Raw genomic sequence first — 288358 nt, forward strand, 5'->3', positions numbered from 1 at the left:
GAAAATTTTATATATATACGTGATGGTTTTGATCTATATATAAAATTTTTATTTAATTGTTATGATTCATATTGCTTTGTTCATTTTTGTGCGAACACTAATCATGAAAAATAAATTTTATCGATTATATTCTAAAAATATTATTAAAATCTATAACATTCAATATAAACATTAATGATTTTATATAATATATTTGTTGAGTAAAATAAAAACAAAGAAACACAATTTAGTCAAATCCAGTAATTCTTTTATTTTTTTTTGATTTTTATGTTTGTCCGTATTTAATTAAAGATAAAATATACGATAATATCTAGGTAGATCATATAAGTGTTTAAAAAATTCATGTGATAGTATTTAAAATAGATTTTCCCTCAATATTTTTTTATTTTAAGATTTGTATTTACAATTGGATTTGAAACAAAAAATTTATACTATAAGTGTGGAAAATTTTATAATTTGACAAGTTATATTTTTATGGATTAAAGTCCGCTTTTATTATTTTACCGAGGGGTTTTGGTTTTTTTATATCATCAATAGTGGTATTGGCAGTAGTTAAATAAATAAATAAAAGTTTAGATAAAGTGTTTTTAAATGGTTAGGATTGTTTATTTTCTAAATTTAGATAATTTATATTTTTTATTCTGTAAATAAAATTTTGTGGGAAATTCAAAAACTAATATAATTCTTTTACCCTACAATTAAAATCATTTGTGACTCATATTGGGTAAGAAAGCATTTTTTTGGATATAATAATAGATAAAAATATAAAAGTACTAAATTAAATTTTTCTATATTTTATTGGTAAAAACAATTATTATATTCGTTTAAAGATTATATCATAGAAAAACATACAGTAGCCCAAAGTTTCAAAAAAATTTTCCTTTTAAAACATGAAACATATGACTTATTTAGTTTCTCGGATAAAATCGATGGTATATTAAGTTTATAACAATCGCGTTGAATAAAAATAGTTATAATTTATTTAGTAACTAAAGGTTTTAACAAATTCGTGCAAAACATTTACAGAAGAAATATTAGACCGGAGTTGATTTAAGTAATCTTTTTAAAATATAATGTGAAAACATTTATTATAAGGCCAGAATAATTATTTACACAATAAAATAGATATTTAATAAATTATTTGTTATTATAATAAGCAAGAAAAATAATTACAAAATAATTTTTTTTTTGAATTTTAAAACAAATAAAATCTAATTCATAGTGACAGAATATCTCTTATTATAATATTAATTTAAGCTTCTTACATTTTTCGTTTACGAAGAATATGAATCATCTTTATTTCTCTAATAAATAAAGAAAATCAAATGATGCAATTATTGAGATTTCTCAGAATAAAAATAAACCTTTTAATTCATGAAAAACACAATTGTAATAAAAAAATTCAGGAATTCAATTTTTATAAAAAACGGAGGAATTTAATATCAAAAAAATACAGGAATGCAATTGTAATAAAAAAAACAGAGGAATTTAATATTTATATGCAGGTATTTGATTTTTACAAAAGGACAGTAAATCAACTCCAATAAAAATGTATATAAAATAATAATTTTTATTATATTCTGCATGTGATTACCAACTGTTTTTTTCAAGTAAGACAAAACGCGAGCTATAATATTAATTTAATATTCACATAGATAAATTTTACATAAGCTGATTTCGATTATAAAATATACAATTTTCAACGATTTAAATATATTATTACTGCCATGGTCTGTATCTATCTAAACAACAAATACATTTTTATATGATTATTGCGGGTATAATATATTTTTATAATAATAAATAGTCAAGTGCCCATTAGTTTTAATATATATTTCAGTTTATTTCATTTTTAGGCGCTTAAAAAAACACTTAAAAAATAGATTTTGCGAACTACTTTAAAAGACAATAATTCTATCGAACTTTGTTTTTTTAAATCTAAAATTTTAAAATGTATAATACTTATATTTTGCCCTTCAATATAATTATATCCTGTTTCTTTTTTAAAACCATATAAAACTTTAGATGATACTGTAGAGCAGAACAAACACAGATGTTTGTGTTTTAAATATCAATTTTTATTTATTTTTGGGCAATATACAATTTTTACTTTTAGTCTTTATTGATCAAATGAAATTTTAGTATGATCTTTAAAGTATCCATATTTATGTTCGCTTTCATCACATTAAATTCACAACATTCACTATTCATCGTCTACTTTCAAAAGTCAACCTCAAACCTATTTTTTTGTGCGTATATTTATGGATTCGCTAGGATTTGAGAGATATTTGTGAATGGTTTTCAAAATATTATGCTAGTTATTTCATTTTTAGGTGTTATATTAAATTAAAATGTTTACATTTATCAGTAAAAATATAGAATAGGCTATGTTAATAATTATTTCTGTCTTGTCTCTTTACAATATTACCCAACGCATCTTATTACTTCCGGACTTATTATTTCTAGTGTGTTCCGCTGTCATAATATTGTGTGTATGTTTCTGTTTCATTTGGCATTTCTAACACCTACATATACGATTTATGGTATTTTGTGAACACAACATCCTTTTTTATATCCTATGGTACTATTCCTATCCTGTATTTGCACTTAAAGTAATTTTATTAGCTAGTAGATCACATTTTTTAAAGTGGTCAGATTATCACTACTCCTTATTCCCATTTATATCAATGTGATCATGTTTCCCTTTTAATATAAACAAAAACATTTAGACGATCATTTCATAATAAATGTTATTGGATTTATTTATAGAGCTAAATCTAATTGTTATAATTTTAATTTTTGTTCTCGAACACAACTTTCTTTTTTTCCTGTGCGCATAGTGTATTTATACTTTCAACTATTTTCTCCTCACCAAAGTCTTATTCAATGGTTAATCCCAACCCAAGGTTTGTATATATCCCTCGATCTATTTCTTGACTTCGAGATCTTTAGGTACTAAGTATGATACTGTGTCATCACCTGTTCCCAAGTTATAAAATATGGGGTAATTTTAGTCTTGTCATAATATAATAAAGATTAATTAATCTAAAATGGTATTCTCTTGATAAAATTACTTTTATATTTGATATAAACTCAAATTATTCTATGAATTATATTTGGTCATGATTTATAAAATAATAAATTTCCACCATTCTTCCCCTTTTCCAAGACCGAAAATTTTTTATTGAAGATTAATAAATTATAGCAAGTATTCTCTTGATAAAATTATTATTAAATTTGATATTAATTCAAACAAGAATTATTCTTTGCCATTAAATTATGGCATAGATTATGAACTGATAAATTTCTTTGATTCTTCCTCCTTTTCTCATACCGAAAATTTTTTATTGAAGATTAATAAATTTAAGCAAGTATTCTCTTGATAAAATTATTATTAAATTTGAGTTTAATTCAAACAAGAATTATTCTTTGCCATTATATTATGGCATAGATTATGAACTAATAAATTTCTTTGATTCTTCCTCCTTTTCCCATACCCAAAATTTTTTAAAGCCCCCCAATTTGACCAAAGAATTAAACGCTAAAATGTACAATAAATTTCCAAACATAGAAGCACCCCATTTCGAAGAGCTTTACGGCGCATCACAAAAGGACAGCCATCCGTATCCAATAAGCAAGACTCACAACTTAAAGAATTCACAAACAAGCAATATATATGAAGAGACATCAAAACATTTTATAGAACATTATCCTCGATCAACAAAAGATGATACGAAATTTACAATACCAGGATACAGTGATTGGTTTGATTTAAACACAATAAATATGATAGAAGTCAACAGTTTGCCCCATTTTTTCGATTCACCAGAAGCGAATACTGTAGCTTATAAAGAATGGCGGAATATAATGTTTTTGATGTATCATGAGAATCCTAGAAAGCATTTATCAATAGTTGATGTTCGCAAGAAAGTGAATTGTGATATTGTTAATTTAATTAGAATTTACGTTTTTCTCGAGAAATGGGGATTGATCAATTTCAATTGTGATGTTGGAAGTAAATGTGTTTTGGGGAAAAAGAATGATGAGTTTTTTAAGTCTATGACAGAAAAGGTTAATGGAAAAAAGAAATTTAAAAGGTTTGTTGATCCTTCAAGTATCTATTGTGCTAATTGTTCAATTTGTAATTTGTCTTTGAATAAAACAAGCAGCGGTAATAATAAAAATAATATGGATGGTAATGATAAAAATAATGAGGTTTGCTTTTATATGAATATTAAAGAAAGTGGATTCATTTGTGAGAAATGCTTTCTAGAAGGTGGCTATTCAAATTCATACACGGCAAACGACTTTATTCCTTTTGGCGATAACCATTTGAAACACGTATGGTCAAAGAAAGACGAACTGCTGCTTCTTAATATGATTGAAGAGGACTGTGAATGGGAGAAAATCGCAAATGAATTGGGAAGAACACAAACTCAATGCATTATGAAATACTTGAAAATACAAGAAACTAATTTTCTTGAAGGAAATAACAGTTCGTTGTTGCTCAATAAACTTTCTAACCCTGTTATGAGTGTTATATCTTTTTTGTGTGGAAGTGTTAGTCCAAAAATTGCAGCCGAAGCCTCGCGATTCTGTATTCAAAGAATTTGCTCTTTAGACAAAGACGAGAAAAATTCTAACCATTTCTTACCAATGGCCACATTGAGTTTCGCAGGCGAAAAGGCGCTTGAACAGAAAAAATTGGAAGAGGAAAAAGTCAATGATCTTTTAAAGGTTTTAGTGGAGTTACAAATAAGAAAAATGGAATTGAAGTTACAAGATTTTGAAGATCTATGTAATAGCCTTGAAAAAGAAAGAAAAGAATATAAAATTGCAAGAGAAAATTACAGAAAAGAATATGAAGAAATCAAAAGAAAAAATAACAACGAAATGTAACGTAAATAAATACAACCCATTTTGATATTTCTAGTATATTATCCCAATTCAATAAATTCAATATTTTTATATCCCAATTCAATAAATTCAATATTTTAATTTATTACCCCTAATTATTTTGTGTTTAAAGCATATCTCTAAATATCAGTGTTTTTATTTTGGATAGAAAGACTCTCTTAACTATCAGTGTTTTTAATTTAGGATAGAAAGACTCTCTAATTAATAGTGTTTCTAATTTAAGATAGAAAGACCCTAGTAGATATCGATGTTTTTAGTTCTAAATTTACAGTTCCACTTAACTATTAAATAAAGCAATTTTTTCTTTAAAATGTTTTCAATATTTCTTCGTATTAAAAATGAATTGTATTTCTGATTAAGCTAATTATGAGCTATTTAATTGATGTGTTTATTTCAGCCTATAAGCATTTTATGCCCCAAATGAATTAAAAGCGCGATACCATAACAGATGATTATTTATCATAATTTGGAATTATATGCTAAAATGATCATATCTCTATATTTCCTTAGCGTTGAATTAAAAATTCCAGTTCGTATTGTTTGTTATACAGCGTAAACTGATTTTTTAATGGTAAATCACCATATAATTCCATTTCAGATATTAATTATCCATGATTTAAGCATAAATAAGAAAATATGTGAATGTCTTGGATTAAACCATTTCAAACCCAGACAATAGATTTACTGACACAACCTAAATGTAACTTTAAATTACACAAATTTTAATATATAAATATAATTTTTAGAAAATAATTTCGCTGAAATGAAATATTGCTCCAAATTTAAAATACTTCTATTGATGGATTAATCAATAATATTAAAGATCTGTTTTTATCCTCGTATTTTTATAATATCGCTTTTTTATGAAAAATATTAAAAACAAATTTGTGCTTTACTAGTTTTTTTTTATCAAAAACAATTTTATTTTAGCAAAAAATAAAAATATAAATCATTTTTTTATGCAAATATTTTATTCAATGCAATTTTTCGTGGTCCAATAGTATTTATAACTTGTAACTTGCATCTTTATATCCTTGTAAAATATTTTACCTACTTAAAATACACATAAATAATTTTTGTGCCCATGAAATTTTTTTTTTTGGAAATTTCGGTATTATTGCGGCTACTTCTTAAAAAAAATTTTGTATCCATAAAATAAAGGGATAAAAAACATGAAAAGATTTACAATTCTCTATCTTTACTATTTTAAGAAAATCAAGCCCGTTTATTCTTTTAATAATTGTTTGTATTTTTTTTATTTAATTCGAGGTCTGTTCATAAAAAACACAAATTTTACACTTTTTTTATGTCAATAATTTAAAAAAATACATGATAATTCCACAATTACCTTTTTGGGTATAAACAAGCAAAATATTATTCAAAGATTACAGAATGGATAATAAAAAGTACCACAATCTTATTTCTATAGTTAATATAAAAATAATATATTATAAATACATTAATAACCAACGGATTTTAAACACCTCTACACATTTTAAAAACACTAAGCAGTATATTTAAGGCGATGAAAAAACATTTGTAATTCATTATTGTTAAAAGTGGAAGCCTTGGGAAATCAATTATTTTATATATTAATCGATGCAGCAGATTGTATATATTAAAGTTAAGAAAACATCAAATGTATAAATAATCGCCGAATAGAATCGAAGTATTCTATATATTGATCGATGGTATATATTGCATATATGGTAAAGTCAAAAAACATCAAATATAGGATAAATCGCAGCAACAAATCAGGGTATTTTATATATTGATCGATGGTACATATTGCATATATGGAAAAGTCAAAAAACATCAAATATAGGATAAATCGCTGCAACAAATCAGGGTATTTTATATATTGATCGCTGCAACAGATTGTACATATAGTAGAGTTAAGAAAAAATTAAAGATAATTTAAATCGCAGAAAAAATCTAATTATTTTATATATTAATAGATGCCATATATTGTACATATAGTAAGGTTAAGAAAACAGCAAATATAAAATAATAGCTGGAAAAAAACAAAGATTCAAAGATTTAAAACTACAGGCTTTATTTTTCTCGTATTCAATACCAATGTAAACTAGATTGGAAAAATCTTGAGCAATCGATATAGATTTCACTTTAAAATACATGTTGTCAAACCCGAAAATAAAACACAAAAAAATTAATTTATAAATAATAAGTCTCTGAAATCTGAAAATATGTAGGTGAATCTTTTTTATACCATCTTTAATTGAAGCCTTTGGCTACCTTTAAAAAATATAATATAAATAATCCAATAAATCATTACTACTTTATACTAGAAAATTTCATTTACAGCATTTATGGCAAGCATATATTTTTTTCGAAGCCTGAAATTATTTAAGCTCGGTTTTTGGATCTAGAAATAAATATTAGATGTTGTGCTATTAATGAATAACTTTATTTGTTTTTATAACTCAATAGAAATTTATATTCAAATGTATTTTACAGTATTAACCTTATAGTTATAAAACAGGAGGGTGAATATAAAAGACCATTAAGTTTATTTTAAATACCCGAGAGTGTCAGCAGAAAGCTAAATCATACGCACAAAAAAATAAGGTTAAGAACGACACTTGGATTAATAAGTATTTAAAGAAGAAGATACAATATGTAGAGAGCTTTGGTTAAAGTATGTGATTGAAAGAAGTATAAACATAGGCACTTTTACTAATATCTATATTTCAGCTCGGTTTGAAAGAAAAAAACCACTAAGATACAACTAACAATATTTGTAAAATTTGCTAATTTATTTGATTCGAGATCCCATAAATGTAATCAAAAAATCTATATGATAATATTTGACAAATTTATACACAAAAAATGAAAATCATTTACTTCTTAAATATATTTATTAAATATACGCCCCATAAAAAATATGTTAAAGGTGTAAAAATTTCGGACGAAGTAGAAGCATACATGCAAGCTCTGTGAAACCGCAAGACACTTGAACTCATCATATTTGAGAGAAGAAGAGCAGTTGATGAAGAAAGATCTGGGTAAGGCGTCAAAATATGTATCAAGGAGTTGTGCAATATTCCCAATATGCTGACCACGTCTAAATAGATAAAATTGATAAAAATAAATTAACCCATAATTAAATGTTTATGTCCATCCATTTCGCAAAATGAATATATTTTTTTGATTAATTCAAATATGTCTTTTTAATTAAATCATATTGAAGTTATCGAAAGAATTCTTTATTAAAAGAACACACATCATTTTGATCTGATCAAATTATCTATATATCATAAATCTGTAGACCCAACATCAAATGGTGTTTTATTTATTATCATTTGCATTTTCAATGCTACTATTAAAATACATTATGCTATTTGTCAAAACTGAAAAACATCACCATGAAATTTTGGCCAATAAAGTAGATTCATCACACTTTTTAGATGACCTTAATGCATCAGTGGAATCGAATGACATCATAAAAGAAAATAAAGTTGAATTCATATCTCATAAAGGAATATCTAATGGAAGTAATCAACACATATTCGACAATATACACGAAGAAAATAAAACGGCGAGCTCGAAGAATACAAACAACTCCGATATCCAAAAAATTAAAAATGAACAGGAAAATTTATCAATAGATGTCGATATGGGTGCTAGAATCGAGAATTTCTATCGTAGAATTGATAAAGTGGATCTGCTAACACAATTAAAAAAAGATTTTCATCAACCTGAAGGTGCGGATTTTAGATTTATAAAAAATAGACTTGGAAAGCTTAATTAATTTTATTAAAAACGATTTTAGAATCATAAAGAATTAACAGAATATTGCTAAAATAGTGTTTGTTCAAAATTAAAGATGCTATCTCTAGTTTAATTATTTATGAATTTACTCGTTTTTTGACAACTTTAATTTATTCATAATAGACTCTAGTTTGTTTTATTGTAAATATTTGGCCAATACCTAATTTAATCTTCTCATATTTATAACCTTAACCTATGAATCTTATTCTTCTACGAAATATTTATATCAATATTTCGCTAAACACTATTTTTTGTCAGTATTCTTCGCTTATAATTATTTTAGAATTTATTTTAATGTACGATGTTTAATATTTCACGATCACGAATAATATTTTATGGCATATGGCAATATTCGAGATCTATATTTGTAAATTAGGATGATACGTTGGATAGATATCTAATTTTAATGGTAGAAATATTTACTAAAACGGTCATATATATTCGCATGTAGTTCCTATTTCAGTTATTATATCAAGGTTTTCTTTTATCATAAACACACACATTAAATGTCGTACATACAACAATTTTATATATGTTTTGATCTTATTTTCTACTTTTATAACTATTAGATTGCTGGATATTGTTTATTTAAACGCGTTTTTAATAATTTTCACCGACCTCTCGTTGTATTATATTCTTGTAAGCATCAAATGGATACATCTCACTGCGCCAATATCTTTAAAAAACAATTTAAAAATTTTCTGTTAAAAATTCACTTGATTAATAATCTAATTTTTATTATGCATCGTCACGCAATTATTATTTTTCGAATTTTCACAGAAAAATATATTTCTATCCTGCATTAATCTAATCTTGATTTATATTTTGTTTTATGCTTCTCACAGTATGAAAATTTGAAGATACGGCTATGAAATCTTGAAGTTACTGTGTAGGTGAAAGATTATTCTATTTAGTTGTTTTATTTTTTTTGCTCGCTATATTTTCCTTTTTTTCTGTTTAATTGATTTTATTACGTATTTTCTTGACTATAATTTGTCATATTGTACTCGTTAATAGAGGAAACAATTGTTTTTTTATGACTTATATTTATATATTGGAGCTCTTTTATGTTAAAGTTTTTTCAGGTTTCTGTATCTTATTTATAGAAAAGATTTTATTAAGAATATAAAAAAAATGATAGATATAGGAGAATAATTATGCTCTTTTTAAATATATTCACTTTTTTTTGCTGTCTGTGATTATACTGATTCGTATATTTTAACTTAGGAAAAGGAATACACATAGCAGAAAAATCTTTAGTCCTTGTAAGATACGTCTAAAAAAAATTTTAAAGTGAATATAATATAGAATAAATACTTTGAACCTATATTTTTATTATTTTATTCTTGGGTAGATTATAAAATCTTAAATCATTTCATCAAACTTGTTTATTATATTCGAGCATACTATCTTCTAAATTCATCTTGCTTTCTATCGCTAAGAGTATTATATCCACTAGCCCTGGCATCATTTGCTGTATTTATCAATTTTTTTATTTCAAGATCTTTGTAATTAAAGAAAATTAATTGTTTTTCTATCGTCATTGCAGGTTCTATGAACCTTTATATTGAAGAATTAGGTTATTGTACACAGAAATTGTGTCTTTAATAAGAAAATAGCATAGTGGAATATTCACAGAAGAAAATTTTCCTTTAAGAAATAAGCTTATTATGAAACAGTAAAAACGATCGGCAATGCATAAATCACCAAAATATATTATTCCTTTGTACATACGTAAATTTAAAAATATTTATTGAGATATCCTGCCGAAATCTATTATTTTCTTATTATCACACCTATAAAATTATATGCCTCATCCGAAGATATAGTTTTCCAAAAAAACAAAAAAATCCCTGTATAGACAGATATAAACTTTTAACATTGAATGTTGGATAAAAAGGTTTATTGACGCATTATGAATTTATTTCCACGTTTATTGGTACTTTAGATTTATCACTTGTAATCACTTTGGAGTGTGAATACAGTTTTATGATAATATATTGCGTTTTTCAACAATTATTGTAATTTTTTCTCTGATTTTATAGTCATTTTACCAATATTATGGATAGAGATAATATGTCTAAACACAATTAAATAAATATTCATTTTTTTGAAATTAAGCAAGTATTTTCACTAAACGAACAGCGATATATACTCTTATACCTACTTATATATTTATTTTAAGTCTATTTTTTCTTTTTCTTTTAAATTTTTGAACGCGAAAAACTATAGTTTTCTCTAAATTACAGAGCTGTGCATAATTTTTAGGCTTATCATCTTTAAAGTCTTTCTCAAGACATCTTCTGCACTCAAGACTTATAAATTCTAGTGTTTGTCTCAAATCCATTGTTTGTTGATATGGTTACGCTTCCTTTCGCATCACCAATTCCTATATATACGACTTATGGTATTTTTTGACAACACCACCCAATGTTATGACATATGGACTATTATTATTTATTTTAAATGAGTACAAATTCATTCGACAATAGTTCATATTTTTCGCGTATCGGATTTTATATATTGGTTAGGTTATCGATACTGGTTATTCCTATTTCTATCAAATTGATTGGTTTTTTGTTTTTATCTTGCACGAATAAATCTGGATGGTTGTGTAATAATTATATATATTTTTTTATCCTAGTTTTCTTTTTATCTCCGCTAGTTCATTTTATATAATTTCTTAAACCGAGTGTTTCTTATTATTCTTGGTTTTTTTAAAGTAGAATTTTTCAGCGGGTAAAAGTCTATGCATCGTACTGTTTCGTTTTGCATCTATGCATGGTCATAGTCTTTAGGTTTATGTTATTTTTTAGAATGAAATCGAGATTGTATTCTATTTTCAAATAAAAAGTGGAAAATCTGGCACAGACATCTGCTTGATTATTATTTATGTAATTGATTTTTGCTGGAGATAAAAGAATTCGACATTTTTATTTAGGATTTTTTCGTCCGGTATAAATAACATATTTACTTTTCTAACCAGATGCTTAGATTTTATCACACATTTATACTAAAGTCCGATAATTAATTATTATCATCATTCATTTTAAACTTATAATATTTGTTAAAGTCCTCCAAAAACTTTTTCTATTAAATTCAAATTGATTTTAATGAATTTGAATGATATCAGCTAAATATTGCTCGACTAGCTTTCTTTTTTATATTATTGCTATTTAAGAAGCATGTAAAATATATATGTTTTTAGAAAATTATTATGAAGTCTAATCGATTAGTAAATTCTCTATATTTTAAAGTATTTTTTCAGTGATAACGAATATCTAAGTCTGTGTTCTTATCTAGCAGTTTTTTGTTTTTTTCATTGTGTAATTTTTTTGTATAAAATATATTTCTCTGTGAAATCCGTCACATTTATACAAATTTTGGTCTTTAGAGATCTACTAAGATTTTTCAAATTGGTACTGTCTTACATATTTTTTTATATTATTAAAATTTTGCTTGTTTAATTTGCATCATGCTACTTTTTTTGTTTACTTAAATCGCTTATCTCTCGATTACAACATATTGGTAAATTAAACTGTAATTTGAATATTTCACCATGTTTGTTTGTAGCTAGTAATTTTTCTCCTCGAAGCTTTCGTAATCCAATTTTCATACGGGATTTATAATTCAAATTATATGCTATAATTTTTTTTATTTCTTAAATGGCAAGTACTTTATTCTCTTCTTGTTCGCATATCTTCAATTTTATTCAATTTAGGCTCTGCAAGATTTGAGGATAGGAAAAATAATTCATGATAGTCTTAAATGAATAAATTTTTAGAAAAGTTAATTCATTATATATTGTGTTAGAGGCGTAGTATACATTTTTCGTATAAATTTTATCTATCTTATTATGTTATTACTTGATCGAGTTGAATCTTATCCTGTTTTTGTTTCTTTCCAGGTTTTTTTATCATGCATATCATTTCGTTATATATAGAACTCTGTCATACAATGTTTTTATTAAAACCATATTTTTTACATAAGATTATCTTAAACCAGTTGCGTGAAGGTGTAAAGGGTTAAATATGCATCGATTCTTATATTTGACATTTATTTATGATATATAATTTGTGCTTTTTTTTTCTAGAAAGTGTTTAAGAGCTATAAAAAAATATCATAAGTTGTATATTGAGGCCTATGGAACACATATGAATCAGAGAATACACATTAAAAATAGAATGACCAATAATTTTAGTTAAAGATTTGAAAAGTGAATTTTTACAGATGAAAAGTTTAAAATAATAAAATTGAATAGGCATAAAATAAGCCCTATATAGAATCATCTAAAGTTATTCTATATTTAAAAAGAGTATAAATCAACAGGATAAAACCAACCCGTGGATAAATGTAAATTATTGTGTGGTTTAAAACAAACTTAAGATACATAAAAAGAAATTCTTTAAAGATATTTTAACACGTAATCTAAAATAATATAATTTTATAATTTTTTATAAAGGTTTTTTCATATCTTATAGATTATTTTAAATATATTACAATTTTAGCCATTATAAATTTGCAATCTGTACGTTTCCACTCCATGAAGATACTATTTTTTTAATTATCGTAATTAAATCATAAAACATCGAAAAAATAAATTGATATTGTGAATGATTGAGGCTCGAAAATTAGATATCGGATTTCTTTTTTTCATAGAATTTTTATTTTATTTCTTTGCTACAAGAAGTTTTAGCTATATGTTATGTCTAAATGAATAATTCACCACTAAATATTCCCGAATTTGATTTATAATAATATTTTCTGTTATTATTTTTTATATGAAATAAATACTTGTTGGTAAATTTTTATTTACGGCATGCAATAAACACAAGAAACACGGGTAAGTTGCATTTTTATGACTTTTTAGATCCCTGCAACACAAAGAAACATTTTGAAAAAAAGAATCAAATCAATCTGTCTTTTAAAAAAAAACAAATTATTTTCTAAATTAAAATTTTGAATATATATTTAGAAAATTGTATATAAAATGATAGAATAAATACATAGATAGTTCGTAAAAGTCACATAATTTGTAAATATTATTTAAATACAGATTAAATAATGATTCATATAGAACTGAATCATCTATTCTTTCGCTGCTCTACTAAGATATAAAATATATGACGGAGCATAAATTATAATTAAGTTTTATAAATAGTTATATAGATCAAAAGCTATTATTTAAACATTTTACTAATTTTTTATATAACCAGAATAAATATTTACAAGCACATAGAATTCCAACTATCGCATTTTTATGTGATTTTTATTGACATTTGATGCGTATGAGTATTATAATTAATACCGCAATAAAGAACAAAGATATACAGGAATAGTATATTGGCTTTTTACATTTCATAGCAGTCTCTGATTTTAAATTATTCGGCTGCGGCGATCTTGAAAATTCACTATTTTCAACATTATTTTCGAGATTTTGACTTAATTTATTTGAATCTTGAGCGATTCGCACGGTTTCTTGTAGTTGAATCGGGTTGCTGCCATATATTGAATTTTTATTTCCATCATATTGAGGATCATCAATTCGGTTGTATTCTAATCCCGAATCTAACTTTGTAGATTCTTCGAGATTTGATTCGGGTAAAATAAGCAATTGATTCTTATTGCAAGACTCGACAGAAGTCAATTTATGCGTAGAAATTGGATTAACATTGTAAATTGGAATTTCTTGTGAGTTTTGATATATTTTTGATTTTTCTAAATACTTTTCAGCATCATAACAGATTGATTCGTTTAATGAATTTATACTTTTTCGCTCGTTTATAGGCTCTTCAGAAATCTTAATTAGAGAAGAATCTATGGGAAGAGCAGTGTTTAAAGTTTCATCTGAAACTGTTTTCATAGAAACATATTTATCTTTAGTGATATTTTCATTTTCTTCTGGGGCTAACTCTTGAGAAAGATCATCATCTAGTTCAGATGTTGCTTTATTTTCGGAACATGCTAGTGAATCAACAATTTTAAGTGATGTTTGAGTGGAATCAGATACAAATTTTCCTTCTTTATGTATTTTATTATTATTTTCTTTCTTGTATTTTTTTTTAGAAAAAATATTTTTGGCTGGAATGTAGCCTTGAATGGGAAATGTATATCTATTCCTTTTGTTAATTAAGCTTTCTCTATCAGATATCAAAATACGCTCATCTTTAGTACAAACATCAGGAATAGAAACCCACTCTTGAAATTTAGGCATCACGACGGATCTGTGAATTTCTTTCATTCCTATAGAATCATCATTTTCTAGTCGGTAAAAACAAACATACCCATTGGCTCGGGAATCACTATTTAGGACACGATAAAAGATTAAACTAAATTTAATTTTTAATAGGGTAACCGTAGCAAAAAAGTAAGATCCCATCATACTATTATTCTTAAAATTCAAAGATCTGTGCATATTTCTCTTTTTTGATCCAACGAAAAATCAAAAACATTATTATTAAACGCGAAATTATTTTTTAGTAAAAATTTATCATCTATATATAGCATTCCGGATTTAAAACAGCATGTTTTGTATTGCATAATCAAATATCTAAAAAGAATAGAGCAATCAGGTGTGCCTGTGAGTAATAAATTATTTCCTATAGTCAAAATATTGGAATTCATGTTAGTTTTTTTCTTTTCTCTTGTTTTGTTTTTCGTTTCATTGCTTTTTTTATCCAAATCATCAGAAATACAAGAACCATTTTCTAAAATTTTCTCTCGATTACTGGGTAATTTGCTCCATATACATGAAAAGTATATGGATCTATGAAATTCACTTAATCTTTTATTTTCTTGTTTCGTAGTTTCTTGTGATGCATCGGTGCTTTGAAGATTATTTCGATAAATTCTAGTTCCCAATGCAGTTCTGAATGAGTACCCTGAGAATATGGCTCTAAAGTCCTCCGCAAGTGAATCGCGATCATCAAATACACCCTTAGAAATAGTTTCATGTTTTTCTAAGACATTTAGGTCTGGATCCAAACAATCTGCCGTATTTTGCTCTTGTTTAATCACATCAATGCTGTTTTGCATATTTTTTTGGAATTTAATCAATTTTTGATCATCTTCAATGTTTTCAATTTGTTTATTTTGTTCTTCTGCACCATAAACACCTTTATAAAACATTTCATAGCTAAACGCGAAAAAAAATATTTTCTTGAGAATTAGATTCATTTCAATATGGTATTAATTATTACAACTATTTTAATCATATTTTTTTCTGGAAAAAGATATAAATATAATCATAATTCCGGAGTTTTGCAATATTTCCAAGAAGCCAACAAATCTTAGAAAAAATTTTTTTAGATTAAATAAAGTTAACACATAATAGGCATAAAATTATAATCCAATTTCATTTCATAAGCTGATTAAAAGGAGTTAAGAATTTTTGCTATAGCAAAGCGTACGCACAAACTATTAATTGAGGAAAACACTTGAACTAATAAGTCTTGAAAGAAGAGAATGCATTAGAGATGATTACAGATATGATCAGCATAAAGTGACATTATTCTATAGAACAATCACAATCTTTGCCTGAACAAATTAAATAGTTATAAATCAAATTAACATATATATAAATATAAAACATCATTTAATCCAATTATTAATTTATAAGAAGACCGGCTGTTAATGATAATAATTCAAACAAGATATCAAGAGATACAGTAAGGAGTCTTGAGATATGACAGATTTCCAAATAGATCTTAGACAAAGAATAGATGTGTGCTCAAAACTTAAACTATCAATAAAGATATCATTTGATATTTTATTTGAATAAACTTTGATTTAAATCAAATCATATAAATTTGACATTTTATTTGAAGAAATTTTCATTTTTTATCTAATCTTTTATTGAGATAAATGACACTTGATAAAATTAAATCATTTTAATCCAAGTTTTTTTTTATCTGCGATAAATGAAGATGTAACAAAAAACATATTACGTTATATAATTTATTCAGCTGTATATTTTTCAAAAACATGGTTGAAATCTCATGAACTTGTAGTTACTATAGTTATGAATTAAACTATTATTCAGAATAAATCATTTAATGCAAGACTTGTATTTAATTCAAACAAATGCCTTCAGCATGTATTTTTAATAAGCTGTTAACCCTTTTGTTTTTTTATGCAAAAACTCTGATATTTATAGTTTATACTGGCTTATCAGTGAGCGATCATTATGGATATATTATTTCATTTATTTATGTGGTTTTTTCCTTTAAGTTAATTATTGGTTGGACAAAATTTTTTATCTTTGGAGAGAAAGTTTAAGAACCTAGGGTAAATTCTATAAACAAAGAATCTATCAAATGAATATAAAAAAGTGAAAAATTATATAATTGGTATTCCAAAAATTATTCATTGATCAAATTTGTATAAAAGTTTAAAGAAAGCTCTTGAAACAATTGGTAAATTTAGCTCTATAGCAAAAATCATTTATATAAGAATCCAGATAATCATTATTTCTGTGGCACTTTGTTCTCAAATTCTTTTTTGGTCTTCACCATAATAAGTCGACACTCTGAGTATGTCCACCATTCTCTGCATTTATTTATGAAATCTTTTGAAGGATTAACGAGGCAATGTATGTCTCTTCACTCAAGGAAAATACAGAAATTATGGTGGGCACATATCGGATTTGTTTAAGAGTATTTTAAAATGTAGTTGCTTAAATTACCTTTAATTCTTAATGCATGTTCTACTATTGATACCATCAATAATATACTTATTAGTGACCCTTTATAGCATCCAAAAAACAATCTTGCATGCGCATTTCTCGATCAATCTATTATATTATCTTTTAATGGCAATGTTTTATAAATTTCTAGATCTAATAGCTTGGCCATGGAATTTGATGACAAATTTATTCCCACTTTTTTATGTTTCTTACACCAGTCGGTTATACCTGGAAAGTTATTCCTGTATTTAGATAGCATCACAAAATTTATTTTCTCAAAAAGACATTATTTTTTACGTAACCTGATAAACAGATATTTATAAGCCTTATATTTATGTGCCATTTCCGATTTATGTTTTTTTGAATCATGTTGAATAATATTTATACAAAAAAATTTGTTAGTGCTTTTTTTTTTAAGTTTTATAAAAGGTTATATCTGTCGCAAAATTTTACCGTCATGAAAACCTCGATGGTTATAAAAACTCTATGTTAACATAATCATCCCAAGTTTATAAAAATTTTAATCTTCATAAATATTTTCATTTTTTTTATTTATATTTTATGTGATAAAAAATTTACTTGATCTTGTTAAATCATAGATCATTTAATTTTCCCTAAGCATATAACTAACTGTGGTCGCATTTATGCATAGCGTATTTATATTTCATTCTATACCAGGCAGATCATATTTTAAACCAAATAATGAAATTGCCGACCCTTAACAAATATATTTATCTTTACCAAGGTTTAAGAAACCCAAACCACCAATAAATTTATTTTTACCATATTCAAAAAAAATATCTAAATTATTATCTTATTTTTTATGCTGCTTTCCCGCAATCTTTTCATACATTCCTGAACACGTTACCACTGAAATTTTTTTTGTATATTGAGATTACAACATGAATAAAAATCTATAATTGCTATATTGTGATATTTTTGGCTGCTTTCGAGTGTCTGGCTGAATATAATTTTTTGAAACTAGTTAAACTATGTTATATAGGACAAATATAATACTATTAAGGATTTATGCTCTTATTTGTTATAACTAATTCATACATAAATTTAACGTGAATTTTTACAAGTCTAAATTATTTTTCATATATTAATTGAGTCCATGTGCTAGTTTTAAAAATTTTTAGGGTAATAAATTATTTTGCCTCTACATTCAATTTAAAAAGATAAAAATCTTTATTTTCTAGTGTAAAAAATGCGTATTTTTGTATTCTGGATGCATAATTTATCAATTAAACGGCTAATATTCAAAAGATCGTGCTGCTTTTAATTGATAAATTTCAGTGTTCTATGTTAAATCTTCCTTGATTTCTTAAAAAATAAAAATTGGCATTGTAATTTAATTTTAAAGGATATAAAGGTTTTTTCAGCTAATATTTTTATACTGACAATTGCCTCAAGTTTTTGTTTGTTTGAAATAAAATATATTGTTAAAGGAAGATAAACTGTATGAAATCCCATAATAAAAAATGGAGAATAAATAAACAACATGTATAAATCTTGTAAAGTATACTAAACTATGAAAATGAAGGGATGAAAAAACAGTGTAATTATATTTATGTATATTTATATAAGGACAAGAAAATACGGTGAAAACAAATAACATGATAGTTTTTATAAAAATATACAAAATAACATATTTTAAACACATTATAATTTTAAATTCTAATTTTTTTTATTTATATCACATATTTATAGTTTAAAAAATAATATGTCATCACTATTGCATGCAGTAAAACTTCATCAGACTACTCATCTTTTTTATTTCTCTTGAAATTATTTATTTGTTTTAGTTACATATATAAATCAATTTATATGTTTCCATACTAATACTAGTAAATAGATAAATTTGTAGGCCGAATTTTGTTTATGATTCAATAAAGAAACCGATAAACCAGATCAAATCATTCCACTGTATTTAATTTTTTTTTAAACGAATATTATCATGTTTATAAATTTTAAAAAGAGATTGATGCAACAGCTAATATATCAAGAAAATCAAAGTATTATACAATTTTTTAATACTTCGCGGAAAAAAAATTTTGCAAAAAGAAATTTCATTTGAGTATTTAGAAATAAATATTGTTGCGGTTTACGTATCTAATATATTTTTTATACAAGAAAATAAATTTGATGCTATTTCGATAAAATATTTACAAAGTGGTTTAAAACTGTGAATTCATTTAAAACAAGCTGTAAAGCGCCATGCTTATGTTGGCGCAGAAAACAACAAAAAACCCACAATAATCAGCCAATAAAGATTTAATGTAAAAAAATCAATAAAAAATATTTTCATTTGATTTATTTATATATTATTTACTATATTTATTGCTTTCTGAATTGCTGTTTTTTTAGGAAAATATTTTTTCAATAATAATTTATAACAAAGAAACATAACCAATGTTTATAATATAAGAAAAATTATGGAATATTTCAATTTATAACCACACTTAATTTATCTAAACCGACTAAGTATTCGCGTTGTTATATAAAAAACACATAATAATTCATTTAAAAAACACAAAAAAAATCACGAATTCATTGAAAATAATATAAGCAAGTGATATTACCCGAATTTGTTATTTTGTGTTTCTAAGGGCAAATTATTTAAATCTTGATTGCCTATAAACAAGAAAATTCTTCTGGTTCCTCTTTATAAAAAAAATACAAAATTATAGCTAAATGATTAACCTTACCGGGTAATGAAATTGAATCTTTAGATAAACACATTTAATTTTATGATTGAGTTTCAGTATATGAAATCTTAACTTTATTAATAACTAAAAGATTTATAAATAGAAAAATAAGAAATAGTAGGTAAATATAATTTTGAATATAAATTAATAGCATTTAAGTTTGAAATAATGCCATTATTATAAATTGTATAATTAGACTATAATAATTAAAATCATTGGGAAACAGATTATGTCCAGAAATAATGAAAAGTAAATACAAAAAATAAATAGATAACTATATAAATGATAATGAAAATACATACGATATTGAGTTTTTTAATTGCATTGGAAGATTAAAAACATTGTATTTCTATATAATCTATGATTGACTCACATATATCCATTCATAATTTAGGTTTATTTTGAAAATATTGTTTCAAGCCTATATATGCAAAAATTTTTCAAAATTAAGAACTTGGTGTATTTCATTTTATATTGCTGAAAGATTTTGGAATTGAATATTACATATAAAGATAATCTTTAAATGTAATTGTTATGTAATTATTTTATTAAAATTCAAATGTGGATTAAAATCATATACCAACGTTCTTTATTATAGATTATCTATCAAATTTCTTTTTAATTTTTTAATGAAAAAAGGTCAGTGATAGGTGTTTTCAGAAAGACTTTCTAAAGATTCGTTTGTATTTTTTAAAAAAATAAAAATAGCATGCAGTTCTGCCTTTAATCTAAAATTTACACAGAGTAATGTTTTATTTCACATATTTATTTTAAAAGGCCTATTCCGTTCTCTTATGGAGTTTTGAAGAAAATAGTGGAATTTATATGCATATACTAAAATATCCAATTTTTTATGTTTATTGAGATAAGATTGAAGCATAGAGTCTATTGAATTTATGCCAAATTGCTTAAAAAAACTATTTTAATGTCACTAAAACATTAATTATTAATCGCACAAAATAACTAACAAATCTTCTATAATCTTTTTTTGCGCTGCTTAAATTGCAAAAAAAAGTAAAAGTATATTACGCCGGCCGTAATATTTGGATATTAATTATTATTTTTACATTTTAAAGTCATATTAAATCAATTGTAAGAACATAAACCGCGATGAAAACTTTAAGTATAAAACAAAATTCTTATTAATGAAATAAAATAAAAAAAATTTATGAATCATTCTTTTTTTATACTCTATACATACCTTGTAGTTGCTCAAAATTATATTTTTTTAATTCCGTTGGGCTTTACATAAGTTTTTTTGCTATGATACATAAAAAAAATGGCTATTTGATGGAGATCTTTAGGTTTTTATCATATAAATTTTACCATAATAGTGATTTTGTTGCAAAATAATCCAGATCTATGATAATTTCAAAATTCTTGACAATTTAAACATTATAATGTATTATGTGATTTTGAGAATATATTATTGTTAATTTTATGTTTAAGCAACTATAAGAATCCTAGAAAAAAAATTTATTATTTTTTAGTGATTCATGTGGTGAAATTTATAATATCAAGAATAAATCCTTTAATATTAATTAAATTGTTAAAAAGAGTTTTTAGAAATATAGCAACCATGAAATTAATACATTAATTTCCGAAGGCAAAATAATATGATGATTCTAAAATCCAAAATACAAAATTTTTTAGTTTGGACACGAAAAAGCTTATTGCGACCTTTTTTTAAAGCATACTATTTTGAAATTATGGATAAATTAGGCTAAATAAAATCCAGAAATCGAGAGTTTACAAGCAATACAATGAATTATGAAATTTTCAGGCGGGAAGAATTTTTAATTACCATACAAAACTGTAACCAAAAATTTAGGCTAAACTGTGTCAATTAAATCTTATCTATACTCATATTTATTTTATAACAAAAGAAGCAATTTTTTTCAGTAAAAGAAGAATCGAGTTTTTGCAAAAATTACATATATAATACAGAAAGCATATATTTTTAAATAAACTCAAAGAAATCGAATAAAATCTTAATAAGCAAGAAAACCATGTCAATTAGATTAATAAATTAAGCATGGCGAAAAAATAGGGGAACTTCAACGAGAAAATAGTTTTTTTAAAACAACAAGCTCACCCGATATCTTTTAAAAAAACAGTAAAAGCCCACATCAATAATTGAATTGCATTTTAAAGTGATAATTTTGAGAATATAAAAAATGTGCTTTTTGATGCCTTTATATGTTATGTATAACGCACGTAACGAAAAAGAGAACTTACATTTATTTCAAACACATGAGACACCCACATAAAAATCCAAGGAAAGTGGTAGGTTAATGATGGAAACAATAAAAAACCACAAAATACATAGAAATAGATACAAAAATATATTTTTTCTTTTCCGTGTGAAGTTATAAGAAACCAGTTCCATGCAAAGTATAGGTCATAAAAATTTTTTTAGATATTTTTCGATTATTCTATAGAATGTAGATATACCAATTTTTATTATGTTTCTGTTAGATAAAAACGCAATAGATCGTAAAAAAAACTTAATAAATTAAGATATTCATGAATTTGAAAAAGCTAATAAGAGAACTCTAATGTATTATTGAGAAGAAACGGTAAAATCTGCATTATCTTTATCAAATAATCTTTCTACCCAATAATTATCCCATTTTTTCATTTCTTTTTTTTGAGGGCAAAGATTCTTGATACTAATGGACAAACTGCAGCATGAAAATTTGTCTACTCCTTCAAATTTCTTGCTTTTTAAATATTTGGGGAGCTATAATTTTATGATTTTGTAAATTAGATTCATAAAATATAATTATTTCACATATTTGAAAATCTAAATATGAAATAAAGATTACAAAGAGAACTTACATGCAATCGCGTCTTTAGTAAGACAATTTTATAGGAAATCATCATATTTGAGTTTTTGTTATCTTTGTAATAAATAAGTAAACAATATTACCAAAAAGACTTCATAAATTATTTTTTAATTAATATACTATCGGCATAAAATAGTTAATATTAATAATGTGTTTAGTGAGTATTTGCCTAGTGGCTCATCAGAATACTACAAATGTATATCGTATAAAAAAGGGTTAACTATGACCCCAGGAAGGACTTAAATAAACATTTAATAGCCAAATCCAACATATACGTTTGAGTGACCTTTTAGATAGCCAAGAGGATTATGCAAAATTCAATTATGGGGAGCTTCGCATTATAGCGCATACCACTTAAATTATAATTTCTCCACAATTAAAACTTTATGACTAATTTGAAGGCTTAAGGAAAACTTTAGACGCATATTTTTTTGACAACTATCAATTTAAAATATACTATAAATACTATTATATAATATTAAGAAATAAATTTAATTTTTTTTAAAGAGCTTTTTTTTTAAGCGCTCACTTAAATTCTCAATGACTACCAAGCTAAATTTAAATTAAAGCCCATACCCAATAGATATTAGAAACAAAACTAAAAAAGGTCCTATTGCCTCCCAAAATTTTATTAAATTTCAAAAAAAATCATAAATGCTTAAACGATTTTCGTGTAGTTATTGAACACGTTTACTTAGATAGCTAATATATCTACTTTTTTGGTGAATTATATGTTTATTTTTTTATACGAAAAATGTCCAAAAGTAGCTAATATAAACAATTTAATATATGTAGCGCTATTTTAGAATATAATATTTTAACTTTTTATTTGATTGCAATTTTTTAACCTAAAATTAAGCTTACGAGCACGGCTTTTTGTTTATTGATGAAGATTATTCTATCTGATAGATACTAACATACAATTTTTTTATCAAGAAATGGTTTCACGGTATTTTGTTTTTTAAAAAAAATTTGCAATGAAACACCAATAACAGCTATTTTTTAATGAGAATATAAAGTCAATTTAAGACAATAATACAAAGAAAAAACTATAATCCCTAACAAATCTAATTTTTTTTCGAAAAGATTGAAATGTGATAACAATTTCGAAAAAAAGATGATCTGCAATAGAAAAGGTAAATAAAATATTAGATCTAAAATTTCTAAACTTATACATCAAATTAATAATCATTGAAGGCAAAGGGTTATATATTGTTTTTTTGGTGAAACTAGCATTTACAGAAAGTAGGGGTTGAACTAGTAATTTTTTAAGTTTTTGTAAAGATAACAGATTAGATTAAGCTAAAATCCCTAAATAAAAATAAGAATGATAATTTTATGCGTTTTAATTTTAAATTATAATATTTCTTGGTTTACTTCAGATATGATAAAGCGGCTAAATAATAAATTGAGAAAATAATTTTTGGCGGAAATTATTTTTTAATGATATAAATCCAATACAAAAAGTAACGAGAATAAATATTCTACATAATTATGCTATTTTTAGAAACATTTACTTATGTTAAAAAAACTGTTTTTACATGCCTTAGACATTATACCAGTTACATTTATAAAAAAAAGATTTAAATTTCTATACCATTATATAATATATGATAAATCTAAAGTTTTATATTTAGAGTCTCAATACTAAAATTAATCGATTAATATCACATAGAAATGATCTTTCAAGATTTTAAAATGACTATTTTAATGAAATAGTTTTTTAACATTAAAATTAATATAATACGTTGTATTTTATAGTTGTATACAAGTTAGACCAGATATTTTCTGTATCAATTTCAAGATTGATATAATTTTAGGAATTACTTTATAAAAAAGTAAGATTTTTGAATTCAACATGAAAAAGAATTTTGAGTAAGTTGTACAACGAGTTTTTCAATAAAAAAACAATTTTTTTGCTTAAATAGATGATAAAAGTTTGAATTTTTTTGTAAATTAAATCCCTTTTTTCTTGAAAAAATAGCTATCTATAGAATGTGTTTGTTTATTCATGCAAAAAACACATATTTTATTTCCTGAATACATAAAACCGTGAAATTATCTAGCTGAATCTTTTCAAATAATAGTCTGATACTTGAAAGAGAAATATGTGCAACTAGAAAAATTTAGAACCCATTTTATGTATTTTTTATTACTAATCTCGAGATTTTCTCTCATATGAACCTTAAATAGCATGTAATTTATCAGCCTATAAATTAAATGAATATTTATCAAAAAATTTATAAGATTGCATGATTTTCGTGTTACGTATTCTTTTTTATTCATAGATTCATTCAATTGCGTTTTTGATTTTTTCTTATATATTTAATCTGATAATAGTAATCTAAGTTTAAAATCTATTCATGTTCAAAATATTTTTTTTTACAGTTTGTAGCTGATTATTTTCAATCCCGTACCCTTATAAATGCCATCGTAATTCATTTATTGTTAACAGAGATATTTCTATGCATACAAGATTCTTAAACACATATATAATGAAATCGATTTTCATTATATTCTCGATATGAACCTGAAAAAAATACGTTTCACAACAAAATTCAAATGTTAAGATACTTTAAAGAATTCTTTGAATCTATATAGCAGGGTTATTTAAGTGTTAATCTATTGTTAGATCTTCTAAATACGTATCAAAATATTCTTATTTTTAATATGTTTGCATCATACTTTTTTTTGTAAAATAAATTTATATAAAATTAGAACTCATATTCTCTAGTCGTGCAGTTTTATAAGGAAAATTTCTTCTATAAAATATAATTGTTTCAGAATATTTCATTTGTTTCAGACTAATTCGAATTCGAGCTTATTATTTTATTACAAGGTATTCGCCAATCAAAGCAGGAAAAATTGTTGTAAAAAGACATTTGTATATTATGTAGCCGATTAAAATTATAAGGTCTAGAATCGTATTTATACCTAAAATAAGATTATTTAAGTCAAATTCGAAATTTTAGACTATTATAAAATTCACATTATAACATTCAAAAAATGTAGCAATATGTCTTTTCTTAATCACAAAAAATATTGATATAGAAAAATATAATTAAACAAAAGTATAAATAAAGTTTTTCCGTATTATTTTATTCCACTTCTATTTTTTTGGATTGTTTATCAAATTTTCTGCTTCGAACTTTTAAAAATACAAACAGAAAAAATCTTCAATGCCACAAATTTAAACATAAAACTTGGCATAGAAAGCTTATCTGCTATTGGCTAAAAATAACAAGGTTTAAAAATTTCGAGTGTTTCAGTGGTTTCTTAATAGAGCACAGAATTCATAAATTTTATTCTTTTTTGGTATAATTTATATCCACACCCTTTTTTATGAATATAAAATATTTAAATAAATATGATAAAGTACAGAATCATGTTAACCTACTCAATGCATTTATTCAAGAATAAATCGTTAATCTAAAATTACAAAACAAAGATTATACCATAATTCGCAGCATGAGATGGAGTGGTAACACAATATTATAAAAGGTACCAGAAAGAACTTGAAGTCACAAACCAAATCGAGGCGCATATACAAATTATAGGATTGAGGAAAACATTCTAATTAATAGATTTTAAAAAATGGGGAGATATAGATAAGATGTAAGAGATGAGGATATAAATAAGATGTGCGCATACAAATAAATCACCCTATGCTTGAAAGAAAATCCAGACTAAAATATAAAATATAAAAAATTAACTCTAAAATAAAAAGATTATAAATATTGAATAGAGAGATTTAAATCGATTGACGGGATTCGTAGATACACTTAATATTTCTCTTAGTACGAAAAGAGGATATAGTTAGAAACAACCACAAATAGGTTTTTATGTAGCATTCAAGAACACAGACTTACAACTTAAATCGAGGCGTATTATAAAAATATAGGATTGAGGAAAGACGCCTTGTAGAATAGGTTTTAAAAAGAGATAGGTATTGAAGAATAATATGTAAAAGAAGTGAATATATTATACGCGGGAAATCAATCAAGTTATGCCAGAATTAAAAATCAAACACTACCATACAAATAATAACCTATAAATAAAAAGATATAAATTATTAAGAATTAGATTTAGTGACTTGTAGAGTTTTATATGTTTTGATTAGTTAAAAAGGGAATAAAATAAAAAATATATTTGCTACAGTTATAATTTTTATTATTTAGCACCAAGTAAGATCACCGAGGGCACTATCAAAGGCATATTCGGATTGACCTATGTTAAAAAAGCCTTGTTTCAATTTAACTCTCCATCTATGCTTATTTTTGTCGACCTTAGTATACAAACACATCATATAATTGGGATTAATAGCTTCCATTCTAAGATCACTATCCCCACTATCAGTATCCGAAAGAATATCCTCATTTGAGTCATACTCTTTATCCTCAACGGGACTATCCACTATACTTGACTTTAAAGAAGAATCACTATTAGAACCATGCCGTTCGTTACTTGGATAATTCAGTTCACCATAAAAACTAGATCTTCCATTAATCTCATCATAAGAAAATTTATCGCTACTGTGTCTTGACGAACCATTTGAATAATAATCATCATGATTATTATTATTCTTCCCCCCTACAAAATCCAATCCTCGACCATCAAAAATCTGGCTTCGATTATCAAAAGAAGAGAGTCGACTGTCCGATCTGTTCATGTATCTATACATATTCATATTTGATGAATTTCGTAAATCATCTTGTATTGTACGGAATTGGTAATTTGACGAATTATCCACTCGTGTTGTCATCTCTTTGAGTTTTCGTCCCCAGCACATTTTAATGTCGTGAACATGTTCTCGCCCTAGTCCTACTGTTTCGGTATCTTCGCCTATTGCTCGAGATACTTCTTCGATTATATCGCGGTATACTCGTGAAATTTCAAAATGCATCTTGTGATGGAATTAAATTGGAAGGGTTGAAAAAATTATTATTTAATCCAGTAATATTTTGAATAAAAATTTATTACGTATAAAACTTGAAATTCTCAAATAGTTAAGCATAAAATATTAAAATAACGCATAAATATTGAATTGGCTAAAGATAATACACTTTAAAATTCTTCTCTTAATGCGTAAATGTAAGTTTTTGAAATAATCCTACATATTATGTTATTTATTAAAAAAAAATTAAAATATTTAATCATGCATGAAAAATTTAGTATTGTCAGATTAATCAATAGAATAATAAATTATTATTGCATAATACTTAAAAATAAAATTATTACTCATGAAAAAAGAAGAGCAGTTGATGAAGATAGATCAGAGGAAGGTGTCAAAAGATACATCAAGGTGTTGTACAATATTACCAACACGCTGAACACGTTTAAATAGATAAAATCGATAAAAAGAAAATTAACCCATAAATAAATAAAATATAAATTACTAATGAAAATAATATTATAAATGATCTAATTAAGCAAGAAAAAAACATTTTATATTCTAAAATTAATGCAGAGTATATTGGATTCTTGAATTAACATGTTTAAAAAAACAATTAAGAATAAACTGAAATTCTTCAAAATAATTAAGCATAAACTTAAAATAATGGAAAGAAACACATCGAATATTAAATTCTATAAATAATTAAGCTATTTTAAATACTCTACATAGAAAGATCCAATAGAATAATAAAAAATTACATTAGATTAATTACGTTTTTTTTTGTAACCAATCAGACGATTAATATTCCAACATACAAATATTTTCATGATTCAATTTCTATTAAGTTCTTTCAATAATTTTTTTGAAAATTATTCCTACAACAAGAGAAATTAAAGTGGGTTTTAAAATATATAATATTTTTTTATTGGTACAAGATTTATAACTTGGGATTGGGTGGTTACAAAATACCATAAGTCGATATTAAGGAGTTAGGAATTCTAACTGAAGCGGAAAAATACGCACAAACAATGAAATTGAGAAATACGCTTGAACTAATAAGTCTTGAGAGAAGAATATGCATTGAGGAAATAATTACCAGCAAATCTAAAGTTTTTTTATACAACTATAAAAAGCCCAAAATCAAATTAACCCATTAATTAAAAATAATTGGTGCAAGATGACAAAGCGAGATAGTAAGATATTTTCATTTCATGTTGACAAATAAATACAGTATGAAAATCTGCAGACGAACAGCTCAAAAAATAATTGAAAACGAATTTGAAAATAAAAGAAGATACAGCAATGAAAATAGACAATAAATTTGAGAATCACAACCAAATTTTTTATTATAAGATAAAAGAAAACCGTATCCCTCTGATAGAAATTGGCTTGACTAGTATCGACAATATAAACAATTTTGAGAATGAAAAATTGAGAACTTATAATCGGCCATCATCACAGTTGTAATGGAAAGACATGTACAAGACAAAAATTATTTCATATTTAGCAATTTAGGATGGGGTGGTTAAAAAATATCGTAAAAGTTGGCCAAAAGAACATAAATTCACGAACCAAACGGGCTCATATACAAACCCTGGGATTGAGACAGACCCTTGAATTAATAGGTCTCGAAAGGCGGAGAGATAGATAATAAGAATAAGGTAATGATGGGAGAAGAAAGGCGAATGTAAGAATACGCTATGACCACGATAAATCAAACAGTGTGTGCTGTGCTAGGGAAAAAAACTAATACTATAACCATAAATAGAGAATGATAGGTTATATAAAATTAAATAATTTTCAAATTAAGAAGCAAGCCATAATACACATTATAAAATAGATTCAAATAAAACCTATGTAAATAAACCAAATATTGGCTTTGAATGAAGTTTACAAACTAAACAGACAACTTAGTATTAAATACTATCATTAATATGTGATGAAGGGTGCAGTTGTTTTGAAAACGCTATAAGAAGTGGCTGAGTTCCAAGCTCAACGCCCCTCCGGATTCATTGAAATTTATTCAAAAAGAGAAATTCGCAAGGGGGCGGTTTTTCGAAACTTGAAAGTAAAATCATTGTAAGACCGACAAGTTGAGAATAAATAAAAAATTTCTTTGCATAACGCCGAAAACGTGCTCGAAAATTTAATGAAGACTGCTCCTTTCAGCAAGAACATGGGTAAGTGTAGAGTGGTGATGTTAGCATAATTCACTAGAAACGCTAAGCAGAAAGAATCTCGGACCTCTATATCGATCACGCCTGGTAAAACAGATCTAATCCATGGAGATAAAACTAAAACAAAAAATATCAAAGACATCGCGCGCGGGTACATCAGATAATCAAAAGTTTCAACAGTCACATGTGTGATTTCTAAAAAGAAGATATATACACAAGCCCTTAAATAAATATAAAATAATAAAGTAAATGTGTCTCGTATACAAAAAATAATATTATTACGAGTTCGGAAAATACGGAATACATTTTTATGTAGATTTAAAGGACTTTTTTTACATCTTTAATTTTATTCTGCTTTTAGTATAAATAATTCGGGAAGTTGTTTTTTAACGTAAAATTCAATTTATAATATTTGGATACGATATGAAAACCTGTTCTAAGGCCTAAATAGATTGACTATCGGCAGCATTGAGTAAAATTTTTACTTACAAAAGAATCTGAATTATTTCTTTCAAATAAAATGTAATTGGGGTTTCCTATTTAAGCAATCGCATATGCTTTCAATGACTGTAAGTGTAGGTATTAATTTGGTGTACAATTGACACAGCACAGCTTTCTAAAAATGCTTATTCATTATTATTTATCCCAAAGAAAATTATTAATATAGGCAACAAATACATTAAAAATTGAACTAATATAGCCAAACACAGCATTAGAAAAGGAAAAAAAAATATTGTGGTTTTATTAACATTTAAATATCAATCTTGCTTGATATTTTATTATTATTTGTAATTATGTAGTAAAAACCTTACAATTTTAATTACATTTAAAATATGATAATTATTAAGAAAAACAGCTTGTATCCCATTTTAATTTATTTTCGGAATTTAAAATTCTGTTGTTAAGCTCAGGAAGGGAATAAATTGCTGTAAAAATATTTCTTACGTCACTTCATACACCGCCTTCATAAACTGCTATAAATAATTTTTATTTCCTTTTAATTCTGCGGTTTTTAAATGATTCAATTAAAAAAATATAGCCTATCTAAGCACTGTTTTAATCTTTTTATCAGAAAAAAATCTTCTTTGATACAATAAAAAAATATAGAGAACTTCAATTATTGTATCCTTTGAGTTGTAATATATAACCATAAATCAAAAAAATAAAGAGATTTCTTCCCAGGTCTTATACTAAATCATCACAGGTGTATTATTTAGACATTCGTGCTACAATTTATTAAAAAATATATATTTTGAACACATTGTAAATTAAAACTGTCGACCACTTAGCAAGCAGATGTAAAAAAATGCTTGGTCATGACTATACAAGAAGACACAACGAGATTGTAAGATGTCTTCACTTTATGTTGGCAAGAAAATACAATGTCAAAAAAACCAAAAAAATCCGCAGACACTCTGTATAAGAAATAATGGAAAACGAATTCGCAGAGATCAAAGTAGATACAAGAATTAAAACAGACATCAAGTTATCGAATGACAGACCTGATATTTTTGTATATGACAAAAAGAAGAACTGCATCACTCTGATAGAAATTGGCGTGACAAGTATTGATAATATAAACATAGTTGAAAACGAAAAATTGAGAAAATATGACCTGCTAGCATCTGAACTATCATTAATATAAAAATGCAAGACAAAAATATTTCCATATGTTATAACATGGGACTGTGTGGTGACACGATATCATAGAAGGTACCTGAAGGAACTAGATGTCACGAACCATTTTGAGGCATATATTCAAACCTTGGGATTGAGAAAAACCCTTAAATTAATAGGTCTCGAAAGAAGGAGGGGTATTGAAGAAGACTATGGAGAGGAGAAGATAGCCGAAAGTATAAATACGCTGTGTGTACAGAGAACCAAGCAAGCTGTGCCTGAGAACAAAAACTAAAATTACGACTATAAATATAGCCTTTAAATAAAAAATACTTGAACACATTGTATACTAGATTAAACATAAAAAAAGAACGTTAAAAATAATATTGAACTAAATAAAAATTCAAAAATCTTTGGCTGAAAGCTTTAGTATAAAATGATTTATTATCATCATTCATGGAAAGATGTCAAACAAAGCGAAAATTTTTTTATTTTATCCCCTAAAAATGCAACCCTATAAAATATACGAAGCAAATATGAGAAAATTATTGAACATATATAAAATATAGGTCAATAATGCAACAAATAAAATATTATGTAAATAAGAAAGATATACTACAAATATTAACAAAAATTTGTTTGATTTGATCAGGTGAATTGTTCTGAAAACTAATATATGCGTATAGATCGAAAGCACATGATCTTATATCAAAATTTATGTACCGTTATTAGGAATAAAAAAATAATATATAATTGCGAAGAAACATGTGTTTTATTGTTTAAAAATTTCATCTTTTCGATTTATATTAGGTTTATTCACGAAAAAATTTATTAGCTAGCTGGGCTATATGTAATTTTTCCATGCTCAAGATATCCCATATTGACACATTGATTGTATATTGGTAATTTAATATTGTTAAAGCTATGATAAACTCGTTAAAACCGATTTTAAAAGAAAATAAAAATCCTAATTAATCCAAAATTATTTAAATATATTTATTCGCATTCAATATTTTATCAGATAAATCGGCGCTTTATAATTCATTTTTCAGTTAAAAGAATAAGCGAATAGCATAAATCACTGCGAAATATGGGAAACATGACGCCTCTATTACAATTTTTTTTTGTTTTAATGATATTATTTTTGGCAAAGATGAAAAATTCTAAGTATAAAGAAAGGTTTTTTGATATGAGCATGTTATTCCATACATATTACAATCAAATAGTTTGCATATTTATGCTATTTCATTTTGTGTAATATGATTTTATATATAAAGCTAAAATTTTATGGTCATAAACTTGCGACTACAACTTTATATTTTTTTTTGTATTCTGTGCATTTTTTATTTTGAATAAAATTGCTATAAAAAGAACTCCTAGCAAATAAGAATTTTCATATTTTGTATAAATAAAATAAAAAATTAGATACCTTTTACAATATTTCAGAATGGGTAAAACTCTACTAAAAACTAGGCAAAAAGTTACTTCAAAAGAAATAATTGTAAAAATAAAAAATTAAAATCTATTCATTTTTTAAACTTTAATAAAGTCTAATAAAATTAAAAATTTGCTCATATATTATACAATTTGCTAACATACTATAATCCCCGTAAGAATATTGGGATTCATAAATAATATTTTCACACTAAAGCTAATTTTATTCCATTAACTGTTATATTGGTTATAGTAGCCTTAATTATTACTTATTCACAAAATTAAACCATAATAAATTCAATATGTTAAAATTAAGAAGAAAAAGCTTCTTTATAATAACCCCAAACGCCAAATTAATAAATGAAAACAACTATAAATATTTATTATCTGTGAGAGAAACTATTTTTATAAATATATTTTAAATACTTTAAACGCGGTTTAATTTTTTAGATGAAACAAAACCAGAAAAAATTACAATAAACAGTTTAGTTTATGATTTATTACCGTTTATTGCCTTCAAGGCAAATAATATCATTTAGAGCGGTTTTTTTTTAATTTTCATGTTTGCTTGAGTAAGATTCCAGATTCTCTGTGTACTATATTCAATTGCGCCATCTATAAATCCTCTTTACACAGACCTTATATTTCAAGTATTTAAAACCCTTTAAATATTTTTATTTAAGTAGAACTTAAAAAGACATTTGTAAATTCATACTCAAGTAGCAATTTAATACGTGGATTCATATATAATGTACCTTGCGATACAAATAACCATCATATATAATTTATGTATTGTTTTATCGAATCTGGTTAACGCACAACATATTTTTATAATTAACATAAGGATATGAAATTCTAATTTTCTACGTCTTTAATGCGGCAATATATTTAGTATTTCAAGGCGATAGCAAAAAAATTTTTTTTTTAGTAAAATAATAGTAGATCATCAAGAAATTAAATTTTATAGATCATCACCACAAAAAACATAATTCAATACGAAAAAAGCGCTTTTTTGTGGATATAAAAATAAAATAAAAAATTTTGTATAAAATTTATAGAAACCTATTTAATTAATGAATGTAAACTGTATTTATGCAGGGGAAAAAATGATAAGCATAAACAATATCTTTAATTTTAATGCTTGATATATAAATAAGATAAACACTTAAAATATCCTCAACACTTCAGAACATAGCTTCATTATTATATTTTCCTAAAAATCATTTTTACAAAATAAATGTATTTTACTAGTTTTAAGGTTACACATATACTTAAATAACCATTGTGATATTATGACAATATTAAATCATATAAAGAAACGATTTACCTGTAAACAAAATTTATTTAATAAAATTACAGGCAAAGTTATTTAATTTTAGGTAAAAATTTTTAAGTATCACACAACAATTGTATTATTCCATCATAAGTCTTATATCTTTTAGTTAAGAAATGTCAAATTTTGTTATAAACAGTAAAATAATAAGTTCAACATACCGCCTTCTTATAAAATTGATCGTTTCTTAATATTTTTCACTGTTTTTTTCTTTGAAAGGATGATTATTCTTTACGTTTATATTGCATTTTGTAACTTTCTAAGAATAAATTTAATTCGATAAATTACGTATCAAGAACACACTAAATAAAAAAAATGTTGATATATTATCACTGTTATATCAGAAAATATGTAGCATTAAAATGCAAAAAAACCTTTTTTATTGCTGAAAAAATAAAAAAAAATTATGTCTAAGCTCGTATTCAAGAGAATTACTGTATATTATTGACGATGGGGGTTTTATGCTTACCATTGACTTTAAGCAGAATTCATATAAGTAAGGGCCTTTTTACTTCAAAAAAAATTATTTGTACGATATAAACTGACTTGGACATAAAAAATATGAAATTTTTTCTTTGATGCAGTTCGGTCTGAAAATTTAGCTTTAAATTACTTTGAATATTATATTGTTCCATTGAGCAGCTATTACTCAGAAACAAATAAAAAAACCATGAGCTATTTCTATTTATGCCCAAGTTGGGATATTATTAGGGCATATACATCGAATCATGAAGTGTATTATACAATATTAATACATATTGTATGTTAAATCTGTTACTTCTTTTATTTTCATTATAATTATCATTATAAACCATAAAATGAAAACACCAACAAAAATACATAATTTATGTTACTTTTGTGTTTATTTAGGTTTAAACTCCCAGGAATATTCCTAGATATTTTTCTAAAGAAAGAATCAAGATTACATACTAAATTTAAAATTTTGTGTAAAGGTCCACAATTCACAGGAAAATATTTTATATATAATGTAAAAAAAATCAAACCCTTGATTCGCATCACGAGTGTATTTTGCGCACATCCAATCTTCATTTTATAAGTCTTTCATAATATTAATAAAATTTCTACATGAATTTTAAAGATATTGTATGTAAAATAAAGATGATGATCTTTCAAGATCTTTTTTACAAAAAAATTATTTTTTAATATGCCTCGGTATAAGCTTCCAGCACAAATCATTCGACTATTTTTTATTATATTGCCTGTTTAGCTAAAAAGTTCAGAATTTTTATTTTAATCGAATTTGCAGTGTTTATGTGCTGAATAGTATGGATTTGAAAGAATTTGATATTGTCTTATCAATGGAAAATATTGATTTGAGACAAAAATTGTACGAAAATTTATTTTGTTAAAAGACCATCTCAGAAATATTTCTTAGCATTAAACCTACAATTATATGATATTATTAATATCCATTTAATCAAATTATTATTTTCGCCTTTCTATAAAAAAATATTTTACATAAAGACGTAATATAGACAAATAAAAGCACAAAATAATCAACAGAATCATACATAATCGTTCTAAATTCTAAATTAAGAGCAATATAAAAAAAATTGAATATTTATTGACCACTTAACGGTATAGTTGAATCATATGTCACTTAATATCACCAACAGTCTGTATTATTTTTGAAAGGTTGCTCTAAATTTTTGAAATGGTTTTTGAATACGGAAACAGGAATATAGTTTAAACAACAGCGTTGTATTCTTTTTAAAAATGCTTTAATGAATTATAATGCAACAGTTTTTTATCAGGTAAAAGTACATAAGATAGAGATGTGTTTCAATTTTGGATTTTCTCTGCTGTGTTTTCCTATATATTGTATATTTAATTATTTTACGAAAAAATATACTTTTTATATAATAATTACAAACAATTAATTTACTAGATATTTATTTATGGGTTAATTTTCTTTTTATCGATTTTATCTATTTAGACGTGGTCAGCGTGTTGGGGATATTGCACAACTCCTTAATGCATCCTTTGACACCTTCCCCTGATCTATCTTCATAAACTGCACATGTTCTCTCAAATGAAATGGATTCAAGTTTCTAACGGTGCGTGAGAGCTTGCATGTATGCTTCTACATCGTCCGGGATTTATAACTCCTTAACATATTTTTTATGTAATTTTGTAACCACTCCATCCTAAATCATCACATATGGTATTATTTTTGTTTTAAATTTGTAAATTAAACCAAGTTCATTCGCCAAGATCTCATACTTCCTATATTCTTCATTCTCAACTTCAGTTTAGTCGTCAAAGTAAGTTAAAACTATTTTAATCAACTTAATACATTTTCATGTATAGAAAAATATCTAGTCTATTTTGTTTGAGCAAAATAAATGTTTTTATTCGGGTATGACCTTTTTTTTCTGCATTTTCGTTTTGCAGATCTCTTGTACTGAGTGAGTTCTGATCTTTTTGGTTTTCTTAAAGTTGTATCATTTTGATAGGAGTAAATGAAGACATGTACGATTTCATTGTGTCTTCCCGTGTAATAATGCCCTAACATTTTCATGCATCTTGTTGCAAGCCGATTAATTATTTTTATGGATTCGTTACAATGTGAACATTTTATCCTCTCACCGAAGAACACATTTCTGTCTTTATAAAAAAGAATTTTCCTTCTTAACTTGGTTATATTGCTGTATTTTATCCATCTTGATGATCCAACAATATCAACCGCATCATTATTCTTGGCTTCAAAAAGGGTTTTTTATAATATCATAAATTATATATAAGATTAACTGATAAAAACAACCTAATTATTGAGCACAACATAATCATCGAATCATAAGTTTTATGCTCCAAAGGGTATTTATATGGGTTTCAAATTAATAATTTTTATCTATATAGAGTCTTTCTTGCATTTTCAAGTATACGTACCAAGTTAAACATTAAATTTTATAATTTTCATACCCAATCCAGTAATTTTTTTGGAATTATAGTTAAAAGTATAAAATCGTACTTAAAACCTATTCACTTATGATCATCAAAGCATTTAATATTATTTTTCAGATTTTTTTTTATCAAAAGCGCATTATTGGAGCTGCACGTGTTTAAAATAAGGGGTCCGCATTTATAGTCACATAAACGATATTGTTTATGTACGATTCTTACGAAATCCAAAAGAAAAAAATATTTTACTATTTTTAATCAAAAAAACCATATTTATATTCATTTCTTATAAATAATGAATTATATTTAAACATAAAATTTTGCCAATCTAGACCCTTTTAAGAGGTTCATGTACGAATTCAACAGTAATACTTGTTAGACTGAAAAATACTGTGAAATTGGATTTGGATCATATATAACATCTTATCACAATTATTATAATTTATATGGATAAGTTACAAACACAAAATTACGCTTAAAATTATCGTAAATTGAATTCAGAGAGATGATATCCGTGTCCGTAAATATAATTTTTTTTATGTATTGTAAAAAAATACATAGTATCACAGATATATTTAAATATGATATATTTATGCTATCATTTCTGTGTAAATACATTATACGTTTTATGACGTAAAATCATCAATCAAAGTACATTTATAAACAAACAATTATGCAAGTTCTATGCGTAAAATCATAGTTAAGTTTCGCTATATTTTTTTAAACAAAAATTTTTCCATTGAAATAATAGATGTTTATTGTTGGATTATACCTTGTGATTAAAAAACATTAACACTTGTAAGCTTTTTTTTTATAATTAACGTTTCAATAAATAATTACCCCACATAAAACCGCTTTAATATAACAGATATCGATTATATAGGTTGATTATATCTGTTCTATTATCGTTTCTTGATCTTAAATTGTTGTCTGTATTGTCATAAAAACCAAAATTTAATTATAATCTGTTTTTGCGGCTCTACATCACTTGAAAGCCTAACGCGAAAAGTCATAATGGATTTTGTACGCAGTTATAAAGCCAACATTTACATGACTTTAAACTATATATAATCTATTGATTATTATGTATATATGCATGTTATTTTAAATTTATATTGAATTTTTGCGATTATTATATCAGAAAAAGCTTCACGCATTTTAAGAACGTTTTAATTCGAGTATCAAAATGGGTCATAATTTAAAGCTAATATTATTTCTTTGTTTTTTTTACGTTACCCTCTATACACACTCTAAAAATTTTTTTTTTCTATTCCATAATACTTACAAACACAAATTTATATGTTAATGGTAATCGAGTTCCTAATATATTATTGATATTCTTATAATATTCTTTTACTGCACGAAATAAGATTATTTCACGTTCTATATACTCGGAATAGCACCATTTATTATCTTTTATCGATTTAGCTTGTATTACCAGCATAACTAATTATCTCTATAGCTAGAAATCTAAGTTTAGCATATTTTTTAGTTTTATGATATTCTAAAAAAATTTTCGTTGTTTTTTGTGTAATATCGATCGTCAGTTAATTCGATTATCTAATCGATTTAATTTTATCCTATTCTGGAATCATGAGCATATTATTATCATAAAAAGAACAATAACTGATCATGAGTTATGTCATTTTTTTTAAACATATATGTATATACATAGAGCCTTACCATTAATAAACTTCTATTTCCAATAAATAAACTTCCGAAAAGTTAGTAAATGATAAAATACTACGACAGAAGAATTTTTATCGAAGCGATAAAAAAACATACAAATATCTTATTTTAATATCATTTCAGGTTAAATGTGACATAAAAAACATGAATTAAAATTTATAGAAGATAGCCAAATCATTCTGTGGTCACTCATCATAAATATTTACGATCTTACAAGGTTGATATGAGAAAGACATATTTATTCCTCAAATTAGAATCATAATAATCAACATTATGTATATTTGCATATTTATGATTTTATCTGATCCAAGCTTGCATAAAAATATTTTTTGTACTCTTAAATATTTTTTTATGCTTTTAATTGCGTTAAATAATATATATTACAAAGATAACAACCATACAGAAGCATATAAACAAACAATTTTCATTTTAAATTATGCAACTCTAATTTAGATAATTTATTCTCTTTGTAATGATTCTAATTTTAACTGGTGTATTTTTTTGTATATTTCATCAAAGCTACTTTTTTAATAAGAAATAGAGTATACGAAAACGCGTCTAGACGTAGGTGATATGTTATATTTTTTGTAAAGGATTTTTTAAATATAGAAAACATCAGTATAAATATGTAATCAGTTCAACTTCAGTTATATTCCGTGGATTTTGAAAAATATTGATATCTGCGGTGTATTTAGGCTTATATTTTATTATAATCGAAACTTAAATTACAAATAAATATTTACTCATAATATTAAAATATAATTTCTATAAGCATCTTCGACACATATTAAATATAAATTTAGTCAGCTAACAGCTAGTCACCTTTTCTTAATATAGTACTTAAATTTGTAGCTATACGTTTATATTATATCTACAAGAAATTTATAATAATAAGTTAGTAATTTTTTAAACTTACATTAGACATAGTCGGCATCTGAGGCTGGATACACAATAACATTTTATTTTCCCTTTAATTATAGGCACCTTTTTTCCTCAAAACATAACACTTTCAAAAAAAATATTTTTCGTATTGTGTTTTATCTATATCCAAAATTTTTTTAAGATTATTTATTTTTTTACATTCAGGTTCAAAAAATGAAGAAATTAGTTAATAATTGCGATTTAACCAATGGTTTTTTAATATGTATATTAAAACAAAGTATTGTAATTTAAAAGTTGCACATTCGAAGATTTTCAGTAGCTATTTATAAATAAACCAGCTCTATTTGTTTCGAAAGAATGTAAATATTTGCATGAAATTACGACTTAGAAAAGCCAATAAGGATTTTTATGTTTGATATAAGACACAGAATACTTCATGTTCATCAAATAAACATATATATTTCGCCCTTTAAGTATTTTTAAGTATATTTGAACATTTAAAAAGTTGTGAATATGTGTTATTTTATTATTAATTTTTTTTTTAAAGACAAATTTTATTTTCTTATTTCTTACGTAAATGCAGGTCTAGAGAAATAAATCCTTCTATTGATATTTAAAAATCTAATTTTAGAAATCGGCTTGCATAAGTGAATTCTAATTTAAACAAAAAAAAATTAGAATCGAATAGAAAATATAGCGGTAAAAAATTTTACTTAAAGTCAAAAAAAGTGAAAAAATATCTATATAAAGTACAAAAACTAAAATTTTCGATTTTAAACAAGATTTACAGAAAAGACATGAAATTAAGAAAAAATTTGAACGAATTCTTAAATTATATAATAGGGATAGAAAATAGAAAGCATTCTCGCTTAGTAAATATAACATAAAAATACCCTAAAAAAAGTCATTACACTATATGTAATAAACAGAAATATTAGAAAGTCTAAAATAAAATTAAATGGGATTTCAGATGTATTTTAAAAGGTAACTAGCTTGATCAAAGACATTTATTAAAAAAAGGAAAACATCAATCAAGAAAAATAAATAAACAACTAAGTCAGTTATTGGCCATTGATATCAAAATGTTTAAATGAAAATGGTTTATTATAAAAATAAACGCTTCTTAAAAATGCTAAAGCATAAAAAATATATTACTATTATTTTTTATCGACAGCATGCATAAATATCAAAGTTCAGAAAGTCGAGCATCTACGGTACAAAAGGATATATAGAGAATTCAACCAAGAAAATCCATTTTAAAACCTAATATTATAAATAACACCACTCGATAACAATTACACCGATGAAATCTAGTACTGAATATATGCACTGCAAAGCCTTGGTAAAAATATAAATTTCTTATATATATCGCCAAGATAAATAGTGTATGATTTTGAATGTGATTTATATATTTCTTTAATTTTGAGTTTTGAGAAAGCCTTCATTGTGGTTATTATTTCAATTGTAATGAATAATCGATATTAAAGGTCGCTTATTATGTTTTGTGGGCCATTTATCACGTCATAAATTTATTTGAAATTGATTGAATAAATTTGATCCAAATTTTTACGCTATAAATCCCGAAATGACTTTTTATCCATCTATAAATCAAATCCAAACAAATAAATTATATTTTCATACGCTTTAAACTCACAAAAGCTTCATCCCCGAACAGTAACCCGACAATATGTTAGGAAGAAACTTCATGCCAATTGTCCGTGTTTTAGAAATACTTTAAAATGTTTGCGAGTTAAGCATTTTATGCTTATAAAAACAACAAATTTATCAAGACATAATTGATTTTTCTTGATAATATTGATAAAAGATTACAATTCAATGATTTTATAAATTTTATTGTTAGATGACAATTTGATAAAAAGCATGTATTCTATAGCAAAGATTCTGGTTCCGTAAGATACACAAATATTGAAAGAAATATAGATATAAAGCTTTCATTCGTGGGTCTCATTTATAATTTAATTATTTGGACAACCATAAAATCCAAAGTTAAACAGGCTTCTAGATTTTTGACCTAGAAACCTATAAATTTCGAGCATAATTTCCAGAAATATTGTTGTAAAATATAATTGATATAAATATTTTTGGTTTTACGCCTTTGTATTAATTATGGAGATGATCAAAAAAATTTGAATAAACGATATTTTTTGTAATTTACAACATTAAAAAGTATCATTAACTATAATTTGTAGCGGTTTAGAATATATTAAAATCTCCAATCTGTTTAAAAAATCTAACCAAGACATATCTATATAAAAAGTTATTACACACGTTTTAATCACATATTCTTCGATAATTTACCATATTTCTTATTTTGATGTTTTATTTAAAAGATTTTCTTAGCTTTGATTTGAGTTGCATGCTACCATCTCATTTTTAATCCTAAACTTTTTGCAATCTAAATATTTCATATGTTAAAACATTATTTTTTTGAATCTATTTCGTCTCTAGACTAGCTAAACATTTTTATTTTATATAGGTAAAAGCCTTTCGTTTAATATCCCCATTATTTCAATAAATGTATGATACTTATAGATCTTTAAATAAAATTGTTTGTATTTCCCTATCTTACTCCGTTAAATAAACGCATCTATACCTTTTGTTACATTAAGTGGATGTGATATACTACAATAACATAAATAAAAGAACATATTTTATAACCCAGTATCGCATTTTAACATATAAATTCTTGTTCTAACTATATTAGCGAATTGTATTCTTTTTTTTGCCGTTAATTTTTTTAAATATTATAGGTGAATCAATTTTTATAATACCGATTGGCAGATAGATTTTGTATAATTTTGACAATCACGGCGCTGGAAAATTCACTTTTATTTACATTCATTTTTATCATGAATAATTTTTAAAAATGCAATTCAAGTACTTAATACGTTGATTGATTTGACTGAAGGTAAGCGATTAGAGTCTTGAAAACTTTATATAAATATATAACCCTATAGAATTACATGAAATTTTTGAATTTAAGGGGGTTGTTTTTATTTACATTTATATTCTTCAATTATATCGCAATTTTTAGAATTACAACAAGTTAAAATCAATCAAATGGCTTCTTTTAATATTTTCGGTGGATCGCGTTCGGCTTTAAATGAAAAATTGAAATATTACAGGGCACAGAAGAATCACAAATTCGCAGAGAAATTATAGGATCAGATTTAAATAGTATGTTTTCGACTTTTAATCCTATAATAAACCACAGCTTCCATCCTTAAATTTCATTATTATGGATATCTATGGGGCGGTGTTGCATATCAATCGGCTTTGTAAAAATAATATCCAAGCTTTTTTGAAAGCATTGATGAAATCCGAAATTATAAGGCTTCATTTAGCAAAAAGAATGCTCAAGATTAATTCATTGAAGTTATCACTACAATATAGAACAAATTTATTTCCTATAAGTACATTGAAATATATAAATATATATTCTTTAAATGTGATTTTATATAAAGATAGCACATTAAAAACAGCATTTGTTGGCATTTATAATCCACTAGCGACGAATCAAGTTCAAAACACAGAAGTAATTTCAGAAAATAAATTATGTATCGAGTTTCGACCTCATTTACAATAAAAAACAGAAAAGATATTGATTAAAGATGCTTTTAAGGCTATAGATATCGCAGGATGCTTAAATATACCCGTGAATTTGGCATCAAGATTTCATTTTTCTGACATTGAAAGGGATGAGCAACACGAAAATATAGTTGTTAATGAATATGAAGAAATCAATTATATATTTTTAGCTTATAACACACATGAAATCAAATATACTCTTAATTAATTATATGAAAAGAATGTTACCGTTGAAGAATATGTTTTTTTTTTCAAATTATTTTTGAGGCATTCAAAACATTAGTTAATGATTCTTTAAGAAAAATAAGATCGCATATTTCCAAAAAGAATACTTATGAAATGTTTGTTGATAACCTTGAAACGTTAAAAATCGTTAAGATATATATAAAAAGTCTCGATTGTTTTCCACTTACTGAAAGCACAGATAATTTGATGAATAAATCGAAAATTAAAAAGATGGTGTTGGAAATAAATACCAAAGAAGTTAAAATGGGAAATACTTTATTGAGGACAAGAATATCAAATAACACCCATAAGTTAAATTATGTGATTAATATAACACTTAATAACACGGAAAATATTTACGAGCTTAAAAAACCGGATCTTATAATGCTCTTTGTTCTTAAGAAAGGTAATTTTTTAGAACCAATTAACTTGAATTTACATGTTGAATTAAGTTTTGATGAAACCAAAGGATCCAAAAAACAGCAATTTTTTCAAAATTTAGTGATGCCGGAATGCAATCAAATCTGCCGACCGGAGTCACAAAAAAATCAAATAACTTATCAGATTCCAACATACAGCGAACAAGTGCACTCAAGTCTTACAACATCAGATATTACACACAGACCATTGAGTATACTAGAATGTTCTTCCGATAACGATAAGAGCGTCTATAAGCGAAGCACCGTAAATATAATCAATGGCACATCCGCAAGACAAAACATGCCCATCGATTCAATAGTGAGTTATCCAGAAAACCAACCTATTTTAACAAGCCCCACTGTTCGAATCTATATAAAAACCAACAGACAGCCGGAATTTCTTGAACATACTATTCAGGATCAAAATATTACAACAATAAAGTTCGTAATCGACAACAAGCTCTTTAGATGAGCCTTTTTAAATTTCCCATGATCAGCAGATAAATTTAGAAAAATTACAAAGAGAAGAATCAAATTCCTTAACAGTAAATAAAATCAATAGTTTATCTATAGATCGTGTTAACAACTCGTTTTACATTCCTAAACAGAATTCCGGGGCATTAAAACACCCTTACAAGATGATGGGGGCATGTTAATATATAATACCAATAAAACAAACAGAAGAACAACAAATATTGAAACAAATAAATGCTTCTGGTGCTCACACTTCCCCTCGAACTTGCATTCGAAATTTGCACAGAGCACCATCAACAAATAAAACTCCAAATTATGCAAACAATTATGTCGAAAATAATAGGCCAACTAGTCTAATGAAAGAAGATTTCTTTTTCTGTACACCTTTAATTGTAGGTATTTTTTTTACTTTGATTTTACTTAGTGTTAGTGGTTGCATATATCTGTATTGGTTACGACATAAAAGCCTTAGAAAAATAGAAATATAGTAAAAAATAGACATACTTGTATATTTTTATTAACATAGAATCTATGAATTATTCGTAATTTTGAAGATGTCTTTCAAATATTTTTAAAACGACTTAATAGTTAAAAATACTTGTTTTATTAAATACACAATTTGAATTCATACTTTAAAATATATAAATTCGAGGACCTAAATAAAAAATCATATTAATAATGCAATTCAATGATTGTTTTGCCATGAATATATCGATAAAAACATCCTATAAAATAATACCCGAAATTAGGAATTAAGACTTGTTTTTGTGTTTTTTGAATAATCGTTCTATAAAATAATCATATAACCAATTATTTACTAGATTTATTGAAGATGCATCATCATAAAATTTCTAAAGAATGGTAAAATAAGAACTCAAAACAAAGTAAGATATAGTACGATTAACTCGCTACAAAGTGAGGATAAATTTAACCGATCTAAACGTCGCAAATAAAGCCTTTTAAAATCCAATGAAAACATAAACACACGTACAAACAATATACTCGAAGAAGACACTTGAATAGATAAATCTATTAAATTAAAATACAATGATAAGGTTTTGAAGAGAATTTTATTGAAAGAGTGTATCAGAATCTGCGTACGAGTTATCTTAAGATTTTTTTTGTTTTTAAGACTATTAAAATAATACAAAGCATATAATACAAAATTAATTTTGTTATCAAGGAATATAATTCTAAAATGTACATCTGATCTATAGAATAAAAACGCCATATAATAAAAACAGTGTTAAAATAAATTTTATAATGAATAAACTACGCTAACTAGAATGAGTCATAAAAATAATATGCAGAGTAGAATTTTCATTTATTGACGAGCATATAAAAGGCAGAAAAATGATAGAATTCGACGCGGAAATATATTGTATATCTTTGAAGAAAATTTTACCCCCATCGTATGCAGGATAATAATAGTGCCAATTTAATCGAACAACTGAGTTATTGAGATATATATTTACAGTTTTATAAGTATAAGGAATAATATGAGAAATAAAGGGCGTTTTTGTTTGTTATTAATTTTGATTTATGATAATTCATAAGATTTTTTTGATAAAGAAAGTGCGTAAAACAAGTATAAGATCGTCAAATTTCATAGGGTTCATAAATTGAAACATTTTGGATACAAATTTGTTTAATCATTTTTTTATCTTCTTCTTATGTAATAGTTGCCATAAGAAATACGACTTTAAAATTAAATATAATGTTAATCAAATATATATTTTATTTTTTCATTCTCTTTTAATATGCACATAATTAAAATTATTGTATTAAAAAGAACATGTGAGTTTTTGCGGTATGTAGAAATTCCTAGATAATATCTCGAATTCTGATATATATCCAATGAATTATTTATAAGTTTTTATTAATCATTAAAAAATTTATCATAATTATTTAAAAAAACTGAGTTTGGTTAAACAAATTTGATCGTATATTTCGACATAACCAAATTTATACGCATATTTCGTTTTCTAATGTCTGAAAAAGTATAAAAATCTTTGAAAATGTGGTAATATTAATAAAAAATAAAATCTTGTGCTGAAAATTTATTGTTTCTCGATTCAAAGAACATAGTGATAGGAGGAAAAATAAAAGAAAAAGCATATGCAATATGCTATAAAAATGCTAACGTAGGATCAGATTAATGAAAATTTTATGAATAGTACGAAATAATAAGTGGTAATTACATCGCTCTAAAAGAATTAAAAAGTTTTTAATATATCTATGGAAAAAAATTCTTGCATAAATTTTTATGTTCAAATTTTTTATGGTAAAAATTATCCAATATCTTAAAAAGAAATTTTTTATAATATATAATATCCGGGTGTATAGGGTGAGTTTTTGATTGTTATATTGGTTTTTATGCAGAAAATGCCCATAGAATTTCTTTTCGATAAAATTCTGACCAAGGAATTTCAAATATACCCATAAAATCTAGATATTTAGCAAGTTTTGCACATTTAAAATTTATACAATAAATTTTTATACGAAACACTAATCTTATACAATTGAAATTCCTATACTTCTGTTTTGTGCAAAAATATAAAATAAATATCGCTGAAACACAGTTAATGAATGAAATATATACAACACACAAAAATCTGTTGCATAAAAAATATTTAACAAAAGTTATTTTACTTTTTTTTCATTTACATAATTTTTGCATTGATCTTTAAAAATAGCAGAAACCCGAAGATAATATATTTTTCATTCAAGATCATATTTGAATTATGTATATTTAGCTCCCGAATAGTCTTAATTAGAAGAATTTATGCTTTTGTGCATGATTTTTTTTTAGAAAAAATGTACTGCTAACTTAATTTATAAAATTAATATTTCATATCTATATTTTAAAACATGACTATAAATTTATAGATTGGTTATCTATACAGTCATGCATTTATGTAAAAATGAAATGAACGGTCACACTGAACTCTTTAAGCATAAAAAAAGTAAACACATCTTGAATACTATCATTTCGTTTCTGAATAATATGGTAATGTCTATGAACTCCAACCAAAATTAATCAATTAATAGTTGTATACCAATATTCACCAATGATATTACGTATAAAATGTTATATAAATACTAATGATCCCTATGTGTTTTTTTTAGATATAATTTATCTGGATACTGAGTGCGTGAACCACGCGCCGAAATTTATATAAAACAATTATATTAGACAAATATAGAATTATAATATTGGCATTTTAAATCCAATGATACTGCAATAGTCATAGGAATATGAATAAAAATTAAAAGAAAAGTATTGTATTTGTTTACCAAAATAAATTCAAAATTGGCACATAAAAGCCTCTACAAAGTAATACATAATTGTAAATATAAAAATCTTTATTTATAATACTTTTCGAATACAATGTAAGCAAAAAAAATAGGCTTTATATGGCAATATTGAGGTAAAAAACAATAAAATTTCTATAATTATAGATCGACATTATGCGCTAAGCCCAATATATTTCAATTTAAATGATACAACTACAAAATGTAAATACACTATAAGATATCTAAACAATGAGGGTTTTTTAATTTTTTGGCAATATTCTAAATCATAGAAACTGAGTGCAAGCCGAAACATACAAAGTCTTATGGATAAATTTTAAAAATCATAAATGCACATTTTTATTTTGAAATACTCGCTCGTAAATTTTTAAAATTTTGATGAAGGTTGTGCCGATTATTTTTAGAAGCCTATATATACTTAAAAAGATTGAAATCATCCATCGAAGTTTCATTAGTTTTAATTTTTTTAGACTATTTTTTTGATATTATATATATGGCAAGAATTCTATCTATTTTTAGCAAAAAAAACATGCATATAAGCCAGATAATTCATTTGAATTTTTTAATCCTTTTGTAGGCTCTAAATCATGTAAAAGGTTTTTGTAAGCATATAACATTATTTTTATGCCTTTCTAAGAAATATATGCGGATGCATTTTGTTATCTGTTCCAAAAAAAGTATTTTTATATAATTCGATATTTCTATTTCTTGTTTTAACTTTTATATAATTGTTTATTCACCAGCCAATGTGTTAATTGCAGTATAAGATGGTCTTTTTCCTGATACTTTACGTTAAAAAATCTTTTTGTATCTTTTAATATACAAGCTTTTAATTAAATACTCCATTTTTTTATTTTAGATATATAGTTTTATAAAATGGATCAATAAACGATGTTTGGTATAGTTTACTATTTTTCTCAAGTAGAAAAGCCACTAAATTCCATAAAAAGCTGTAATGAGGGATATTTTGTTATATATTTACAAATATATTTTCAAACCTTACCTGGTAAGGCTTTACAAAAAAGATTATTTTTTTGATTTTTCTTTTTTTTTTAAAAAGAGCCCTAAAAACAATCGTAAAAAAATAACAGGAATCAATACTATCTTTCTTAATTCAAACTAGGTAATGAAGATATTCATTGATATTCTTTTCTTTTTTTATGGTTATTCCTAATTAATAACTTATTTTTAATGTTCACCGTGTCTTTATTGCCCCATAATTTAGATTTCTATGGTTTTTTTTATTGATTACAAGCTTATTTTTGAATTAAAGCTCACATAAAACCATTTTTATAGACTGTCATTTATTCATATAAATGATGGATCCTTTTTTAATCTTTTTACATCATAAAAAATGTGATAATACTGCTACCACTTGTAACATTTACATCACAATAAATTTTTTTTCGGACATTCTTCTCATACCAGCGATAAACCCCACCCATTCTACTCTGCGTAGCCTATTGTATTTATTATTTCCAAGTTTCGTATCATCAATTAATAAAATTACAAGCTTTCCAACTTTTATATACATTCATGCAGCCATTTTCTTCTTAGATATATCTCTAAGAACTCCGCACCATCGTCTGTTGATTTTTTTCAAACACCAGCCCTTGTAACTGTAATTATTATGGTTGAATAGATTAGGAGAGATAAAAAAATTATGCATTTTTCATTTATTTATATTTCAGTAGTGTAAAAAATCCATCATATGTTAAGGCTATTCTAAAAATTATTTTTTATTTAAGGGCTATATTTATAGTCGTAATTTTAATTTTTGTTCTCTGGCACAGCTTGCTTGATTCTCTGTACACACAGCGTATTTATACTTTCGGCTATCTTCTCCTCTCCATAGTCTTCTTCAATACCCCTCCTTCTTTCGAGACCTATTAATTTGGGGGTTTTTCTCAATCCCAAGGTTTGAATATATGCCTCAACCTGGTTCGTGACATCTAGTTCCTTCAGGTATCTTCTATGATACCGTGTCACCACACCGTCCCATGTTATAACATATGGAATAATTAATGTCTTGCATTTGTATATTAATGATAGTTCAGATGCTAGCAGGTCATATTTTCTCAATTTTTCGTTTTCAACTATGTTTATGTTGTCAATACTTGTCACGCCAATTTCGATCAGAGTGATGCAGTTCTTCTTTTTGTCATATACAAAAAATTTAGGTCTGTCATTCGATAACTTGATGTCAGTTTTATTTCTTGTATCTACTTTGATCTCTGCGAATTCGTTTTCCATTATTTCTTGTACAGAGTGTCTGCAGATTTTTTTAGTTTTTTTGGAATTGTATTTTCTTGCCAACATAAAATGGAGACATCTTACAATCTCGTTGTGTCTTCTTGTATAGTCATTACCAAGCATTTTTTTACATCTGCTTGCTAAGTAGTCGACGGTTTTAATTGAGTCGTTATAATGCGGGCACCTTGATCTATCTCCAAAGAATACGTTTCTATCCTGAATAAAGCAGAATCTAGCCTCTTCTAATGGTCTGATATTTTCATATTGTAGCCACTTTGAGGATCCTAATATTTCAAGCGTTAATTTTTTATGAACATCGAAGAGTTTTTGATGTAGTGTTTTTTGTTTTATTTTACACAAAAAAAACTCTCTTTTTGTTTTAATTCAAGCGCAGGAAGGTCTATGTCAACGAGGCCATATTTTGTTCTGAGGAATTCATTTATTACGGATAGGTGTGTTACATTTTCATTTTCAAATTTAAATTAGTAATTACTATATAATTAATCTTTATAATTTATTTATATTAAAGAAATTGAGAAATGTCATGGAATTTGTCAATTATTCTTGTGATTCGAAAAATAGAAACAAAATATTATTGAGATAATTTTTAGTTTCACAGAAAGGTATGCAGGGCTTTATTTTCTTTTGATTTAAATGTTTTATTGTCTAAAAGCATCTTTTATTTTTTTGGTAATATATTTTTCTTTTTAGATCACGTAACCAACAGTATTATGAATTTTCCTTCCCATTTTTATTTATCGAATCCCCTCGCCATTTTATTAAAAGAATTATGATTTTTAAAAAACCAACAAGGGAACATGTTTATTTTAGATTCCGAGTATTGGAAGTGAATTACTTCTATTATGCGGAGAAAATCATTTATCAGATATTAAGTACATTCGAATTATTTTAAATGCATAAAATACAAAAAATAAGTAATCTAATTTGCTTTTTATCAACTTTGGCTGGGGTTTTTTTCCAATCCGTATATGTCACACAAATAAAATCACTTCAAAGCCATTTATATATGTTTTAAACACTTAGACAGAGAAATATTTTTTTCCATACATTTGATGATAGAAGTTGGCTTGGTAGCTATATAAGCTCTCATGCACGAAAAAGTTATAGAAAAATTATTAGTTTACATATTTTTTGAACTCTATAACTCTTATCCATCAGTCACAATTACATATCTTAAAAAGTTTGGGGCTACTGGTTGATAAATTAAAGAGTTAAACGTTATTTTTGATGGTTCCAATTACGTAGTGCAGCTATATAGATATGATGATAAGTAGTTGAAAATATAGCGGATAATGATATTACTAGATTTAAGATAATAAACAATGCCTAATAGATCCCAATAAAATTGTATATTGTTAAAACAAGAAATTTACAACTTTGAATAGAGACATTCATATGATACAACGTTTTTACTTATTTTACTCATGAGCCTGGGCGAGTATCTTATTTTGATACTATTTTTTACGATTCTAGAAATCAAAAATTGACAAGTGATTAATTATTTAATCATAATGTTGTTGTTTGAAAGACTAGAAAACGTGTTTATTGGTAATAAATGCAAAATTGTTTTTGATTTTTTTATAATATTATTTTTATCATAGGAGAATTAAAAAAAACTATAAGATGGTGTTTCTTGTAATTATTCGAGAAATTTAAAGGTATTGTAATTAGAAAACAAACATAGATGTGTTTTAAACAAACTTTTGTATTTATTTTGTATAGTAAAAAAGCAATCAAAAAATTTAAAATAAAAATTTGTGAAATCTTATTAAAATGTATTAAAATATAATCTTATTCGTCATTTGAGTATACATTGATATTTATAAAGGGATTATTAGCTTTTCATTTTTATTTTGTCTCACGAATTATGCTATCATAGAAAAATACGTGCTTTATTTGGAAAAGACTTAGTTAACAATTTAACCAATAAAAAGTAAATTAAAATTCGATAAATTAAAATGATCGAAACTTCATTGTTATGTGTTTTTCGTGCTTTATTTTGTTTTCTTTTATATATAAAAAATTAATTGCAGAATTTTGAGCTATAATTTTTTATTGTGATCATATTTCGCAAAAATTCGGATTATTTTTTAGAAAGAATATTTTTTATAAAGATTTATATAAAATGCTATATTGATCCCAAAAATCACAAGAAAAGGCATAATTATAAAAATGGCTTCTTATTGCATCCTTAGTAAAAAAATAATCTTTGTTCACCCAAGAGAATCTTATAAATTGCTTATTATGCACAAATCATGGTTATTTAAAATATAACATCATTGGTTATTTTATTTCGTCCTAGTTATCCAATAAAAATTCTCGAATGTTTGACGAATTATATCAAAAAGTCATACTGTTTTATTGGTAACTGCATTCTTTCATAAAATTATATATTTTACCGCGAATTATAATTCACCTTTCCATATATGGTAATTGTGGTAATTGGTTGATTTTGGAGATCTCCAAAATATAATATAAATAGACTCTCTCCATAAAATTTAATTATGAGAATATTTCTAATTTTTTCGATTCAAATTAGGTTGGGATTTATATTTATGATTTTTAAATCTTTAAGTGCTACAACACAAGGGATACATGAAGTCGATTCATATGAATTTTCTGTACAAAATGTGGTAGATTCTGAGGTACAAGGGCAAATTTATGAACCACACTTTGAAAGAAGAGATAAAAGAATGTTTGAAACTCATACTAATTACGATTTAAAAAAAGTTTCGAATATTTCTTTCGACAAAAAATCACTAGATAATATGAAAAAAGAAGCGGATAAATTATATGATTTAGCAATTTCAGTGATGCAAAATATCTATGAAGAGTCATCAAAAACTAAAATTTCATGTCAAAGTCTATTGGTTTTGCTAAAAATAAGACAAACAAGTTTTTTTCTAAAAGAAAACTTAGAGATAAAAAAAAGTGAGAAAATCGATGATATGATAGATTCTATGGTGTTAAAAAGCTCAAATTATAATGCTAAAGAATTTTGTTCTCAGGAATCAGCCACATGTATAGAAATAAATGTTATAGAATTAAAGGAAGCAATACATTGTGTAAAAAATGTATTTGAATGGGAAGATTCGTCAGTAACTAAATTATTTAATGAAATGGAAAAATCCATTTTAGATATACATATTCTTTTTCAAAAGAATTATATATCTTCTGAAGAGGAGGGTGGATTTTTATATAAGTATTTCACGGATTTGGCAATAGAGTTAAAACGTTTTATAATTCTTTTTGGATTTGAAGCCACAGATTTGGATGAATATTCTGAACTTGTTCGCTTTTTTTTTTATTTATACGATGTGTCGCTTTTCAAATTATTGCTAGCTGAGTTCGGGCAAAATATAATACATATTCGCAAAGATCAACAAATTTATTTGCCAATAGCGCCTAATATGTACCGTATAATTAATGTTTTTTCAACAATGTCGATATCTTGGCCGCATAGAAAAATTTTTGATGAATTTTGTGCGGACTTGAACCACAAAAACATTGGAATTCTGATCATGAATACAGATAAAAGGCCGAAAAATGACTCTAGTATGAGTATTCAAGAGGGTTACGATTATGAAAAAAATATGCAAAATATTAGAAGTCTACATGTTTGGGATAATATACAGGTATTTGTCTTATGTAATTATGATATCTTTCCCGTATATTTAGATGCAAAAATGGGGATTTTCGAACTAGAAAATGTTATAAAGCTGCCATTATTTATAAAAATCGAAGAATTGAATAAGGTAGTTGAGTATGAACGCTTATTTCCACAGAAAATTTATTGGAATTCGTATTGTAGTACGCCGGTATATACAATTTTTAGTGCAGATAACTTAGACACCAGAAAAAATGATATAATAAGTCTTGATACATTTCATGATATCCCCAATAGTGAAGACCCCCTGTTAGGCACCAATACATTCTCATCCGGAATACCAGACAATTCCAATATTATAAACCTCGAACCTGGTATTTACACATCCAAATCTGGCGATTCAGAACACATCAAGGGTGATGTGCCTAATACACAGAAAGAAGTAATACTGGTAAATGATACAGAAATGATGAATACGAAAGATGAAAAAGAAAAAAATTCCCTTTTAGAGAATGAAAACGCTCAAAACCATGCTAATTTAGATCTAGTTGCTAGTTCTTGTTCTAGTAATTCGCCAAGTTTTTATGAAATTTCAAATGATCGTGGGAATAAAAAAGGTTTATACCAAAGAATAAAATCCAGGGTTATTACATATGTTAATAATTTATTTAAGAAAATATTTCCAGGACCTCTTCAAAGCAAAAAGACTTTCCCGAAAATACCAAGAAAAGATAAAGGCGATTCTATACGTTTCAATGGTGGAATTCAAAAAGAAACAAATACTATAGCAAGAAAGGAAGGTATTAAAGAAGAATCAAAAATAAATTCAGAAAGAGATTCAATATTAGGCTTGCAAAATCCTAGCAATATTTCCCCCCCTACTTCTCTTGAGCCATAAAAAGGTTGTAGTAAAGCCCCGTTGTTAGTGAGTAAACTAAAGAATATGGATGATACCATAAACAATGAATACGAATTTGCAAAAATAAATAAATAAATACCGCAGCTAGCAGTTATTTATGATGTTTTCTCCGAGTTGCTAGTGGATACAGTTGTTTGGGTGTTTGTTTACGTAATGAATTTGTAAAAGCATGATTAGGTGTTCTTAAATCCAATGGCTTCAATAAACTTTTGCATAATTTTAAAACCAATGCAAACATAAATTTCCTAATATGCTAATTTTTTTGTTATTTAGGCATTTATATTTATATTCTTTTTTTGAATAATATAAGGCTTGACACCTCAAGAGCGTTTTTAACTGATAATTATTAAATTTTAAAATAAAATTATTTTTCTGATCAAACTGAATTCCCTTCCTAATTTACTAAATACAATATTTTTTATATCTCTTTTTACATGTAGATATGATGTTATTTTAGAGACAGAAACTAATAATATTTATATTATTTGCTTATGAATTTCAATCTAACCATTTTTCAAGTTAAAATCAGTGACAATCAAATATAACATATATTAATACTATAATATTATTTTTAATGTGGCAATAATATTAATATTAGAAATATATTTGCTTTTTATAAAATCTATCAAAATTTTTGATTTTACACAGATAAATAGAGATGTTAATCTTAAAGGCAGATTTAAGAATTATTTGATTCTATATTTCATTCAATTCATTGCAAAATGTAGTTCATGTAAATGATCTATGCATCTTTTATGGTAAATATATACGTTCGGTTGCTGTTCTATCTTTTAAATAATTATTTTTTATCAGAACAAAAGAGTTCAAAAATAGATCTTAATATTTCTATGTATTTGGTATGACATTATTGGATGTTTTTTCTAATTTCTGTAAAAATTAATATGAAAAAAATTCATCTCTAAATCCATCATGCTGAAATTATAAAAATTATATTTTGCATTAAGAAAAATGTATCATTAGAATTATATTTCAATTTGTACTATAATAGCCTGTGGCACTATTTTATAAATGATCATTTATAATCCATATGTTTAAATAATGATATTATTTGGGTTTTTCTTAAAATTTTTGCAGACCTCACTACTTATACGATCTTATTTTATCGCTAATTGTTTAAGTATTGCCAAAAAAATGACATTTGAAATTTTTGATTTATCTAAAATATAGTATAACTTCAATTAAAACGGGATAAAAAACTTTACAAGTATAAAAAATATGCTGTTAAAATTCGTATTTGAGATTTTGCCGAAATATTAATGCTAATTATATGATTTATAGTTACTCTTCATGTCTGATAATTTAACCCTCGCCATTTAAGATAAGAATCTTATAAATACACGTCAGCTGCTTAAGCATTCATCAATAAACGGTTGGAATATCTTTCAAATAGTTTTAATTAGTTGAATATGATATTAAATTAATATTCTTGGATAGAAATATTTTTTTATGTTATTTTTGATACAAATAGCATCTTTATTTATGATACTTTTACTTTTTACACGATAAAAACGCTTTTGTGATAAATATAATAAAAAAATTCGGATTTTTGTGTTAAATAAATATTTGGTTGATGTCTTTTTTGCATTTAATATCATTATTTGATTCCAAAAAAAATAGTTTTATGTTTAATTTAATTATATAGATTACTTGCTATAAGCTAATATCCATAATTCATCTTGCTTTTATGCTGCTATTTTCATAGTTCTTTGTCTAATGTTCAAGAATTATCATTGTCTTCATGAGTTAATATAAGCATATTATGTCATTTTAAATAAATACTTACACTAATTCACATCATTCAGTACCACGAAAATAAGAATAAAACAAAAATATTTGTTGTTGCTCTATAATAAGAATACATGTAGATTTAAAGGCATTTATATCTCCGTCATGTGTTCATTTATGCAAAATTGATTCTAAGGGATAAAAGTTATATATAAAAGGTTTATTTGCATTGGTTATCATTAAAAGAAAACCTATGGTAAAATCAGAGTATTATTGTTTTTTTTTGTTTTAAAAGAGTGTTTTAATTAGATCAAAATTTTAGATGCGTAAATATAATGTGTATAATATGATAGGATTCTTATTTAATGTGTTTTTAAAACTAATTTTGAAAAAAATACATAAATTAAATATTATTTACATCAATCTACAAAAAATATTTTTGTTTCTTACTTTTATGTCTCAAATCTTTGTATAGAAGTTTAATATCCAAAAAATAATCTAGCGCAATTGTATTTAATCCTATTCTTAAAAAAAGGAACTACTAAAGGCTTAAAATACGAAATAAGTTCATATTTAGAGATTTCTGTCTTTTTTTAAAAATTGCTTACATCGCTAATAATAGATCTGATGCAAAATCTTGGATCGAGAAACTATATCGTAAATTATTTTCATTATAATTTTTTTGTTTTTAAATATACGCAAGCTTTACAGAATTCTCCTTTTCAATATCTATGCATATATATTTGTCTGTCTTTATGTATAACAAATAAGTTGAACTTTCTATTATCCTAAGCATATCTTATTAAAGATCTTATAATCGCATTAAAACTTTACTATGCCTATTAAATACTTTTACATATATAAAGGTTCAATAGTATTGACGCACTAAAATGTGTTATTTTTAATTTTTCAAAAAGCATTTGCATTTTACTATCGACATTATTTAGATTGATAAACTATTTGCGGAGTTGACATGCTAATTTAAATAATACTCTTTTAAAAAGAATTATTATCTGTGGCGATAGTTAAGTAAGAAAAATATTCAGTCTATTATTTCAATGATTGAAAATTCGAATCATTACAACGATTTAACCCTTTTAAATGTTCAAATAATTGATCAATACATCCTAGCCACAAAACATAAAGATAAAACTGGTCAGCACATAAGCAGTAAAAAAGACTTTAAGCTATAATCATAGACTTTATTAGTGGCGCAAAACAATTCAACTCGATTTCCGAACGCAAGTGCTAGTAATAAATGTCATTTTTGATATATTGACATGTTTTCATGCAGCTTTGGCCCGATTAACGAAGTCAAATTTAACATTTTGTCTTGCTCTTTCATTTATTCTTTCTTAATGTTTGCTTCCATAATTTTTTTATAAATATTTATTATTCGGGTAAAAATATCCAAAAGTAGCTTTTGTCGTTAAAGGCGCAAAACTTATATTTGAAGCATATTAACGATCTTTATTTGTAAAAATGCTAATGTCATAAGTATTGTATTAATTATCTTTGTATCAAATATCGTCATTTGAAACTATTAGAATCTAGGCTGCCATCTTTAATATTTACTCATAATTCTATGTAAATGGACTCTGTGAAGAGTAATTTAAATTTAAAAACTGTATTTTTTTGCGTAATATGAGGTAAGAAAATATTAATAACAATTGAATAATTTAATATTATGCATAAATAAATGAAATAAAAAGATAAAAAATATAATATATTTGAAATCCATGATGATTTTATATTCATTGTTAAATTATGTTATAAAATACACTTATTGTACCGAATGTATCTAGTACAGATATAACATCATTTCGGCAAAACAAAATAATATTTAGGCCACTAATTGCATTATTCTATCCATATAAAAACACTTTTTCATGGCTAAGCTGCATGTTTTTAATATTTAAAAATTGAAAATCTTTTTATTCTCACATATACGTAAAAAATTAATCTCTTTACGCAATTATTATCTGTTTTTATATTAAGATTGGTAAGGGGTTTATATATGCGCTACATCTATTTTTTTATACATTCTTTTATAAGATTACATCATATTTTTGTGCATTAATCACAAGATCGCTTATTTTATGCAACTCGGGCTATGGATAAAATTGTATGAAAGAAGAGTAGAAACTTATATTTTGTAAAAAACCCGCTCTATAGTAATTTTGTATATTTTAATACATCTTTTTTATATATAAACTTTATTTATTACTTACTGATAATAATTTCTGTACTTATGGGATAATTCAGATTTTGTGTCTGCGTCTATTTCTTTTAAAATTAGATGTGTTTTAGTGATGAAAAAAAAATTTACGCTGTAATTTTTAGAACTTTTAATATTTGGTTAAATCGAGTACTCTTTATTCGTTTTGTCTTCATTATTCTTATCATATACAATTATGGCCGAAACGGTGTTTCCTCACAGTCTCTTATTTTATAATAAAGGTGCGAATTTGTTAAATCATAGTTGAATCCCTTATTATTATATAACAGAAAAAATTTTCTGTATTGAACCAGTCTATCCTTACTTTCAAGAATATAAATAATTATTTATAGAATAAATTATGTTTATTAAGTGCTTGTAAAAAAAATATGGATATTTAAAAATGAATAAATCTAATATGTAAGCTTTTTATAAAATTTGTTAGGCAATTAATGGAATTTTTAATTTTTTTTAATATAATTATCTAGAAAAAAATAATATTTCTATGATATCCAACAAACAAAAACGAAATAATCTTCAAGTTAAATATCATTATATAATATTTTTACTTTAAGATCATGCATATATTTGAAAGCTTTTAATAAATTTCGAAATTTGAAAGTACACTTGAATTATGTGGTCTAAATTACCTGCATATTTTTGAATTATTTAGTTTTTTTTACAAAATGTAACCCGAAAAATAGATGCCAATTAATATTTTTGCATATTAAAATCTTTTAATATTACTGGTTGACATTTAATTGTTAACCAAAATACAATATTTTTAAAAATAGAAAGATACATCTGATATTAATGATCTCCTTGGTTATGACTATAGTACCCCTTTAAAATATTATGCGCTAAAATAACAGATGAAACACTAGGCATTTATATTTTGTGATACTATACATTTTATGAATAAGTAATATGGTTGGTATAGCATAATTTTCATTACTTTTACGACCTTGATATTATTTCATCGTGGCACAACTTTTAATATACGCTGCATATAAACGTTAAAAAACCCCTCTTTACATTTCTTGCTCTAAAATATTTTGGGTTTTATAGTAAATAGATATAGTATTTAGGGTCTAGTGCTTTTTTAAAGAATTACTCTAGTCGTCTGGGACAGTTATTTGTATCTTAAAGGGTGCAAATATTCTTTTCTTTCACTTAAATTTTTCTGTAAAGCTTTTATTTCACAAATCACTTTATATTTTTAGTTCAAATGCATTTATTTGTTATTTATGGCAAATTAATCCCTTGAAAACTTTAAATTTAGACAAAGTTGTTAGAAACCAACTAGTTTAAGCATGAAAATCAATCTATGAATTGATAAATGCCATACGATTAAATGATGATATAAAGCTGTTGTAACAACGCAATAATATAAAGATTTATATTAAGTATGAATAAACAAGGAGTTACTAACCCAGAATAAAAATAAGGGCAAAAAAGTAATATTTCTATATAAATGCAAAAATAACAACGAAAACACACGATGGGCAGATTAATGCGGTACGAGAAAGGATTAGTTGAACACAGAAATAAAAATACCAGCAAACTAATAAAATAAAACGATTTATATTTGCGAGACTCCTTTAAGTGAACCTTTTTTGCTATAAAAAAATAAAAATGTATCATTTTTTTTAATTTGTAGAAAAATACAAAAAATAATGGTTCTCTCAAACTATGGGCGATATGTCCACAGCAAGTAAATTCCTAAATTATTTCCTAAAATCAAAATAAAAGATCAAATAATCGTACAATAAAAATAAAATAAATGATTAGAAACTATTTTAGCCAAAGTCAAAAAATATGAAATTGCTAAAATATTTTTTGCATATAAATTAAATCGGCTGATTCATAATTTAAAATGTTTTTAAAAATGAAATCCATAGAAGAAATGTACAAAGTCTAAACTGAACGAAAGTGAATAGGATGAAATAAAAATTATAATAAACTTGACCCGATAAAAACGATCTCCTTATGTGTCATGAGCATTAAAATATTTTTTGGCGTATTTTTGACAGATAATATAACAAAAAACCAGCCTATTTACAAAATTTCTCACACGTAGCTCATTTTCGTTGTAATCATACAAACCAGAATAATATAGAGTATTTACTAATAATGAAATTCTTATATAGTAACTTCTAAGACATATAAAAATATTTTCATTCCTTGGGGATGAACTATTTTGTTTTTTTTTGCTATAAAGTTAACACAATTTTTGAATCATTTTTTATATGCAATGCGAATTACAAAAAAAAACATACATATTGCTTGAAGATATAATCTTCTAGGCAAATTTTTTTTAATTATATAAAATATGCATACTATAGCTTCTTCAAATATTTTACATACAAAGATATAATCACATTAGATTATAAAAAACTTGTGGAATTAACAAGGATGCCGTTCGTGCTGCTAAAAATATACTAAAAATTTTACATAAATATAATTATTATTTTTCAAAGGAAGATGAATTATATTTCTTCTTTGGGGCAATATTAAAGTATGCAAGTAAAAAAACAGAAAATCATTGGGTCAAGTAAAATAATTTTGAAAATCAAAAGCATAATAGATACCATAAATAGCTTTCATATATAGATTTTCTAGGCGTGATGAAATACAAAAAAATAATACGTTAAACTTAATTGATGTAAAGAGCGCAATAAAATTTTTTAATTTGATGTTCATATAAGGAATACGTTACTTCTCCAATTTTCATTTATTATTTACCTTTTTTATGTGAATTAAAAAGTCTGTTCTATTCTATCAGGGGGATACTATAATTTACTCAAAACCTGCTAAATTTAAGTAGCCTCTAAAAGCAGAGAACCCGGAAGAAAATATTAAAAAATATACTAAAGATACTATTAAACAGAATTAATTAAGTTAGGCAATTTAAAAATTTTCAGATCTTTTATGTTTGCTTTATTATGATTTTATGGCAACATATGAATAGAAAAAAAAATCAATGCAGTAAAAAATACAAAAACCAACAAAAATATATAATTAGATATATTAAGATGATAAATGTAATTTTTTTTATATTATAAGGGATATTTTGACATATTAAGACAGATTGTAACGCTTTACAATAAAACAATAAGGATTTGAACACGATTTGATATGTATTTGAACAACTAGGAGTATAAGTAAATACATATATATATAATTGTGCTGCATATGTAAAATTGCAGATTTCTGTGCTTATAAAGCAAGGTAGAATAAATTAGTCACACTAGACCAGCCGGAATGATTTAAAAAACTTTAAGCGCTACATAAGCCTATTCTATTTACATGCAATATGTTCCTATGGTTTTAATTGCTTTTTAAATAAAATATACGCTGCTAAGTTGGATGCATAAAGAGAAGATAATCGACGACTTTGTTCAAAAATATTTGATTTATATCATTTACAGTGAATGGATATGAAGTGCCGAAAAAGTGTGATCAAGTCTAATACTATATTAGATGTGTAATTTCAGCAAATAAACAAAGTACAATGTGTTAAAATTATTGTCATTTGCATACACTCTACCTTTTATGGTAACTTTTAAAGACATCAAAGAGAAAGGTAAATATGTATAGAAAAATATTTCAGTCGTGATTTTACAGAGGCAAGGAATAATAACTAGAATATCATTAGATAACAGATTTGAATTTTATAACATTCAGAATCACGAAATGATTGCACATTAATCATAAAAAAAATGCGAATTTTTATTATAATTGCATCATGAGACGTTGGGGGCTATAAAAAGAAAAAAAACATCTGTGCAAATACGAATACTAAGATGTATGACAAACTTGGTCATAAACATTGGTAAATGCTTATTAAGTGTAAGAAATTTAAACAACCGCATATAAACTTATCTTCATCGATGTACAAACATATGCAGGAATTACAATCAGAAAATTAAGTAAATTTAAAGAAAGATACACATCACTCGTGTATATAAACAAGAAATGTGATGACAGATATTATAAAAAATAAAATTTATAAATAAAAACAATAATATTAATCCGTTTGAAGTTTATTTTATCAGGTTGTGATATATAATTATTCTTTATATTATAACTTTGACGCGAATCAGTAAAAAGGTTGATAAACCATATTTATCAGTTTTAGATTACAATTTTATCTAAAGAGTAATTTTTTATAGATTTCCATCGATATTTCGAGAGGTATTAATATTTCTAAAAAAGTTTCGAATATTTGATGTTTTGTATATATTGTATGACTTAAATTATGTGAATGATATACAGCGATAATACAAAATAACTAATAAATAAATTTAATTACCACGTGTAAAAATTCATCTTCAATTATGAATTACAAATATCTTTATGGGATTTTTACTATTCAATATATAAATTCTTTTATATTGATTATTGTGATTTTATAAGAGCATCTATAATATAAGAATTAATAAAAATTTTGCTTTATTAAAAACCTTTTTTGGTCATGAAGATCTAAAATTCCAAAAAATTGGTGTATTCTTAGCGTCTGTATGAACAGAAATTTTCTATAGCCATGATTTTTAGTCTTATCATTAAATTACGGGAAAAAAAATTTAAATATGTATATGTGATGCTTAGTATTTATTTTATAATGTGCGTACGTATTTCTATCCCGAATTTTTTTATTTTTTGAAGGCTTTTTTATATTTATGATCACAAAATTCAATATATTGTATATTTATATGCATTTTATATGTTGTCTGATACAAAACTTATGTTTTTCATGATGAATAGGTTTTATGCTATTTATTAAACTATCTATTGCTTGAAAAGTTTAGAATAAGTACCTGCTCCTTTTTCGATAAAAAAAATATGCCATGATCTTTGATTTTCTTTTTTATGCAGTCCATGGACGCCTTTGTCTCTACTTATTTTTTATATCCCGAATTATTATCTCAAAATTATGGCCTATCGGGAATATTTTCAATAAATAAATAAAATTTATATTGACTTATTCTAAGCTGCCTTTTCTTCTTCAAAATTTACATAGAATTTTCACCTAAGCATATATAATCTCTGTGAAATGTAATTTTTATAAAATAATAGCTTTTCAAATGATTTTTGTGTACTCACATCCGTTTCTATATACATCGAAATATATATTTCGTATATATGTGGCAAAATAATTTGCCATATATCTCGGTGTCTCTTTTTTATTGGTTCATTGACATCTTATATCTTTTTCTGTATTTTCATGATTGTTAAAATTAATTCGTTGAAGCTTTTTTGTAAATATGCTATCCTTTTTGATGTTAATTGAGACAGCGTTTATTCAACATTATTTTTTCTCTAAATATCAGACCATTTGGAAATAGGGGCCAGATATAATTTGAATGTTATTAACTGAACAGGATATTTTCGTTTTACTCCTTGAATACTTATTCTTCTATCCAACTGTTAAAAATTTAAAGCGCAAAATATTTTCTAATATTGACCTATGCGTTGCCTTTCTCATTATTATACCTCTTGATATAGAAAAAGATATATTAATATGTAAAAGTGTATATTTTAATACATTTATACGCATTTTTACAAATTTTTAAATCGCGATAGGCTCGGAAAAAACATATTTTACTGTATCTTGTACATATGTAAACTTATAAATAGTAGATTCTTTGCCAAAATATATAAATGATTGTATTATACTTGATAACTTTAAATTTATATATTTGTTTTAATTCCGTTTTCATAACATGTTTCAACTTCTAAATATAGATTAATTGCCATAAAATAAAATCAGATAGCACAAAAAAATTGTCTACTATCACGCTGATTCCTCATCATTTAAAAAAGAAGCGTATATAATTCAAAATTTTCTAGAATATATAATAATTTATTAAAATATTATGGAATTGATACTAATGCCCGAACTTTTGAACGATCTTAATATTATCATATTTAGTCAATTGCATGGATTTAGTTTCATTTTTATATATAAAATCTGTGATTTCTACGGCGAAAATATATTTACAGGCTAAAATTTTCTTTTTTTTTGTGTAGTATAATAATTTGCTTTCACTTTTTTTAGTTTTTGATCGTAAAACCAAGGTAACACAGACAGCTCTTTTCAGCCCGCTTTTTGGTATTTTTATGATTCACTCCATCTTCACATCCAAATAAATCGCTTGAGATTGTATTTAAAGGAAAAGCTTAAAAAAATGCTTTTTAGGGGTATAAATATTTTCAAAATACATTGATGGTTTCTTATTGAATAAAATTTATTTTATTTTGTAATCATCCTTACAATTATACTAATATATGTGACGAAAATTCATTCTATCTACTTATATTTATTATCATTAGATTTTCTAACTAAATTAGCATTATTTTCTTTGTTTTTTATATAAGACAATAAATAAGTAAAGATTACTAAATTAAAGGAACATTATTTATCCAAAACTCTGTATCAAAATACCAGTAAAAAAATATCAACATTATTTAGCAGTTAATCAAAGAAAGAATAACAAATTTGGATTATTAGGAACTATGAGATAAAAATTTGGAGCCCAACAACTGGTTAACTTCGAATAACCATTACAAAAAAAAATAATAATTTAGGAAGTTTTCGAAATATATTGAGATATAAAATATACTAAAAAATGGTTTATCATTCAGTTTATTAAAATTTAAAAATACCATATGATGTATATAGTTGCAATTTCTTTTTGAATATAAAGAAAAAGAAATGTTTATAGCGTTCTTTATGTATTTTTAATTTGAAAAAAAATACATTTTATTATCGGTATTACAAATCTTGCGTATTTGTGCTTTAAGCATAAAAAAAATATAAGCTTTGTAATTTTTAAATGAATAATTGTTTGTAAAAACTACACCCTATATTCGGGCTCTAATTATGCGATTAAAAATTTTTTTTATTTGTAACGCATTATTCAAAGATCCCCTTTCCATTCATATATACTGCAAGAACCACTCTAATAACTTAATCTCTGTATTTGCGGTGTTTTTTTCTTTTATGTGATCAATATATTATGACACAAATTCTTTTCGGTTGTGATAAATATAAATTAATTTGCGATAATATAGATGAATGGCGTCTAAATACGTCAAAGCTCATGTTTTTAAAAATTAAACTATGATCATTTTCTTTTTGATCGAATTCTTGATAAAATCCACTCTATGCCTTGTGTATTTTTATAGCCTACAAATATTAAGAGATTGTATCTTAATCTCTTTAATTCAAACGTTATTATCTGTAAAGATGGGCTTAAAATATTCAAATTTATATACACCTTCCTTCGGATACATAAGTATGTTAATTTTTTATTATGGATTATAAAAAGGCTTACTTTTACTGCTTTGAAATATTTAATTTCTCATTTAAAATTTTCTGCAGACTACAAGAGATGACTATCAATTATGACAAAACTTACATGGCTATATAACGAGATTGTGGTTTCTAATAATGAATACTAGGATCAAAAAATACAACTTTGGCAGTTTAATATATCATGGGGATGGTGTTTTATCACAAGAAAGGTAAAAATGTATACGGAAAGATCACTAAACGCATTCGATATAACAATTTTTATTGAAATAAATTATGAATAGATATATAAATAATAACTAATTTCAATCAAATATTTCTTTGCCTAATAAACTTTCATATATTGTATTTAATATTATCAAGATGCGAGACTTCTCATTCCATAAAAATTGCATTTTTTGAATGGATTAATAATATAGTTTAACAGAAAACTAGTAACCTACAGATACAGAAATATATCAGATTGTATTTATTCTAACTCTCTTGGTTCTGTCATACAAAATAAAAGGCTTATTTAAAGAAAGAAACACAGCAATCATGTATAACAAATTTAATATTATAAATAAGATTTTGGGTCAATATTTCTAAAACGTCTTCGTAAAGAAGATTTTGTTGTTCCATAATATTTAATTTTCGACAAGACAGTCGTTTTTTCTAAAATTTTCCCGATTTATTTTATAATTCGTGGTAAATAGATTTTCATTGAACACATATAATTCACATATTTTCTAAATATTGATTTTTTACAAAACAATTTGTTTGCAACAGATTTTTTGGCGCAATTCTTAATAAAAATATGACTATGAAGAGTTTTTTTTTATGAATTCATACTTTGATTCATTATTTATATGGTCAAATTTTTGAATCTAATTCATGGCCTGTGCCATTATATAAAAAAGTGTCACAGTCTTCTGCATATGCCTTTTTTGATTTCGCCTTTATACGCTAATAAAAGGAATAGTGAAGGAAACCAGATAGAAAAAACTTAGCATTTATAGAATTTTTCTTTACAACGATATACATAAGTCAATTCAATTAATTAAATGATATTACTTTTATAAAAACAAATTATAGTAGAAATTACATGCTAATAATCGAGTAAAAACGGTTCGAAACCCCCTTGAAAATTTAGAAGAAGATTTCTTTTCAATAAGTGAAATAGATGAAAAAATAAACTTTACACTTAGAACTTATTTTCAATCTTCTTATTATATATACGCTGTTTCTTTGTTATTTTCAACCAAAAAATATAACTATTTGCATGAATTGATTATTCTTTTTTTATAAAATAGAAAATAAATGTTTTCTACTCATAAGTTTTATTTTTCTAAAAAAATCAGAAATGTGCGACGAAAAATACTCTATTTTCATGATTTTTTAACGAAAAAACTAGCATATGTGTTATAAAAAGTGGTTTTATTTTGCGGATGGTTGTAAACATTGTTTTAGTATTTTTTTTTATTTTTTGATATAAAAATCAATATCTAGCTTTATAAATTTTTAAACTCAAAAGATAAGTTTTTTTATTCCTTATGCTAGTATTTTACGCGAAGAAACGATCTTGAAATATCTACATAATTCCTATAAAAAATTTTACGATAAAAAAATAATATTGACAATATATGAAGCGACAATATAAAAAAATTGATAATGAAACTTTAGATATATGAAAATAAACAAACACGATGCTTTGAAATTATTTTAGATATTTTTAATATATACTATTAAAATTTTCAAATTTAAAGTAAAAAAACGAATAAAATATAAGATCGCACTAAATTGTATTTTAGATATATAAATAATGCATCAATTGTGTATTTTCTTCTTTATCTTTGTACTGGAACCTCAGGAAAACTACGAATGCCCAATTAGTTTGATCCCACATGTAAAATCAAGATAACAAACTGGTTATAATTGTATTTAATATATAAGGAGGTGCATTAAATCGTACGTATAGGGTTTAATACGGGTAATCACCAAGAAACTGCAGATAGACTCTTTTTTTTATAAACATAACTGCTTTTTAATGTATAAATTACTCTGCTAACTTTTCAAATAAAAGACTTTATAATTGCGCACAAAAAATAGGGTCATAACGCTTAAACCTAAATATATTTAATAAATCCACATGATAAGACCATGAAATCTTCTGTTGTCATATCATGCAGTAATTGAAAAGGGATATATTTGTTTGATTGATTGATTCATAAATAAATATTATTATAAGGCTTAAGGGTTGGTATGGTTGAATTTTTTTCAAGTCGGCTCTTTCATGTGTAATCGCGGGTTCCACTCCCACCTACTCACCCAATTCGTTATACGGCTTTACTTAGAATAAAAATGCCTAGGATTGCGGTCATTTGAGCTGCAAAATAAACCATAAAGCATTAAAAATCCATATGAGATAGATGGTTGCTATGTAAGCCGTTGATCTGTGCCCTATATTATTGGGAAATACCCTACACTATTTACCAAAGATAAGGGTAAATGTGGTTTTAGCTTGTACACTTTAGTGATGAAAAGTAGATATAATCGCATTCCTATTACATATTAACTGCCGCCTATAAATAAAGGGCTCAATCTACGGTGATTACGGGTTAAAAAAAATGCAGAAGTAGTCCCACAGATAGATGTAGAAGTTAAGCAATGGTTCATAAAATAAAAAGAGAACTTCCTAAAACTAAAGGCAATAAACATAAATATATAAAAAGTAAATTTGACTATAATTTTTTTTACAAGGCTCAATATTGGTGATTTTAATAACGATATAAATTATATTTAATAATATAAATGGGGTAACATGTAATAAAGGAGAGACGAACTACAAAGACAAACATTCAAAAACCGATCCTGTAACGATAATCTCGGTCAACAAATTGCTTGAACCTCATGCAGCCACGTGCATTAATACCACTTTCTTCAAATTCATATAGCTTATCTCAAGAATACACCAGCCGAGAAAGAAAATTGGATTTAAGAGGCTTACACCTCGATCCTAAAACGATTCGGAAGAATGCCGAGATCTGGCTGTTAAGAGTCCCGAGAAGTCACAATAATATTGTTATTTGTATTATGAGCATAACCCAAATTTAAATCAAATCATCAAACTGTCTTAAAAAAATGATGGGAAAAAATACAATTCCGGAAGTTAAAGAAATAGAAACTTAATGAAGAAAGAAAAGCACGCTCGAGGATGACTTTAAACCACTTAATTTTACACATTACTTTATGAATTAAGCAAGCATTAGTTAGAGTACTGACAGACTTAGAAAACATAGACGGCGTAAACCTCTTGACAATAAGGAAAATAACCTATACTTAAATTATTAGCGAAATCATTGTGGCTCTGAATAAAGCGGTTAATGCGAATATTACAATCAACTACCCAAAAAGCATGTACTATATATCAAAGATCTTGTAAGGTGTCTAAAATATTTACGAAGAATTAAAATCAAATTCTGCCCAGGAAATATTAAACTAAGCAGTAATAAAAGATAAAAAAATAAATAGTTGCGATCAAATAAATACAATGCTTAAATTCAACATAAGAAACTTAGTGATACTAAAAAAACTATAAGACGAGGTTTATAATAAAATTCATGAGACCACAAAAAAAAAATGTCCTTGAAGTGATTACCAGGAAACAACGATAAGATAAGATATAAATAAACAGATATGGCAATATGAAAAGAGAAAAGGATTCACAAAAACAAAACGCCAGTTTGAAGTCAACAGAAGACAATTTTATAAGGTATTTATAGATACAGTAAAACCGGAATTCAAGGCATAAAATAGAAATATTGTATATTTCTGGTCAAATATGTTGACTAAAAGCACAGAAATTATGAACTTCAATACTTACCTTGCGGTAAAACGCGCTAGAAAACACATCACAAATGATTTATATTTCTGAAACAGAATGTTCTTAGAATATCAACTACCTGCCTAACTGGAAAGCTGCTGGATGCGATGGTATATACAATTAATCATCAAAAAAAATCCAAAAATTGCACCAATATTATATGAAACAGTAAAATCAGTGTGCCTTGAATAAAAATAGGTGAAATTTGGTTCTACTCTGGGATCACATACCTCATGCCCAAACAAGAAGTTTTATATGGATCGGAATTCAGGCTCATAACATGCATGACAAACTTATATAAATTGAAAACTAAAGCTGTCACAATGATATTACAGAAAGAAGTCGAATCCTGAAATCTACTATCGGAAAACCAACTTGGGACAGTCAGAAGAGTACAGGGAGCTAAAGAGAAGGTAATTATAAATGTTGCAAAAAACAGTGAACACAATAATGAATTACACGTAACATGGTTCGACATAAAAGAAGCATTTGACTAAATCGACCACGAGTATCTTCTGTCCTGCTTAAAAAATCTTGACATACAAGAATGGATGTTTGCCTTTATATCTAAACCAACAAAAAACTACAAAGTTATCTCTAAGATTAAACAATAGAAATTTTGAAGAAAAAAATTGAAAAGGGGATTATACAAGTGGATAGTCTATCTCCACTACGGTTTTTGCATTGTATGGATCCGCTAAGCCGCCGATTAAATGAAAAGTTTCCATCAATATCCATTAACCTTGATAAGAAGGTATTTACAACTAATAATTTTCTTTTCATTGACGATTTAAAGATTTTGTCGAAAGAATAAAGTAACTTAAAACTAATGTCCAATTAGCAACCAAATTCTTCTGATGTATCGGAATGGAAATAAAAGTGACCAAATCTGCTACTAACAATATAAATTGCAAAGATATTGCCACTGTAATAGAAGGAAAAGATGGATATAAATACCTCGGGATACTGGAAGATTCCAAATCGAGAACTAACCAGAACGATGGGTAAAATTAGAAAATAAATGCTAGAAAGAGACAAAAGCATATGCAAAACAAAAATAAATGGTAAAAATATAATTAAAGCAATAAATGAATATAAAATATTACAGATAAACTACCACGTGGGTTTATTAAAAACTAGAACGAGAAGACTTTAGAAAGTAGGACGATGAAATTAGGCGGATACTAATAGAAAAATAAATACACTTGCAATCATCTATAAAGACAAATTATATCTCAAAAGAAATGAACTAGGACGTGGATTAGAAAATATTGTGTTAAAATTCGGTAAAAATACACTATCAACTATATAAAACTCTATGCCAATAAAAAGAACAATCACCCAGAAAAGCTGCAATATTAAAATTTAAAAATGAAAATTTGACCCTTCTATCCGTAATAAATGAATTCCGTAGAAAAAAAAGACCTCCTTGACATGGATCTTTCTGCGCTTGAATTAAAACGAAAAGAGGGTTTATTGTGTAAAATACAAAAAAAAACACTTCATCAAAAACTCTTCAATGTTCATAAAAATTCAATGCTTGAAATATTAGGATCCTCAAAATGGCTACAATATGAAACTATCAGACCATTAGAAGAAGCAAGATTCTGTTTTATTCAGGATAGAAACATATTCTTTGAAGAAGGATCAAGATGTCCGCATTGCAACGACTCTATTAAAACTGTCACTCATTTAGCAAGCAAATGTAAAAAAATTCTTGGTTATGACATCACAAGAAGACACAATGAGATTGTAAGATCTCTTCACTTTATGTTGACGAGAAAATACAAATTAAAAAAAAACCAAGAAAATCATGAGATACTCTTCACAAGAAATAATGGAAACGAATTCGCGGAATATCAAAGTGATACAAGAATAAAAACAGACATCAAGTTATCGAATTTCAGACCTGATATTTTTGTTCATGACAAAGAGAAATACTGTATCACTCTGATCGAAATAGGCGTGAAAAGTATTTACAATATAAACATAGTTGAAAAAAGGAAAATTGTGAAAATATGACCTGCTGGCATAGAAATTGTCATTATTATACAAGTGAAAGATAAAAATTATCCTATATGTTATAACATTGAACGATTTCGTGACACGAAATCATAAAAATACAATAAGGAACTAGATGTCACGAACCAGATTGAGTCATATATACAAACCTTGGGTGCATAAAAAACCCTTGAATTAATAGGTCTCGAAAGAAGGAGGGGTATTAAAGAAGACTTTGGAGAGGAGAAGATAGCCTAAAGTATAAATACGCTGTGCGTACAGAGAATCAAGCAAGCTGTGCCTGAGAACAAAAACTAAAATTACAACTATAAATTTATATAAGTTAAATTTAATTTTATCATATTCCCGCTTAAACAATAAGATTGAGGAAGGAACTTGAACTAAATAGTCTTGACTGAAAGAAGATGTATCGAGGAAGATTATAAAAATGATTTGAGGGGGGGAGCATCGGCCAAATCTGTTCTACAGAGCAATCTAAGGTTTTTCTTGAACAACTATAAAATTTAAAAATGAAATTAACCAATAAATAAAAATCAATATCGTATGGAAATTAAAAATTGTATTAAATAAGAATAAGATGCGGCAATTAAATTAAATCTTCCAATTTTTCTGTGGATCTTACATCTTTAATAAAAATAAATTCTATGGGAAAACACATGAAATATCGGTTATTATATATATTTCTTGTTGTAATTTACAATAATTTCTGCATTTACAAGAATTAGGGATTTTTTTTATTTTAGTTATACAAATTTAAATGATTTCTGAAGTCGTGTAAACTTGATTGGAAACACATGATGTAAAAAATAAGATTGTATTATAAGAAAGTATTTTTGATAGATTAAATTACATTCTTCACTATAGAGGAGAAATATACATTTTATAAAATCTCTGCTCCTTATTTTTGCTTATAGCAAATGTGAAGTTTACATCATGCTGTATTCCCATCTATTTATTATTTAAAAAACTCGAATTATCTTATAATTGGTTATGTTTATTTGTCTCATTTATGATTTAAAACATATTCGCTGTCAGATTTATTACTATTTTGTAGAGAAATTTTTTTTAAATTCTTAATGTTATAATATAATGTGATTAAGCGGGATACCTCAAGCCGTATATTAAGCAGGTGAAGATGCCAAGGGAGCTTGATAATATACATAGATAATGGAATTTATCTATTCAAATAAATTAATTATTCTTAGCTTGCATACATTGAACAAGATTTAAACATAATGAAATCATAAGAAGTATTGATTAAATTTATTTTTGGAGCAATATAAAGTTATATGCAAGCAATCATAAAAATCAAAAAAAAAATTCTATAAAATAATTTTTATTATTATTTTCTTAATGGTAAATGAATAAATTGCTGGATTTTTGATTTCGAAAAATATAAATCGATTCCTATGTATTGAATTTACTGATGATAAAAATGAATATGTTGTAAGTCTTCTTTTTATTAAAGGTATATTGGTAACCTCTGTATAAAAAAAGACCTGCTCTCGCACAACCATACGGATAGAAATATATAGTCTCCACTTTTTATATGAATGAAAGTGCTTTCCACCCATAATACGCTAGATCATATTTTGAAACACCTCACGTGTTCACTGATGTACCCAGAATAGTCATAAAAAACGAACATACTGTTCTTTTTCAAGAAAAAATGCAGAAAAAAAATAAGTACATGAACAGCATTGATGATTATAAATAACGCATAGAATAAATATTTAAAGCGATTGAACATGTCTTAGAAGATCAAAGGGTCATAAAAAATGGTATAAAAGAGGAAGGGGAAACGCATAAAAATTTAAATAATTCTGTTGCGAAAGAAGCTTGGCTATTAAAAAAAATTAGAAACACAAAAAGTAAATATGAAAATTTGCAAAAAAAATAAAGTTGTTTTAAGTAGATCTGTGTGATTACGAAATATTGACCATGGCATTACGAATATTTAAAGGTGGTTTTGGATAAATTAAATGTTTTTATTCTTTTATATTTATCGTAAATTAAAATCTATAGTATTATCTAAAAAACTTATAGATAGATTTTTTGCCGTTTTAATGCCAAATATAATAATAACTCGGCTAAAATTTAGAATCGTGATTTATTGGGCTCAATTGAAAATCAGTTATTAGAGGTACCTATATGTTGTAAAAAAAATGAGTTCTGTTGCAGATATATTGAGATTCTAGCAGAAATAATCGCTAAAATATCGGAAATATCTCCTTGGTCTTTTGATTCAATTTTAAATAACATTTAAATGCAATGAAACATTAAAGATAGATCTCTATTTATCTTGCTATATAATCACTAGGTTAAAGATTTTTTTTGTGTTAGACTAACAAAAGTGAAGCCCTTTGAATCTTTAAAATCTATAAAAAATCTTTTTTTTATTTTATTTGTATAATTTGAGAAAAATAAATTATTAGTTTGTTTATAAAACTTTTAACTATTTTATTCCCCTAAACGATGTTATTGATGTTCATAAAGATTTGAAAGTCCAAGATATCCGATTATATTTAGAAAATCATTCCATAATTTGCATTCATAAAACAATAATCATGTGTCAGAATGTAAATATAAAATTTTATCATCATTATTAGGAAAAAATAATCAACTTTATATCGTTAATAAGAAGTCCATGATGATCTATAGATATAATTACAGCGTTTATTTATTGAATATAAAGAATATTAATGTGTAAAATAAATTTAAGAATATAATATCTGATGGTGTGTTCACTAAAGGCTTCAATTATTCATATTAGCGGTGTTTTTAGGGATCTGGTGGGTATGTCATCGGTGATTGAATCTAAAAGTCTTCCGAGCCTTTAGATGAACTGATAGATTGTTATTTTCGGGATATAGCTCTTATCACAAAGGAATGTATTCTGCTTTGATCAATTCAAATCCATTGGCGAAATTCATAGATCATAGTATTTATCTGAACAGTAAATGTTGTGAAAGCACCAATACACGGCCCTAGAATTAGACCATATCACTGGGTGTGATAAGGTGTCGATTCATCGTCAAATACGCTTTCCAATGACCTAATATCCAATAATTATTGTATATTGTTGCCAACAAAAACTCTTATCTATAGTATACAAATTGTAAACTTGATATTATTGATAATAGTTTTATAGAGTTTCAAATCTAAAGATTATGTTTATCTTGTTCATTATTAGAGCCACATGTTATTGGGGCAATGTGCTAAATTTATATAATTCCGATGCCATGAATATAGATAATTTAGTAATCTGAAAAATTATATTTTCTAACATTACAGATAAAAAATATAAGTTGCAAAGAGTGATAAAAAAGTGCGCGAATGCACCCCTTCGCTTGACTAAAATGTGCTTAGAGCACTAAATATTCTGTTACATTACACAATCTTGTTATTAGTGAATGTTATCACATTTAAATTAAACATGTATTTCATGTATAATGCCTCGGATAATAAACTAAGTTGTTTCAAAGTGACTAACTGTTTCTATGTGAACCATAATTGTCGTTCATGACTCAAAATTGTGCATTGGGGTCGAGCTTATTATCTTAATTTATTTAGTTATAGCACGAATATGTATTTATTGTATTTACTGGTTTTGAATAAACTCGGAATCGTTGAAATTAAATTTAAAAAAATGCATGCAAAATTAGATTTCAAATTCAAAAAAAATATCTTTAATCCTTTAACCATTTTTTCTGTCATCATTTGCATAGACAATATAATAGGGTATTTATAACTCCATAAATAAATTTATATAATGATCTGATTGATTAAAATTTACTTCTTTTGAAGATACAGTGTAAACTTTTTTTTAATCCCACGAAGTTTTAATTTCTTTTTTAGATGCTATTTGTCGCGATAATATATGTATCGTGCTGAATTATTGGATACTTTACTAGTATAGATATTTTTTTCTTATATCATTCCCCATATCCAATCTTTTCTAAATTTTCTCATATTTAATGCCATTTATGCTGCAATAATTATGTTATCAACATAAATTATGCATAGTGAGAAATTTTTTAAATATTTTTAGAATATATGATGTTTTGATTATAATCATGATTATATTACAGTTACATCATGCTATGATTTTTTTTTCTATTCAAAATACTAAGTTTATTTAATGCGTATAAATTATGGATATCAATACGCGGGATTGATTAATATATTTCAAGAATTCATCATGCAATATCCTTTTGAATAAGCTATAATATACACACAATAAATGTTAATAAACACTAATTTTATAAACAGACTGTTTGGAAAAAGTTCACTTATAATTCCATATTTAAAATAACAGAATTAAAATATATAGGATTTACTATATTGTTGGCCTTAAAATGAACTAGGTATTTTAATAGCATATTTAGATCATTAGAGATTAAATTCATAAATAACAAACATGAAAAAAAAATTATTTTGTAAAATAACGACTTTTGACAAAAATTTATAAAGAAACGGTTTTTTTTATAGCCTAAAGTGAATTTCACTAAAATAATTAAAAAAAAAGTGAATATATAAATTATATTTTTTTGTGGGTTGTTTTACAAAATACATATAAAATCTTTTTAAGATGTCTTAAAACATTTTTGATGGTAATTAGATATCAATTACACCTGCATTTATTTATTTACTAATCCAAAAAATTATTTTTTTGTTTTATTTTTAATTTCTTATTTATGCTGTATTATTGGCCTGCAGGCATAAATATGCTAAATTACTTTTATTTATTTTTTGTCGTATTTTTTTTATTATATTTCAATTAGAAAAATTATTTAACCTTGACTTTTATTATTTTGTGTATAGAGTGAAATTAATATTTTGTTACCATCCAACTATATAAACAGCTATAATATAAAATTATAAATTTAAAATTTGACATTTATTGGGAATTATAGATATAAGCTAATATTTTATTTGCCGAAACTACACTTTATAAGTGATTACTGGGGTTTTTTTTGTATTTTTTTATTTCTCTTGTTTCCTGCTCGCTGATTAAATTCTTTATATGCTTTTTTATTTCTTCTTTCCCGATTCCTTGTATGTTTTAATATAAGCATGAACGTTTTATCACAATTATTTATTTATGAATTAGTTCCTTCAATCAATAATTTATTTTTAATTAACAACTTTGGTGAATTTCAAATATGTTAAAATTTACTGATACATCTTTTAGCATCTTAAAAAATTCATTAAACTCAAAAAATATGCTTCTCTTAAATGATATGAAATAAATGCCTTGCGGAGTGTGTGAGCTTTAGCATATACCCTTAATTCTATTGGTGCGTATACCACTTTAACATATCATGTATAAAATTAATAAAAAACATATCAACTTATCTAAATATGGTGTAATCTGTGTTTTTAATGTGTAGATTGAACTATTTTCATCAATAAATATGTCATGTTTTTTATCCACAACATATTTAAGTTGTTAGTACTAGATTCAAAAATATAATTTGATTCAATAATATTTTTATTTTCTATTATTAGGGGGAAATTGTATTTTTTTTTATTTAGTTAATAATTTTTTTATTTTTAATATTTACAAGTGGATTCATATTTATTTTTACTGTTTTCTTGTATTATGTATGCTCCGGTTTTTATGTTTAAATTAAAAACTGTAATCTGTTGATATAAAAGATATATATCACATTATTTCATTGTATCCCCGCCTGTAAATATGACCTAGTAAATCCATACACCTGAATATCAATTAATTGTTTATATTCTTAACTCATAATTTAAATACCTATTTCTTCGCTAAATAACTTTATATAGATTATTTATGTTATAAATTTAGCTTTAGAACCGGTTGAACAAACGGTAAAAGAAATAATACCTTTGCTTCTGTAAATATAATAAATTTTTGCCGGGGATATAATTTAACATTCTAAAGACAAAGAAGATATAAATAAGCAGGTCTTAAAATCTAGAAAATTTCATTTTGTAATTGGAAGAAAAACATTCTGAAAGTTATTTTCAACTATATTTTATGTTTCATAAAAGCAAATTTAGATTTTAAAAGGTAAAATGATGAGATTAAAGAATTGAAATATTCTTTACATTGCCTATATTTAACCCTTATATTTAAAGGCATCTTAATTGATAAATATGTTTAGAAGTTGATTTAAATTGAATAAAACTTATTTAAAACAATGACTAATCAAGCAAAAATGTATATGTAATTGTCATGCTAACTCTAGGCTTAAAGAAAAAAAAATGTCGGTGAGTAAAATTGAATAATATATGTTTTAACTGATAAAATAATTTATAATAAAAACTATTAGTAATAAATATTTTTCGGATGAAAAGTTATTATATATGGATTAAAATAATAAAATATGTTCATGAAGGTTTCAATTGACTCAAAACTATCTTTCTTAATTATATTTTGATGATTCTATTGAATATATGACGAATATTTAATAAAAATTAGAATTGCATATAGTTTAAAGCAAAAAAATCAATAAGTCAATATTTATATGATTAAGAGATATATAAAATTCTCGTGAATAATTTACTAAATATATTATATCTCGGCAATAAAGTAAGTCTATAACAGATTAAAACTAGGTGATACTATAAATAAATATATAATTGTTGATCTATAAAAAAATTTTTAAAAATTTCAATTGATGCATAAAAAAATTAAAATAAAATTATTACATAATGGATCTAGAAGTGGCTTTTTTTTACCAATAGATAAAAATTTAAAAAAATTACAATATTATAGAGTAACCATAAACTAAATATAACATTTAAAAATTAAAAATAGAACGCGGAAAAATAAAAAACCCACCAGGAAAGTATTTTATTTGTTTTTGGCGTTATCTCGTTTGAATAATTTATAGTTATCTGATCCAAGATTTATTCAATGATTTTTTTGCTGGTTTTATTAAAAATATATTGCATATTCTTTTTAGTTTTATCTTTTTATTATCTTATAATTATTTAAATTATACCATATATCAAAATTTTTGTTATCATGCTATACCTTTATTCCAAAGTATATAATTTTGTGTTATTTCTTGTGTAAATTTCAAAAATTTGAATTATAGAACAAAATTTTATGTAATAATAACATTAATTCAGATATTTTAATATTTCTAATTAAATTAATCGGATTTATTTCTAATTGTAATGGATATATTGAGTTATTTTGAATTAAGCTTCTTTAAGTATTATATATGTCTGTAATAGCGTACTTTTATATATTAAAATATGCTTTGGATAAATCTACACTTAACGAACTATAAATGCTTGTTTCCGAATTTTTTTTATCTTTTTTTAAAATATTTGATACTATCTATTGGTTTTCGTTCTTTGTATATTTTACAATTTTTTTCATTTTTTATTATTCGTTCTTTATGATTTTTAGTTATTGTATTCTGGTATTATTCATGTTTGAATTTTAAAAACCTGCATAGAATGATACTACATCCTATAGAATATTATTATATTTTTGCATATGAGTGATTCCTCTGGCTTTCTAGATCAAATAAATTAGTAATAGATATCACAAAAAAGATAGATAATTGCATTAAGATTTTAAACAGGCTTTGTTCGATTATATTAAAGTATCTTGGGATTTTTAATCAAATGGATCAAAATTTGTGGCGATATGAAAACCTTTGCTTGTTTCGCATATCTAACGAATTTATAATTTTATAATATCCAGAAACCTTTTCTATTGTATTCTTTTCTCAGAATTTAATGCATTGATTTACCATAAATTATTTTTATAGGCTCATAATTTTCCAAAGTTTTATTCCTATTATGTATTGAAAAATAATCAATGCGCCTTTCTTTGATTTTTATTAATCAGAATTTATGAATCGTAAATAAAAAACGGTAATTTTTTGTATAGAAAAAAATTTTTAATAAATCAAGCACGAAATAGTCTTTGCGAACGTTCTACTTAATTTTTTTAGAATAACTTAACCCACCACAGATACTTTCATTTTTAATTGATGCTATCTTTTGTTCGATATGATAAATCAGTTTTGGTATTTACAGTAAAAAGCAGTGGTTATTTCTAAATTGAAAAACGGGGAAAATATAGAAATTTTTGTAAATATTTTTTGTGTTCCATTTTAAATTATCTTTGCTCTAGATGCAAAAATTTCTTACGATCAAATTTTAGAATCTAATAATATTGAGCTGAACTTACAATTCTAAAATAACCGGGTAAAACAAATACGGTTTGTGCGAATTTAAAAGAAATAATAATTGTTATAGTCATTTTTCCAAAAAAATAAAATGCTGAAAACTTTGATATTTTTTATTATAAACTTTCCAGCAGTTTTTTTTCCCTAACAGAATTATTAGCCTGGGATGCGTTTTATGTCCTTAAAAATATAAAAAACATTTCATTTTGAAATCTATTCATAAATTAGATACTTTATAACAATAGTTCTATTTTAATAAGCATATTTGGTGATTTTTTGTCATAAAAACATTTTCTGAAATTTCTTCCAATATTAAAAAAACGAAATCCACTTTTATGTACGTAGTTACCATTTGTATTTATTTAAAACACTTCTTTTTTTATGCAAATTCATCAATATGCCATAATATATGTGCTTAATGTGTTTTTTCCTATAATTTTAAAAAAATTAATTTCTTATTCATTATAAATTAGTTTATTAAAAATTCTTGAACTAATAAACATTGAGAAAATAGAAATGATGAAGTGGAAAGTACAATTAAATTTTTTTTTACTGAAAGCAGTATAAACTGATGTTTGAACAACTATAAATTGCTAAAAATCCACTTAATCATTTATAAATTAATACTCAAAATATATATATGATAACAAGAAATTATTGATGGTTTGGAATACTTATATTGGAAAAAACCTTTTAGATGAGTTTAGATAATCAGAATTACCAGATTTTACAAAACCCTTTGCATTTCAGATTGTAACTAACCGTTTTTTGCATCAGGTACAATAATAAGCTCAAATATTCAAATTTTTTTTTCTTCTGTGATAATTTTCGTGAAAAACTTTTAAGAAGGCTAATCTTTGCGAATTAGGTATATAATATAACCATAAATTGTGCATATTTTTTCTAAAAAGAATTATATATGAAAATAATTTAGCTTTTTTTGCAATTTTTTTTGTTATAAAACATGATTTCTAAAACTTCGATATTTGTGAAATTTTATAAAGTACAAAAAATACAAGTATATTATGTATATTAACACTTCTGCGATAATTAGGATTTTCAAAATTTCCAAACCTTTTTAAAAATTTATTTGCGTAAAATGATAGATCTTGCACTACAAAAATACTTATACAAATTTATTTACAGTCTCATTTTTTTTGCCATAGTATTTTCTATAGGCGCAATTTTCATGGCGAGCCGACCGAAATTTCACAGTGAAATTTCTGTTGCAAATAATAAAGCTAAAAATATCGGCGTATGATGTTTATTTTGGTTTTAACCATATTTTCAGCCTTTATTTCATAAAATTATATTAAAGCATCATTTTTATGTATAATTTACATGTTTTTTTTCTCGAATAAAGAAAGATTTTGATTTGCAAAAAAAATATGATTTATAAAGAATAATCCACGCCGTATTCGAAATAAAATTTTTAAGAAGCTCAGATATATAATTTTAAAGGATTTTACATTCATTTCTAATTTTATAGCGTACAAATGTTCATTTAATAATTTTATTTTCGAATAAAATGATAAAAAATAGTTTTTTATTTCAATATTTTCATTTTCAAGGCTTTTTGTGCCGAAAATAATCAGCGGTTAACTAAAATTAAGAAAATTGTGTAAAATGAAAAATAAATAACTATTCCATATATTTCAAAATGGAATTTAGGCTTTTCATACAGCATTTATAAATATAATCACACTTTCTATGATGAAAGTGTCTGAATTGCCTTGATTTCAGATATTTAAACAAAAATTGTGATAAAAAACTTAGTACATTGTTTCAAGATTAAGAAAAAAAATTAAGTGCATGGTATTCTTGATTCTATAAAAATTAAATGCTTATAGATACTTACTTCTGTAACATTATTTTGATATTAACTGCTGCTTGAGCCAATTACATTTCGCGTTGTTATTCGAGCCCTCATCCTTCTGACAACTTATATATCATGAAAAAATTTTCTAAAAAAAAATAATTTATTTAATAAACTATGAAAGCACTGAAAGATAAAAAAATCCATGATAAATTATTTTGATAATATAAATTTTTTGAATTATTTTAATGCACACTATTTTGAAAATTTTTTGCCGCAATGTGCTTTTTATGCATCAATTTTATTTGAACTTATTTTAATAAATCTTTGTAATTTCTTTACTTAATTAGTCACAATATTTTTGATCTTCATACATGGTTTTAATTATTGTTATATTTCATATCTGAAGATAAATTGCACATTTTTTTGTTGTATAAATTATATATATCGATTCCCAAGTAATAAATATTTTCGCACTGAAAAACACATAGCTATATAGCATTTGATTAGTCCCGTAAATTTTATATTAGCGTATTTTTTAAATTAGATGCTAAAGTAAAAAAATAACCTAATATTATTTCAAAAAAATCTGGTGATGCTTAGATTGAAAAAAAAATTGAACATATCATTGGTAAAATGTCGTAAATTAAAAATATTCACCACTTATATATCAAGAAATAAATTTTCCAAAAAAACTCTGTTATTATGTAAATCACTTGCTAAAAAATTTATAGAAATTGATTGAGATAATATATTTTTTTATAAAAAGATGAGCAAGTGTTTTTCTTTTTGATATTATTTCAGCCGATTGCCTTCTTTTATGTCTTTATAAATGTCGTAGAAAATTTTATCGCCCGATATCACGCATCTTAAATATCTTAAATATCTGCAAATTTACGTATTCTCATATTTATTTGGTTTCTAATAATAGTTTTCGCTTTTTTCATCACAATAAGCCATCACTTTATCCCTCTATTTGGATGAACATAAAATATTTCAAGGTGACAATCTACAGCATAATTAATTTTTACATTATCTTGGTGCGGTTCTATAAAATTCTGAAAAATAATACTGTGCCTATGTTGTTTTATGTGTAAAATATTTTTATGCTGCATTTAAATTTACTCAATTTTTGTCATATTTTAATTATATTTGCTTTGTATTATACTAAAATTTGATTGTTCACTATTTTTTAATTTTAAAAAGATTACTACATTCTTATCTATAAAAAGCAAAGCATCATGTTTTTATCCAGTTAAAAAAATAATATAAAACATATTCTAAGTGCTGTGATAGATAAGAAATCCAAAAAATTTATATTATAGCAGGTAAATGGATTTTAGTATTTTTAAAACACTTAAATTTAGGAGATTGCGAATCGCCGAAATGGATCTGAACAAATAAAATTATTGATTAAAATGGATTGAAAATATTAAAAAAATAATTTTAATTAGTTTTACTATTTTATTTTGTATTTATATAAAAATTTTCGATATAGTCATACATTGTATTCGTTTTTAATCTATTTTATGGAATAGAAATAAAGCGTGCTTTTTTCTAACGATTCAAATATTTATTCTATAGGTTTTCGCTTATGTAAATGTTAATTTTACTCTTATATATCTACAAAAAAATCTAAAATATTGATTTTTTCACTATATTAATGGCATGTAAACTTATACGTCCTGTATATCGAATCGCTCCTAAAATCGAATATCATGCACAAAATTTACATGATCGCGTATTTTTTGTTTTTTGTATCGAAAATATTTTAATTACCATGCTTCGGTGATGTATGCTGTTGAAACTGAATTTTTTGTTGCTTGATATTGTAGTGATAATGAAGAATAGATCCGAAAAATAACCTTTCCTTGGATATAAAATGCACTGTTAAATAATAATTGCCCTATAAACACCATTATTTTTTGTGTTCTTTATACACGGTGCCAATTTAATCCCACTAATTATTTTTATAATATTAGTAGCCGATATGTTGGTAAAGAGATTTTCGGGTGCTAAAATATCAGATCTTTTAAACTTTAGATATCTTGCCTTTTTTTTATAAATTTTGCTAAAAAACATAGTTTTGTTTTTATATTGATTGAGAAAAACCCTTGAATTAATAGGTCTCGAAAGAAGGAGGGGTATTGAAGAAGACTTTGGAGAGGAGAAGATAGCCGAAAGTATAAATACGCTGTGTGTACAGAGAATCAAGCAAGCTGTGCCTGAGAACAAAAACTAAAATTACGACTATAAATATAGCCCTTAAATAAAAATCAATCATTGTTTTTATATTTATATTAGTGGGGGAAAGAAATATAATCGTATTAGCTATAATTGTGATATATAACTTTTAAATTTATTTTGTGATTATCAATACGTTTAATAACTTAAAAGGTGTTTTATGAATATAAAAATTAATCATATCAAATATTCTTTTCTTTATTTTCTGTTTCGTATTTTTGTAAAAAAAACATAATTATATGTAATTCGCATATATTATTTATATTTCGTTAAATTTAATCGAATTTTTTTTCAGCAATACGAAGGAATCTATGTATTTAAAATCCGATAAATATAATATATATTTGCTCGAAAGTGGCACTTTAGCACATTTTTTGAGTTATGCGATATTTATTAACCTTCAACTTAATCATGCATACTTTTATTTTGCAAATTTAATTGCATGATATAAGAAGTCTAAAGATGTATTTGAATAAAAAAAATACAGACTAAAAACATGATTAAAGATATAAATTTAATTATCGATCTAAAAACAGTCTCTCTATATCTGATGTTGTAAATAAAGTTTATAAGTTTGGTATATTATTTTTCTACAAATAATTTTTTTTTGGTAAGCTATATAATGAAATTTTGTAAGAAAAGTTATCTAATGTCTAATAACTTGTATCTCAATTGGGCAAATATATTAGGCGTGGAAGATCATAAAAAATTTGTGTCAAAACTAAGAATATGTGTCAATAGGATACTGAATTTTTTTTTTGTTACTTGTCGATTTTTAAGACTACTCTTTTTTAAAATAAAATGAAAAAAACATAAATAATTTTCTCAATACAATATAAATATGTAAATAGGCATCCGTAAAAAGTAACAAAGTACTTTATTGCATTTTTACACCGATCTCAAATAAAACGCCTTATTAAAAAGTACGATGTATGGACGAAAATACGGAAAAAATAATTGTATTATAATTTACTGCAGAAATGAAATACAAATAAATATTAAAACAAAAAGCAAATTATTAATTATGATATAACCTACTTTAAGAAAATATAGAATATCATTCCGCCCAGTATTTCAAGGAAAGCAGTTGAATAATCAGAGATAAATAAGACAATTATACAATTAAGGCGCTTTCTTTTAAAACATAACATTTGTTAAAATAATTATCTTTGAAGGGAGTATAAGTTCATTTGGATGTCTAAAATATAATCTAGACTCATATTGACGATGTGAAAATTTAGGAGTGATCTAAAGGAATAAAATCCACATTTTTTTTATTAAAATTTTGTATAAAGAAACGAAAAAGATATACAAAAAAATCTGAAATCTAAAAATATCATACTCATATAAATGGAGAGCGTAGAGCAATCTGTTTTCATCTGGTCTATAAAGTAAAAAAAAATTCAACAAAATCTTATCGTTTTGAAGCTCGTAGAAGGTGTATAAATACATCTAAAAATGTAATTTACGCCTATTTTTTCTATTGATACTATAAATATATAAAAGAGAAAGGTTTTTTTATCCTTTTCTCGTGTTATTGGCACTGTTTTATTTTGGAAATAAAAGATACGGCTATAAAAGACATTTTGAACAGGATATATTAGTGTGTTAGGTAATATTGTTTCTGCGAAATAATTATACTCGAATATGCTGTTTTTATACGGTTTTAGATGTCTATATATTTGAAACCTAAAGTAGACTAATAGAAATAATATGTAAGGGGATTTATATATTTGCAGAAAGGAAAGATCAATAAAAAGGTGAACTTTTGTGAATCGATAATAAATGCATGGAATATTTACAGATATATATACAAAATTTTTCGTTAAAATACAATACTAAAGTATGAAAATTGGAAATATTGTACAAAGTTGATAATACTTATGTATCTAATTTCAAATACAACATAGCTTTTATATCGGCTTAGGTTTATATTCAACTAATGATATAAGTTGTCTACTGTGCTATAGAGAATCTTTTAATGATGTAAATAACAGAATCTCAAATTGATTTTTTGTTTGCAGCTATATATTTCAAAGCAACTTCATTAAATCGTCCCATCCTTCTGAACAACAATTTTATGATTATTAAATCCGTGTTGACACCAGTAATAAACTATACTATATATAAAAACTCGAATAATTCTTTAATCTAAGTTCATGGTTGAAAAATTAAGAAAAGTTTGAAAAGTTTATTACATTTATTTATATATTTAGTTGATTTTTAGGATCTCTCTGTATTATTCAATTGCTGGAGAAAGAAATTATATGATTCTAGTTGTTCAAAATAAATTTATTTTAAGATCATGTGAATTCAAGCGAGAATAAATTGTCTTTATCGAAATTTAAAATTTTGATAAATCATCATTGAATTTTACGATAAGTAGAATTTTTATCGATATTTGCTATCTCTGTAAACAAAAAAAACTGGCAAGAATCATCAAAAAGAAAAATTTCTATAAAAATACAGTATATATATTTGAGTTTGTTTCTAAATAAATAATAGTAATTGATATTTTAATAAATATTCGCACAATTTAGAATTATATCTTGTTTTTGATTAGACGTAATCAATATATCCATACTTGCATGAAGCTATCATTATATTCAGCAAAATAAAGAATTTATTGGATGTTATGAGTTTCAATAAATTATATTTATTTCCAAACAAGATTTTAGCTTTTTCAATTTATTCGAACATAAGTTTGGATTGCTCTATAAACAGGATTGTATGGGGTTTCTTTCGGCTACATCATCCATATAATTTTTCTCAACACATCTTCTTCTTTAAAACTTATTATTTCAAATATTCTTCTCAATTCTATCGTTTGCGTAATTAAAATTTATGAAATCATGGTTTTAAATATAAACAACATATTCATGGCAAATTCGCTTTTAGCGTATATGTTTTGTTTATAAGCATAGAGCCCAACTTTCTAAAGTCTGAAACTAAATTAATGCTCGCTTGTTAAACTTAACCTCTCTCTATTACAATTAAGCTTTTAAAGGAATTTGAACAACGAAAAAATCACTTGGATTTTAAGATTTATTTGTAAATTTGATTGGCTGATCGAAATTTTTGCTTAAATAATAATTAAAAAAACCCCATTCAAATGTTAAATTTCAAATTTCTGTTTTGTACAAGTTTTGCATGCTTTCACGCTAGAAGATATGGGGCAGATACTCTAGGGGCGTGGAACAATGATGATATATTCGATGAGCAATGGTCTGTGCCACAATCATCTGCAACGTATTCTGCTTCTTTTGGCGATGAAATGTCTTTTTGTGCGGATTTAGATTCTGCCCGCTTGCTAGGAGATGGGGAAAAGTTTATCCATGATTTCATAGAAGAAAAGGTAAACAATACGCAATACACTGATGAACAATATATATCTGGATTCACTCTTCGAAAGCAACTAATCGAATTGGATTATGCGATTCGACGCTCTGTAAACCCTTTTTTGACAAACATGCGTAGTAATTTTATATCTTTTAAAAACGAGGCGCAATCTAAAATAGATCGATTGGTGAGGAAGGAAGACTCCATTGCATTTTACCATGAAAATGAAAATCTTGATCCAACTAATGAGTTTAAGCGTGTTGTAGAAAAAATATTTATAGAATTTCGTCGAAATTACAATCAAAAAATATTTTATTTGATAAATATAGTATCTGATGTAACATTCCAGAAACTGGAAAAAAATTTTAGAGTTCCGTTAAATATTATGCTGGATTCGATGCGTTCATTGGTACAAGTTATGAGAAATGAAAGTAAATGTTTCTTGGATGATATGCAAAAATTGGTTAATGATTTCAGTATTATTCCGGCTGACAAATTAGCTGCAAAAGCTGGTCTGTTTCAAAGATTTACTGACGCTGAATATAAAAAATTATATGATACCCTTGTTGAGAACTATTGTGGATGTGTTTACAAAATTATAGCTCAAATATATGAATTTGAAGCATTCATTATTGATACCATAAATGCTCGGCCCGAAAATGAAAAAAAGCTTAGAAGTCGTAAGTTGATTATTCTTGCTGGTCAAAAATATAATGTTGCACTTAATAATTTGTTTAAAAATTCCCAGGTTGAGTCTGGGGATCAGGAATTTGACGAACAGGCTCTCCCCAACAAGGATAGTGTTGTAGAGGTATCGAAGGAAGGATTCCGGGTTTTTATTAGAAAAGGGAGTTCATTATACACCGTGGTGATAATAGTAGGAATAATTATTTTTATGATATTTATGTTTTTTTGTATAAGGAGGCTGTAGTACAATCATTTTTGTTTATTTTCTTAAAGATATATAAGTGCCATCAAATAATAAATGTTTTGCGTTCAATATCATCTTAATTTAAAAATCAAATTTATTAAAGTATTTTTTTTGGTTATAGCTAGGCATGATAAAATTTTCGTGTCAAAAACCCCAATGATGAAATTTTATTAGCGTGTGAATACATTTTTTCAAACCATTGTATGTAAAACTAGATTATAGCATCGTTATATATAGCTCATTTCTGGTTTAAATTTCATTTCTAATATAATTTTTCTCCTGATGCTTGCTTCTAGAGCTTTTGACGATCCTCGAGACTATTCAAGTAAAGTATATTGAATATTTTTATATTTATAAATTTAAAATGCTTATAAACCCATTATAATTTTATCATTTAAATGGTTTACCTATCATCTGTTAACTTCTAATCGAGGTTTTGAATTTATATTTTGGGTGTTTATCATTCCAAAATGTCATCATAATCTGTCAGATTGTAAAAATCATTCGCTTTGAACAATATTATATTATATCATTGTTTGCTTTCTGGCATGCGCATTTTGGTAAAAAATCATATGTTTGTAATTTAATTGGTCGAAATAATATAATTTAAAATAAAATTTGTGGACATTCTGCCATAAAAACTTCTCTTTCGACAGATTTATTTCACTATTTTATTGCATAGGACACTTGCAAAGAGAACAATTAGCCCTAAGAAATCTTGTGTAATTAAAATGGTTTAGTGTAAATATATGTTGTTTCACACCCCTTTTGCATTTTATTTTAACTTTAATATAAAGCGATTTCACACTTTTTATGATATCATAATATTCAGTTAAATTATTATCTGATACTTTATTTGTAAGCATATAAGACAAGGTTTATCGGTAATATTTCTGAATATTAATATTATATATCCCGTTCAATTTTTTTTTATCCCGCTATATTTTATTTTATGTATCTATTGTGTTTAAATTGCTGGTATTTTAGAGCTGAAATCTATTCTTAATAGCTGATTGTCCTTAAAAAAATTCTCGGGATCACCCCCTTCTCAAAATGTATAAATTTTCTGTTTTCTGAGCATAAAAAGCATAATTTTAATGGTTTACAATACATGATTCCATGTTGGTATTTTCAAACTAATACTTATTCGTGAAAGAAAATTATTGGCTAAAAAAATTCAACATTGATTTTCCTTCCTTGTACTAAACATAATCAATCTATTATGAGTTGTAGATAATTTAAGGATTCGAATTTGAAGCAAGCGTGTACTATAACTTTTTTAATCGACGTAAAAAAGCAATCTTCCATATAATCTTGTATTCTTGATTTTTTGAGATAAAAATTCTCAGTGTTCGTGTCTTTTTTCATTTTCATATAATAAATTGTGATTCCGATAATATTAGAAGTTCGTCATACAATTAAATTACCAGTAGAACTTATTTTAAAAAAAAAATAAAGCATGGTATGCCTTCTTTCTTCCAAATTTCTGTAATAAATATCTGAAAACTATATTTCTTATAATTTGTATATTGATAAGATGTTAGATTTGTAAAGCTCTATTCTCGAATAACCTATAAATTAATCCTTTAGTTATATTTAAGATATAAATATTACGAACTAATAGATAAATTTGATTCTTCTAAACTAATTTACTTGTTTTAATGTTCATTAAGTCATAACATAGAATTTAGTCTCAAAATTACCTAAATCCTGCATTAAGAAGCTGAGAATACCAACGAAGCATTAGTATAAATATGGATTAAGGTAAATACTTGGATTAATAAATTTTAAATTGAAAATTTCTCTTTCGAAGATTTTAGAGATGATGGGATTGGAAGATGTAATTTTAGAATCTGTTTTATATAACAATTTAAATTTTTACAAAGATTTTTGTAAAGCGTAAATAAAAATTGTTTCTTTTTGAGGGATTATTGCATTTTATATCATTTATTTTGGATCATGATATATGATTTCATCTTTTTTATCTACAAATACTAAATATCTGTTTTAATTTATCATGTATTATGTTGATAATACCTTGATATCAAATAAGAATCGAAGCACTTTTATGTTATATTTCTGTTTGATATTTTCATGTGTACTTGAGAGTTTTATTGGAATACCATCGACTAAAATGTAAAATATGTTAGTGTAATTTTTTGTCGATCAAAATTGTGTTGTTTGCGGCATTATTGTATGTATAGGCTATTTATGGTCCAATTATTGTTTTAATATGTGTATTCTGAGTAAAAATATTATCAGATGCATACTATAGTATATTTAAATAATATTTCTTTCTAGACCAATCGAACATACAATTTTGAGGATATTTAAATATTAAGGCATATATTAACTTTTTAATGAGCAATTTTCTTTTTTTCACTAATTTACATATATAAAGTGTGTGAGTTTGTGCATAAATAATTGATTTGCTAGAGTTTGGAACACAGTTTTATCACAGAAAATAAATAAAGGTATTCGTTTCTATGATTTTAAGTTTCTATTTGGCACTTCTACTAATAAGAATTGTTTAGTTTGTTAATTTGAAATTCAAATACCACTATCTTTTATTTAAATTAAGTAAATTGATAAAAAAATTAATGTGTATTCAAGACCCTTCTTTTATTCCATCTTGCCGTTATTTTTGCAATCAGATATATTTGGCGTTTTTTATGCAGATTTGTGTAACTAGTCTTATCTGCCTATTATGGAATCTTTTTAGATCTGGATATGGTGAATATACATAAATGTTTATATGGATTTGTAGCCTTTTTGATGGTGAATAGGAACATAAATTTTAATGTTAGATATACTAAGATGTTATAAAATGATCAGTTCATAAACCCAACACCCGTTTGGAACATAATCCATAAAATATTTCATTTTATAATTTCTGAATAAAAAACCATTATTATGTATATTTTTACTCGATATTTTTAAGATTAAAATTTAATCTGTTATGTTAAATAGCCGTAACAAGTCGCATCTCTTGAGTATTTCACTCGATTTATTTGTATTCGAAACAGGATATACTCTTTTAATAAAATTTATGAACAATATTTTTTAAAATACGGTGTTCGTTTGTAATATACGATACTTAATTCACAATAAAATGTATTTCGAGTCTAAAATATGCAATCGATTTTTAATATGTTTTCTTTGTATATTCACACGGCAAGACATAAGTAATAATTAACTACAAGCATGACGAATACCCATGTAGATAAACCACACAAGCAAAATCTTTTAAATCTAAAGATTATACGAAAAAAGTCATAAAGTTTGCATAGCTGATTTTATATATATACTAGACGTTATTCTTGTATTTAATCATATGATATATTCATTGTCATATATGTTCATAATTAAGAGCTTATAAATAGAGATAGAAGACTAACATTATTTCATATTTTTATTATTTTTCTTGTATGAAGGATTTATTTTAAGATTTTTGTTTCATGAGGATATAAAATAAATAATAAAAAATACTCACTCACAAGGATACGACACTCGAAAATGAATATTCAAATTATACATAAAATTTTAGAAAAATATTCAAGAAAGAAAAATGAATCAAAAGGTACATCTGACTAAAAATAACTTTACTTATTTATTACAAATTAGTCTATTTTAATTTTGAAATCACATAATAGTTATAAAACTCTGCAAGTAGCCTTCATGAAAGACCAATGTACGGAATTTTGACTAGAAATATAGAATCCATATAAAATTGTATTTTAATTACGTAAAGACAAGACTCATCCATTTAGAGATTTTGATTGCTGCATAAATATAGGGTAGAAAGTATATGTATTATCCGGATATAAATATTAAGTACAACGAGAATTATATATATTTAAAATTTTTAAAATTTGTTATATTTGTATTTTGAATATAATGCCTCATTATTCTTTTGTAATCTTTAATTATTTTATAGTCAATGCAAGAGCACAAAATTTTCTTAGAGATTCAATTTAAAATCAAAATAGCTCATCATTACGTGAACATTGCATTAAAATCTCCATAATTTTTATGCTGGAAATATATTTTCCTAAGAAAAAAGATACTGTACTATAACTTAAACACGGAACTGTATTCTACAAGCATTAGATTAACATTTGCTGTGTAGGTTAGCATTTTTTTATTCAATTTAAACATTCATACTTTAATTTGAGGTGTATAATGCAAATAAAAATAAGATTTTGAAGACGCTATGAATACTAGATAAACGCATGAAAATTAATTATTGGGTCTTTTCTGGTCTAATATTATATTTTGAGTATTGAAAGACAATCAATTGTATTTAGTGGTTCTTAAAAGCTTGCATATGAAAAAATATATTTTATATGATACTAATTTTTATTTTACATTATGATTATATTTTAAATGCCACGTATTTATTTTTGAAAATTACTTAGTTTCATATCATCTATTCTATGTACCTATCTATATTGTTTCACTTCCACACATTTGCTTTTTATCCATAACTTTCAAATCATTATTTAAAGTTATGTACGTTATATCATATGTAGAGACACAGCCATTTTGGTTAAATTAACCATATTCTATTTATTTAAAAATCAAGCTCATTTTTTATTGCCTGAATTTGCTCTAAGGAAACTTTAATTTACTTTTTTTGTGCAAATTTGACAGGCATTTCTTTAACCCAAATTATTAAAACGGCATTCTCTATAAATTCTCTTCTAAAGACCCTTACAACTCTCTCTTCGCGCAATTTTTTTAAGTTTAATATTCTATTCATCTGAAATTAATGGCTCATTATAAACGACTTTTGGTATTTTGTAAACATCCATCTCATGTATAGCCTATGATGCAATTTAATATATATATTTGAGAATTAAAGGGGCAAATTTGAACAATAAATCATACTTCTTGCTAAATTATTATTAAAGCAGCTAGATTTTTGTTATTATCTACTTCAATTTGTGTTTATCTTGCCAGTTTGTTTTTTCTATCATGCACAAAACTTCCGTTTGATCATGCCAAATATGAATTTCAGTTTTATATACAATATACTGAGAGTTTTCTATAGTATTCAAGAAAAAATCATTGAAAATTAGCTACTTTTAACAGTATTACGAATACCAGGTTAGAAAGAAACTTTGGCACAATCATGATACATCTTTTCTCAAAACAAATTTGTTGACATATTTCTGGTTTAATATACATACCGTAAATATTATAAATGATAATTATATATTTGTAATCAATATGCAACTTATTAGGTTTTTGAACCACTATCAGGGTAAGATCTATAATTTTATAGCCTGGCCGATGTTTTTGGAATTATATTAGTCATATATATTTAGACATATATATACTATTGTATTATGACTCTCATCGTCTACCAGCAAACAATAATTAACAACATAATTGACAATATTAAATGTATACATATTCTAGAGTTTTAAAAATATATTAAGATACAAAATAAATTCTTTAATCATTTTAAGTTTTTATTGATTTATAGACACTTTCTCGGTCTTGATTTAAATAACACAATTCCTGTGTTAAATTGATTTAATTCCTTTAACATCTTATACAACCGTAAAAGAGAAGAAATGCTTGTGATTGAATTAATTATTTTTAATCCATAGCTACAGTTCTGCTTTGCATGTTATAGTTGTTATTTGTATTATTTCTGAATTTAAAAGGCAAAACAACAAAATAAATGATTTGTTATTTTATTTGTAATCTGTCGATGGTTTATTATTTGTTATTTTCTTCGTAATCGGTCGATAATTTATGATTTGTTATTTTATTAGTAATCTGTCGATAATTTTAATTTGTACTTTGATGTTTTCTTTGTAATCTGTTGATGTTTTATAATTTGTTATTTTCTTTGTAATCTGTTGATAATTTATAATTTTTTATTTTTTTTGATATCTTACGATCATCTATAATTCGAATTTTTCAATATTTTATCTATCTATCATGTTAAATCATTGATTATTAAGAATTTGTTTAGTACTTTCGAGAGAGATAACGCATAAATTCGAATTTTTTTGACTTAAAATTATATGTTCATTAAGAAAAACATAGTGACCACAATTAGTTTAACTGATTATGTTTGCTCATCGAGTGTGAAATTTTCATGATGCGTTTGGTTTATATTGATTTTTTTTTGCTTTTTAAAGAGAAATATTGATTTTAAAAAATTGTATGGAGCATATTTTCCATTGAATTCCTTTCATTTACATGAAAAATGTATTTATAATGCTGCGCAATTTCAATAATACCATGCAGATAGGTATATTTAAAACATTAAAACTCGTACTTATCTACCCAGGTGATAATATTTACGCTTTCTCACACAATTTAACAAAAAATTATAACTTAAGACGATTAAATGTAATTTTTTGGTTGTTTCATTTTATAATCAATTTACCATAAAAATTCTATCGGTTTTGATCATTTAAAAATTGATAAAAACATATATATCAATATAAATATTTTTAAAAATTACCCTACAAGATATCATGAAGCTTAAAATAGAGCATTTAATAATAGTTGGCTGTACTTTACTGGGAATCGCCATCATATTATTAATAAGCAGTGCAATATGGCCTAATTCATCAAGCAACAAAAAAGAAAGTTCTGATTCAGACATTCATGCGAAAAATCAAATAGAACCATTGAATTCGACAACACCAGATCAAGAGGAAAATGCCCGAGCTTTAGACATTAATGCAAAAAATCAAATAGAACCATTGAATTCGACAACACCAGATCAAGAGGAAAATGCCCGAGCTTTAGACATTAATGCAAAAAATAAAACTTCCCCATTGAATTCGACTACACCAGATCAAGAGGAAAATGCCCGAGCTTCAGACATTAATGCAAAAAATAAAACTTCCCCATTGAATTCGACTACACCAGATCAAGAGGAAAATGCCCGAGCTTCAGACATTAATGCAAAAAATAAAACTTCCCCATTGAATTCGACTACACCAGATCAAGAGGAAAATGCCCAAAAGAAAGATGCGCTAAATGGTTTTACCCCAAAATATGTAGAAATTAGTTTAGAAGAGCTTGGAATCGATAAAAAAGGATTAAATCTAGATAAGTTATTTGAAAAATTTTCTACTGAAGAGGTACATTTTTCAAATAATACGGAATTAACCGAAGACAAAACAAATGTATTGAAGGCTTTTTTTTCAAGGAAACCAGAAAAATGTTTTCCTAGAGATCAATATAACAAGCCCATTTTCGATGCTTCTGTTTCAAAAGAGATCAAGGATGAATATTATGCAGCAATGGATATCATTGAAAAAATGACAATTGATTCTAAAATAGTTGAAATTATGGAAAAAGAAGTATATAATTGTTTAATACCTAAACCAGATTTAGGTTTATGCTCAAATAGAGGAACGTTGAAAAAAATGATCGACAAATGTGATGATATTATAACCAAAAAATTATTGGCCCAAATTATTGAAACAAAAATTGTTGTGGATATAAATGACACTGCGTCTAATGACTTAATGAATTTATTGATTAAAAAGTATGAAGACATATTTACAGGTGAAAATCTTACAGATATTGTTTTCTTGGATGTTAGTAACATTTTTATACCTGAAGATGATTGCATTAAAATGTTTTGTGAGGATATTCAAAATGAAAACTTTTTTTTGGGTAAATTCTTCAATTTTGATAACCGAAATGATTTTATGGTTGAATTATATGAATCCCTAAGAAAATTAGGCTTTATAATACCCGAATATTTGATTGATCCTGTGATTAATGTTTTTATTGAAGATCCAATTGCAAGAAATGATGTAAGTCGCGGTAAATTTATAGGGCAGAAAGAACGGTATGAAAAGGTGACTGAAGACATGAAAGAGGAGCTTGCAATTTTCAATAGTCTAAGAGAGGAATTTATTGTGAATTGTGGAACTCTAATCGGATCATTTTACAAAGCACTAAGCAGAGAGCAGATACGCTTACCGTGGCATTAACCTGACTCGTAGAAATATTAAAGGTTTTTAAAAGTATTCGTCCATACAATTTCTATTATTAATCTTTATACTGTAAATCTTTCATATGAAGCACCCAACTTTTTAATATCCTTGCTTAATAAAGATAATATTATCTGAAATTAGAAACCAATTCTATAATTTTATCATGGCTTTTTGATTACGTGGAATAAAAAGTTCGTAAATAGTGTTTTATATTTTAAAAATTACTTTTATGACGTTTGAGAAATAAATCTAACTATGTGTAAGAAACAATTTGTTGATTTTTATAATAAAATTTTAATTTCTAATGTATTTGAGTAGTTGTGTGGTTTAAAAGTCGAACCACTGTGAAGGGCGTGGGTTCCAATTCCACCCACCACACTAATTTCAAACGAATTCACTCTAAAAAAATACTCAAGGGGCAGCTAGTGATTAATAAAAGATAAGCCTTAAAGCATTTACAAGCCATGAGAAATAGGAGGTTGCTGTGGTAGCCGTTGAACTGTGCCCCAGTATGGAAAAGGACCCCACCCAGTTAAGCAAGTGTATAGGTAAGTGTAGAGTCTGGTTGATGCTTGTATACCTTAGCCATTAACAGTAGACAGAATCTTTTCCCCTCCACATAATGACTGCCATCTATGAGAAAGGGCCCAATTCTTGGTACATTAAGAGTGACAAGAAGTGCCGGAGGAGTCCCATAGAGATACGCTGAAGTTAAGCAATAGTTTCTATTGATATAAAGCTAACTTACTAAAAGTAATAGACGTAAAACACAAATAAATAAAGTAAATTCTATTAGAATTTCTACTAGTTAAGTTCTTCAAAAATGAAATATATTGATTTATAATTTTTTAATTTTTCGAAAACCCATGCAGTCGTTAAAATAACCTAACCGTTATTATTGATAAAATATGAATTTATCAGATTATACTCGTTTTGTGTTGCTGTTAGACCGAATTTTTATGTCAAGCACTAATTCAAAGACGAAAAAATATGCTATGCTATGCTGTAATTCTATAGTTTGCTAAAATTTAAACATCAAAAATAATCGATATATTTTATTTACTATACATTAGAAGATGTTCTTAAATATCCTGAACTCGTCTTGATCTACGAAAAATGCATAGAATATTTGAATTTCAAATCAGAATATTTATATACATAAATTTTTAAACAACTGGCTTTTTGAAATAAATATCAATGGGTTATATACATGATTTATAAACAGTGGGCTTTTTGAAATAAATATCAATGGACATATTGTGGTGATCTGAAACATAATTGCTTTGTTTTTGAATATTTATTATATAACCTATTTATCTACACTCAACCTAATGCATATTATATTTTATACATTTAATAAGTACTGTGATGTAAAAAGAAGTTCTTCATTTTGTTCTAAAATATTTTTTCTATGTCCTATTTATCTACACTACAACCCAATACATATTATATTTTATACATCAAATAAGTACTGTGATGTAAAAAAAAAGTTATTCCACAATTTAGCGAAAAATCAAATGAATTAGGAAAATAATAAACTAATGTTTTTAGATTAACCAAAATCGAAAATTATAAACAATACTCTGCAGTGATATTCATCTAGAATTTTGATCTGTAAAAACAAAATTATTAGAATGGGTAAAATATCATATACTCATAGCGTGGTATTTACACAATAATTACTAATTAATAAGCGGAAAATATTGCTAAATTTATAAAAAGTCATATAGTTCAAGGTGCAATATTATGCAAAATAGCGTTCCTGATTTATTAAATCGAACGCAAAAATGCGATATTAAATGAAGCTTAAATATAAACCAACATATAGTTCAAAGTGCAATATTATGCAAACAGCGCTACTAATTTTATAAATTGAACGAAAAAATGCAATATTAATTAAAGATCATATATAAACCAAAATAAGAAAATCTACTGCATAGTTTTAATATGAAAATAAATTAAACATTTTTTAGTTATAAATTTAATCTTTTAATTTCTACAAAACCACTTTCACACATAATAGCATCTTCGGTTTATTAATATGCATAATTTTACACCCTATATCGTTTTTAATACTACTAACTTAAAAAAATACAATTTGTATCTCGCTATTGCATTATATTTTTAAGACAAGCCTGTATTATTTCGGATCTTAGGAAAAACAAAAAAAATATTCCAAAATTATACACACGAAGCACAAAAAGTTTAATACTGCCTCATCGTCAAAATAAAAAGTTAAACCCAGTTATATTTTATTAATGGGATTTTCTGTTGTTTTTGTGTAAATTAGGCAACCCGTTTTTTCTAAAAGAGCTTGATACTAAATTTAAATGTAAGATGTTTTTGAATTATGTAAAATTGATAAAAAAGAATGTGCTTTTGTTTTATCGATTTGAATAAATTGCTTATTTTGGCAATACCACGTCATTTGAACTGATTAGAAATTCAAAAAAGACTGTGAATATTTAAAAATGTTAATTTTATTCGAATAGTGATATTTAATCTATAAGCTAAATTTAAATGATCTTATTTTTGATATTAAAAATATCCAAATATATTTACTGTTTTAAATTATCCGATCTCTTAAAAAAATTACTATATTTTGTTAAATGATAATTTCAGTCTAACTAATTGTTTTTTTGTGTGTCTAACATTTTTTTTGATAACAATTCTGGAACAATCTTATTTATCGAATTTCTTCGATTTTTCTAAATACTTGTATTTTCTTTTATAATCATACCCCTTTTTGATCAATCAGATAAATATAGATGATTGTGTGATTTTATTCATTATTTTTTATATTTATGTATCAAGAGTGATGCTATAGCATGTATATTTTTTTATCATACAATTTCGAATTTCTTGTTGTAGTATAGCTTTTCTCTGAACTAATTAAATATGCCTTCCTGATTAATCATAAAATTCACTTTGTAAATTCTACAATTTAAATTAAACATTTTCTAATTAGTTTAATTTACAAAAAAATAACGCATGAATTGAAATAAACTAAAATAATTGATTTGGTGAATTTCAAATTTGAAATATTTGAATTTTGATAACCCATAATAAATGATTTTTGAAACGATATGGTGGTTTTTATTGTTATTGATGTTTTGTTACATTTTCTTTGAAAGTTATTCTAATAAAAGCACGCATGAAACTATAGAGCCATTGCAAGACTATTCTCAAAATCAAATCAATCGATCACCAGAATCCATAGCAAATTCAAATATTGTGAATAGATCAGTAGAAACAACACAATTACGAAATAAAACATCTCGGGAAAAATTCGAGAATAACTTAGAAAGGATTCAATCGTTTTTATACTGCGCGTTATTTAATCTAAAGCTATATCTTCGCGATTTTTGGGCGATGTGTAGAGCTAATCGTTCCGTTCGGATCAATACTAAAAATTTCATGGAAATGTGCGATGGCTATAGATATATTGGTATATACAGTGAAGATGGTATTTTTGAACAAAATGAACTTGATAGGGTTATTGATCCACCGTTTCGTTATTTGAGTTCATCTGAAATTTTAAAAACATTTGGTATTAATTGTTCAATTATAGCGAACCAGAATGAAATACATGAAAAATTAAAAGAAGAGTTGAAAATTGAATCGAGACATAAAGGGGGACCGATCACAGATATTAGTATAGAGGATAAGTTCAATAAATTTTGTGAGCTTTTGAATATTGATAAAGAAAGAGTGGGATTTTCAAACGAGTCTTCTGCTCGTATTATTCGTGCTAAGAACTATTTAGGTTCCGACCATAAAATATTTAAAGATGGAATTACCTTTGATCGATATTCCACTCTTTTCTTCGATTCTTTGGGATTGTGGCTAGTTGAAAATACAAATTATAGGGTTGACAACAACGAAGTAAAAATGAAAAGGGTGTATTATAATATAAAGAATGGTTTGTTTTGCAAATTTGAATCAAACGATACAAATAAAAATGTTTATTTGAATATAACTCCTGAATTGGCAAAGAAATTCATTAAGCTATCGTATCTAAGGACACTTGAACCAAAAACATTTGAAAACAAATACTTCTTTTTGTTTGGTGTACTGGGTGATGATCCCTTTTATGTAAAATTTGAAGGCAATTCCCGGCCATGGATAGTAAAAACAAATAACACTTTGGGCAATATACCATCAAATCAAAATACTATAATCGATCCAAACTCATCCGAAACAAATCCAAATATTCCAAATGGTAATGGTGAAATTCCCGAAGCCGGTCAACAAATCCCAATCCAAGGACAGGATCAAAATACTGTAATCATCATTCCAAACTCATCCGAAACAAATCCAAATACTACAAATGGTAATGGTGAAATTCCCGAAGCCGGTCAACAAATCCCAATCCAAGGACAGGATCAAAATACTATAATCATCATTCCAGACTCATCCGAAACAAATCCAAATACTACAAATGGTAATGGTGAAATTCCCGAAGCCGGTCAACAAATCCCAATCCAAGGACAGGATCAAAATACTATAATCATCATTCCAAACTCATCCGAAACAAATCCAAATACTACAAATGGTAATGGTGAAATTCCCGTCGGTGATTCAGAAAGCTCAAACGGAAATAATGGAATTTCCAGCGGTGATTCAGAAAGCTCAAACGGAAATAATGGAATTTCCAGCGGAGGTTTGGGAAGCTCAAACGGAAATAATGGAATTTCCAGCAGAGGTTTGGGAAGCTCAAACGGAAATAATGAAATTTCCAGCGGAGGTTTGGGAAGCTCAAACGGAAACAATGAAATTTCCAGCGGAGTTTTAGGAAGCTCAAACGGAAATAATGAAATTTCCAGCGGTGATTCAGAAATCAACAGGGGTATTGAAGATCAAGAATTGTGTGATACGAATAATTTAGATGGAGATACAAGGAGAGGGTTAAATCATACTGGAAATAAATCTTTGGAAGCAACATCAGAAAATAAACAAGATCCTGGTAAATCACCTGAATCAAATTCGGTGACTTCAAGTCAAAAAGCCTCTACTGGCGAAAGTTTTTTTAAAAAGTGGAAAAAGCCAATAATTATAGCAGGTGTGGGCGCATATGCTCTCAGTTCTATTTTTATTTTATATAGTTACAGGGAAAAAATAAAAATTTGGTTTTATTCTTAATTACTGATCGATTCATTGATATATTTATAGTTTTATAATACAATTTATCTTTATATTCACTATGTATTCGCTAGATTTTACAAAAAAATACTTTCTGGTGTAAATACATGTCATTTATTTTAGGCTGATATTACTCTAAAAAAATCATTTATTTTACGGCTAAAATTATCGTTCCAAGCTTTTTTTTGTTCTCAAACACAACTTCTTGATCTCCGTGTGCAAAGCGTATTAGTACTTTTGGCTATTCACTACCCTCTACAGTCTTCTTCATTTCCTCTCCTCCATTTCAAGATTTATTAATTCCAGTGTTTTTCTAAATCTTAAGGTTTATATATATGCCGTAATCTGGTTAGTTGCTTCGAGTTCTTTCAGATACCTTTTATGATATTGTGTTACCATACCGTCTCAAGTAATAATATATGGAATGATTTTTGTCTTATACTTGTATATTAATATCAGCTTAGATGCTTGCTGATCATAATTTCTTAATTTTTCGTTTTAAACTATGTTTATGTTTTCAATACTGATCACACCAATTTCTATGAGAGTGATACAGTGCTTCTTTTTATCATATATAAAAATATCAGGTCTGTCGTTTGATAATTTTATGTCGGCTTTAATTATTGTATCTACTTTGATGTTCGTGAATTCATTTCCTAAGGTTGAAATTACAGTAAACTATTCAAAAATCTCGGATTTAGTAGACACTGAGGTGATCCGATGATAATATGGACAAATCCTTTTTTTTCTAAATTTAAAGTCTAAAAACGAAAGCTGTATGAATATAATCTGCTTCAAAAAAAAGCAACACTCAATTAAACAAGCAAAAAAAAGAAGGAAATATTTATCAGACCCGTCAAAAATCACTAATAAAACTATTCCATAGTCATCTAAAACAATTTCAATAAATGCCAATACACACAAAAGAAATATTAAACGAAAGTTGACCCATATTCTGTAGCAAAACTATAAAAAACATACTGAAAACTACTAAAATCTATAAAAAAAAGTATTTTATATGCTTCTACCTTTTTAAAGATGAATCAACCGATATATTATATTTAATGTGTCTCGATATGCGATTTCTTGGTGAATAAGACTTTTCCAAAAAATACCGGAGAATCGACGATGCTAAGATTAAACTGAAATGTAATATAGTGTATACCTCGCTTGAATATATCAAAACACTTGAAAATGTTCATTTTATATAAGGATAGGGCAAGTTTGTGAATCTGATAGGTGGATGCGCATGTACATGTATTGCAGATATTTTTTATGGGATATGGTCAGATAAATCTTACCTTCTGTCAAATCAAAATGATAGAAAACATTTTTTTCTGAAGAAAATATTTGACACTTTGATGAAAATCTAGGATTTCATAGCATAGTTATTTAAGATTAGACGTCTCTTGAACCGATTCCACATTTAAAAAAGTACTATATATGAATTTTGTAAAATTTCTTTTATCTTTTTGTGATTCACCGACTTCTTTTAAAAGAGAAATTGGTCATAATTTTCACAAAAAATTCGTGTTTTGTTTCTGTTTCTTTTAAAAGTACAAAAAAATATCAATTACACCCAAAAGTATCTTCTATAAATTTTAAATAGCAAACTTCACCTTATATAATAGACACTCTGCTTTAGTCAATCGCAAAACTAAAATACTAATTAATATAATTTATAAGGACATCTTAAGATCTAATCTTTCGAATGTCAAAGCAATCAAAAATTGGAGAGTAAATTATGACGATCAAGCAACTTTGATCTTATATAAGGATAAGTGGCCTTAGTGATCATCTTTAATAAGGTTTGCAGTATACACATATAATTTTTTTTAATTTTATGAAGGTCGATTCTAAAACGAATGCCAGAAGATATTGTATAATGTTGAATTTTATTATTATTTTAAACATCTAAGTACGCATTTTCGTGGATTAAGCTTGAATATATTCTATCTGCTCATGCATCAAACTATAGAATCTATGGGGTGATTTCCTGACAAACCAATATGGTATCATAAAAAGGATGTATACCCATTATAAGGCATAAATGAATTGATCGTAATAGAAAATGTACACTTAGAAATAGTTGGATGTTTTTTTATTTCATAAAATACTTTACTTTAAAGTCTTTTACTCTACACAGTGATCACAAAGCTTTAGAGTATGTATGAAAGACAAAAAATCCAAGCAAAACCCCACATTTACTTCTCTCGAATACAATATTATAAGATTAAGCCAGTCTTTATACAGGGTAGAGGCTTATCAATGACAATATAAGTCGACAACTAGAAATTAATACCATATTAAAGAAAATACTAGATTTACTATGAATATAAAGAGATACGGTATAATATTTTATAACCGGGTATGTATAAATAAAATCATATAATTTTAGCTGTTTAAGATATGCAGATACCCATAATTTAAAAAGGAAATATGTAGGAATTGCAATAAATCCTACAAAATAGTGTCAAAAATACAATATCACAAAACAAATTTATAAAATTCGCCTGACCAAACGAAAAATGATTATTTGATATAATTTTAAGACAGAATAGGCACTACAACACAAAGAAATTTATATTTTTCAATAGAAGATTATTCCAAATAGGTTGAAACAAAAGACCGACTAAAACACTTATCTATAAAATGAAGAAGAAAAAATGGTCTAAAATAGTATATAACAGTGATTGGCTTTGGTCTATTATTTTATCTGTTAGTTATTAACTTTGTAAATATAATTTTACTTATGTTAAAGCTTTTAGGATATCTATAAACAATGGGGTGGTTGAAAATTTAAATCAATCCATATCATAAATTGATTTAAAAACTCTTATTGAAGATAAAGAGATATGAATGTGTGTTAAAAAAATGCAAAACTTGCTGTGAATATTTGATTCCATCTAGAACCTGTAAACCCCTTGTATACTTTTAAATCGTGGTATATTTCTAGTATAATATTTACCAAAAACATAATTACAGAAAAATCAAATTAAAACATCTGACAATTTGCTACAAAAAGAAGACAACTATGATCAGTGATCTTTAATAAAAGCACGTAAAAGGCAAAATTTCAACATTAAAAACCACTAGGAGACTATTAAGGGGTTATTTATATAGATCATATGTGGAGCGGTTCTGATAACGTCGAATTGAAGGTTATAATATTATTAGATAGCTTTGTTGAAGTGTATATAGTTACTGATGTAAAAAGTATTTTCAATCAAAAACTAAGACAGAATAAAAAAAGATCGAAAATTAAAGAAAGTGAATTTCATGTCATAATTATGCATCGATATGCATATTTTGCGTATCTATTGGCTTTGAACTGACGATATCATGAACTAAACATGGCAATTATTTATTAAATTCTAATATACAGGTTAATAATATGACAAATCCAAGAATTATTCAAGATCTAATTTAATGGGCATAAGATGCATCAGTAATTTATAAAAAATTATTATTTTAATCGCCAAGGAAAGTTTTGTTTAACGAGAAATTTTATTTAATTTTAATTTGTAAAAAACCATATCAATATATATGTCAAATTCTGAATATTCCTTTACATATGTATAATTTTAGCAATATCTTAGACTTCAGCGCCTATAAAAAAAAAGCGTAAATATAAATCGTTGATTACACTTCAATTTAAATGTAATTATTTATAATATGTCCTAAAACGACTTGCGATAATCATTTAAACTTATATTTATGTTGCTTTAATTAGAATATATATATAAAAACCTGCGACAAGAAGCTTGGATTTATTTATGTGTTGGTTATATATCCTTACCTTTTACTACTATAAAAAGTTTAGAGGGATATATGGACCAAACCAATCAACACATACTTATTGTTTAAAAAATTATTTATAGAATAGTCTTGTCTTATTACTTTTTTCATTTCACCCAATAATAAATTTAATATCTCTGGATATAAGACTAAATCACAAATACCTGTAATTATATTTTATTTATTAGCTAATTTTGAAAACAAAATTTTAGATTTTTTTACTTTAAGCTTTACTTAATTTATTTTCCGTGGTTACATCATATATATACCCCTAACTATATCCACTTCTCTTACATCTTCTTCGATATCTCTTCTCTTTTCAGCATCTACTAGTTCAAGACTTTTCCTTAATCCTATGTTTGAATATATCCCTCGATTTGGTCTGTAACTTCGAGTTCTTTCTGGCACTTTTTAAGATTGGTTGTATCACCACACCATCCCATGTTAAGGAATATGGTATAATCTTTGTCTTAAACTTGTATAGCTTTTATTAAATATTTATTTTAATCTATTATGGTTAGTTAAACCTAATTACTTTACTGGTTTCAACCATTAAACTTAAATCGTTATGAGAAGCACATATGAATACTTCTTTTAAACATAAATTACGTCTCCATGGTACTCAATTTTTGTTTCCTCAGAACCCCGAGATGACAAACAAAGATAAAACTGCTGATGTTCAGAAAACTGAAATAAAGCCGGATGAATGGACTAAACATGGATACTGTAAAATTAAACCTGACGTTGATTCACTTGTTCTTAACTTTTTACAATATGATGGTCATTATAGCATAGCAAAACAGTTTGCACAGGAAAGAGATTTTAAATTTGAAGAAAGTTATCTATTAAAGCAAAGACATGAGATTCGAGATTGCATTAAAAATGCAGATATTGATAAAGCTATTTCCCTCATAAATGATATAAATTCAGAAATACTTGATTCTAACAAGGAATTCTATTATGCACTGGTTGAATATAAGGCTATTTATATGATAGACGAGATGTATTCTAAAGGAAAGCTAGAGGATAGTTTGGAAAGTGTTAAAATGATACACCTTTATATCAAAAAGGAAATAGCACATCTTGTCGAATCATCGTCAGGGCTTCAAAAGTTGCTTCAAGAACTAATGGTGTATTTTATTTTTCATGAAGGTGATGCTATTGGTCTAAGAAGAAAAGCGCTTTCTAGTCGTATAAATCAAGCAATATTAAGTACCCAAAATTTTCCTTTGAATGAACTTATAGAAAAAGTTAATAGAATGTATATTCAAGAAGAAAAATTATCGGAGACTTTTTTGTTTCCGAAATTCGAGAATGTACTCAATCGTAAATAATAAATATTTACCGAAGAAAGTGGAAATATTCAATAATCTATAAATATAAACTTATATTTTACTATTTCTTACCATTCGCCTGTATGTTCATTTTTCTTAAAATATGTGTTTAGAAACTTTTGATGAAATCCCATTTTTTTAATCATTCTTTTCTCGCTATTTATATTAACTAGATAAATTCCGCTCGAACGATATTATTGTGGGTACCATTCTTTTTGGATTTCTATAAATATACTTTTATTCTATGATACAATTTGATTTCGAAATGGTATCCTTGTAGATTATATTTTCCTTTGATTTCTAAAAATCTAATTTAGTTCACAAATATTATTTGATTTCGAAAGGGTATCCTTTAGGTTATCATTCTTTTTGATATCTTAAGTCTAATTTAGTTCACCAATATTATTTGATTTCAAAATGTTGTCTTTTGGGTTATCATGATAATTTAAGTCTAATTTGTTCACTAATATTATTTCAACTCAAAATGGTATCTTTTAGGTTATCATTCTTTTAGATATTATAGATCTACTTTCTTACCATGATATTGTTCCCGCTCGAAACGGTATATTTGTAGGTATCATTTCTAATAGATATCAAGAATCTAACCATATATAAAATGTATTCAATAGGTCGCCACCGAATTTATTATCAACCCCTTTTCTGCTTTATTTTTTAACGGCATATTATTTTATTGTTCATCTCCGAAAAATTGCAAAATGTATATGATTTATGGGCAGAAAACAAGCAAGAAGTCGCTGGATACAGCAATTGGCAGTTTAAAATTTTTATAAGAATTTTTTTGTTTTGAATTATGTACAGGATAATAAAACGAAGTAAATGTTTCGGAATCTTTAAATATAAAAAAAATGATTATAAACTTATATATAATAACATGGGGTGGTGCTGTCACAAAATACCATAAGTCGTATATTAGGGATACGTGAGAGGCCAACAAAGGCGTAAGCATATGCACGAATAATAGTATTGAGAATTAGACTTTTAATATATAAGTCTTGTGCGAAGAAGGTATATTGAGGAAGATTGTAAGGATGATATGCTTGATAATAGCATTCAGAAATATGTAATATAGGGCAATATAGCATTTTGTGCGTGAAAACATGAAAATTAAAAAGAAAATTTAGCGCTTAAGTTAATACTCATAGAAAATTTAATAAAAATTTAGCGCTTAAATAAATACATATGGAAATTTAATAAAAATTTAGCGCTTAAATAAATACTTATGGAAATTTAATAAAAATTTAGCGCTTAAATCAATACTCATAGGAAATTCAATAAAAATTTTGTTCTCTTAGTTCTAAGAAATTACGTGACAAAAAAAAATTGTATTTATTTAATGTATCTCGATCGTGTCTCGAATATAATTAAACCCATTATTCAATAGTGCACTAATAACAAGACCAAAAATAATTTTTTATATGCTTAAATTTTTTCGTATGATTTAGATCAGATTTATGCGATAGTAAAATTCAGTAAAAAAAATCTTGTAATTGATTATATACAAAGCATATCATAAAAAATATTTCAGCAGAAACTAAAAAGTTTGTTTTTATATGTTATAGAAATAAAGGAAACAATAGTTCAAATTTAAATAATCCTCATAATAAATATGGGTATAAACTGCAATCACATATTTTTATCAGCTCATTGTGGAATTGAATGACGATGTATTAAGAAAACTCATAATTTGATTGAAATGTAAAAACATCCCAAGTCTTTACAATTTTTTATGTTTCAATTAAATACATATATTAAATAAGATTCAAAATTTTAGTCGGAATTATAAATATCACTTTAAAAAAATTCTTATAAAAATTTGTTTGAATAATGTTACCGTTATTTCAAAGCAAAAAATTGTTATTTATTATATTTGTTAATGTTCAAAATATAAAAAGCGAGTACCATAAACTTAAATAAAAGTCAAAAAAATGGTTTTTTCTTCTATCACGTGCTAATATATAAAAACACAAATGTTTTTGTTTATATGTATATGTCTTTTAACCAAGTATTAATTTTTAATAACAATAAAGAGATGACAATGAATGATCCAATTTTGACAAAAGATTACTCATAACTTGAACTATATGTTGAAAAAAATATATATATAATCTATAAGTTTGTAGATTTGATAGCAAAACAGCCCATTTATTTATTATTCTGCGATAAATAAAATATGAATTATAAATTATAAATCGGCATTAATAGCAGAAAGAATTAATTCTAAAAATAATCATTACCCAGTTATTAAATCCGTTAAAACTCATTAAATATCTTTATTTGTAAGTAATTCTAGTCTAATATTTTCAATTTCATCATTATTAGATCATAAATGAAATAAAATTGCATCAACACCTCAAAATAAAAATTTCAAATTCTAATAATAAATTACATTTTTTTAGTAAAAATAGATTCATATAGGTTAATTTATTAGCTGATAATTTCCCTGGATGGATTTTTAAAATCCAAAATTGCATTAGAAGTTAAATATTATGGTGATATATTATGCATTGTTTTTTTTTATTTTCGAGTGATTTTTATTTATGTTAATTATAAAGTAAGAAAACATGAAAAAATAAAAATTCTATAATAATAATATATAAGGCGACATTTTTTAGATTAACTACTATTAAGAACTGTTTAAAATTTTATTCATAAAATTAAGTAAATAAACATATTGGAAAACATTTTTTTGCAAATAAAACTATTAAAAAAATTGTAAGTTTTTCTGGAAATAAAATCAAATTGAACGATTTTCTACTGTTTTATACTTTTGTAAAACATAGCAAAAATGGTAAAAGGATGCTGATTTACCTATTCTGACCGTTTATAGGTTTAAAAAGACATTATAAAACAGCTTTCATATATTAGTATACATAAGTGAGTAATAATATCACATCTTTAAAAAACCGTGAAGTATATGCTAATTTATTATCTTATGGTTTTTATAGCCTAAAAATTGATAAACTTACACGTAAACTAATGTGAAATACTACTATTAGCAACATAAAGGGGATTTCGCAAATGAAATTTGGTTTATAAATGTAAATGCATGGCTTATGTATTCAATTTGAAGAGAAAAAGCTGCTAGAAAATTCATATAAAAAACCGTTCTCGATATTTATCATCGAATATACCAATTAATTAAAATTACTTTTTTTAATATGTAGTGTTAGGCAATTCAATTATATTTATTATGTTTTAATTTCTAAATTTACTTAACATAAATATGTTTTATACTAAAGTAGAAATAAATTTCTTGGTAATTATTATTCAAAATTTTGTCGTATTTTAGATATTTAAATACTATATGTAGTATTTACTGATGTAATTATATAAAAAACACCATTTAAATAATATAAATAGTGTTTAAGATGTCTAGATATGAGCTTTCTATAAATAAAGCCCTAAACTATAAGATATTTTTGTGATATTTTTTCTTAAATAACATGTTTTTTATTTAAACTTTTTTGGATTTTTGACTTTAGTAAATTTACTAGAAATGAATATAAATGATTAAAAGTATTGTTATATTATTTTTCTATGCGATTGCGAAAAGTCGGTACAAAAAAAATAAAAGATATTTTTTCTTTCAGAAAGAAGTTATAGATATTTATTGAATCGTTTATTAAGTATATACAGATAATTTGCACAAATTTATGCTATAAAACTCACAAATAAACATATAAAATATATAGATTGGCATATAAACAATGCCTTAAAAATTTTTATCTTTAGATAAAATTCATAGCATATGTATGGTAGTGAAAATACAACAAATATTGAAAATAATTTGGATGTAGATTACGGGTACAGTTTTAATATAATTTAGAGCATTTTCTTTTTTAGCCAAATAGCACAAATGAATTTATATAATCTTATCACATAGAAGTACCATCACAAAAATATAGAAAAATTTGCTTTAAATAATCTAAATTGTTTTGAATTAATTTTAAATTATTTAGAGACAGGCATCATAACATTAGCATATAAAGTGGATTTTATACTTTCAACGACAAAAAATGTAAAATAAAACGATTTAAATGTTCTTATATATTATAAAAAAGGCAAAAGATGCATTTTTTAATAAAGTGATGCTTAAAAAAATTATTAACTTTTCTAACTTTATATTTTTATATTGAAATAAACATGTCTAGATTGATTTAAATTGCTCAGACTATATTTATTTATGCCAAATTAAGTTATGAGAGTCTTTTAATTTCGATAATTTTTATAGTTCATTTTCTATTTTTTAAAGCGTATTTTATTTTTTTATAAACCTTTTCAATTCATTAAAAAATAAACTATGAAATTCGAGGCTAAATAAATTAGTAATATTGATTATAAAATAAATATTGAATTAAAATCTTACGTGCATAAATATATAAGTCTTTTGGCTTTTGGTTTTTCTTCCGTTAATTGGTTAAAGCGTGTTTAAATTATATTCGGTGCTTTTCTATAATTAATACTTATTCTAATATTTTTCGATACTCATTTATAAGAAATAAAGCTCGTTTTTTATCATAATAACTACCACATTAAACCCACTTTTTGTAATCTTATATTTGTCTTCAGTAAAACCTAAAAATTATAAAATTTTATTGTGTTGATATTCAAAATACCTTTACAGATGTTTTAAAGTTCTGTGATTCCCAATTATTTTTATTTTAGCAGTGGGAAATTGTACTTTCTTAAAAAACTGTTTTTTTTTAATTTTAATATAAAAGAATACACGGAAATTTTTAATTCATCAATTTAGATATTTTTCATCTTTAAAAACGTTGTTAGATGCAATATAATGTGGTTAAGGGGTTTAAATTGTCGTTTTTTTTTAATTTACACATATGCTGACTGCAATAATAATCGTAACATACAGTTTTATAAAATATAAATCAGTCAAAACTTTATAAAATATTTAAAAAAATACGTTTTTTGGTGTTTTGTTTACATATATGGTAGATAAATGAACAAAATTTATTTGATACAAAATAAATATTATTTCATTATTTCAGAAATTTGTCATATATTTGTAAATAATTAGGAATACCATAAAATGTGTGCGCTAAAATAAATTTCTGCAATATTATTTAAGGATAAAAGCTTTTTAAATCAATTCAATAAAAATTTATGCTAAAATTGTATATTATATGTAATAAATAGAAATCTATTTTTCTATTATACTTATTGTAGTCTAAATAACGATTCTTTAAATGGAAATTTGTTCGTCTTGTGGAATTTTAAATTTCGTCAGTTAAATTTTAATAGAAATTTCGAATATATATAATATAATGAATTACAAAACAACCATAAATTTTTTTCAATAAATTATTAGCCGATGTACACAGGAGAAATACCACACGAGTTCTTTGAAGAAACCATAGATTTGTCTATGTTGTGCAATAAGAATCCAGAATTTTGCAATTACCTTGTAAAAAACCCTTTAGATTATGAGAGACTTATTTTCACGAAGACATTTACAAATATTCCGTCATGTCTTTTGATACCGGCGTTGCTTACGAAGAAAGATTATAATAAGCTTGTACGGATAGAAGGGACGATAATAAAAGTAGGACCAGTATTATATAAAAATATTGCAGAAACTTTATTTTGTTTGAATTGCAAAATTGAGATAATCAAGTTAAAAAATAAGAAAGCTGTGTGTTTAGGATGTAAGGAATCGAATTTTGAAAAGAGAAGAAATCTTGATAAAATTAAGACTTATCAGAGTATTAGGATCCAAGATGTCAGGAGTGAAGGTCCATTACAAACAATAGAGGTTATTTTTGAAGATAAATCTAGATCGAAAGAAACTAAGATAATACCTGGGGATAGAGTTATTGTTACAGGCATTGTATTATTAAATCTTGTAACAGAAAATCCTCGAGTTAATGAACAACTAAAATATAATTATTGTCTTAAGGGACTAGGCATAGAAGTAGTATCAGAAGACGAGATTGAAGATACTGATAATTTTTATGATAGTTATTGTAAAAAAAGCTTGCTTGAGAAAAGAAAATACCTTTTAAAATTGTTTTGTCCGAGTATATATAAGTTAAACCATATCAAATTAGGTCTTTTACTGGCTCTTCTAGGTAAATCGGACGATCATTCAAGACGAAATTCTCATATCTTAATGATTGGCGATCCAGGATTGGGTAAAACGCAGCTTCTAAGATTTTGTTCTACTATAATTAGGCCTTCCCGTGTTATAAATGGTCTTTCAACGAGTGAAGTCGGACTTACTGCCTGTGCTGTTAAAGCTGATAGAGACTGGTCACTGGAGGCCGGTGCTCTTGTTGTAACCGATGGTGGTATCTGTTGTATTGACAATTTTAATGATCTAAACGTAAATGAAAAGGGTGGGTTACTTGAGGCCATGGAGCAACAAACTGTTAGTATAGCCAAAGCCGGAATGAATGTTAAGTTTAAAGCCAGGTGTTCTATAATAGCAGCCAGTGGGTACAAAACATCGCGAAAGTTTTTTTCAGGATTTGAATTAAAAAATAATGTTAATTTGTCTACTCCGCTGTTAAGCAGATTTGACTTGATTTTTGGATTATTCGAGAAGAAAAGTTTATCTTGTGATGAAAACATTGCAAATTTGATATTGTCGAATAAAATAGATAGTAATAAAAGTCACGAAATCAAAATCTTGATAAATATGCTTAGAAGAAGAGAAATTGTAGAAGGCGTGCCTGATGATGTAAAAGAATTAATTTTCAGATATTATCAGTTCAAAAAAAGTAATGATAAAGGGCATGAAGAGTTTAATACTATAAGAATGATTGAGGGGATTATACGGTTAGCCCATGCACATTCGAAAATGGTTTTAAATAGCGAAGTTACTATTGATGATGCTTTTACAGCTATATTTTTAAATGAACTTTCTGTTAGAGGTAAAAAATTAGTCAGGTTTGATGAAGAGCTTATTTTTATATCTGATGAATATTTTTTTGACATCAAGGAGCTGTATTTAAGAAAATTTGACGAATAAAATAATAACATTAAATGCTTTTAAAGTGACTATCGTATATGTTTTTATAGCACAAATTATAGTTGCTGCCCTTCTTAAATGTGGCATTTTTGCTACATGTTGTTTTTTTTAACTTCATTTTTATTGTCGAAAGCACGCAAACAGGTAACCTATATCATAGAAAATTCCCCGTTAGATTTAACGTAAGCCTGGCTTTACACCTTTGACGTGTTTGTTTATGTAAACTTGGGCTTGAACATCTCCTAAATAGGTTAAGTGTATTTCGCGAAGGTATAGAATGACAGACAATTTATAGCGCAGTTTGAAACTAAATAAATCACAACCATCAAACAAAGAAACATCACTATCCATTAATTTTATATTTATGAAGTTTTCATATCGCCAAATAAATAGTATATAAAAGTATCATGAAGAACCATATATCTTCTGCGACAATATCTTAAAATAAATTCAATAATAAATAATACGGCTCGACTGAAAATATTGGTGGTGCATAAATCATAGTTAAATTGACAACTAAATTTGGGAAACGCGAAAACCGCAAACGACATGGTTTTATGGGGGTATTAGGCATTCTGTATGGTTAAAAGTACCGAAGATAGTCGCTTATAGTACTTTAGGTCAAATATTATACTTATAAAACACTTCGAAGTTTTATTAAACGTTTCATTCTGCCTGAAAGTATAATATTTTCAGATAGGTGGTGTATTATATTGGAGTAGTGAACATAGTCATACGTATTTTGCAGTAAACGATAGTTGGCACTTTTTTGATCCATTAACTGGGATACATACGAATTCGACCGAGGGAATCGGTCCGGGCTGAAAACTGATATTCTAAAGGTATATCGTTAAAAAGAAAAGGGTTGGTCTTTTTTCTGGCTATAAACATGGTTATAAGAAATAATGTCGATTCTTTGGATATTTAATCAAAAATTTACGTTGAACAAAATATTGACCTGTTTTTTTTTATGTGAATTTTATAGCTAATACAGATTCTTTTTATTAAAAATTGCTATTTGCTGAATTTTTTCTTTTATGTTCTAAACAAAATAACGGGGTTCGGCAAATAAAACTAATAGCGATTATGCTGTACTTTAAAAAGAACTAGCTCCCAAATTATTATTATTTTTAAATTTAAAACCTCATCTTATATGTCAAAGCAATATATTATTTTTTTTCTATAAATAATTTTAATCATGTTAAATTAGGTTAATATCTTTATTTACTATGACAAACTATTGTGAATTTTTCTGGATTAAAAATTTAATTTTTTTTTATTTCTAAGCAAAATTATTTACTTGTAAATTGTTATATGGCTTTTCGTTTCTGATGAACTATTATTCGATATTTTTTACTTTTGAATTTCTAGTTAATCGTTTTATACAGAACTTGATATCCGTGTATCATTATTGCATGTGAAACGAACACTATATCGTGATTTACCACATGTTTTATACAGAACTTGAGTTTCGTGCATCATTATTAAATATGAAACGAACACTATATCGCGATTTACTAATATACTATAAATTAGCCGTTTTCACAGAACTTGTGATTAAAGATCCCATTTGCATGTGAAACGAACACTATATCGCGATTTACCAATATACTATAAATTAGCCGTTTTCACAGAACTTGAGATTAAAGATTCTATTTGCATGTGAAAGGAACACTATATCGCGATTTACTAATATACTACTAGTTTATCGTTATGTATAGAACTTGAGTTTCGTTCATCATTATTAAATGTGAAACGAACACTATATCGCGATTTACCAATATACTATAGATTGTTCGTTCTATACAGAACTCGCGATTGGAGATCTTTATTTTATATGAGCTAACTGTTGATATTTTTTGCTGATAAAGTATGTTATATATTCCTATTGTATGTTAAACAAAATTTAAGTGTTATTTTAGATTAAACTAGCATTTAGTTGTTTTTTCCTTGATAAATTATAGTTATCTGAATCTGCTCATCCAGCAACTTAAGAAAAAAATTTAGATCTAAAAATTAAGTTCACGAATTTTAAAAACGGTACAATCTTTTAATATATATTTAAGTTGTTTGTATCGCTTATTTTTTTTCAATAATAGATTTTTAAAGTATAGACGATTAAAAATTACAAATTTAACCTTGATTTAAGTGCAAGAATTATAAATTAGATAAAATCAAAAGTTTTTATCAAATCATTATATATGAATGACCAGAAAAATATGTATTTTGGTGTTTGAATTATCAATTCTATAAAACCTTTCTTCCCTAAGTAAGTATGCTGGTTAGGTATTCAAAATAAGATTAATTAATTCAATTCTTTTTTATAAGAAATTAAGTTCATTTTTCCTCTCCATCGAATAAAAAACGTTTTTCTTTGTATTTATGATTTCATTTTTTCTAGAAAATATTTAGATTACTCTGTATAAACAGATTTGGTTGTAATTTTCACATTGAAGCTGTGTGCCAACAAGTATCTTTCACATAAAAATATTGAAACAAATACTTATGCGATATTATTTTATATTTGTGTATATTTTTATTTTTTTGTTCTGTTCCAAGGCTGTGAATTAGAAAAAAAAAGAAGCTTATAAATTTAATTTTCCAGTGTTTTTTTTTGTATTTAAGTGTAAATGAATTTATTCGATGAAAAAAGTATCTTACGCCAAAATAAAACAATTTTATTTTTGCAAAATTAAAGATATAAATGAGCAGAGCTTGCTATATTAATATATTATAAAATAAGATATTAGTTGAAAAACGGCCTAGAATATGTAAGACAAAACAATAAAATCATAAATAAATATTACTTTTATTTTTCTCTTTTGAATTTCGATGTTTGACGTTTTCAGAACAATGATAGGATCCAAAATAAAAAACAGAAAAAGTTGCTTATTTTTTTATATAATCTGTAGAATTTGGTTTTATAATTTACAAATTAGAAAAATTACATTGTGATAGATAAGATACTTTACCCTATGGAAAAAAATTGTACAGCACAAAACATGCATCTTTCGTAGTGTCATAAAATGTGAAGTTGTGGTCGAGAAGTACTAATAGTCGTATATTAAGGTGTTAGGAATTATAATATATGCAAAGTAGTACCCAAAACAATAGGATTGAGGAATGCTCTGTAATTTATATATCTTAAAGAAGAAGGTGTAGTGAAGAAAATTGTAAAGGTGATGGGGCTGAAGCATTATCAATAAAGTCGCGTCTATATAAAAATATTGTGTTTAGCTTGAAAAGAATTTAAGTAGAACAAAATCAAATTAATACATAAATAAATAATATATTACTTATTAATGTAGCTCATAGTGTGAGACTTAAAAGTGTATTTCAATATTATATATGCAAATTAAATGTCATAAAAAATATATGATTTTCTAAAAATAAGGTGTTTTAAGTTTTTATAACCACTACACTTCTATTCAACAGTATGCAATTATTATGCATAATAAAATTGGGAAGCTTTTATTTTTACATATTAAAACTTTATCATGACATATTTTTAGAAATTATTGTAGAAAGAAATTGTATTATATTTTGCCTACCTTTAAATAATTAAAAATAATAGTTTCATGTCTTTTCTCTGAAAAAAATATAATATTGAAACATAATTTTTTTCCTGTTATTTAATTTTATTATGATATTAAACTATAAATTAAACATAATGTAAATTTAATCATTCTTGTTATTGAATATTCAATAAATTCCGATGTTTATTCCTGTATTTTAATGTATTATCATTTATTCCATTAAACAAGCCTGTATTGAATTAATTTTTTATCTATTTTGACATAAATGTGCAAATATTTTCAACAAGGTAATTGATGTCTAAATAAATTTTATTTTAAAAATTTCCATTCAAATTAAGCAAATTAACAGCCCTTGATGATTCACAGAGAAATCAAACTTGAAGACTATGATTCTTCTAAGAAATACAATTGTCCCGACTTCAATAAATTAAATAATGTTCAGCTAAGAAAACTTGGTTTGAAGGGAAAATGTAATTGGATCTCAGGTGAAAAATCAAAATCGCATCCTTTTGTACTTAATGACCATATTTTTATAGATAAGACTAACCACATTAATAACCAAATAATGATGACAGACTCGATCCAGCGTTTGGATACATGTTGGCGCGAAGTTATCCATGTAAAATTTAACGATTCTATAAATATAGACTTTGTTCCAGGGGACTCATTAGGACTTCTTTGCCCAAACAGTTCAATATATGTTAGCAAAATTCTCGAAATACTCGATATAAAAGAGACAAACACAATTTATAAAATCATAAGAACAGGAACCAAAAGTGACATGAATGATTTTCTGTTTGAAGGAACTTTTCACGATTTTTTTACATACATTTTTGATTTTAGAAGCATTCCGAAGAAATCGTTTTTACATTCACTTTCAAAGTATGCAAAGGATTCGAGAAAAGAAAAGCTCGAGTATCTTTGTTCTAAAGATGGAAGCAAGGATTATTTTAAGCTATACACTCGTTGGTATAGTATACTTGATATCATATTGACGTTCGGATGCAAGCCAACTCTTGAATTACTGGTAGAACATTGTGAAATAATAAAGATGCGATATTTTAGTTTGATCAACAAAATAGGCAAACCGTGTGAAATTCTGTTCGGTTTAATGAATTATAAATACCTAAAAAATGATAATAATGACTTAAATCAAACTGGAGACCATCAAAGTTCGAATAAAGAACTTTCAAATGCACTAAAAAATACATTAGGTGCAAAAGAAGCGTTTTCTCAAGCGCCCGAATTTAAATTATGCTCGACAGTGGCCAAAAATAAACCTCAATCCAGTCATGAAAATAACGAACTTATTTCAGGCAGTGAAGAATTTTTATATGGACAATGTTCTGAATATTTCAATGATATACAAAAAATGAAATTGCATAATGTTTACTTGAAAACATGCACCAGAGAAAATAAATTAATGAGAATGAAGAAATCTAAAAAATATTTTTTAATATCTACGGGAACTGGAATAGCCCCCTTTATTTCTTTTATTAGAAACTTAGAGGCGAAATCTGAAGCGTGGCTTCTTTATGGGTGTAGAACAAAGAAAGACGATTTATCGTATTTTATAGAAGAGCATCATTTTAGAAATTTGAGAAAGGATGTTGTTTTTTCAAGCGATAAAATTAGAGTTACTAATTTTATAAATCAAAATTTGAAAGATATTGGATCGTGGATTAAATCTGATTGCCTTGTTTATGTCTGTGGTAATCTAAACATGCAAAAAGATGCCTCTAGAATTTTCGCTTTGAATTTTAAATATTTGATAGACGAGAAAAGAATATTTATGGATAACTGGTCGTAAATAAAAAAAAGAACTTTAATCTGTTCAAAATTAAATTAAAGTTTTACTTGAACATATATAAATACTGATAAATAAATTAACACAAAAATAAATAAAATATATTTTATAAATGCATTTAGGTCTCGAAAGTAGAGATTTATAGAGATAAGTTTTAAATAGAGGATTCGAAATGTGTATAAGGCCATATAAATGCAGACCAATATTTTAATTCAGCAAATATAAATAGACAAAAACCAAATTAATCCAAAAATAAATGACCTGATTAATGTTAAAATGGTAAATAAATTGTTGATGATTGTGTTAATTGCTTTGAGCGGTTTAGAAAATTCACAGAGAACCTTAGTTGTAAGTTATCACTATTAAAATAGAAAAAAAATGTATTGAAAATTTTATATTTAAAAAATTTGTTGGATGGGTCTGCATGTATTACAACTAAAATAGTTTAGGTTTCAAATTGCAAAGAATCTATAAAATTTTATTAAATTTGAAATTAAAATCTCTTTTTTTGATGAAAATTGTTTAATATGTGCGACATTGGAATCTGGATTACTTTTTTGTCTACGAAATGTCTCTTTAATACCCAAAAAATTCAATAAGTGATCAATTAATTTATAACCTACACAATGCAGTATTATATTATGATCACCGAGCAAATATGATTTTTTTAATATAAATTTTTCGGCTTTATTTTGTAAAATGACTCAGTGGATACCAGTATTCTTTGCTATTGAACAAAAAATTGCATTATATAACTATTATTTGTCATAATAAATACGGAATTTAAACACATGTGCATTAATTGAATTGATTCTAATCGAATTTACTTTATTTATTTATGTTTTACTTCTATTACTTTTTAGGAAGTGCGCTTTATATTAATTGGAACTATTGCTTAACTGCTGCGTCTCTCTGTGGGACTCCTCCAGCACTTCTTGTCACCCGTAATCACCGTGGATTGGGCCCTTTCTCATAGGCGGCAATCAAATGTGGAGGGAATGAGATTCTGTCTACCGTTCATCGCTACAAGCTACAACCACACACTACACTTACCTATATCCTTGCTGAACGGTGTGGGATCTTTTTCAATACTGAAGGCACAGTTCAACGGCTTACACAGCAACCTCCTTTTTCTCATGGCTTGTCAGTGCTTTGTGGTTTATCTTTTATGGTTCACTGGCTGCCCCCTTAGGTATTTTTTTTTAGAGTAAATTCGTTTCGGAAATTAGTGGGGTGGGTGGAAGTGGAACCCGCGATCCTTCACACTGGGGTCGACTTGTAAACCACTCAACCATACCACCCCAATTGAATTGATAATTCTTATTTATTTCTGAATTTCAGCAAAATATCTTTAAAATATAATGTCACATTTATATTTTTCTGTTTTTACTTATTTAAATTCTAAATTTATATAAGACAGAGCTTTTAGTCAAGTTACTGGTTCTTTAAATTTTTTAATGCTATGAACAAGGTTCTTTTATTTTATTCGATAAGCTAATCGTATTTAACCATCATAACAACTTTAAAACCAAATGAAATAAGATATTCGTTATAAAAACCCAAAAAAATATATATTTTATAACTTTTATCCTTCAATTATAGCCAATGGGCCATGTAAAATATAAAAGAATTAAAGTTGTGTGATTAATTCTATCTTTTATTAATTAAAAAAATTAAACATGTTTGATTAGTTTTAAATAATCTTGAATCATATTTATAGTTTTGTACATCATCAAGAAGAAATAGCACTCTTGGATTTACTTTATGGTAATTTCACGACTATCTTACATGCGCGATCATCTAGAAATAATATATATAAAATTTCAAACTTGTTTGAAGTCTATTTTATACTTTATTCTATTCGTTTGGCTTTAGTAGTATAGTTGTTCGTCAAATATGGGAACTATGGAATGTATCATTGTGGAATTGGCTATAATAGTTTTATTGGGAATGTAATGTAGCTTAAATACCAATATTATAATAGGTAAAAAAAGATAAATAGATAGAATAATAATCATATTTAAATGATTTAGATTGTTGAAATTTAAAATTTTATGCAATTGTTACGTGAGTAGAACACGAAAATGCCTATTGGGATGTTATCATTCAAAAATAGACAAATAAAAAATATTATTATCTATTCTATGTTAATTATGGCCTGATCATTATAAAAAAAGTGCATATAAAATTAAAAGTAATTTACTTGTTTTTTATTTATTAACACATATATATCTTATTTTTATGAAGTTTGCATGTAACCTTCGAAAATTTTGCTTATCTGAGGCTCCCCTAAGGTGCCCTTTACATTTCCTGCTACCAGTTTGATCTCTATAGATTAGGCCTGTTTTACCTGGAGGCAGTCGATATGTAGGGGAATGTAATTCTATCTACTTTCTATCGCTGGTTGATTTTGCTACCACCACTCTACATCTATCCCATATACTTGTTGAACTGAGCAGGATTTATTCAATGTTCACGAAATTTTCGGCATCTTACACGTCAACCTCCCAATTTATTCTCAGCTAATCTGTATTTTTATAGTTTTGACAGAACGCACCCTTTCGGGTATTTCTCATTTTATGAAATTTAATTTGAATTGCGGAGGGCGTTGAGTTTGAAACACCGGCCATTTATTAAAGCTTTTTTAAGCTAACTGCCTTACCGCACCCTTTATTATAATTTAAAAATAATTTTTCATGATCTCAATGCTGTTTTTTTATAAATTATGTTTTTGGTAAATTAAACTACCAATATTTTATTAGATAAAAAAATTGTATAGTTATAATGTATCTGATTATAGATCAGAACTTCACATTTTGAATATTCGAAGAATTATACGGTTATTTGCCTCTTATGAAATAATTGAATGTATAAAAATGCGTTATAATCTAGTTTTAAGGGAAATTTAAATGATCTCGTTATGTCTACTCATTTAAAATAACAGTAAAACTGCATTATATATGTTAGAAGATCACGTAAAAAAATAGTGCCATTTTGACGGCTTTAAAATATACGGTATTTAATTTTTAAAGTCTAATTTATGCAATAGATAAATACTTTAACGTATTCAATGCATAAAAAGAAGTGCATAAGACTTTTTTTGTGTTTGATATTTTTGCATTTTAAAAGTTGGCATTATATATATTATGCGTAAAGTCAACACATTTTTACTGCCTTTTTCTGGATTTTTTAGTAGATTAAATATAATTTTGAATTGAAATTCATTTGAAAATAAAATTTCATTATTTTTTAGACAAGTATAATTTCTTATTGGCATTTTAAAAATTTTCTCTATTTAAAATATTATTATTTTTAGGCAATAAATAAATTATAGAATGAAAGCCCTGGGTTTTTATTTTAAAATGCTACGGGTGAAAATTCACAATTTTTAAGAAAAAAATTATTTTGGGTCTAATTGAAATAAAGAAATACCAAAAATCAATCTTTCGTAAATAACTGTTTTTTAATATGATAAACTGCTCTTTTATTTACATTATATTTTGATAATTTTAATTAAAAAAATTAATTCTAGCACATTATAATAGTCATTGACATTTTATGATGAATTTGGCATGCATATCACACAACAAAATCGTATTTTATCATTCATACACTCCCCTTACTATTTTCATCTGGGACCATATAGATAAACCATTAAAAAAAACACGACGCCGAAAAATTATACTAAATGAAATATTGCTGTAGAATATTCTATAAGCTTAGAATATTGAAATTCTGATTATCTTCGACTTATTTTTTTCAATATTAATCGAGTTATAATCATCAAAAATCTATAGTGCATGTCTATAGAGTATCTAATTTTTTAAAAGTAGGAACATATCAGGCTTATAAATATATTATATGTGTTAAATCTTTAATATGTACTTTTCGCTTTTGATTAATAAATTCGAATTTTAGCACAAAATATATTACATATTAACATATTTGATCCTGTTGAGTATGATTTTCTGAAATTGGAATAAGGCCGAAAAAAATTATTCGAATTTTAGCACAAAATATGCTACATATTAACATATTTGATCCTGTTGAATATGATTTTCTGAAATTGGAATAAGGCCGAAAAAAATTATTCGAATTTTAGTACAAAATATGCTACATATTAACATATTTGATCCAGTTGAATATGATTTTCTGAAATAAGAATGAAGTCAAAGAAATCCCTTTTAGAAAAAATATTCTTAGATAAATTCAAAATCAAAAAAACTATTGGTTTTCAAAAGAAAAAAAGCTTAGACTTGGGGTTCAATTCTATAAAAATAATTATTTTTTTTCATTAAAATAATACCATCCATCATAATATAGAATTATGATGTCAAAAATATCATAAATCGCATGTTAAGAGGTTTGTAATACATATGGAAGCGGTTACATATATACAATTAATAGATTTGAGAAAGATAATGGAATTAATGTGTCTCAAAAGAATAAAACACACAAGTATTGGTTTTAATTCAATGGGATTTCAATATTATGTAATTTTCTGCTTTATAGAGCATTATTTTTTTTCTTGATTTAAAAGGGATAAAATGTACCGCATAAAACTAATGGATAAACTTTTAATTTAATTTATTGATATTTGAAGTTTTTTGGTTTAGTCTGAATTTGTAATTTATAATCTAATTTTATTATAATTAAAAATATATTGCGGTATTCGCAAACGAATTCAAGTAAAAACCTTGTTAAATAGAAATGATTCATACAGTTTTTCATTTTCAATTTAATAGTCCGTGGATGCCATGCCTTCAACCCGATTTACATATCCTCCTCGCCCCTTGCTTGGAAGATAAGGTTCTAGTGCTAAGTGATCATTCCCTATGATTCCATCTATATGCATTGATAGAAAGTTACTTTTGTTGCTCACATCACCAAAAATAAGCTTATAAAGCGAAAAAATATATACCTTTTTAAATATCATTAAATTAAAACAATACGTATTTTAAAGGTTTATTTTATGAGACGAACTTTATCTTATCAAGTTTTTATTTATTTAAAAATCTTTTTATCATTTTTTTTATTTTTTAAGTTCTTGTTCGATTATAATTACATTTTTAGAAAATTTGATATATTTTAAAATTTGTAAAGTACATGTCCTCCATAACCAGAACTCGATATTATTATCGGATCATCAACATTTATTATTGGGGTTGATTCTAAGGTCTCTGGTAGACGTATTCGACTGTTTGTTATATCTTCCATCTCTATTTTAGCTAATTTGTAGACACACAATAAAATAAAGCACAATATCATGCTGATTATCATATCAAATCTACTTTATATAAAATATGTTTTAACATTGTCCAATCGTTTTTAAAAGTCTAGATTTTTATTTATTTATGGGTTAATTTTCTTTTTATCGATTTTACCTATTTAGACGTGTTCAGCGTGTTGGGAATATTGCACAACTCCTTGATGCATCTTTTGACATTTTCTTCTGATCTATCTTCATCAATAGCTCTTCTTCTCTCAAATTAGATGAGTTCAAGTGTCTTGTGGAGTGGTTTTTAAAAGTCAATATTGATTTTTATTTATGGGTTAATTTGATTTTTAGCTTTTTATAGTTGTATATCAAACCTATAGATTGCACGTTATAACATGTTTGGCTGATAATACTTCCCATTTTTTCATCTTTAAAATCTTTCTCGATGTTTCTTCTTCTCTAAATACTTATCAGCTCGAATTTATTTCTCAATTTTATTGTTTAGGCGTATGCTTCCGCTTCAGTTGGCATTTTTAAAATTCAAATATTATTATTTATCAACCAAAGTATTCCTGTTTTTTAAAAAAAAATTACAAACTCGGGTAATCGAGAGAAATATTGTTCTGATATTATTTTTCGTAAATCTCGGTATAAAAAAAGATTAACGGTATTGACTACGCCAACCGTGACCCCGCATCTGGGAAACATCACTATAATATCATATGGCTATTTTTACTTGCACTGCGTTCAGTAATCGATTTAAATTATTCCTAAACCACAATCAAGTGTATTTTTAAAGCCTATAGCTTACTTTTACAATAGGCCGGCCTACCAATGTTTGTTTTATTCCTTGCTTCTAATATTCATTAATTACTTTATGTAATTTAAAAATGTACTTGTGTCAAGAGGATTCAAAATTAATCATTCTTAATTAGAGTTTAAGTTCAAATATTCACACCACATAACTACCGCCACTAGAACCTTAGTATAACATAATTTACATAAAATTAATATTAAGAAACTTGACCAGACTTATATATTATCGTCTTAGATTGTTATTTTTATCTCTATATTTTATAGTTTGTTTTGTTTTTCACTTCTTTAATTTATGCCCCCAAAATAAATATAAATTTCAATATTATTTTATTCTGGATTATAATAAACTATTCAAATTATCCGCTTAGAAAAATATATACAAATACATTTTATCATTGCATCTAGCATACTTTAAGTGTATTTTTTTAAAAATATTATAAATAGCTCTGTATATTATTCCTAAATCCTAGGCTTCAAACTAGTAAGATATGATGAAAAAACTAACACAACTTTAAATTAACTAGAATTACATAAATTTTTATGAAGCTACAAAGAATGTTTGCAAGATTCCATAAAAGTCAAATAAACTTAGGCATGCAAATTTAAAAAAATTTATAAATTTTAGGAATATGCAAATTATTATTTATGGAATCTAATTTTAATTTATTTTTTATGTAATTTTTTTTAGATGGTATCGGTCAAGCCTATTTTTATTAGTTAATTTTTGCATTTATACTAATTTTTATGGTTATAAAATCTATTTATTTGGGTGGATGTATACTTTTTATTGATAGAAAATCTATATTTTTATAACGCCGCTGTTCGAGAATCAATATATAAAGTTCAAAGATAAAGTCTTAATTGAAATATAGAATGGGTAGCATAAGTAATTATTGGTTAAATGGTATCTTATTTTTTTTTATTGGTTATTTAGGTGTTTGGGTGCATATATCATGTTTAATACTTTACTCAGATGCTTTGATATAAAAAATAAAATCAACTGCGTTCAGTATCTCGTTTTTTTAATGATTTATAGTAATGCTTTAAATATAGAAAACCAAAATAATAACTCAGCAAAGTACATCTGTTTTTTATATTTCGCACATATGCTTTTTTAATGATTTATAATAATACTTTAAATATAGAAAACTGAAATAATAACTGCTGTTAATACTTTAGTTTTTTTAATGTTTTACCCTCATGCTTTTTTATTGATTTATAATAATGCTTTGATAATAAAAAACTAAAACAATAACTGTTGTTAAGTACTTCTGTTTTTTAATATTTTAACCTCATGCTTTTTTATTGATTTATAATAATTATTTTATAATAAAAAACCAAAATAATAACTGCTGTAAAGTACTTCTGTTTTTTTAATATTTACTCTCATGGTTTTTTTTGATTTGTAATAATTCTTTTATAATAAAAAACCAAAATAATAACTGCTGTAAAGTACTTCTGTTTTTTTAATATTTACTCTCATGGTTTTATATGATAAAAAAATAAGATTCAACTTCTGTAAATTCACTCGTATGCTAAATGGATAAAAATAGTATAAATTTTTTTTTCTAATATTGTTAATAAATAATATTCTATTCTAGTATGTATGTATGTATGTTTGAAAAAAATAAAGCTGCAAGGCGATTTAAAATATGAATAACATAGTAGAATTATGCCCCTTTTATATAAATATATAGATGTAAGAAGTTTTTCAAAGCCAAATACGATTTATTTTAAACAAAATCGCGATAAACATCCTTGGCAATTTTAATCCTATCTGTTATTATTCCTGTAATTCCACTTTCAAAAAAGATAGATATAAATTTCATATCATTTGTTTTATCACCATAGGTAAAAACCTTTTTATTTTCTTTGCGATAAATATCAATAAATTCGGCTGCTCTTTCGTGCATGAAATCGCAATCAACAACAACCCCTTTCATGTTATATCTTTGAACTAGGCTTAAAGCAACCCCTTCCATAGTTTTATCACTTATTCCATGTGCAGTAACACTTTCGAATAAAAAAAACAGTTCATATTTGTTTTGAATCAATGAAAGATAAATCATTATCTCAGGATGAAATGAACTAAAAACTACTTTTTCTGATTCGCAGTGTCTATTGACAACATCAAATATTGAATTTACATATTTGGTTATATTTGGAACTTTCAAGAAGCCATACTTATTGATCTCAAATCTATTTGGATATTTTATCTCAATATTGAAACATAATTCATTTGAAGATCTGGTGAGCATATTTTCCAAAGATACATCGGTCCAATCGTTTACTATTGTGCTACTTTGATCGTGTTTATCAGAATAGTAAAATTCATTTTCATTCATGTCTGAAATTAATTTTTTCTCTCCTTCCCTGCTTGATTTTTTTCTGAAATTATGATATATAACAGGAATGTTATCTTTTGTTACATGAACGTCTAATTCTACCCACTTTACATCATTCTTCAAAGCTTCATTAAATGAGCCTATCGTATTTTCTTTATAGTGGCTATCATCATGAAATTTGTTCATCCCCATACCTCGGTGCCCAATAATCTGCATGTGTCGATACTTTGCATCTCTGTCTAATGCTGCATCGGGAATGAATTTCGTATTTAAAATGAAAATGTATAGAAATGAAATGTCTTCATTCTTAACTAGTGTAAACACATTCTCTGTATTTGTTAAAAAATATGCTGCATTATTTATTTCTATACTAACTTTATTATCAGGATCTTTGCTATTATCTTCCCGTGTGTTTATTACAAAATCATTTTCTAAAGGATAAATTTTATTTTTGAAGATAAAATTGTTAATGCTAGATTTATATTTTTCTTTTACTCTTATGTATATTTTTACATTGTCGTTATGTCCAAAATCACTGATTTGAGAAATTTCACTAGCATTCACATTTATTTTTGTCAGATGATTCACTGTATCTTCGTATGTAATTACATCTATTAGACTTTGATCTTGGAATTTCATTTTTGTCGGATATATAAATAAACTTAAATAAAATTGAAAATACATTGTAATTAAAAAAATATATGTATCAATTTTTGAATAAATTAATATAATTTATACAAAGTTTTTAAGCTGAATATTGATTTTTAGTTCATGGAATTGTCTGTAATTAGAAATTATCTCAAAATACTCTGTTTCTTAAAATTAAATTTTATGTCGAATTTTTATCTATCAATTTAAGTAAATTAGCTATAATTAGATCTTTAAAAAAATTTCCATCTGCATAGATCCATTGAAACACAAATATATTGAATCGGAGAGAAATATTTCCTTAAAACCCGATTAAGTTGCTAAAATAACCTTACATTATATTGTAAAAAAAGTTCTGATAAAATTATCTGTTCTCTTCCTATTACATTCGAAAACTAAATATATATTGTTTAAAAATAAAATATTATGTCTTTATTGCTCTAATGTAATATCCGTGAGAATTTAAGTCATTTAAAATATTTTATTTATTCTGTTTAGAATTCGTTTATCTTTTTTTAAAATCTAGAAATAAAACTTTCATAATTCCTTTGAATGACCAAAGTATACCGATTTTAACTCCTCATATTTATTTTGGATGATAAGAAAGCTAAATTGAAAAATTTATATTAATTTAGCTTTAGAAAAAAATAATATGTAAAATGATTTCCGGATTATAATCTCATTTTATATTTTTTGTTACACATTTAATGAAATAAAAAATTAACGTTTATTTACGATTTTTAATAAATATATGGCATCAAAGATACCTAGAGACCGATGGAAAGCTAAAAACTCACCCCAAAACCTTTTAGAATCTAGTGCTCAGGCATGGACCACCCGTAATATTCTGCTGCTTCGATAACAGAGACAAGTCTGGTATGGTTGCATCTTTGAAGATCGATCATTTTTGGTTTATTAAAATATATTCTAAATTAATTTTAAAATAAATTTAAAATAAATCTTAGTAAATTAATTATATATTAGATTTTTTTTGCTGCATTTAATTATTTTGAGTGATGGAAAGAAAATTTTATAGGAGAATATACCATATTTGGTTTCGAATCTCATATACATTCATTAAAATTGCAAATATCATGAGTAAAATATTTATATTCACATTAGAGTTTATAGTTAATTATATGCTAATATCAGAGGTATTTTGAGAGTCAATATTTTTTAGAAAATTTTATTTTTAAAATTAACCATTTGTCTTTCATTCATATTCATATTCTAGATAAAAGTTTTCAAGAATTAAGTTTATATAAACACGAAAAATATATTAGAAGAAAATCAAAAGCTTATAAATAACTAATTGGGGTATAACTAAATTATTGAAATATAAACTGATCTAATTAAATATTTTATATACCTATTTATGCTATTTTCTAAAAATCTATTGTGTAAAGAAAAAAAGTTTAAGATGAAATATACTTTTTTTTAATTTATAAAATTTATTTAACAATAAGATGAATTCATTTTTTTAAGAGACATAAAATCAAATAAACAGGCAAACTTTTAGATAATTTAATCACACAGGAAACTATTACTTCGTTTTATATAAAAACAGGAAAAAACCTTTAAATTTCTAAACCATTTAATACGATTCAAATAATATAACATGGAAGGTTCTATACCAATTTTAATTTTTAGAAAGATCAGGTTCTTAGAATTTTTTGTGATCCATTTAAATTTTTTTTATATTTATCGGTTTGTAAAATTTATATCAAGTAATATAGTTATTATAAGATTCATGAATGATAAAAAATACAATACTCGATTTTTGGTGAGATTATACGATAAAACAACTTTGCCTTTTTTGCCATAATATTTTAGCCTTTTGAAGAATATATGTGGAAACAAAAATAAATTTCATTAAATTAACGCAACGTAAAAAAACGAATATGATTTCCTAAAATCTTACTTTGTTAAGCATTGTAAAGTAGATATCGAGAATGTGAAAATTAATAATTGTAGTTTTTTTGTGAAAAAAGGCCTTCTTTAAAGCTCACTTATAAAATAAATACACAAATTTATTTATGCAATCTGATCGCGTGTTGAAAATTCGTGATGTATAAATTTTTTTTAAACATACAAATGGGAAAAATATTTATGTATCTATTTTAGTGGAAACACAGTCACTCTGTCGTATATAAAATTTTAAATTTTTTTTTATTTTTAGAGCCACGTTACTTATCTTAATTTTTATTTGTTACAAAAAAAATACTTTACACTAACATACATAAGATCATACCAGATCTATAAGATATATCAATTTATAGTTTGAAGCTAAAGGCAAGAAAAAACTATTCCAGTTTATTTTAATAACTAAAATTATGCGATGTGTAAATTGAAAAATTTCAATTATCTGAATTAAGGCTGATAGTTTCCTTTTGAGAACTTCTTTTATATCAAATTTTAAATTTGCAAAATAAATTTATACAATTTTAAAATTTGAATGAAAGTTAATGGTTTTTATTTTAATGTTTTACTTTTTGAATAGTCAGCATAAAAATCCGCTGTGTTCTCATATAGAATATATCTAAAATATAATTAAATCGTAAAAGTTTTTAAGATCTACAATTAATTCAGTTGTTTTGTGATAAAAATTGTAATTTGTGTTATTCTAAGTTGACCCATTTTCTAAATAATCGTTAAATATATATTAATCCAGGATTTAAGAAAAGATATTATTATTTACCTAAAATAGTTTTTTGTAATATAGCGTTTATTTATATGTCTTTTCTTGACAAACTAAACAGAAAACCCTTACATTTTTCAAGCCACAAAATTTATATATTGCTAAAAGTGACCACATAACTGTCTTGAAATTCTAGATGATACTTAAATTTTCCTTAAAAAATGAAAAAAACTATTTTACACTGTGTTTACAGCTTAATTTAAACTCGGAATAATAAAATAAAAAACATAAAGGAAAAAAATTGTAAATTTCTTACGCTATGGAATACGAACCAAATATATAATCAAATATACGACCAAATTATGCTTTTTTATGCATACAAATTAAAAATATAGTTAATATAAACACTTATTAAATATAAAGAAAAGATAGTGTGTATGTGATATTTAAAAGAATATATTCCTTACATATAGTTTTTTCGATTCCAAAAAAAAAACATTTGAGTATTAAGAATGAATCAAGCTATTTCATAACAAATTTTTTTTGCGACATTAGGAGTTAATATAAATTTAATAATATTTTATAGGAATTCAGTTGATTTAATGAGATAATTAAATATAAAAGTAAATGGTTTAAGTTTAAAAGCTCATATTTTTATGATTTGTATCTATATGATCATAATAAAAATTATCATATTCTTGTCTTGTGAAGTAAAATATTTGAAAATAGCATTAATAAATAAAATGTATTGAATATGTATACAAAATAAACATTTTATATCAGAAAAAGGATCATTTATATGTTAATTTAACAGTTGTGTCTGTATTTTCTTAATTTAAGTTTAAATTGATTATTTTAATATTTGCACATCTTATATATGCTTTTAAATATCACTTCTTTTCACATCTTTTCTTCTGTAGCTCGATACTAAGTGCAGAATATATTCAAAAATTGATTTTTTTTATAGAATTTATGCATTATAAATACAAGGAATAGCTTTCAATCTCAAATTAAAGTGGTTTTAAATAGCACATATTTTTTGATTATGGGCTAAATGTTTAGTTGTAATTTTAGTTTTTGTTCTCAGGTACAGCCTGCTTGATTCTCTGTGGGGACAGCGTATTTATACTTTTGGCTATCTTCTCCTCTCTAAAGTCTTCTTCATTACCTCTCCTTTTTTCGAGACCTATTCATTCAAGGGTATTCTCAATCTCAAGGTTTGTATATATGCCTCAACCTGATTTGTGAAATATAGTTCCTTCACGTACATTTTATGATATCGTGTCACAACACCGTTCCATGTTATAATATACAATAATTTTTGTCTCGCACTTGTATATTAATGATATCTCAGATGCTAGCAGGTCATATTTTCACAATTTTTTTTAAATACATATTATAATTAAATAAAATAAATATTTCATAAAAAAATGATATCTTTGGCACATTCAATCGATTTGAATTAAATAAAAATTGCATGCAACATCAATCAGAGGAAATAAACTGTTCATTATCAACATGAATTTTTTTTAGCGTTTTAATTTAAAATAGAGTTAAAAGTAAAATTAATCAGTGAATTAGTAATACAAACAGTAATACCAGTAGAATGAATTTTTAATTAAATTTATGATAATATAAATAGTTGCGAAATAATTCAATAATGACAAAATAGGAACTATTAATATTCTATAAAAAATTAGGAATCATGATATTTAATTGTTTTTAAAAGACACAAACTAAGAAAATAATTTATGATAAGATTTATATTCCTATAAAAAAATCGGTTTATATAATATTTATCCGATTTTAGTCATATTTTTTATATATTTGAAATTTTGTTGTTTATTTGTTTTTTATTCGTCACTAATTATTATCTTTGCTGCTTCTTTAATAATCAAAATTAAGAATGTATTTATTTTTCGATTAGTTTTATTTTTATCAATTTTATCTATTTAGACGTGTCTGCATATTGGGAATATTGCACAACTCCTTGATGCATCTTTTGGCACCTTACCCTGATCTATCTTCATCAACTGCTCTTATTCTCTCAAATGAAATGTGTTCAGTGTGTTGCGGAGTATGAGAGCTTGCATGTATGCTTCTACTTCGCCTGGGATTTTTAACTCCTTAGCATATTTTTTATGGAATTTTGTAACCACCTATCCCAAGTCATCACATAACGTTTTATTCTTGTTTTACATTTGTTAATTAAACCAAGTTCATTCGCCAAGATGACATACTTCCTATATTTTTCATTCTCAACTTCAGTTAAGTTGTCAAGGCTAGCTATGCCTATTTCAATCAAAGTAATCATATTTTCTTTTTTATCGTATTCAAAATTAAAATAAATAATTATATATACTCACTAACGTTTTTTTATAACAGTATTTCAACATTTCAATATTAACATCTTTATTTTCGAATTTGAATTAATATGTACATTAAATATATTTAAACATGTTTAAATTATATAACCATCTCCTCTAGATATTATACACTTTTCTATATAGATATTGTCTATGAATGTTCTTTTACTTTCGATATTAATCATTTTTCGCCACAATTTATTTTATCTGGTTGAAAAAAAATTACCGTCTTTTCAATTATCTCCTTTTATATTCTTATAGATTTTTTAATTTTTTTATTATTAAAATATTACAATGTTTTGTAACTTTTAAAACAATAAAAAGCTTTCAAACGTTTATTCGTTTTTATTTTATTTTCATATGTAAAAATTGGTTTATAAGAGCTTCATACAATTTATACGAAGTTAAAATATTTAAAACTTAGGACCTTCATTAAACTATACCCAATATAGAAAACCTTTTGTGATATGTAATGTATTTTTCAGCTAATAAAACAGTAATTTATACATAGATTTCCATTTAGTCGTAATATTAAAAGGTTTCCGATGATATAAAGTGCATACCTTACTAATAAATTACTAAGCCGCTTTAAACTATCATAATTTTAATCAAATATAAAATAGATACAAAAAAATATAAAAAATTTGGGCCTAATTATTTTTATCTCTATTCATTTCAAATGACAAAGTAAACCATTATTTTAGAATGATTTTATGTAACTTCATATTTTTTGCAAAAATAATTATTTAAAGCTTATATTCTAATTATGCATATGAACTATTAAGATAATTTTTGCATATATATTTTTTAAGTAATATTAAATCGATTCTTATTCGAGAAAATCACACCCATATAGGGTAAATGATTTCTTTATAATGATTATGCAAAAATAAATTTGTTTATATCTTAATTATGTCATATTAAGCCTATATTGCAATCCATTCATTGAAAAAAGGTGGTATAATAGGTAAAACAATAGTATTTTATAAACATCTTTTTTGCATATTGTTTATTCTTATTGATTTTTTTATCAATACAGACTGAATTTATCTGAATTTTGCTTTTAGTATTCATAAAATAAGTTTTTATGCCCAAAACATCACCTAAAATTAAAATTTGAATAATAAAACTTCCATAGCTAAACAAAAATGCCTACAAAACTTATCTAAACTTAGCTCATGAATATTTTCCTGTAGTTTTCCGCCAAGGGGATTGCTTTCCATAAAAATAAATTTTATTGGAAAACAATCTTTTTATTATTTGTATTTTCATCTTGAGTTTAAAATTTTTAGTTTGTGTTTTGATATTTTTAACATATTGATTTAGATCCTCTTACAAAATATGAGTTCATGGCACGAAAATAAGGAGCCTAAGTTTCCGACACAATTTCTTAGTTAAACAACGTATTATATCTTTTAGAATAAATCACCTCTAAGATTCATTTAAGCTGATCATGATCAAAAGAAAGTTTTTGAGGCATGTCTGTTTCAAGAAATTGACAATTATCCGTAAAAACACTTAATTAAGATATTATATATATGAAATATCATTATAATCTTTTAGAAAATCTAATTTTTTTAATTTATACAAACAAAAAGTTTAAATTTAGATGATTAAATATTTTATTTTTGCTCTTTCCGTCAAATGTTCATTTCCTTATTGGCAACCATGGAATAGTATAGAAGAAAATACGTCAGTAGGAAATGAAGTGTATAACATTGATGGGCAAATGATTCAGGGCAGTATAGTTAAACAAAATGAATTTCTAAATCCAATAAAAATGGAGCATAGCGTGAGTAGTTCCTCCGCTTCGATAAATATAGATGTAGATTCAAAGACAGAATTTCACGAAAGAAATTCATATATTAAGGAGATAGATTTTCCTTTGGACTTTTCTAGATCAAGCAAAAACGGTATCAAAGATTCAGATGTTATTTTCAAGTCGGGTACAAAAAAAAATAAATCTCAAGGCAAAAAAAGGGCGTCGAAAAGATTTATTTACACACATGATAATTTCCAGGCACAAAAATTGAAATTGAATTCCCCCAAACATTCAAAAAAAAATAAAAAAGTCTCTGTTTGTGTTGCGAAAACTCTGGAATCAAACAAAGAAACAGTTAATATTCCGATTTGTGTTTTTACGGTGAAAGAATCTAATAATGCAAAAAAAGGGGGGTTTACATACTTGCAAAAAAACCCGTCTATTTCTTATGAATTTCATAAAGGCAACAATGTTTTAGTTGAAAATTCGAAGGAAGGAAAAAACTAAGAATTGGGACTCGTAAGTGATAGATGTAATATTATGACCTCTAATTTTCAACCATATTCAAGTGAAGGGGCAAAAACTATTTCCGATAAACTATGTAAAGACGCGCCTTTATTAGACTGCAAAGTAGAAGGTGGTTGCAGTAACAAATATGGTCGAAATTTAAAGGTCTTGAAGAATCGTGCGATAGAAACAAAAGAAAAAATTATTAAAAATTTCGAACATGAAAAATTCGATTTATTAAGTTATCAATCTATTTTTGTAAAATGCAAACCTAAGACCAGTTCTTTAAAAAAAGAATTATCTAGATTTGTACATACGAATGAAATACGTACTCAAGATTTTTTAGAATCTTTAAAATTTTCCATTGAAGATGCCTATGCTGAAAATAGCTCTAATATTCACACTATTTATTTGTTAAGTTTTTCTTCCATAATTGAAGCAACACGAATATCTACAGAAGATTTAAATAATTATATGTCGATTTTTGTAAAAGAAGCTTCTCAAAATACATATATTCGAATGATTTTACCTGAGTTTTACCATTTATTCGTATCCGAATTTTATTCTAAAAAAAATCTAAGTCATGATGATCAAATAAGATTGGCTTACTACCATAAGATTACAAACACCCTTTGTGAAATAGCAGTGAAAAATTTAATGAATGATTATGATCATTCATTAAATTGGTCCGGTTATCAAAAATCAACTAAAAACGAGCATATAATAAAATATATTCTGCGTCAGCTTCAGCGTAGAACTTTAAAGGAAATATACAAGTCCCTTCCGTCTTATGTTAATTTATTTATCGATACCATTTTACTCGCTCAAGCCATATTATTGCATAGGTACGAAAAGATAGGTGCTAGGATTTTTAACGAAAAGATAACCCCATTTTTTGACTTTATTCAGTTGTCATTTCGTTATATCAATAAAAATGACAGAAATATTTTCTACAACGATGGTGAGCATATTTTAACTTTGGTATTTGAAATAGAGGAATCTAATTGCGATATTGTTTTGCATAGATTTTATTCAAATTTCATTGAACCAGGGAAATCTTCACTTTTCATAGCTATGTGGAATATATTTCGCGAATTCAAAGATACTCAACCCGAAGATTCTGTGGATATCTTGAATTTTAAGAATTTTGATGCAAAAAATATACGAAACTATGACGATTTTCTTTTTTACATTATTATTATCAACAAAATAACAAGAAATATACAATAAAGGTTTTAAAATCCATTTTTTTTGAAAATAATGTTATTACATGAACAAAAAGACCATGTTTTGGAATTATAAATTAAAATTTTTTATTACAAATATTGAAATATGTATTTTTAGATCTAATCATCTTAAAAAAACATTTTCTGATAATAAATTTATTTTATAATAATACTATAGATAAATAAAACTTAAAAGTCGTAGTATTCAAAAATCAGAACATGAGTTAAAAAAAAGAAACGAAAATTGTATCAAAATGTTATCTTTGTTTGTATTAAAAAAATCAAAAAACATATTATGCTTCTCAAAGACCAACCTAATTAGAATTTTTGAATTTTTATTGTAAAATATAGTACATTATAATAATTTTTATCTAATTTCATAAAAATTCTTTAGCTAACTACAATTGCACAGAGGGATGAACTCTAATCCCAACTCTAAAATTATTATTTAATGTGGTTCTACGCAAATATAAAATTATAATATTGTTTCAATAAAACATGATCATTAATTCTTACTGTGAATGTGCTTTCAATAAAATTAATTTCTTTGATTATTAATTCAGAAAATATATCTGTCGATTTCTTAGCAATAATTATAAATGTAGATAAAAAAATGAACTAATAATCACAAGACCTCATTGTTTCATTATACATCAACATTATCAATTAATTAAAAAATATTTTATTTATTAGATAACAAAATATAAATTTTTATCATTAGATCGCATATTCAGAGCTATTTATATGTAAAAGGCGCCAAATCACTAAGATAAACCTTCTTTCGCTATTTATGTTGGTTATAGTTGCAAAAAAAACATAATCAGCTCTTAAAATTAATTAATTTCTTGTGGAATATTTTTATTATAACAGCTTTACAATTTATTCTATTTGCATATACTTACACTTGTATTGTGGTATATATATAACACGATAAATAAGCGCGTCGTGTTTCATTTTATTGATATCAGATGTTTTTAAATTTATATTATGTATTTCTTTAGCAGTAAATTTATTACGTATACTTTCTTTATGGTAACAATATATCCTATATCATTGCTATTGCAGCTGTAATTTCAGACAATAACATTTAAAGTCATAAAACTATGCTTTTTTCGATCTGAAACGGGAGCTTTAATGTTTTTTTATATAAATCATTCATCTCCATCCGAAATAACGATGTTACGAAACGAAAATGACATTCGATGAAAGGTCTGGATAACACTAGGTTGTATTTGATATGCAACCTATGATTTTTTTTATATTCTTTTTACAAAGCAATCGTTAACATACCAAAATAGCATAGTTTGTCTTGATTTATCCAAAGAGCTAGTTTACATAAGTATTTTTCGTGTGCTTGTAATTTGTGGTAAAATATCAAATTTTTTTATATTATTGTACCATAGCTCTTAAAAGCACGAAAATATGCATGTTTTGAAAATCTTTTGATGAATCTTTCTTATTTTGATATTTATAAATAGTATTTGTGTTTTTTGTTTTTATCTTCAGCTTTTTACAGCATTATTATTGAATACTCGAAGAAAATAACTTCTTTTCGGGTAAAATTTTAATTTCACTTAGTTTACTTTTTCTTTTTATTTTGCCATAATAACAGGATAAGATTTTTGATATAATTTCTTACAAAAACGCGCAATATAATGAAAATTTTGTATTAATTTAAGTATATATTCGTGTAAATGCATATTTTACTTTTTTTAGAAAGTAATTTTTTTATACATATGACTTAAGAATAAATTTAGTTGAATCAATATTTCCAAGAATAATAAAAGCGTTTATATTAAGACATCGATTATATTTTATAATAATTCTGGTTAAAATTCAATATTCTGTATAATTATATTAATTTTAGCATTTAATGCATAAATGAACAAATTTTTTATGTCTAATAACTCCCGTAAGACGTATTTGAGAATTTTAATAGACAATTAAGGAGTCGTGTCATCTTAAATTATACTTCTTTTTAAATATATCATTTTAAATTGTTTTTATATGAAGAAAGTATTTTTAAAAAATGTATTTATATAAATAGTAAAGAGATTTACAAAATTTCTGTGATATTTGTGTTATTTCAGCATAAAGACGATTTTTTCATAGAATGGCATTTCATAAAAAAATATATGATTTATTATTTAAGTTTACCCATGTTTATCCCATTATAATTTGAATTTTTATATTAAGAGAGCCCTTTAGGAGCATTATTTAGTGTTTTTTCGCTTAAATAGCTAAATTTTTTTTGGAACAACCATATACGTATAATGCACGCTTATATTTTAATCGCAAAAAAGCACGTAGGTATATTCTGATTTCACTGGAATCAAAAATTAAAAATAAATTAAAGATTTTCAGCTATTGCAGAGCAAATCGATGTAAGGGTTATATTATAAATATAAGAGCTGTAAATATTAAGTTTTCTATAAAAAAATTAAAGCTTTGTGATGGTTAATAGGGGCTCAATCCATCCGTGAATTATTGTGTGATATTGATTATAAAAAAACGGATTTAATGGCGATTATCGAATAAAAAAATTATTTAAAAAACAAAATACCTAAATTTTAATCTTTTAACGAGATTAAATTCATTACTGCTGAATAAGCTAGCAGAATAATAAAGACTGCATTGTATATAGAGGTAATTTAGATAATCCCCTGTATAAAGTGTTTATTACCAAAATATTAGTTTGAAAATTATTAAAATTAGGGCGTCTTTTATAGATACTCGATTTCTGTGCATTTTTTCGATTGAGTATAACAATGGTATTTATTATCTCCGGATTTAGACAAATATATGATTTATATATACAATGAACTCTACATGTATTTCCATTGTGTTTCTTAATGACTAGTATTTTATAATTGAACACAATTTAGATGTGCTCAAATCTATATTAGCATGAAATTTACTTGTATTTTTGCAATTTTTTCTATTTTTTTTACTCAAAAGTAGATTTTTGTACATTTTACTTTCGTGCATATCACAATTTACCTAAATTCATAGCTTTGTATATATATTTTATAACTTGTCAAATGAATTTTATTTACGGTAATGTTCATAATATGATCCATGCAATTTTAAAATTTTTTAAAGATTGAGAAAATATATTTAATCTAAAAAATTGATTTTCTATATTTACGTGAATTGAAATTTCGGAAAAAATTATTTATCAATATACATATCGTTACACTTTTTGCCCACAGTTTAAAAAAAAGTCATAGATGAACGTAGTAGTATTATAAAATATTCTTTTAATCTTATTTAATGGTTTTTTAGAATTTCTTGTTATTTTGAATGTTTTAGCTAATTTTTAAGAAAATAATAAATATCGTTAGGTTAAATATTTGTTGCTTTTCTCGTTCATATTTAAAAAGACCCTTTTTATTCGTTACAATTAATTATATATATCAATAGAAATAGAATCCATGGTTTTGATTAAAGATTATAAGCTGAGAATTTATACATAGATATTTTTATTTCTTAAGATCCATTTTTGTTTCCGTATTTTTTTCATTTTTATAAATTAGTGGTTTTTTGTTAATATTGTTCAAGATTGTATAAAAATGATATTTAAGCGCTTATTTTGTAAAAATATAATTTTTAGCATGTTTATGATTGAAGTTTGATTTGAGAAAATAAAAATTTCACTATAATATCTATAAATTTAAAATCGAAAAAAGAATGCATGATTCGAAAACAAAAAATAGGATTCTGTTCGTTCATTTAACAAGGCAAGTTAAGTAATAGGTTAATTTGGTTGTTGTAATGTTACATTTTTTTAACCAAGCTTAATTGAATTGATTTCCCGTGGATACACTATATCTATACTATTGGCTATATTCTCTTCTTTGGCATCTTCCTCGAAACCTCTCCTCTTTTCAAGGCCTATTAGTCCAAAGGTTTTTCTCAATCCTAATGTTTAAATATATACCACAATTGGTTTGTTACTTCTAGCCCTTTCTTTTCCTTTTATCATAACATGTTACTACTCTATCCCATGTTACATCATAAGGTATGTTATTTGTATTATATATGTAAGTTAATGACAATTCATATGCCTGACAAATATATTTCCTTAGTTATCGTTTTCAATAATTTTTATATTGTATTACAGGTTACATCGATTTATATCAAGGTGATACAATATTTATTTTTGTCATATATGAATATATTGGGTCTCTCAATAAAGTTTAATGTCCAGCTTAGGCCTCTTATCTACTTTAATTCCTTCATATAGACTTTTATTTCATAAGAAATATTATTCAAACATAATTTGAGGTCGTATTTTCTATAATTTTAATATTTCTTGTGTCTGCAACATTCGGAATTGAAATTTGCAAACATTTAAATTTGTCAATTTTAAAAGGGAAGCATTAGTTTAATTGATTTTATTAGATGATAAATAATTATAAAATCAATTTTTGACATTTCATTGAAAAAATTTCAGAAAAGGGTTTTTCTTTCTATAAATATAGAAAGCTTAGTCTTCAATGCTGATCTATTTAAGCTGATTATAACAAAATTTTATTCTCAAAAGCATTTTTAGGTATTTTTGTTTGATCATAACCTCTTCTAAAAGTATCTACCCTCTAAAAGTTTTTCCATACTGAAAACTTCTCGATATATTCGTAATTTTTGTATGTAAAAACCAAAAATATAAAAAGAAAACAAATGAATCAAAAAAATATGCAACTACTTACAAATAAGTATGCTCTTTTCTAGAGTATTTAAATTTTTGTGCATAGTCCTATGGTACAAAATATTATTTGTCCATTCATAAGCAAACATTTCTTTAAATTTATCTCTACTAATTGAAAAGCTATAAAATTTCTAATCAATTATTTTTTTTTATATTGAGGGATATATTTACGTAAATTCTTTGAAATATCCAGGGCTTACTATATACTTTTTCTTTTAATAAATTAAAATTTAATAAACCACGGATATATTTGAATATATTTTTTTTTAAGATACTTAATGTTCTAATAAATAAAAACAAAATTATAATTTTTTATAAACTACCTCTTTTTTAAATAGAAAAAATAATTTTTTGATGAAAATTAGATTTAATATCACAGTGAATAAATATTAACCCATAAACCTTTTCTATTTTTAAAAAAATGTTTGGGATTCTTCTGCTAATTATAATTTTCTATGTCTAATTGATTCGAGTTAAAAAACGGATTAACATTCAAAAACAACAAAATTAAAAATAGCAAGTTTAGGGATCATAGAACGAAAAGTTTCGACGATGAAATTTTCCAATATTAAAAGCTAACTGTATTTATTTGGGTTCTCAATATCATCTTTATAATATAATAATATATCAATCCGCTTTTGAATTTGATATAATTGTTATATTATACCCCATTTCATGTTTTATATTGAACAAAAGTTGCATTATTAACTATTTAAAAATACAAAAAATCAATATAAAATATAGCCTGTTACAAGTGTTTTTTCTATTTAAAGAAAATCACACTTTGGTAAATCTTTGAATTTTCTTATTTTTTTAAAACGCCAAATTAGGCTATAAAAGATTTATAAATATCAAAAAAGCAAATGTAAATCATAAATAAATCATAGCTTGTGGAAGAGATATGTTAAATTACAAAGTCTATCCCAAATGTATTTTTGCATAATTTATAAATGGAATATTTGTTATAACTATAATTACTTATCTAACAGATATTGTGTTTAAAGATAGAATCGAAACCTATTTGGGATTATTGTATTTTTATGGTTTTAATATGTCAAGTTATAAACTTAATTTCCTAAGTCCTTTATTTTCGCTTTCAATTATTTTTTTTTATAATTTTACACCTTTATTTATCTGCAGAATCATGCCCATATCAGTTTCATGTGTCTGTGTATTAATATTTTAGCATTAGAACTCATATATTTCCCTGCTTTTTATTGAATTTCCATCTTTCTTTTTTAACTGCCGAATGCTTCTTCTTTGTCTTTTAAAGATTAAATACGATCCTATCTTGGTCATAGATAAAAACAATATTGTCTATTAAATTTTATAAATAAATTTTAAGCTAAAAAATAAATTCCGACTTTTATAGCTATACTAGTTCTTAATACTTTGACGAATGTAATATTGTATGTAAAGTGATAAAAAATATTGAGTTAAAATACAATTCCAACTTTTAGTACTTACACAAGTTCTTAATATTTTGCCGCTTTTTCAACATTATAATTATAAAAAACAAGCAATAAAATTTAGTTTTTATTTTGCGCATACTTATGGGTATTTTTTTACATCTTGATCATTAAGATTTTTATGATGTTAAAGGTTTCTTTTGTTAGATTTATCCTTAAATATTTTTTTTAAAGCATATTCCATGTTTTATACTTTTTTTCTAAATAAGACTTAAGATATAAACTTAATAAAAGTACAGATTAAGAAATTTATATTTAACAAAAAAGAAACATTAAATAAGTTTTTCAAACAATAAAAATAATGTTTCCAGTATATTATTTAAAATCTAATAAAATTTACAATTAATTCAGATAAGTCAGGATACTTTTGCAATAACTTTTTTCTACAATATTTTATCTTTGCTGATATTTCAGTGGGCCTCATGATATATCAAAATTTTTTTATATGCATACTTTGTAAGTATGCTAAAAAACACGAGTATTTAAGCATAGAATAAAATCCTCTTTATATATTTAATGAAGATTTTTTAATATTTACATATGTGATCTCCAAAATAAAAATATAGGCTCTTAGTGCCCTACGAGGATTATAATATTTTAATATTAAAGATTTCTCACTATAATTCTCTACGATTTTGATTGTAAAGTGCACAGAACCAAAAAATAATCTTGTCTTTATATAGTTGGTTTGTGGTATCTTTAAAAGTGCCGCATACATTTGGTTCCCAACTTGATTTTTTCGTAGAAAGTAAAAACCTTTTTATAAACTCAAATGAAAAAATATTATAGTTTTTATGGTTATTTCAAGACCTTCAAAGAATTTTTTACATACCTGAAGTGGGATTAAACTTATTTATGCTAACATTCGGAGGCTCAAGAATATACATCATTATTATGTAAAAATTATATTTTGCGTCTTTAGCACTATATTTCTAGCCTCAATAACACCAAGCAGTAAATATGTACGATGTTTATATTTTGTAATAAGTTCTATTAAATAAAAAAAAGTGCCTCATATTAAATACTTTGTGATAAATAAAATCTTCGATATATATACACAGTAATGATTTCTATTCGGATATTTGTTATGTTCTTACCTATTCATACAACCATCAATGCATTTTTTTCTTATTTCTAAAGTTGCTTAAAGAATTTTCGTTTGACATGATTTAAATTCACCCTTTAACCACTACAAGGTATTCAAAGATCCATGTATTTTTTATTATATTCACATCTATTTTTTTCATTTCTTCTGGAATTCGTTGGTTTATTTCTGTTATCTACTTCATCGTATAAATCATTCTGGCTTTAGTGTTTTACCTATTTGTTGCACCCTGTCTAATTATATGTGCATTTTTTATAATTTTTTTTCTGCAAATATACTTTCATCATTGAATTTTTTTTCATTAATTATCTCTATAAAAAAACATCTGTCTATTTTTATAACCATTTCTTTCGAGTAATACACACTTTGTCTTTGCGCACACCATATAAAAAGATATTTTCTTAAATCTGCCTCTTTTGTATGCCATTCAAATGATTTCATGGCCGATTAATGTTAACTTTCGCTAATTGAAGCAGTAATGTGTTATGGGTCTTTATCATCATAGCGATAGAAAGAGAAGCTAAAATTGTGTTTTTCTCATGTTACACCGACAAATGCGTTGCACAGAAGCTTTTAAATTCATATTAATTTGGCTTTTTATTATTTTTATTTATTACTATTTGATTTCAAATCAAAAGTATTTTTTTAGACTTGTGTAGGTCAAGACGAAACTATTTGCATTATTTTGTGTGATTTATATGATAATCATAAAAAAATATTATAAACATCACATATATATTTTTATATCGTTTTTAAATAAACGTTCGGAATTCAAGTGTTGCTTGATTGACATAAAATGTTTCAAATATTAAAGTTTAAAGTAGATCCATTATGATCAGAATAAAAGTATATGATATTTTGCAGTTTAAAGTAATAAGATACGCAGATTAATTGCTAACCATTAAACCTTTAAAAATAATCGTGAATAGCCTTATTTGCAATTTGAAGCTTAAATTTGCAGTAATTAAAAATAAAAGAAATATTTTGATAAAAGAGAACGCAAAAAAATACAGAACATATTATGATGGTTTGATTATATTTTTTCTTAGATTGCAGTCAATTTAAAATTTTCATTTGAATTGACGATTCGATTATTTAAAAAATAAATTATCTTTATATAGAACTAAGCAAAACAATTATTTTCAATTTATTTATATTTACTATTTACTTTAAAGCACAATATATCATCTAAATATATAATTTATCTGTATGGATTTCGCAATAATGTTTATGAAACCAAAAACTATGTGGCCGTTTAAAGCTTTTTGAATAATAATTAGCTAAAATAAAAAATCTAGAGGGTTAGTATTTTATGATTGTTGTAAAATAATTTATATTGCAAACATGCTTTTATTGAATATAAACATAATTCAAATATTATGATGATTCTATATTGAAAAAGCAATTCAAAAGCTTCTAATTTTTTAATTTTTGATTTATTTCTAATTTAAAACATTATTAAATGATATGATTATGTCATATATATTTTAAATTTTTTGTATTGTAATTTATTCTGTCCAATCGGGGAATCCTTGTAATAAGAATGAAATTCATAGATAACGCGATAATAAAGCAAATTAAATGCGAGCCCTAGAAAAAATATAAAAATCTAGTGCTTAATCTACTGAATTTAGTTCGTTAAATTATATTTAATATATTTTTTTGTTTGAAACAAATGTTTCAGAAGCATCAAATCCTATATCTGGATGATTGGACACAAACCCATAGTAAGACTAAGATTCCAGCCCATAAATATAATTCAAAGAATAAGAATATAAAGTTACATCAAAAAGAATTTGATAAAATTAGATTCAAAGTAAGAATAACGAATAAAAGAAAATATATATCATTTTCATAATATTTTAAAGCAGAAAGACCAAAAAATATAGAAGAAACCAACAACACAATATTAAAACAATCATGAAAGAAGATCCTAAATTATGGTTATATCGTCTTTTTAACTCGACCTATTTTGATACCTGGCTTACAATTTCGTATCTTCAGCGATATCCATCCACAGGAATCGGATATTATCTTTGTTCTAAACTCAGACTGAAGCCACGTAAAGATTTGTTAAATTATCTTCCTCATCTGATTCACATTATGTTGGTTCCAAGAGGTGACCAAGAAATCATTAAGATATCGTGTGATGAGTATCTCTGTTACTCGTATAGTATTTATGAGCTTTTGGTTGATTTGGGTGGGGCGGATGTTTATTTTATGGTCAAGAGTCAGTTTAATATGAATCCGTTTATTTGTGAACGGCTTTGTGGGGAGATTCTTGAAAAAAGTAGAATTCGAAGAAGAAATATTTCTAGTCCATGCCTAAAATACCATAAAAATTTTGATAGTAAGAAATGTATTGAGCCACAGGATTTTAATATTACTCTAGATACCTCTGCGACATCGAAAATGGATTTAACTCTAGATTTTATAGCCTCTGAAAAGCCCATTAAAGGCACAAATTTATTGAAAAAAAATGATAAAATGCCGTCATTATTATCGGAACAAAATTTACAAAAAGAAATTTTTGTGAACAAAAGTGCAATGAAAGTCAACAAAAATTCAATTATTTCGCCACAAAATGATTTAGATAAAAAAGAAAAACTTATTCGTGACAAACATAGGGAAGATAAAGATTCTACCATGGATAATATAAATTTATTATCCTTTCATAAACCAATATACCTAAACTATACTTCTTTTCCAGTACCTTCGATACCTAAAAAGCATAAGAAGACTTTGAATTTACAGGGTATTTTAATTTTCTTTACACGATCTGTTGCTGCCATTTTCTCGACTGACCTTTCAAATGAGCTCCAGAAGTATGAGAATATTTTTCATTTGCCTACCAAAACACTTATAACAAAGGGCAACGAAAAACAAATAACGGCATGTTCAAAGCCCCTGGATAAAAGAAATTGTCTATTGGCAAGTGAATTATCATTCAAAGGAACTCTTTTTAAATCTTACACTAATTTATTGGACCCCACGGTTAAATTTCTTGATGAGCTTGTGAATATATGTAAAAGACTCAAATTTTTACCTAGACAAGTTCGAAATAAAGGACTTTCCGTAGAAATAGGTATGTTAAACTATAATTTACCAGCAAATATACGTTTTCCACTTTTAAATTCCCGAATTAAACGTGTTTTAAACATAGTTCCTGAAATGAGTTACGTGCTAGACAGTGCTGAAAATTCCCCTTATTTTATTTGTATTGAAATAGGAAACGCTGACGATGAAATGATTTCCAAAAAACAACAGAAAGATGATATAAAATTTGGAGATAAGAAAGTTGATAAAATAAAAAATTCAAAGGTAAAAGCTATTTTTTATGATGAAAACAATGAAAGGGATAAAAATCATTTAGGGATGGAGAATAACGGTTTAAAATTTAGTAGTATAAAGAAAAATGTGCGGGAACCAATTGAAAAAAAACAAGAAAATTATGATATGGCAACAAAAGCACTTGAAGAGATTCCACACAATGAAGATAATGTTTATAAAGATGATAAAAATTTTAAGGATTCGGATCTTGCCGCTGTTTCCGTTTTGGAAGTAAGCAAGATAAACGATATTTGCAATGATATTGATTCATCTAGAAGTTTAATCGATGAATCTCAAATAACTACAGAAACAAAAAAATTAAATGATAGCGAATCTAAGGTTGGTTCAAACGATATTGATTCATCTAGAAGTGTAATCGATGAATCTAGAATAACTACAGAAACAAAAAAATTAAATGATAGCGAATCTAAGGCCTGTTCAAACGATATTGATTCATCTAGAAGTGTAATCGATGAATCTAGAATAACTACAGAAACAAAAAAATTAAATGATAGCGAATCTAAGGCTAGCTCAAACGATATTGATTCATCTAGAAGTGTAATCGATGAATCTAAAATAACTACAGAAACAAAAAAATTAAATTATAGCGATGTCGAATCAGGCCTTAATATAAGTCCAAGCTGTACGGAAAATAAAGCGAAAACACTAGATTGCGCAATAGAAACCGGATTCCAAGAAAATAATACTCAAAAGGTTGAATTTATTTTAAACAAGGAAAACCCACTCAATAAAAGTAAATTTAACAACCCTACCATATCTAGCATACATTCAATTCAGAACGGGATTTTAGAAAAGCAAAAAAAACACATGAGCATAAAAAACTCGGCTTATCTATTGCTCCAACTGTATAATCTAAAAAATGATACAAATTTTAAAACCTATGAAGTAAATCAAATAAAAGAAAAGATACTTCATAATTTCGAAAAATGCTATAGAAAAGGGTTTCATAAGAATGAAAAGCTACTAGATGAAGCGAGATCAAAGTCACTATCATGGGAAGAAATTAAAGAAATAATAAAAGAGAATAGTGATTTTAAAGATATAGATGGTTATGAAGTAATAAATGCAATAATAAAAAGAGGCAAGGACTTACGTCAAGAAGTTTTAGCCTTGCAAGTTTTGGATGAAATGAAAAAAATATTTTCTGAAGAAAAACTATCGATATACCTTAGAACATATAGAATAATGCTAATCGATAGTAAATCCGCAATAATAGAAACCGTAAACAATTTGGAATCTGTTCATGCTATTAAAAAAACAAACAAATGTTTAAAAGAATACTTTTTAAAAAGATTTACTGGCGAAAATGGTGGGGTTTCGTATAGTAAAGCTCTATCCAACTTTCTTGAATCACTCGTGGGATATTCATTGGCAACTTACTTATTGCAAATAAAAGATAGACACAATGGAAATATTTTGATAAACACAAAAACGGGAAGGCTGGTTCATGTTGATTTTGGGTTTATCTTGGGTGATCATCCGGGATTTTATAATGTCGAAAGAGCTCCGTTCAAGCTATCTAGTGAGTATATTGAAATGCTAGAAGATGGTCATGATATGTTCAAGTCATATTTTTTGGAAGGCTTTAGGGCACTCAGAAAGAATTCAGATAGACTTTGTAGAATTATTGAAATAATGACACATCCAGTGGTAGGTTCTTATGGGTTTTCTTCAAATACAACAAACACTGATAATAGCATCGGCTGTGTCAAGAAACACACCCTTACCTTGTTTAGAGATAGATTAAAGATGGAAATGGGCGATGCTGAAGTCGAGAAATATGTAGGAACACTTATCGACTGGAGTTTATCATCCATGGCGACTGGTCTATATGATTCGTATCAATATTTTTCAAATGGCTATATGAAATAAAAATAAAATCCCCTCTAATAGCATATAAATTCTTCCAAAAAAATGTTTTTTTAACCTTTAACTATATTTTTGGCCTGAAATGCAGCGTTCTGATTTTAAATCGGATAAAAAGTACCCTTCAAATGAGAAACACACTTACATAACTCAGTAAAAGTTGTCTATAATTATCTTGGAATTTCATTTGATCATAAACATTCGTAGATTTTTAAGAAGCCAACTACTTCTACGATGTAACTAGTGCGAATCTCTTATAGTTCGGAAATAAAATAAACTACTTAAATAAGTTTTTCTGTTCAATATTTATTTGTCCTAAAACTCTCAAAATTTATAAGTATTATTTGTCCTTTTGGCATATAAATTAAAATTCCCTACTTAATATTTATATCTTTTTATGATATAAACCACCAAAAATATTTTTAATAGGTTGGAATTTCTTGGGTAATAATTAAAATGCATAAGTTTTTTCAAAAAAAAATTCTATGGTAAATTTATCATTATATAATATGCTTAAATTTTTTCGATCAAAAATAAATTGGATGAATGGATACTAATTTATGGTATTGGATTTCAAACTTTTTATTATAACATCTTTCTTTCTGATTTTAAATAATGATTGATTAAATTTATATATTATTTGTTCCCGTCACACCACATCATAAATCAGATGAAAATTAAGAAATTTTATTTTTACAATATTTTTTATGCTTAAGATTTTTATTTTATAATTTAAACTGCTCTGTGTTATATTTCTTAGATGTGCAAAAAATATATATATTTATTCATAAGTTAGTTTTTAATAATTAATTTCTAAAAAAGTCAAAACTTATACAGCTCTATAGAGCGGACTAATTTAAAATTATTTTATTCAAATCTTTTAATAGCATTCATCTATACATATTCTCTCCAAATACTTATTTCAAGCAATTCCTTGACCTATTGTTTGCCCGTATGTTTTGGCTGCCGTTAGAATTCTTAGCTTTTAAATATAAGATTTAAGATACTCATATTAAAATACACTATTTAAGCTATTGTGACCTCGAAAAGAACTTACATATTCAGTGGCGTAAATTATAAAAAATCTGTGGTATTATAAAACTAGTGTGTGTCATTTAAATTTGTCTTGCACATTCATAAATAAAAACTATCAAAGAAAAATTGGTTTTATTAATACTGAAATATCGAGAACCAATGATATTGTTCCAATCGATACTATTCTTTAGTGTTTTTATTTCCTAAAAACTCTAAACTTCAAGTTAAATATTATCCGTTACTTCAGTTAAACATATTCTATATATCTCTCAGATACACATTTTTTATATAAGATGTCTAATAATACAATTATTTAGAAGAAAATAACCATTAAAGAAATGTTTTTGCTGTATTTTTAAAAGTAACTACGAATATAAATTACTGCAAAATTTGAGCAAAAATAATGCATAAATAATATTATTCTATATTTAAAATAAGGTAATAATAAATACCATGAACTATGAACAGAAAATAAAGCAAAAATTATAATTATTAATTTAATTTGATCGAATTATTGTGATTCACATTTTAACGATGAGTCAGAAAAAAATTGTTATGACTATCTATTATACTAAAATTTCATTTATACGTAAAAAATCGTATATTCAAATAAATTCTTTTAGAAATTCAAAAAAAAATTGGGTCAATATATTTTGGGTTTTTAAATTTTCCTTAATAGATAAAAATACCGAATTTATAAAAATATTTCTTTTTGTTTTAAATGGATCATTTCTTTAGATGGATGTTAGACTTATTATTCTCCAAAGTATAAACTATTAATTAATATATGTATATGGTATGTCCCATACATAGAAAAGCAATTAATTTCCATGGATTAGATCAGATTTATAAATTAACTAAGAATATAATCAAAATGAAAATATTTTTATTGTGTCGAAATGTTATGATTTCTCAGTTATTTAGTGTTTCATGTACTTCTATAGATGATGAAGATGTGATCGATGATATTAAACATAGCATAGAAACGTTTTTTAGCTTTAAAGAGGACATACCGGGAATTTCTAATGAATGTGAAGCTATTTCTGAGGAAGAGGAAAATAAAAGTCAAACCAAGCTGACCCGAAACTGTTTTTCCCATACGAATTTAACCCCAGATGAATTTCTAGAAAAAAATCCTGATCGAAATATTGACAATTTTCTTTCAGTGAGGAACCAGTACGCGTTTTTTATGGAGAAGCACTATCTACCATCCGTTGATTTATTAATGGATTCTAATATCCAGAAAGAATGCAATAGGATTGGTAGAAGTTATTATAAACTTGAAGCGGAAAAAAATGATGAAAAATTCTCAACTATCAAAATTATATATAATGTAATAAAATTTCTATCGATAAGGGCATATACATTAAAAGATTCAAAATCTAGAATAATTGACAATCTTGATATTAAAGGGTTTCATTGTTCCCCCGATTTAAATTGGACATTTTATGCTATTTACAAGACACCTATTCAAAAAGAATCTTTTGATGAAAAAAAATACATAGTGACGTGGAATTTAAAGGATGTTGAAGGTATAAATAGCCTATATGATTTGGATTTCAAAATGTCTGTTTTGAGTGTAGACGGTAATATAGAACTTGAAAACCAATATGATAATTTTTTCCGTTTGGATAAAAATAAAGGTATAATCAGTGAATCCGGGCCAAAAAAATTTGATTTCGGATCAGATTTCTGTATTTTCTTGGTTTTAATTGTCGCTATTTTCGGCTTTGCAGCACCTGCTACTTTATCTTACTATTTTCTATAATGATTAAATTTTAATCTTATAAAATGCGCTGAATTTTATTCTTAGAATAATAATCTGTATATTTTACTTTTTCATACATTGTTCCCATATATCTTGTAGATTCGTGCCAAATATTAATCTATAAATTTTAAAATTCTTATTTAATTTAGAAAATAATGAATGAATTATTATTTGCCTATATACCAGGAAAAAAATGCATAGCAACATTTACCAGCTGAAATTCTCATCTTCAAAAATATATTATTTTTATTTCATTAATTATGTGTGGATAACAGTTAAAAAAATCCTACGGTGCTATTTTTAATTCTTCTACAACCCAAAACAAAGATATTATTTTAGTTAATTATATATAATAATATACAAAAATTAAAAAATCGTTAATTCTTAATAAAGTCGAGATTTTATTTCTACTTTATATTTGATGCATTATATTTTTTTCTTTCTCTAGCTTATCATTCGATAAAAAGATTTTATTTTAATATATAAATTAGTATTAATGATTCGTAATAAAATATTCTGATTTATTGTAGTTATTGTATAAAGACAGAGCCTTTACCGTACTTATATTTTTAAAAAAAATTGCTATTTATTTAAAAAATTTAAAAATACGCCAGTTAGAATTCAAAAAAAAATATATAAATTATGTGTAATATGATTATACAGATTTAAGAACGATTTTTCATTCCAAAATCAAATACCATGAAAAATTAAATTTTAAACATTATAAAAAGATTATTAGGGTTAAAATATATTAGAAAAATCATTTTATATCAAATTTGAATCATATAAATAAAAACTGCTTTTTAATGGTTTAATAATAATATTTGCATATTATAACAAATGTAAAAATTATATATATTTTGTTTTCTTATAAATACTTTTATTGATTGAAAGTGGTTAGAGCAGTCAAGAAAATAAAAATAATTAAAATTTTGAATTAATGTGTCACATTGTAAGGAAGTCATGAAAACGATCGACCACCTTGCAACAAAATGTTGGGGCCTGATTACACACGAAAACACAATGAAATCGTAAGATGTCTTCATTTTCTTCTTCCAAGACGATACAACTTTAAGAAAACCAAAAAGATCAGAATTCACATACTACAAGATATTTGCATAACGAAAATGCTGAAATAAAGGTTGATACTAGAATAAACACAGATATATAGATCAAAAAATAGACCTGATATTTTTCCATACGATAAAAAGAAAATATGATTATGTTGATTGAAATAGGTATAGCTAGCCTTGATAACTTAACTGAAGTTTAGAATGAAAAATATAGGAAGTATGACATCATAGCGAATGAAATTGGTTTAATTTACAAATGTAAAACAAGAATAATGCCATATGTAATGACTTAGGATGAGTGGATATAAAATTTCATGAAAAATATGTTAAGGAGTTAAAAATCCCAGACGAATTAGAAGCATAAACCAAGCTCTCAAACTTCGCAAAACACTTGAACTCATCTCATTTGAGATAAGAATAGCAGTTTATGAAAATAGATCAGGGGGAGGTGTCAAAAGATGTATCAAGGAGTTATGCAATATTGCAAATGAGCTGACCACGTCTAAATTGGTAAAAAGAAACTTAACACATAAATAAATAAAGTAATTGAATTAATGTGATTTCTAGGCTGTTCTATCGTACATACCCATAAAAAATTAGTAAAAATATAAATATTCTACTTTAAAGACCTATTTTTTCGTAAAATAGTTTGGAAACAATTTTATCCATTTAAATATCTCCACTGCAAAAATGCAAATGCATGCACAATATGGGATTTTGTAATATTAAAAAACTTAATTGGTGACTACAAATAATCTTAGAAGAGTTTTTGGTTATTATTAGCATATATTACAAGTTCTAAGACTTTTTTTGAGTTTATCACAAATTTCAAAGTAAATCGAATTATGGTTTAAGCAAATACTTATTTGCCAATATCATAAATTTATTTTTTATTAATTATAAATGCATATATAATTCAGGAATGTTATTTAAAATAATTTGGATTCTACCTTAGATTCATGATAAGAACAAAATATGTATATACTAAAGAAAGAAATTTTTTTATATGTAATCTGGGGTAGTATATTACTCACGGTAAAAAACCATATATCATTTTGAAATATTTAAAGATGCATGAAATGGCATATAATATTATTTTTGTAAAAGATCACTTATCTATATACTTGAACCACGATATTCTTCAAAATAAACGGCTTTTTATATTTTATGAAATAAAGATTAGCTGCCATTTACTTTTGTATTTTATAGTATCATAAATGGAAAATTAGTTTATATGTCGCACTAAAAATTCCTTAAATCAAATCCTTTCAGCTATAAATGTGATATATGAATAAAACATAATAAGTTATAAATGTGATATATGAATAAAACATAATAAGTTATAAATGTGATATATGAATAAAACATAATAAGTTATAAATGTGATATATGAATAAAACATAATAAGTTATAAATGTGATATATGAATAAAACATAATAAGTTATAAATGTGATATATGAATAAAACATAATAAGTTATAAATGTGATATTTTATTTCTACGATGGCAGGATACTCTTAAAATACCTTAAAAAATATACCTGCTTCTAAAATCACAAAATGTCCCACCCATAGTACGTTTTTTAATATATTAATTCATTCGGTTTGAATACTTTCTATGAATTTTGGCTTTTATTTTATAGTATGTGTTTGTATTTTGTTTCACAAAAGACCCTTTGTTATTACTTGATTTTTCAGCAAAAAAATATTCAATACAAATCATTGTTATGATTTATTTCAAATTTAGAATTTTTCTTTTATTTTTATTCAGATCTTTTTTCTTCCAATAACTAAGCTTTTTTTACATCACATAATTTTTTACCTTTATCGGCATATTTTTACATATTTCATGCAAAACTCTAATACTTCTTTCCTTCTACACAATTTTTCGATTTTTATAATTGTATTTTTGATTAATCGTGAATTTAATGTGTTTCACTTATCATTTTTCTCTCAATGTTGCTTTATGTTCTTCTGCATATACTGTCTTTTACGAAATCTGACACGCATTCATGAATTAGTTGGTTTTATAATTAAAGACGCACTGAAATTATTTTGAAACATTTAAATGCAATTGGGAGATAAATTATTGCATTACCATTAAATAAACGCGTAGTATAATAACGTAGAATTAATAATCAGAATTGGTTTTTATCATATTAATATATTGACCTCATGTGTAAACAGTTTATATTTTAGTATTGGTTCAATACTATTGGTTATTGCCATATATTTCGGATATGTTTTTATTTTCGTAAAATCATTGATATCTAAATAAATGATATGTTTGTATTTGAATAGTTCGTCATAAAGAGAATGGCTATTTTTGCATATCTGTTTCTATTTTTAGCTGGTATTTTTGTATTTTGATTGCCCTTAAAATATTTTATTAGATTTAAAATTTTACTAAATTGAAAGAAATAATCCGTATATTTCATCATGAAAAACAAGTTCAATTATAAATCCTATTTAATAGATACACTTTCGTGTGTATTTTTAAAATTTTGTAGCCTATCTGTGTTTTTTATTCTGTTCATAAAGCCTACTGATTTAACATTAATAATTGTACCTATATTACAATTCTATAAACAAATTGTAGTTTTCATATTTCTAATTCGATTCTACAAACTATTTTTGAATGATTTAATTTTATGTACGGTTTTTTTAGAAGGCTTAATTATGTGGAATGCAATCGATATGAATAGATACCAGTGTTTCGCTTTATATTAGGCATTACTTTTTATTGAAATTGATTAATATTATTTAAAAATATGGATGATAACTATCATTTTCAAAAAAAAATCTAATTAGAATCTTTGGGAATGTAGGTGTTTTAGCCAGTTTGGGCTTACAAAACAAAGGGAACTTTGATTTTTTAGCCTACACTATAATAAAATAAAAAACTCTTGATAGATACAAATATTTACAAAATTAACTTTGTAATGTAAACAGCGCATAAAATAAAAAAACACTTATTATCTATTTATAAAATAATTATGATTGAATAATGTATCAAGTATAGTTCAGAATATATATTTCAGCTTTAATTGAGCTAAAATAACCTTTTAATATACATTAGATGTCTCCAAAATATATAATGGTTGAACAATGTATGTAAACAGCTCTGAGAATAATTAATTTTTGCTGATTTATGGGTTAATTTTGGTATTGTAATTTTAGATTTTCTCTTAAGCATAGCGTTGTTGATTTCCCGTGGGCACATCATATATATGCACTTGGTTCTATTCTCTTCTCTCACATATTCTTAATATGTGATTCTTTTCAGGACCTAATAGTTCAAGAGTTTTCCTCAATCCTATAGTTTGAACATAGGCATCTATTTGATCTGTGACTTCAAGTTCTTTCGAGAGTGAATTAAAACCCTTGAGTATTTATGCCTCTATTTGATTCTTGACTCCAAGTTCTTAAAGGAAAGAATAATTAAAACTCTATAATATTATGCACACTTATATTTTATTTGTGACTATAAGTTCTTTCAGGGAAGAATAATTAAAACTCTATAATATGATGCACACTTATATTTGATTCTTGACTCCAAGTTCTTAAAGGAAAGAATAATTAAAACTCTATAATATGATGCACACTTATATTTTATTTGTGATTATAAGTTCTTTCAGTGAAGAATAATTAAAACTCTTTAATATGATGCACACTTATATTTTATTTGTGACTATAAGTTCTTTCAGGTAATAATAAAAAAAAACTCTATAATATTATGCACACTTATATTTGATTTGTGACTTCGAGTTATTTCGGGTAAGAATAATTATAACACTGGAATATTGATAGCTATTTTCAAAATCATATAATATTAAATAATGAAATGTTGATAGTGTTAAAGCTATTTTCCATCTTCTCAGATAAAATAATGAAAAAAATAACATCTAAAACAACTTTTAATGATAATATATGTGTTGTTATTTTTCAGAACTTATAATAATCATTGAAAGAACGAATCCAAATATTAAAATAAGTTCAACACCAGACATCATAACAATAAAACTCAGAAAAAATTTTCCATTTTTGTTAATAGCATCGTATCCATGTTTACATGCAGAAGAAAAGGCTTTTCCACTGAAAAATCCGCAGAGTCCTAAAATAAGACACCCAAGTAAAGAATTAAAAGATCCATTGAGACATTTATTTTCTATCATGCCTGTTTCTGGGATAATAGGTATATTGTGGAGAACCAATATTGCTATAATCATGCCATACATAAAAGTTGTTGAGGCCATTATGATACCAATATATGCGTTTGTTACTATTGATTTCTTTTGACAGTATAGAATTGAAGAAACCCCAGCTGCAGTAACTCCTTCACATGCTCCGTATGCTGAAAGTCCCATTAAAAGTATAAGAGATATGCTCCATATGAAATATGCATTTTCTGGGTCCATTGATATTGAAGGGCATAATTATTCAACAATGATTTGATTAATGATCGAATCGAATAAAATCGTATTATCTATTTCTCTATAATAGATATAGCTTAAACAGATTACGCAAGCCTTTTATGTGTCTTTAAAGGTTATAGAAATTTAAACGAATCATTCTTTGACATTTATATAAATTGATTTTAGAACTTACGTATTATCAAATACTTAATTTTGTTTATTTTTTCAATGAAACCATTTAATTATTTTACACTAAAATTTATTGTTTTTATTTTCTTATTATTTCTAAGATTTATACATTATTTTTGATTATTTTATAAATAATAGTACGTCTGCGATATATTGATCTTTAATGCAATGTTTTCAATTGACACTCATATTTTTAAATTAAAATAAAGTGTTTATTTTTATGCTTTAAATTATTGCCTGCCAAATAGAATTTTCTAATTAAATTATATTCTTATTTTTTCTGTTGATCATTTTCATCAATATCTAATCTTGTAGCTTGCAACATAAAACCCATTTATTATTTTGAATAAGGGTGACTTTTTATAAGTTACTATCCTTTAAGAAACAAAATAGTTAAATTCTATTTTATTTCTATCGAATAAGAGTGTACTATACCATATTGTTAAACTTCAAGAACTAGAGTAATTTCAATTAAATTTTTATTTCTTTTAATTAAAACAAATTTTATAAAGTATTTACGCTTATAATATGAAATCATTTCAAAATGGAGCATTTGAAATATTTTTATTTGGATATTCTAATAATTCTAAACTTTAAACTTCTTTTTCTATCAATTAAAAAAGAAATAAAAAAACACAGTTTAATGATACTTTTATAAATATACATAATAATACAAGATTGATAATTTGAAAATTTTGTCTTAAGATAAGCCTTACCACCAAACTAAAGAAAAATTAAAGCTATGGATTTTTTTCACGGCTTTATGTTATTTAATTCATTTTTTTACATTCTTCCATATATATTTCAGAAGAAATTAATAATTATAATCTAATATTATCGATTTAAAATAAATATTATCAATAAAAATCCAAAATAATCCAAATTACTATATAACTACATCTATTGTGAATCTATTGCACAGTTCAATTTGTAAATTAATATATTTACCAAACATTTTTGGCTGAAATTATGATTTATTAGGATCTCGTATTTCATATGCTAATAAGATTCGGATTACTTGAAATAATTGAAAAAAATCCAAAACATTTCAATATATGTTAAAATGATAGTTTTGAAAATTATTTTGTGTATTAATAACATAGAAAACTTAAAAAAAGCTGTTGCGAATTATTTATTTCATACTATGTGGGTTCTATACTTATTGTGTTCTTTTGTTTTCCACAAAATTATATAAAAATAATCGAAAAACACTATTATTTTCTTTTCACTTCTTTACTAATTCACATTTTATATATTTGTTTCTAAATTAATTCGAAGCTCTATGATAAACGAAATGAATATATAAAATAATTGTACAGAAAGCTTATATTTAGCATACTATGATTTTAAAATCCCCGTACACGTGTTTCTAAATAATTTCTGAAGCTTTCACTCAATAAAAAAATTTTTATCATAAAATAATTGTACAGAAAGCTTATATTTAGCACATTATGATTTTAAAATCCCCTTACACGCGTTTCTAAATAATTTCTGAAGCTTTCACTCAATAAAAAATTTTTTATATAAAATAATTGTACAGAAAGCTTATATTTAAACATATTATGATTTTAAAATCCCCGTACACGTGTTTATATGGCTTTGTATCGATTTAAAACGTAGGAAACATGCCTAGATATCAACTGAACATTATTAAAACATTTGCGGATAGTAATACAAAATAGTACTAAAAAGAATGTGAATCCAAAACGATTAAGTCAATAAAAGAATTTCGAAAAAAATTACACGGATTAAACAGCAATATATGTTCGGATCACAAAAAAATTTAATAAAATATGATTTTTAGTCATGTGGTGTTATTCTACACTTACACGATATCAAAGTGTCTTGTTCAATTCTCTTTAGCTCATGAATTTATTGAGAATAAAGACTAGAAGATTTGGGATGTGTACAATTCCAATTATCGTAGCGATAAAATAAGAATGCCCATAAACTTTCAATGAATATAAGACTATTATACCTTAAATTGTATAGAACACAAATAGAAAAATACAATAAACTGGCTTCGTTCATGTGTATATTAGATCCAAAAATATATATATTGTGCAATAGAAAGAATCTAATGCCCCTTTTTTTAGTAAAATACAAAATTGAAATAACACATTGGAAAACATTTTATGCCGATTCAACTAAACTATTATATAAATTAATTTTCTTTTACCTAAATGTACTAAAATAATAAAAAAACAAAAAATAGATAAACACTATATAATGTTTCTTTTTATATAGTAAGCAAAACAAGACATACATGATTTAAAACAATAAAAAATTTAGTAACAGGAGATTCTGAAAGGAAATTATAATTAATTAATGTTTACCCCCAAATCATCCCTAATTCAAAAAGACTTACATGTAATGATTTGATAATTGCTGTAAAAGAACTTGATATACATTATAACTTAAGTTTGAATTTAGCCTTTCAAAGATACGATTTATTGGCAGATTCGATTAAATACTATTAAAATTATTTATGTAGTTTAATTTTCTACTTTATTAATTATCCATTTATTTTGAATATTTTTTTTAAATAAAATGATTTTTCATGAATATAATGTTCCCCATAAAATTCATTTGATATCAATACTTTATATTCAAACCATTTGCATTATTAAAACCAGAAGTAATAAAGGGCTAAAAAATATTTTCATTAAAAAAATACAAAAATAAAGGCAATTCAAAGCTAAAAAAATTTTATTTAAACATTGTACAGTAAAAAGTCGATTTTAATTCGAAACTATTAAACTATTCTATTTTAAAATCTTGTTATGATAAAATGCGTTCCATCAATTCGCCTTTAATTTATTTATGATTTATAAATAGCTTCGTATCCATTCAAATACGTTTTGTGCATTGAATTTATGGAACATTTTATACTATCCTAGTTTTATTTTTTAAAAGACCAATTTATGTGTTTCTATAGGAAAGCGGATCCTTATTTTCTCGTAAATTTTGAATGAGCAAGAACTTTTGTTCAAAAAATAGAGGGTTTTTATTGTAAAAAAAATTATTTAGTTGTTGATAAAACCATGAGAAAGAGTACAGGCTATAACTACTAAGTATTTACAATATGTTTGCATATAATATAATTTAAGTGATAGTATAAAGTAATAATATGCATATTTGAAAACTAACCAAGTTAAGCTTGAAATATAAAGTTTTATTTATAAAATTTATCCGTAAATAGATTATTTAATAGATCAAAGGGAATGCATGTATTACATAACCTTTGATCTATTAAGCATCAGACTCATCTTATTTTTAAAATTTTGAAGATTTCATCTGGAAAAAAACATATAAAATATTCGTTCTATGAATCTTATAAGTTCTAAAAAAATTTATTTTGTGTTTATTATGTTATTAAATTGTATCACAAATATCTAACTATTATATGAAAAATTTTAAAGATATTTATATGAAAATACATCTTCATATATAGGTAATTACCACAAAAATACGTATTTCAGCAACTCAAAGCATCTTACGGACGTCTTTAATCGTAAAAATTCGCTAGATTTTGAAATTTATACCATTATAAAACATATAAATGGGATTTTATTTTTCTTTTAATAAAAACAATTTTCATAAAGGTTTTCAAAATTAAAATTTTATTTGTAGTGGATAATTCAAAAAAGCTATTACCATATAATATACTAGAGAATATTTTAGATCAATTTAAAGCCTAGATAATTAAGGAATTATTGTTAAACGTAGTCTTTATACCATTTTTCTAAACATACTTGTCATTTGAGTTTATAAATATCGTATCATTATTTATTTATGCATATATCAAATCGTTTCTGGTGCTTTGTTTGTATTTCTATAGAAAAATACGATTTTAACCAATCCTTAGGTATAATTATTAGATATAAATTAATAAAAGGTATTTTTATTCTCTCAAATTCATAAAATTTATGACTTTTTCACAAAAATAAAAAAATTAGTTTAGAATTTATATATTTTTTATTTTCTATGCTTTTCAAATTATGTTTTTTTTTATTCTGCTATATACATATAACTTGGTTTTCAAATAATAATGTCTAGCTGATTTATAGTATTAATATTAAGCTATAAATTTCAAAAGGTATTTGTTCCTTTATAAATCATAAAGTCTGAAGCTTTTTCACAAAATGGAACCAATTGCTATATAATTTATATATGTATTGTTTTTTATCCTCTTTAAATTCGGTTTTAGCACTATAATTACCCATTATAATCAATACGATCTTTAACTTTAGAGTTTGATTAATAAGAAAAAAAAACACAAATCATATAAAAAAATTTACATATCCTATTTCTATGTTTACTAATGGTTTTTATATTTTTATGCATACTAGCTATCTCTTTAGATCATAAACTTAATCTAAAGTTTACTTTTCGTGCAATTCGATTATTTCTAAAAAAATATGGTAAATACATATAAAATAAAAAATTTCTATTAGCTGTAATTTAAAATTTTAGAGTTATAAATTTTATGTCTCTAAGAGGTTATTGTAAGCTTTTATGCTACTATAAAGCATTTGGGAAAAAAATAATAGATACTTTTTACAACCAGAAAAGAAAAGTAACAATATATATTATAAAAATTTTGTATAGATTTTTAAAATAATCAGGATGTATTTGAATATAAAATGAAGTGATACAGATGAATCAAAAAATTCTGGATTTGTGTTTTATGTAATAATACTATACTTATAGATTGGTGTATGCGTAAATTTATTACTAAATAACACAAACACATTGTATAATATTAAATCAATATTTTCTGTAAAAAAACTATGCTATATTTATCAATATATTTAAACAAATTATGGCAAAAAAAGATGAATATTTCATCCATACATATAAAATAATAAACCATATTTTTTTATAAGAGTTAGAAGCAAGATGTATTTTGAAACATATACGATGAAAAACGACTTTTTTGGTGAAAATAATAAAACTATATTTTTATATAGAAGTGAAAATAAATCCGATATTGGGAGATAAGTCAAAATTCGAATCCACAAATATTTATTAGAGAAGTGTGGTATTTTTATAAGATATTATTATTTATATCGATCGTTTTTATTTCGGATAAAACTATGATATGGTCCGACTTCTTCTTAACCAAACAAATTTCGACTTTCTTTGAGTCTGAATCGTAAAATACAATCGAAGTTTTTTGGAAAATTTTATAATTACTTTCGGTTCCTTTGTCCCCCTTAACATTGATATAAATATCATCCGAAATATCAAAATTAAGTATACTTACATCAATATTTAATAGAAAATTAAATTTTCTACTAATTTTACTGGATGTAGAAAAACACAGCTTATTAGTTTCAAAACACTCAGTGTTTTTTATAATACTGATTATTGAAGGGATTTCGATGCTATCATAATGTATACCCGATAAAATAAAAAGCTTTTCGATACTGAAAATTTCCCCCTTTTTATAAAAATTTAGTAAAGCCTTAAACAAATCATAATACAATTGTGTTGTTCGATTGTCAATAAATCTTTTTCTAAATATATTTTTGTACTTTTGAATGTTTTTTTGTCTTGAACCTATATCATTTTCGATATAATTTATGAATTCTAACAGAAAGGATTTTAGATATGTGGTATTTCCCGTTTCAATCTTTACTTTCTTTTTGAATTCATCTTCTTTCTCACATAACTTAGGTTCCTTTTTTAGATCTTTGAGCTCATTATAAAATAAAATTTTTGTAAAATTTTTAGGTAAAGGTATTTGATGCCCTTTTTTCATTAACTCTGAAATAATTATTGTGTTTAAGAGATTTTCAGGTTCATTTAGCATACAATTTTTCATAAGCAAGACATTTTTAGGCTTTTGATAGATATAAATCAATCCATCCAAATTATTATTAACGATTTTACGAAAACATAAAAATATTTTATCGTTTTCAATATTCCTTTTCAATAGTTTTTTGATTTTCTTATAACAATATATCAATGCTTCTTTTTTATAACACAAGATTGGAATAATATCGTACAAATTAGATTTCACTTCATTGTTTTTTTCTTCAAAATTACAAAATATAAAATCGAGTATCTCCTCATTAGCATAAATTCGAAACTTTTTTACTATTTTTAACATCCATGATGAAGCTTTTTCCTTTACTGTTTCGATTTCATCATTAAGAACATCAATAAGAAAATCAAAGGTGACACTCGCCATTTCATGAGTCTTAGTAAGAGAACAAATTGATTCTACTGTATTACATCTAACGGTTTCATTTTCATCTTCAAAACCATGCACGAAGCTTCCAGCCGTTATATCATCATCAGTATAGTTTTTTGACGTTAATTGTTTTATGCTTTCACAATCTATTTTTGTAAATTTCTTCAGAGAGCTTACTGCTGTTATTCTGATCAATAAATCAACATCATTGACCATCTCACATACCCTTTTAAATACTTTTTTGAGGTTATCAACTGGAAGCGTATCGATAAAGTCCTTTTCTGTTAATTTTTCGACTGCTTTTAATCTTAAAAATGGACATGTTTCGTATGTATATTTTAAAAAATCGATATGTGGTGATAATTTAGCTAAAACTACCTTTCGAATATTTTTACACGGATCATCGATGTATTTTAATAAAATATTTGTATCTTCTGTTTTTAAAATTGCCTCTTTGCGCAAACGAGAATCTTTATCGGTCAGAAATATTTTACTATCTTCTTCATTTAGAATTTTTATGTACTGTAATTTTATTTCAGAATGGCATTCGGGAAGACAATATTTTTTGATATAAAAGTCAAGATTCTGTATTGTTCCTGTTTCTAGATCGTTTTCAAGCTTTAATATTTCTTCACATATATGAAATGGTAATGGTTCTCTAATATTAAGCCCGGGAAGCATACTTGGGTAAAGAAATAAATATCTATAAAAGTTCAGTCTATAATAAATTTTATTATATACTACTGGTTAGGATACAAGTTAAAGAATTCATAAATACAAAGCACATAATTTTATTATTCAAATAAAATTTAAAAATTTATAATTTAATATTATACAACGTAAACCCAAAAAAATTTATTTACTAGAAACAAATTATTGATGGATAAAAGAATATTTTAGGCACAAAAATAACCAAAATCAGTTTCATTGTTCATTATACTATAAATTCATATATTTAATGTTTTTAATAGAAATGTTGCCTCTAAAAAATTCATATTTAAATAAAACACACATCTTTTTATTAGATATAAAGTATAATAGTACATATATCTACTGGTAAAAATTAAATCCTATGAAATTGCTTTTATTACCAGATATTTGCATCGTATAGGAAAAATCGATTATTAATGTAGAGTTCTGAAAAATTATATTAAATAAAATCACTTTTATCATGAAATATAACAGGTTTTTTATGTTTTTTATTTATGGGCTAAATTTATAGTTGTAATTTTAGTTTTTGTTTTCAGGCACAGCTTTCTTTATTCTCTCTGCGCACAGCGTATTTATACTTTCGGCTATCCTCTCCTCTCCAAAGTCTTCTTCAATACCCCTCCTTCTTTCGAGACCTATTAATTCAAAGGTTTGTTTTCATCCCAAAGTTTTTATATATGCCTCAACCTGATTCGTGACATCTAGTTTTTTATGGTACTTTTTATGATATCATGTCACCACACCGTCCCATTTTATAACATATGGGATAATTTTTGTCTTGCACGTGTATATAAATGAAAGCTCAGATGCTAGTAGGTCATGTTTCTATAATTTTCCGTTTTCAACTATGTTTATATTGTTAATACTTGCCTCGCCAATTGCGATCAGAGTGATATAGTTCTTTTTTATCATATACAAAAATATCAGGTCTGTCATTCGATAAATCGATGGCTGTTTTTATCCTTGTATCTACTTTGATACGCGCGAATTCGTTTTTCATTATTTATTGTATATAATGTCTGTGTATTTTCTTAGTTTTTTTGAAATTGTATTTTCTCGCCAACATAAAGTGAAGAAATCTTACAATCTCTTTGTGTCTTCTTGTATGCTCATAACCAAGCATTTTTTTACATCTGCTTGTTAAGTGGTCATCAGTTTTAAAAGAGTCGTAATAGTGTGAACATCTTGATCTTTTTCCAAATAATATGTTTCTATCCTGAATTGAACAGAACCTTGCTTCTTCTGATGGTCTGATATTTCCATATTGTAGCCATTTTGAGTATTAACAGGTTATTATTATATTTATCGAATATTAATAATTTTAAAAAAATTATATGTATAAAGAATTGTTTTTAGATCAGATATGACTGTTTCTTATTAGATTTATCTATTACTAAAAATATAAACATATATAATTGTTTTTATTATCGGATACAACAGCATCTTGTTAGATTTATATATTCTAAAATTTAGATATAAAAAAGATTTTATAATATCATTTATACAGTTTATTATCAGAGTTATCGATTATTATTATATGCTTGTATAACATTATAGAAAATCAAATCGCTTATATTGTCTTATATAATAATATCTTACTGCTATATCAATTATTATTTCTTTAAATATTTCAGCATGTATAATTACCTTTAATTTCTATCGAGCAAAGGTGAAATTTATACTATTACTAAATTTTCTGTAATTAAAGTTTAAAGATATTTGTTTTTACGACAAATTTTAAGAAACATCTGCTTTTTTCCGCCTTACGAGCTAAGACAAGTATTTGCGTGAATATCATATCTTATGTTAATAAGCGCACTAAGATTATGTTTAACTTATTTTTTGCAATTTTTTTAATCTTTTTAAGTTTTTGTGATGTAAAAAATGCTTGTATATTTACAATATATTATGATATAGGCTTTCATACTACATTATTCGCACCCATTACACAGATTCTAAAATTTTTTACCTTAAAATATATATTTTTGTGGACATAAGGCTTTTTTATTGCGTTTATAAAATCCTCACAAATAAAATAAATTTACTAATAAATGTTATGTAATTTTAAGGTGAATTGTTATATCTGTAATAATATCAAATATATTAACGGTGTTCTTGTATGCTTAAAATTTGTTATTTTTTTATTTATATCTTAATTATTTTTGCAAAACAGAATGATCATTTATCATCCATAAACTTAAATGATAAATTTATATTTTTTCGTCAATTGAACTTTTCATCTAATATATTTTACTGATATTAGAGATTAAACAATAAACTAATTAAACAGATAGTTTATACGGTCGTATTCAGAATGGTTTGTCTTTTCAAATGTATGCCTAAAATTTTGTTTAAGAAATCCAAACACAAAAAAAGAATTATAAATGTGACAACAAATTATACTAATGCCCCAAAAACAAAAAAACATTTCTAACGCTGATTATTATTTTTGAACAATATAATTCATATGAAACAAGATTTATTGAAAGATATTTATATGAAAAATTATGAATAATTTATATTTTATTTATTTATAGTTAATTTTCTTTTTATCAATTTTATCTATTTAGACGTAATCGTATACTGGGAATATTGTAAAACTTCTTGGTGCATCTTTTGACATCTTCCCCTGATCTATATTCATCCACTACTCTTCTTTTCTCAAATGAGATATGTTTAAGTGTCTTGCGGATTTTGAGAGCTTGCATGTATACTTCTACTTCGTCTATGATTTTTAATTCTTTAACATACTAAAAATTATAAATAATATCTGGATTTTACAAAAAAAATCAAATATGATGAAAAGTCGGGTTTATCATAAACACGAAAAAATGCTATAAACATATATAAATTAGAAATAATGTGACATGAAAACTTTAAAATTAAATAATAAAGAAGTTGTACAAGAAAAAAAATAAATAAAAATGCACGCATGTAATAAAGATGACATAAATAAATAAAACTTCTTATTAATATATAAGAATGTCATAAATAGATGAAATACTAGATTTATATAATAATAAAGTCACAAATAAAAATAAAACTTCTTATTAATATATAAGAATGTCATAAATAGGGAAAAACTAAATTTATGCAATAAAAGAGCATTATAAGAGATTTAAATACGAAGACAATCAGAATCGATTAGAAGTCTCATATTAGTAATAAAAAGGACTTATTCTTTGTAAATTTCCGAATCTTTACAGATATACAGTCACAAAAAAACACCAAATTTGTACTTTAAAGGTCATATCAGAACTAAATTTCTTAAATTATAAAGAAAAGGTGTCACAAATGATAAAGATTTTCCATTTGTAAAATAAAAATAGATTTTCGAAGTAAATTACTGGTTCGTACAAATAAAGATCATTAAAAAGAAAAAAATATATAGAAAAATATAAATAGAAAGGCATTAGAGAAATTATCTAGATTATAAAAAAAAGATCTATTATGAAACAACTTTGGATTTATATTAATAAGAAAGTCATATGATGAAATTATATAGATTGATAAATAAAAAGCCATATATGAAAAAATTTAGATTATATTAATAGAGAAATAATATGAAGAAACCCCCCAAATTTACATAAAATAAAGTCTTAATTAAGAAACCTTTAATACATACCTACAAAATATAAAATAATGCAACAAAAAAAAACGAAAATAATGTTCAGAATTGGTCATTATTATTCAATAATTGCGAGAAAATATATTGGTATTGAATAAATATGTCAAATAATAAAACCAAATATTAACATTATATATATTTCACCTATAATGAAACTACTTAGTGCATAGAATATTTTTTTAATCTGTCATTCCTCTAAACAAAATTTTTTCTATAAATAATAGGAAAATCTGAATGTGTTTGCATCTATGCTACGAAATAAATACACAAATAATGTTTTTTACTCTAAAAATCGGGTTCCTGTCCATAAATTCATAAAAAGAGATGAATTTGGAATGACTGTTTGATTATATTTAATTAAATTTTAATCTTAAGATAATTTCAATAAAAATTTATAACTTCTGTTCTCAAATGAATCTTCTTATATTTCATCAGAACAAATATTAAGTCTTAATGGGTAATAAAATATAACGAAGGGGCATTATATGAAACTAAAGCACACATATGAATGCGCCTTAATGACTCGATGCGTAAAAAAACGTATTTAAAATAAAATAGGAAATCCAATGTGTATTATTTGTACCTTTTCATATGACAATTAAAACAAAGTTATTTAATTTTAGTATTGAGAGCACATTTTTGATTAAAAGGCAAAGAGGATCATTTTAAACGTCAAATAATCATAATTTTTAATTTATTACACAAGAAAATTTAAGATTAAAAAATAGGTTTCGTACTACAGCGATCACTTGTTGCTAACTCTATATGATATTAGCTTATATTTATGTATATTTTATACTATATCACCGATTAAATTAAATTTTGAGGATTTACGGATGTAATTATGCATATTTTGCCCAAAACCCCTTTTTTTTTATATTTTAGATTATATGTGGATATTTAAGTCTTTCATCGCTATTTATAGGTTAATCATGCTTTTCTACACCGAATAAAATAAATATTTTGTGGGTATCGAAAAAATAAACATAATCCGATATTTACATAAAATAATGCTATTTTCAATCTTACACTCCATAAATATTTTTTCTTCATTTTAATAGTATGATATTGAAGTATATTTTTTCAATTTATATTACAATAAATGCCTATAATTTTATATACGATTCCCAATCTGGTTTATTATTTATATATCCATGCACTGTATTTTTAGTTTCATAGGCCACATTAAATTTATTGTTCAATATAGTTTTCTATATTTTTTAAAAATCTGTTATCATTGAAACATATTATATTAAAATAGAAATAGAGCAAAAGCCGATAAAATGTCTTAAAATTAAATGTTGGCATCAAATGAGCTATTAAATCAAGCGAACATAAAGGTAGGATTTTATTTATAATCACGACTTCATCTATTAAAAATACTCAATATTTAAAATTATTAAATGAATGTTTTTTGAATTATGCAATGGGATCAAAATTGGTTTAAAAATGCAAAAATGACTTTTATTTTGCAATTTTGAATTGGATTTGTTAAATATATTTTTATGATTTTTATCTAAAAATAATTGTACTTGAATCGTATTTTTTTTATTATTATATTCACACGTTCTTTAAACATATCTAATCAATACGTTTGGCTATCATTTCTAGAAACTCACTCTTTCTAGAACCAATGATAACATTACCTATTAAGCAAATTGTTTCAATCATTTATAGAATTCAATTTACCAATTTAGCTTATTACATCAAATTAAATTAAAATAAAATTGCTATTCTTATATCAAATGAAGAACTTTCGTTCTTCTAGACTTTCTAATCATTTAGACGCGCACTTTAAATTATTAGTGAAACAGATTTGAACTCGGAGCCATTTAAAAAAAGTTGAACTAAAATGACCACTGCGCTACAAAAAATAGTTTTTGTAAATGGCATATTAAGAATATTAACATTAGAAAAACTAAACCCCATAATGACCATGAACAAAAAAATATCTTATTTTTTAAAATCGAAGAACTTCAAATCCCTCAGACCAAAAAACCCGAAAAAACCAACCTCAAGTGAAAAATCAATCATATCAGATGTTTCAGTCGATTCTTGTAATATCGAAGACGACAATGAAGACATTTTACAATTCCACGACGGAAAAATAGTTATTGATGAAACCAGACTATACGAAAGACGAAATATAACAGCAAGTACAGATAAAAACGTAATTTATGAAGACGAAATCATGATAAATTCAAGAACATTTTCTAGAAAGAAATCCGGATCGAGATGGAGCAAAAAAGACGATCAACTGTTTTATAAAGCTTTGAGTGTTTGTGGAACGGAATTCAGCTTAATTGCTGAAATTTTTCCATGTAAAGATCGTAAACAGATTAAAAATAAGTTTATGAAAGAACAGAAAAGAAATGAACAGCTGATTTCTTTGGCGCTTGACAAACATAAATCCTTTAATCGTATTGATTTTGATAAATTGAAACGTAGTCTGTTAGACAACACAATTAATTAAGTCTGTAATTTATCGGAATTTATTTTGAATATAAAGAATCTGGATTTATTTGTTTTAAGAATGATTCTTTATTTTTCTAAAATTAATTAAAATTTTATATAATAAATTTAATCTTCTTTCTTAGGTTTTTAATGTTTTTTTTTGAAAGCTTAACTGTTATCATTTATAAATTATTATAAGGGTGTAAATTCATACATGCTAGGTGCTTTAATTATAGAAAATTTTACTATTTTAGTTTATAAATTCTTTAAGCGGTGTAAATATCATACATATTAAGTGCTTATATTATAGGAAAATTTACTCTTTTATTTTAAAAAATATTTAAGCGGTTTAAAAATCATCCATTTTAAGCACTTTAATTATAGAAAAATTTACTCTTGTATTTTATAAATTATTTAAGCGGATCAAATATCATACATATTAAGTGCTTTAATTAATATTAGAAAACTTACTATTATCATTTATATATTATTTAAGCGGTTTAAACATCATCCATGTTAAGTACTTTATTTATTTAAGAAACATATAAGCGCGGTTCCTTTATGATTTTAATGTTATGTATAAGTTTTTTAATCAACAATGAATAGTGAGATTAATACAATCAGATTTAGTGGCAATTTCTCTGAACATAAATCTGTACTAATTTTTTTAATTAATTGGGTAGCATAACATTATTATCTCAATACTATATACAAAATATATAAAAAAAGACACAAGTTCAAGCTATTTATTTAAAGATAACCGAATTTTTTTAAAGCGCTCTGTCCTCATAAACTATGCTATAAATCAAATCATATTTTTTTCGATTTGCGAACACGTAAAGATGTGCATATAAGCATGATGTTTTCATTTTTCGCTTATTAAAATTTCTCTTCCAGATTTTTGGGAACATAAGAGAGCAAAAAATGGATAAAAAAAACTTATGATCATAAAAAAATTAATTTATGCAAATGATAATAGTTATAATGCCTGGGTCCTTTTAAAAAGCAGAAATAAGTGTTTAAATCAAACATACGCATTTAGAACTTATATTAAAGCTACTTTCAGAATAGATAACATTTTAAGATAGAATTAAAACTATTATTCGGTTTTTTTATTAAAATTCTAGAATTATGAACTTATAAAGAACAATTTTAGCAATATATAATCGCCTTCATACAAGATATGTTTTAATGGGTATCCGGTATTTATAAATTCAAATACAGGCCGCAATTCGTAAAGAAACTGTTTTTCTTAAATTTTAAAAATTTATATTTTAGGGTCCTGGATAATTTACAAAGTCCGGTTTTATACAAGTATATTTATTTTAACATAACTTTAAAAGCATAAAATACCATTTTGATTTTATTTAAGTCTTTTAATGTGTAACCTATAGGCAAATACACTGTAAATTGTTTTTTATTGATTAAAATACACGGGTGAACCCCCTCCTTTGATTTTGAACTGCTAATAAATTTAATTTCAATTCTACTTTTATTTCAAACATGGTTATAATAATCATCAAAAAAAATTGATTTATTACTATTATTATAACAGTTAAAAAACCAAAATATTGATAAAAGGTTCTAAAAACCTATTAATAATTAATATATATAAATTTAAGCTTATAAGAAAAAAAATTCATTACTTATTTAGAATGCACTGCTGAATTTCTTATAACTTTTGAGTCTTTATATCATTTTTTTCTAAAAATCTTCTTATAATATAAAATTTTAATAAATCACATCATATTCTTTGTACTTTGATAGATAAATGCTGTTTGTGTTTTGCAGAATATTTTATAAAGTTTATCAATACAAAGCTATAGGTGTTACGGTTTTAACCGAATTGAATCATAGTTGTTTGCCTTATTGTGTGATAAAATCTTGCTGCAGTTTGATTTATTTATATTTTCGTTTCGTCTGCTAAGAAACTTGATGACATTCGTGAATAAAAATTGAGAAACACTAAAAAAGAATTTCAAAATAGAAAAAGACTTAAGATATATCCAATAAAAATTTTTTTTATATAAATAATTAAAAAGATTTCTGTGGGCTTAAAGTTTATGGTTCTAAGGTATTGCTTTTTCATCTTATAGTACAAAACACATGTATATGCTGAATTTTTTGCTGGCATAATTTTATATCTTGATTTTTAAAGCGTTCAACGCTTTCGTACCCGCCTTAAAATGTGTTTAGATTATTTGATTCTATGCCTATTTTGTATATTTATAATAACGAAAAATAAATTCATCTATATAATCAGGCACAATATTTTGTGCTCTGATTATATTTTCACGGGTGGTATTATTATTTGGTATCATGATGCTAACTAAAATACAAATTTTATAATAATAATATTTTCACTATCGATGTTATTGTACATTTTTAAATATGTTATCTAAATTTTTGTGTTTTTCAAAGAATACTTATCACCGCCTAGTATGAAATTTTAGCCATTTGTGTGCTAATTTATATTAAAAAAGTAAACAAATATTAATAAGCTGAATATAATGTTTAAACGTATTATTATAATTAGTTATCGCGGTGTAAATTTATTAATATGGGTTTCATCTATAATTTGAAAACTAAAATGTTAATCGACAATTTTTTTTACAAAGTTGAGTTGTTATGATACTTTAATTGAGTAGTATTCCTATTTTAAAGACATAAAATATTTAAAAGAGGAATCAGGTATTATTTAAATAATATTAAATAAGCATAAAAAAAATAACATTATCCATTTTATAAGTAAATCGAAGCTATTTTACATAAAAATTTATATTTTAATTTTATAAAAATCCAAAATATAGTGTTTTTGTATAGTTTTGTGATATTTAGTTATTTAAAATTTCATATAAAGGGTGTCACAGATCTAAGTCTGTACCACGGAGATTTATAAATAAGTATTGGGGGCAAGAATCATGATTTCTCGTTTTTTCATTTTTTATATGATCCTAATGGTATTATAAACTTATAAGATAAAATTGTAACTTTCCTAAGGCCCCTTTTCTTAAACCTCAGACGCTAATATATCCACATTTATTCTGATTTTTGATGATATTTGGATCTCTGGTTATTCATATGCATATATTTTTTTTATAATAAATATTATCGATCGAAATATACCCGTTGCAAATAATTTTTTTTTAAAAGTCTTCATTTATAATGATTTTTAACGGATTTATTAAAATAAATATATTTAGAAAGTTTATCTTATGATTGAATAAATAATAAATATTTAATAATATTGTCTTAAAAAACTAGAATTCCATACATATATATTTATAAAAATTCTAAAATATTTGCTTCTAGAATTCAATAAGATTTTTTGGTTTTCATCTAAATATTTATTAATATAAATTGAATCAAAATTATGTATGTGATGGTTAAATCTTACAGAGACATCACAAAGAAATACATAAAATGTATTTAGTCGATTTTTAAACTCAAAATTTTGAAAATTATAACACACCACTTTTTATACACTCTTTTTTTTGCAACATCAATGCCTTGTTTAAAATCCGACTTAATTAACTACAATTTCACGGAATAAGGTTTGTATATCCTAAATAAATACACAAAAATATAATTTATTTTAAAATATATCTATTAAAACGGCTCAATTATCATTATAATAACTTTAAAGGGATAATCTAAAAGGTTCAAAAATTTAGAAATTATTCTGTGATTCACTGTGCTCTTTTTTTGCAGGTTTGGTCAAGACTAAATTTTTTTTTTCGAAAAATATTATGGTTTCCGCCTATAAGGATAAATTTTAAGCTTTAAATGCAATCATTACCATACGTTTTGAATAGAAGTACATTTATTACCAATTAATTAATATTTTAAGTGGGAAGATTTCTGGTGGTAAAATCCAGACAAGGTATTTTTATTTATGAAGCAAGGGTTCTTGAGCTTTAAGAATGAGCTAGAAAAAATGTATTCCCTGATGTTTATGAAAAATAACGTATTCCCTGATGTTTATGAAAAATAACGTATTCCCTGATTTTTATGAAAAATAATGTATTTTAGATGATTTAAGGGTTTATAAGCCGCATGGAAAAGTAAGAGGAAAAAGTAACCTCCGCATTATTTTTGTAAAAAAAGAATTGCTGTTAATATAGGGGCTCTAGAGCTTTTAGTACGATCTATAAATATAATAAATTTCATTTTTTGATCACTTAATGTTTTTTGGGCTTGTAGAAGAAACTAGAAATATAATTCATTTTATTTTTTTATTCTAAATTTCGATTTTATGTAAGCTTATTATTCAATTTTAAAAACTGGTTTAACGATATTGACCACGCCAATCGAGTTACCGATTTAAAAAAACATCTCCATCATACCGATACTGTGCTTTATTACGAGCACTTGTGTTTAGGAATAAAATTAAGTTGTTAAAACGTCAAAATAGAGTATATGATTAAAGTTTAAAGCTTATTCTACTATAAGCTAGCCTGACACTGTTTGCTGCATCTCTAGCAGATAGTCCACATATATTATCTATTTGGTTTTATATACGTTCAGCCGTGAATTAAATTTGTACCATCAGTCAATTTAAATTAAAGATCTAGGTCAAATATTTACATCAATCAAATATGCCGCGCAATTAATTTCGATAGTATTCAGAAAAGAGATGTCTTGATACAGTTGAAATATCAAAATAAATGCTTACATATTTATTAAATTTTGATCAACTGGAACTATATGAAATATTCGATTGAATGATAAAACTGCATTTGATGTCATAATATTGTATACAAAAATATAATATCCACACAAAATTGTCTTTTGAGGTTTTCATTTCTAAAATTTATGTAAATTAACAAAAATTAATATTTTCCCTTTTATTTATGCTATATTTACAGCATAAGACGATGTTCTCATAAAATACCATAAGTCTTATATTAACTAATCGGGTATTCCAACGAAAGCAGAAACATACGCACAAACAATATTATTGAAAAAAAAACACTTGAATGAATAAGTTTTGAGCTTGAAAGATATGTTGAGTAAGACTGTAAGGATGTTATGCTTTAAAAATTGTACAGTAAATCAGTAATATAGATCAATCTAAAATGTTACGCGTGCAAAAATGTGAAGTTAAATGGAAAAAAGCCCTTAAAAAAATATAAATTGTTTTTCTTATATAAATCAAATATTCAGGAGTATTTTTATTTGTAAATGTTTCATATTTATTTTTCGCAACAGTCTTTTATATTTATTTCTCAATATTTGTGTTGATTTTTCGCATGAATTTTTTATGTTTATTTACATTTTGAATTTATACTAATGGTTTTTATCTTTTTGTAAAGTGATAAATAAGATAATCAAACAAAGGGACTAATAAGGGGGATTTCACAGATTTTTTCTGACCAAAAATATTAAGAAATATTGATAATAGTGTGAGGTCAACCGAGACATAATTTTAGATTAAATATATGCATAGTTATTATGGAACAAGGAATATTAATTCATAAGAAAAAATGGATAATATTTTTAGCAATAATTCTCAAATTTAACTAGAAAATTACAAAAATTAGACTGAGAAGTCTATGAACCCCAATTTTATATTATCAAGAGAGAAATTACTTTTTTTATCTAATACGTGGTGTTAAAAGAAATGTGTAAAAACTCTGCATATACGTTTTCATTTCCAATATTTTTTAAGTTATTTATACTGTATATTATCAGATCCATTATAGATACATTTATTCTTTCTAATAAATATTACAAATTTATATTTTAATCCACCGGTTATTAGTTAGCTAGTTTCCAGATTTAATAATTAAAATTTTGTAATGTGTTTAATGTAAAGATTTTCATATAGAACAATTTTAAGTTAATCTATGAAAACATGAAAAGCCATAATTTTTTAGAAAGAAAATGAGTTTGAAAATTTTGATTTTAATTTTAAATAGCTTCAAAATATGATCATATGAAATTCCCTTATATGTATAGATTAATTCTTATATATTTAATTTTTTATGTTTATTAAAATACTGTACATAATTATTTAGTACTGGTGACATACTATTTGATATAATTTTTGATTTTATTTCTGTAAATTATCTGCTTAAGGTGTGTTTTATCGCTATCTATCACAATATTTTTTCGATTCATATGTTTTTTTTATCAAAACACTTAAAGTTTTTTATAATTTTTTTGCAACAATTCGACAATAATGATGATAAAATAGATAATTTGTAAGCTTGAAGATCCGTTTTATCAATATTATTGAATAAAGATGGCTATTTTATAAAAAAACACAAATAACTAACTGAAATTGGCAAAACAATGAGTCATAAACTGTTTAAGTTATTTTAAATATATCTTTTTTTATTCTGCTTTTGCCACTATATGAGTATTGATAAAAACTTGCATGGGAATCAAAATTTATATATAATAAAAATGGCTGCAATTAAATGAAAATGTCTAGCCCTGAAATTGATCTATTAAATGGAAATTAGTGAGATATTATTTGTTGTAGCTTTTAATGTTATGAATTTTAGTCTTTATTGACCCATTATTTTGATGGAAAAGTAGCTTTAGACGTATAAATTGGTTAATATTTTTTAGTGGATAACAACTTTCTCTTTAATATTTCTATACTCTAAAACATATTCAATCTTTTCCCTTTATCAGAGGCAAAATATTTAAATTTTTCTTGGAGAATTAAAACACTAGGTCTTCAACTAAATTTTTTAAAAATTATAAAATTTATCAGATGCTTTGAAAATAAAATAAAATTTATATTACTTATTATTTGTTATTTATTGGTTAAAACAGTTCATGCATATTTAACCTAGTAAATGAGTTTAAATAATATAAATAATGCACTTATATGTTGACATAATGTAAAAATAAAGCTTTTGTAAACATCAAAAATTTACCATTTATGATTCGGTTTTGTATATACTGTAAAAAAAATTATTGATAAAAATTAATTTATAATATTCTAATATGATAAAAATATTAAAATCCATTATTATTTTAAATTATATTGATCGATTACATTAAAATAAATTACAGAAAAAAAAATTTGAAATAATTTAGAAATATGTCAAGGGTGAAATTTTTACTAAAAATCGAATTAGTGTAATGCAGTCAATATAGTCTCTAGTTTAAAAAAAATGTGGAAAAATTTGATAAATTAATTAAGCTTTTATCAATATTGATCTTATTTTATTTTGATATTGATCGATAACTAGTTTAAATTTGGCTTAAGTTTTATAAAATTTTATAGTCATCAATTTTTATTTAAATTGTTCTAAAATTTTAAGGAGTAAATAAACAGGTAGTTAGATTTTTTTATTATTTTCATATTTTTATTGTGTATATAAAAAATATATATAATTTACCCTAAACCTTGGGATTGAGAAAAACCCTTGAATTAATAAGTCTAGAAAGAAGGAGGGGTATTGAAGAAGACTTTGGAGAGGAGAATATAGCCGAAAGTATAAATACGCTGTGTTTACAGGGAATCAAGCAAGCTGTGCCTGAGAACAAAAACAAAAATTATAACTATAAATTTAGGCCATAAATAAAAAATATCGATATATTTTACCCTAAAAAAGGTGATGGGAACAAAAATATGTTTTAAAAGATTCTTAATTTTATTTATGGGTTAATTTTCTTATTGTAATTTTAGATTTTTTATTCAAGCTTAACTTTATTGTCCTCGCCTGAACACTTTATATTTATAAATTGGCTTATCCTAGTCTCCTGTATCTTCTTCATTAACCCTCCTCTTTTTAAAATCAATTGGTACAGATTTTTTTTCTTAATTTTATAGTTTGAATATTTGCTTCGACTTGGTTTGTGAATTCGAGCTCTTTCAGGTATCTTTTATGATATTGTATTACCAGACCATCCCATGTTAGGACATATGGTATAATCTTTGTCTTAATCTTGTATATTAATCATAACTCAGATGCCGGTAAAATCGTATTTTCATATTTTTATGTTATCTATGCTAGTTACACCTATTTCTATCAAGCTGATGCATTTTTTTATTTTTGTCATATACATATATATCGGGTCTGTCACTAAAAGTTTAGTGCATTTAAAAATATTAAAAGTTTGATTTATTTTATTTTGGCATTAATTTGAACTTTTATGCACAATTAACACCAACAATGTATTAATTATGTACCATAGATTTAGATTTTAATTAGGTATTGATTCGAACTTTTATGCACGATTAACACTAACAATGTATTAATTATGTACCATAGATTTTAATTTTAATTAGATATTGATTCGAACTTTTATGCACAATTAACACTAACAATTTATTAATTATGTACCATAGATTTAGATTTTAATTAGGTATTGATTTGAATTTTTACGCACAATTAACACCAACAATGTATTAATTATGTATCATAGATTTAGATTTTAATTAGGTATTGATTTGAATTTTTACGCACAATTAACACTAACAATGTATTAATTATATACCATAGATTTTGATTTTAATGCTGAATTTTGATTGAAATTTATTATTTATCTGGATTATTCGGCATAATTAGCTTAAAATTTTTTAAATACACATCGAATATAATGTTAAAGGTATTTTATTTAAAATATCATTCAGAAATAACATAGTAGATATCTATTTAATATTCAGTATGATTGCAAAAATACATACATAAAAAGAAGTTATGTTTAAGTTAAATAAAGTAATATATTTATTATTATTATGGTCTACAAATAAAAATTCATTATTATTTTATATAAGCAAAATTTATTTTTTTTTATTTTATTTAAGACTATATGGAGTTTTAGTTGATTATTATTGGCTCAATAAAATTTTACTATGATATAAAATATGCGATCTCTTAAATATTCATGAAAAATGCAAGAACAAGTACACATGAATTAAAATCCGACAGCAGACATCTAAATGACCTTGATCAAAAAAAAATATTTCTTAAATCAAATTATATACAACTATTTAAATAACAACACGATATATGCCGAAAAATAAAGCGCGCCTCAGCGTTAGAAAGACGAAATATTTTTCTTTTTTGAATCTAAATATGGCCTTATCGATACAAAATTATAAAAATCGATCAATCCTGCAAACTCATAAAAATTCAGTTATTTAAAATATATGCGTCAAACCAATCATGTGTCGATAAACTTTCTTATTTGTGACAAAAAAAATTCAATTGGTAACCAAATATTAAAAGGTTATGTCGCATTCATATAATTAACATAAGTTGATTTATAAAATATACTCGAGCGATGGTTTTTTTATAAAAACAAAATGACCAGAATTTTAAATATGGTGTTAGAATGCGGGAAATTTTAGTTAATGAGGAATAATAAAATTATATTGTTTTATTTATGTGTTAATTTGATTTTTTCCATTTATTTTTCTCATGCAGAGTGGGTGTAACAATCCTTGGAGCAAGACTTTTCACTATCTCTTCCTCTGCTATATCCTCATCGATACCCCTTCTATGCTCGGAACTTATCTGTTAAAGAGTCCTTATAAATGCTATGGTTTGCACATATGCCTCGATTTGTTAGATATTTCAAGTTCTTTCAAATAATTCTTGTGAAATTTTGTAACCACCCCATCTCACTTCGTTACAATGGAATTATTTATCGAAGATATTTCATTTGCAAATAGATCATATTTTCGCTTTGAAATTAAAGATCAAAGATATTTCATTTTCAATAAGATCATATTTTCGCTTTGAATTTATAGATCAAAGATATTTTATTTGCAATAAGATCATATTTTCGCTTTGAATTTATAGATCAAAGACAATTCATTTTCAATAAGATCATATTTTCGCTTTGAATTTATAGATCAAAGATATTTCATTTGCAATAAGATCATATTTTCGCTTTGAATTTATAGATCAAAGACAATTCATTTGCAATAAGATCATATTTTCGCTTTAAATTTATAGATCAAAGACAATTCATTTATAATAAGATCATATTTCTTTAATTTCGCGTTTTCTACTAAGGTTATGTTATCGATGCTGAGATAACCACTTCTATCAGTCTTATATAATTATTTTTTTGTCATAAACAAATATATCAGGGTGATCATTTTTTATGATGACATCTGTTTTTAGTCTTGTATCAACTTTTATTTCACAAATTTATTTTCCTTAATTTCTTGCACTGAATGTCCGCAGATTTTCTTTGTTTTTGACAATAGAATTATTACGTATAATGATTATATGGTAATATTCTCATTTAATATTCCATATAATGTAATTTTATAGTTGATTTTCCAGAGTATTTCCAAGAAGCATACAAATTGCTATTGATTTAAATGTGTATCAGAATTTCCACGTCTTAAATAAATGATTAATATCATAAAAATACGATCCGGTGCACATTAACAACTAAATAAATCACAGCATCTCTACATATTTTTAATATTCAAAATCCAGTTATCATAATCTATCGCCAAGATAAGTGACTCTTTAATTGGAAGATAATTAAGTATTAGCTGATTATAATATTTTACAACAAATGTGCTTGAAAAATAATTAATATAATTCAAAATTGAATAATGGACTGTATTATAGGTGAAAGTAACCTTTTGAGAAATCTACTTTGTTGTGAAAAAACCTTTCAAAGAATTGTATCTAAAATTATTTATTCAAAGTATGAAATAAATGATTTGAAAATTAAATGTGTATTGAATAATAAAGAAATTAATTGGTAAATTAAAAAATATGGCTAAAATGGATTAATTGAGAATAATACAAAATAATTTACTTTAATTAATATAATAATTAGACAACTGTGCTTTAAATCAGCACTTGATAAATATAATCTTATTGAATGGCCTTAAAAAATTGATATAATAATTTAATATCATATTAAAACTAAAAATATTAACTAATGGGTTTACTAATTTATTATAATAGTTTAATATCACAATTTTCTATTCCAATATATTTAACAGAGCTAACATGTTGACGATTGAATAATTAAATATAATAGTTTAATATTCAATCATATTTCTAAAATAGAACTAAGAATCTTAACCAATGGTTTTACATATTTATTATAATAGTATAAAATCACAATTCTCTATTCATATGTTTTTTCTAAATAAGCTAAGAATGTTGACGATTGAATAATTAAATTCATTATAATAGTTTAATATTCAACCATATTTCTAAAATAGAACTAAGAATCTATAATATTGAGTTTACAAATTTTTATAATAGTTTAATATCACAATTCTATTTTCGTATGTTTTTGTAATAAAGCTAAGAATCTTGGAAAAACTTGCTGTAATATCTCTTTATAATTTGATTTAATTGATATCTTATATACATAAACGAGATAATCATTTTCAATACAGTATCTTACAAAAAGAAGCATAAATATATTTTGGTAAAATTGATACATTACAATAAAAATCAAAATACCCACAACCAAGATAAACTGATTAAACAGTACACACCGATAAAAAAAATTGCTGCTATTATCAGATTACAGAAATATAACTATTTAAACAATTAAAACCCCCCTAAAAAAAAGTAAAAAAGGAGATGTCGAACAAAAATAAATTAGTTTCAACAATAGTATCGATATTTTCGAGCACATTGCTCGGAACAATATTTACATTGATGGACACAATTTCATACGGAAGAAAAATATTTCCAACAAAGAGTATAGCATCTTCTGATGATAAACTTTTACTTGAAAATATCAGTATGGTGATTTTTCTTGTATCGACATGCTTAGCACAAATTACGTTTGGATTGATAACAAGTTTTAAAAGTGGATTAATGGCTGGATTTATTGTAGAGGGATTATCGTTTTATGCTACTATTTTTGAAAATGTATCGGATGAATTAAGTAAAAAAGGACTATTGACCATTACTGGTGTTGTTTCAAATACCTTGGTTTGTACAGCACTATCCACATTTTTATTTGGATCTATATCGCTAACTCTCGGTCTGTTCGATATGGGAAAGTATTTGAGTTTTATTCCAAAATCTGCACTTACTGGATGCTTCGGCGCAATCGGAATTTCTCAATTCAAAATCGCATTCGAAGAACTGAAAATCACCTCAATAGATTCAATATTCAAAGAAAATGAAATCTTGGTGTTTCTATTAATTATTATTGTGGCTTCGATTGTCGCATTCATTCTACAACAAAAGTTTCCCGACATGTGTCTTATAATTCCATTGTATGCATTGTTTCTAGGATTATCTTTCTATCTATACATGCAATTGACCGGTGGTGATATTCAAGATTTTAGATCTAAAGGAAGATTACTGCCCGAAGAAAAAGAAAGCCTCAATATTAAATGTCTTATGGGCACTTTTAAGTTCAGTTCGGTAGATTTCAGCATTGTTGCAGGAAACGTGTCGAGTATAATCGGTTTAGCGCTCTTTAACCTTATACATCTTCCTGTAAATATTGCTACTTACTGTCTTGACACTGGCTTAAAAGCAAAATTTGCAGATGAACTTAAGACACAAGCAATAGGAAATTTTATTACTGCATTCGTGGCTTCACCATCTTATTTTATCTGCTCAAGCTCAATATTTTTTAGAAAAGCGGGTGGGAAAAGTAGAGCAAGCTCGATTATTATGGGCTTGTTCATATTGGTACTGTTCAAAATCGGATTAATTATGAAAAATTATACTCCTGTATTTTTATTGGCATTTTTCCCATTCTTTATTGGGGTATGTATCTGCTACAGCGCATTTGTAGATTCGTTGATCGCACTTCGAAAATCAAATAATATGGGCGATTATTGTGTTCTTCTCGCAACTGCTGCCATTTCAATTAAAAAAGAAATGATTGAAGGAATTCTTTTCGGGATCTTTCTTAACATGCTTATTTACATTAAAAATAATTTTAAACACATTAAAATTAATTCTCAAGATTTTTCAAGTGACGAGTGCATGCAAAATGTTATGAATGATCCTGTTGTTGTCGATTACGTTCTGTTTTTCGGAAGTATTGGATACTTGATACAAGAAATAGATAAAAAAATAGAAAATAAAACGAAAGGCCAAATATGGATCGACTTCCAAAAGTGTAATTCTGTCGACTGGCTCGCTAAAGATCTTCTCATTGACAAAATTGGTGAAACTGATGCGGAATTCGTCATTGTCGGATCTCCTAATAATTTTATTATTGAAGAAAATGACAAGGTTAAATGGTATAGAAATTATAATGAGCTTCAAAATGAAATCGGGTTTGATCACAACTGAAAGGAATTATTATTTGTCTTCTAAAATAAATTATTTATCTTTATCTATTTTTTCTTAAGCATCAATTTGCAGCTTTTTTCAATTTAATTTATAATTCTGATTGCTCGTCTCTAACTAATGTGTTTTTTTAATCGTTAATTTTTCGGGATTTTTAAGCTTAGGGAAAATAGCTACGTCTGACCAATGAAAAAAATCCACCTATAATAATCAATTTTAATCACTGGATGCTCTTATTTTCTTTAGTAAGACCATCGTTGAATTTCTTCGCAACCATTATATGCCGCCTAGCTTCAAAATTCAAACTATGGATTTTTTTAATCGTTAATTTTTCGGAATTTTTAAGCTTAAGGAAAATGGCTATGTCTGACGAATGAAAATATTCCACCTATAACAATCAATTTTAATCACTGGATGTTCTTATTTCCTTTAGTAAGACCATCGTTGAATTTCTTCGCAACCATTATATGTCGCCTAGCTTCAAAATTCAAACTATGGATTTTTTTAATCGTTAATTTTTCGGAATTTTTAAGCTTAAGGAAAATGGCTATGCCTGACTAATGAAAATATTCCACCTATATCAATCAATTTTAATCATTGGATGTTCGAATTTATTTTCGTAAGAGGATTTTTAAACTTCTAAGCAGCCATGATCTTCCGCCTAGTTATATAGAGCATATATCAATCACGGGTAAGTCAACTCGCAGTAAAAGAAGGATTTCCACATAAAAATATACTTTAATGTGGCACTGAAACAACTTGATTCGGTCACCAAACGCAAAAGGAAGTAATAAATTCCATTATAGGTAGTATGGAAAGTTTCCCAGAAACGGGATCCAGCGACATGTATAAATTAAAAAAATTATGTTTTTTTATTGTATCACAATTTTGATAAAATTATAATTGAGAAAATATGCTACCCTGCATAAAATTTTATACTTTTCAAATATTTGTTACAACAATACTGATTGGATTTGTTGTAATCTGTTTAATATCCAATTACTATATAACATTTAAATACAATGTAAGACCAATAAAATTTTTAAAAACCATAACAATCAAATAAAAGAAATCTGAGGCATGTGGTATCATTTCAATTTTCCTCCACAATTTATTTATTTCATAAACTCAAAATATCCCTCTAAAATTTAATTTTTTTAAAATCAAAATATGTACTTGAAAGTCGCTACTGCTTCATTTACGTATGTTTTATCGAAAATAAAAATTTTCTAGTTAGCTTCTTCTTACATAATCAAAGATTACCGTTATATTCAAATATAAAAGTTTGAATTCAAATTATATATGTGTCTAATTTAGTGGGTTTGCTTAAAAATATATTATTTTTCGTTTAATTCTAATATGTTACTAGAAATGAAGAATCATTAAATTTTGATTTTAATATTTTCAGAACATGGCAACTTTCATGCCAATTTTTTTCTGTAATTATTTATATTCTTTTAAATATAGCTAAAAAATATTTGAAAGCAGATTGGTTTTATGTAATGCTCTATATAAGCAAAATTTCTAAAAAAAATTTGCCATTATATTAATTAAATGTGCTTCAAATCTAAAATTTCCCTTGTTTTTTATCTGCTTCTATGATTCAGGTCTCTCTATTAGCGATAGATTACATTATTTTGTGGTATATCACCAAAAAAGTTAAATTATATTTTTTCTTGTTGTCACCTATCTATTATCCAATTAAGTTTAAATATATTCATAATTAATTAATCTCTGGTCTATCAAATTTAAAAAGATTAGTTGGGTCGTTCAGTTTCTCCACGCTTAGATTTGGGCATATTTGCAGCTGAAAATTAAAATAAATTTTTTAGGCTTTTAACTATTTGAAATATCTTTTTGAACCAACCTAAAATACCTTTATATTGAGATAATACTCTTTAATCGTACTGAAATATTTACTTCTTATTTTTTAAAATTTATAAAATACCCTTTTTTTCAAAATAAATTTACTTTTTGATTGGTTCATAAAATTTTATTGGATATAATCTTTATTTATTTTAAGAAAATGATTCAATAATAGTATTAAGATAATATATATTTATTGTGAAAAAAATTTTTGTTTTTTTCTAAGATTTAATTATAAATTATTTCTTTTATATGAAAATAATCATGTATAAAAAAATATATTAAAAAATTCTAATCTAATAGGTTATATGAAGAAGAGATATATTTTATAATATGTAAGAGATCGGGATATAGTCGTGAGTATAAATATGATGTGCCCATGGGAAATCAATCACGGTATGCTTGAAGAGAAAATATAAAATTAACACATAATAAAAACGATTTTTCTAAGAAAATATGATCAAAAATTTCAATCTAATAGGTTATGAGAAGAAGATGTATATTGAATAATATGTAAGAGAACAGGATATAGTCGTGAGTATAAATATGATGTACATATGGGAATTCAATCACGTTATATGCTTGAAGAGAAAACATAAAATTAACCCATAAATGAAAATCGTTTTATTTATGAAAATAGCCATTAAATTAAATACACTTTTTATGATTAAAAATTGAAGCTGTAAATTTAATGATGTAAATTATAAGCAATCGATTGAATTAGAAGCCTAAAAATTTAATCTAAAGGGTTTATTTTCTACAGCAAATAAATATTTCCGTTAAGATACTTGACTTTATTACTATTTGTTAGTTTTAATTGATCTTGAATGTATTACAGAAACCAATTTTTAATTAACCCGTTTGTATTATTTATCCATAAATTTATCTGATTGTCTTTCCCAATTCTATGATTCACACATAAAGATTTATTTATGGGTTAAGTTTCTTTTTATCAATTTTATCTATTTAGACATGGTCAGCATATTTGGAATATTGCACAACTCCTTGATGCATCTTTTGACACCTTCGCCTGATATATCTTCATTAACCACTCTTCTCGCCTCAAATGAGATGAGTCACGTGTCTTGCGAAGTGAGAGAGCTTGCATGTATGCTTCTACTTCGTCCGGGATTTTTAACACCTTAAACATATTTTTTATTCACTCATATAGAATTATTGATCCATAAATTTATCTGATTGTCTTCTCAAATTCAAATTTATTTTACAGTGAAAATAAATCATAAAAAATTCAAAAATTTTGTATAATAATAAGTTACTAACGCTAGTTATATCCACAACGATTTAAGCCGAAACATATTCAATCTTTTTCATTTTTAAATGTGCAGTACTCCATAATATCGACAAATCTGTCAAAATCTATTATTCCATTGTCAGAGAAACACGATACCATCGATAAGAGATCGTTTTTACCAATATCAACACCAATATTTCCACAAACCTTTTCTAAGCTACTGTGGGTGATATACCCGTTTTCTTGCAAGACATTAAAATATTTTTTAAACTCTGTTTTGTCTAATTTGTTTTTACATGGCGCACCTATGTTATGGATATATATGCAGTCGCTTACTTTTTCCTTTGGTTCTGGTTTAATGAAATTCGACATTAGCATCAGTTTGTATTCATCATAGGTTATAAATCCTTTTCTTTGGATATCATATTTATTAAATTCTTCTGTAATGTTTATTTTCATTTTTTAGGGCTATGTCTTTAAAAATTTAGAATACGATATAATAGTTTCTTGTGATGAATGTTGTGGTTTATAGAATATGCGAATAGACATGGTATTTTCAAAAAAAAATATTGAAATTAGAGTAATAAGATAAATAACCACTTGAATTTAAATTTGTGTGTTAAAGAGAACAAGCCATAAAATTATATATTGTATATTGCACTATAGTAATGCAATTTATTGTTGGATATTTGTAAACTAATCAGGATGTAATTATTTTCGCGGATTTATTCGAAGACTTAATTCTTTTTTTATTATGGTAACTGCTTGTTGTATTTATTTTATAGTTGGATTCTTTGATATTTAGACTTTTATATTTTTTAATTTATATAATTGACCTGTGATTCTTTTTATTGTGAGAATCGAATTAATTATCAATATTTCGTTATTTTTTATATATAATCATAGGAGTCTGGGGTGGTCCTTAATTTTAATTTAACTTACTTCGCATATAATATTGTGATCTAGCCTACTCAGAAATTTTTTTTTGTATTTTTTAATAATTAATATGTTATAAATATCAAAAAATTATAGAAAGTATGTATTTATGTTCAATATTTGTAATATAATGAAAAAGCACATTGGCATATTTCATTATAATATTTAAAACTTGCACTGTATAATTAGTGCGTATAATTTTAATACCACAAAATAATGCATTTCTTTTATTTATGGGTTAAGTTTCTTCTTTTTATGAATTACATCTACTGAGATGTAGACAGTTATTTAATAATATTTAACAATTCTTCAATGTATCTTTTGACACATTACCTAATATATTATCGTCAACTGCTCTTCTTCTTTCAAATTTTATGAGTTCAAGTGTCTTGCATAGTGTTAGAGCTTGCATGTAGGCTTTCACTTCATCTGTGATCTTTAACTAATACTATAAATAAAATTGGTTGATTTATTTAAATCGAATTGTGTTGTTTTTTTAAACAAATACGTTTTATGATCAATCTATATAATTTTATCTCTATAATAAAATTAGACGAATCATAATCAGATTGTAATTTTTTTAAATATACATTGAATGATTAATCTATATAATTTTAATCACTATAATGGAATTAAGAAATTATTTAAATTTAATTGTGTTTTTTTATTATTTATGGATATTTTTTAATTCTAAAATGTCATGCCAGTTCAAAAACAAATTTGAATTGTTTTTATAAACATGCCAATCGAATATAAAATACATCATATATTACAAGACTTATTAGTTCAAGAGCTTTTTTTAAATTCTATACTTTGTTTCTTGATGATATGTTTTCCAGTATATCAGAAATGATTAGAGGCGCAAACCGATTTTTCTTAATTTTATGTAATTATATTGATGGTATATTTTATCTTTTGTTTTTATTACTGTGTTAGTTAAATTCTAAAAAGTCATAAACAGGGTATTGTAATAGCATGGTTGAAATAATTCTTGCAGTTATTAAAGCCGAAAAGTATTTTGGGTGTGTGACACCTGAGTGCTAGAAAATGGAAATCCTCGAGGTGGTGGTTTTTTTTTGATTTTAATCAAACCCTAGGGAGCCTGGAAAACGATAGATAGATTAAAAAAAAATATTGCTATTTTTTGAAAATTTTTGTTTTAATTTAGCAAAAGATAATTATTTAGATATAGAGGACTCATTTATTAGCGAGTATTTAGATTATACCTAATTTTTATCTTTTGCATATGTAAATGTATTTTTAGTCAATTGTGTGATGTAGTGGAGCTTTTTAGGTTTATCGATTTCAAAAGTGCTGTAAATTTCTTACCTATTTATTTTATGGTATTTTTAGTCGTTTGTGTGATGTAATGGAGGTGTTTAGATTTATCGTTTTCAATAGTGCTGTACATTTCTTACCTATTTATTTTATAGTATTTTTAGTGTTTTATTAAAAAGAAAAAACCAAAACGGGAGGACATTTATTTATATAAGATAAAATATAATATTATTAAATAGCCATATGACGTGAATATTATACGTAAGTCATTAAACTGAACCACAAGGATTAAAAATCCCGTTCTCTTTGTAAGAATAAAAGTAGCACTAGAGGTGCAGCTATGGAATATTCTATTAAGGGGTCGAAATATCCTTGATTCACTTTTCCTTCATCATATCTACTATCTAATTTTAGAAAAAACTAATCGGGATATAGCAGGTATGATAATAATCACATGAATACTGACCTATACATGCAGGCATTTATCAATTTTTCGCATCTGTATGAAAAGAAATAGCTTTTAGTGGAATAAGATAAAAGTAATCAAAATATTTAGTTTATTAGAAATAAATTACACTACAAATAGCATTCACAGATCTAATATACATTAAAACTAAAAATAATTTATATTATTTAAAATCCCTATTATATAGCTCAATAAGCCTATACAGTTTATTTATTAAACCAAGATATAATTAAAAAATTGATTTTACGCCAATATTTTTTTTGTTTATCAACAAATTATTTCCCAAGCTTCTGGGAAAAAATTTTAATTTTGTTTTGAACACACCAATCGGATCACCCCCTCTGGTAAAGATCCCTATGATACCAATAATGTGAATTATTACTTGCCCTTGAATTTGGGAATCGAGTAAAGTTGTTTAAATAATGCAGTATAGTTTTTTTTAATGTTAAAACCTTTATTTTTCAGTAACTCAATCTGCAGTGATTGATGTATCCCCTACATAACTAGGTAGTCTTAAATATCTGCTTATAAATTCTATAATTAAATGCAAATTCGAACATTCAATTATTTAAATTGAATGCAATAGGTCTAATTTCTGCATCAATCAATCATAGTCACCATGAACCACCAATTATTTTAAGAATAAAAATTAAAATGTAATTGATGTCTAAATGGCTAAATATATATTAAAAACAACAACATTTTAAAGAAACGTAGGAATAGGCATCGAATATTATTAAAATATAAATAACAGTCTAAATGCAATATATATGGGGCTCTTGGCAAAAATTTAACGATTTCTGTTGAACTAAGTCATTATTTTTAAAAGTTTATCTGTCCAAGGAAGTATATTATGGCTAATGGTGAATCCTTTTATTCTAATTTAAGCAAAAGGATATCTAAGTTGCCTAAAGAAATCAAAATTTAATCTGATTATTAAAAAAATGACTTCCAATCAAAAAGTTTATTCTTTTTAACATTAAAATATTGCGGTGTTGCTTTAACCAAATTGATTAAAAAATTATAAAAGCCAACAAAAAAAATTAAAAAGTAAACCTTTATTTTTGGGCATAAAACAATCGCAAAAATCTTGCCATAAGAAAATACTTGTAAAAATAATATCAGAATTTTTTTTTGAAACTTATCATACCTTATAGTATTTTTTTTATAATTCGGATAGATTATTGACAATATGTTTGAATAAATGAATATTTAAATGCGAAATCGTGATTTAAAATTCTCTAAAATTACAAATGGTATGAATAACCACTTAGGAATTATTTATATAATAATATATAATTATTTTAATGGTTAAATCACAATAAAAATTATATATTAATGATTTGAAATCAAATTATCTGGAAAAATCATAAAAGATAGTATTATAAGACTGAATAGAAAATTTAGAGTATATTTATTAAATTAAAAAAAAGTGTGGTATTTTACCAAAATATTAGCATAAAATAATATAATTAAATGTGCTATAAAAAAAATAATCTACTTTTATAAAATATGGACCTATGGAATTTATATCTACAAATTAGAATAAAAATTCAAATGTGTCTATCACATATTTATTATTTTATAATCAAACGTGGCGTGTAAAAATCCATTATTATTTTATTCTCTCTGAATCTACACTTATAATTTTTTATATAATTTTTAGCAGCAAAAATACTTTAAAGACTGCGAAATCCAATATAAAATTATATTTAACTAAAGAATTATCAGATTTTTCCCCACATAGAATCAAATGTTTCAAAATACAGCAAACTTTGCGCAAAAAAAAGAATAATTTCGATAAAACTAATCCGATAGTAATTTGTTAAGAAGTAAATTCATAGTAGATTGGAAAATAATATATTCCATATCATGGATATATGTGGTCACAAAATATCACAATTCGCAATTAAGACATTATGAGTACCCACAGAATCAAAAAAAAATACGCACAAACAATAGAATTTAGGGAAACGATTGAAATAATAAATCTTGCAAGAAGAATATACGAAGAAAAATATTTTAAAATTGTGGAATAATTATGTGTTATTAATTATAAAGCAATCAAAAGTTATGTCAGAAAAAATTTACGCGTCAAAGATCAGAATAACACATAATTTATCATATCCGTCCTAGCAAATGTATAAACTATCCATCTTCTCCAGCTTTTATTTATTTTTAAAGTTGGTTTTAACTGTTTTTTTATCAACTTACAGGGTTAAATAGTCTTCTAAACTTTTCATAGTGGAAGTTTTGACTATTTTTTTCCTTTATAAATGTTTTTTTGTGCCAAAACATTAATATCTTAATGTTTATAATTTAAAACAATGTATTTTAATCACTCAAATTATATATGTCACCATAAAAATATAGGTGCATAAGTATTATGAACTATTCTAATTTAAATTTCGTTTATGTATTAGGCATTTATTTGAATATAGTAAAAAATAGACAGTCTTTTATCTATGATAAAAGAGTATAAATCCGATTTGCTAATTTTATATATAAATTGTACATAATAATTAATTATATTTCCGTTCAGAATTCTTTCGTAGATATATTATATATTTTTAGGCGTAAATGGATTTAAATGAAAATGATAATTTAATAGCTTAGCACTTTTTGAACCAATAAAGAGGTTTAATACAAAATGGAAAAAGAATACATGACACGATTCAATATTTACAATCCTAGCAATTCTGTTAATATATTTAAAATACTTATTTAAAAAAACCACGAAGTGCTCGATTCAAATAACTGGAACTTTAATTTAAATTCGATTGATATTATATTAACATGAAAAAATATGACAAATAACTAGCCATAAAAATACCAAAAACCTATAAGATGTATATCAAAGACAAAGTAATAAAACTTAAACAATTATGTTAGCAAATAATGGAATGTAATAAAAAATTTTTTTTAGAAATAAATTTCGAATCCAAAAAAATTAACTATGTGCTAATTAGGGTATGTTGCATACACAATAAGATTTAAATCGAAATGATTTATTTTTTTTTGCAAAGAACAGAATTCTTCCATGCATATCATTTTGAGAAGTAGAAATTCATATTATTTAAGCGATACATAATAAGATCCAATAATGATAGTTATCGATGTAGTACGTCCATGAGAAAAAGATCTTTATTACCATGTTCGACTTCTCCAATAATAATATTTCTTTATTATGTATGATTCAGCCACAAACCAAACATTTATATGTGATTTTACTTTGCTAGATTCCATAGCAAAATAATTGTAAATTTGCTATTTAAATTAATTATATTACCCTATGCCTATTTTCAATATGCGTTTCGTCCTTACTCTGCAGTTTTATACAGAAAGAAAAATATGCGATCTCATATATTATGACTAACTACGTTGGGATAATACAATACAAAATAATTTTAATAAATATACAGTTATTTTATCAATTTTTTTAATATATTCGGTTATATATTTCTTAACAACAAAACCTTTATAGACTTCTAGGGCTACAAGAATCATTTCCTCTTTGTATCTATTTAAATACGAAATAGTTTTGACAAATACTTGTTGCAAAATATTATATTCTCTTTTTAGTTTTATTAACCTGTACTTAAGAACTGCTGATCCAAGTTTTATAGTATAAATACCAAATACGACGCATTCAATACAGTATTAATGCATATAAAAATTAATTTTAATTTTGATTGTTTTAACTTAGGCTTTTAAATAAGAATATTTTATTTCAGGGGTTTGATAAAGTGTGACTTTAAAACTATGATTAACTATAATTATCAATATTTATAAATTTTTTCATCATATTCTTCGGTCACATATAAATTATATTTTCATATTTTTGGCAAGTCTTTTCGTGGTTTTTTAATTTTGAATCCTAAAATATGCACCCCTGCCTAACTATCAAAGTTGGACTTTGCCCTATCTTTATACCTAATATATTATCTTTAATATTGAAGGATTCTATTGTATGATAAATATACGAAGATCATTCGCGTATTAAAAATCCCTTTTAACGCTTTGGTACCTTCAAAACTGGATTAGAGCGATATATCAAGTATTATGCACCATTGATTAATATAATGTTTTTAAGATCATCAAAGATTAATTTGTAATAAAATATCACATAAAAACAATTCAATGTCATTCGTGGTCGGATACTACAGAAAAATAAGTCAGATTTTTTGCCATCTGGGGATAGAAAAGGCGTATATCAATATGAATTTTAATATTTTTTTATAATTGTTAAATTTGAATGTCTAATATACCTGTTTGTTCACTTTGTATTATGGTACACTTAAACTTAAAAATATGGATCTTAAGAGTAGATATTTAAGTTGTGTGATTATTGTATATTTATTTTCATATATACGAGTAATTATTGTCGTTTGAACTAGAAGATATTTAATAACGATATAATGTATGGTATGAAATAACAGTATATGTTGTTTATAATTACTCGCCTTCTTGAGGCATTTATATTTATATATAGTCTTCAACATATATATCCTCATAAATTTAACGCTGAAATAATTGCAATTAAACCTTTTTATATTTATCTTAATATTCCATATGAAAATATTACTTTTAGAACAAGAAACCAATGAATTTGTGTCTTTAATTATAAAAATTACTATTTTATTAACATATATGGCTAATTTTTATTAATTATTACTACAAATTTATTTTGTGTATGAACAATTAGATTGTTTTAACTATTTCTATTATTTATAGTTCAAAAAATCAACTCATTATTATTTTTTTAAAATTACTCTTAGCTTTTAAACTTTATTAACAAAATACTATATGATTGAATAAAATTCTAATAAGAAAATTTTCTGCTTTGTATCAATAAAAATGGATATTTATAATAATTTTTATATTATAATTTAGATATTAGCTCCTTTTAATCATTAAGTGTGTATTTATATGTAAGTAAATTTTTATTTGACCAAAATTTTAATTAAATTAACCATAAATAGTTTTTCGTATAAAAAAATATCTTCTCATTCATATATAATGATAGATGCAACGTGGGTTTTCACAGCAGAAAGACTTTACATCATGTGCGGTATAGTACTTACGAGTGTCTTTTTTTCGGTTTGTTTTATACCATTAGCTAATTCCAAGATTTTAAAGTATTGTTATCTTAAAATGAAAGTGGATCCAAATGAAGTCGATAAATATAAGAAAAAAACCGAGAACATAGATCAAAAAATGGCGTTTTACTCTGTGTGCTCATTAGAAAGCAAAAATTTTCACTTTGAAATATATGCAGAAAAATACCCTTTGTTCGCACCTTTCTTTTTTGAGCCGCTTCTGTCATTATTAAAGCTTAATGAGAATAACATATGGCCAGAAGATAGCTATATTCTTATAAAATACATCATGGAAAATGAATTACCCGAGTATTTAATATATTCTAGACTACTTAGAATATTCCTAATTTATGAAACCTGGAATAACAAAGATTATTTCGATTTTGAAGAATACCAGGATACTTTATATTCATTTTTTGATATAAACGAGCCTAGTTCGAGGCTAAAAATATATGAAACCATGGATGAGGTAAAATCAAAATTCTTAAAATTATCGGACAAAGAATTTCAATGGATAAGAGAAAGGATGTCAACGCCATTTGAACTAATATGAATCCATATTATTATAATAAATTATGCATCAAAAAATTGTTTTTAAACGGTTTAATTTTACCAAAATCAAGGGCTTTTGTAATTAAATAAAATATTTTCTTCTCCATTAGAAGCTTAAAACCTATATTTTTCATTTAAGGTTTTATGGTCTATAATACATTCTGTTACAAAAAAAAAGAAAACAACAAAAATATTAATAGCTTTAAAAATCAATAATTCAATGATAAGTGTTTATAAATCATAAAATCGATATTTTTAATGAGTATTTTATTTAAATAATAATTCAATTAAAATGAATTTACAACTTTGAGCCATATTAATAAACTATAAGTTAGGGGTTAATGGGAAATAAATAAATGTTGTGCTAGAATAATATTCACAATCCAATTTAATGTATCTAGAAACCATACGCCATGGAGGTGGAATAATATTGATATTTGTATATCGAGAACACCCAATTTAAAGTCTTTATGCACATGCGATTGATGGACTCTTAGGAAATGTATGCTAGTCTATTTGACTAAAATATTATCCACTTTTTATGGGTTCTCAAACTTGATTTCTTTAATTCTACTAATTTAATTTTTTTCATAATTCAGTTTTGATGGCATATATATTGATGTTGATTTTTTTTAATCTGTTTTTTGTATCTCTTGTATTGGTATTTAGAATTCAATAATTATTTTTTATTTTAAAATAACAATCCCAAATTACCATCTTTGCGTCTCTTATATTTTTATATTTTTATATCTGTATTTCTTTTTTTATTGCTGCTTTCTTTTTTTGTAGCCAATATTATATGAACTTTAGAAGTAAACATAAATTTTTCTTAAAGTTTAATCAGCAAAAAATTATTACGGATAGAATGAATCTATAATAAAAATATTAAAGGTTAATTTTATCGTATAAATTAAAATTATTTTCTAAATACACCACGATGCGCAATATTATAATCCATGACTATTATTTTTTAAAAATAAAGGCTTGTAAGATTTATAAAGCTCTAGGGTACAGATTATATGCATTAAAAATGCTTCTTAACAACGAAAAAATACAGCAAATACAAATATAAATAATTACTTTATAAAATGGTTTTAATGAAGCGTTTTTATCAAAGTTATCGTTTTTAAACAGACATAACTGACAGATAATTCAGTAATGAAACCAATAAAACATATAATTAACTCAAATTTATGAATTTATATACAGCACTTGATTTTTCAAACTATAAACCACAAAGATTCAATATTTTAAAAAACTCAAACCCTTAAACTACTACTATTAATGGCAATTATATTGTTTCATTGAACAAAGCTCCTTATTTTCCAATAATTTTTGCATATTACTTGTCTGATGAATTTTTGTTCCATGCAATTTTAAAGCCAAGTATCATTTTTATTTATTCAGTGTCAATATTTATATTCTTAAGTCGATTAAATTTTTATTACCTTGTTCATATCTCAGTATTATAAAATATAAAAATAAATTCTGCATCATATTTATTTTAAAATGCTATCATTATTGTTCTTGTAATTTAATACACACGATTTTTAATAATATATTACATGAATAGATAATAGGTTCAATCTGTATACTTTCGAGTTTATTATTCAAAACTGGAATTCTTTATTTATATTTCCCTTTCATTTGTGCACAAAAGGTATTTTTCTGCAAATATATATTTATTTTAAATCAAAATGGCCCAACTTCGTTTTTTTATTTTCTTTTGGTTTTATGCTGATGTCTTTAAGTATAACAAAAATAAAAAGAATATTAAGGGTATAATTCCCCTGTTCCTAAAGAATTTAAAAAAATATTAACGTAAAAGACTTCTTTTGAATCATTACAAAATAGCATAAATAATTTAACATGCTTTTCGCCGAATTGAGCTCTCACTTTGAAGATCTATCTGATCAGATATAGTTTACAGTGATATATTTGAAAAATCATGCTCAAATTGTCAATATATGTATATGCTTTTCTTTGAATTTACAGCTGAATTTCCCCTTCTGAATTTTTTTACTGTGATAAATTGGAACTAATTTCTTTTTTTTTGTAATTTAAAGAGCTTCTGTAGCATGTAAAATGCTTTCTTTTGTTCGAAGCTGGAATAATCGTTCTGTAAGAAGTAATTAGATTTATGCTCGAATGTCTCGAAGGTTTTTTTATTCCAAAACTCACTTTGAATTTTTTAAAATATTAAATCATTCTTTAATACTAGAATAGCTAAAATGATAGATAAAACAATTAAATGTTAAATTATTGTATTATTGAATAGTTAACAACCCGAAGAAAAATAATCTCATTGGAATATATTGAAAAGCTTGGAAATTTTGTAATTAATCAAAAATTTTTATGAATATATATTTTAAAAACCCAAGGGGTGTGTGGTTTACAAGTCTGACCCCTAGCTCAGGGGTCGCGGGTTCCATTTCCACCCACCCCACTAATTTCCAAAACGAATTTACTCTAAAGAAAAATACCCAAGGGGGCGGCCAGTGAACCATAAAAGATAAACCATAAAGCACTGACAAGCCATGAGAAAAAGGAGGTTGCTGTGTAAGCCGTTGAACTGTGCCTTCAGTATTGAAAAAGATCCCACACCGTTCAGCAAGGATATAGGTAAGCGTAGAGTGTGGTTGTAGCTTGTAACTTGTAGCGATGAACAGTAGACAGAATCTCATTCCCTCCACATAATGACTGCCGCCTATGAGAAAGGGCCTAATCCACGGTGATTACGGGTGACAAGAAGTGCTGGAGGAGTCCCACAGAGAGACGCAGCAGTTAAGCAATAGTTCATATGTATATAAAGCGAACTTCCTAAAAGGTAATAGAAGTAAAACATAAATAAATAAAGTAAATTCGATTAGAATTTTAAAAACCCAAAATAAGATCGAATATACCAAAATAAAATAATGTGGGTTTCATGCGGAAAAAAATCGACGCAACATTTAAATATTTATTTATAAAGGATAATTATATAATAAAGACTCAAAGCAAATAATTATCTATAATTAAGAAATTTGAGCTAAAAAGAGAATCGAAATATATTACTTGAAATCAATTTAAATTATTTTTTTTGATAAATTTCTAAAATAAAACACCTTGAATTCAGATATGCACAAAAGGTAAGAAATACTTTCGGGTTTTATTTTTAGTCATATTATTATGAAAATACCATTTCGTTGGACCCATTAAAATCGAAATATCTTTGAAAATTTATTTCGTGGGATAAGGATAAAACCACGATTGAATCATTATTACACTGTTACAGTTTAAAGAAAGTTTTTTAATTTGAATCTGTTATATTTTCCTGAATAGAAAGCAATAAATACCACTTATATATGTTGTTTAGTTAACAATATATACTTTCGTCTATAAAACAGTTTCTAAATCTACTTACCTAGGCAAAACATTTTATGATGTTTTCGTTTTTTGAAAAACGATTTTTTTTTACTTTTTTTGTTTAGTCTTATAATTTATTGTGTAATCTTATAAATTTTTGTTTTTAGTGATAAATAGAGCCATATAAAAATTTTATTGTATTTTTAATTAAAAGCTTACATACTGTATAATCAAATATTCCTTAATATATTTTTAAACAACACCCGTGCCATAAAAAAAATATAAATTTATATCCTAAAATTTTATGTTAATTTAACTAAGGGTTCGAACCGAATATAAATAATCTGCCTTCATCATTTTTTTTATTTTCAACATCTTTATACTGTCAATTCATCTTCACTTTTCGAATTATAGGATGAAAAAATCAATTAAAAAAAGTTCTTTAAACGTATTTGATTTATAATAAAAAAAACCAAACTTCTCAATCATATCGATAATTTTCCAGAATTTAATAATTTTTAGGGGAATACAAGCTGTTTTCACTGTACAAGAGCAAAAACATGATGAAATTTTCCCACAAATTTATATTTTCTGTGAAAAAAAGACAAAATTAATTAAATCGACGCACCAATTATTAACTAAAAATTTATAAAATATATTGGTAGAAATACTACATGATATTAAAAGATACGTGTACAATTTTTTTTAATGTTTTTAAGATTATTTTTAAGATTATTTTTTATGTTTTTAGCTAAATATTATAAATTTATTTTTTAATATTCCATAGTTTTTTTGTATAGGGTAGAAATTGTCTAACCGAATTCGAAAAAAAACAAACTATTATATTTAGTTGTTAGAAAGGAATTTTTATATTTTTAAACTGAAATTTTTAAAAAAATAAAATAATTATAAACGAAAATTGGATTACGGTTAGCTATCGGGCCCAGTGAAATGTGATCGAGTTTGCCTGTCAAAAAGTATTTTCAAATATTATTGGATTTTTCTATAAAAATAATTGCATCGCATGTTATAATACCTGTATTGTGATCAATAAAAGATATTTAATACAAAATTAGGCTTAGAAAAATAAATTTTAACTATTTATGGGTAATCTTTTGCAAAATATTAGTTAAATTTTTTAAATAAATATAAAGAGCGATCTAAAGTTTTCTTTTAAGTTTAAAAAACCAGGTTTAATTTTTTAGCTACAGATAAAATCATATTTGCCAAGGCAATCTAACAAAAAAATTTTTCAAAAAACCTTGATTTTTTCTTGTGTATTAAATGATAAATTTCCGGACTATTTTATTTTTAGAATATGGGCTATAAATGTGTGTTTCACGGTAAATCAAATACACCCTTCGAATTTTTTGAAATTTTACCTTTTTGCTTCAGACATCAATTTTGATGAATATGCAATCACTTTAAGAACAGCCAATGCTTGTAAATTTTATTGATATTTTTATATTGAACCGAGAATAAGAATCTTTAATTCTGGGTTTTATACTTCAGCTCAAGCTATTTCCAGATGTGTCTTGTCTGTTAACAGCTACTTTTTCACAAATAGTATAATTTATGGCGCCAGAAATATGTATTTTCTAATATTATGTTTATAAAAAAAATATAATTTATAATTAAAAATAAATATCGTAAATTAAATATCATAAAATATACAAATAAAAACCTTTTATTTACAAATATTTCGCATTTTCAGACAGTAATTGTAGTTTTACAATAGCACATAATAAGTTATCATTTTTATTATAACATGTTCTCATAACTATTGTGTATTTTGATTTTTAAATTCTAATTGTATAGGAAATTGTGTTTATGTTTGTTTAAAATACCTATTATATATATAAATAGGTATATTTAATTTATAATATTTTTTCCCTGCAATAAGAATTAAAAATTTGTGTGAGCTAGATGAGAATTCAAATGAACAATACTAGCTTATTTAATGTAAAAAGAATATAATAAGAATTTTAATAGCTCTATTTTATATTTTAAGATATCGTGATATTTATATGTCGAGTCTATAAAAATATCTACCTCATTTTTTATATAAATAAAAGCTTAGAATATGATTAGATTATTAATCGAAAAACTGAAAAAAGGAGGAATAATTAAAATCAAAAAAGTATGCTAGCGACAGAAAAATAATAATAAACCAGCATTAATATTTTTCTGCATTTTTTCTACATGTTACGAACTTTTTTTATATAATTTTGAATTAAAAACCAAAAAAGAAATTTATATGGTAAATTCTGTCTTTTGTTGTAAATTAAAGAGGTTAAAATCACAAGCTTGCTTTTTTTTCATATACAATTCACCCTTTTATACTCTAAAATAACGTGAGTATATCCACAAATTCTATTTAAGATTCTTTTAACAATATATCCTTCTCTAATATCACTATAAATTGAGGAAAATACGATGTTTTAATTTCTATCATTCCTGTTATTGATTCAAATTACTAACTTTACGCAAATTTGCTTAAAAAGTGATTGCTTGATTTAATTTAACATCGTATTAAGTAAAATTCTTTACACAATATTGTCCAAAGATTTGAGCATTAAGTTTAGGTCCTTATAATTGTCAAAAAAACATTTATTTTTTATTCTAAAACCTTATGAAATTATTTTAAACACATTCATCTCAAATCGAGCTTAACAGTGCTATTTAATCCCGTAAAAAGGCATTCATATTTCATGCAAATATATCCCTATAACCACAAAAAATTTTGATTAAAAATTAAAGGAACATATATTATAATAAAGAAAATACATTCAACATAATAAGTCAAATTTAAACTATGGAATGCCCATAATTGATACTTGTGAAAGGGGAACATCAAAATCTTTAAAAAATAAAAGGCGAAAAAAAGGAAGATAAAATAAAATTAAGAGACAGCATAATTTTTTTTCTGTAATTTAAAAGTGCAAAATAGCACAATCTATAAAAACACTGGCATTAGTTCAATATCTTTTTACAAGAAAAACTTATATTTTTCAGAATTTATTCAAAAAAAAATTTATACGTGAAACATGAATTCAAAAATCATTATTTAAAACGTTTATGACATTTTTTAATTAGCCCAGAATTTTATAACATTTTAAACAATGATTGAAATAAAATAATACAATTATAATTTATTCGATTTTTTACTTTTTATTTATTTATTTTATATTTATGCCTGTTTATTCTTAGTAATTTTATCCAAATAAAAAATAAATGGATCGTTTTGTGTTATATTGACAATAAAAATTTATTTAGATCCACTATATATTTATTGATGCATAATAAAAAAAAACGTTAAAAAATAGATTGTAGTATTGTTATAATATAGAAAAATTATATTTTTTTTCATACAAAATGATAATTTTAGATATTAAAAAATATTATTTATGATCAGCTATGTTTATTGATGCATAATAAAAAAAACATTAAAAAATAGATTGTGGTATTGTTATAATATAGATAATTCCTATTTTTCATAAACACATATATATATTATTTTGTTAAATAATCTAAAGTACACGTTAACTAATTATTAATAATTAATTAAAATTGCCAAAATTACGAAAGTTTTGATACATCATCTAATGCACTTCAGATAACGAGTAATATGTATTAAGATATTTTTCAATGTCTTCAATGACTAAAAACAGAATAATAATCTTGATGTATTAAATCTGATCTATACCATCCAGTCAATACCAATAGTTAGAAAAAGATCAACATTTAAAACATTATGTATGAAACACTATGTAACGAAGAAAAATAATCTAAAATTCAAGATGGCAGTCAGTACATTATCATTCGTATTCACGGTTTTATGTATATTCGGTGGTTACGCACAATCAAATAGCAAAAAAGATGATGAAGTAGAAAATTGCTCAAATAATCTAGGCATTTCCATAATGTCCATAAAAGTGCATTGCGATACAGCAGCGCTTATAAAACTTCGAACGGATCTTTCGAAGGAATTCAGTACGGATTTCAACACGATGTCAGCCGCATTAAAATTTTTTGGTGGTGTTTTTGATATGATAAATGAAGATTTACAAAAATATGGGGTTCAGGTGCGTGGGGATTTTACCCAACTTCGTGCTGAAAGTCTAGGACATTTACCATATAGTCAGAAAAAATGCGAAAAACAAAACGCCGTTAGTATACGTACAACACTAGTCTCAAATTTGCTGAAAATGAAGACTTTTGGTCAAATTGGAAATCGACTTATAGTATTTTATTGCAGAAATTTATCAGATGGAAAAGACTTTAGCGTTAATAATGTAGGTACTTGTGGAAATATAGCTGGTTTTGCAATGGGAAATCTCAGAAACTTAGGGAATACAATTAGAAGGGAGGTTGTTCGATCGATATCTAGGGATAAATACGAAATAGATGGTATATTAACCGGAAGTTTCAACACTAGTCTATGTTCTCAAGCCAAAAATTGTCTCCCAAGCTTTGGACCTTCAAATATATACGGAGAGTTTGTAAGTGGGTTAAAATCATTAAGACATCTAGCAGCGGAGACTTATATTACTGGTGAGGGATATAGACTTCGTGAACACGATCTGTATGACGATGTTGAAGATATGCATCCAAGCGGAGATCCAGAGGTATATCCAACACAAGATTATTCGAACGAAAATGAACTTTATGAGGATACAGAAAACAATAAAAATGGACCTTTCGGTCTGAGTGGAGGATCAAAACCCAGTATTCCAGGACTTAAAGGTCTATTTTAATTTTGAAACGAAATAATATCACTAGTTTATACTAGCAGATAATTTATATTTGAAAAAATTTTTGTGCATTCTAAAAAAATAATCAAGAATCAAATAAAATAAAATTTTATTACGCTAGTCTTATTAACTATATGGATTGTACTAATATGTATTCTTAATAGATAAAGGCTATTTAAAAAGTCAAATTGAAAAAAAAATAATATTTATTTTAATTTGTCTTATTTTAAAACAACAAACGACCCCAATTAGAGAATATTATTTTTTTTTGCAGCGAATAATTTAAGAATATTTGAAATTCAAAACTTTAAAATTGAATATAGAAGTGTTAAAAGTATTTTATGTCAACCAATATACTATACCAGGTTAATAAATAATAAATTAAAGTTGTGAATGATAAATTACAAGATTCCTTGTCACTTTTAAGTATGCTACTAACTTTAATATAAACTGATAACAAAACTATGACTTTAATATCTTTAAAATTAGAGTTTTTATTTGAAAAAAATAAGTGCTAAAGGTATTATATGGAAACAAAGACATTGTATAAGGTTTATAAATAAGATATTAAAAGTTGTAGACAATAAATAAGAAATTACAAGCTTTTTTAGCTCATTTAAAGTCTTTTTCTTGTTTAATACAACTTGTTAACACATTTTTACCTTAACTAATTTTATATTTATATAATTGAAAGAGATTTATATGTTAATTTTTGGTTATTTTTGCGCGAAAACTTAATAAATAACTTTAAATATAATTTTTGCCCTCGCTTCCTATAGAATAGAAATCTTATGCTTCGAACATGCTCATTATGGAAACAATTTATAAAAATGCTCTTTATCAAAAGAATCGTTTATTTAAAAGCCTTATGAGGATATGAATGCCAACTGAAGCGGAAGCATACGCACAAACGATGGGAATGAAGAAGACACATGAACTAATAAGTCTTTAGAGAAGAAGATGCATCAAGGAAGATTGTTAATATGATGAGATGGAAAGATGTATCAGTTAAATCTGTTCCATAGATCGATCTAAAGCTTTGCTTAAACAACTATAAAAAGCTAAAAATTAAATTAACTCATAAATAAAAACCAATTCACCCTCAGTTGGTAGAATCAACTAGATAAAAATAAAAAAAAATTAAAAGGGGTAATTATAAATACATCCAACAAGATTCGAAGCAAAAAAATAATTCATTATCTGTCTTATGATTGTATTTCCATATGTTTAAACAAATTACTTTAACAGAAAGCTCTTGATGTTCAAGTATTTATAATTTATTTAATTCGACTACAATCATTGAATTTCAACTTTCCCTAAGATATATTTTCAAATTAATTTTTGAAAACGAAGAGAACTGTTTTTTTAAGCGTAATTAGAAGTAATAAATCACATTAAAACATAAATTACAATTAGCTTTGAAACTATTATTGATATAATTTTAGTATAGCAATAAGCTTTCGTTTATAAATAAAAAATTGCTTTCATGCTTATGTAGAGTTTGATTTATTTTAAAATATTATTTTCAATTCAAACATCTTCCTGAAAAAAATCTAAGTTACAAATCAGATCGATGAGTATATACAAATTTGGTATTGAGAAAAATTCTTGAGTCATTTAGTCGTGAAAGGAGGAGAAGATAGCCAAAAATAAACATACATTGTGCGCACAGAAAATCAACCAAACTGTGTATAAGAACAAAAACTAAAATTACAACCAAAAATTTAGTGCTGTAAATAAATCTAATAACCAATTCAAACATCTTTATTTTTTTATTAAAATATATTTATTTAACATTTAAAGGATCATAAAATATACTTTTAACATGATTTTGTAGTAGTTACTTCTGTTTAAAGAATTTTTATTGATTTTTAATCAACAAATGTATAGGTGGTGAAAAATAGATTAAAGTTTTTACTTCTTATATAAGATTTTAATATTCTTTTCGATTTTCCCCTCTAAACACGTTCCAAAGGCGAATTAAAATTTATGTGATAAAAAAATTGGAAAATCAAGAAATATAGATGAAAACAACAAACAGTAAAATTAAAAAAAAATTACCATTTATTTAAAAAACAAGGGTGTATTTAACATTCTGGTAATAATTATTCAACCTTAACCACATGAAACCTCCATGCTACATTCTAAATAAAATAGTAAAAATCTTTCGATTGAATTTTTATGCATTTAAGAATATTTGTTGCATATTTATTTAGGAATAGCAAATACAAAGTTCTAATAGAGCCTTAAATTGAATATGCGAACCTTATTACGATCATGGAAAAATTATTATTGGCATCAGTGCAGTATTAATTCTGAATATTGAACCTTGATGCAGTTTTTGGTCAAAAAAAATCTAGTTATGAAAGTCACCCATAAAATACTCTTAGTAGTAAGAGTTAAAAATTTTTATAAATAGTATTTTTAATTATATTTTGATCCGAATTCATGTTTACAAGTATACAATAAACTAACGTACGAGATAAATACAATAACTATCTTTATTAAAGTTTCTATCTTACCGAAAAATAACATTAGCCAATTAATTTCGACTTAAAGTAAAATTTTGAGCAGAAGATTTTATTTTTAGGCGTATCTTTAATTACCTTTCCGACTATCAATATTATAAAGTAGGTTTTATAGAAAAATGTATTCAGATATTTTTTTTAGATAAAGAATAGGATTTATCTCATAGATACAACATGCTTTAATTATTCTAAGGTTCTCATATCAGTTTACAGACTTAAGCATAAATTGATGTTCAGTCTTTTTTTATTCCCATAATTTAGTGATATGATGTAATTTTTCTCTAAGTGGTGATGGTTAGTAGTGTAAACATACTATCTAGATTTTTAATTTAAATGATTGAAAGTTCAAATTTTCTTCACAAAAGAAACGATTAAATTTCAAACAACCATAAAAGGCCGCCCAGTTAAAATCGAATAATCTCAAACTGATTGTCAATTCACAGTAGAATTGATCCTTCAGCTGTAAACGTATACTTAATTGTGGCTCCGAAACAAATGAACACGATTCTTGCACCCAAGTGTATACAATCAAAGCCATTATCAACATGATGTGAGGTGCTTCCTTGTAGCGGAGGTTCGATTAAAGATATAAAATTAACACTGTTAAATGATTTTAGCTCATGAGGCTTTTAAGAAAAATTCGGTTCTATCTATTCCATTCCTTATTTATATCCAACAAAATATTTTTCAATAACCAGGTGTAATATAATCACGATACAATTGTATTGATAAAAACCAGATGAATAATAAATTATATTTGTTTTATTTTTATGCAGCCGATATCAATAAATCGCCCCTAAACACAATCTTTAAATTTGTAGAAAGTTTAATTAAAGAAACATATCAGCAAAAAATACCGATATATTCTATGATAAATACAGGATTGATTATAAAAATATAAAAACTCTAAATAATTATAAAACCACCGCAGATTCTATAAATAGATATCTAATTACGGGATAAATACACTATTTTTTTATAAAACTATTCTTTATATTATATTAATGCAAGACGCTTGAACTCATCAACTTTGAGAGAAGAAGAGCAGTTGATGAAGATAGATCAGGGGAAGGTGTCAAAAGATGCATCTCTGGTGTTGTGCAATATCTCCAATGGGTTGACCACGTCTAAATACATAAAATTGATAAAAAGGAACTTAACCCATAAATAAATAATAATTTGGTTTTGTATTAATTCACTTTTTTATTTTCGACTTCATTTGTTAAAAAAAGAATTTTCGATGTTTGATAATATATTTAATTTTTGGCTTTTAAATTAAATACTATACAGGTTATAAAAAACCATGTATATTTATTCTAATTTGCTGGCTCATGTATTTATTAATAAAAAAAGAAAAAATCAATTATATATGTTTCAGAATATTTATTGAAAAATCGTGTATATTTATTCTAATTTGAAGGCTGATACGTTATTAATACAAAACGGAAATAATTATACATGTTACAACATATTAAATGGAAAAATACAGGTAATTCATCAAATTACAAAACAAATATATTTTTTCCTAATTCAAAATTATATTTCAAATAATTTATATTTATAAAAACAGTAGAATATAAATTTCGCAACAAATTTTGAAATATCAATTTATCAAGAGAAAAAAGAAAATCTACTATAATAAAACTAATTTGGCTACATAAAGATAGATAAAATTTTAATTTAATATTTATATTTATATCAAAATGGTAAAATTTGATTTTTTTGACAGCTGATATTTATGTGATAAAATCATCAAATTACAAAAGTCGATGTACATGTTCTACATGAAAATCAATACTAACTAAACAGCTTATCTTAAAATTTTCTCTAAATTTCGAATATTTTTAAGTGATGGAATATTAATTTTGAAGCACAGTGCAAACCGTTCTTAAATATGTATTTTTATGGTTATTTACAATTTATGAAATTTCTAAGTATAATTATGAGCGATTTATAATTTATAGATAATATTTAGTTGTTCTTGATTTCCATATATGACACAAATCTCATATTGGAAATTTTGCTCAGAAATTATAAAGATTTAATTTTACTTTTCGAAGATCCAAAAATATATATTTTCATGGATTATTTAAACACACTATATACACATTAAAATTTTCCAATTCTTTAGACTCTTTTTATTTGTATATGAATCCACAACCAATGTTCATACATATCTTTTCTTGAAATATTGAATGTATCTTATACTTTTTTCATCGCTTCTTGAATTTAAGTTTCTATAAATTTTAATAATTAGTATTGCGCACTTTTTCTTTTTTTTTAATATATATGATTTTCTTTCATTGGATTAATATGAATTTACAGAAAACGAAAATACGCGCATGAGATCGTTGTGTTAAAACCATTAAAAGCCCAAATACGAGAATAACCTATTGTTGCTTTTTAAGACGCCGAAAACGTGCTCCAAACATTAAATGAAGCCTGCTCCGTTCAGAAAAGACATTGGTAAGTGTATAGTGTTGGTAGTAGCATAATTAACCAGCGACTGAAAGTAGATAGAATCAAATTCCCCCTTTCATAATGACTGCCTTTGGTAAAACAGGTTTAATACACGGAGACCAAATATGTAGCAGGAAATGTGAAGGACCGCACGCGTACGTGCATCAGATAAGCAAAAGTTCGTGAAGGCACAAAGGGAACTTTCCAAAAAGAAGATATATACGAGTAAATAAAAAAAATAAGTATTCTGTGCCGGATTCTCTTTTTAGATATAAATAACTCGAAGTCACCAATCAAATCGAGGCATATACACAAAGTATAGGATTGAGGAAAACACTTGAGCTAAAATGGGTTGAAAAGAGGAGAAGTATCGAAGAAGATTTGAGAGAAGATGATATATTCAAGAGAATGGATACGATGTGCCATCGGGAAATAAATCACACAATGCTTACAGAAAAAATCTAAAATTCAATAACAAAATTTAGCCATAAATAAAAAGACTTATTTTTTTTATTGATATATGAAATTTATTTGGCTTTAAGATGAGCACATATAAAGTAGGTGTAAAAGAATGTTTAGCCATGGATGAACACGGGTCATAATCAAGTGGTAAGGTATTCATTCTATTCTTGCGAGAAAATTCAAGTTTAAAAGAATAAATAACATCTGATGTCACCCAATTCAAGAAACAATGGTTAAGTAACTAGTAGAGATAAAAGTAGATACTAGAATAAAAACCGATAATAAATTATTGGATGACCATGGGGTGTTTTTGTTAATGGACAAAGAAAACTTGATCACATTAATATAAATAGGAAAGTAGTATTTATAGCCTCATTGATGTTTAAAATGGGAGACAGTTATAATATGATATATTGACAAATTAACACTCTCTGTTTACAGATATATAAAGGGAAACGTGCCATTCGTTTCAACATGTGATGTTTATACCAAAATACAACAAGTTGTATATTAAGATGCAGCGAATACTAAATCAAAACGTACGCTTGAACTATAAAATTTCGGAAAACACATGAACTAACAATTTTAAAAAGAATAAGATTGTGAAGATAATGAAGTTGACAGAAGTATTTTGCAAATATGTTTTATATAGCAATCTAAAGTTTTGATTGCAAAAATTACAATAGTTAAAAATCAAATTAGCACATAAATAAATTATAATGAATATTGATTTACTTCTAAAAATCGTATGATTGTTTTATTATTCATCTAATATAAAGGCATGTGATTATTTTCTAAATAATTTTAAGATATTATCTTTTTTTTTACACTTAGTATGGAATAAACAATTTAAAAGAGCACATTGTCCCAATAAAATTTGAGTTGTACATGCAAAACATGATATTAAAAAGTATATAAGTTATATTTATGTAAAAGAATAGTAAAGGTGGAACGTTATAGCTAGGAATTTACACGTGATGTGGTTGTAATATTTGGCGCATTTAACAAATTTTAAAATGTGTATAAGTTATTTACTATAAACTATATTCAATTCAAACAGCCTATATCCAAAGTTTCCTGTATGATAATGATTAAATTTGCATATTTTCAACTTAAAGACACAATTTCTTTCATAATCTTTTACATGCGTGGATGTATCTTGATTAATTAGACTTTCATCGATTTTATATAATTCTTGAGATAATTTAAGTACCTCATTGGGTATAAGAAGATTCTACAATTTGATTATGATCTAAGTTTATTTTTAAAATCCAATGCTTTAACTATTGGTTGATTAAATATATATTTTAAATCTAATTTACGATAATATACAAATGCAGAACAAGGATGGTACCATATGTCATAAAATTGAATGGTGTAGTCACTAAATTCCATACAGCTGAGTAAAGGATTATAAAGAAAGCAGAAGCATACGCACAAAAAATGGAATTGATGAAACACTAGAATCAATAAGCCTCGAAGGAAGAGGATGCGTGGATAAAGGATTGCATAAATATCAATAAAATATTATAATAACACCAGAACATATTTTGGGAAAATGAACAAGTGAAAGAATAAGTTATTCACAAGATATATTGTTTGCTCGATATAATATATTTACAAAAGAAACAGATATTCTATTTTATAATCTTTTTGTGTGTGATTTTATTAGATGTGTGCTTATCTATTATATCAACCCGCTTAATATTTTTAATCTATAATATATTTACACATTTAAATACTTTATTTTTTAAAATATGACATCCGAAGATTATTTTTAATTATGGGCTAAATTTATAGTTATAATTTTAGTTTTTGTTCTCGAGCACAACTTGCTTGATTCCCTGCGCGCACAGCGTATTTATACTTTCGGCTATCTTCTCCTCTCCAAAGTCTTCTTCACTACCACTCCTCTTTTCGAGAACTATTACTTCAAGGGTTTTTCTGAATCCCAAGGTTTGTATGTGTCATCCCAAGAAATAGATATTTTATTTTATAATCTTTTTGTATATATATATATATTATGCCACACCAATTGGGAAGGTGTCAAAAGATGCATCAATGAGTTGTGCAAATTCCTAATATGCTGATCACGTCTAAATAGATAAAATGAAAATTAATCCATAAATAATAAAAATGCCCCACCAATTGATATTTTTAGTCTATAATATATTTAAACATGTAAATACTTTATTTTTTAAAATATGGCATCCCAAGAAATAGATATTTTATTTGATAATATTTTTAATATATAATAATATACGCATTTAAATATTTTGTTTTCTAAAATATGACATCCCAATTAAAATATATTTTGTGTTTAATATGTCCCATCAATTAATTTTTTTAATCTATATTTCTTTTTAGTGTAATTAATTTTTTTGTCTTTAAAATGATAAACCAACCATTTAAGAACACATCATTTTAATTAATCCTCATTCAATTTAATTGGCACAATTCAATGGTCTTTCCTTCAGCCTATTATACAATATTTTACATTTTTAATATTCTTTTTTCGATTTCAAATGCCTACAATATTCCATTCAATGCATATTACCATTTTTATATATCAGAGGATTCTCTTCTGGCTGACTTCTTTGATACTTTTATTTCAATTAAATGAATTTTATCGTTTCTGTATTCAACTAACTATATAAATATTATTTTTTATGTGTGATTTCTTCCAGCACACAAACATATATACTCTTTTAAATACTTTCTTACTATTTTTTTAATTTTGAATAACTCCATATGTAAGATTTTGATTGGTTGATTTAGGTATATAAATCAATAACTCTGTTACCCCTATAATGCTATTTAATTTTTTACTACTAGCGTTACAAGTTTTCACACGGACAGAGACAGAGACAAAGACAGAGGTATCGAAGATAAGTGTAGGAATAGATTTGGGTACGACGTACAGTTGTGTTTACATATTTGACAAGGAGCGAGGCAAGGTGTTCAACCTCAAAGTGCACAATCGTCCAACCTTCCCTTCTGTTCTTACATATGATACACAGAAGATAGAAATTAATGGAAAGACAGAATATAGATTCTTGCCTATTACGGGTAATGCAGCACATGCTTACCACAAGAAGAATCCAAACAACAGTTCCTTGTTGTATGCTTTCAAGAGATTAGTTGGGTTGAGTGTTCAGGATTTAGATTTAATACCCGCATTAAGGGGTATCGATAGAAAAGTACAGTATCCGATTTTGAGGGAAACTAGCAATAAAAATGGGAAGAAAGAGAGTACCATATCCATGGGATACACATTAGAAGGTAAAACTGTCAAGGAAGTTAGGCCCGTGAATGCTAGCGCAGAGATTTTGAAAGAGCTTATGAAAGCTATAAGAAAATATGCAGCTTCTAAGGCACGTGGTGAAGACATGGAAGAAAAAGAAAATGATGAGCAAGATTCTAATGTTAATGATGACAACAATGAAGAAAATGACACTAAAAATATTGCAACTATGGTTATTACAGTCCCAGCATACTTTACAGAGAATCAAGTCACAGCTACTTCAGATGCTGCTATGATTGCAGGTATTACTTTAACAAGGACAATGAATGAACCAATAGCTGCGGCATATGCCTATCAGATGAAGCATCCTAACGAAGCAGAGTCTACTAAGCTAGTTTTTGATATGGGTGGAGGTACACTTGATATTAGTGTTTTAGAACATGAAGAAGGCGTTATTGAAGTAAGAACTTATGCTGGTGATAATTTCCTCGGAGGTGAAAATGTAAATGAAATGCTTTTTGATTATTTCGTTAATGAATTGAGAGTATGGTATGAAAAAAATCCTAGCATCCTAAAGTTATTTGAAGATAAAGTAAACACCCCCGAAAGAACGCGACTGAGAACTTTTGTAGAAGGCTTTAAGATTGCCCTTTGTACGAAACAAAACAATAACATAGACGAAAATGTCAAGATTACACGAGAATTTTTCGTAACAGAAACAGAAAAGATGAGGTTTTCTTTGGGTACAGATAAGTTTAATCAAATTTGTAAGCCTATTTTCGATAAGGTGAGACATTATATCCTCGACAATGAACATGGTATTTTAGGTAAATATAAGAATAAATGCAAAGGACAAAAGGAAAATATATCCAAAGTTCTTTTTGTCGGTGGATCATCTAGAATCCCTTATATTAGAAAGATGTTGGGCGATATATTCGGACAAAAGAAACTTAGTTATGAACTTGATGCAGATACATGTGTCGCTGAAGGAGCAGCATGGTACGCAGCGTCTTTGGCAGGATTCCTTGATGAGGATACAGCTCTTTGTCTCGTTGACGTTGTTTCTACAGATGTTGGGATTTGTGTTGAAGATAATTTATTCGTTCCTATCCTCATTAGTGGAAATTCAGTGCCTGCAAGTGGGTCTCAAGTCTTTACAACTGCCTATGACAATCAAGATGTTGTGGTAATTAAAGTTTCACAGGGTCCAGGACAATTGTTCCATCGTAACAGTTATATTGGGGAGTTTAAGCTTTATCTTAAAGAAAAACATCCCAAAGGTTTACCACAGATTCGAGTAACCGTCAAAATCGACAAGGATCGTACACTAAGTGTACACGCATATGATGAAAAGACTAAAGTTGAAGAAAAGGTCGAATTCGACAGAACTATCCACACTCTTTCTGAAGATCATATCAAGAAGTTGCATGAAGAAAAAGAAATTAATAAAGAAAAGGATCAAGAACAACTGGAAAGATATAATGAAATGAAGAAACTTGATAATTACATCGATAGTGTCAAGTCACGAATGGTAGCACCACAGATCAATCCTGAAGACCGTCAAAAGATTGATAAAGCTGTTGTCGCTGTTCAATCATGGTTCAACACCGAGAAACAAACTGCTGATAAGCTGTTATTCATGGAAAAATATGAAAATCTTAAAGATTTGGTTGAACCATTGCTCAAAGGTGCTTCACAAGAACAATCTTATGATAATACTAGGGACAAGGAAGATGAAGGTGCTCGCGAAGATCTATAATTAAAAAAGTCACCAAACTTATTTTCTTTATTTTAATAGAATAGAATTTCTTTTTTAAAAACAACTCTATATTGTATACAAATACTCTATTGTTTACAAATACTCCATTGTTTACAATACTCTATTGTTTACAAATACTCCATTGTATACAAATACTCTATTGTTTACAAATAAATTTTAAACTAGATGAATATTAAAAAAAGATAAGTCTTTCCCCTCATACAATCCTATCCTTTTTGAAACTTCAACCCTTCAAGACTTATTATTAATTCAAGAGTATTTCTCAATCCTAGTGCGTGTGAATTACGGCTCTACTAGATTCCTAACTCCGTAATATACGACTATTGGTATAGCAAACTACACCAATTACATTTTATCGAGCACTTTCATCACATAAAATCAAGCATTTCATCACATGACATCAAGAATCATATCACATGACATCAAGCATTTTATATCCCATGTTATCAAGTATGATATGGGCATTCTAGATTAGCTAAAGTGCGTTTTTTAACACGACACCATTATTTCTTTATGCACAAAATATCATGCATTTATTATTGATTTCCATAAAAATCAATGCCATTTATATTAGCATAAACTATTAATTTACTATTGACGTGCCTAAAAGTATCATACATATTTATTATTGATGTGCACTAAGACACCATATCTATCTATTATTGATGTGCACTAAGACACCATATCTATCTTTTATTGATTTGCACTAAGATACAATATCTATCTTTTTTTATGTGCATTAAGATTCAATATCTATCTATTATTGATGTGCACTAAGATTCAATATCTATCTATTATTTATGTACACTAAGACAAAGTATCTATCTCTTATTTATGTGCACTAAGATACAATATCTATCTATTTTTATGTGCACTAAGATTCAATATTTAATATCATAATTGTGCACTAATACAACATATTTATCTATTATTTATGTGCACTAAGATTCAATATCTATCTATTATTTATGTACACTAAGATTCAATATTTAATATCATAATTGTGCACTAAGACAACTTATTTATCTATTATTTATGTACACTAAGACAAAGTATCTATATTTTATTTATGTGCACTGAGATACAATATCTATCTATTATTTATGTGCACTAAGATTCAATATCTATCTATTTTTATGTGCACTAAGACAACATATTTATCTATTATTGATGTGCACCAAGACACTATATCTATCTTTTATTTATGTGCACTAAGACACCATATCTATCTTTTATTTATGTGCACTAAGACTCAATATCTATCTATTATTTATGTACACTAAGACAAAGTATCTATCTCTTATTTATGTGCACTAAGATACAATATCTATCTATTATTTATGTGCACTAAGACAACATATTTACTTTTGATGCATTTAAAATAAAATCCATTTATTTTAGTATAAAAATACAAGCTAATAATAACATTAAATATTATTATTTTAGATGGAATTTCATTTGAGTAAGCTAGTTTGTAAATATATAAATGAATATTTATGTATACTCTTGCATCGTCTATTATTCATTACATACCTTTGCATTCATTATTTAAACATATGCCAAATATAAATATTAGAGGAAAAAATACTTTACCTCCATTTCATTACAACATTTATATTTTACATTTTTGATTGAATAAGAAATGATTTTTCACCTTTTACAACTAAATATATCTAAATACTGTATAGATCCCTATCCCCACTACATAAAGAAATATAAAATATTAGTTACTCAAAATTATTTATCTGTTTGCATATTATTAGATATTATATGCTTTGCGGAACATTTAAAAATTATATATTTGATATTTCGTGGAAATTTTTTCAGGGATAAAGCTTTTATAGATCCAGAAATTATATTTTGATAACTCTAATAATCTGTCTGAAATAAACTGGTAAGATCATGCACATTACCCCAACAAAAAAAATTGGTACATGATAAATTTTTATTACAAATTTCTCTGTACCCCATAGAATAGAATCATCAAACCAATTTTTAATCGTTTGATAAAATATTGGACTATTATTGATCATAAAAGACTTTTTATAGTGCCTATGAAAAACTTCCGTATCATATAACAATGAAAAAACTGGAAATATACACATATGCCTATAAATAGTCAAAGAAATTTTTAGTATAAATTACAAGATTTTGATCATATTTTTTAGGCTAAACATTTGAGAATAAAAAAAAATAATTCAATAGATATGCAATAAATTTTTTACATAAAATTAAGCATGTTTTAAAGATCAATCTTGCACACTTTAAGTAATAAATTATCAAGCGTCAATTCTTGTTCAAATTAACCATAGTATAATAAAACTAAACAGATATATAAAATGTAATTCATATTTTTTATATACAATATTTATTTAGTATAATGATATAATTCAGTTTATACCATTAAAAATGATATATGCATATATTTTTTGTCTTAAAATTTCTTTTACAAAAGAGCACCAATAAATTAAAATCAGAGAAAACATAATTTTAATATACGAACAATAAATTAACAAAAAGAAACAGGTTAAATAAATATAAACTGAGTCTTTTTGAATTAAACCATAATAAAAAAAGTTATAGATTCTTAAAAGGAAAGATTTCCAAATTATTTTTGCTTTCTATACAATAACTGGAAAAATCCGAGAAAAGAATTATGTGCATAGGATGTTGGCTATTTAACCAAAATATACTTTACAAAGTATATTCAATTCATTTTTGGTGTTTTCAGAATATTTTTTTGCACATATATTTACCGAATCATGTTTATATTGTTTGTTCATACAGCTAAATGCTAAAATATAAATCAGATCCAATCATCTTTTTAATGCTGATATATTTACCGAAACTCTAAAAATTGTTATTTGTTCACTCTGCTATTAACTAAAACATACTTTCTAAAGTATATTTAATTCATGTTTGATATTTCAATAGTATTTTTTCAACTCATATATTTACAGAATTGTGTTGATATCGTGAGTAAGTAATTCATAAAATTCACTTTTCTCTTTTGCAATAACAAATAGATATTAAACTTTTTATATTTAACCACTTTTTCTATTTAATTAGTTATATCCAAATTATCTTTTCTTTTAAATTTCATAAAAAATTATACATTGGTATATAAAGCATATTTGGTGCCTAAGGTGTTCAATCCTATTCAATTATAAACCACTTTATGTCCATATTTTACTCCCAATCAAATAATTCAAGTTTATTTATATATTTTACAGTTTATAAATAAGCTTCAGATTTGATAGCCTGTCTTTACATGCAAATTATATTGTTGTGGTTTCAAAATGTTATTTTAAGAGATAAACCTACATTCTTATACACACTCGAATATTAAAGGTTTTTTGGTAGATCGTTTACAGGCGTTCAAGTTTAACATTAATATTTATTTATACATTTTTTTTAAATTCTATTACACTATTATTATTTGTCAAAGTTTCTAAACTGATTTAAGTATCAGTTAAAAGCATTGTATTCCAATTGCATCAGAAATACAAATAATTTTTAAAAGGATTGTATGATACTCAAAAGTCCGACTGAGAAATGTGTGAATAGTAGAAATAATGTATTCGTTAACCGAAATTACGGCGAAAATAAACATATATTACAATAAAAATTTCGCTTTTTTTTTTGATTAAACAAAACAATATATGTCCCATTTTTTTGTGCTAAAACGATAAAAGCGAATTAATCGATTTTTTTTAAAAAAAAACCTTTTCTTTGCTAATTAATATAAAATTATGTTATTATATTGGATTTACTCAGATGATATCATCATTATATTTAAAGAACACACCCATAACAAGAAACATAACAAATATGGAGATGAACCGGCTTCCTAATAAATAAAATCACATATATGGTATCATCTTTATTAGAAAAGTTGCGGAAGTGATTTTGATACGCACTTTTATAGAAAAATATGTTGATATGCCTTCTTATTTCTGTTATATAAACGTAAATCAATATTTATTTATCGCGAAAAATACCATAAATATCAAGAATAAATCTATAGGCATAAATAATTTTATTTTATAAACAATAAGGTTTTATTCACAATTAATATATTTGTGTTTTTTTAAAGCATTAGACATAAATTTTTTTGATTTCATAAATCCGATTACCAACAAAATAAATTTCCATGATATGAATAATATTTATCTTTCATTTTAATAAATCAAAGAGTCCTATAATTGTTTTTATCTTCTGAAATCTATTTACTTAGAAAATAGAAGAGATTCTCTGAAATATAATCAATAAACAATTTGTATTTAAAGTTGTGTAATTCTTTCAAAATTATTTGCTCACTGAAATTAACGTGATCATAAATAGTCGATATAAGATGCTTATTTCCCAAAAAGAATTTTTAATAAATATAGCTGCTTGCTTAATAAAGAAAAAAAAACCACAATTTAATATATAATGTATCGGAAAAATTCAATACTATCCGTAAATGTAAAAATCCATAATCGTATTACAGAAACGATATATAACGCTGAGAAATAGGTAAAATAATGTTTTGCATCTCTATAATTACATTTATTTTTTTAACAATATCAGCCGAAGACATAAATGAGTGGATCGACGCAATGAAACAAGCCAACTCTTATTATACCGAAACCATCCACACATACTATTCTGATATACACACCGAAATATCTGCAAAAGCTGGTAGCGAAACTTCAGATATTTCAAATTTAAAAAAAGAACGGAAATCTATTTTAACAAAAGTCGAAAATATGGAGGGTATTGACAGACTATTTAAAAGTCTGACTTTTTTTAACAACTTTCTATCACAAATTACATTACAAACTTTGGAAAAACACGAGGATATCAAGGACGTAAAAATACTAAAAATGGCAATGGACCAGTTAATTGATTTTATAGAAAATACTGTAAAGGGCAGATTAGTATGCATTGAAAGTGGTATCAAAATTCGAAACAGTATTTATGGTGGCATAAAAGAGGCTGAAATATTGATTGATCAGTCGTATTTTGTAGATTTAGCTGAGTCGAATGAAATTTGGAATAATCTTTTTTACGAAGAATTCGAAGCAAAATTTTTCAAAATCGATATTTTGGCTAAAAAAAGAAATGAAATCGTCGGTAAATGGATTAATATTCTCGAATCTGATCAAAATAAATCTAATTGAACAGAAATAATTGGTCTATTAAAAATTTATATTTCATATTCTATAAAAAATTTAGAACGAGCTGTTACTTGATTAAACTATGTTTTTTTTCATATTTAATATTTTTAAGGACATTATTGAACGATTTTTTAAGCATGAGTTTGTTGAACATCATATATTTGATAAATTGCTCATTTATATGTTTTCGAAACACAATTTAGAAGATGGTTTATATAATATGATATAGAGTCATTATGTTGCTTCGCTTTTTATTTTTTAAATGTTTTGTTTGTATTATTTTGTTATAAAACCCAAATTTTGTTGGTGTTTAAACATGTTTTAATGCGATCTAGTGTACCTTGTATTTTTTTACAAATTAAATTATTATTTTTAATCCTAAATCAATAAATATTTTTTTTATAATACAATTACACCTTCTAAAAGATCATATAATAAACCTGTATTTAACTCTGATGTAAAGCCTTTATCAGAATTTATTAAAAATTAGCGGTAATAATAGACACAGAACACGTCTGGGGTTTTATAAAAAATATATAAAAGCGTATCCTTTGGTGCACAACTATTATATTTTTTTTCTATAAAGAAACAGATTTATTTTTTTGATTTTGCCACTGCCCTTCTAATGTGTGAATGCGGTATTTTTATGTTTAAATCGATGTTTGTATTCGGGGATTTATCAAATAGATTTTTAGTCGCTGATAGAAATTACACGTTTTTAGTCATTCAAAAGTAAAAAAACAAAGTTATATGTTTTTTTAAAAAAAGATCGCTAGAGTCTCTGTCTTTCTGGTATTTTTTTTAAATTAAACGTAATTATATAAAAAAATGCTTCATTATACATGCGGCTTTAACTATCGCCGAAAAAGCTTAAATCCGATATACTACCACATTTTGGTAGCTTTTATATTACGATTTTATTAACTTCTATCATTTATCGAAGATTATAATATACAAAGATATCATTATTCGATGAACATATAAATACTCCTGATGGATGTTCAAAAAATAACATAAAACAACAAATGATTAATATTATTATTTTAAATCTAAAGTTTAAACCTTGTTTGAGTATCAAATCAACTTAAATTTAATTACATATTATACAAAGCATAAAAATTGAGAAAAAGCGATATATTTAAGAATAACTGGACGTTCGTAAAATATAAAATTCGAAAGCTTATTAAATGCCATAAATGAGGTGCAATGTCATAAAATACCATAAGTTTATATCAATGAATTGGGTATGCCAACGGGAGCGAAAGAATATGCAAAAACAATAGTTTTAGAAGAACACTTGAAAGGATTAGTCTTGGCCAAGAAGATATATTAAGGATGATGTGCTTAAAAATGTATACAGCAAATTCGTAATATAGAGCAATCTATCATTTTGCGGGTGTAAACTACAAAATATAAAAGAAAAAACAACCCTTAAATAAATATACGGACACATGATATGCAAAAAAACTAGAATTTTGCGATTCGTACAGATAAATATAAAAGAACAGAATTTTTATGAGAAGCCTCTAATAGTTGATCGAATTTATTAAGATAGATATATTAGTTCGAATATATTTAGTTAAAGGTGATTTTTAAAACCCTTAAAATAAGTTAAACATATTTTTAAACATAAATAAAAAGAATGTAATATAAAGTATCCCCAAAATTTATAAAATAGTCAGCTAAGATGTAAAATTTGAATATAAATCTGAAATTTAGAAATAAAAAAGTTATCTGACAGTTATGCACGGCAATGTTTGATTTTTATTTTATCAGCGCATATAAAAAAGGAATTATATTATGCTGCAGCTTTTTTAATGATTTACGATTACTTATATAATTGAATGTACGGCTTCTGTATAGATTTTCGCTAAGACGAACCCAAAATTTTGTTATTTCTAGTTTATATATAATTAGAAGAACTTAGAAAAAACAATCGTAAGATTTATAATATATCTAGAACAATTTCAAAACTTTTATAAAAAAATACGAAGCCTCGTCAAAACACTATGGTTGATATAAATAACTGTTCTTAAACAAATAGTTAAAACACACAGAGGTAAGGCTACTTCAAATAAAACGAATGCTTTATGTATCGTTTTTTATTATATCAAGATATCAAATGCCTATGCATGCTTCATCCAGAATATAATAGAAAAGTCACTACTCCCAATAATATTAGACAAAGTATTGCCAAAAAGCACAATTTTTTAGATGTGCACAATTAACGCTACAAAGTAAAGGAACTATATTCTATAAGTCATATTTATGCCAAAAAGAGAGTTTTTAAATCTTTGAAACGGGTGTCAATACCCAGGCTATTGAATAATTAAACATAAAAAAGTGAAAAAAAAATATTGATCACACAAGACAAAATTCTTTATAAGAATTTATTTAGAAGCTTAATCTAAAAAAAACAATTTTATAAAATATGGGAATTGAAAAAGATTTATTTTGATTTTTCATATTAATATATTTATCTTTAATATAATTTCGCTTTGGATTTTTAATTTTAATATCAGCATTCGTTCAGCTTTTATATAAATTTAATTGCATGTTTACCCGTGTATTAAATTTCATATTTTACTTTTAATTTATTTTTACATCAATTTTATTTTGATATAATAATTTTATGATTAATTCTAATTTTAGTTTTGAATTTATAATTATTTATTTCTGGCTTAAATTATTTGTTATAATTTTAGTTTTTTTTCTCAAGCACAACTTGCTTGATCTCTCGTGCACAAAGCGTATTCATACTTTCGGCAGATTTCAACTCTCTGAAGTCTTCTTCAATATTTCTACTCCGCTCAAGACCTATTAACTCATGGGGTTTTTCATCCTCAAGGTTTGTATATATTCCTTAATCTGGTTAATTACTTCGAGTTTTTCAGCTAATTTTTATGATATTGTCTTAACACACAGTCTAAGTATTGACAAATTATATATATTCTTGTCTTACAATTGTATTTTAATGGTAGATCGGATGCTAGTAGAACATACTTTTTCAATTTTTTGTTTTCAACTATGTTTATTACTTCAATACTGGTCAAAACAATTTCTATTAGAGTGATACAGTTATTTTTACTTCACATATAAAAATATCAGGTCTATCGTTTGATAATTTTATATCGGTTTTAATTCTTTATCTACTTTGATCTCCGCGAATTTATTTTACATTTTTCTTGAACAGAGTGTCTACGAATTCTTTTGAAATTATATTTACTTGCTAGCATGAAGTGAAGAAACCGTACTATTTCAATGTGTCTTCTTGTATAGTCATGGCCAAGCCTTTTTTTTGATCTGTTTGTCAATTGATCGACAGTTTTAAAGGTGTCGTTACAGTGCGGGCATCTTCCTCTTTTACCTAAGAAAATATTTCTATTCAGAATAAACCAGAAACTAGCTTCTTATGAAGGTCTTATATTTACGTACTATAGCCACTTTGATGATCCTGTATTTAGGGTTGAATTATTATGCACATTGAAGAGTACTTGATGCGGTGTTTCTGTTTTTATTTTACACAATAAACACTCTTTTTGCTGTAATTCGAGCTCTGAAAGATCTAGGTTTACCATTAAATTTTATTTATATTGATATTTTATTTGAAACATTATAACCTTGCCAAGTAAAGCCTCAGATCATACTCGGGGGTGAAAAATATTAGAATCAAAAAGCTGTATCTTCTTTGCATAGAATAACTTATATGCACAAAAATTCTTCATTTAAAATACTGTAGACTTTTAAACAAAATATTCATTAAAAAGAAATTAAGGGATATATCTCATGTAAAGTAAGTATTTTACATATTTAATGTGATAATTATACGATTAACAAAAATCATTACGATTTAAATAATTATACAAAGAATTAATAATATGATATATACCACAGTTTAGCAAGAAATACATCAATAATCATGTGGTTGATAAGTAAAATAATAAATATTAAATTCAACAGTCGACCACCAAAGAAATAAAATGCTATATTTGGGAGCTCAGTAGCTTAGAGACCTTTAGAATCCCTAGGGTTTATAAAAAGCAGAAATAAACCACCAGAAGTGCCTTATCCAATTTAGAGCTTAAACGCAACAGTTTAAACATGCACAGTGGATTCGATCGCGAAAATAAAAGATATAATGATAAAATAACTTCAATAGATGTAAAAGTGGACATATAGCAAAAAATATGGGCAAATACTTGAAAAAAAATAAGTATAAGTATACCTATAATATTAAAAGGTAAATTAACATTTTAAAGTTCTATGTGGAATTTGTACACACATACTTTTAAAAAATTAAAAAGAATGAAGTTTTAAAGGAAATAAAACTTTTTATATATAACACAAGACTTTATACCTAAAAAAGAAGAATTTTTTTTCTAGTCTTTATTACTTTAATAATATCCATTGAGTAATAAACAGAGAGTAAAAATAAAATTTGAGTGATTTTTGCTGGCACAGACAGACCTGACATTTATGCACCTTTATATCCCACAATATTTAGAAAATACCATCAATATTATATTAAATCAGATCTATGGCCAAGAAATATTTATTTTCATATGATAAATTATGCTATTAAACATATAATATAGATGCTTAAGGTGTGTTAGAGTTTTTTAAGGTGATTATTTTATAGCTAAAAGCTCAAAACCACCATTTTTGAATTCATATCATTAATAAACGATTAAAAATAGAATGAGATCAAATTTTTCGTCATCAACACCCACTATTTCTTTAATTGATCCAATACATTTAAATATGTCTGTTAGAATGTTTTTAAATTGATTGAAATAATAGATTTAGCCGAAAAGTGAATATTTTATAGCTAAGATGTTAAAACTACTCTGTTAAGTACTTATATTTGCTCGTGAATATTTTTTAAACCTTAAAAAAACATAAAAAGTGAAAAAAGGGTGTATAATTTAACATGCTCAACCCATAAAAAGTGCTTAAAATGTGATATGTATATTACGAGTTTTTGAGGATACTTTTGTCATATTCAATTCTCAGGCGAAATCAAATGCTATTTTGCACAGAAAGAGTTTTTGAATGTTATAAAACATCCTCTAAAGAGACTTTAATATAGAAAAGTACAGGAAACTATAATTCCACTACAAAATAAGAAGGATTAAACAAAATATATGAAAGTAAATAATTATATTTTGATGGTAAAGAAAAAAAAAATATCGATTCAATTGAATTTTTTTGTGCGAATCGTACCATGTACACAGAATAAAGGTTAAATATAATTGGAGCTACAGACACGAATGAAGATATAACATATGAATTTATTCTTGATCATCAACAATAGTGGGAAAAAAATTCTTTAAATAAAATTTGAGTTTTCTTGTGGAACTGTTGATCATAGTATTAAGTTTGAGGCATAGAAAACAGAGTTTTAGATAACCACTATTAAAGAAAACTGGTGTTTTTTTAAGCAATGTGATATTAAAACAAAATAATACTGAAACGTGTTAGCATTCTTCTAATGCTGTTATTATCAAAATATACGAAATTCTTTTACCTATGAGAATTTTATAAAAAAAATCATGTAAAAGAGATGAAATTTTAAATAAAATAGATTAGTAGATGTTATTAGATATTATTCACTGTTTTATTGTACAGAAAAAAGGAACGTAAATTTTTTTAAATTACACCAATATGCGTAAAACAGGTGTTGCAAGCCTCGAGATAAAATTCTCTTAGGTTTATGTCTCAAATCTCGTATGAATTTTTTGTATCTTGTGTAAAGAAATTGTTGCGCATCAATGTAATTAAAATGACTTTTCTGGTTTTTTGTAGCCTAATAAAAAACCTTCTTCTTTTAATTAGCTATGTTTTATGATTAAGTTTATGTAAATTTTTAATTTACAAAAAAATCCATTCCTGTATACGATTTTAGCTCTGATTTCATTATTAATCCATCTTCAAGGATATTTCACACTTTGATGAATAAAAAGTAGAAGATAATTTGATAAATATTAAAACTCGAAACAAAATCGATAAATGTTTAATGATTTCCCAAATTTATTGGACTTTCATGCTCAAAATTTTTTCAGAGTTTGACTATTATACAATTTTTAGTATTTTTTTGTGATAACAAAACTTGCGATTTATTTCTCAACTTCATTTTTGGATTTTCTGATATGATTACAGAAAATTGCATAAAATATATATACGATCAAGTAGTTTTTATAAAAGCCATATAAATTTAGACAAAAAATTTAACACACCAATTATGAGAGAAGCAATAAAAAATTCGACTGGTTTTTTTTTATTTTGAAACTGCTGATACACTGTAAAAAGAATAAGCACGATACCAGAATCATGATTCAAAATTGTATAAAAATGGAAAATAAAATTTTAATGATTTTAAGCTTGTTGATTGTCCTTAAAACCATAAGCGAGGTAAACGCGAAATTTCATATTTGTTGGGTCATTATGCGACTGAAGTATCCAAATGTTATGTGAAATTTTTTTCGATGTCAATGAAACAACTGAGATCATGTGCCTAAGCACATATTTTACCAAAGAAAAGATTTTTTTATAAATTTGCTTGAGATAACAAAAAAATAGTCGAAATAATTCTACCTTGTAGCACAAATTCAGCGCATATTTGGTTTGATACATAGTAAATGTATTTAAGAATACTTATAAAAATATAAATATTAATTAATATAGTAATTACATAAAATAATTCAGAGTTTAAAATTATTGGATCCAAGGTGTATTGTTGGTGAGATGTGATATCTTTAATACAAATATAAATCGATTAGAAGAAGATTATTCTGATAGAATCGATAATTTGTAATAATAAATGAACAACAAACACTCTTGACTAATGTAAAATAATATAAAATTAACAAAAAGATAGAGTAATATCAACATCTTAAAAGAGTTAAATGAAGAAACCAAACACGCAAATAAATCTGATTTGCATAACTCCGGGACAAAGGTTAGACATAAGATAAAATTTTGCAAAAAAAAATATTTTGACAGTGTATCTTGGTGTGTATAGTCAAGCCATTGGTATATTAAATAATGAACTTAAGAAGAATATTATCTTTGAAAGGGCCTAATGACTGACAAGGGATTGATTTTTAGAAATGCTTGTTTTTAAATGAAATCAGAAGAATTTTAGATCGATGAAAATTTAGTTTGAATTTAATTTTTTTGGAATGTATCTGTTTGTTCTTAGATGATCGAGATTTAGCCTTTCTCATTGAACCCCAGTTTCTTGTGTATTATTAAAAAGATTGAATGATTAGAATTTGCCCGTAGATCGGGGTAAAAATTCTGTTAAACACATACTTTATGCCCATAATGACTTTTATTACCTGCACTCAATAATCTAGTCAAGTTTTTTTGGTACTAGAAAAAAGTATGTGTTGAAAGCTGATAGCTTTCTTTATCCATTGGTCGACTTAGAAGTATTTGCTATTTTTTTAATTTCTAGGCAGAATTTTTTTACCAGCTTGTTATCATTCAAACTCTTTTGCGTGTATAAAATTCAAAATTCAACTGATAAATCAAAGATTATAGGTCGAATATTTGAGACACTACGAGGCGTCTAGATTGTAATTATAACACCGCTAATATATAAGAAAAACTTAATTAGTAAAATTTATATCATAAAAAAATAAACTAGATTTGATTCAAAATTTTTAATTTGATTGCATAATTTATTTGTTTCTGCTTGAAAAGAGTCTAAAAATTTTGATCCTAGAGAGAATTTTACAAACTAACAGATGAATTCGAGCAAATGATACCGAAGATATACGTAAAATTTGTATTTAGATCAAGAATTATATGTGTCTGTTTATCACTAAAAGACACAAATAATTTTAGTTATAGGAAAAAGTAATCAAAATATGGGCAAACAAGAAATTTTTATTGGGTGTCCTAATATGCACGCGTAAAGAATATTATACGAGTAACTCACATGAAAAAGTCATTTAAACCTATAATTATAATAAATAATTATTGTTTGTGTGAGTATATGGCAACTTTGAAAATATCGTATAATATAATAAAAAATATATTGAATTAACGAATTTGTTTTGATATAATATTGCAAATCCTTTTTATGCACTTTCATATATATATAGATTCCCCTAGTTTATTCAATATGAGTGTTAAAAAATCCAAAATTCAAGCCAAAATGGCATATGATTACAAACTGTTATGCCGATATTATGCAAAAATAATCTTTTAAAGAGGTATTTGTAACTCTAGGCACTATATTGACAGTAAAAAATTTCTTCGAATTTAATAAAAGATGGAATGTATGGTTAGTAATGTCATACCTTAAAATACAACATTAAATATTATAATAATAATAAATTTAGCGTGAAATGTATAAATAGTAGTATAAATGATCTTTTTTAAAGCTATTTATATAATAAAAGATTATAAGAATAAATATTTATTATTTTTTCACCCTCCACCTGTTTTTTATAGGGCCTGATGATGACAACAATGCCGTTAGAAAATGCTAAATTTTTCACTTTATAGGTTTACATCATTTACTTGTATTACAGAATGCCAACTAACATATTAAAAATCACTTTTATGAATTTTCGGGAATTTAAAATTTATAGTAATATAATTTGCTAATATTAATATGAAATCTTATCCCGTGTCTCTATTAGCTTGATTTTTTTCAAATGCTTCATATTATATCTTTTATGTGGATTTTGCATATTAGGACCAATATATTTAGGAAAACAAGTAGAATCCATGGAATTAGCCAATTACCACTATTCTTCGACTGTTTAAGAATTATTAAGCAACACCAGTTGCAATATACAATTTTAATTTCTACGATTCCAACCCGTATATTATGATAATAAATTTTAAAGATACAAAATACTTCTGTAACTATGAAGCCTTATGATCATTTCAAAGTTTTTTAAAAAAATATTTAAAATAGCGTTAATTCTACAGTTACAACCCCGAATTTTTCTCCGTAAAATATGCTAAAATGGCTGGTTTTCATTAGAGATATATTAAATTAAATCGATTTTATATTATTGTTGTGAATATTTATCAGGGTTATTAATTTTCTCAAACCGTATTTCAGAAATGTATTAAAAAGAAGGGCTTATAAAAAATTGCAGAAAGAACGGATAAACTTCATAACACTGAAAAAAATCCGACACAACAAATAAAATATTTGCATTTAGTATACCCAATTAATATACGCCACACTCCATAGAAAAAAATTACTAGATATAGTTAATAATTTTGAAAGAAACAAAGTCGAATCAGATACTAGAAAAAAAGTTCAAACTCAAATTTTTCGTTTCACAATTTATAGATTCTAATATTCAGAAAATAATATATTATCTATATCGTAAAAAGACATTCGTCAGAAATCTCTACTTTGATCTATAAACACTTTATAATTATTTTATATTATATTTCTAATGAAAAAAAAGCAATAGCATTATATTTTTTTATTTTAAATAAAAATATAAATAAAATAATTTTATGTCAAATAATGATATGAAAAAAAACATTTAATCTATATAATCACTTACTATCTAATTAGCTTAGTATAGATGGTATTATTATTCACAAATCAGTTTAAATGTTGGGATGATATGAGATTATTTAACATAGTTCGATTTTATATAATGATCTATTTACTTTTTTAAATTCTATTATATATTAGGTATAATGAAATGTCAAAAGAATAGACATTCAACTCTATCAGATTAGTCTTCAGTTCGTAATTTTCAATCTGAAAATACGAGCGATCTAATTATATTTGCATTGAATTATATTGAACTTTTCTATAGAAATATACGCTTAGCATTTTCAAATGTATATAAAAATCATCATTTTATTAAATAGAAAGGTTTATTTGTTTCAAATTGAAATATTAACACGGTATATTGTTGTTTTATATATATCATATTATATGAGATAAAGTTTTGACATAATTTTGAAGTATTTTGTTAGCCTTTTACTATTTTCGGGTCAAAAGTAATGAAAGAATTTATTTTAATGGATTAATTAAATATTTATAGGATAATTTATGGCTATTTTTATGTTTCTGCCACTAAATATTATATAATTTACGTATATTTGTTAGAAAACGGCAGATTTTGAATATTATCTTTAATTTAATGAATCAAAATAGTTTGATTTCTTGAACTAAATGATTCAAATTTCTTGATCGCATAACCAGAAGGATTTTTAAGATGTATATAGAGTTTTTTTCTGTTTACAGGGTACTTTATAAACAGTAATTCATACTAATTTATTATATTAATAATGAAACTGTATAAATAAATTGTTTTCAAACGCGCTCATGAAAAAAAAGGTTTTTTAAGCAAATAAAATTCCAATATTTTATAAAAAAAAGTCCAAAGAATAATACTTTACTAATTTGATAGGATATATTTAAATCTTGTTTGAAAAACATTCAGTAAGCAAAAGAACGCAAGATATGTTTTCAAAAAAATAACAATTAAGTTTTAAATATGATATCAGATTTTCAATAGTAGATTCTGTTATGCTTATTTAATATTCCGTCTATATTTATTCATTTTATGTTTTTATTTTAAAATAAAAAATTTTAAAAAGGTTGGTACCAAGTCGTTACGATTAGTAACTTATTAGAATAAAAAAAGCATATTAAGATCAAAACAAAATTTTATGAACATTTTTTCTCTATTTTTTAGAAATTTTGAGAAAAAAACACCGATTTTTTACGCATAAAAATACATTTTCTACTTAATCACAATGATAATATTTTGTGGATGTTTTGTTAGATTTTGAAATATTTTAATGCTTAGCTGATTACCAAATATAATTTCTTTATGAATGATAGCCAAAATATACTTTTATAACAATAATTATATGTATGGATGCAAATACTTAAGCCTTTTTTATTTTTACTTAAATTTAATTAAACCAAATATACCTTTGTTATTTATTGGGACTTAGTCAATGATTCTTTTTTTTCGCAGATCGTTCAATATTTTTTTTGTGTGAGGTAAACTAGTATATGTTCACTCAATATATTTCATTACGGATATTAACGCTGAATCTAGCTTTAAAAATCAAAAGACTTGATTTTTTGACTGGTATAGCTAAGATTCGAATGTTTTTTTTAGTCAACAATCACAAAAAATGTTGAGTATATTTTTTACGAGTGAAAATCCTTACTATAGCTATAAAATATATATTTAAATGATAATCGCACACACGATAGGAACCTTATATATTTTTATGAAAGATAACCAAAAAATATATGGTCAAATACAATTTGAATATAAATAATTTTAAAATTAAACCTAGTGTACGTATTACGAGAAAACTTATCGATTGTGCTTTTAAATCATAATTTTTTTAGAAGATTTTATTGATATATAGCCAATGGATATGAATGTTCGCAAAAAGCGATAAAAGGATAAAAAATCTATGCAGAGTATATATAAATCTATGAAAAATTAGTGCAAGTTGGTTTTTTTTCTTTTTAATTTTGATAAATATCAAAGTGATTAGCGAAATCGAGTTTTCGTTTATATTACCGTAAAAAATCACAAGCAAGAAATTAACAGATATTTATCTATCTTAAACTCCGTGTATCTTATAATTTCATAAAAACTGATTTTTTTTGTATATATAGAAAAAAGTACGCAATGTTTTCCAATTTAAATTAAATCTCTGGCAATTTAAAATATGATTATAAAAAGATAAATAAATTATGTGAAAGATATATTCTTACACATTTATGCATACAAATATGATATCGGCAATTTTTTTAATTTAAAAGCGTTCTTTCGAGGACCTCACCTTTGATTTCCGAATTTAAAGTATTTAAGATCTTATGCCCAATTTAATGCTTGGTTATGTGTAAAATACGAACCAAATTTTTATTATATTAATTTAAACACTGAAATAATTTATATAATATTTATTCACCTATTTTTTAAATCTATTTAGAAACATAAACCATAGAATTGTTTTAAATTTGGCTACAAACCTGATTTTAGTAAACTCCTCGATTACCAAACTAGAGAATATTTTTACTTCCACAGTTTTATAATATCCAGCAAATTTATATTTTTATGTGTCAGAAATCATATTCTACTCAACGATAGTCAACTATTTCCACAAAATCATCTTTTAATTTTTATCTACAAAAAATATGATTTACAGACAGATATTTTTTACATATAAATCAAATGGCATTTTAAAGTATTGTGAAATAAGTTATAATTTGTGAATAAAAAAATATCAGAACTTAAATCTAGTTTGTATCATTTATTTGTCATAAAAAAAGGATTTTTTCAAATGAATACGTAAATAGTTTGGTTCAGTCTTAATGCAAGACCTTGAAATCGATAATGTATTTGACTTTCATGTTTTATTACGACTTTTCACACTCTACCCAATTATATACTTCTTGATTATAGAATATTCCAATACTATAAAATGATCAAATTATAGGATACTTTCTACAGAAACAATCATAGAAGACGTCGAATCCTTCAGTGAAGCTTTTCAATTGTTTTTTAGATGGAAAAAAGTTGAATAAACATCTATTAAAATAAGCCGCCAGTATTAATATAAATTCTTTGTGCCTTGAATCTATTATTACTTATATTTTAGAGATTTTACTATTATATGTATTATTTGACCCGAAAGCTATCTAGATGTTGCTATTTGATACTTTAATTTACGATGTATCTCATTCTTTTCAAAATTATGTCAAATTGGAAATAATAAGATAACATTTAAAGCTTTTTAAGTACATGAGATTTTTTGTGCAATTTAACAGCCAAAACATTCATCTTTTTTATCAATGTTTACAATTATCTCTCTAATATTTTAATTTATATCATCTTTAAGGTATATAATATCAATAAAAAAAGCAACAATTTCTGATTTGATTCCTATTTTTTTTATTTATTGTTACAGACAATTGGAATTCGGATCATAAGCAAAAAGGCCCTAAGTTAGCATATTTTTCTTGCGTGATAACATATCGTTAGTAGTTATTTGGTTAGTATAAATATTAGAGAAATTAAATAAAATAGACTAAAGTTGTTAATAATTGTTTTAATTATATTTACGATTCTTTTAGATAAAAATGTTAAAAAAAAGAGTTTAGTTATAGGTTTGAGACGAAATTTTTTTACTGTAACCGTAGTTATTTTGTTTAGCGTATAGAGCGCTTCCAGATAATTAAGAATGTAAATGAAACTAGAAGCATAGAATTTTGTAAATATTATAAAGTTTAGAAGATAAATTTTTTTTTATGTAAAAATAAGATGAAAACTCAAGTAAAAACGTAATTTTAATTATAGATTGGCCTAAATAGCTTAAAAAGTTCATTATAATATCAAATATTACATAAATACACTTTCATTTGAAGTTTACGTCAAATAACAGATATTATTGGATCTGGTTTTAAGCACATGCATGCAACATCATAGTATTTAATATAAAGAGTAAAATTTGGAGATAAACTAAGCATATTATCATAATCTACCATTAATTTAATTTTTAGGATAAGGTTTCTAAATAAATAAAATTAGATAAATTATGTGTGCATAGATATATGGGATTTATAATTTTCTGTTAGATATATTTTGATATTTCAATTCATTATTATCTTCTGATTATTTGTATGTTAACAGAGTACCTATTTTATTAACAATTAGTTATTATGTTTCTGGGTTTTTTTTATTTAATATAAAATAACTTAGCATAATTTTAAATAATTAATGCGAATTTATGGTTAATTTTTATATTTATTATATTCTCAATCAAGAAAAGCCTCGGTTGGACTATGGATACGTAAATCAACATTTATATTCATTAATAATAAATTAATATCCACCTATTAAGTTTTTCTTATTGCTCTTTTTAATCAAGCTAAACTTTATATGGCTCTATGCAAGAAAAAATACCTATGCTCCTCATAAAAACATATATTCAGAGAAATATAAATTATTGGATATTATAAGAAATAGAAATATCCTAGAATCTTTTATAAATATTTTAATCACTTTGTTTTAAATTTTTATTACTCTCTTCATTATTTTTTCAGCCCATCAAAAAAATGGAACTATCTAACAGCTTCAACTATGCACCAGAAAAGATTCAACACATTATTCGTATGTTCAATACGAACATTGATGGTACAAAACCAGCAATCATCGCTTTAACAGGAATACGTGGAATAGGAAGACGATATGGTGATATTATCTTAAAAAAGGCGAATGTAGTTGTTAATAAGCGTGCAGGTGAGTTAAGCGAAGAAGAGCTTGGACGTATACAAGACGTAATAGTAAATCCTTCAAACTATGATATTCCTACATGGATGTTTAATAGGCAAAAGGATTTTACCGATGGTAGTGATAATCATTTAGTAGCAAATAATCTCGATGCATGCTTCAGGCTTTTTGTTGAACGAGGGAAAAAGATGAGGCATGTGAGAGTGACTAGGTTGGCTATGGGACTTAAAGTAAGAGGACAAAGAACAAAGAGTAATGGAAGGCATGGAGTAACTATGGGTGTTATGAGAAAGAAATAAATATTTATTGGTCTAACAAATTATGATATTCATTATTTTATATTTTATTATTGCCTTAGATATTTTTATTGTTGCCTTTCACTTAATATAGTTTTGCCTATATTTATTATTATTTTTGCCTATCATTCTTATTATTTTTGCATTACATTTTTTATTGTTGCCTTTCTTTATTATATTTTTGCATTTTATTTTTTTATTGCTACCAAAATATATTATATTTTTGCCTATCATTTATTTTATTGTTGCCTTTCATTAGTATAGTTTTGCCTTTAATTTAATATAGCCTTGCCTTTCATTTAGTATAGTTTTGCCTTTAATTTAATATAGCTTTGCCTGTATTTATTATTATTTTTGCCTATATTTATTATTATTTTTGCCTTACATTTTTTATTGTTGCTATCATCATTTTTTTTTGTTGCTATCATCATTTTTTTATTGTTGCTATCATCACTTAGTATAGTTTTGCCTATCTTTAGTATAGTTTTGTCTTTTATTATCATTGTTGCCTTTCATTTTTTTTATTGTTACCAAAATATATTATATTTTTGCCTATCATTTATTTTATTGTTGCCTTTTATTAGTATAATTTTGCCTTTCATTTAATATAGCCTTGCCTTTCATTTAGTATAGTTTTTCCTTTCATTTAATATAGTTTTGCCTTTAATTTAATATAGCCTTGCCTTTCATTTAATATAGCTTTGCCTATATTTATTATTATTTTTGCCTTACATTTTTTATTGTTGCTATCATCATTTTTTTATTGTTGCTATCAGCATTTTATTGTTTCCTTTCATTTAATATAGCTTTGCCTATCTTTAGTATAGTTTTGTCTTTTATTATATTGTTGCCTATATTTATTTTATATAGTTTAATCGTCTAATGCTAAAATATTTGTGATTATATGAAAATGAAAACATACGTCTAATAATTTGCAATTTACTGGTCTTATTTCATATCAATAAATTGTTTCAATATTATATTACTTTAATCAACTTTCTGACATTAAAAAATTTTATATCAATCTATTAGATTATTTGAGGAAAAAAACTATTTATCTTCATATTGCCTAAATCAATTTACACATCTTTTAAAATAAAGTTTAACATTTTCATGTCAATTCATATCAGATTTTAAAAAAAAATTATTATTCTTACGGCAACTTTTACATAAAATATATTTATGAAATAAAACAGTTTTTTTATAAATATTTAGATTACTTTATTTATTTTCTAGTTAAAAATTAGTAAATGCACTTTTAGGTTTAATACGCTAATCAATTTTATTTTTTTCTGATTGTAGTGCACTTTAGTGTGTGTCAATCCTAGATTTAAAAAGTGTATTTGGATTTAACTGGTATTGTGTGAAATTATTTCAAATAAGGATAAAATCAATGCTTCGAATATTTTTCGGGTTGGTTCTTTCAAAAAAGATTAATTCATAGTAAAATTTGTAATAAACATATTTATATGATTAATCAAAAAATATGACCTGCTAGCATCTGTGCTGTCATTAATATACAAGTGCAAGACAAAAATTATCCCATATGTTATAACATGGGACGGTCTGGTGACACGATTTCATAGAAGGAACTAGATGTCACGAACCAGGTTGAGGCATTTATTCAAATCTTGGGATTGAGAAAAACCCTTGAATTAATAGGTATCGAAAGAAGGAGGGGTATTGAAGAAATTTGGGAGAGGAGAAGATAGCCGAAAGTATAAATACACTGTGCGCACAGAGAATCAAGCAAGCTGTGCCTGAGAGCAAAAACTAAAATTACGACTATAAATATGGCCCATAAATAAAAAATTATTTAGTATGATATATCAAAAATTTCTGATGGCAAGCCTGATATATACAAGTGACAAAAAGATAAAATGTTTCACCCTGATAGAAATCGGTGTAACCGGTATAGATGATTTAAAAACAGCCGAAAACAAGAAACTGAGGATATATGATTTACTGGCATCCGAATTGTCATTAATATACAAGGGAAAGACAAAGATCTACTGATTTCATAGCATGAGTTGTATTATGATACAATATCACAAAAGGTACCCGAAAGAACTCGAAGTGACTATCTAAATCGAGGCATATATATAAGATATAGGATTGAGAAAAAAGCTTGGACTAACAGGTCTTGAAAAAATGAAGATAACGAGTAAGATGTAAGAGAAGAGGATAATACCAAGATTATAGATATTATGTGCCAGTGGAAAAAAAATCACGCCATGTTTGAAGAGAGAATCTAAAATTACAATACCAAAATTGACCCCTGAGTAAAAAGATTTTATTTATGATAAATCTACTTTAAAAGTATCTTAGAGTGTTTAAACTAGTTTATAAGATATATAACTATTTGTTTGATAATTATAGCTTTATATGTTGTATATAAGACTGCTTCCATTCCAAACCCCTTATTTTTAAAAAAGATAAATTTCCCCTTCTATATGTCACTGGCCTTTAATTTATTTTATTATTTATGTTTGTATTATTTTATCCGACATACCTTTAATTACCAGTGTAGCTGATCTTGTCATCTAGTAATGTGCATTCAACACCTCGCCGCATGCAATATTTGTAAATAAATAATTAATTATTGTGGTTTTTAAAGTTGCGTATATAGTGTTTATTTTAATTTGGGGATTTCATATGAAAAATCTTTAAAAATAATCGAACAACCAACAATCTTTATGGCACCAAATTTAGGTAAAAATTAATCTGGTTTAATTGCCCTAACTTAGACACGCTTGCATACTTTTGTTATTATAATATCAAATTTCATTATTAAGCACATTTTAAATATAGTTTTCTATGTTTAGAAAAGAGAATCAAACATTTATGGAATGTATATCTGCTGGAATACGTTTATTTTTACATTTTATGTGTTTATTTATGAGTAAAATTCTGAAAAACTCAAGTTATGCCCTGATCATATGACTGAATACATTTTAGTTTTAAATATAATCTGCGGGTAGCGATACGATTTTAGTACAAATCGATTCACTTAAACAACAATACTATGAAGTTTTTTATATAAGAGAAATCAGGAACAGATTTCATTCTTCAGCTCTAATATAGTAGCTAAAAATTGCCCTATTATAGTACATAAATTAATGATTCAGATAAAAAAAAACTTGCAATATCATTCACTTGTTTATTATTTTTTTAAAAACAAGTATATATTATCTGTTTTTAACTAAAGTAGCATTTCTTGCAAACTGGTGATAGGTGAGGGATGTGCATATTTGACCTAGAACTTCAATTCAAAATATTAAAGGTTCGAATCCTCTTCACGCAAGGACAGTAATAAATTACCAAACTTATAGTTAATGCCGCATAGCTGTAAAGTATACAGCAAACAGTACTACACCGTAATACAGTAAAAGAAAGCTCTCGTCTTTAAACACGCACTTGATCGTGGTGCTGAAACAACTTGATTCAATTATAGAAAGCAAGAGCAAGTAATAAAAGCCAATATTGGTATGATAATAATTTTCCCCGTAGCGGTGACCCGATTGGTGAGGTTAACACAGTTAATCTTTTTATAGCATTTCTTAAACCCCAAAATTCAACCTTTTATTATTTATAATTTATAAGAGAATCGAAAATTATAAACTAGTCTAAAACATAAATGATAATTTCTTTAAAATATTATTTGGACATTCAAATCGACTTAAAAATTTATATTTAGACATTTATTATTTACATCTAACATTATACCCAATAAAATATTATGATAGAAAAGTCACCCTACGAAGAAGATTTATACACATATAAAAGTTTTAAAAAAACAAAAAACAAAGTAAATATAGGAATTGATGAAGCCGGCAGAGGTCCTGTTCTTGGTCATCTAGTTTATGGCGCACTAATAGCCGACAATATAGATCATCCATTCACAGACTCCAAAAAATTAACAATATCCAAAAGAGAGGCATTATTCGAAAACATAAAAGAATCGTATTCATACATATATACCGCAATTCACCCAGCTTATTTATCTAACACAATGGAAACAACTTCCCTGAATGTAATTTCATACAATGTAGTCGTCAATATCTTGAAACAAATTATTAATGAGAATATCTACGATATAAGTACAGTTTATTTGGATGCTCTAGGACCAAAAGAAAAATATTATAAAGTCCTTCAAACAAACTTTCCACATATTAAATTTGTTGTGGAAAACAAGGCTGATAGTATTTATAAAATCGTGGGTGGTGCTTCTATAGTCGCGAAGGTTGTAAGAGATGATCTTTTGAAAGGGTGGAATGTAGAAGATAAGCACTATGGATCGGGATACCCGAGTGACCCAGAAACACAAAAATGGTTGAAACGTAATTTGTGTCCTGTTTTTGGGTTTCCAAGTATTGCTAGATTTTCATGGAGTACTGTCAAAAATATGTTTGATAAACGACGGTCAAAACACTTCAATAATCCGTATATTAACTTTTATTTGGATGATAAATGAAGCATTAAATATTTATTAAAACTAAATTTTAGCTTTTTGCAAGATTATGTATAAATTTTTTTAGACTTCAAAAAAATATTATTGATTGCATAATACGAGGATAGTATCTATTAAATTGATTTCAACAAATTTATTTGATTTCTATATTTTGCTATATTGTAATATTTTTATCAGCTATAATTTTTCAATAATTAAGCAAATATTTCGATATAATGCCTTAAATTTAATAATCTTGTAACCTGCCAACATAAATTTTAATATTATAGATTTTAATTTCAATTCATATAAGCACAACTATTCATCATAATATTTTGTTTTTCTACATGCCTCAAGGCTTGTAATATTTTTTATGAAGTGGCATTTACATGAATTTTATAGTTTCTTAAATGCTGAAGAAGTCATTTTGCCATTAATTATTTAGATTCTGTGTGCTTTTATCATTCAAATACACGATAATTTAGACTGTTTTCGGATATTCCAAAAGGTACACCTGATATATTCTTGGTGTTGACATCTGTATATTTTTTACGAGATTTTCCTGCTCATAATTATAAGTAATTCTTCATGTAAACTCTTATTTTATACAAATATGTATACATATAGATTTTTAATGCATGAACTTTTCTTAGGCACGGATGTGAATACACATATATTTTCAATAGAAAAACCTTTATATTAGAAAGATGTTTATACTTTTATACTTTCAATAGGTGAACTTTTCTTAGGCACGGATGTGATACACATATATTTTCAGTAGATAAACTATATATTAGAAATATGTTTATGCCGATATACTTTCAATAGATAAACTTTTATTCACTACAGATGTGAATACCCATATGACCACAAATGCGAATACACATGTACCTTTAATAGATAAACTCTTCTTTAAAACACCACCTGCGCTCGTGTATATTTAGGCATTTTTAATGTAGATATCTTCCTTATAAATAACGGCAAATATTTATGCACAACTAGAAGTTTTATACGTAGAAGCCTTTTGTTTATAAGACTCGCGAATACTATTAGATATTTTAGCATTAAAAAAAACCTTTCTTTATAAGAAACATGTATTCCCATTTATATTTATGTGGTTTTAATCTAAAAAAAATTCCTTATTGAATAATTATTTAATTTTTTTAATTTCAAGTAACTTGAAAAAGCTTTACGTGTTTATAATCAATCCATTCAATATAAACCTTATAATTTTTTAGAGGTGTATCTGGTTTCTAGCACACAAAAACATTTATTCGTTCATATTTTTGCCATAAAAAATATATCATGGGGCTTAAAAAACACCAAATTTATATTGTGGTGTTTATCAAATAAATACACCTATACAAATATAAATTTTTCAATAATTAACAAATAAAAAAAATTGATAAGATAGATTTTTTGATAGAGATAAATTTCGGAAAATTCCACTATTATTTTAAATATTTATATCAGGTCTGCCCATTATTTTTTTTAGAAAAACATACTTCTTCGCTATTTGATATGCATAAGTTCATCTGATACATTTATAGCTAAAAAATTGTACATTAAATATTGGTTGTCTCTAAAACGCACTGTTTCAAATAATATAAAATCCAGTAAAAGATTAAATACATTTTAAGCTAGAAATAAACAGTTTCAAGCAATATCAAATAATGTAAAAATTTTAAAAATATTAAGTTAGAAAAAACCAGATTCATGAATAGGAAAAAAAAATTATTACTTCATTTTATGGATCAAATAGATAAAAAAGAGAATTAAACTATATTACTAATAACTTGTTCATTATGATACCATAAAAAGATTATGATCAAATTATAAAATCGATTTCAGGATGATGAAATTTTATAAATACATCTTATTTTTTTATATCATAACGCTATGCATCTCAAGAAACTCAAAAGTTCGAAATAAAAGACAAAAGCCATCTAAAACGTTATACCCCAAGGCAAATTTGATGAAAATGGCTAATATGGTTTCTAAATCTTTAGAAAAAGAGTCACAAAAAGAAAAAGGCAATGTAGAAAATTGTAATGCAAAAAAAGGAACTACCGTTATAAAAATTCATGTTCATCTCGACGGATTTGCTCTTCCATTCTTCGCAATCGCATTTTCTGCAATGAAAGGAAGACCATACGATTCACAAACAGCCACATCTTTATTTTTCGGTGAAATTTTCGATGATATAAACAGCACACTACAACCATATGGTGTACAAGTTCATGGTGATTTTACACAAATATCAATAGAACCATTTTTGATTCCATACGATAAATTAAGATGTCCTGAACTGAATCCCGCACAAACAAGAACTACTATTGCATCTAATGTACTTAAGTCTAATTATCCATCAGGCGTAGGAAACAGACTTTTAATCTTTTTTTGTCCTAATAACATGAATTCACAACTGTATGGAAGTACAAGAGTCGATAAGTGTTCCAATATAGGTGGATATCTTTTTGGATCGTTGACAACACTTAAGAACATAATTATTGAGTCTTTTTTTATGACTTACATAAGAAACGCTTACAAAAATGAATTCGGTATAGACTCGCAATTCAATAAATCAATATGTAGATTAACGACAGATTGCATAGTAAAAGGCGGGAAAAACGAGATCGGCGAGTTTTTTCCGGATCTTAAGTCCGTGCGCCACATATTTCCAGATGCTAAAATATTAAAAGATAATGAACGTGTGCTCGAACACGATTTATACGATGACATATTTATAGATGAATACAAAAAAATTGAATAATGCGTTTTAAAATCTTTTTCTACCATTATTCGTGATATTGATTCTGTTCACATATTTATCAAACCTAGATAATTCTTCAAAGAATATTTGCATCGAGTTTATCAATATTAGCCCCGGAGATTCACCATATAGAGTTCGATAAGACCAGATAAATATTTATTTTCAGTAAATTCTATTACCATGTATATAAAAATAAATCCAATATTTTAATTCTGTTTTTTATGTCTCTGGTTTAATTATTATTAACATTTTGCAAGCACCGGATTGTAATCTATATTTTTTTGTTAATGCCTGATTATTATAATTTTAGCAAAATGAGATAAATATAAAGTTTTTATAATGCCATTTTTTAAGTTTAATAAATGTACCAGCAGTAATATTTATATAAGAGAGAATCAGACTTTTATGTTTGATCTAAGTATCGATGATCTAAAAATAGATCCATTCCATCACATTTTTACCTAATAGCATATATATTCAGTTATAAAAGCATGAAAATATAAGATTTAATTAATCTACACAGTATTTGTTTGCGAATAATTTTTTTTGATTTACTCGTTTTCCAAAAATACATAAATCTGGCGTATTCATATTTTTCAGTACAAAGTCGTATTTTAACATTATTTCTATAAAAATGAATCAACTAATAAAATACCTTTCATTGAATTTTTGAGCAAGCAAATTTACATATAAATTATATCATTATGTGTCGTAAATTTATTAAGTATATTTAACGACTAATATAAACATATTATAATTAAGAAAGATTTTCAATTTTTATTTATTTTCATATATTTACTTCATAAGAGACCAAGAAATTGTATTAAATTTATGAAGCTGTTGTTTCAGCTAAAATTATCTTAAATCTTATTTTACTTTATAAAATACAAGTTAATTGAATGTTAAATTATAATTTTTAGAGAAAGTAGATAAGGAGCTTAAAAAAGTTAAATTCTAAAATTTGTGATTTTTATTGAAAAAGGTATAAATAAATTTGTGGTATTAAAATATAATTAATATTATTTCTCTGTTGCCCAAAAAAAATAAAAATTTAAAAAATATTAGTAGATGGTTAGGGTTATGATACCATAGATATCGTTGAATTATTAAATACTTATACTTTACATTTAGTTTTTCAATGAAGAAACATCCCGATTGTAAATTATAGGCCTGTATATATTTTTTTTATTTAGTAAAAAATAAATTTCGTTTCAATTTAACTAACAGGGGAGTTAAGACCCTACAAACGAACATATTTATGATAAAATAGTTTAGGAGACATTGTGAACAAAAAGCCACGAGAAATACTTTGTATCAAATACAATATGTAAAGGTACTATAATAATTATAAAAACATATCGATTTGACTGAGAAGTTCAAAAAATGATAAATAAACTATTCCTACATGATAAATGATACACTCGTCGTTTTTATTTCTTCAAAATTTATAAGGATTATATTTATTATATGCTTAAGTGCTAAGTACATATTAAAATGATAAATAATATAACAAAATAGTTCATAAAGTATACAATCGAAATTTTAATTCAATCTATATTCCTTGTGTGAAAAACAGGCTTATATAATTATAATCATTTTAAGTTTCTGATACTTGAAAAGCATATTTATAGAAAATGTATGTAATCTTATAATTAATGCAATATTAGTTCCAAATCTATTTTCACTAAGAAATTTAGTATACCTTGCCTAAACTTTATATAATGGACTAAAATATAAAAATAATTTTAATATCGATTTCCTACCTAATTTTCATATATTTAACCATGGTGTTTATAGTATGCAAATATTTTTTTTATATTATATTTATATTATTGTTTAATTAAAAAATAGGCATCCACTTTAGATTTGTTTAATAAATTATGTGTTTTTTTATTGCAGCAGAATTTGTTTGATTTTGATATTCTAAAGAAACCTGCAGCATACGTACAAATGAGAAATCTATGAATGATATACTTTAAAATGCCAGATAAAAAAAATTATAAGAAACAGGGAAAATTATAAATAAATTTTGCACATCTTTTTTGATGCGCCATTTAATTACCCGATATCATATTTCCGATAATACCATCATAAAAATTATGTGTGTAAAAAAGTAAAATAATATGCCTCTGAATCCCCGAATCTATGATACGCATCATTCTATGGGTATCACTACAACCAAATTACGGTATATATTTAAATAAAATGACCAGCCATGTGCAATAAAATACAAAAAAAACCTTATGTTTGTATATAAAAAATTGAAATAATATGTAATGTGAAAAGAGAATTAAATTTTAAATAAAGAAGAGGTCATAAGTTAAGAAATATAATGCAATATAAATAAAAATGTTTACTATTTCCAATACAAGATACTATTCCTATTAATACAGGGTAAATAAAATATAAACTAATTGTTTATATCCCGACTAGAACACGTATAACTGCGGATAAGAACTAGTAAAAAAAGGGATGTTAAATTTCATTATATAAATACGAAACATCTTGCGTTGATTTGGAGTTTGAATACCATATAAAAGAATATATAACCCAAGTAACTAAAACCCTGCAAAATTTCTATCCATAAAAAAACCCTTTTTTGAGTTTTATAATAGGTTTTACTTCAATTCTTCAATGTTACTTTTATCTTTTCAAATCTTTTTTTCATAAAAAAATATTTAGTAGAAAGAAGAATCCAAAGTTTATTAGTAAATATATTTTTAAATCAAATAATACTTCAAATATTTAGTGATAGTATTGGTTAGATATCGCAACATGAGTGATACAAAAAAAATCACATGCGAGTAAATTCCCTTTCGCCACTAAAATTCAACAAAAAAGATAGGCACAATAAATCCTTTACAAATGTTATAATTAAAGATAAATATTAACGTTATTGACCACGTAAATGAACTTTCACTGCCTAGAATCCATACCCATATGTTAATAGTCATTTACACTTGCGTTCAGGAATTGAGTCAAGTTGATTCAGGGTCAAAAATATGTGATGTTTATAGCTATATACACTCTTTTACTGATGGGAATTATAACAGAGTTTTCCATATCCCATCCAGCTAGGCGGCATTTATTACTAGTTTGGTAATTTATCAATGCCATTGCGTGGTAATATTGTAATCTCAAATAATTTGAATTGAAGATTCTAGGTTTAATATCGAAATCATCTAACCACAGTCATTTACAATAAAAATACGTGCTACTAAAAAACAGAGTTACTTAATTTATAAAGTTAAATTTAGTGTCAATTAAATTATATCGTAACAGCATTAAAGCTAAGTTAACTATTATAAAAATTTTTTATAGCGCCATAAGGGCATACAATCTGGTCAGAATTCATATCAGCGACCAAAAAATAGATATTTCAGACAATGAAAAAAACCGTTTTTTTAAAACCTATTTAAAAATACGAAACAGCACCATGCATTTTAAGCATTCAATTTATTTAAAGACATATTATATTTCTTTAGATTTATATTATATAAAAAACCAAATATATAATCTCTAATTTAAATATAAAATGTAAATTCAATTATCACAAGATAAAAAGTATAGTGCATAAAAATTGAAGAATTATATGTTTAGTTACGTAAATTATATTTTTTTATTTTTTTCTGTAAAATACTAATTTGATTAGATTTCCATGATAATAGGATCAAAATATATTTTATTTTAATTTTATCCATATCATTTGTTTAGAAAGATAATAATATACGGAAACCATAATTTTTCATCTATTTCAATACAAATTTTTTTTTTAATTTTTTACTTATGTTCAAATATCAATTATGTGTTAGAGATTGTACTTATTTTGAGATGGTTGGCACACTCTTAAATACGAAAAGTAAAAATAATCAAATTTCAGTAGTTTGTTTCAGAATTTAAACTACTAGATTTGATGATGCCTAAAAAATACATATAGCTGCAAAATAAAGTCTTGACTATTTCACACCAAGTATATTAGTAAAATCAAGCTATTAATTTTTATTTTTTTACGCGCGAAGCACAAATCCAATGTTCTCACAACAAAAAACGAATATAAAATATTAAAAACATTATATATATTAAGCATATAGCAACCATGATGTAAATTAGTGCGAAAATATCTAGAGACTTATCATGACGCAAACATATCATGATCTCATAATATTTTTATAATGAAAAAGGTACATTTTAAGACAAAAACAATGTAGTCAGTATAAAAAAATAGTGTTAGTAAATATAAAAAAACATATTAAGGATAAAAATGATGCGCTACAAGGATTTGCTTGAAATTTATAAAATATATACAATTATGGATATTTTAAAAGTCATTAGTATATTAGTTTTAAAAAGAACTTAAGAGTATTAATCAGTTATGCACACCGAAAATACCTTAACTCGATAGACACATACTTTTTTATCTAAAAAATAAAATTACCCTGATAATAAATCGTTTGATAAAAAACCCCATTATTAAACTTTGATAACATATATTATTGGACTAAAATCAATGTAACCATACCAAATTACATTGAAATATAGCACTGAGAACGGTCACCTAAGCAATAAAAGATGTATTTATAAATGCGTGGGGTATTTACTAGGTGTTTTAAGACTATAATTTCGCAAAAAAAAACTTCCACTTTAGTCAAAATATGTTCTCTGAGTCTTTCTGACTGTCTAAATAATATGAAATTACTAAGTTATGGTAACACAAATGAAATTTATTCTTACTTCAGGTACTTTATGCCAAGAAAATATAAAATAAATACTGTAATTTCATAAAAATTTAAGGTAGATATAGGTGACGACCACGCATAAAAAATGATAAGATACATATTTCCTCAAATAGTTTTGTCTTTTTCGATAATCGTTGTAATTTCTTGAATAAAATATTATAGTTTGAATTACAATTATTTACATGGTATTGATTTTAAATTATGACATGTTATTTATTCATTCGGTACCTTATAATTTATTTCATTATTTTCGGATAACTAACACAAAATTTTTACCGAAGGTGACATATTGCACATGAACAAGATCAAATTTTAAAAGGTGAAAACTACATATCTTTACATTCCCAGTTATTTAACGTGATCAATATATTGACGATTCTTTACAAACAGGCTTTCATTAGAACAAAAGTCAAAAATTTTGTAAAAGAATCATAGAAAATATACATAAAACTAATTAAAGATTCCAAATTATTTATAATAAACGTAAATTATTTTTTAAGATTTCACCAAGCGTATAAGTGGGTGATGAAAATAATAAAATTTATAAAACTAATAGAAAAATATAACTTTACTTTTTTTATACGGCAAAAACACTTAAGAAAAAAATATAGCCATGGATCTAAAAATAACTTTATATATTATAAGGCATAAAAGCAACCGAATCTTGAAATTTGTGGATAATTCTGAAATATACTTGGATATTTGTGTTTTTTTAATCTTAAAGAATTTTAAATGTAATGTGCACCTTTGAATCATAGAATTAAATTAAAAAATACATTTGATTTATATCTAAATGCACTCCCTTCGCTTTATTGATTAGACTGAAAATATTTAACTGGTTCTTAATTGCATATAAAATCTACTAATTCATCATTATGGAACCATGATAACATATAAAAAATACGCAAATCATCATTCTGTATTTTTGAGGCCAAAATAAGTACCTTTTACCTATTAAAGGTAAAAATTTGACATAAAACTAAAAATCGAGGTATTCATTTCAACTATTTTTAATGTTGTTTACGTCATTTAAATGAAATATTTTATTAGAATTAATTATTATCAAGCTTATTTTATAATCTAAAACTAGGATGTTTTGTCATAAACCGTTTAATCATTTGTATCCATTAATAAATTTTGACTTTTTTTTGTCTAAAATTTTATCGAACTATACAGCATATAATGAAAGGTTTTATTTTCAAATAAAAACTATTCTATAATGTGCTTCTGTATATCTTTCATATACGAATCCATGATTAAAAATCGATCTAATAACAAATCAATACTACTCACTGTTAAAAATTTCTCACATATAGGCAAAAAAAACTTATATATTAGCTGCAAGCGTGTGAATAATAAGAAATCCGTAAATAAGAAAAGTGGCCATTAAATATCTGTATAAATAAATCACAAGAATATGTTTCTCTATTTTGGCGAATTTTTCAATAAGAAAAAAAATTTGAACATTAATAGATGGAATAAATAAAATTGATTCTTAAAAAATGTGATTAAGATGCATAAAATTCACACATTACTTATAAATCGAACAAAATATTTATAAATAATACAAATTAAACAAATATTTACCTGAATATTTCATTCTATATTTCTAATATTATCAAATAATATTTTTCAAAAAAAGGTGAAAAAGAATGTTTTTTTAATAAGAAGAAAAATCATACATTGTGAGAAAATGTAAGTGAGGCAAGATTTTACATAATTGAATACTACAGGGATTCAAATTCACACAGTAAAATATTCTAAAACATAAAATGATTGGATAAAACCCCTAGATTAGGCTTAAAAACATTTATTTAGACAAAAAAACGTACAAAAGAACCTTTTGCATTAGGATACACAGCATTTTTTAAAATATTGGTTTTATAAATTTATAAAGGCCGAGAAATAATATCAAAATCCCCACTACGTGATAATGAGGATTATATAAGGGTGAAATATCAACTTTATATATTAGATAATGAAAAAATAACTTGTTATGCAAGTATTGAACAATGCAAGTTGGGCAGGTAGTGTATTTTGCGCTTTTAATTTGCACTTATTCATCCGAGAGAACTACAGATCGAAACTATTTTTTATGTGGTTTTTAATTTTTGATTGCATTTAGTTGACGGCCCAGTATACTTTTTTATGTAGATAAAATGTATATTAATAGATATCGCTTATTTAATTTTGGTTTATATTTTCAAAGGAAATAATCGTATATTAAATATCTAAGAAGATTTTCTATCTTAAATTATTTCAGTAAAAATGATTTAATCTATAGAGAGGAAATATTCCAAATGCCCCAGAAATTTTGATCATCAAGATAGCTCCAATAACTACCAGATAGCAATATTAGAAAAATTTGACATTTAATCCCCTTTAATATAAACTATATGGGGTAACCACATCACATTATATAGTTTAAAGGTATTTGAATAAAGTTATATGTTAATTTATTAATCCCTATCGCTAAAAAATTTTTTAAAAGCAATTATATGTCCATTGGTATATCTAAACACTCTTATTTCCATAATTTTTATCAATTATTTTGTCAATTTTCGCCCAGTTTATGTTCATATGAGTGTGTAGACAGAATATAAATAGAAAAGTCATAAAGAGATATAGGTTTGCATAATTTTTTTTCATGCTTTCGTGATTTTTTACAGAAAAACTCAGAATAATCGATCAATGGTCTATTTGCATTGTTTAATTCCATATTCAATTTTGATGATATTTTCAATATAAAAAATTTCACTTATTGTTGATTCAAAAAATAAGTCTATGATATGGGTTTATTATTCTTTCTTTTCCATATTCTTAATCCCAAACTCTAAAGGCATTAGGTTTTTATCGATTCTAAAAATCGCAAAGATTTATTACACATTGAAGATACAATTGTAAAAACATTATTATTTTCATCGATATAGCAGGATTATAAATTTTTTTAAATGTGCGGAATTATTTAATTAGGATCTGTTTGCTTCATAATTTCATCAACCAATCTCTTCTATCTTAATCAAATTATGTATGTTTTTTGGATTTGAATGATATAAAATGAGTTATATTAGCGAAATTTTTGAGTTTTATATTTAAAAATTTCTATAATTCCTTTTTTCATATATTTCAACATCAAAACTTGCCTACAAAAAGGTATAATGAATATTATAAATGTGACCCCAAAATTATACATAGAATGAATGAAAATATTTTTGAAGGTTTTAAGGATGGTGATAGCATAGATATATAATTTAAATGGGGTTTTGATAAAAATTTTGATAATTTACGTAAAAAAAGACTTTAAAAAGGCTATAGTTACATGGCCACATATAGTATATGGATTGTATGAATAATCGAATATATATGCAAAAAACACAATAATTGATATCCTTTGAGATAATATACTATTTGATCGCAAAAATCCTTTTCTTCAATATATTTTCATCCAACTTAATTATATATGTGATGAAGACTAGATATATCCGGATTCTCATTATTAATATTTAACTGCAAAAGATATAACGGATCATCACCGAATTATATATTCCAGCATAAATGTATTGGAACTAAAGCTTTTCTTTAACATTTTTTTACCACAACATTAGAAGAAAAGTAAGAGCTTCGGAGTATATTTATTCCATTGATACAATTCTTTAAAAGCCGATTGAATCATTAGATAAATAAAACATACACATGAAAAACTTAAATAACACATATCTGATCAGAAATAGCTTGGAACTAAAAAAATAAATGTAAATCCTTTAAAGATATGGAGATTTAGGTAGGAATTATTACGGTTATACGCGTACTAGTAGCCTTTTTTTGTATTTGCAATACAACCAGTTGAATATTATAATATAGGGCTTTTTTTACAAGCTAGTCATTCTTATGAGATAAAATAAAGCTGATACATTTGGGATGATATTAATCCAGGATAAAAAATTACAAGGTAAAATAAATCATAAAAGAAAAAATAAATTTATTGGTTTTGATTATAATTATAAGAAAATATTCATAGAAGTAACCCATACCAATATTCGGGGTGTTAAATTCCTAAATATTATTTTTAAATTTGTGTGTAAATGTGTTTACATATTAGAAAACGAAAATTATCCTTTGATTGAGTTTGTTTTTTATTTAAATAAAAGCAAAAAAATACTTAAATATATATAAGTATGAATTCCGAATATGATAGAATTATTTACTCCATCCTCCGCTCCAAGTATTAAATTTATTTATTATATCGATTTGCCTCTGAATTTATATTTGCAAAATGTTTTTGATAGCCTTTAGGCTATCTCTGAAGTTTCCTAGGTTTTAATTGCATTTTCTTCCTGGTTCAAGTAATGATTTAATTGCTTATGTTATTTTTTTATTCGTGCAAACTATTTAATCTTTAAGTATCAATCATGAAAATTTAAAATCAAATAGTCTTCATTATTGTGTTGTTCATTCTAGTTTTTTTATGAAAAATATATTTTATGCATTAAATGACACAAAAAAAAGAATATTCAGAACGTAACTTGTTAATATAAAAACATGATCATTCTAATTGCTTTTTAAATTTTGTAAAATGCTTATTTTAATGGTTATGGTTCTCTTATATTTTCAATTATTCCTTTTCATCATTTTTATCAATCAAAATATTAAATTATGTAAAAAAAATTCTTTTATTGAATTATGCCACAAACTAATTTTAAGATTCTTTAAATTAAGGTTAGTTTAATTATAATATTTAGTGACCTATTCCACTTATTCTAACAATTAATGGATCCTGTTCCGTGGCATTCGTGATCAAAACACCCAAGTAATATCTAATGACGCCTGGCTACAGGGAATTCTATGAATAAATTCAGAATACCCGCTTATTAATAAATTTGCAAACTAAAAAATTAAATCTTATATAGTGCCATAATGTATCGAATATATTTATAAATCAATTACAAGCAAACAAAACCCCCACAATCAATATAAAATAGACGTATCTAAAACAAAAAAAAAGCTACTCTATTTATTACCCTGAAATAGATTGTCGCCTTTTCACTATAAATCAGTAAACAAGTTATTCTTTGCACAAAAATTAAAATAAACAGATTAAATTTTCATTAAAAAAAACTAATCTGCATTTTAAACCTTGTATGTAACGTATAAATGTAAGAAATTTGATACCAAGTATTGAAGCATTTACATTTTTGTGGTTTCTTTGGCTTCATATCCAGGATTCCTAACACACAAGTCTATTGAATAGTCTTGCAGTAGCAGTAAAAAGTTCAAAGCCATTATAATTATAAAGAATTATTAACTATGTGCAGGGTCGTCATAAAGAATTAGAAACATCAACGGAAGTGAAAGTATATGTACATAAAATAGTTTAAAATACACCATAATGTATAATTCTTATGCGTAGAAGATGTATTAAGCATGAATATAAATATGATGTGCAAAAAAAAGATTGAAATGATCTTTTATATAGAAAATTCTAAATTTTTGCGCAAGCAAGTATGATAATTTAAAGAAAAATTATCCCTCTAAATAACTAAAAGTTATTGATGAAAAAGATTTCATGTCTGCTATATTTGTAATTTTATTATTATATAACATTTTTTGGTCCAGCTTTGCAATAAAATCGAGCAACTACATACAAAAAATAGCTTGTTTTTTTTGTTGACTAACCAATAATTTTAGAAGATGCATTTGCTTAATGATAAAATATTTTTTAATCCTTAAGATTAGTATATATTTTCTGATTTTATAGTTAGTTATGGATGTAAGAATTGTTTTTCTTTGATATAAAAATTTGATTCTTTTCATCTTTTCTTTGACGTAAATTTCGCACAAACATCAAAGAAACAATAGATAAAATATGAACTCGTTTTAAAACTTGGCCGATGTGTCATATATAGCTTCTGGCTATTATATTTCTCGCACTACCGACCAACTGGTGGGGTTTTTTATATTATTTCGGTTTGTATCTTGAATAATGCGCCAGAAATTTCAACCGATTAAAAAATAATTAACATGAATTTCCTAAATTCGTGTTGTATCTAGAATTAAAAATTTTTATTTAAAATCTATATTAAAAATATAATATTTATATTAGAATTCAATACATAAAATTTGTAAAAAGCCCGCTGAATATGTTTTCTGTTATTAAATAGTTCAGAAGAAAACATATTTATATGTTTATCTACATAATTATATTATAGAAAATGCTATAGAAGGGTACATTCTTATTTTTTATAGAACGTTTTACATATTTTATTATGATGAAGGTTTTAAAAAAATAGTTAATATAATGAACAATACGGTAAAAGCTGCAATAAAAATGAATACCATAATAACATTTATTGGAAAGTGAATTTTCCTAAAGAATACTGGCCAAAAGAAATTTGAAATCTATAGAGGTTAATAGGAAATTTCACTCGAGATTCAAAATTTAGTGCCCTTGAAAATATTAAAATTTAAAAAATGGAAGTTGAAAATTATATAAAAGACTTAAGGACAGATTGTAGCTCGATTTCTTTGTTATAAAAGCATATGGAAAAAGATTGATACACTGATACTTATCAAGATTCACGCATTATCTTAGCTTGTCTGGCCTTTCATCTATATACTAAAACAAGGCTTGAAGTAGCTAACGAATCATAGCACTAATTGTTAATGTCGAAAGACCCAAGTTCTTCAAATTGAATATGATAAGAATATATATAAATAAAATAAAAGATAGATGTGAAGTTCATGTTGTTTTTAAATATTTATAAGAGCTTGTCATCATAATTTTTGGATAGATTAAATATTTAACTATAAATTCAGTCTCTATTTTGCGAAGAACACCCAGAGAATTTAATTTAGATGTGATTCGGAAAAAATCAAACAAAATAAAATATAGCTAAAATATAGCTAAATTTCAGAAGAAAGAAATCGTTTGTTCGGTTAATATATCATCCTGGTTTTAAAACTTACGGATGACTAGATAATATATATTTAAAAACAAAATGCTAGAAATTTAGACGTAAAAAAAAATTCAGTAAAAAGATGATTTTTTTATAAAAATCAAATTATAAAAGAACAGCTGATAGAACTAACTTATCTTGAGAGGTTAATAGACATTAATATAAATATTTAATCACTATAAAATCCTTTTAAAACAAAAATTCAAATTAGCCAAAGAAAAAAAAACACAAGCTTCTATCGTGCTATGTGAGATAGTACACTGCAAAAGCCATTTTATCGAATAATCGTGTCGAAATTAATAATAATTATTTTTCAGTCATTATGGATAGATATAATAAAATGGTTTAATTTCATCTCATGAGTTAAAAATTTTTTGTATAATTTGAATTGATAGATTCTTTTATATATGAAATAGGGGTACATCAATAAAAATTTGGTATTGATAATTTCGTATATAATATAAAATTTTGCACACCAGAAGGAGACTATGAACCAATCTAATAAACAGTACCAAAACGACATGGCGACAGCAGAAGGATAAAAGTTATAACTACCTTCACTCAGGTGAGGATGTTACACCATGAATAACCAATATCAAATTCACGTTATCATTATGCGGCCCAAATGCGAAGTTCTGTAGGGGAATAGTCTGCTCCGGGCTCAGAAATACAATATTTGAGGAGCAGAGAAAACTGACGAGAGAACAGGAACCATATTAATCAGAGTATCTTATGCGACAAGGAGCACGCTTCCTTAGTAAAATGAAGATCACCGAAATAGCCCAACAATTCCTTCTAAATGGCATCCCAGGGTCGTTGAAGAAGTTCTTCGATATGACGAAGGAAGCATGTTATCTATTTGATCATAGTATCTGTCACTTGAGGCTTTCGTAGGCAGTAACATCACGAGATCCCCACCGTAAATAAGGATTGCACTCTGGAGTATAGCACGTAACACTCATAACTTCTTCCAGAATAGCAAGTCTGTGGAGAAAGTAATTGCATTGGAATATGGAAGAGATGGCTATTTGCAGAGAGCGCAGGTTGGCAGGATATATACAAATAAAATGCAAAAAGATAGCAGGGACTGGGTGAATGCACAAAGAAGGAAAGATAACAACAAAAAAGGAATATTAAGTAACATGAAATTCTAATGGATGCTGCGACCTTCATGCAAAAAAAAACCATGCACTAATGAATGTTGGGTTCTAAAAAATTTAAAAGAAAAAGGATGGCATTATGCAGAAAGGGAGAAGATGGAAACAGTAATAACGTATCAGATGAAATAAATTACGATTTCTAATTGAAAAAATACAAGTAAAAATCATTCATACTATTGAGTCTGTCAATAATAAAAAATTACGAGTTCTCCTTGATACGGGAGCAGATATCACAGCATTCCAGACAATATTGATTTAAACAGGTTAGATACTTCCAACTAACTAGAAAGCAAAAGCAGTAAATAGTGTGGAAATAAAAATTAGAGGATAAATAGAAAATCTACTCTTAAAGATACATGATCATCAAATAAAAATAAAAGAAGCATTTTTAACAAAAGCAAGGATGCCGTATATACTACTGGGCACACCGAAAATAATGTCAAATCTAGAAGTGTTAATTGCTAGTTTAAAGTTAAATAAAAGGGGCGAAATAACGGATACATCAGTTCATGTTAAGCTAATTTTAAAGATTTTAATCTTTTGAGCCCGGAAAAGGGGATTAAGAAACGATTCTCCGGCATATTTACAATTCAAATCCCCCCGAATGGACTATCCACGGTTAAAAATCATGTCTATGATACAGGAAAACACGTACATCCTGGCAAAAGAAACAGCACAATCCAAGTTAATCTAGAAAATAAAATAGATACAAAAAATTAAAAATTGATTGAACAAGGAGTGTTATAAACCTCAGAAAGCCCCTGGCGGTTTAGTCTGGTTATCGTACCAAAATGGAATGGGAAAATTTAGTTATGCGTCGATTATAAACACTAATTTTAACAAAGAACACACATATCCTCTGCCTATAATCGCTAAATAATTAATAAGCTAGCAGTGCAACGATCCTTATGCAAGTAATGCGACATCTGGATACATCGAATCGCTTTAGATGAGAAAGACAAAGAATAATTGCTTTTAGCTAGAAAAGTGAAGTTATGAATTTACAGAAATACCTTTCGGGTGCAACGCGCCCGCGACATTTCATCGTTTATGAATACTGCACTACAAAGGAAAACTTAGATATTCGTGATTACGTATCTAGACATTATCACGGTATTCAAGGAAAACACAGAGGAGCACAAGATACATATGAAAGTTATTCTATATAATTAAAAGCCTGTGGACTGTCTCTAAACGAACAGAAAAGCAAGTTTTAAAATCAGATCTGGATTTTTTGGGAAATATCCGTTTCAAATAGAAATATAAAGCCAGAAAATTAATAGCAATTAGAAAGTTTATTACCCTCAAAACACACCAAAGAGCAGCGTCCATTCTTATGCTTATCGAACTTCTGTAGTTAATTTATAGAAAGTTGCGCGACTATAGTTGATCCTCTGACAGATTTACATAAAAGCACTGATATGAATATTCAGAAGAAAATAAATGGTTAAAAGATGCAGTAGAAGCGTTCTGGAAACTAAAGAAAGAGCTAGTCATAAAAAAATATAGAGCCCATACACGCATAGAAAAGAAATTTATATAAACGACGTATGCTCATGATGTAGCCACGGTCGTTGTCTTAATATAATCGGATGACTAAGGAAGAGAAAAAATTATTTCATGCTACAGTAATAAATTTATCAAACTAAAACATCTAAAGAAGCATTAACCGTAGAAAAGGAAATTTCATATTTTGTTCATTTTTAAGAGGAAAGCACTTTTTACTAAAAACATATCATAAATCACTACAATATATCACGACAGCTTCGAATACAAATGGTAGAATACTAATAACCGCACATAGACTACAAGAATATACACACAGACCGATATAAAAGGTGTGTCGAATATAGCAGATTTCTTAAGTAGATTAAGCAAGGAAGAAATAATAAAATTTGCATGGCAAGTGAAACTAATATCATCTGAAAAGATAGAAATCATAAGGCATTATCACAATTTTTTTGCCATGGGTCACCAAATATCATTTAATTTTTGAAAAAAAAAACACAATTGTAGTGGTATATACAAGGATGTCTAGAGCTTTGTAGAAAAATGCGAAATATGCAGTAAGGCCGGGTATTCTAGAAGAAATTCAAAAGCTGAGCGAGTGAGCCTAAATACTCGAACGAAACATGGAAGATGATTTAAATAGTAGAATACTTAGAGACACAAGCAACTCTTTTATATTTACCACATTAGATCACATTACCATATGAATGGAAACTTGAAGAATTGCAGATAAGAGTGGAGTACAATAGAAAAAGCAATAAGGGGGTCGATACTAGAGAAGCATGAATACCCACTAGATTCCTTACAGATATGGACTGGAACCCAAGAATAGACAAATACAAGAATTGGTTGACAAGTAAACATTTCATGTGTGTTCTCATCACCGAGACACCACAGGACAGTAGGTACAGTAGAGAGAGCGAATCAACGCATATACGAATACTTAGGAAAGTGACAAATTTTGGCGAGAGAAATGGGGATAGTTCTTGAGAAGAGCAACAAGCTCATGCAATATACTATTTCACAGGGCTATTGATAAATCATCATTTATTCTTAAATATGGAAAAGAACCAATATTAGAGAAAACCGAAAAAATAAAGAGGTAAACTATTTCATGGCGAATTAACAAATAAAAGAAATGCAAACTTCTTCAAATGTAAAAAAAGAAATCATAAAATCTAATCAAAGAATCCTCATTGGATTTTTGAAATAGGGGAAGCAGTTCTGATTTCTCACCCTTCTCTATCGGATAATTTACAGCGAATTGGTAGAAAGTTTACAAAGTAATAGGGGTTTACCCACCATATGCTTATAAAGTATAGAAAAAAGGCAAAACTTATGGGGTTAATAAGGCACACGGAAAAAGAGAATGCACGAACGAACAAAATGTTAGGTGGGGAGGCGTCGTATATAATATTTAATTATAGTACCCGAGGAAGGATACTATAGAAAAATCCAATAAACAGTACCAAAAAGAGGAGATAAATTTAATCTAAATTCGTTTAGCACTCTAATTTTTATTTTATGGTATTTCAAATCGATGGAAAGAGATATATTGTTCGTATGTTTTATAATATCTGATTTATAGAAGCTGATAAATGGTTTTCTAATCACTAGCGCTTTGAAAAGGTAATTCTTGTTTTAAAAAGTCATATTTTTAATCAAACATTTTATTTTAAACTTTTACAAATGTTAGAAATGATCTCACCCTATCGTTCTTGTAATAACATGTTTTTTATTTTCAATCCATAAATTCTTTTTTATGATGGTATCAATATTCCGCATGTTTAGCCACGTATGAGTATTATTTTTTGTAGATTTAGAAATCAAATTAGAGTTAAATTATGGCTTAATCACGAAGATCCTATCGCTTAGGCACTTTATATTCCACTCCATATATTTTATTAAAATAATTATATGAATATAATTTAATTACGGTGGCATTTTCCAACTGTATTTTTTTTTAAAGGAATTTATACAAGAAACAAAGTTGCGTTTTTTTTATTACTATGAATCATTTTAATTATATAATTTATATCTTCCAATCTTTTAAAATATAATTATAAAGTATTAGATAGAATAATATTTTTGTCTAATTAACTACAAGATTCACTATAGATTGAATTCTGATCATTGAATTTCAATAATTTGTATGCTAAATATATGAATCTCATGATTTTATTAGGAAAAATCCATAGTATTCATATCTAAATTTTCCTGAACTCACAGAAATCAATAACCAGAAAAAAAAAGTACATAAAGTTCATCAAAAAAATCGACTTTTATTTTAAGAACCAGATAAGAAGGGCAAATACTCTTCTGTTCCACATCCTAACTTAAGCTCACAATCTTTCCCCACCAGTTTCATTTCATTTATAAATTATATTATTAAAGGAAAAGTTACATAGTCACTCCACATTAAAGATGCATAAAATCAATATTTTTTGCATATTTTATCTCTAAAAAATTTAGTTGGCTATGCATGTATTCTAGAATGCTGTAAGCTTTAAACAATTTGATTATTATATTCAAAGAATATAAGTTCAATAATTTACTGAAATTAAAATAAATATACATTGTTTTTTTGAATATAAAATATAAAAATAATTTTATTTGGATTCTAAATTTTGACAATAATAAATTTGAAAAAAAATTGAATAACATGCGGTTTATGATGGTTTTATAAATAAATATGGTCGTTAAAAATTATAGATTAAATTCATATTATTATTGTCTGGATATTTAAAATTATATTTTCACTACAAATCAAAAAACTATAACTTATATAAATTTTTTAAATATATAGTCAAGTATAAAGTGGGATTTCATCGTATTTATAAAAAGGAACCTATTTTTGGATGGCCTGAAACTAATATGAATGTTTTATCTCAATTTAAAAATAGACAGTATGGTTAAATATTTTATTTCTCAAAAAAAAGAATCACCTATTTCATAAAATTGAATGGATAAGTCTTTCTTTAATATAAAAACATAATTTTTTTTTGAGTAAAGCATACTTGGAAATTTATCATAAGCAATAGCAACTATGATCTGCTTTTTATGCGAGAATAGTATTGGTTTTGAATTTACCCATTATAAAAATATAAAGAAATAGGGCGAAAGAAATGGTCATTGGCCTAACAAGCCATTGGAAATAATAAATAAACATCAAACCTTAGTTCAAACCATAATTTTTCAACATGTATAAATACATATTTTATGCCAGCGTAGTCTATAATATTAATATCCAATTTTACAAATTAGAAATCATTAGTTTGTTATGAAATTTTCAATTATGGAATATACGCTCATGCCGGCCACTCTTCTTATTATATGTTTATGTGCCGAGAAATTTGGATAATAGAATTATAAATCTATCCAAATATTTTTTATGCTTTTCAGTTCACTTGTTGATAAAGCATATTTTGAAATTTAAAGAATGAATGCAATCTGTTTTATGCTCGAATGAAATAAATTTTACTCTTTGCTGATTCAAATCAAATATCCGCGAAAATTAATTGGATTAAAGCTGTTAAAAACATAAACGAAATTCACTTTTATAAAAGCACGTACTTAGACAATGTGATCTAGTAAGTCTATGAAGTATGAAATCAACTAAAAAATGTGATTCGCTGAAGAATATTATATAGGGTGAACTTGAACAAATTATTAAAAAATCTGATCTACTGAACAATCCTTTGGTTTTTTTTTGCAAATATTTTATGTGAAAATTGCCTTTATTTAGATATCATTTCATAAATAAAATATAAATTATAATATTGAAGTGTTTTATTTTTAAATCTATTATTTCTATATTTTTAAGAAATCGAAAAAGCAAATTTAATAACAAATAGACATCAGAATGGATTATAATGTACTTCTTTGTTCAAAAGAATCCAATAATTTTTTCAAATATTTTATATATTGGGTATTGGTATGAGAAAGAATTTTCAATAGAATTAAACCAAAATAAAGTCTATATGGTTAAAAATACAATTTAAATCTTGCTTAACATAAAAGCACTATTTTACTTTAATTCCGAAAATTATTATATATTGTTTGTATTTATTTATGTGTTCGTTTTATTATATTTAAGTTTGTTCAGACGTAACTTTAGATTGTTATATAGAACGTGCTTACATGAATTTTCATGTCAATACGTTTTCATAATGATTCTGATCAATGTGTATTCTTCATTTATGACTTGACTTAATCCCATTCTTTACGCACTCTATTAAGTTTTAGTTGGCATTCCTAACTCGTCAATATCCGAGTTATGACATTATGTGATATCACATTATCCCATGTTATAACGGTATTAGTGTTCTAATTTCGTAAATTAAAATAAATATACTAAACCATCTAAGTGATGTTTGTGTTTTATCATGAATAATAATATGCTTATCACTTTATCATAAACATGCCAAAACAAGAGAGAAGTGAAGATAGAGAAAATTTGAACCGCCAGTATTCTATTCCACGCAGCCCTCTTGCGTTGACTTTAGTTTTTATCAATATATTCCAAATAATAATTTTATGTTGTGATGATTTACAAATTAAATAGTTCTAAACTTAAGACTGATATATAATTAATATAGAACGACTAACACAAATATAAGTAACTTGAAAGACCAAATTTTCGAGAAATGAGAAGTAGTAATTTATAATTGACTAAAATTCATAGATAATATTGTTCATAAAAGATCAAATTGAGATCAGTTTTTAGAAATTAACTATTGCATTGTATTTTTTTATACGGTGATGTTAATATATATCCGTTTGTTATTTTAGAAAGTACTTTTATTTATAGACATATTATTTTATAATTATGGGTGAAATTTCTTTTTATCAATTTCATCTATTACACGTAGTCAGCCCATTGGAATATTGCCCAACACCTTTATATATCTTTTGACACTTTCCCTGATCTATCTCATCAACCGCTCTTCTTCTCTAAAATGAGATGATTTCAAGTGTCTTGCGATTTGCAGAGATACAATAAAATTTAATTTAATTGATTATCCCTTTTTCGCGCGAGAAATTTGTTTTTTGAATTTATAATTTGCATCTAAATCAAAAAATAGAAGCTTTTTGTTGTTGATATTGATTATAAAATATTAACATATTCTATTATCCATCACTAATTCAGCGCATTTATAATTTTAGAATATATCACAAATTTTGATATTGTGTTGTGTTTAGATTATCATTATTATCCTTTATTTTAAGAAATTTGAATTACATATATGTTATTGAGTAAAAATAATAGTAAATGCAAGGATTTTAATTGTAGCTAAGCAAAATATTATATATAATTGCCATGGAGTTCAGAATATTATCGCACATAACATCGAATAATTTTTGTTATTAGATTTATAATAAAAATTCAAAGTTATTACCACAATAATAGCTAAAAAATAATGTTATTTATAATTTAAAAAGATTTAAATTATTACGAAACAAAAAAAAGCCTTAAGATGAACTTATATAAAATAATTATCTAGATGTTGCCTTTTTAAAACAATATGATTTTGACAATTCGCCCTCAAAAGTAGATGAGAAAACATGGTGTATAGCGATGCATTATTCGTCGATGCGAACTATTGGGTATCATCACCACTGTATACCTTTTGATATAATATATCTTTACTCGATATAAATTTGACTATGTTATACTTTAAAATTATCAATAACTAAGGTTTAAATGTATTTAATTAGCGCTAAAAAACTAGCTTATTCAAATAAAAATCATGTACAGAAAATATGTTTAGATTATATGTTTACTCATTTGTTTTTCATTCTAATATTTTTCTCAAGTAAAACTTATGTTTGTTCTTTAAACCAAGTTACACAATATTTTACCAAATCATATCTTCCGCTGCCTTTTCTTTACATCTATTAATAAATATGAAATTTACTGTTTATATTATTCTGTTCTTTGCATGATTTTTTTAAATAATTATATATCTCTATAATTTTTTGAAATAAAGATCACTTCTTATTTAATAATCTTAATCTAAGTGACCATAGGTTTCACATTTTCTTTATTAGAGGGTCGATGTATATTGTATAGTACATTTATACTTGTGTGTATAAAATTTTTAAATAGAGAAATTACAGATGAATATTTAATATCATCAGAAACTTTCTTATTTTTGAACAACAAGTATGATTATGTAGTATTATTCAATTGCTTTCTCACCAAAAAATGCGATATTAAAAAAATATTTACAGGAATAATAATGGTGAGAATATTTCATATCATTAAAGCGACGATCTTAGATATTGAAGCACAAATAGCACTAATATTTTCGCCTTGAAATTTATTTGAAATGATGTGAACCTAGAAGAGCGAAAAAATCAAATTATCAAAGATAAAGCCACGGATACCAACCTGATTTCTTAAACCCTTTTTTAAATATCTTTTATAATATAGTCATAATTTGATTTTCAAGTGGGCTATTCTATAGTTCAAATTAAAATATTTGGACAATCAGAATTAGTGGCTAATTGATGAATGCAAATCAAGCCAATTCAAAGTTGATTTTTTCCTGGAATCAATTTGAAAAAATCAATGTTCTAGTTGCTTTGTCATCATACGAAAATAAAATTAAATCAACTTACTTTTATGCTATTATCTTTAAAAAAAGGTAAGAAAACATCGTAATTCATTATAACATTTTCAAAATTGCTTTTTTATTATTGAGATTGCATATTTATTTTGAAGAGATATGACTATTTATGTTCTGTTTGCAATTTAAGGCTAAAAAAAACCAATGGTTTTAATTTGACCAATTTAGTCGAATCAGAAATTTAAAAAATATACTTATTATATAAAAAAAGTATAAAGTTGTCTTATTTTCATATAAAGAATTCAATACCGTTGCTTTACCAACAAACACAAGTGTTATTTTAGGATTTTTATCATTATTTTACAGTGAAATAGCCTACCAATGTTTTTTGTATCCTTTGCAGCTAGACGGAATTTATTTTATGTACGGTAATCCAGTAATAGCATTGAAAATCCAAAATTCAAGCATCTAAATAGAAAATCCTGGGTTGAACGCTTGCACCACTTCATCATAATCACATTGAAGATTCACAACATGTTTTAAATTTCTTTTTTTGTGCTAAGCATTCCTAAAAAATATATTTCAGCATAAACTCGGAATATTCTATCCATAAGTAGATGAAATGTAATAAGACATAGATAATTCCGCTATTTTTATTTTATTACACTAATGATATTTTGTATGATGAATATATACATTCAAAATATATTTATACAAATCCTTTTCTATTATGAATAACTATACACATAGTCTTCTCTATTCAAAAACATCTGATTTTGAACCGAAGACAGTAAAATATCTCGCTGGAATCCAGATGGCCCAAGGTTGGTCAATCAAATCCTTCGTAAAATATTTTCCAAAAGATTGGAATTTTGAGACTATATGATCACCCCTTTTTATAATTTAAACTCTCTGAGACGATAATTTTTGAATATTGGAGGACACCAGATTATAAAATGTGGAGTTATATGACATACCACTTAATTTTGTTATAATACAAATACACATATGAGGGCTTGCCCAAAAGAATGGAAAATTTTTTTATTGATTTAGCCCACATTTTTTTCGCAAAGGAGTGAACTTCTAAATGTTGGTCAAAATGATCCCGTTTTTTCAAGAAAAATTATGGTCATTGACATAGTTTTAGCGCGCTTTGTTAGACTGATTTTTTTTATCATCATGGATGTAAATATTCAAAAGAAAAAAAAACTTCTTTATAAGTCTTAGCACCATTAGTTTTTCGTTTCCGTAGGCCTTAGTAGCTATCTAAAAAATAGTGATTGAATAAAATATAACATAATAATGTAAATAAGTCACATACACAAAATATTATCCAAGATAGATCGAACAGATGATGGTTATTATTACAAGAGAACATGTAGACACTAATCTAATACCAAAACTAACATATTACACAGATTTACATGAAAATAATAATAAAAAATGACTATGTGAGATTTTTATATGTATTTTAATTTTATAAGAGGTTCGGCTATGATACGATATAATTTAATGGAATTTGAATCATGAATATAATTGTGCAAATTATTTAGTATAATAATATAAAAGAAGAGGATAAATCCAACTGTATAGATAGAATATTCCCGTATGAAATCAATCGCGTTATGCTTTGAGTATATCAAAATTAACCCATGATAAAAAGATAATAATTATTCAAATACGAATTGTATCGGGTGAATGTGGATTAGAAACAATGGTAATATGATATAACCAATGCAAAAAAATTAAGTGAAAATTTATTAAATTAAGTTGCGAATTCCGTAATAGATTTTAAAACACTAAACACAAATATTTAATAGTAATTATTATCACCTATATTTAAATGTAGCAATCTATATTATTTTTTGAAATAACATATTTTAAATTGACTGGGGAATACGTTCTGTGAGTTTTATCACAAGTAAAGTGTGTATTTTTTTAATTTTAGTATGTTTGTGCATTTTTTAAGGCCCGTATAGGCATTGATATCTTATTTGTGAATATTTGGAATTGAATAGGCGACCATTTACATTATTGTTATTATTTTACTAGTTTATAGATAATTAATTATACTATTTTTTATGTAGTAAATCGTTAATTTAGTAGGCTTTATTATTATAATATCAATCTGGTGCATATGTATTTTTATTCGCATAATCATACTTTTAAATAAAATATTTAATGCTACAGAAAATATTTAAATTACAATTTTCAAGTTTAAATGACTATAATTAAGCGGTTCTTGTATTCATTTATATTTTTTGTTGTATTTGTTTGAGCAATACTATTATAAAAGCAATTTTATATCCATTAAAATATTTAAGAATTTATATTTTTTTGTTTCTGTATTTACTTAAAGGTGTATTTTATTATCGATTGGTTGTTTGAAAGTAGAAATTAAGTGGTTTCGTTTTTTTTATTATATAGAAATCGTTTATTATTATTTATAGTTGAATCCTATTTTCTTTGTTAATTAGCGCCTCGATCATTATATAAGTAAGATTATTTTGGTATCACATATTATTCTTATTCAATGCAAATTATGCCCGAAAATTCCAATTTATATCAGAATGATAAATCTGACTAGTAGAATAATTATTGTCCCCAATCTTATTTTTTAATATTTATATTCTATCTTTTAATTCAGTTATGATATTTAATTCAAGACAAATTTGATATCGAATATAGCTGATTAATTTTTTTGTGATAAAATTAGCCTGTAAAAAAAATATCTGGAATCCCAGGGATAGTAAAATCCACCCCTTAAAATAGAATTAATGTTTTTATGAATGTTCTGTCTTCTATTATTTTTTTAATTTTGATCTAAAACTATTAACTTTGGTAATAAAACGACAATAAAATTTGTTAATTGGCGAAACTTTATTATAAAATACTGTCCATGCCCGATTATGTTATAAACTTCTTTATGATGATAAAGGTTTTACTTTATATAATTCGAGTTATTTATTGGGCATGAACCTTTAAATATTTTTATAGTAAATTTTTTATGTCGGCGTTATAAAGAAACTATAATTTGAAATTAAAACAGTATTAAAATATTTTGAAAATTATGAAATATTTCTGTTAAATTTATATATCTTCTTAATAAAAGTCAATATGAATCTATATTCAATGGATCATTAAAATTAGGTTCGAAATTTCCAGTAAGCAACATGTTTTATGCAACTGATGGATTTTTTACATATATTTCTAGACTATTATGTTATTTTATTTAAATGAACTCATATGTAAATTTTATTATATGTTAAAATATCATTAAACCAATCGATTTATTTTTAGAATCCCTTTAATAATTAAAAAAAATCCAGGTGAAATAAAAACGTAGTTTGGGTGATAAAATACGTTAAAATGGGCCTATAATATATTATTATATCTTATAATGATGGATCCACAAATATAAAATAGTGACTAACTTTGTCTATATAATATATAACAGGTGAAATCATATTTTTAACATATTATTTATATTTTTATTTAAAAATGTAAAGATTTCTAATCAAGGTAACCATTTTGATGAGTAAAACAGATTTTCAACCATATTAAACAAATAATTCATCGATTTATGCTAAAATAAAAGGATTAATAATATTATTTTATGATGGTTATATATTACAGGTAAAATAAACCGAAATGATGTAATTAAATACATTTATACAAATAAAATGGGAAATAAATTTTATAATATTTTCACTATTTTCATACTGATCGATATGCATAGGTATCGAAATATCATAGGCGAAGTTATCTATAAAATCATGTATATCATTTAAATATTCTTTTTTTATGATAGAAAGCTCTGTAAAAAATATTTGGTGCTAATAGAATATATAAAAATACAATGATTTTATTTTAAAAAAATCATTTCGTTAATTTAATATTTGGTTGGGTTTCAGGGCTTATTATAAATCTTAAAAATAAAAATTAATTGATCTTCTTGTGTATATACAAATTTTAGTTAGACAGTTAAGCTAGATATTTTGTATATCGAAGAGAATTCATGTGAATTTTTTGCGCGGATGAAGCACATTAAAGAGCATTTATACTGGAAGAAACACAAATAAAATTTTGTTCAAAAAAATAAGCTTTAAATTATGCATAATTCTAATGAAAAAAAATGAATATAAATAAATAAGAATATTTCATGCCTACTTTAATTAAAAACAAACTTTAAAAAAATTTAATATGTTTTTTTTGGCAAGGTTATCCCATAGAATCTTAATTTATCTGGCCAATGTATTATAACTCACACTTATTCTAGATTTATATAATTTCAGCATTTTCTTTTCGTGGTTTTTCATTATATGTCACTTTTGGTTTGTATCTAATTTGGATTCCCTTTCATATTTTGTATTCAATAACATAAAATAAAGTCTTAATTAGAGTTTTAACGCCACTTTTGCTGTGTTTCTTTTATTGAGCTTTCCAATATTTTTAATGCAATCGAAAGATCAAAAATTTATTATATCTTCCAAGATAAGATTAATCTGTTATAATAAGTATTTTTTAGACTATTAGCGGGTTTTATAATATTTTTACGTTCAATTTTCTTTACATTTCAAGTTTTATTATTTGTGTATATATAAATAAAGCGGTTAAAAAATGCTAAAATAAATTAATAAAAAAGACCAAATTAAAAATAAATTTTTGCGCATCAGATTTTGATTTAATATGTATATTCTTGAGTATTCATTATATAAATATCCCAACAGAAAATAGTACAAATAATCGGACGTATAAAGGCGCCAATTGTAGTTAATACAATATATATAGTTTTTGTTTATGTATTTAATCCTAAAACAAAAATATTACATTATTAAATTATTTTATATTATTTTCGCTGTTATTGATAGTTTAATCAATTCAAAAAATGATGGGAAATTGAAATGATACTATTTCGGTCATTTTTGTTAATAAAAACACGTAAGTGAAGACAATTTAGTTTCCCATGTATAGAAATATAAGATTAAAGATATAAAAATTGGTTTAAATATATATCACAATATATTGTTGTAAGTTTGGGGCAAAAAACTAGGGGATTTCTTTTTTATTTTTTACTTCTGCATCACTTTAACTTGAACATCAAGGTGAAAAAATATATTATTTTTAACTGAATCTTTTGCAGGATTATAACAAATTTAAACTAATATTTAATTTCAATTTTTTATAAGATAATATAGTGTTTTTCTAAACAAGAAATAACATATTTTTAAACTTACCTCTAAACAAAATATACCTTGTAAAATTTTAAATTTCAATAGTAAATCTATAAAATTTCGTTGCCTTTATTATACAAGAATATTTTTTTTCAAGGTAGCTCAAGAAAAATATAGGGAATACATGATGAAAAAAAATAATTTATTTGAATATTTAAGCTTTAAGAAAATTAACATGCATATATTTCCAATATTAATTCATAATAATATGAACTTATTGAAATAAAATATTTAAAAAAAATGATATGGCAGCGCAGTTATAATTTAATGTAATATTAATTTTCTAATTTGAAAATAATGGTGAAATTCAAGCTAAAAAACTATGGTTATTCTGTAAGTTCAATGGAAGCGAAGGCTATATATTTATTTTTTACTGATTAAAAATATAGTGAATTAAATTTAACCAATATTTTGCATTCATTCGAATTATGTATCAATAATCACCAGTATAAAGCCTCTATCAGGCTAATTGATAAAATTTCGATCTGTCCCAACTAATATATTACACATTACATTTTGTTCGGATGTATTCTATCCTTGTGTTAAGAGAAATTGTTTATAAAAAAATTAAAATGAATGTATACAGAATATAACATTAAAAAATCTTATCACAATTTTTAATATGAGATTTCGGTCAAAGTGGTTAGCCTGAAACTTTGAATACGCTTTAAAGACCAATTGAAAATGGAGGAGTGTTTTAAAAGTATAAATAAATCATCATACGATTATTTGAAGTGCTAATATTACTAATTTTGATGATATACAACAATTCAAAAAAATAATATTTATAACTGTGAATCCGTGCCTGAATTTTTTAAACTCGAAGTGATTCTTATTTTTTACACTTAGAAACATATATCTATAAAACATAAAAATAAAAATATTTTTCACGTTGATTCTTTAAATTTTTATGATTACTTTAAACGACCAATATTGTTTATAGTTTGATATATAATAATGCAGTATTTTCAAAGTTACTTATTATAACACCACTTAAAAATATCATTCATTTTCACAAATAACGCGAAAAAAACCTAAAATATATCACACTTGTTATTCTAAAAACATAACTTACTTTTTAGTTCGTAAAGCGTAAACTTTAAACTCAGTCATACGATTTTAGAAAGAAATGGCTCATCAAATAAAATTTATATGACATCAATCATTTTTAATTCCATAGAATAATTTCTAGAAGAAGTTTTATCAAAAAAACCAAACTTATGTGATTTAATCTATTACAAATACTCGAAACTAAATTCTTCTGGGTTCGCTTCATACTCTTATTTCTTCGATACTTTTTGTACGAATAAATATTACCGGGTAGTTTTATAATTCAAACACTGTATATTAAAAAATTTTGATTTAACTATTCACATATAACTTAGGCCCTAAACTTTTTTTCGTTTCTAAAAATTAAAAATATATAGTATCTCCATTTATTAATAATTCTATCCCAGTATGGTATCTATAAAGTCTACAACTGTCTTGTTATTAGACTTTATCAAGCTCACCATAATATTTATTGCACTTAAAGTTTCTTCTGTTACAACTTTTTGTATATCAAAGTGGCCCATATCAAATATATGATTTAATTCAATTTTTATCCCATCATAACTGTCCATAATAATTTTTTTTAATTGGCCAGTTTGAAGTAAATTGACACTGTTAATGATTTTCCTTGTTGCTTCAAGTAATTTTTTTGTCTCTAATGTAATACTGTCATCAATTTTTTGATATTCATCAGATAATATATTTTTTTGATTGATTATAGCTTCATTTGTGGCCTGTTTTATATGTTCAATATTCTTGTTTAGATTTGAATACCAAGTTTTATGTATCAAGTCGTAAAGGTGTTCAGCGTCTGGTAATATCAACGAGGAAATTTTAACTGGATCGGGGAATGTTAATTGCGGAATTATTGGTTTTGAGTGACAAGGATCCTTTAAAATATTTACTATTTGATTATAAAGATGATTGTTTGCTTTATTAACAACATAATTTATATTATCTGCTTCCCAACAAATGAAATTACCGAGTAAAATTTCAGTTGTGTGGTAATTTAACTTAAAATCATTTAAAAGTGTTCTTATACTTGCCCTAATACCCTCAGAAATATTTTTATCAGACTGGTCTTGTGTTTGTTTCGTGTATAAAATTAATGTTTGGGATAAAGAAGTAATTGCTGTATTGAAAATATCAGCCAAGTTTTTGTACAATTTCATATTTCCTTCCTTCACAATGTTTTCAATCAGAATAACATTTTTATTCAAATTAATATCCAAGATTCTGGTTATCTTATTCAACATCTCTTTTACAACGATGGTTACTCTACCGTATATATTTCCCCCCTTTATACGGATAACATCTAGAATCGGCTTGGGCGATGGAATTATATCTGGTGGAAATACATATTTCATTCCCTTTTTAACCTCATTATTTGTAAATTTATTTTTATCCTCAAACAACAAAAACCTTTTTCTTTTATTTTCGTCAAATGTTTGATCTTCTTTTTTTGAAATACTATATATTAATGATGGTGAAAAAGAAAATCCATTTCCATACAATGCAAATGGATTTAAAAAGCGAATGTTAAATGTGGAAAGATAATTTCTGGTAGTGGATTTGTTTTTGAATGCATGATGATCTTTTCTATGTTTAATGTCATATTTGGTCTCTGTTGATTGCAGTATAATTACTTTTAGCACGATTATAATCATTATCATCTTCATCGACCTCTTAATTATTCCTTAATATTTGATGCATTAGTTTTTAAAAACAAAATATATTGTTTTAAAAATAGATTATTTGTGATTTTACAGATATAATGCATAAATTATTTATATTTTTTGGCTTAATTTTTATATAAATAAGTTATTTGTAATAAGAATCCAGGTGTAAAAATACATAGTATATTTATTTAAAACAACAATGATTAGTTTTATTTTGATTTGAAGTTATATATGTGAATAGAGGCAAAAATATGATTTTATTGTTAGAAATTATCATATAGACCTTTTTAATTTTTTTATCATAGAAGCTTCATTGGATCTTTTATACTATCAACTAACCAAGAAAAATAAATCAGAACATATTAGAAAGAAAAAAACATGACCACAAAACCATACAGTCAAATAAAGCCTGTAGTTAACTTGGATTTTAGGCTTTGAATTTTTAAACAAATTATATTAATGATAGAATATGTTTTTATATCACATTATTAAGTTTTAAAAAGCTTTTATTGATCAATATCCAAAAAACCAATGTTCTGTTTATAATTTATAAAATTTATTTATGTTTAAAAAGACAGTTGATCATTAAATTATAGTCTTAATATTAACTTATAAAAATTTTATGTATGAAATAAATACGTTATCAAGCTTTAATTTCCAATTATACAATTTTCAGTTTTTGGAGAGCCTATTTGCTGTTATTCTCGTTATTTTTTTATTAATATGCGTGCTTGTTATAGAAAAGGTAAATTTTTATACGTAACTATCTATAAAGATCAAAGATTTAGTATACCTTTTTATAGCTTCTCAGCATAAACTACAAATACTTGTCTTTTAACAAAGCAGTACTTAAAAAAATAACAGCGATTTATTGGATTCCCGACATATATTATTCTCAAATAATGGAATATGTTTTTGTCATTTTTTACAAATTATATTGTTTATTATATTATTTTTGGGTAAAATTATTGTCTTTATCTTTTTATAGTTTTAAAAATAAAGGCAAAAATTCGCTTTTTTTTTTGTTCTGTTTATGTGGTATAAAATTATAAATCCAATTTGTATATATTTATACCCACAAACTTGATGTATCAGGATGTGTATTATGATGTCTTTAACGTTTTTAAGACATAGATTTATATTTAATATTTCGCTTTAATAGATTATGTTGCTCGATTTAAATGTTTCAAATCTAATAACAACCAAACGGGGAAGGCTCTTTATTATAATTTACAGTTGTTTTAAAAATCAATTTTCTTACTTAATAAAAGTATCAATCAAATGATTTTGAGATGGCACATTGTTGTTTACAACATTATCGTGTTTAAAATGATCATTTTAATTTGATAGCATTGATATTTGAAAGGATAATTGGGTACTATTGGTTCGATATAGGTTTCAGATAAGATAGTTCGAGATCCTAATATTTTGTGGGAAACTTTAACATCAAACAAAGTTTTACAAATTAATTTAAATTAAATCGATGATTAGAAGATATCGATACCAAAAGATGTGCAAAAATTTTATACCGATTGGAATTTTTAATGTGACTTTTTGGAAAACATTTTCGAATAAGCTACCACAAATTGAACTGCTATTTAACCACCAGGGTGACGAAAATAATGCTGATATACGAGAAATAAAATTAAAAGTAATTAAAATGAGTCTTAATGGGGAACTAGATGATCTTCTTTTTGATCCAAAATTACTCTCTTTAGAAGCTGGAATGGAGTATCACAATTTTCTACCAAATAAACCCCCATCTTTTGAATTGCATTTAAACAAATACAGTGGATCATTAAAATACACTGACGATAATCAAATTTCGCAATGCGCTTGTAGTACCGAATTACGATTAAATAACAAATTTTTGCGTGATATTACACCTGGCATAAAAGAATTTTCAAAGCTCGTTAAACTTGATCTTAGAAATAATCCTTTGAGATCTTTTCCAGAAGAGATAGTTGAACTTAAAAGTCTTGTCATTTTGAATTTGGGAAATTGTATACTAAAACAATTGCCGCAGAGTATTGGTAAACTTCAGAATTTAAGAGAGCTTGATTTGGAAGGCAATTTTCTTCAAGATCTTCCTAGATCTATATCATCTTTAAAAAAATTGGAAATTTTATCGATTAAATCGAATCTGTTTGTGGTTTTTCCCGATCAAATTAGAGGATGTATAAATCTAAAAACACTCAACTTCGACAATAATAAAATTGAAAAAATACCAAGAGCTTTTAGGGAAATTTCTTCACAGAAAATACATGAGCCCGCTTATGCTGAGCATTTTCATGTTTATACCGACGATAGTTTCGCAAACGTTAGTGAAAAAAAATTATCTTTAGAAGAAAGATGTTTACGGGAAATCATAATGAACAATATTAAAATCCCAAGGAAAGCATCATACACAATCAAGAATAAATTAAAATGTGTTAAAGAGTGTTTTTTTTGTGGGGGACCGTATTTCGATTCATATAGCGAGGTTAAATCCCAGGTGGATAAAAAAGGTAGCAAATATACATATATAGAAAGACTTTGTACGGATCATTATTATAGGACCGAAGACAAAATAGTTATGGCTTACACAGCAAATACTTCTAATAAATATGGCGCCTTATTTAAAAAGGGGTATCCAGAAATTACTGATTTGTTTTCGATATACTCGTACAGAAAAGATTTATTGAAAGATATTATAATGCGCAAGAAATCAATATCATCATTTAGTAGGAGTTTAGATGATGAACATAGCGAATACGATTTTATGGAACTTTATGAACTGGCCGATGGTTATGCAGATTTAAACCCGGATCTTTTGAAATATCTCATAGAGGTGAGATCTAAAAATTAGAAATAAAGATTGGTTTTATTTACTCAGCATATTATAAAATAGTCGTATTTTCATTCAGCAAAAAAATAAATTATATGTTTATAGTGTATACCGTAATTATAACCCTTAACAAATTGAAAAAATTAAATAATTTAAAATATGTTTTTCACTACTGCAAATATCAATATTGTTATATTTAGCAAGCAAAAGATCGCTTAGATACGAATTGATATTTTTTAAAGGACGGCAAAATTATCAATGAAATGAAAATTAAATTCGCAAAGTAAAGATCTAAAGAATCATTATTCTAATTTACAGATTTGGATATTAAAAAATCATGCGCGTATAATTATTTAATTGAATTATTCATTGTTAGCTCTTCAAAAAAATATTTATAAAATAATGTTACATTCATTGAAGGGGATCGATATCCTGTTAGCTCTAATTATCAGAATAATAATTGTAAGATATTTATATAAGATCTAAATTCTTTAAATTGAAATCCTAAAAATTATTATCTTGATGAAACAAGATTTACTTTATTCCAATAAAATTTTTATAAAAAACCAAAATCCGAATAAATATTTAATCTTTTTTTTATGCCTAGAATTCCCCTCATTAGAAATTATTTAACCTATACAGAAATAGTATACTATCTTATAAATTACATAAGCAACTTTAATATATATCGATTATATTGGTGGGTCTAGGATAAATGAAATATTGAAGATCTTTTTGTGATATACTGCAAAAAAACTTGTAGAACACAAAAATCCGAATCACGGATTTCATATTGAATCCAATTGTCACCATATGTGATCATAAAAAACATTAAAATATTTTTAAATTTTATAAATATTCCTATGAAAAGGGTATTTTATTGCTTGATGTGTCAAATTCTCTTAACATAATGCAAAAACTATAAATTCCTCTATCCTTAAATGATGTCTATCAACAAATCAAAATTAAATGTGAAAGGTATTTTAAATTCTATATATCTAAAAATTTAAGTTTGAATTTTAAAGATTTAGTAATTCTACCTTAAGCAGAAGCATATTTACAAGCAATAGAATTGAGTAGGACACTTGAAATAATAAGTCTTGAGAGAAGAAAATCGTAAACTTAATGTGGTTAAAAGATATGTCATTCGAGTCTGTTCTAAAGATAAATCTGAAGTTTTGCTTGAACAATATAAAATAGTTAATAAATCAAATTTAAACCATAAATAAATATGTGTCTTAAAATAAGATAGAAATAAAAATAAACAGCCTTATTATAATTTTTTCAAGCAAAATTTTACTTCCCTATAAAATGTATTTGTTTAATGCATATTTCAAAATTATCAAGTTTACAATATTTCCCAATGCATCTTCTTCACCCAAGATTTATTATGCTCAAGTATTTTCCTAAATTTCATTGTTTTGTACTTGTGCTTTGGTTGGATTCCTTAGATCTTAAAATTAGTCTTGTGGTGTTTTGTGATTTAACTATCACATGTTATGGTATATTGTATTATTTGTGTTTTGCATTTGTAAATTGAAGAGATTTTATTAGCTAACATGACATATTTCTATGTTTCAACATTAGCCAGGCTATTTTGCTCTTTATTGCCTTTTCTAATAGTTTTATCGGTTTTTATTTTTATCATACAGAAAATTTTCGGCATAGCTATTTATTATAGCCTTTGCCCATGGGTTAATTTTGGTATTGTAATTTTAGATTCTCACTTCAAACATAGCGTGATTTATTTTCCATGCACACATAATAACTATAATCTTGTATTTTTCCTCTATCATACTTCTTCTTCGATACCGCACCTCTTTTTACAGCCTATAGTTATATTTTTTTTCTCAATTCTATAGTTTAAATGACTGTCTCTATTTGGTTTCTGACTTCAAGTTCTTTAGGGTACCTTTTATGCTATTGTGCCACTAGACCATTGTATCTTGCGGCATATGGTATAATCTTGTATTATGCTTGTAGATTAATGATAATTCAGATGCTAGTAAATCATATTTTCTTGGTTTTGTAATATTATTCTTTATTGGTTTAGTAACAAATTCTACATAATGTAAAATAAAGAAATGTTTCACACTAAAAATCTAGTGTATTTTAAATATAATTGCAGTGTAGAAAGTGGAGTCTCAAATTGTAGCCTAAAAGAAAATATTTATTGTTTTATGATAAAAATCTAGACTCTGATATAAACTCTCGTTAGAGGGGTGTTTACCTGAGCCCCATTTAATAGTCAAACAAATATAGATAAAAGAAATAGTATTAATCACGACGGGGAAAATATAAAAAATAATGTAATTTATATTGAAAAAATACTAACAACAGTAAATCTTAAATAACTTATAAGCTTAATACACAATCAAACCATTCTTTTCCTAAAGTTGTTATGTAGTTGATGGGTAATACAATAATTATTAAATGACAGTTAGACAAATTAAAATAGCTAAAAATCGGATTAATACATAGATAAATATATTTGTTCTAAAACTAGCATGTATAATAAGATTAAACAATTAATACATTGATATTATGAAGATTTTCCTTTAGTGCTTAAAACTGGCGAGCATAATAAGAGTAAACAATTAATCCTCTGATATCATAGAGATTACCCCATAACGATTGAAACTAGCGAATAATTATTGGTGTAAATATTAAATAAATACTCTTTTATTATTAGGATTGCCAATATTTAACAAGGCAAACCAATAATAATTCTTGCATATCAATGATAAATAAGGTTTTATAATATTTAAAGAACACATAATTAATATTTAAGCTTGTTTATATTGTTTAAATATAGTTCAATTATAGATTCTAATACATTTATTCAAACACAATTTTTATTTATAGGCTGTATTTTTTTAATTCATTCATTTTCTCAACGAAGAATGTTAGTCAAGCTGAAGATTTTAAAATCCAACAATTCATTTTTTGACATAAACAGGTATATACATATAAATAGGTCGTCTTTTCTCAAATATACGAGCTTAAGTGATTTTCGAAGTGTTGGATTTCATATTTATGCCACTATTCTATCGATTAGTTTATCTTATTAATTTTTGCACCTTTTCAACCAAGAAAAATTTAGATGGCATAAAGTATACCATGTTTACACTTCTCTCAATCACATCCACTTCACAATGTTTCTCTATGTGTCATTTCTATTTAAGACTTATTAATTCAAGTATATTACTCAACCATATTCTTTATCTGTATGACTTATGTTGATATTACCAACTGCTTAATTTATAATACTTTTTATTTATTAATGGGTTGGTTTTCTTTTTATCGATTTTATCTATTTAGACGTGTTCAGCGTGTTGGGAATATTGCACAACTCCTTGATGCATCTTTTGACACCTTCCTCTGATCTATCTGCATCAACTGCTCTTCTTCTCTCAAATGAGATGAGTTCATGTGTCTTGCGGAGTGTGAGAGCTTACATGTATAATTTATAATACAGAATATATTTGAGTATAAAATTCATAAAACTAATTATTTTTTATTATGAGTTAAGTTTCTTTTTATCAATTCCGTCTATTAGAATTCATGTGTATGATATATTTGTTTAAGGGAAGATTTTTCTTTTAACTTTTCACTGTGCACTCGCGCAAAACTTTAGATTGCTCTATATTACAGATTTACTTATTGTTCTTTTCAAGCCCATCATTCTTAAAGTCTGCCTCAAAGCATCTTCTAAGCTCAAGACTTATGCATTCAAGTGTTTTTCTCAATACTATTAATTGTGCAAATGCTTCCCGCTTCCGTTGGAATCGAATTTCTTAATCTACGGCTTGTGGTATTTTGTGACAACACTATCCCATGTTACGGCACATGGCACCATATAAACAAGCCCTTTATTATAAATTAAGGAGTTAAAAATCCCGGACGAAGTAGAAACAAACATGCAAGCTCTCACACTTCGCAAGACACTTGAACTCATCACATTTGAAGGAAGTAGAGCAGTTGATCAAGATAGATCAGAGAAAGGTATCCAAAGATACATAAGGTGTTGTGCAATATTCCCAACACGCTGAACACGTCTAAATTGATAAAATTTATAAAAAGAAACTTAACCCATAAATAAAAAATAATTATTATAAACAATGGCGTAGCATGGGAATAAGTGGCAACATAATATCAAAGGTAGCTGAAAGACCTCGAAGTCACAAACTTAATCGAGGCATAAATTAAAACTATATGATTGAGGAGAACTCTTAAAATAATAGGCAGTAAAGAGCATGGGTATTCAAGAACATGTCAAAGACCAGCATACACCCAAGAGTATAGATATGGTCTGTGCACGAGGAATCAATCAAGCCAAGCTTGAAGAAAAGATCTAAAATTACAATGCCAAAATTTACCTATAAATAAATGATTTTATTATTATAAAGAATTTTATTCTTTATAAATGTTCGTTTACAATTAAAAGCAAATTTAAGATTAAAAAGTAGATTAAAATCTGCAACATTTATTTGCTCTATTATCTTTACATTTTTGTGTCATTTCCTTTGTCAACTTCTTTGAACCCAAAACAATAAAGTTCATCAATCAACGTACATCCAAGATCGAGATCATAAAGTGTCAAATATTTATTGTTATTTGCCCTTTCGTTCAAAACCTGATCATAATCTTTATTATTCATCCATCCACCTCCAGAATTAACATTTACTACGAAAAAATCATCAATATCGCCATTAATATGTTTTGTGTCATTTACCGAACAATCTATTAAATTAATTTTTTTATTTGAATCACCTTTAGCATCATCATTACTTTTTTTACAGATATCTTCTACAAAATCATAAATCTGATGATCGAAAACACAATCCTTTTCTTTAATACATTCAAAATCATCACTTTGATCAAATATCCCACTAAATTTAAGTCCACCACCCTTTCCCTCCCAATCAATATTTTTTGGAAGTATATTCATCATTTGAAGTACGTTTTCGCCGTGTAATTTGTTTACACGTATAAACTCAAATAGTTCATTTTCCTCATATTCACTTTCCCCCACAAAAGACTGAAACATTCGTGAAAGTATCTGGTCCGGATCACTACACTCTATTTGTGTTGAAATTTGTTTAATTACATGGCAGATAGTATCGGTAAAAACTTCAATTGCACTGTTGGACGTTCTTTGGAAACCACACTGTAATAGAACTTCAGCTACACATATCTTTAACAGTTTTTGGTGGGATCGCTGTTTCATTCAGAAGAGGGTATTAAGTTTAATGGTTACCCTTTTTCAAGAAGTAAATAAAAGGGCTAAAAAATTAATTTTAATATTTAAAGGATATATTTAAAAAGATAAATAAAATTGCCGTTTCGAAATATGGTATGCTAAATTTTATGGTTGAAAATATTCTAATGTATATGCAAATTTATAAAATTATTGTGTTCAAATAAAGGTTTTATCATTACAATGGATATTTTCTATGTTTTTGAAAGTGAAATCTAGGCCGAATTATTTCTCTATTTTTTATACTTGATTAAGTTTTAATTATAAAAACTTGAATCGCCTTTACCATCTTAAATAATTGGTAGATTCTATAATAAAACGTATTTAAATGATAGCATGCGCATATTTCCACAAAATACAGACAGTTGACATGCAGAAATAAGTTTTGCATAAATGCCCAACATTTACATTTTTAATAATTCGAACAACACTTATCAGCAATAGAAATGCCATAGAAGCATTTCGATTTGCCTATACTCATAAAAAGATAATCGCTGAACTCTGATTTAAATTTTATCAATAGAAACTAAATATATATAAAAAATTCTTTTTGTTTATCATCACCTAAATAATAAATATCATTAAAAAATCATGGTTAAATTTGTAAATAATCTTAATCGTAAAATAATCAGCTTTGTGTAAGATAGATATAATTTTCAAATTACTGCCTAACAGTGATGAATTAATTTATGAAGAAGCTTACTCGTAATATATTTAGCTGTAATAAGATAGATTTGATTTTCAAATTACCGCCTAACAGTGAAATTTATATATACAATTGCAATGACGCATATATGAAAGAAGGTATATATTCTTCGAAATCTTGTATTCAGTAAAAATTTTTGCATTGATTCATTTAATCCAGCAGCTTGATAACATGAAATCACATTCTGATCCAGTAAAAAGCCTAAGTATATAAAATAATGATTTCGTATGGTGACTATCGGATGCCTAACACAAAACACAATCATTCATAAAATATCCTCATTCTATTTTATCATCATCAAAGGAATAAATTTAAAATTATCATGCGCTAGTGATGTAAATATCCACCCAAATTAAATGAAAAAGGAGGTATATTTAATGGTTTAGGCAAACCCCAATCCTTAAAATTGAATTGGATTAAGCACATAGATATACTGAAACTAATACTATAGTGTTTAAATCTTCTATATATTTACCATATGAATTAATTGATATGTAATTTTTCTTTATATAAATAGTGATTAAATACGGACTTATTTTATAATGTTTCTACTCTATAATTTCAATAATAGCTTTAAAATAATTGTGTCTAGATACAATTGAACATTAATATGCTACTTTAGAAATATTAATGTTATTGCCATATGAATTGTAAATATTTACATAAAATAAAATATCTATAGGCAAAACCCATCTAATTTATAAATAATATCTTCAGAAGTTTATTTAATGTTGTTAAGACCAATATAGCATTGAATTTGTATTCCAATAAAAACAATAATTGAAAATTTCAGATAATTTAACAAAATTTATACGAATTTCTTCCATTAAAATTTATTATTTTTCATCTCGTTACATTCTATTCACAGAAATATCTAATTATCTATAACCACAAAATATTGATCCTTTGAATCGTAGATATTGGTTAATTTTTATATTGGTTGGTTGTTAAGACCCTAAAAATCTAAATTTACTCTACTGATAAACGATTGTATTTAAAATTCTATTAATTCTGTGCTGGTTTTTTTCACATAAAACATTGCAGTGTTTTAATTATAAATTTTATATTATAGAAAATTAGAATATAGTCTTCTTATCTGAAATACATAATTATGATAATAAAAATATAGCTATAATTTTCCTGATTTGTATTTATTGTAAAATCTCAAATTCTATTCTTTATAAAATAAACACAGTAATCGAAGTAATAAACAATGATGGGGGAGCAAAACTCGAGAACTAGATGAAGGTAAGTTTTGCAGGTGGTTGTTTTTGTCCCTTTCAAAAACTTCTAGATAGCCCTAGCCTGGAGGTGAGGGATACACATCATAAATACAGGTATTTTTATTCTTGGTAAAAATAGGATGATGTCTTATGTTAAATTTGAAGTCAATTTCATATTTAAACTTACAAAAAAATAAATATATTACAATTACATTTAAAATATTGTTTATCGTTTTTAATTGGTTACTGTACAGTGTATATATACATTTAATATAGAAAATATTAAAGAATCATGGAAGTTTATATTGATTTTTACCAGATAAAAAATGATGAATACTTATATTTCGACAATAATTTTAACATCATTTAAATACAAACAACATGTAATTTTTATCATTATTTGATACAATTTTGGTTTTAATAACAATTTTAACATCATTTAAATACAAACAATATTTGAGGATAAAATTTGATTCAGTATAATAAATAATTTTCGATTAGGCCATACTTTGGGGGTCGCTTATAAGAAAAAACATTATTCCCACATAATATATAACTTGATAAATTTGAAATATTAAAGAACTAAAGAATTAAATATTTAATTGGCTGTGGTTTAAAACGTTATTGATAATTCAAATTCCATAAACAATGCAATAAAGTATTAATTTTCGTGGGTTATATGCCCTTATATACAGTCTGATAAATAACCATCAAATGAATATATTCGATTATTTACAGAGAAATATTCTGTATTTAGAAAATAATTATGATTTTTTATATTATAAAACTGTCATATATTGTTCTATCAATTGTATGCATACATTTTAACACGCTTTGAAAATTTGAAAAAAATTGGAAAACATTTTATTCGTGGAAAATATTTTTATTCTGTTATGTAAATAAAAATGTGCTTTAATTCGATAAACATCAATAATTGAATAAATTTAAAACAATTTGGACCACGAAAAATAAGAAGAGTATGAATTACGGTAAATTCTAAATATAGACAAACAGTATACAAATGGACAAAAAAAACGAAAGAATTGAATTAAATAATGGTCACAAAATTCCAATTGTGGGATTAAGCACTAACAGTCTCGAAAACCCAAAAATTATAAAAAACGTTATAAACAAAGCTTTAGATATTGGGTACACGCATTTTGATTTTGCGCCCGTATACCAAAATCAACAGATTTTCGGAAAATACTTATACGAAAGATTAGAAAGAACTGATATTTCACCACATATACAGCGAACGGATTTATTTTATACATCTAAAATATGGAATACACATCACCAGTGTGTAAAAAGTTCGGTTGGAGATACTCTAGAGGCCTTAAAAACCGACTATCTTGATTTATTGCTGATACATTGGCCAGTAACATTCGCATTTGATGTCTTCTCGAATCAAGTTATACGCGAAAATACTGGAATTCCCAAAATAGATGAATTTGATTTAAAAAAATTATGGGAAGGAATGGAACGACAAATAGAGAAAGAGTGGGTTAAGTCGGTAGGTGTTAGCAATTTTGGAATAAGAAATTTGCAAGTTATCATAGATAACTTTGAAATCAAACCAGCTGTAAATCAAATAGAATGTAACCCATATTTTCAAAATAGAGAGGTTGTGGATTTTTGCAAGAAAGAAGGTATTGTTGTTGTGGCTTCTGCACCTTTAGGATCGAATAAAAACACAAGAAAATCAAATATGAATGATGATCCTTTGATAAAAAATATTGCAGAAAAATATAATGTAAGTGCATCTCAAATAATTCTGTCATATACTGCACTGAATAGAAATATACCGGTAATACCGAAAACTAGCGAAGAAAAATTCTTATTGGAAAATATGAATTTGGTTAGATTAAGCGACGAAGATGAAAAAATCATGAATTCTTTAGAAAAAAATATTAGATCTTATGACCCCAAATTTTTTGGAAAAGATAGATTTGAATAAGTGGTCAAGTTTTGCTCATAAATAGTAGCTATCTAGATATAAAAAATAAAAATATTAGGATGGAAAATGTAGATTCAGCGAGCATCATTTTTTACTTTTTATAATTTGATAATATAACATATTTATTTCATATATTTTAAGAGCTGTAAATTTCTGCAAGATAAATTTATCATCATTTTTGTTTTGATAGTATTAATCAAATGTTTTATAAGCAGATAAATCCTTAAATATTTTTTATCTAGATATCTGAAAAGGTGTTCGGAATAGTTTGAGGCCTATAATTGAAAATAATTGACTCATCTTTGTTTCTTAATATGTAATATAATGAGTCAGCAAATGAACATTAAGCACTAATATAGGCTAGTGTGAAATTTAACAACGGTTTGGTAATATTTGTAAGCAAAAGAATACAAAAGTACAATCGAAAGGATAAAAATATTAAATAAAGCATTTACAGACACCTAGAAATCCTATAAATTACGAGTGAAAAATAAAAATACGAGATGTGTCATTTTTTATGCCGATTTGATTTTTTCTCGGGGACGTAAAATATATTAAAAAAAAAATAAAAAAATATGAATCTTTATAATTGAGCTATAGAAACAAATGGGAAGTTTATAAAGCATTTGTAAAAAATATTATTTTAAGAAAAAAATAAAAAATGTAAAATTGTATTGATTCTAAAGTTAAGATCATATTAATCTTCTCTTAATATTATTTACTGCATACACATTAATTTATTATGCAAAAACATGATATAAGCCCATTTTTTTGCCCGTATTTGAAATACAATAACAATTAAATTTTTATGGTATTTATTTTTATGGTACAAAATGGTCTAAAAACAAAAAAAAATATTTTAGAAACATAACCAACTTTGTTATATAGAAGTGTGAAAGATACATTTTTCTATGTTATTTGAATCACTGCGCTCTAGCTGTGTATAACTAAGGCAATGCTTACAGCTGAAAATAATTAGTAGCTATGTAGATCCGATTTGATTCTATTAAATCTTATAATTTATAATAATAATAAAATCGTATAAGCAAATTAAGAAATACATGAAAATTTCAAAAAAAATCATTTAGAGTAAAGATATTTATACTAAAAAATGAAATAGTTAGAAAAAGATCAGATTTTCTACAAATAAAAAAACAAAACGACTGAAATTTTAAAAAGAACAACGATTGTTATTTCAATTCTAAATCTATAGTTACCATACAAAAAAGCGTTAAAATTTACATCAAATTAATTTATTTAAAAATTTGTAACAATTTAATAATATACTGTTGTGTAAAAAACAATCTAATATAAAGTGGTATTTTACAAACAGAGGATTTTTTACAAAATAAAAACAACGATTGTTTTTAAATGATTTTTAACAACCATAATCATCAATGACACATTTACACATCTACATATTGATCATCTAAGATTTTTTTCATTCCAGAATTGAATGTGCTTCTTACTATATATTTTATACCATAAAAACTCCTTTCATTAAAGATTTTAACTTGTTTTCTTTTTAAAATACGAAGGGATGATTTTATTTGGAATTCACGTACTGAATAATTTTATTCACTTATTATTAGAGCTATACTTATTTTATTACAAATATCGGCTATATGTTAAATGCTTTTTATTTTTTTAATCATTTTTATTCTCCGATTTATCATTTTTTCTGAATTAATTAAGTTTAATCCCATGTGTAAGCTTGAAAAATTATCAAATATTCTTGTTTTTATTTCCATATATTTATCACAATAAAAACGTCTATTTTATAAACTATCTTACTGCAATTCAGTTTTTTTATATATATAAATTAAATATATTTAAAAGCCGATATTTATTTTTTTCCACCTCAAATTACTGTTATGTTATGAATCTTATACACGAAAACCCCCCTTTTATCTACATCGAAACCTTGAGTTACAACAAAAATCAAGAATTTCATGACATGTAATATTTACAATACACTTTGATAGATTTTAAACTTACCTGTATTTTATTTTTACTCTACTAAAAAATATTCTTGAAATAATTAGACGGCTTATAAAGATTAATTATAAAGATAATTCAATTAATCTGTGTTCTAATTTAATTATTTAAATACACGCAAGCTTCCCATAAAATATTTCTAAAAAAAATTAAACTTATCTTTTAAGAAAAAATTCTGGTAATACTAATTCTATTTTGATGATAAACACCACACAAAAAAATTTACTATATTTTTTTAGTGCTTATTCTTGATTTTATAATTATTTTTTAGCTTCTAATTTATGTATAGTATTTTTTGATGTAATTTATATGCCTTATTGAGCCATACATAGGTTTTACTTGCTAGTGGGATGTGAATAATTTTCCGCTTTCTTTTTATGCAATTAATTTTTCATGAACTTAATTTAATTTTGAGGGTAATATCCAATTTATGTTAGATAGCCATTTACTATACTTCTATAATCCAGATACAATACAAAAATCAATATATTCTTAATTTTTCTCGTTTTCTAAGGCAAAAGATGTTTTAAATAGAATTTTATATGTTATGAGCTACAATTTTATAAAAGAAAGAATAAAAAAGTGAGTGAAAAATTTTAATCCAGTTACTTTTGAAATAAAAAATTGGACTTTATACATGTTCTTTAGCTTAAGGCAGAAAAATAAAATTTTAACTAAGCTTAATAGTATTGATATTAGATTGATTGTATGTTTTTGAGCGTTTGATGAAGCATTAGAATATTACTGTTTTCATATTAACACCAAAAAGAATAAATTTTATATCTAGTGTTCTTTTATCTTTTTTAAAAAATTTCGGTAATTTCTGCACATTCAATTACTTTTTAAAATAAAAAATTTGACTATATCTAGGTCAATAGTAAAAAAATTGGGGATTAATAAATAATTTAAAAGATATAAAAAATTGGATATGAATTATTTCAATTAAAGTTATAGATTTATTTGTAAGTTTTAGTTTAGATTTGGTATTATACTGATATGTATCCTTTACAGGCGCGCTAATAAGATCTTTTGTTCTTTTATTAGGTGCCAAATTTTTCTGTTTTATAATACATTTAGTAACTGATGCGTGAATTCAAGCATACAGCATTTATGTGCCACCAAGGAATACTTTATACTTTCATAAATTTAGTGCCTTCTAGTTTTAATAAATTTTTAAATGCCCATGCCAAAAATTTAAGTCATAGTCACTGATTTATAAATACTGGGTTATTTATCGTACCTTTTAGGGATTTATTTTACTTTAGTCATAAGTAGAAATAATCGAAAGAAACAAACTTATATAAGGAGTGCTTTTAACCTTTTTTATTTAATAAATCATTTCCGTTGACATATTTTAATTATACCAGATGCTATGAAATTCTTTCCATTTTTAATTTAATAAACCAACATAACATCCTTAAATAAGTTGCTTATGAAATATATAAACTGTTTGTTTTCACTATTTTATGATGAAAATTATCTGTCTTTTGTTCTTATTATTTATGTCCTGTCATGAGCTAGAACCAGTTTCGAAATTCCAAGCCACAATTTCTTTTGATGAAGGACCATCAAAAAACATTCCAACATTGCTGAAAGTACTTGATGAAATGAATTTAAAGGTAATGTTCCATATCGATCCTTCGAAAATAAAAAATAACAATACAATTAATTCAATTGTGTCAAAAGGACATACTTTTGGATTAGCAGTAACTGAAGATTTTACTGAAATGGATGAAAAAGAAGTTCGAGATCATATTTCTGAACAAATAACTTTATTTTCAAATAAAACAAAGTATAAGCCCAAGTTTGTCAGATTACCGCGAATTGGATACACTGATGAGCATATACAAATAGCCGAAAGTCTAGGTTTAGTAGTTACTAGACCTAACCTCGATTCTGAGGACACCGATATGTCCGATTTTATAGTTCCATTTAGAAATTATGTTGGTCATAGTAGTTCAAATGAAAAGCCATTATCGATAGTTTTTAGGGATTACATGCTGAATACAGTTAAGAATATGACAAATGTAGTCCAAATTTTAAGACACAGTGGTTATGAGATAGTTAAATTTGGTGAATTTTATGGAAAAAATGATGCGATGGAAAAAGCCAATATCGAAATTGAGCCAGAAAAAAGGGGTGCAAACTTATCATCAGTAGAAACAGAAGCGAAAAATTCCGAAAATAATGTTGATCGAGTAAAAGAAGCACTAAGCAGAGGAATGGGTGTTAAAAGTACTAAAAATAGTAATAAAGACAATAACGACGAAAATGATGATAATAATGATGATGATGTTGATGAAGAGGATGTTGAGGATTTAAAAAAGAGTGCGAAAAAAGATATCGACAAGAAGAAAAAGAAGATTGACAAGGATGAGAAAAAAATTACAAATGATCAAAAAAAGTCTTGGGCATCAAGTGTTCCGCTACATTATTCCCTCTTAATAATCCCGTTGCTTTTAATTTGAAGGTTATTTAAAATATTAAATGGGTTGTAATATAAGTTTCTATGGATATTTTATGGCTTTATTTTTTTTAATTGAATTGTAAAATATTTTACAGTTTTATTTTTATTTTTTCTATGTAACTTTATCGGTTTTATGATTGTGAAGTAAAAATTTGTGCTGTTCTAGAGCTTTGTCGAATATTATAAAAAAATTTATTATTTCACAATTTTTTTTAAACAATTCTTGATTCATTTATTATCTATTCTATATTATAAATAGATCAAGAAATAAAAAATTATGATAAGAATTCACTGGCCCTGATATATATTTAGAATCACCCAAAATATAATTGTTTAAGTTTGACACAAAAAAAATATTATAAGATGTAAGAACCTAATAATTTTTTATTTAAATACTTCAGATAATAAATTTTATTCCGAATAATAAAATTATATTTTTGAACATTAAATCATGGAAATACTATAAATTAAATTATTATTTTGACATAAGTTTTATGCCTGATTATTTTTAGCTTTAAATTTATGAGGGTCAATTTTATATGAAGAATTATTTATAGCATTGATTCCATAATACACAAAGCCTATATACACATTTAATATGAAACAACGTATTTTTAAGTAGTTTTTCCTGTAAGGGGAAACAAAATTTCTATAGTATTTCAGATATATCATTAAAGTGATTATCATTTATAAAAATTCTGGGTAGATATAAGTAGATAATTCATATGATCTCCAGATACCAGATCTTATTACGCTTCAAATTTTAAGACATCTTATATATATAAAATTAAATAAGATCTAATATAAATTCACAAAAAAAAATATATTTTATGCATAAATATACATAAAAAATATAGTGATATCATTTTTATTTTGTTGACATGTCACCTAAAGGTTCTGTACCATAGAGTCACATTGCAAGTCATGATATTTCATAAAATTTTAAATATCGTAGAATGATAATTTTTGAACTTCAAGCTAATTATATGGATAAATACAGAAATTTTCTTAGTTTAATTTATTTTTACAACACTCGCTGAAATAATACATCTGCACAAACCCATCAAATAATGAGAAAACATGCCCAATTTTTTAATTTCATCATTTTCTTTTTAGGCGTATGTCACCATGCAAAGTTAAATTAGACATAAATAAATGTTAGTGCTCCCATATATTTTTATTGTATTATCATGAATTTCAAAAATATATATAAAATAATGAAATTTATATGGAGTTAAACAATTTCAATTTTTACCTAATTGTTTTTTGAATAACATAAAAGTTTGCTAAAATAATGAAAATTTTAGATTAGAGTTTAATATATAAAAACAACGAATAAACATTAAAATAAATGTATAAACAAAAGATAAAAGCCAATAAATAATGTATAGTAACAAGAAAGTATATGATAAATAGCTGATTTTTTAGTTAGAATTTCCAAAATTTTGTATAAATAATTCTAATACTGCGTTGCTGACCGAAATTTATAAAATAAATTTTTTAATCAAATAGATAAATACAATATGAAAAGTAAATATTTCAAAGGCCTTATTTTTTATTATTTAATAACAATATTAATAAATAAAAGTTTCTATAAAGAAATATTAAATACTTGTATTCAAGTTAAGTTTAATGCCAGAAAATAAATTCTGATTTTAATATCTTATGAATTAAAAGGAAAATCATATTATCTACTATAATAAAATTACAATATGTTATTTTTGTAGAAATACTAGATATTTACTAATGTTAAATTCCAAAATATAAAGATAGTTTTATAAAAAATTTAAATATGTTGTTTTTCTATAAATACTAGCTAGTTACCAAGGTTATATTACAAAATAACAGGAATTTTTATTTAAAAACGGAGCACTGGTGTTAAATACCATCATTTTTATCCAAAACGAAAGCAGATAAAAATTAATTTTATTAATGATGCCATGAATAACTTTTCTCGTTTTTATGTGATTATTTATTTTGCAAAAAAATAATTTTACATCTTTTTTGACTTTCTTCAATTAGAAACATGCATTTTTGTACCTGCCCAACGTCCTTCAATTGAAATCGCGTGAAACCCGTATTTAGATCTTTAATCACCACTATATGACTCACAGTCTAAGTTCAACCAATAACATATTGTTTCCATCATATCCTGCCCAACAGTTAGTAAAAATTACTGTTTCATTCTTTATACCATCAACCATTTCTTCTTTAACGATTTCCTTTTTTATAATTAATAACTATAATCAACCTTATTCTTTTGACAATATCCTTAGACCACATTTCAAGGAGCTAAAAACTCTCAACAG

Source organism: Rhyacophila brunnea, unplaced genomic scaffold (genome assembly GCF_057557595.1).
Source record: "Rhyacophila brunnea isolate RB1 unplaced genomic scaffold, BYU_Rbru_1.0 scaffold_32, whole genome shotgun sequence".
Lineage (NCBI taxonomy): Eukaryota > Metazoa > Arthropoda > Insecta > Trichoptera > Rhyacophilidae > Rhyacophila > Rhyacophila brunnea.